The 288,358-nt window shown below is 38.9% G+C and overlaps 2 protein-coding genes and 1 long non-coding RNA gene across 11 annotated transcripts; 2 read left to right on the top strand and 1 right to left on the bottom strand.

Annotated features, from left to right (window-relative positions):
* Positions 1–20,429: 20,429 nt before the first annotated feature.
* Positions 20,430–46,793, bottom strand: EMB (embigin). Of its 3 annotated transcripts, none has more exons than XM_059837155.1 (10): positions 46,101–46,793; positions 41,171–41,251; positions 38,169–38,243; positions 35,899–36,058; positions 34,469–34,557; positions 30,956–31,080; positions 29,733–30,009; positions 29,018–29,051; positions 27,280–27,347; positions 20,430–24,703 (listed from the first exon to the last, which is right to left on the bottom strand). In XM_059837155.1, exons 1-9 carry the CDS (start codon positions 46,198–46,200, stop codon positions 27,311–27,313), a joined length of 978 nt encoding a protein of 325 aa, XP_059693138.1. In that variant the 5' UTR covers positions 46,201–46,793; the 3' UTR covers positions 20,430–24,703; positions 27,280–27,310. The 3 variants fall into 3 exon arrangements, with proteins under 3 accessions (XP_059693138.1, XP_059693140.1, XP_059693139.1); XM_059837157.1 differs by lacking the exon at positions 46,101–46,793 and adding an exon at positions 45,571–45,590; XM_059837156.1 differs by lacking the exon at positions 29,018–29,051 and having other exon boundaries at positions 46,101–46,779.
* A 1,920-nt stretch (positions 46,794–48,713) lies between these two features.
* LOC132322338 (uncharacterized) lies at positions 48,714–53,238 on the top strand. Of its 2 annotated transcripts, none has more exons than XR_009485098.1 (3): positions 48,714–48,964; positions 51,517–51,686; positions 52,450–53,238. It is a non-coding gene; the product is annotated as an uncharacterized LOC132322338 (long non-coding RNA). The 2 variants fall into 2 exon arrangements; XR_009485097.1 differs by having other exon boundaries at positions 48,715–48,964; positions 51,517–51,665.
* Positions 53,239–79,962: 26,724 nt separating this feature from the next.
* Positions 79,963–199,142, top strand: PARP8 (poly(ADP-ribose) polymerase family member 8). 6 transcript variants are annotated; one of them, XM_059874052.1, is made up of 27 exons: positions 79,963–80,278; positions 80,998–81,052; positions 135,281–135,318; positions 140,354–140,443; positions 141,791–141,861; positions 144,245–144,322; positions 148,932–149,026; positions 152,328–152,388; positions 153,431–153,521; positions 156,375–156,441; positions 157,819–157,944; positions 158,458–158,562; positions 160,132–160,696; positions 162,988–163,041; positions 163,145–163,240; positions 175,004–175,096; positions 181,017–181,142; positions 182,763–182,828; positions 184,104–184,171; positions 184,477–184,525; positions 185,253–185,365; positions 185,535–185,607; positions 186,577–186,646; positions 188,631–188,707; positions 189,673–189,742; positions 193,088–193,172; positions 193,786–199,142. In XM_059874052.1, the coding sequence occupies exons 1-27, from the start codon at positions 80,188–80,190 to the stop codon at positions 193,886–193,888; spliced, it is 2,676 nt and encodes an 891-aa protein (XP_059730035.1). In that variant the 5' UTR covers positions 79,963–80,187; the 3' UTR covers positions 193,889–199,142. The 6 variants fall into 6 exon arrangements, with proteins under 6 accessions (XP_059730035.1, XP_059730036.1, XP_059730039.1 ...); XM_059874053.1 differs by lacking the exon at positions 158,458–158,562 and having other exon boundaries at positions 79,969–80,278; XM_059874054.1 differs by lacking the exons at positions 79,963–80,278; positions 80,998–81,052 and adding an exon at positions 107,719–107,741.
* The last annotated feature ends 89,216 nt before the right edge of the window (positions 199,143–288,358 follow it).

Raw genomic sequence — 288,358 nt, 5'->3', positions numbered from 1 at the left:
TATAGGCATTGGTGAGGTTCCCTCTCAGCCCTCTCTTCTAGAGGCTGAGTAGATGCAAAAACTCAGCCTTCCCTCACAAGGGAAATGTTCCAGTCTCTTATCAGCCTGTGGGGAATCCACAGGGCCAGCACACCCTCAGCCTGCCAGATACTCACTTTTGTACACTTCAAACAGTAAGACACCAACAGTGAGTAAGAGGCCACTGCAGCCTATGGGCATGTATTTTGCTAAGCTAATGACTAAAGGTTAGCACAAAAGTTCAACTAAAGTTCCTCTTTGGCCTTCTCAGCCAATTTTTTTTATGATCTCCTTGTTTGGGGAATTTGTGGTGTCATTCGCTTATGCTTCTCACTTGTTTGATGGATTTATGATGCCATCTTGTTCTCACTTGCCCTCCCCAAGGCCTTGATTCTTAGTTTCTGCTGGCAATCCTGCAGAGATAGAGTGTATTATGCATATAACAGAGGGGCTGGGCCACCTCTCTTAGCACTAATTCCAAGATCTTGCTGGTTTAAGAATGCTCGCAGCAGTACCTTGGCATAACAGAAGTTCATCTCAGACTCTTCTGTGACAGCTTGTTTGGACAGCTTTTGAGGACTTTCAAGGATGAAGATGCCACAACCTACCTGAGCAACCTGTTTCTCTGCTCCTTCATGCCTACAGAGAAAACATAAGATTTCCTTCTGTTTAGGAGAAACCTCCTGTGCTTCAGTTTGTGTCCACTACATCTTAGCACACAGCAAGAGAAAGAGTCTGGATCTGTTGTCTTTGCACCCTCATGGAATTCTCCTAAAATTTAAGGTTGAGCAGTCTGAGCTCTTTCAGCCTTTTCCATTATGAGAGGTTTTCCATTCCTTTTGTCAATATAGTGGCCCTCTTTCAGACTCCATCTCCAAAATGTACATTTCTCTCTTGCACTGAATTTCCCAAAACTGGACATGGTGCCCTCACCAATGCCAAGGAAAGGGGAAACATCATCTCCTTCAGTCTGCTGGCAACAATCCTCCCAGTCCATTCCAGGACGCTGCTAGTATTGTTTGAAGCAAGAGCACATTGCTGGCTTATGCTCAACTCTGTGTCCACCAGGATCTCAACATCCTTTTCTTCAGAGCCACGATGAGTCAGCCACAAAAATTCTGTGCAGGGCTATTGTAGGCTGACAGGGGTCACTGCCTCCAGGTCTAGGATAGATTTTGCAGGATGTGAAGCAAGAGTCTTTGGAGTTGCACAAATGTAATGGAGGGATGTTGTGAAAATGAGTGACACTCATCCACAAAAATAATTTGGGAAAGAACTGAAGATGAGAGGAATGGGATGGGGCAGTCTGCATAGGAGAGAAAGCAGTGTTGGAAGAGATGAGTAATCATAGATTTATACAAAATTTCAGACTGGAAATTACTGCAGGAGGTTCCACCCTCTGCAACTGTCTGCTCAAAGCAGCATCACTGAGGACACCACGCCATGTGGCTCAGGGATTTTTCTGGTGCTGAAAATCTCCAAGGAGGCAGATTGCTCAGCCTTTGGGCAGCCTGCACCACTCTGGGCTGTCCCCGCAGGAAAAAAATAGTTTTCCTTTATGTCCAGTCTGAAGCTGTGCTGTTTCAACATTTGTCACTGTCTCTTGTGCTGAGAGTTTGGCCTTGCCTTCCCAGCATGCAAGGTTATAGGTAGGAGATGGCTAATCTGAAGTTCCACCAAAGCCCTTCATCTCCAGGCAGGACGGGCTCCAGTCCTTTGGCTCTCCTTGCAGAGCAGGTGATCTAGTTCCCTCAGCATCCTGGCGGGCCTCTGCCAGGCTCCCTTAACCCTGGCACTGTCTTTCCTGAACTGGAAACCCCAGATCAGAGGACAGAGAATCTACAGCTGCCTTAAGCTGTGTGGAATTGAGGGGGACCATCATGTCCCTCCTGGAAGACGTTCTCCTATTCCTCCAGTGTTGGATACTGCTGGCCCTTCCTGCTGGCAGCTGCACAGTGGCTCCTCTGGCACTCACTGTCTCCAGGGTTCTGGCACCATTTGCAGAACTGTTATCCAGACTGACAGTGGTCAGTGCTTTACACAGTATTGTTGAACTGTTTGAGGAGTTATTTCAAGACCTGGCAATCTTCTCAACAATGTCTTTTAATAAAGCTTTGACCAGAATAATCTTCAGTTCTTAACATTTTTTTATGTATATCTATGCTGTGACATCACGTTCACATTGTAATGATCAGATAACTGAGGGATCATTCACAGCCATTTAATCCATCCCTGGTTTACAGCAAGATGTACTTCCTCATGTTAGTATCTATCTTACTGAGGGCCTTGTTCAGATGTGTTTCAGCTATCTCAAATGATGAACTGTCTTTAGTCTTTCCTCTTTTTTTAATTTTTTTTTCCTAGGTTTCATCTGTCATTGTCTGTTCTGGGTTGCATCAGAAGCAGCATGGCCAAAAGGTTGAGGGAGGTAATTCTCCTCTGCTCTCATGAGACATCACCTAGATTAATACATCCAGCTCTTGGCCCTTCAATATAACAAGGATGTGGAGCTTTAAAGTGGGTCCAGAGGAGGCCAGAAATCACCAGAGGGCTGGCACACCTCTCCTCTGAGGAAAGGCTGAGAAAGTTGGGGTTTTCAGCCTGGAAAAGAAAAACAGAGGTTTCCAGGGAAACCTCACTGTGGCCTTGCAATACTTAAAGGGGGCTGATAAGAAGGATGAGGACACACATCTTATCAGGGCCTGTTTAAATGGGACAAAGAGTAGTGGTTTTAAGTTAAAGGGCCACCTCCTTTCACTTTAGCCATGCTCATTTTGATGTAACCCAGGCTTTCTGGGTTGCAAGTGCACCTTGCAAGCTCACAATGAGTTTTTCATCACTGCCGAATCTTTCTCTGCAGGGTGGCTCTCAATCACCTCTCCTTCCAACATGTAGTTGTGTCTGGGATTGCTGCAAACTCTTTATCCTGTTTGAAAAATGACTATTGGAAACTTAATTTTCTTTTTTGAGTTTTTTTTTTTCTTATTTTTCTTGCTTTAAGAAAAGAAGAAGCCTAAGTTAGAAAGAGAGCCAGTGAAGACTTACTGCCCCCAGGTGTCCATATAGGGATTCATTGGATTAGGAGGCAGCAGCAATATCCTTCACCAAAATATCTTTCTTTTTCTGGCCAAGAAATCAGATTTTATGCTCTTATCATAGATGTCTGAACACTTTCACTTTATTTTAGAATGTAAGGTATCACCACAAGGACTAGAAATAGATAAGATCAGGTTTTGGGCACTGACCAAATACATAAGCTGATTTTTCTCAGGAAAATTTTACTTTCTGTTTTAATTTGGAACAGGCAAGCTTTTAATAAATAATTTGCATACAGCTAATGATTTTGGACAAATCAAATTAGAATCTTACCTAGCTCGCTTTCAGTAACTAAGACAATAAAATTGGGGTTTATTCTCAGAGGAGTGACAGGGTGAAACATAAAAACAGCAGTGAAGGAAGCATGGTTTCCATCCCTTGAAGAACCATAACACAAAAAACAAACAAACAAACCAAACAAACAAACATATAAAACAAATAAACAAACAAACCCAAACCAACAAACAAACAAACCCAAAAAACCAAAAGAACTAACTTGCTAACTAACTGACTGACTAAACCCCACAGAAACACAGAACATTAGATATTCTCTAGAGGCTAGAAGGGTGATGTTCCTTAGTCTGCATATCCATTGACTTAATTCTCTGGACATGACACTTCACACATTTCCTCTGAGGCACACTGGTCACTGAGTCAGGAGGTACTACTGTGTGACTGAAGCAGATCGGCTCCTGCTGGGATCCTGTGCTCTTTGGAAGCTCATAAAAGTTTGATTTTAATGGCAGCTGCCTGTTAGGACGTCAAGGCTCTTTCATCTTCCTGATATGTGTTCTGTTACAATTCAGTAAGCTGATGTGCCTTTGCTTGGTCTCATGCAAACTTTCAAAAATTGCTTGGATATTCCTGGCTTCTGTTCAACTTTGTGCCCACCAGGATTCCCAGGTACTCTCCTGAAAAGTAATTTTCCAGCCATCAGGTCTCTCTCATATAGGAGTGTAGGGAAGGAAAACAAAATGTAACAAGTTGCAGTAGCACAGTAGTTTTGCAGAAGAAATTGTTATACAAGCGCTCGTGTTAGGGAAAAAAGCTATGTTGCTGTTAGGGAATTGATCATGTACATTATTGGTTAGCAGACAGCTGAACATACCAAGCCATTTGTCCTTGGTATCTTTCCATCAGGAAGCTTGGAAAATGCCCAGTATGCAGTGCATGATTGATGTTTTTGCCCTCTGTACAGAGGCAATAAATTTTATATTTGGCATGTGTCTTCTACATTTTTTATGAGTAAATCAGCATAGATTTTCTGACTGAATTAGAGATTTGCTGGTGATTTTTTTTGTGTCTGTGTTTGTGTGTGCACTCACATGTGATGTTTTCATAACCTGTACATGCAAAAGTTAAAAATTATTCTCTGTGCTTTGGAAATTGCTTTGATATGTTAAGGAATCTTGATGTCAGAATTACATAATTTATTGATTTTTTTGTGAAATGGTTTAGAGGACAAACTTGTTCCCAGGAAGATAGCCAAGTAGATTACCTAAATCTTATTCCAGTGATACAGAACAATGTAGATAGATTAAAATATATATATTTAATGCTATTTTTACATATTAAATTTGTATTGTTCTTTGTTGTAAAGAAATAGCTTATTCAGGTTTGAAAAGGGAGTTAGGGATGAAACAGATAAATATAATTATAAAACAATTCCTACACTTATGAAATACACGATCTTAACTTGATCATTTTATTGTTTAACACAATTATGTCTGCAACAAATACTTCTCTTACAGAGTTTGTCTCCAGTACCAATTGCTTGTTACAGTATGTAACACTTTTAGCATAGTTTTGTAAGATTTTTTCTTTTCCTTCAAAATGATTTTAAAATATCTGTATCCTTAGAAAATATGATTGTGAGATAAAGATGAGTATAATCTAGAAACTATGTGAATTTGTGACCAAACCTCTGTTATTATTTAAGGCGAATATTTCAGAATACTCATGAGACTATGTACAGCCTTTTTTTTTTTTTCTTTAATAAGGCCATACCTCCTTATTTTTCTTGAACGAATATAAACTGGATTATTCAGAGTTGATCTCTGGCTTTTTGATGGCTTTTTTGTCACCTGACATCTTTCCTCCTCTTTCTTACATATTTTAGTCCCTATGTGTTCATCTTCACACTTAATATTATAACATTTATGTTACTGCATTTCTAAAGTTCACACAGTTTTTCTGTATTTCAGAACTATTTCTAGTTATGCTGTCTTTACTGAGAAAGTCTTCAGCCTTCACAGTCTATTTCAGTATTGCTGCTTTTAGCAGAAGCTTCAGCCTGTTTGTTTGATCATTAATCTTTTCAGTGTAAATCATATTTCAGTCTATTATTGGGATAAATTGAAAATTAGTTATATTGTAATTATATTTTCTCCTATCAGACAGATCCTTTCAATATAAATTGCATTGTATGTTAATTTTTTTTCTTTAAATAAATAAATAATGGCAGTGGTCACACCTAGATTATTTACCTGACCCCTGAGAAACTATGGGAGTAGTTCTTTATTGCTGACCCCTGAGAAACTATGGGAGAAGAATTCTTACTTTGATATAACACAATTTATTTGTCATTTAGCCAAAATCCTTTCTGAAGTGGCCTTCTCTTTGCATTTTTTTCATGGCAAGACTATACATGTCTTTGCAAGGACATTTAATCATCAGCAATCTTCCTCTCAGATTTCTTACCTCATCATCTTATACTTCCCAATAAAAGAGAAAATAATAGGAGAGTCTTATTAAAATACTTAGTTCTGCAGAACTGCCAGACGTGTTTGTAGTACACTCTATCTGTTCCTTAAAAACAAGACAAAAAATATGACTCAGTTTCTATAAATCATCATCCTTTAAACAGGTCTTTCATTTGAAGTAGTTTGCTTCTGCTTTTGAGCTTGAGTCACACAGTAATTATAAAAGAAAGACAGAAAAAATGTAAATGTCTAGACAATTTGCTGTCCTAGTTGCAGAACTGTAAGGAAAGATAAAATTAAGATTTACCCTTTCTTTTTTTTTTTTTGCAAATAATATCAAAATACTGTCTGCCCCTCAAAGTGTGTAAGTCTAACCTTCATGCTGAAAGGAATTAAAATTGAAAAAAAGAAATTGAAAAGAAGACTTTAGGGTTACGTTTACAATCCTTATTATATAACTTCTCCACTACCTTTCAATCTGCAAGAACTGTCTGGTCACCCAATGATTCAGTAGTGATATATAAAAAGAAAGCTCTGGCATAAATCTTTCTAGGGAGGAAAGATCTCCCTCCTATTGAGATAAACTTTATAGGACACAATGTACACTGTAGATAGAACATAATTTTAAACTTACTTGCTTTATTATTATTTCAGCTTTATTGATGTTTTTGCCTACCATTCTCAAAAATGAGCAGGAAAATTGTGATGCATCAGGCCCTGACCTTTATGGCCCTTGGTAAGCTAATCAGTGCTTTTCCTCCATGCCTGTCTTGGTTTAGCATACTTTGGTTAAGGAAAGCAAGAGAAAATCAGTCAAAATTAATTACTATTTACTAAACTCATATGAGTTGTTCAAAATTATTTGAGGGCCCAAAGAGCCCATAGCTCTGAAACATAGGTTATCAAAAGGTTTTTCTTTCTTGAAAGAAATAACTGTTTGAGAGAATGAGACAGACAAACAACCACAGAACATACAAGTTTATCTTTCTGTCTCAGCAACTTCTTCATCTTTTGACAAGGCAATAAATCCTGGCAAATACAGAGGATAGTGAAGGAGAAAGGACTGAAGACTGTGTAGCAATTCCCCAGGGTGTACTCCCAATGTTCATAACTAAAGGTCCGTCTGTTACAGATATACCATCTTCTTGTATTTTTCTTGGACAAATATTTGTTCACTTCTTACAGATCCTGCATAAGCTTTTAACATCTGCAGTATCCTGAATCAAGAAATTTGAAAGCTCAACTGCAATTGCCTAACGTGACCCTGGAAGAAACTACAAACAGTTGTTCTGTATTTGCCTTCTTTGTGCCACTCATAATTCAAGTTTCATGTAAAGGTTACCAGCAAGTCCTACTACCAACCAATTGTGGGCTGCAGTGTAAATATCTCTCCTAAAAATACTTTCTTACTGGTAGAAATCCAGAATGGGTGTACCAGGAAACAGTTAAGTAGCCTGAAATTTTCCAGCCTATGGAGAGCATATGATGGGTTTGAGAAATCAGGAGAGAGGGTGTATTGTGTGAAAATGAATACATATTTAACAGTGTATGTGCTAGAAAGCATTGGATGAAGCTATTGTGCAAAGGCTAGGAACAAAGCAATGGTGGAGGTATCTTTCATGATGTTCAATTAAACTGTGGGACTTTGCTGCCATGAGCTGCTATGGAGAGAGAAAATTTGCATGAATTCAATAAGTTTATGATCAAACGAAGGGAAGAAAATTGTCTGCAGGTTACTAGTACAGAGGCATTGCATTTAGCCAGGAAGCTGTAGACCTGCATGTTTTTGAAGGTTACAAGGTCATTTGAAAAATCTACAGTATGCTGATTCTGTTGTAGTTTTTCTACTTAGGCATGCACTGCAGCCAGGTATTAGAGCGTGTATAATGTGTTAGATGGCCCACCGATCTATGCAGCCCTTGGGATCTGCACTCCTGTGGGTTCGCTTCGTCAGTTCAGTTTCCCTGCCTCTACTTTCTGTAAGATATTGCAAAAATGAAGAAAACATAAAAACTGAGATTAGCATCATTTTATCAGGGACATCCTGGATGATGATTGCCTTCTAAAGGCTGCGGGATTTTTTGGACTGTTGACCCCTAAAGTGGGCATATTCCTCTAGCTGATAGAGGAGCTGCCAGCACAGTTAATTTGAGTCTCTTAACTGAAAAATCCCTTTAGCAACATGTGCTCCTCTCTCTGCCAGGTCACTTGCTTGTGAAGCATAGAAGCTGACAGTAATGTCTTTGAAAAAAAACTGCCCTTTGGAATTACTGCAGCAAATGTTGCTTTTTCTTATAATGAGAATTTTCCACAGTAGAATGTCTCATCTGGCAAATACAGCTTGCCACTAGTATTATTTTTACCATGATTTTGAAGTAAATGGTAACATTTTAGCCTATCTAGCAAGAACTAGAATATGTACAAATCCAGATACAAATGCTGTTTCTCAATACACAGAAAGATCCCTTTTCTTTCTACCCACTTGGTAGTACTATTTCTTAGGTTTTGCTAGATATTTTTGTAGGCATTTGTCCTTTTTTCAGCTTTAGCTTTCTGCATAATTATTTGCCTAGCATTTACAATTCCAGCTGAATTTTTCAGGTAGAAAATTGTATTCATAAAATGCTGTGAACCCATGAAGCAGATTTTAACTTTATTATGTCTTCTGAAGTTTGTATGGTGATTCCTTCAGTCCAATTATTAAACATAACTCAAGAGAATAACATCTGTAAGCACTGTTTCAGTGTCCATTCAAAATTAGATCTCTGATCCTGTAACTATAGGCACTCTAAGTGTAGTAGATCCAGGCCAGAGAGGAGGGAATGATAATGTGTAGGTACACATAGGTACATGTGATCTGATGCCTGAAAGCTTAAAATGAAAAAAAACATTATTGTTTTAGAAATAAAGATGCATTTGAAAGCTTTGGGTTTTTTTTTTTTGCTTTGTTTTGTTAGGGGTTTTCATTTGTTTGTTTGCTTTTGTTTTGCTGTTTGTTTTTTTTTAAATACTGCTAACCTCACTAATGAGAAGAGGAAGTGGTGGGTGACTATCACAACTAAGGGCTGATTTTACCAGCTACTGTTAAGAAGGGTGCCAACCCCTCCACATGGTTTGCACCCTCATTACTCAGATTTTTCATCAGCTGATTCTCTAATGCAGCAGTCTTCAAAATTTTTGATCACACACTCCATCATTAGAAAGATTTTCAGCACACTCCCTCTATGTTTTTTTAATAAGCTATACATATTTACTGTTGTACTATTATGCACACTATAATGCATGCACAAAAACAGAGGTTAAAAAGGATGAGATTAAGATTAATCTTGAGGTAGTTTTCTAAAATCTTTTTTATTGACAACACAAAAGATCTGAAAACCAGGTCTATATGCACCTCACCTTAGAGACCAGTGCCCTTGTGAATCAGTTCAGACACTTTAGAAAACTAACAGTGCAAAAAACCCAGATTGCTGTATGAACTCTCTGAATAATCTTCCTGAGCGCTCACAGGACACCTGGGGGATCAGGAAGTGTCACATTAGAAACAGGGAGGTGTGACCATCCCAGTTGTAGCAGCTAGGTCATCAGAGCCAGGGCATCATCCCCTGCCTAGCTGCAGTAGCCCAGAGTCTCAGGCTCCCTTCCATGTTTTTCTCATTTGCAAACTGGTAGAGTTAACCCTTCTCAGGACAAAATTACCTGTATGGCATCCTATGTTATGATTATTTCAGCCTTAGTCCTTGAAGCCTGAAGGAAGCTTGAACTGCAGATTTTCAGCCACTTCAAAAACAAATTTACCCTGAGAATAGTAAAGGATGACTTTATGTACTGAGCTCCCTAGGGAAAAAAAAAAGTGTGCATTACAGACTAGCTTTAAAAGCATATAATAAATATTTTCTATCAAGGTAAAGGTTAAGAACATCATTACTCATTGTAGAACTAGAGTATAGGCAGACTCATTTGACTGGTTTCTATCATCTTTATTTTCATCTTCCTGCACAGAGAAGCAGACAGCTCTATACATCATCATTGAAGCCAGAGCTCCTCTTTCCCTTCTCCCTGTACTTGCATGAGCTTTCTATCCAGCCCCAGCAGTCAGGGACAGAGACATCATAAACAAATGACCAGGACATGGCTTCTCCTCACAGTGGCACATCATGTCTCAGCATCCCTCCACAACAGCACTTGCTGGTGTCACAGCTCCTGCTGCCTTCACAGACGTACAGGCAGCTTAGACCTACAGGAAGGTTTAGCACTCACAGCACTGGATGCTGCAACATCTCCTTTTTTGCTATATGCCTCAAAGAAACTTGCAGAAATATTCACTGTGGTGTGTTAAGAACCACTTATACTTCCACAGGGCACACTAAGATTTCTACTAGGAAATACTGAAGACTGATACCTGGAAACTTGCTGCTATCATATTCAAAATGCATAACTGCCAGAACTGTCAATGAGATGAACTCAGACATCCATTTAAACTAAGTTAATCTGTTTAATTTGGGCAGAAGCAAATAAGGAAAAAGTAGCCTCTGCCTTTGGGAACTGGCACTATCCACAGTTTAATTCTTCCTCTTGACCTGTAATAAGACATATCTGTTCTTACTGCCCATGAAGACAAAATTCCATTTTTCATGGACTAGAAAATACAAAGGTGAAATGGAAGTACAAACAGTGAAAACACAGACAGACAACTTGATCTGGACATTTAGAAGTATTCCAACTAAACCCTTTTTGATGAAATGTATCTCACTCAGCTGATCATACTTCTTAGATTCTGCAGTCATAAAATAACGTCCTTGTCCTGGTATTTCAGCTTCCTGTCACAGCTCATCCTTTTTAAATTCATTTGGATTGAGGAAGTTATCAATCCTGTGGTGTAATCAATGTATCCTACTCCTTGCTGCTGTCAGTGCTACCCGAAGTAAGTCTCATGCATATTAATGCTGACATTTTATTAAACCTTTTGTACAGAGAATATGATACCTGGTGGGACACTAAGGAAGAGAATATGAGATATCAGGGCTTACAAGTGAGAGTGGTGCAAATGACAGAATGATGGTGAAATTCCTTTATTCATTGCTCTATTTCTGATTCTTGATGGAAAAACAACAGTACAAAAAAAACCCCCAAAAAATAAAAACCCCAAAACCTCAAGTCTGTGAAGAACTTCCGCTTCTCTTCAATAAATGATTACCAGTTTGATATTTCCCTCTTTAATTGCTAATGAATAATATAAAATATTAATTGCCCCTCTTGCATATTAGGCTGGACATCTGTGAGTCAGTTACAAACATACTGGTGCAATATTTGATACTGCTGTGAGATTAGGGTCATTTTGAACAGCGGTCTCTGGGGATGAGGAGGAGTTTTTCTGAGCTGCTGGTAAATTGGAGAAGACAGTAGAAATTAGAGTGATTTCATTGGTTAGGTCAGCAGAGAGAGGTGGCTTGCAGGCTGCACTCTAATGTCTATGCTGCCTTCAGGTCTGTCAGCTAAAATTAATGACTCACTGCAAACTAGAAAGGACTGTTTTCTGTGAGCTGCTGGGGGATAAAACAGCTTTGCAAGGTCACATTCTGTGCACACTGTTCCTCATTAACCTCCGCCTGGCCTAATCACCAGTGAAAAACAAAATCCTCATGTAGACATATGATAAAAGGCAGTTATATCTGATTATATTTGGGAGACCAACAGGAGGTCGGAGAGCTTATTCTATGAACAACGTATTTAGCAAGATAAGAGCTGGCAGAGCAAACCTGGGTTTTAGGGGAATTTATGGAAACAAAATATTAATATATTTCTTATTTAAGAACAGAGTATTAACAGTTTATTTTAAAATACATATTTCATATGCATTTCAGCTTGCTTCCTTAATTTTCCACTGTTCATCAATATTAGCTACAAAGAAATATTTTCTGTATCTAAAGTGACAGACATCTAAATTATCTAAATCATTAAAACTAGCACTTTTTTTAGTTCTACTGAGATTGCTACAAGAGGGTGTGTAATAGGAGGGAGGAGAGGAAAAGATGCTGACAGAAACTTTCAGTTCTTTGCTAGAAAAGAGAATATTTTGACCTTTATCCAGGATACTAATCCCAAACCAAATCAAAAGCTGTATTCAAAAAAATAGACATGTTATGTTATCATTTCTTCCAGAAATTTAGACATGGTGTTAAAGATCTTCAGATAGCAAGGGAATTGTGTATCCCTCAAGGGACTGAGAAGAAAGCACATAAAGCAAACTTTAGAAAAAAATCCATAAATATTTTAGAACTAGAGATGTTGAATCCTAAAAAAAGCCCAAATAAGGCTAAAATAATAAAGAATTATTTAAAATGCTTAGTACATGCTTAGTGCATGCTACTACATGGTTAGTAGAAAATATATTCTGTTCACACAATATAGATTGACATAATGATATTTCAAATATCACATTCTTAGCCAACAAACTAGAAAATGTATATAGTTCACATGATGTACATTGGTATAATGATGTTGCCCAGTTGTCAGCAAATTAAGCCAGGCACTGAACACACAGTAACAGCCCATTTTCCAGTGAACTCAGACAGCTGCAAAGCAGCCACATTTTTTTTTTTTGGCAGCCCCTTGGAGTTGCTATCTTTCCCAGAAAGGAAGAACTTCCTGAGAGTTCATCAGGAATTTCTGGCTTTCTCAGTTTACAGCCTCCCTAGTGGGATGCTCTGGGCTCTAAATACATTATGAGTTTGCTGATGGGATTTTTTTATTTGACCTATTGTACCTTATAAAATAGATTACCTCATTGTCTCCAGAAAAGTAATGAGAATCTGGTATTTAGTATGATGTGTAAGAGCAATGCCTTCCTTTTATTTTTTTACACACTTTTAAAGATTTCCATAAAGCATTATTTAAGACAAATAGTGAATTACAAGAGGTTTCTGATATCTTTTTAATATAGGTATGAATTAGAGAAATAATCTGCCACTCTTTTCTATCGCAGTGGAAAGGATCAAACATACTAAATGAACTTTCTTGTTGTTCCTAAAATGAAATATAGGGAGCCATTTTGTTGTGATGTGTCATAAGTGAAAACAAACCAAGTAGTAATTTTCTCCATATATTATACATATTACATATTTCTGCTTTTATAGAATTACTGTGCTTGCCTAATGCTTCATTAACTCCATTCTAGAAGGTCATGTCTTTTGTACTGGCACAGCGCGTTGTGAGCTAACATGGTTGACAACAGTGAGTTATAATGTTGGAATAACACAGCAGTGTTATTCACAGTGATTCTAATAGGATCTGACAGGGAGAGTGTGTGAAGGCTGTGCAGAAGGTGATTATCTAAAAACTGCTACTCCATAGAACATTTGCAAGGATGTTTGCATAGATCTGCTACTCACAGAGTGTTTATTTTGAATAAAATCTGTGATGCTGAAAAACAGTGGTGGAAACAAGTAGAGCCTTGCCAGGGAAAAAGAGATCTATACCTTTTACAACTGATATAAATCAATGTTTCAAGCATTGCATCCCTGTCCTTCCTTGTTGATAAAAGCCAGGGAAGAAGAAGTGGCCAGATTCATCTTGGTGCTATCTCCAGCATTTTACTGTGATGCTGAACTAGGGGGAGTCCTTTAGCACAGGTTTCTTTACAGACAGAGAGCAGCTCTGTGGCTGCATTAACTCTGAGTTGCTACTGGACACATCTCTCTCTGTGTCTTCATGAAATCCAAATGGACTAGGATAAATAGAAGTTTAAGCTGGGAGGCTGACTGAAGTGCACAACATTAGGAAAAAAAACATCAAGTCTGAGAATTCACTGCTGTTCTTCCCTCCCCTCCCACTAACTTCTCAGTAACATTGCTGCCTTTGGTCTCATGCTCCCCTGTCATCTGTTAGTTGTCAGAAGCAGTTCTGGCTCTTGTAGTTTAAAACAAAACAAAATAGTTCAGAAACTTGAGTAACTTAATTCTTTGAACAGAAGGCAGTCCAATCTCCTGTGATGTACCTGTTGCCAAATGCTGGCAGAAAGAAAACTAATAAAATGGCTGCAGAAATTCAGAGATATTACCTAATTCTGGCATAGAAAACAGTAACATTCCTTAAAAGCATCAGGAGTGAGAATGATGGGCACACTTGCAGTATGAGTGACATTTTGTCTTTGCTGTCCGGAGGCCTGGCTGAGTGCCTCAGGTTGGTGGCTGCAGCCACAGTGTTCAGGACATCCCTGTGCTCAGGGTTCAGGGTATCCCTGTGCTCAGGACATCCCTGCACTCAGAGTATCCCTGTGCTCAGGACATCCCTGTGCTCAGAGTATCCCTGTGCTCAGGACATCCCTGCGTTCAGGGTATCCCTGTGCTCAGGACATCCCTGTGCTCAGGACATCCCTGTGTTCAGGGTATCCCTGTGCTCAGGACATCCCTGTGCGGCCGCGGCTCTCGGGTGGCGGGGCTCTGGGCCCTGCGGGGCTCTGCGCACCGACAGCATTTCGTCCCAGACCTGCAAACAACGGTGACGAAGTGACACCTTCCGGCCAAAGGGAAGATTTGCAGAACGCCCTAAACACTCCTGTAGCTCGGGTAGCGCAGGCCTGAAGAGAGCAATTTTTGTCCCTCCCGCAGCCTCTGTTTTGTTTTAAAATACTGGTAGCTGTTTGCTTACCGATACCGATTCAACCGCCTAATGCTGCCAATCATAATACTCTACGGCCCGTATTTGGCCAGTGATGTTTTCGAATTGGGCTGAACTAAAGAAATCTATGCAAATAATTTTTAATACTTCATGAATATTCATTTAAAACCTAATGAGTATTCATTTCTTAAGGGAACGAAGAATGTGAGGATCTCTAGGGATGTGTGGTAATGTATCATCATTACCTCGTCCTAATGCTATGTGGCAGGCACACAAGTGTTCCATGTGACACACATTGAACTTCTCAAGCAATGTGGGGTTCCACAGATTGTGAAACAGGTGCCAAACACCAGCATGCAATTTCTTTCACAGCCTGAAAATGGAAGGATGGGTAAGGCTGCTGAGTGTCTGAAGCATGCAAGGATTAGCTAGTTAATAAAAACGTTATATTATTCTTTCTATGTACTGAATTTGCTAGAAGTCTTCAGAAAGTCTACCCTTGCTTGAAATGCTGCTTTTCATCATGGCCATTGATGAATAGAATTGGTGGTGAGAGCTAGGAGAATAGAGCAAGATGGTGTCTTGGTTGGTTGACTCAACTGTGTCAGTTCTGTACCTTTAGACCAACTGAGAGCTTACAAACTACCATAATATAAAAATACTATTCTTTTAAGCATGACCTGGAACTTAATAACTCAGCCAAATGGCTTCAACTTGACTTGTAATAAGTCAAGGGGTGAAACAAAATAGACTAGAACCTCATTTTCTCCAAATTTGTGCGGGTGGGAAGGTCAATAGTTAAAAATATTCCCCAAAATAAAGCAATCAATGTTAGTAGTATATTGATAACCAAGTAAGAGACCACGGCCGTGTTCTGATTGAATATGTTGATGCTTTGCTATCGCCCATAATTTTAAGCAGGTATACCTTATAGCTCTTTCCCTTTGGGGATCTTCAATTATTCACCAAACCACTGTATGGAAATCTCACTTCCACTCAGGATTTTTTCCAAATGCTGTTAATATTGTCTGCTTGCAGAAATCCTTTCTATTGTATTCTTTTTAGCAACAATCTCTGTCTGTGGTCATTCAGTAAAACCACTGCTCCATGTCTCATCGTAGGCTGCATTTTTGCCTTCTAATCTTGTTTCTGTGATCCCTTCCATTCTGTGATGATAATCAGTAACTCTTTATAACTAAGTTATACTGGATGGTTTCAATAAGAAATTGAATGACATCATCTGCTATCAGCTATTTCTTCATTGTCATTAGAGCTATAGCACTGAGAAGGAAGCAGTATTTTTACTTCAGTTATCAAGTTTTGATAAACACGATGTAGAATTTCTTTCATTGGTACTTTTTGTTTAATTGACCAGTAGTTTAAATAAATAATTTCCTGACAAATTCACATCAAGTGTCATATAATGTTTCCTGACTGGCTTCCCACTTCCCGAGTTAAAATAACTTTCCAGCTGCCTCACTTGGTCCCTTCATTTTGGGGCACAGAGTTTAGCACATAGCTTTCAGTATTTTGCTGCAAGAATTTTCTTTTCAGACACTGGGAGTCACCTGTTACTCAGGCTCCTGGTGAGCAGGGGAAAGGAATTTTTGTGACCTTTTTGCTATTGCAGAAACAGTTTTTCCATTTCTCCATAAGAACTACATAAAGATATTTTTGTCTGGGTAAAATAATTGAAATATAGGCTACATTGATCTGTGAAATCATTGGATTGACAAATGAGTCAACAGAATTACACCACCAGATTCAAGCCTGAATCAGTTTTTTGATGTCCATGTTCTAGTCAGCAATGACCAAACACGTTGCACCAATGCCTTTAGGTGCCTTTACTCTGATCTAACTCTAATCAGATTTGGCATAAATATATACCTAGTTACAAGGTGTGCCTTCAAAGCACTGTGCAATGTGAGATAATTTGCTTTATGAGTAATTTTATTAAAGGAAATTATAATCTTGAATTTCCATTTGTGAAGTACAAAATTATGAGAAGTTTATTTTGCATTATTTCCTCCCACATATATAGATAATTATTTAGCTCTTTTTGTGCAGATTTGGCTCTTTTTTCATTAATAGAGAGATAATTGGGAAATTTCACACTATATGATGGACCAAGGATCAATCTCCCAGCTTGACCTTAAAGTAAAAGATTAGATTTCATCTTCTGCTAAGATTTGTGGAAGAGAGATGAAAAGCAAATAACAATCTAGCATCTGACAATCTTGAATCTGACTATATTGCTACTTCATCTTGCATGAAAAATACTTCCAGAAATACCCCAAATCTCGAAAATTACGAGTGGCAAATAAGGATTATTTGAAAAACTATAATATCCCAGAAGAAGTATATTTACCTTACCTATTGCCAACCATTGAAGGCAATATATGCTTCAAAGAATAGTATATTTTACACTCAATGTTTTCAGAGAAAGGGGAGGAATTGTATTGCTTAAATAGTTGTTCACATTACTTAGGCCTTTGCCTTTTTGACTCCTGCTAGAAATTTACAGTCAATTAACTCAGTGGGCAAGAAATGTGATAAGTTTATGACCCCCGTTGTATCGGGGGAAAAAAATATTGCCCATTTTTTTTCCAGTGTAGGGAAAGAGACTCAACCTGTCAATGTTGGTGTATTGGTTCTGGATGGGATAAGCCAATGTCCTTCACTGCAGCCCAAACAGTGCTTGCCTCAAAACTGGGGCCGAGTGGCAGAACAGTGTTGATAACAGAGCAGTGTTTTGGGCACAGCTGAACAAAACTTGCACAGTGTCAAGGGTTTATCTTTTGTGCTCTGACTCCCCAGAGAGTAAACCCAGCGTGGGCAGGCATTAGAATGCCACCTAATCAGAATAACTCCCTAACTGACCAAAGGAATTTTCCACCCCAGAGACCATCCTTATCTCCGAAAAAGACTCAGAGAAAGTATATGAGATATGACAGAGGACATGATATTTGCCCTCTCAAGCAGATGTTACACATGCTGAGGCCCTGGTTCCCAGGAAGAATTTGGACATCTGCCTACCAAAGGCAGGCTTCTCCTATCAGAGTGTCCCTGTCCTGATGCTACAGTGGCTTTGCCTGCCTTCCATTTCCTCTGTGTCTCACAGGGAAGCAGAGGGAGTGAGAAGCTGTGTATGGTTTTGGCTGTTGGCCAGGGTCAAACCACCCCCACAGCCAGCTACCCTGCAACAGGAAATACATTGACTTGGGGCATGTACCCCTAATACAGCTCTTCCAACCTAAAAAATATAATTGAGGAAAAGAAAATCAATAGCCTGAAATATTTATTACTTCTCCTCATGTGAAAAAGCCCAAAGTACAAAGTGGATATGGGTGAAGAACCATACTTACACTAGTAAAAGCATTGGTGCCTTATTAAGGTATGTAAATAGTTTCTAGATCAAGCAGGCTTTTTCTATCATTTGTTGATACATTAGTAAAAACTAAAATCAGCAGACATGAATATAGATGGTATATAAAGCAAATAAAAAGTATATAAATGGTTTCTAGATGGTATATTTCACTGAGGAAAGTTTAAAAATGGACAAACTGCACCTTAGTTTTTCTCAATCTAAATAGCCTTTTAGTCCTAAGTGGTGGTGACAATCTTGAAAAAATAAAACCTGTATTATGAAGTTTTCTTTATAATTATTGCAGCATTAACCCTGAAGTAAGGGAAGAAGCAAAAAATCAGCATGTGCCTGCTGCACTTAGCATATGAAAGGGTATGAGAATATAGGAGGCATTCAGTGATATGCTTCAGGGATATCTGCACAATTTGACCCATCCTTGGATTAGACTGTCCTTGAGACAAAGGCTCTAATCAGTACTTAATATTGGCAGACTTTTCATTTGTGAATTTACATAATTACTTTTTAATCTTGTCTAAGCTTTGATATTCATAATATGCTGCACCAGTTAGTTCTCAGTTTAATGACATCTCATGGGAAAACTACAACCTAACAATCTGTACATAAACTAGCTATTGTTTTGTTTTTATCAACTTGTTATCTGCCACCTAATTTTGCTTAAAATGTTTTTATTTTATAACTCTGAGAACTCATTTTCAGATTCATAACTATCAGTGGTCTATCATCTCCCTAAGCACCCTTCTTGCTTTTATTACTATGTTGAACATCATGGATCTCGGTGTTGATCCTTGCACTTTATTCACATTATTTCTGTTTCTTGTTAAATCAACTGTTTTTCTATAATAGGTCTGTTGCTTCTCCCCCATGTATTTTCGGACACTGATAGTATGGGACCTTGTAAAAAAATTTTTGGAAGTTGAATACACCATTTCACTCCTTCCATGAGTTTATGGTTTCCTTGGAATAACTCCTATACATTTGTGTGGTGACCCTACTCCTATACTGACTCTTCCTCTGTGTACCATCTATATTCATGTCTGCTGATTTTAGTTTTTACTAATGTATCAACAAATGATAGAAAAAGCCTGCTTGATCCAGAAACTATTTACATACCTTAATAAGGCACCAATGCTTTTACTAGTGTAAGTATGGTTCTTCACCCATATCCACTTTGTACTTTGGGCTTTTTCACATGAGGAGAAGTAATAAATATTTCAGGCTATTGATTTTCTTTTCCTCAATTATATTTTTTAGGTTGGAAGAGCTGTATTAGGGGTACATGCCCCAAGTCAATGTATTTCCTGTTGCAGGGTAGCTGGCTGTGGGGGTGGTTTGACCCTGGCCAACAGCCAAAACCCCACACAGCTTCTCACTCCCTCTGCTTCCCTGTGAGACACAGAGGAAATGGAAGGCAGGTAAAGCCACTGCAACATCAGGACAGGGACACACTGATAGGGGAAGCAAAGGCCATGCATGCAAGCAAAACAAAACCAGGAATTCACTCACTACCTGTTTTCAAAGCCTGCTCTTCTCTACTTTGCACATTTTTCTTACTAGCAATGCCAGAAAGCCAGAAGCAATGTAAAATGATTCCAAAGGTATGGAACTCTGAAGGGTTACAGGAAACAATATTCAGAATATTCACTAGTTCATATGTCTGCATTGTCAAAATCTGAGGTATGGTAGAAGTGAAAATCACCTGAACAGCTCTTAAGTATGATATCTTGCTTCCTCATGATGACATCTCAGAGAATACAGACCCTTCTCTCCAGCCTGATGGAACAAACTGATCAAACAGCTCATTCTCCCAAATTAACTGATCTGACAGAAATGCTTTTATTTACTTCTCCAAACGCAGGCTGTGCTTTTGCAGTGCATTGTCTAGGTAGGGTCTATATATACATGGATACAGAAAGCCCAGTAAGAACTTTTTCATACGCTCAGTGTATGGGTTAAAAGGATTAAAACCAGAAGATTTGGTGAGGAAGGAATAGCTTTGCTCAAAGTGACCTTGCAGCTGGGAATGTTGAAATTGCCAGTGTGAGAAAACTCCCATTTCCTATGCCTACTACTGCTGATCGTTTGAGAAGCAGAAATCACGAGGAGAGATAAGACACTCAGACACTCGGAAAGCCTTTTGTTATACGGGGGAAGGCAGCAGGGCACCCCCACTGTCCATTAGGATGAGCTGAGCCTGATGGGGGCCTGTGTCCCTGTGTGTCTCTGCTGCCTGGTCTTTTTACCAGGGTAATGAAATAAGTCTGCTCTCTGCTTTTTGTCGGCAGTTTAAATGGTTGTCCTTGAGTATTTGTTTGTGTCAATTCACACACTCAGCTTTTCTCAATGTGTGGTTTTGTCTTCTGGGATCTGTATTTCTTTCTTACCGCTTCTTTCCTTCATTCCCGAGTCAAAACAGTTATTGGTTGGAGAGATTTGTGTGAACTCTCTGAGCAGAACCACTGCACCAGAACCCAAAAGTTCTGACAAAACAACTGCATGCAAGGGTCTAAAGATTTGAGGGTATGGAGAAATAAATTTAAAAAAAAAAATTTAAAAAGAGGGAGTTTGATTTTGTTTCTCTATGACACAAGGCATCAGATCACACCCACTTCATAGTTAAATTTATTGAAATTACTTTAAGTACACATATCAATTCACACTATTCATAACTACCATCCTCATTATATGATATATATCAAACAAACAGAGGGTATTTCCATTTGCTTAAGTAATAAAATGGAACAGTTATGTGAGCACAGAATAGAAAAATCAGAATGTAAAACAAGGCAAGCATGAAAAAAGCATTAGGTTTAGTAGTGTTTTACTAGACAAACAGATTTTGCTGTCAAGTTTCAGAGGAAAACTTTTAACAAACATATTGCAAAAGAAAAACAAAATTAATTACGGTAAACAAACATCTTCATTCAAGGCACTGTTAATTTTTAGTATCTATCTGAAAATAATTCAGCAAGTTAGTTGATAGAAATATCATAACTAATAAAAAACCCAAAATCTCTTTGGTTAAACATAAAGCTGAATGTAAAAACAAAGATAAATTTTCTGTAAGGAAGTAATTTTGGGTATGACAGAACAAACATTATACAACTACATAAATGAACTCAATTGCAAACAGTAAATTTTGACAACTCAGAGACCTCCTGTTAGAAGTTGTAGTTTGGAACTTAGTGGTTTATTTTTTTGCAAAGAATTACATATACATATTCTAGCATAATGAAGTAACAAAACTACAAAACTACTACTGTTAAACTAGCAGAAAAGTATTTTCTAAGCATCTAACTTCTAGTTCTCTTATGAGATATGTCATTTAGCTTTGTGCTTTTATCTGTCTAAGTGTTCAGCAATAGCAGACTGTTTTCAGCTGCTATACAAAACTTCCCACACAGTCTGAGTGGTACAACTGAAAACATGTCTTCTCCTACAGATCTGCATTCAGTCTTCCCTGTACATGTCTAATTGTAAGTCATCTCAGCTTCTGCTGTCTGTCCCTCAGGACCCCTAGAGAACACCAAAATGCAGTTCCTTCCCATGTCCCTAAAGTGTTCTCATCTGGTTGCTTCCTCAGTATCATAACCTTCCTGTTTCAGGGGAGCTTCCAGCTAGAACTCAATCATCATGCAGCTAACTGTGGTCAGACAACACGTGCTGGGTAGCTCAACACTTAGGGTGCCACACATCTCAAAAACCTCCCCTGCCCTGAACGTACGAACCAGTTTCTTCTCACAGTTTTCACTGCCCAGCAGTCAACTGTTCAAAGGTTCTGAGGCAATTAAAGACAGAATATAAACCTAACTTCTTCTGGCTGAAAAAGAGTTAGAGGCACACGGATGCTGATTCTAGTAGCAACATCAGTACTAACGAGCTGTCCCTCTCTTCCCCAGGTTTACGTGCGTCGAAGGAACCACAGCTAATCAATTTTGCTGAACAACTGCAGGAATGCTTGGGTCTTCATACTAAAGAAGAATTAATGCAGTTCTATTTGAACCCCCATCTTCACTAGGAATTTGGTCTCACAGCTGCTTATGTCTACTTTGAACCTAAGAGCAGGAAGAATTTGCAGCACAGCAGCTTGAAGTGTTAGGAAACAGGCCTTCAGGATTCTTTTGCAGATTTCAGCCTTTCCACTATGAAACTGGTAAGGCTTTTGCTGGTCTAAAATCCAGTAAAATATCCCCTTCGTACAAGAAAAGGTTTTAATTTTGGAAGACAAAATTTGCCTAACAGTTGTAGTGGTTACCAATGTAAGTCTGTTGTTAATGTTTTGGTATTAAAACTAATTTTGTGGATCCTTACACTTAGCTCCAACTGCTGTCTGAAAGAAGTTTCACCAAAAAGGATCTAAAACTATTGTATCTCCTGGCTTGAATGAAGTAAAAAAAAAAAAAAAAAAAAAAAAAAATCACTGCCTAGAGTTTTAAGGTTTTTTAAAGTTTCAATGTTTTGTTCTATTCAATGCTAAGATCATAAAGCAACTACAGTGGGAATGTTTTGAACATACACAACACATATTTCTCAAAAGATAAATTTCAGGATTTCCAGGGCTTCTTATGGTACTTGGAGCAAGAAAAGCAGAGGTTATGCCTTTGAAGCTGACCATTAATTATGCCAAATACCTAATATTTACCATTTAATATTATTTTTTCTTCCCCTCTATAGGGCAGCCCAAAAGGGTTTAAAACCTAGGAGAACATGCATGGAGTAAAACTTCTCATAATGATGAAAAACTACTCACCAACCTAAAAATAAGCATCAAACCCCTCAGAAAAAGCAAGCAGAACATGCTAGAGGTAGGTCAAGGCAAAGCTATAGTTTCAGCAGCCAGTCTGACCAAACTTATATAGTCCTAAAAGATCTAAGATGTGCTGCTTCTAAAATCCATGCTTAACCCAGGTTTTCCTGGGTAATGCCAAAAAACTGTCTGTATAACTTGCCTATGTTAGCCAAGAGTTTACAGACCAACTGCAAGATCAGGCAGGAATACTACATGAAGGCAGAAAGATTGTTAACATTTTTGATTAAATGACAGGTTTTTTTCCAGACAGTATCTTGCCTCATTTCCATTGTGAAATATATTAATACTGCTTTATTCAGAATGTAATTCTTAGCTCTCTAAGTAAGACTATCTTTTTTACTATTTAACTGCCCACAGGAAACAAATTACTAAGAACTCTGAAATGTGCCAAACAATTTACAAATGTTTACGGAAGTAAGTATTTTAAAACTGCCAACATTTACTTGCTACCATAAAAATATCCATTATATCAATGAGAAAATAATATAAAAAACTGTAGATGCATTCCGGTTTTAATAGTGCATAGAAACTCCAAGGCAAAATACAATAAACACAGTATCTAAGCAAGGGGAATCTTTATCAGTGTTCACTCCTTACAGTCAATCACCCAATGCTTTTATACTTCTCATTGTGTCTTATTTGGACCTTAACTTGTAGTTCTTCAAACTGGAAAATGAATTATGAAAATCAAAAAAAGCATATGTCAGACTGCATTTTATCTCCTATTTCCAACAAAACAGCCAATGCTAGAATTTGTGGTATTTTTCAAACCCATAAGAACAGTAAAATAGAAAAAAATCAAGGAAGGGAATTAAATTTGTTTTATCTATTTTTTTCTACCTTCCTTTATGTTCAAAGAAAAATGACCAGTACAAAAGTTCTGTGTTTTTTTTCTTCTTTCACTTTCTTATAGAGTCTGCAAATACTTCCTTTTTCCTTACATTTTTAGGGAGAAAAGATATTTTCCTGAAGACTTTACTTCTTCCTTTCAAAACTGAAGCTTTAATTATTTCAAGCAAAGACAACTGATGCAACCAACTGTTTTCTTACTAGCTAAACATTTTCAATTGCTGAATGCATAATGTAACTGAACAGTATTATGGCAACTCACTCTCCTAAAGCAATACTGTGAGTAATTAACAGCAGTGTTAAATGTTTATGTAAGAGTAGTGGTAGTCATGGGGCTCCACCCTCTTAACCTGAAAATTTTAGCTGTTCAAGATCCACTCTGTGCTTTGCAAGGAGTTCAAGAAACAACAGCTTGCTGAAAGAAGCAAAGTACCAACTAGACAGTGTATGATTGAAGCATGTAAAGGTGTATTCCTGAAGATTCAGCACTCCACATAAATTATAATAACCAAACTGGTTTTGCAGCCCCAGAGAGTGCAGTTATTTTTTTCAAGCACAAGGAATTTGCAGCTTTAGTCTGAAAAGGTACTGTATCCCCAATACTTCTTTCATCAACTCTGAAATATCTGAGCTGTATGGTATTTAAATGTTTAGCCTTTTGAGGACTACAATACAGTAGAACTAAAAATGAAGCTAAGTTAAAATGAAAACATTTTACTATTCTGAGTAAATCACAACTCTCTCAATATTTCATTTAAATCTTGAGAAAGATTACCCTTTAACCATTTCTTTGGTAAAAACAGCTGCTTCACATTTGCTTCATCAGCTAGTAAAAGGCATTTTCTTTGGTGGAAATACTTTTTTGATTGTTCATATCCAGTTGTATAACACTCAGACAATCTGCCCACTCTATATTAACCATTTTTTCAGTGAATACAACACTAGTTCCAGTTTGGGAGAAAAAAATCAAATAGATAAATCATAAACCAACAGCAAGCCTATTCACACTAAAAACACCCTGCTAGTAGTAAAATGTTACAAATAAACATCTAAATACAATATATCATATTATCATTGGTATAAAATGAGTAGTTTCAGAGCTACTTTAAAAACCTTGTTTTGCAAATGTAAAAGATTTTACTTCAAAACATAGTGAATGTTTAAGCAGCTGCATATATCTTCTGTAGTTCTGAGATGATTTCCACTTCTATTGGCTTAAATCTCCTGCAATAAAAAAGAATAAACACATTTCATTATTATATGAATTCTGTTATTTTGCTGCTTAGTATTTTCCCAAATTATTTGAAAATTTCGTTCTAATCAATAATCAATTTCTTTTCAATGGTTCAATTTGCAAATCAAGTAATAGAATTGCTTAGATTAGGAAAGACCTTTATGACATCAAGTCCAACCATTAACTCAGCACCACCATATTTAGCAGAAAACCATAACCCTAAGTGCCATATCCACACACCTTCTGAGCATGCCCAGGGTTGAGGACCATCACTTCCCTGGGCAAATTCTTCCCATGCCTGACCACCCTGTCAGTGAATAAAGCTTTCCTAATATCCAAACTAAATCTTCCCTGATACAACTTGTTATTTCCTCCTGTACCACCACTTGTCACTAGAACAAAGAGACTCATCCCCACCTTGCTACAACCTATTTTCAGGGAGTTATAGAGAGCAACTGGAATTTATCATGGTGAGATATTAAAATTTTTGACACTATATGAAGACAAAGCAGGATTCTCAGAGAAGAATCCTTATGTGTTGATTCAATGCTATGCATCAAAAGAACTTTTTAAGAATGGAACCTCAAATTCCAACATAAGAGAAATGCTTGTGTGCTGGTTTTGACTGGTATAATTTTTTTTATACATGGTGTAGGGCTAGGTTTGGATTTGTGCTAGAAACAGCGCTGATAGCACAGTTATATTTTAGGTATTGCTCAGAAGCACTTGTCCTCTCCCTCACCAGCAAGGAGGCTGGGGGAATACAAGGAGCTGGGAAGTGACACAGCCAGAGCACCTGCCCCCAGCTGATCACAGGGATTCTCTACCCCACAGGGCATCACGCTCAGCAGGTAAAGCTGGGGGAAGGAGAAGTGGGGAATGGACACACATTCAGAGTCACAGCCCTTGCTTTCCTGATTAACCCAAGAAGCTATTACACATGTTCAAACATGATAAAGCTCTTCTTTCCTGGAGACAGGAAAGCTCTTCTTTCCTAACACCTGCCTGCCCATGAGAAAGAGTGAATGAAGTCTTTCCTTTGTTCAGCTTCTGTTTTCTTATGTCAAGCTGTCGGTATCTCAGCCCCTAAGCTCACCCATTTTCACTCATCTGATTCTCTCCCCCAATCCCACCAGAGAGTAAAAGCAAGTGGCTGCATGGGGCTGAGCTGCCAGCTGGGATTAAACCTAAGAGGAATAGAGACCACATAATCTTGGAAAGTATTTGTTCTGGATCATTTTCTGAGTTGTTACTCTCTTTTTGTGAACTCTACCTGACATGTTTTCTTCTGTTCTTTGGTAGGGCAACAATCTTGACTCAGGTAGATGGCTTGTGGTGAGGATGAACCAGCAGCCACATGAATGCCAAGTCATTCACACCTCTCATCTACAGATCAGAGGTTAAGGTGCCAGATGCAGAGGAGAAACAAATGAGTGTAGGACTGGTCCTCAATTGACAGAGAAGCATTTCCAGATAGCGTAAGTAGAAACAGCCTATAATCAGACTATGAAGTGGGCAGAGAATCAGGAAATTCATTATATAGCTTTCATGGCAGCACTACACATTAGAGACCTGTGAGCCTATCAGGAACATGCCCTGGAAGGGTACCTCAGAGGCTCTGGCAATTTCCCTCAATTTAGGGTGAGAAGAAAGGAATTGTGGGAGCAATTATGCAGATTAAGTTATTTCATATAAGGTTATGAACCTTGCTTTCTGATTGGTTAGTCTTGTGTTCTATATAAGGTATGGTTTATTTTCTCTTTATTCATTGGTTCCCTACCCTCTATATTTGTGCTTGCCTCATTTTTATGGCGTTCCAGAGTAGGTCCCTACAGCATACAGCTTATGTTTTTGTTGTGCATTTATCGTTAGCAGGCCTTTTATTTTTTCCTTTATTAAAGTTTGATTTTCAAGCACCCCAATCATACTTGTCCTTGTTTTATTTACTGCCATGCTCACGGCTGATCCCATCCCAGGGTTGTGCCTGCCACCAGCAATGAGAGTTTTTCCAGTGTGCATGATGCAATGTACTCACAGGCTGGTTCCTTATTCTAAGACTACAGGTTGTAGTTGCACTACAACTCACAGGTTCCTTATTCTACAACTAGTCCTTTCAATCACTATCTATTAAGCCCAGTCTTCTTTCCAAGACTCCTCTGTATCTCTCCAGAACTTTCATATTTCCCACGTGCTATTACAGAGGATCCTTTCTTCATAAACTCACTTGACACCCAAAAAACAGCTGAAAAGAGTACCTCATGCATTTCAGCACCTACTCTGGCATTCATGATCAGGTCAAGCAGGTTAACCTGCATCCACTTTAAAGACTGCATGGGTTAACAGAACTAGTAAATTGCAATGACAATGACAACACAATTGAGTTAAAATGATTTGGACTTGATTTCTTATTCAACTGTATCTTACTTTACCTAAGCAATGATTTAATTACTATGCTGCTCCCACATTTAAAAAAAGGACTGGGAAGGCAAAGCGGACTTCTTTGTCCTAGTATTAGGCTGCTCAAGAAAAAAAGTAAACTCTGGTTTCTCTTTCACCTCTTACTTACCTTTAAAGGAACCTTCCCTCTCTGCATAGAACTACGTGCCTTTCTCAGCTACGTTGTCTTCTGATTTACTACAAGAAAAAAAGGGTAAATTCCAAAACTGAACAGTAAGACAGCACAATCATTCCCAGCCTCCCTCTGGAATAACTGCAACTAGCTATTATGCTGTGCATCACAAAAGATACTTGAATTAAAAGTTCTCTTGCTTAAAAAAAGTTTGTAATTCACTAGGCTCCCACTTAAATACTTTGCTGGATGTGACATTTAATTATAGCCTCATCAACCAAATACAGTCGTATTAGTCATCCCCGGACATAACAGACCAGACGTGTTCCTTTGGAGTCACTCTGGTACACAAATCTATCTTCTAAACAGCCATAGTTGAAATAACTTTCAGTTCTTGAGTCAGGGAAGTACATAGTTAAATAAATTTTCCTCATATGTGTTTATCTAAGAATTACACAATAAAGATTAAGCAGCTGTACAGAACCACATCCCACATTGACAAAAACATTATTTTAGTGAACTATTCTGTGTTACCATCCTAGTATTTTCAGCATGTTTATGAGAAGCAGGCTGTGCAATAAAGACAATTTTTCAATTTTCAACTCAAGACATATCCCCAAACATTCAGCAGTATAATATAATACTATATTCCCAAGACATATTCCCACTTTATACTGTAATTTAATTAGAGTTTTAAGTGTGTTCGGATAAGTGGAAAAGCACCAAAATATATTTTCAGCACTGAAAAAAGGAATGAGAAAGTGAATACAACACAGGAAAACAAATATCATTGCAACAAAAAAAAAATCAAAGCAGGAAAGAGATGAAAGAAGAGATGAAAGAAGGGGTCAGAAGAAAAAGGGGAGACAAACACAGTAGGAGAAAAGGGATCACGATGACAAAAACTAGAGTAGACTGAACACATCTGAAATGACGTGTTAGACAACTTTCCTCTCTTAAGAGGTAAACAGGCTAGATAAGGGACCCAGGCTTCAGGGGACAGGCAGAGAAACAAGTATAGCATACTTAAGCAAGCAAGCAATCCTGAAGAAATATATGATCCTAAGGACAGGGGAGCCAGCATGGGAGCACAGACCCTGGAACAGCAGAACAACAACAGAAGTGCCTACACCTGGGCAGCAGTGCCTACACTGGTTACAGCAGTGCCTACACTGGTCACAGCAGTGCAGCCCAGGAAGCCCAAGCTACCACCACAGTATGAAATATCCTGAGAGATTGGAATTAGCCCCCAAAACAGCCAACCATGCCAGCTCCCAAGACCCCAGAGAAATGTATACTAACATGAACAAATACACTTCGGGGGAAAAAAAAAAAGCCACAAACTGCCAAACCAAAAAAAACCAGAGCCACTTCTGATACACTTTCACCTGGAAATTATTTCCATGAACTTAGTCTTCTAGAATGAGCTTATAATGAGGACACATGGTGCTCTCACAAAAAGAAACAACAAAAATCCAAAAACAACACAAAAGAAACAAACAAAAAACCAGCACCACAAAAAAAAAAAAAAGAAACCGTAATTTCAAAATCAAGTTCCAGGTAGAAAATAAGTATTCTGATCACTCTGGAATTAGGTATTTTTAAGAATAAACTGTTCTTTCACATTGACCACCATCCCCTTACCAATGAGATCAACAACAAGGTATAATTTTGTACAATACAAATACACATAAGAAGAAATATTGAACTACAGTATAGGAACTTTTTTGCTTACAGTTGCTCAATTTGGTCAAACTCTTTTTCACCTCCTGCAGAACAAAAGAAGTACTATATAGAAGTATCCATTTAATAAACATTAGAAAACTTCTTGTTTAGTACATTTAGTAATTGTTTAATCAGAACGAGATGTTATTTTTTTTCTTTTGTTAGTTTCCTTAAATATTTATTTAAAATTACCTTATTTATCTATTCAAGGGATTTACCTCCAAAGTGGTGAAAAAGTTTATTTTGATAAGGTTTTATTAGTCTGATTTTAATACAAATAATCTTTTATATATATATAGGTTTATACATTTCTGTATTTCAAAATATAGATAACATGCATTTATGTCTGTGTCATTAGACACATGCATTTCTCCTTCTTATTAAATGTCTTTAAAGAAACTTCTGCAATCAAGGCTACCAAGAATTGCTTCCATTTCTAAGCATTCTCCCAAATTATAGCCTCAAAATTCTCTTGTATTGTAAGGGAAAAAATACCCCAGGACTATCAAAACTGTTATGGATAAGTATTGCTCAGTGAAAGCTCTTTTCATTGCAGTATTTTAGATGAAAGAATTTTCAGAAATACAGATGTGAAAATGACTCAACTTCATATATGCTGCACTATAAGTCTTACTTTTCTACCTTTGGCTGTAATTTCAACAGAAAGCTAGAAATTAATTCAAAAAACCCAAACTGACCAACCAAAAACCACCACCAAAACTTACCTTTTGCTTTCCTTTTCGAATACACCTCATAGAGGGCAATAGTAGTTACAAGAATAGCAACTTCAGCCACAACTGCTATGAAGGGTTTGAGAGGTTCTGCGATGGACAGAACTTTAACGTCAAACCTTGCTTTACTGCCCCCTAAATCAAAAGCAGCTTCACACCAATATACACCAGTATCTGCTGTGGTGAGCCTGTGTACCTCCAAACGGCTTTCACTGGCAGATGGGTTCTCAATGTCATACTTGTCCTTAGGCAAAATCTTATCAATGGAAATCTAAAAAAAAAAAAAATACATTGCAAGTCTGATTAAATACCTCATTACATTATTAAAACAGTATCATCAACATTCAGTTCTTTATAGAGACACAAATGAGTTAGGATACTCATATACAATGAGTTAGGAACAAAAGGATTTTGTTGTTGAAGCACGATTACCCCACACTAAAGGGAAGGATTTATTTTAGCTGGACACCTTAATTTCTTCTGAACTCATTGGAAGAAAATACAAAGTTTCAGTAGGCAAGCTGTCTGACCTGTTTTAGTTTATTTAAGATGAGATATAAGGCACCTTTGGCTCTACTGACTCTCCAAGGACAAAGGCATCCTTGGCTACCAGATCTAATGCATGGGTTTCACCATAGCACAAAACACATACTTGCAGGAAGAAGGAGCTCTCCTTCACCGGGAAATACACTCTTAAAGTCAGTGCTAGTCTCCAGCCACATAAAGGAGACAGATCTCTTTACCTTCTCTCTGTGCTGGCCTCAGAAGGGGGCTAAAAGAAAGTGTTTTAGGAAGCTGTGCTTTCTAGATAGGTCATAAGGCTAAGAAATAGAATTACTTGTACCTGGAGGAAGTAAAGGGTCCTACAACATCTTAAACGTGAAAGCATGTCCCGCTGTAAGATTATTTTTTTATCCAGTAGCAAGATTTGAGTAGTATAACTAGTAAAAATACAGTAAAAACAAGTCTCTCAAGACTTGCCTTATTTGGGAGTATGGCAGGGCCTTTTTGGAAAAGAAAAATACAAACCAGATCAAAAAACTACATCCCTGTAACAATGAATACTTGTAAATATTACAGATTTTTTTTTCCCATTTCCATAAAGATTTCTCCTAAAGCTAATGGAAATGGAATTTGCAGAGCTTGCAGTGAAGCACATAGTATCTGTACTTTTTTTTGTCACACTGTTTTGTTTGCTCAACAGAGGGATATCTTACCAGCTCAGTTCCATTGGTCATATACCAGCTCCAAGTCTTGGCATTATACTCAGTTTTACAAACCATTACAGCTGTATCTCCTATATAAGCGATCATGGGTTTTTCTCTTCCATCAACGGGTGGTACTAAGAACAAGGAGAAAAAAAAAATCATCAAGTGAGAGATACAGGTTTTCATTAGAGTTACAAAGAATATATTTAGGTATTCATTTATAGTACTCCATTCACTTTTTCTACTTAAAGCCCACATGATTCTATCATCTAGGACACAAGAAGTTATTTTGGACAGCTATTTCAGATGTATCATCCATGCAGAAGACAGGTGGAATTCTGTTTTCAGTTGCTGTGTGATCTTGAAAGTTGCCAATTAATACAAACGTCAAGTGAAAAAAAAATCAGACTGTGATTTCTACTCTTGAATTCTCCTCTTTCCCTTCCTTGGCAGCTGCAAGCTACATGCTTCAGGTCTGGTACGCTAGAAACAAACATATCATTTTCCTGCAATTTCACTCTATCTGCAGAAACTGCTAGAAGTCTATTTCGGCCACAGTGCGACTACATAATGGTATCTGACAAGTTGTACATACAGAGAATGTTTCTGTAACTGAGAAAAAACTGCACATTTATAGAGATTTGTAGTTAAACATTTTCTGAGCTGAAGCAATGACTTTTGGGTGCATGCCAAAAGGACTTTGGTCCAACCTTGCTGAGGACAGAATACAGTCAACAAGAAACAAGACATCAGTCTAACTTTAGAGCTACTTGTCCTAGCCATCGTCACTGCTTGTACCCCACAAACTTCCAAAAGCATGTGCCCAGAAAGGCTTTTGAATATATTAAGACTATCCCACAGATAACATTAGAGCTTAGCAAATGCATTATGCTGAAGTATGTACTTCCTTTCCCTGTTTATTAGGATGTTTACCTTCCACAGATCCACTCATTTGTAATATTACTTCAAGTTTCTTTTGCTCTACTTTTTAAGTACAGATCCAGTACATACTTCAGAATTTATTTATCGCACTGGAATAAATAGGCCAAGTATTTGCTTTCAGCAGGTATAATGAACAATTTGATACAAGCTTTTTCTTGTCCTCACCCCTTCTTGACTGGTGAGCACGAATTATCTTTTCCTCAAAGAAGTCTGCTCCTCATGTGTATTTAAACTTATGTTTCCTATACAGAAATATCTATGATACCAATTTGTTAATGAGATCACTGTTTTCAATCTCAGAAATTGCTGAACCATACCTCAAGACTCTTTACTAGTGAAGTTTTCTCAATGTGTATATTTTAATCATTAAACACTATCATTTTAAAGAGTACTGGCAGTGTATCTTCTCTGCTGCCTTTAAAAAGGATGACCTTAATTACTGCTGCAATCTCCCTTACAATTTAGAGTAGAAGACACACAAGCAGGTTAGAATAAAAAAAAACCTGTATACCCATCACAACAAGCTTATGTGGCAGTCAAGAGATTTAGCCACACTGGTGAGTGACAAAGGTCAGCTATAAGCAGGCCAGCAACATATGTGACCATGTTAACCATGATTAAGGATATGAATATCCATTTCAAGTTCTGGGATCTGGCTCTGTAACAGCTAATCCCTGAATGCATTCAAGTCTCATGACATATATTTTTGCAAGTGGATCACACCAAATTTGGTGACAAAATATTTCTGCTGCACACACAAAGCCAACTTTTGAGGAAACAAACATGTACACCAGTCGGATTCCACACAGAGTTAAAAGAGCTATTTTACAGTGCCCATAACTGCTGCTTAAGGATCCCCAATAAAGGGCAAAGAAATTAATCTGTTCTAGCCTTTTAGAGGCTAGCAGTACTTCACTATATTTTGTAACATCCCCTAATGTCCTCTCTGTTTATTAACTTGAACTTCCTGAAAATATCTCATTGTTTTCTGCAAACCTAAGTAAAAACATAACTCCTCAAAATCTGAGGGGTTATGCCAGGCCAGGAATCAGAGGGGAAGGAGAAGAGAGGCAACACATGCAATAATCTCGAGCTGCCTTGTGGAAAAGATATTGCAGTTAGTTACAGCAGCAATGACTTAAGCCACTGAGTTTATACTAACACATCACTCATCTTTCAGTTTCAAAATTGTTCTCCCTGCATTATTGACTGGAAGATTCAAGGACTTCTCTTTCCCATTTCCTTCACTCTTGCCTTAATCTTAAAAACTCATACAGCCAGTACTTTTTATGGCATCAGAAGTGGCAGCATTCAACCATCAGGCAGCAATTCTCAGATCTTCTTATAATAAATCAACCACTGCTATGCACTATTCTGGAAAAGACGACTTTCCTATTGACTCATTGCTGCCCTTACTGTAATAATTATCATGTACTTAAAAAAAAAAATGTAAAAAATTCTCCTTGGACTTTTTTCCATCTACACTGACTTGGTTAGCTATTTGACTAAACCTTACCCACATGCTGACAAGAAAAATACATAATTATTTTCTAGAGATTAAAAGGCCTAAATAAACCACAACTTTGTCTTTATTCAGCACTGCAATCTAGTCTCTCCTGGCTGAAGGTCTGAAAGCAGGTATCAATGTTTGATATTTGAACCCATGTGAGTTTCCTGAAGTCCTATTACTGGATATCCAACTGAACAAAGGCAGCTTGCAACTTAAGAATTTAGGGAGCTCCACTGCTTCATTTAGCTAAGGTTAGCTAATGATTTGAATAGTTAGGTTTTCTCAGAGTCTGTGTTTAGGAAAAATGTCTCTATATCCACCTTTACAGATGTCTGCCTTGCTCTTTGCAAAATTTGGATGGTAGGAATAGAGAAAAGATTAACTCCCATTAGAGATATTCATCAGCTCAGAAGCTTGTATTATCATTTCCACATATTTTCCATCCATCTGAATTTCACCTGCTACTTCCAGGGTAACATTACTGGAGAAGAAAACAAAACAGAAGAAAGGGCACTCATACTGCCCAATGAAGGACACTAATTGTTCATCTAAGTACTGTTCTTATAGTATTACAGAATAAAAGAAACACTAAAGCAATAATGTAGTTTTTCAGAAATACAAATAAAATTTTAAAAATCCTGCCCCATTTTACCAATCACTACTTCACTTTTGACACCTAAGCTCAGACTCAAATTTCAAATGATTGGCTCTGCTTTTTGAAGAAATTTATCTGAGACACCCATCCTGTAATCTCATGCCCCAGAAAGTGAAGTGTATTCACATCTGGAGAGGGAAGGGGAAACCAGTTAGTCAAGAAGGGTAAAAAACAGACTTGTATGCTCTTTTGGTTATTACAATTTTTTTAAAAGGCTTTTGGTTTTTGGCTCAAAAGTTTTCAATCCATGCTACAGAAATTACTTCAATAGTTATTCTCACTTAGCCTGACTGTATTAGCCATTACTTAGCAAGTTATGTTGCAATTTTCCATACTCTCCAGAAAGAATATTATTACAGCTTTGCAGTAGTCAGTTGAAACAAAAATTTAAAAAAATACAAATCAATTAAATTACCATGCAAGTGAAACGTTGCACTGACTTCTTTTTCAGCTTTCAGAAAACAAGTGTAACTTCCCAGCTCGCTGCTCCCTGAGACGGTCACTCTTAAAAATAAAAAAAAATTAAAAAAAAAAAAAAAAAAAAAAAAAAACCAAAAAACAAAAAACAAAAAACCAACCACAAATTTGGGGCTGTTTTGTATTTTCTTTTTGTTCCACTACAAGTGACTGCTAATTAGCAGTCTAGAGAAAACAGTAAGAATTAGTAATGGAGTAGAGAAGATACCACCACTGAGGAGACACTAGTATTGTGGTTTAGTGCAATGCAGAAATGGTGTAATGTTTTTAAGAAAACAGAAGAGCGCAAGCACACTTTGGATCATAAACAACATTTTCACCCTTCATGCTAACAGAAGGACATCTTTAAGCAGCATTATCTACAGATTACTGAGTCAGACATGGGTTCACCATATCAAATAAGAAGCATATCCTCTGTAGGACTTTAGGAAGAAAAAAACATTTAAGTAATCTTTTCAACACAAAATAAATAAATAAAAACATAAGTAAATAAATAAATAAATAGTTTTAAAGAGCTTTCATCTAATGAAGTCCAGCATCTTCTCCACTGGCAACCTATACATTTTACTATCTCTTTGAAAAAGATTTACATGCCTGTGTATATGGATTATTAAGAAAGTGACAGTTATATTCTCATCATATTTTCTACAGAAAAAGAACAGAAATAGAAATAAATAGATAATAACAGATATAGAGAATATATAACAATAGATAACTAATAGATAAATAGAAATTTTATCTAAGTATTACTGCTCTTAAAGGTATACAGAAATCAAATGGAGACTAATCAGTTAAAATGCATAATTGGCCTAATTCTAAAGAATAAATTGTATCTATTATAGAAAGGCTTCTACAACATATTTTTGAGTTTCTGCAGAGGTCTAAATTATTTAAGAAAACCTTCAAAATATCTTTACTGGAAATCTCACTTCTACCTTTTGTTACCTTTGAAGGAGAAAAATTGACCATTGATGCCTTCCAGACTCTTGCAAAGCAGCAATGAGGTGGAAAACAGCATGTGGAAAATGAGGGACTAGAAAGAGAAATTGCTAAAACATTTTAATCTTAGACTGATTATTATTTCACCTACTGAACAGACTTACTAGACTTTAAGGAACTGCTTCATTATTCTATGTTCTTTAAAAAAAAAAAAAAAATTTTTTTTTTTTTTTGTGCATTAGAAGAAAACCAGGAGCTCATCTTCCAGGCTTGAGGTACCTGCAATTGTTCTCCTTTTTGACAGCTTCAGTATGTTGATTATTCTCTGAATTTTTCCCTTTTCTAATATACACCTTACTAGTACTGGGCACTGTTTATAAGATGGTAACTCATTAAAATCTGCAAATCACAATGTAAAGGACTACTTACTGGATGGCCCAGCTGTTCTGAGTTTTAGTGGTGTGACTGATTGTTTCACTTCCCTTTTTCCAAGTCACTTGAGGATTTTTCAAATTGGAATTCTCATCTAATTTGCATATAAGTTCAACTTTAACTGGACTGGCCAAAGAAATATTTTTTTCAGACGGACCTGTAAAGAAGTTTAAAAACATTTAATGGAAAAATGTATTTCCTCATTCTTGGCAAAGGAACTTCAGAGACTGCATTTACATATACAGGATTACAGGTGGACAAAGGTGCTCTTTATACTCTCCAGTGCAAAAATGCCCCTGCAAAATCCAAGTTTACAGCAATTTTCACTCAAGTAATAACTGAGTTAAAATACATTTCCCTTTACAAAATAACACACTCCCAATCTGTAGCTTAACTTCCTAGAGGGCTCTAATATAGAAGCATAAATACTCATTTCACTGAGAGCAAGACGACTTAGGAGACAGACTTAAGCTTTTACATGATTTAATCCAAACCAAAAATATTAGGTACTTAATATGTATATAGAAATTTATATTAATGTTAAGAAGAGTAAGGCATAAGTATCTGTAACTATTTGGATCTTAGCCAGTTGCAGATTTTATGATACTGTGAGATCACAGGTATATCCTATTGCTAGGGAACCTACTGATAAAATCTGCAACCTTAACATAGTTGGATCAGGCGTTTCATGCCTACAGTAACTCCAGCTGACACCAAATCCTCTTCAAACCCATTTAGGGCCACCTTTGCCTTCCTGGCAAGTCAGTAGAATCACAGTAGGAAAATATTACAGTAGAAAAACCTGTCCGTTTTTTGCTTTTTATGAGTATAGGTTCATAAGCATAAAATAAACACATCTAAAAAGTAGATATCAACAGGATATATCTTCTCTGATCCATAGAAACAGCCTTCTAAAAGAAAACACTTTGGATGTTTTACAATTAATACTGATATTTTATTCCAAAACTGGCCTTTTCATTCATGCCTTCTGGATAGAAGTGTGGTTCGTCATCTAAATACTCCAAGAAAATTTATGCATGCCTCACTTCAATTCTAGACATACCCTGCAGTATTTGGTGGTCAAAAAACTATAGGTGCATTGCACAGCTCACATTCTTTCCAAGAGAAAATGAAGTTTTAAAGTACAGTTTTAAGGTACATAATGACCTAGCAATGCAAGTCATACCTATGCAGCAGCCAAGTCTCACTGGAGTGATAGCACCAGATCCAGAGTAAGTGAACTTTACTGGATCTGGCATGTACAACCTGAAGAACTGAAAGTCCCAGCCAAAATAATTAAAATCTGTCGAACTGGAGATCAACTTAGAAGTGTAACACCTTAGTCTTCCATTGCAGAGCAACATCACTCACTGAAATTCATTAATTAGGGCAATTAGGCTGAATAAATATGAGCCAAGTATAACTCAGCTTGTTGAGGTTGTTTATGATTTTAATTTTACAACTGGAATTGGTTCCACAGCAGCAGAAGTTTCACAGTCAGACTAGTTACACAAGCTGAAAACAGTATCTGTCCTTTATGAAATTATTTTAAAATGTGAATGAATGAAACATAAAAACAGATGATGTTGAAAATTAACCAACAGCAAGACTGATGTCTGGGGCATCCCTGTACTAAGAAGGCAGATACTAGAACAGGAAACAGATAGTACTTTAAGTTTCCTGCTAGAAGAAAATGCAGCATAAATGCAAAATTGCAACCTTAAAATATCACACCAGTACTTTGCAAATCTTCCAGAGATACTTCAGTTAGATCAGTTTCTTCAGCTATCCAAGAAATTAATTCTAGACTATTGTTTGGCAACTGGGAACTTCATATGTACTTTAGGAACAGGTTTATTTTTGCTGTTCTCCACACTTCAACTCCTGCAATGTTGCTAAGCTAACACCTGCTGTTCAGCAAGTACTCTAGTTCACCTGGTCTCTCCAAGGGGATTCACTAGGGCAAGAAAACTATTGTTTTAATTGATTTGGAGGAGGAGTTACAAATTAGTTTTATTTTCAGTTTTAATAAAAGTAGGAATCTAATTCTCCACTGCAAAATAGTTATTACCAGAAGTTAATAATAACATAAATGTTCTTCCTTTTCACTGGGCTCATCACATGCTTGCTGTGAACATCTTCACTTTATCAAGAACTTGCCATTCTAGATGCTTCTACAACTTGTATTAAAGTTGGTGTGCACTCCCATTCAATGCAAATTAATTGGAAGACACTTAATTACTTAAGACAAAAAGTAACACACTCACCAGGTAGGACTATCTCATACACTGCAACATCAGTGCTCTGCTTGCCTCCTGGCTTGAGCTCTTGGGTGGCAGCATCTGGACATAACAAGGTTTGGGTGGAAACAAAGTTATCCTATATAAATAATGACACAATCGTACAATATGGTTTGGTAATTATTAGTTATAACAGTCTTGAAAGGAGAAAACAGACCTTGCCAAGTGCCGACTACTGTGGTGATCCTTTTATAAACCTGTCTTAGCAGCCATAATCCTGAAGTAGCAGGGTTGTGGGGTTGCTGTTACAGCAATTATGCTTTTAGATAAAGGTTTCCATCTTTATCATAATGTTGCAGTTGTGAATGTCAGTATCTAAAATGTCATTGCTCTTTTACAGCTTGCCTCAAAAAGTCACCTATAGCTTACATACTATGTTTAAATAATTCTTGAAAAATTAATAAGCTTTAGACAAATTTTAAAAACTCAAGCCAACCAACCAACAAAACTCACCCAAAAAAAAAAAAGCCCAAAACAACAGAATGCTGCCGTTCCCAAAGCTACTACAATCTAACACCACAGACAGGAAGTCTGAGGTAGGCAATCTAATCTAAGTGCTGCTTTAATGAATTCAGAGGCAAGAACACCTTGTGGTCAACTACAAAATGGTCAAAGACTGTCACTGCTTCTCAAAACTTCTGATATAGAGCAGACAATGCCCTTCTACAAAGAAAGGATACCAATATTAACCATCATATGGCTGACCTAAAAATATTATACTCCTTTTGTTAGGAAAAGCTACATTTACAAGGTGTATGGTCACCAAACTTTCTTTTTGGTGAGGCTGTGGATCACACACCCTTCAGAGAGTACAAGATCTTTTATAAAGCTCTACAAAGCTTGATAAAGCAACTCCAAGCAGAATCTGTTCCCATCCCTTGTTCTCATGCATTTCAAGAACAGAGAAAGAAAGCAAATTAATAAGCTGCAGCTCTAACAGATGTAGCCCAGCTACAATAACCTACTTTTAAACAAGGTGATGAAAAGAAAGAAATAGATTTCACCACCACCCCAAAACACACACTAAATGTTTTATGCCACACATGCTTTTACATGGTTGGAAGTAATTTTATTGTCAAATATTTTACAATGCATTGCAGAAATACATAAACAGTAATCAGAAACTGATTCAGCCTAGTCACACAACATTTTAAGAGAAAATTATTCTGGTTTTTGTAGAAGGAAAGGGGCTTGATTACATCTGCTGTTCATGGATTGTAAAGATTCTAAATGACAATTGAGAAGACAGAGGAACTGGGCTACACTTTTAGCCTTCCCACTGAGAGATGCATTTGGGTGGCCAAAGTGACCACTGTGAAGTAGAAATAGCACTTCTGAAAGCCTACTCCTTTTCTTCCCTTGAATAAAATACTCAACTCTCAGATAAAGATAATAAATGCATGTTTCTGAGCTACAGCTGAGAGGATCTGTCTGTGCTGAAGGAGGTCCCTGCTAGTGGATTTGAATCTAAAGGTATAAGCTGAGGTACACCTGCCTTTTCAAGCTGTTGGCCAGTTTCAGAAAACATCCTCTCAAGCTCACAGCACAAGGAATTCTGTGCCACTGGCAATCACCCTTCTTCTCCTGGCTCATTCCACCTTAATTTTCATACTTTCCCTCAAGCTTCAATCAGTTTAAGTGAAAATAAACCTGTATATTAAGGCGTTTGGTACAGAAGAACAGAACTTCAGTCTATTTCATCTGGTGTTGTTGACAGTAGGTTGTTGTCAATCTTAACTGATAGTACAAAATAGCCTTTCAAGCAGAGAAATCAAAGCTGTCTTTAGCAGTAGACAATAGTCCTGTTGGCTCTACACAAGAACACAACAAGCCTTGATCTCTGTCCCATGGAGAAGTAAACTAGTCCAAGTGTTTACCCAGGAAATAATATCAAGGCTGAAAAGTTCTGGCAGATCTTAGCTTGTCTGTGTGCACAAGCACTCAGACAGCATGCCAGGGTTGTCACAGATCAGCCGAGTTTATGTAAGTCCAGTACAGGCATCCCCTGCTTTTTCACTGAAATCCCTTGCAACGATACATTCAGAAGGTACCAGTGCTAGTTCATATGGTAGATCCAGCCAGCCTTTAAAGTGTCTTGCAACAAACAGGATTTTCCACACTGACTCTCTTCCTCAATTCATGTATCAAATGAAAATATTCAGATGAGGTCATACTATATGAAAACATTTTCTATATTTCATGTATGTAGTTATTGAATCTATTAGCTATTGCACTCCTAGTTCTCACACTGTGCTAAAAGCTCTGAAGATGAACACCAGATATTATCTCATAAAAAAACCCAACTTGTAGGTGAACTAACTTGACAGAAATTGATTGAGTTCACAAAGAAATATAATTTAGCTCATGTTTGACTTGCACTAATTGACATGAGCGTTGGGACAGTGCTGGAATTCTGATTCTCTGATCTTTATGGAGAAAGAAGTAGAACCAATAATCATTGGTTTCCTGTCCTGCCTGGAACTTATTCTCAGCTCCTTGTTAAAAATACAATTAAGGTATAAGGGACAACAGACAGCCATAATTAAGAAAGATGAAGCTAGCAGGCACAGTGATGCAAGGGCATTTTTTATACCTTTCACTAATACACAGGCATAAGGAGCTCCCACATTAAAAACTTAAGGCTAGAACACAACCTCCCTGCAGTGGCACTAGCTGGGCACTGCCCAACCTCCAGGGTCATTGGCTGTTTTTTAAGGCTTATATGCCTAAGGGCAACAGGTCACAAAACTGGTAGTTGCATAGCTTTTTCCAGTTCTAGAGATACTTACAGCACTAAAGCTCTTGCAGTGGCTTTAAAAGACTTAGTTGCTGTATCTACCTCTGTTTCTTCCAAAAAGCTACAATCTTATTTCAAGAGACTTAAGTGTGAAAATGTTGATTCTGAATAATAAACAAAATCAACAGGAAAAAGGTCTATAGTTTTAAGTGTACTGAAATGAAACAATTACCAGATAATTCATGTCCAGCTTTCATCTTAGTCACAGAAATCACCTGAGTCTGATTCGAATCTTGTGTTGTCATAGGTGGATCTAAAAGAAATGAAACAAAACATCAGAAAAAGTTTAAAGAAACTTTGAGTTAGAAAAAGCTACTTCAGGAAAATAATCCCAGCAGCATGTTCTCACCTCAGCCTTTCTCCCCCATTTTTTCCCCAAGTTCTGAGCATACACATTAAAAAATGCAAAAGAATTGATTGTTGTTAGTTGTTTAGCGCACTTTAGGCAAGAGAAGATTAAAGAATGGAGGCAATATTTATTTTATCTCTAATTTCTGTAGAGAGTTTATTTTCTTGCAGTTACCTTACAGGCAGGCAAAGCCACTCCTCAGAATGTTCCAGCAACTTTTTAAGCTGTACTCACAGCCTTTTTGTTCATAGGCTTAAAACACCACTTATGCCACTGACATTGGCCTATTACTTTTAATACAGATTAGCAGATTTTCCAATAGAGTACATACTTCATTACAACTTTACAAACCTAACGTGATGAACATGCAATGAACATACCTCCTTTGGTTCCACAAGCGCCACAGTAAAGAAGAGAAAAGACATCTATATCAAACACTAACTTCAGCATCTCATACTAACAATTATTTCCAATATTCCTCAGTACCACTGCAAATCTGATCCTCTTCCTATAATACAGTTTTTACAAGAACCATTTAAAGCTCTAGTCTGCTTTGTGTTCTTGACTGGAAAAAGATCAGCAAAGAAGAGGCAAAGGACTTGGTTAGTAGTTGTGTCACTCTTTTTAAGAAAATCAAGATCTCTAGATGTTTTAGAAGAATGAAAGTGCGTCCTCATTCCTTTATTTCTACCTTGGGGCGACAGAGCTAGTGTTTATTTTGTACTATCTTCACTGAAAAAGGTATTCCAGGACATATTCTAGGGCCATAGCAATAGAATATCAGGGGAAAGTGATTCAGCCACACAAGGAAAAGACATGTATTGTTCATTTGTAATTAAAGTCTTGGCAGGGGGGTGGAATTGGGATCATGACTTCTGGACATCCAAGACAGCAACAAACATGCATAGATCACAAAATCACAGGATATTCTGAATTGGAAGGGACCCACAAGGATCCAGTCGAACTCTTAAGTGAACAGTGAAAAACTGCATCACAGTTTAAGTGCATTCAGACTTGAGAACCACGTGCCTTCTGCAGAAGAGGCACTGCAGAAGTCAGCGCAGAAGTCAGCACTGCGCCATTTCCTACAAATGAACATTACAAACACTCCTACCTCATTTCAGCACCAATGGGCATAGACAACCTATAGATTCTCCACTGGCACCTCCAGCACACAGTTACTCCATCACAGCCATGGCTGGCTTACACCATCAGCTGTTTCAATCTGCCCATACTTCATACTTCAACCTCTTTGGACCAAGAGTAAAACACGGTAGTCAGAAGATATCAGAAGAACTGAGCATTAGTGGCTCTTAACAGCAGCCCACTTTTTTATCAGTCCACTGGTCCCACAGACAGCTGTTCCCTCCCAGTCCTTCTGGTAAGAAGAGAACTTAAAAGACCTGCTCTGAAGATGTGCTGGTTTATAAGCCAGAGAGTAAAAAGACTGCATTATTATTTGCCTGATAAAGGTACTGAGCAGGGAGAGCTATAATTTTTCTGATATTCATAGCACATGAAGAAAGATCTCCATGAATTTTTTTTTATCTGCAGCATCTTGAGGTGTTCTAGGTCATGGATCACTTCCACATTAATTAATATCCCCAAAGAAGATAAATTTAGAAGATGCCATGCCAAGCTATACAGAAGCTCTGTTATCTCTCTGCAATGAAGGCACATAACCCGCAGTGTGGTTTGCATACTAACAGGGTTTTCAACTTGGCTTTCCTCCTCAATTCCTGTAGCAAATGAAAGAAGTCAAGTAGCGTTATTTTTGTCACCCCTGCTTATGTATCTTTCACCTTACCTGTCCACATGTCAAACTACACAGAACAGAGATATCATTGCACCACTCTCTTCCTCTCATATATACTCACTGAATAGCACTGGAGATTAAGATGGGCCAACACTGCACCATTAGTGTCATCCAGCCAGGCAAGTTGCGTGGAGTAACTTCTCAAACTGTTGAGCCATGGCTGCATGCCTTAGCCTACAGTAGTTTTGCACAAGATTTAAGCAATAGTGTGTAGCTAAAGGTCTCATTTCCTTGATTTTCATGCCGCAAGAAATAGGAAATAGTATGATATAATGAATTTAGTTTTCTACACTACTTCTGCTTCATATGGCAGTTGGTATTTTGGGGCAAAAAAATATGAATGTAGCATGCTTACTATTACCAGAATAATTTCAGGCTTAATCTACTTGCTGTCTTTCAGCCAGAAAAGCAGCTGAGTAAGAAATGGCTGAAATACAATTTGGTTTAATTTAACATCTTTTTTTTACTGTTTAATTTAATATCAGTCATATACTTTTTAAGATCACATGCATTCAGTAGCACCCAAAACCAGCCACCAGAACCTCCTCATGCCCCAGAGACATCAGAGAATCAACATTAAGGCCTCCCAAATACCCTGATAAAAGCTGCACCCTCAGGTCAAACCAGAAAAACCCAACTTGGAAGCAAGTCTGTAAGGAATGAGGTGTGTTCTATACTCATTAGCTCCTTGAATTCTTCAGGAGCAGAAAGTGAGAGATGAGATGTAGGTAGGACTGTTTGTCCTAAATCAATCTGGCAGCACTTGCTGCAACTAAATTAAGACAACCACAAAGGTTAACCCACACAAAGCAGCAAGCTCTGAACAGCAGTGTCCTGACACTTGGTTAGAAATTACCCTTAACTCAATGCAAAATAAAAGCAATGGTTTAGATTTTTCCAAAACAAGTAACTAAACAGTTACATGACTAAGATAAGAATAACAAAATAAAGATTTTCCTCAAGATATTATCTCAAAATAAAAATCTAATAGGGCTTTTGGGGCATCTACCTGACCAGCCTGCAGACCATGCAATTCACTTTTCTGCAACTCAGCCCCTGTGTGCAAGTGCTCCCTCTGCTTTAACTGCAAGCATTTCTTTTGAATGAAGCACCCTCACATCTAAAAACAAACACAGTTTCTGGACTTCACTGGAAAACACTTTTAAGTTTTTCTCCCTCCAGGTGACATGAACTTCCCTTTGCTGCAGCTGTGTACTGAGTTCCTGTGCTCAACTAGCTTCATACACATTTAGTTAATAACCAATGACAGTAAACTACCATTTTCTCACTTAAATCAGCACAGAAGTCACAGTATGATGCCTCCCTATCTAGTTCATACGGCTGTAAAAACATTTAATATTAGTCTGGAAAACAAAACCTTCGCTCTACACAGATGAAAAGTACTAAAGCTAGCGGCTTATTTCTGATGTCAGCTCTAAACCATATGATATCCCACACTTTAGGAAGATAGTAGATTTGCTCAGTTTTTGGAAACACAAAGGTTTTGCTGTTCGATTCACTTTTCTATTTCATTTCTTCCCATGAGAGGCTTTCATTTCACCAGTGGCTTTCCATTAACAACCACCACCAGGTATGGGTTTTGGTATGAACAGCTATCAAAAGCAACTATCATATGGTAATTAGCCACATGCTGACTCAAACGTTCTTACAAATATCAGACCACTTGTACTTAAAAAACTCAATTAAGTAAACTGCTAGAAAGGATTCTAAATTCTGTGTGTACATAAATACACATGTATTTTAAAGAACACTTAAAAACTGCAAAGTACATTTTTGTCTGTGTGGATACTTAAATACCCATTTCAAACAAGACTTGACAAGTACAAAGTATGTTTCCTTTCACATCATGTAAAACTACTAGAAATTTTAGAGAGGGTACTATCACCTAGGGAGCACTACTGGTCTTCTCGATACTAGGAAGCGCACCAGAGGCAGAAGAAAACATAACTGCTTGAATTTCACACACTGAAAGTGCAGCTAAACCACAGTGAATTCAAATCACATCTTTGATGTTCACATACAAGTAAGTATATGCTCACATACACAAGACAGAACTCTTGGCCATGCCAAGACCTAGTCCAATAATCTCATCCTGCGGAGCAAACACCAGCAATCTGGTAATTCCAGATTGCTATAATACTTTTCTACTAATCTGCAATACCTCAGAAACAAGAAAAAAGTAACAAAAATCCACTAGTTTTAGAAATAAGATCGTATTTCCTGAGAAAGAACTGGCCTGATCCTGAACTGCTGAAAGCCCCTAGAGGAAGAACGGGGCCCAGAAAGCTCAAGTCCCTCTTTCTTCATGGATTTTAAATGCTATATTTAAAAACGCAAAAACAAATCCCAAGGAGCACCCCTCATAATCCACTAGGTACAGGGATACCTTAGCAATGTAATCTATCGATCTGTAGGGTCTGTTTTGCCGGTTTTTTTCTTCATTTAAACGCTTTACTCAGTAAGGACCGGACAGAAACAAGACACACCACCACACCTTCCCAATCCTGCACCCGTGAGCCAATAAACCCTTTAGTAAGTGAGGGAGAGGGTGCTGAGGCTATGGGACGGCTGATCGCCGATATGGCTCTGCCCATCTGCGGCCGTCCACCGCTTCGGTGCTGCGGGACAGCGAGAGCGGATCCCCGCTATCCCACGGGAACCCCGATCTCCTGAGGGAGACAGGGGCACGAGGAAGGGTCAGGGCCGCTAAGAAAAAGAAACGCCTCCGCCGCTCCCACAGGCAAGGCCGAAAGACAGCTGCCGTACCGGGGCAGTGCTAAGTCCCCCGAGAGCCGGGGGAAATACTGCAGAGCCAAGGAAGACCTTTGCTCCCAGGCGGTGCACCGGTCCACCTCGCTCCGGCCCTCCCGACACGGAGGGCGGAGGGGACCCGGCCCGGCGAGAGTTGACATTTACCTGCAGGGTTGCCGCCCGAGAGGCTGGTGCAGAGCAGCAGCAGCAGCAGCAGCAGCAGCAGCAGGCGCACCAGGCAGCGCCAGGAGAAGGTGGCAGGCATAGCGCCGCCACCGCGCTCTCCTGACTCGGCTCGGATCCGCACCCCGCGGGCTGCGCCACCTGAGGAAGCCTCAAGCGGGCTGGAGCGGCTCTGCGGGAGAGCCGGCTACTCCAGCAACGACGGGGGTCAAATGCAAAGCAAAGCTGCTCCAAATCCACTGTGACGAAAAATACAGGCAAAAAAAACCCAAAACAAAACAAAAAAAAAAACCACCAAAAAATCAAACAAACAAACCCAAAACAAAAAAAAAAAAAAAAAACCCCCGCCGGGAAGGCGCTGCTACCACAACCGCTGCCCTCCGCGTGAGGATGTGCTCCGCGGAGGGCCCGCCGCGCTTTAAGCGGCGGAGGAAGGGCGGGTGCTCCCACCGGTGGCTAATTGGAGCGAGGCCCTGGCGCCTGAGCCGCCCAGGAGACCCCTGGGGCGGCGGGAGGCTAGCGGGGCAGGTAGGGACACAGGGTCGGGACTTATTTCTGGCCGAGAAGCGGGGGTGGCTGCAGGAGCCCCTGGGCAGGAGCAACGCTCGGCGGCAAACGGCTCCGGCCGGTCTTGAGCGGAATAGATCGCCTCGGGCAGAGCCTGTGTGTCCCTGCCCTTTGGCTGGTCATCTTCTGGAGAGCCCAGCTTCGAGGGTCACTGGCTCCAGGACAGCTGGGTTATACTGTATGGGAGCTGCGACTCTTTTGCATCCCTTTTTGTGGATCTCCCAGCTTGTGCTGCAGTGACTAGGGAGCTCAATTTCTGGCAAAAGCTCCTAAGGTTTTCGATTATGGCTAAGTGAAATTGTTTATACTTTTTTCTGTATATGTGTGTGCTTACCTAGTAAGCCCACTCATATATGTGTATTTGTATTTATAGATGTGCATTATTTGCAATTCTGATAGTGCAAAATGAGCTCCAGCAAGGTGGCATTCTCTGAAAGAATAACTTTGTGATGGGGTACTTCCTTCTTGTCAGCTTCAGCTAATGCAGAAGTTGAGTTGTGTAAGAGGTTTGTATGGATACAAAAAGGTCACTACACAAAAGCCTTTCTGTCATCTTAGCTCACCATGCTGACAGAGCTGTAAGAGTTTATGCAGAGTAAATTCCTTGTGTGTTGATTTTCCAGCACTAGACATGTTCATGCTTCCATCCATGAATTATACTGGTATTGCAAAATACTGGTATTTTCCAATATCAGTATAGTGACCTTCAGAATAAAGTTTTCTTTCATAAAGACTCCCAGTATAATACAACTGATGGCAAAAGACTGGGAACAGGACTGTTTCATTAGGCCCTTTGCTGCATATTCAGGAGTACTCGCAATGTGATGTGAAGAGAGATTGAACCCCCATATGCTTGTTAATCTGCCAGCCTGCTAAAATGCACAGAGTGATGGGATTCAGAGAGAGAATCCAATTCAGATAAAGCTGTTTAGGAATGGTAGATGATCTTCAGCTTTTAATAGGAAAAAAAACCCCAAGCCAAGTGGCTGGCATTTGAAAGCTGTTATATCTGAACCAGTTAGGACTGAAGAGATTTATCTCTTGGTAGTGGGGGAGGGTGAGGGAAAGGAGAGGAGAGAGAAGGGGAGTAAAGACAGGGAGAGGCAGAGGAGACAGGAGTGTCAAAGATATGAAAGGTCTGGTTTATAGTTCCAGTTAGCTCTCCCTGGAATGGGTGAAAAGAAAACTTTATATTCAGTTTATTTAGTGGTTGGGTATGCAGCACATTTTGGATTCAACATGGCTTGGTTGGTAGAAATATATGACTGAACACTGGGGGCTGGCACAAATGGATTTGCTAGGGCAGTCCCATCTAGAACCTAGCTCTAGCTTTGTCACCTCTTGCTAAATGGAAACTGTGGAGGTTCAGATGGAGACAATTTGTTTTGAGTAACTTGGTGTTTAGTCCTTTGTAGGACTGGACTATTTTTTCCACCAAGTTAACTTTGGTGAGCATCAGAAGACATGATGAACATCTTTGCAGAGTTTCATCTTAGCTCTTGTTATCTGCTAGTGGTACATCCCAAACTTACTTGATGCTGAATTGAAAGAAAACAATTATTAAAACTGCTTCTGAGGGAGCTGGTTTTTCCTATACTCACAGTATGAGGTACAGAAGCCACAAATGAAACAGTATGAGAATGGAACAGTAAAGAGAAAAGCAAAGGCAAGAGGAGGCATGGCACAAGGAAGGCAAAAAAGAAGCAGAATTTAGAGGAACTGGTCAAGCAAACCAAACAGCCCTCTAAGGGTTTCCATGTTCCAATGTTTGCCTTAGCATTATAATATGATTAGTTTAGATAAGATTATCAGATTAGATTACTTACTAAGAACTCCAGCTGTATTTGGTTAGATCATTGAAAGAGTGAGAGGTTTCAGAAATTACTAGGTTAGTGTTAACAGTGGTAAAGTAGAATATTTGGGATATTAAAAAAAAAAAATCAACTATTAGCTTGCATTTGGAAACATTGTCTGGCCAGTAATTAGAAATTTCAGGAAAAGTATTTAAATTTTACATACCAAGTGTAGTTCTACTCCATTTATTAATCTGCAGTGTATTTTCCTCTTCTCTCACTTCCACAGAGAAACTTTGACTTATTCTCACATGGTAGTTACTTGGCAAATGTGACAGTTGTTTTGGAACGAGAATTCATATGTTGCACCATACTCTGGCTTATAAAAAACCTTATCTTTAATAAAACCTCTGATACAGGGAAATTCCTCATTTTTTCAGCTAATTCAGGAGGATCTTTGCTGAAAATTTTCATGGCAAAAGGAAAGTAAGTGAAACTCTGAATACTATTATATGTTGATTATTGGTTGAATGAAAATGCCGATTGTAATTTGTACTTTTACAGCTCGTTTTCAGTAACAACTAAATCCTGTGTTCTCAAAGCTCAGTCTTTGGCATTCATTTATTTCTGTTAGAAACTGAAAGAGTAAAATAACCAAAGGACATAACTGATCCAGCAGTTTTCTTAGTTGTAGGTTTGCTTTTTATAAAATCTACTTCGATTGTGCAAAGGTAACTGATGTGTATGTCAGAAGAACTGTGAAAAAGAAGGAAATAAGCAAAATGGACTTAAAACCACTTAAGGTGGAAATTGACTTCAGAGAGGGTGCTTAGCAGCTTTCAATGTCTGAAGCTGAATCAAGACCTTATTAGACTTTAGCTAGATTTTATTTTTTTTAATGGGCATGACATTTTTAATTGTAAAAGCATGAAAATAAACAGTAGTAAATAGGAGACACAATTTAGAATTACTTTAGAAATAAGTCTTGCAAGCTGTCCAGGAAATAATTTTGCATGGCCAGGAGATAACGTGTTACTAAACTGTGGATTACTATCAAAAGGATGCGGTGAAATAGATGTTATGCAGCACAAGCACTGGGGAATTAGTTCTCCATGCTGTGGTAACAGTCAGATTATAATAATGTTTTTAGAAAACAGTGCAAAATGTGCATGCTTCTAAGAGCCAAAGTAATATACTGAGTGCTAGTACAAGACTACAAAGCAGAATTTTATCGTGTCCTTCAAACATTTATCTTTTGCTTGCTCTCTTTTAAGAATTATACTAAACAGAAGTCTTGTCTGGATTTAAAATAACAGGCCAGTTTATGCAATCTGCATACTCTGCAGCTGCCTTCTCTGCACTGTCTGCATCTTGCTGAGTGGCTGTAAATCCAAATATCTCCTGCTACCTCCTTGAAGACAATTTGCAAGATTAAGCATATAATCTCTATTGAGAATTCTGCCATTTATCAAATGTTTAATGTTGTGTTCTACAATCAGAGCTGCATATGAAACAAAAATTGGTGCTATAGTGCTTTAGGATCGTATTTTTTGAAAATCCTCGGTTGCTGCCAGTACTAGTTATTGAGATTGTTGATACTGATTATCAATACTGTCAGTACTCAGTTGTTACTGTGCAGGGTTGCAGATTAGACAGTAGGGCTTTGTCCACATGACAAACACACCATCGTAAGGAACTGGCATCTAAAAATTCAAGCCAGATTTTTGGCAAAGAATTCTTTCTGCCTACCAGTCCCCTGCTTTCTGATATCTGAAAAAAATTTTAAAATGCAAAATATAATTAAAAACCAGTACTTTGTTGAAAACATAATTTAAATTGCAGCCATTATGTACAGACAAGAAATGTCTACAATCTGTTAGCTTAATGTAGAATTAAAGTTCACTTGATACAAATGGATGCCACCTCATCACAGGCTTTGCTTTGCAAGCTGTGCTTCAAAATTTGCAGAAGATATATTTTAAGTGACTCAAACAGGATCAGACTTCAAGGGAGGAACAGAGGCAGTATCCTTCATTGCAGTAATATACCTGTAAAAAGTAAGGCAGCCTCTAATCTGAATACAATTTGAGAGCAATTACACTAAATCTGAATACCAATTGAGAACAATTACTCTAATTGTAATTATGATGAAGGCACACAGGTGAGTCTCACCTACTGCTTTAATATCAGCATGAAGATCTCTTTTGATAAGTCTTCTTCACAAACTCTCCATTTTCTAACCTTTCAGACTTTTAAAAACAGCCTCTCTTCAGTGGCAACAATAAAAAAATCATGAGAATTTTTATATGTAATATAAATTATAAATGCAGGTATCCTCCATTCTGTTGCAGTACTTGTTCAATTATCACCAAGAAGCAGGAGCACTAAACTGAAGAACCAGGCCTTACTAATGTGATTGAATTTGGGCTACCTGGGGCTCGTGCTCTGGGGTAATCAACCTGTGAATGCTTTCTGTTTCTTGTGGATATAGTGAAGGAGTGGAGACTTTTCTCATCCAAATTATGTATTTTGAGGTTTTCCTGGGCTGGGGGGCTTTTCTAATTTATTTGGGTTTTTTGTTGTTGTTGTTTGTTTGTTTTTTGGTTTTTTAAGTTGACAGAAACTTCGTTTCATCAATTTTTTTTTTTTTAATTTGGAAAGAGTTTTGTAATTCTGAAGATAAAACCTGAAGATAAGGCAGCATAAAATAAGTAACAAGTTAAGTGGCATAAGCCTTCTTGGTGGAGGGAAGTAATCAAGTTAAATGCCACTCCATTTATTTATGAACAAGCTTCAGTAAACTTTAGAAAGTCTGACAGCATCCTTTTACTTAAAGCAATTTTCCTTTAGTTTTTATGTATTACTTTAGAAGGGGAGAAGAGGGCTTCAGTGAAAAAAAGTGAAGAAAGCTACATAGTTAGAAGTGTTATTTGTAATTCCCAAACAATGAGACTTTAAACAGCTTTTATTAGTCTTTTGCCATTTAATTATTTTGTCTCTTAAATGAAAGCTAAGCATTTTGTTTTATCCTCTGACAGGACTTCTACTCCCAGTAAGGCAGCAGAAATAAGAAAGATGAAAAAGGTTTGAAAACCATAAGACAATCTTCAGCACTTTTTCTGACTACAGAGCCATCATTACCAAAACCAAAGAACTGAAGTTAAAACTTTGCAGAAGCAGTTTCCAGGTAAGAAATGCCCCTGTCCAGGTAAGAAATGCCTCTTTCCAGGTGAGAAATGCCCCTGTCCTCATCAGCACAGAGGCAGAGACTTCAGTCTGTGTGCATTGAATGTACCTAGTAGTAGAGAATCTGAATGTGCATATTCACTCTCCTAAATTTTAAGAATACATATACATGATGGTAGAGCAAAACCATCCAAGAACAGCACAAGCAAATGTACCCTGAAATTTCCACAATATAGGAATATATCCATGCTTATAGTACCATACTCTTCCTGTTAAAGAGAAAATTCAGTTTTTAGGCTTACTAGAATGATAATTCAGCTAGTTTTTAGTTCACCCAAATTCAACATTTATGTAACAGATACAGAAATGTTGAAATACTCACTGAAATTATGCATACTTAGAACTGAATAGCAGTATTCTGTACAGTGTAGAACTGTAGCAGTAATGTACAGTACAGAATATAGTACTTTAATTAAAAAGAAGTATATTTCACAGAGAGGTGGTCTTGGATAATTATCTTCATGTGAGAAGGAAAGCACTATTTTAACACAGAACTGTCTGCAAACATTTCATATGGAAGGGCTGTTTTCCAGTCTGCAAATATTTTGTTTAGATAAGTGGAAAAATATCATGCAGCAGAGTTCAGACAAAGGAAGGAAAGCCATCTGAGCCTTAATATTAAGGAAATTACTTTCCTGCTGCTGTAAGAGTGATTATCAGGACTCAGGTTTTGCATGCCAGGAATCTGTGGAATACTTATTTTTTTCCCTTGTTTGCTTTTTCAGGCTGAATATTCATCACAATCCTACTGTTTTTCTGGTGCCTAAAGTGATATGCACTCTGTACTTCTGCAGGGGAATAATTTTCATCTAGAGGTGTAAACCACTTCATTAGAAGCATCCGGTGGGATGAATGAGAGGATCTCCTCCACTATGAGTCGTCTCATGTATCTTTTTAGTCTTCTAATTACATCAATTTTATTTTACATTGGTAATAATAGAGTTAAAATGGCTTTTTAAGCTGAGATTATGTCACACCAGAGGAGTTCAAAGATGAACTTCTGAGTGTGACTCTTTAACAGCAGATTTGTTCTGCAAGGCATTTCCACAAAAGATTCATCAGGGTTATATTACAACTTGGGTAATATTTCCAGAGGCAAAACACATACATATATACATTTAGAAGTGAAAGTAGCCTAAAATATATTGGTGTATAGAATGTGAATTTCAAAGGTGAAAAAGAATAATCATAAGTAGTTTTTAATTTTAGGTATGATTCAGCAATTGTTAATTTATTTCCAAATACTTCTGGTCTTGGTAAGCTGTGGGAGGATTATACAAAGATAACTTATTCTAATTGAATCTTACCTTTCAATATAAAAAATAATTTAAAAATTATTAATGAAGAGAAGAATGTGCACAGCGTATCAGTAGTAAAAAATCTAAAGAGCTAATATAAAATTTTCCCAACCATAGCTGATACCAACTTATCCTGGCTGATGTATGAATTTTATTTCCAGTTTTGTAAACCTCAGAAATGCCAGGGGAAAAAAATGGCATTTTTTTTTTTTTTTTTTTTTTCACTGTTCCAGCTTCCTCTGTAGTGTGTTTTGCCTTCTTTTGGTTGTGAGAGTTACTGGAACCAATGCTTTACTGTATCATTTCAATTCCTAGTGTAAGAATTAATTTACTTTAATTATTGAATTTTGATTGATCTAGCCACAAATTAGGGTTAGTACCACTAAGACAGTTTTTTATGAGGAAAAATAAAATTATTTTATATTTAAATAAGTCATTTAAGAGGAACAATGAATTGTGTCTGACAGTGGTAGGGCTTTAGAAAACATACTGCTAAGGGTTGCATAGTTACTTAGTGGAAAATTATGTTTCAGATAAAAATGTTAAACATTCTACTTTGAGGATATTGGGTCATTCTGACTATTAAGTTTATTTGTATTCCTCATGGGGTTTAAAACAAGTCTGTCAGAGGGAAATGTGATCTCTCCATGTGCAGCCTATTCCCATGCTTGACAACATTTAATGTGTTTGTCCTTACATCAGCCTCGTGGGTAATGTTAAGTCCAGTGAAACACAAAGTGGCTCACCCGAGATAACCCAGGAAAAGGGTTACATTTAACTACTCTTTTTAGTTTTTTCTGCCCTGTGCCAGGTTATTTTTGATTCCAAGGATAAAGCTGAGTAGATAGAAAAGGCTACTAAGGGTGCACTGAAAAAGTCAGAGACATTCCCTGCTGACCTTTATTACTCTTCTTTCTTTTAGGAGAGAGCAAACCATGCTCTTTGTACAGACAACATGTTTGGGCTTGGTTTGGGGAGGATGAGAGTTGCAGTCTGTAGCACCCAGTGCAGATTGCAGGTGAGCATCTGTGGCAGCAGACAGCTCTGTGAACACAGTCATTTTGATGAAAACAAACATTTGAGCACTTTTATATGTTGGCATTATTGGAAATTAGATTCCAAGTATGAGTGACCTGAAAACTGCTGTTCAATTTTTTATCCTCTAGGACTTCTGCAAAGAATTTTATTGTTTGTAGATCTCTAGGGGCTTTGTGGTTACAGATCTTTGGATTTGTAAGTAGTGTATCAACTACAAAAACTGCTTTCCTTTTAAGGCAAAACCTCTTACAGAGGTGTCTTTTCTAGGTTTACGAAAAATGCCGTCTAGTGTTACTGTAAAAGTGGTGTGCTCACTTCTACATTTTAACTGTCTTGGAATTTTCTAACCAGAAATAAAATTTCAGTTCTACTTTCGTTTTGATACACACTTCTTTTAAACATGCTTGAGTTTCAAAAAATTATTTCAAAAAGTTGTAAAGACAAAGCTTATTAATTCTAAATTACATTGAGTCTTTCTCTTCTCAGTTATACACTCTTGAGGATGGTGGAGCTTCACAAGTATGATGCATCAAGCCAGGGACAGTGCAGGTGCTGATTACATTTTAAAAAGTAATAATTAAATAGTTTTTACTTCACACAGAGACCACGAACTCCATGCAATAAATTAATTGAATTTAGAAGTAGGAAAATAAGAGAATAAATCTGGATTGCAGAAGCACTGCCAGAAATGAGTGGTTGGAAAATAAATTATACTCTTTTCATACACCTTTCTTAGTTACTGTTTTATTTAATCTTTATAATGGAAGTGATGTCTAGGTGATGAGGACTAGCTGTCCTTTTTAAGTTCTCTTCCAAACCAACCCATTCTGTGATGATTCTGTATAGGCCTGGACAAGCCACCTGCATCATCTAGTGACATATCAGTTTTATCAGTGCAGTGTAATTCATCACTATTTCTACAGCTCCTCTGCAGCCTTATCCTTGAACAGTGAAAGAGAAAACAGTTCTCAGGCATTCTCATGACAGTGCTCTAATTTTTCCAGCTGTTGTGTACTGCAAGAGTTGCTCTGCCCACTGAAATTCTGTGAATCATGTATTTCCTGCCTAGTAGGAAAGAAACATGGTCCATCCATTGCCCATGAAAATCTTTTCACTAGTTAACAGACCCTCAGTTTTTTCACAGTCGTTGGTATGGGACTGTGTTTCAGATTTGCTGAAAACAATACTGATAATACACAGATGTTTTAGTTATCGCTGAACAGTTCTTATACCAGTTTCAAGGCCTTTTCTGCATCTTACCCCATCCCACGAGCCATCCAAGGGATGGTTGAATGTCTGCCTGCCAATGGAAAGTGGTGAATAAATCCTTGCTGTGCTTCTGTGCGTGGGTCTTGCTTTCCCTATTAAACTGCTTTTATCTTGAGCCACTAGTTTTCTCACTTGTATTCTTCTGATTCACTCCCCCATTCTGCTGTTGGGGGAGGAATGAGTGAGCAGCTCTGGAGCTGAGTTGCCAGCTGGGGTTAGACCATGATATGACCTTTCAGCTACCTTATTTCACTTCTTTTTTTTTTTTTTTTTTTAATAATTAAAAAAGTAGTTTTTAATGTACTCTTTTTTCCAACACGCTGAATTGATACTAGAATAAAGGGAGAGGGTTTTACTCTCTACATTTTCCTAAAGTACATACTGTGTAACATTGTGAACACTCAAAAAATCCACACTTGGAGAGTTTCAGAAGAGAAAATTTTCAAAAAGAGACAGGATCTTGTAATGTCAACCTGAAGCCAGAAGCATCACACTTTCCAATTCTTTGTCTGCCAAGTATGCAGCTTATCTGATTCACAGTATGACTGTCCACATTTAGTCCTAAACAGAAATCCTCTGTAGTTCAAAAAATTAAGACTCTGGGCTTTGAAAAAAGGAAGCAGAGTACTAAAGGGAGATCTCTCACAAAAGGGCTGAATTTCTCTGGGAACTGAGCAAGCATTTCTCCAGAAGATTTCTACTGAGAACAGCAGGGCTATCAAATAGCACTTTTATGTCTCTTATTCAGATAAGGCTTTTGTTCAGTGTTTGCTACATTTTCCCTCTTAAAACAAAAGCTAGGGAAGGTTTCTAAACTGTACATTTGTTTATTTCTGTCTTGGTGCTACCTATCTGCACTAGCTTTTGCCATTTTTTATGTGTGTGCATGTGAATATTATTTGAATGGACAAGTACAATTATCAGTTGTAGTTCTTATTGGAAAAGATGAGGTAGGGAATACGAATATCATCCCTAATGCTAAGTTTATACTGTGGTTTTTTTTTTTAATCACTCTTCTTCCTTTACAGACCTAGAGGGAAAATGCTATCAAGTGGAATACATTTAGAACGTGAACTACAGGCACAAAAACCTGCCTTGTTGGGAACATGCACAGTTTTTCACAGTGTGAGGTAGCAGTTTTACTGTCAGTAGGCACTGATTAGAGACCAGGCAGGACTGTGCTTGGGGTCATACTGAACAGTGGTGTGTGATTTGCTGTCCTATTAGCAATGGTTGAGCCTTGCCCAAAGTCCATGTACTTTTGGCATGGATGAGCTCTGACTTGTGTGCAGGTTTGGATCTGTATCTGGAAAACAGTGTAGACATATCTAAACTAGTCACGTTTATATAAACCCCAGCTGGCAACAAATATGCAAATCAGGCTTAAATTGAAACAAAAATCCTTTATCCAATGCAAGATTAACTTTTTGAATGATAATGACAAATCATTAGTTTTCTTTCACAGATACCACTAACTGCCCTGGGGCACAAATCTGCAGGAAAGAAAACCTTTTTTCAGGTTCTGCCTCATTATCCCTAGATAACTTCACTGCTGATAGGGATGTACTGACATGCAAGCATACAGGATTCAGTGACAAGAGAGAGTAAATGGGTGGTGGCAGCTATTTAATTTTGTAAGGAAGGTGATCTCAACTCATCTGGAAGATAAATTGATTTTTATCACAGTCTTCCAGTAAACATATTCTTAAATCAGTCTCTGTTTTTCAATTCTGTAAGCTCTGTCAAGCTAACAAGTTTATATATCTGCAGTGAATCAGTGGTAGGTTAAATTTGTGCATAACAGAAATCACTGATACATACTAAGAAAAAAATTTCTCTTTCAAAGACAGCCGAAAATAACAAATATCTTAAAATCATACTGAATCTGCCCTTTTCTGAGTTCTCACCAAATCTTGTTACAAATATTTTTTATTAGAAAATAATAAATTGGAAAATAAAATTTGAATTGTTTTGAGGTTTTTTTCACTTTGTGCTGTGTGTAATGTAGAGAACAGTTATGCTTTCTGGCTAAGCAAATGCATTTCTGAACCTCAGTTCTGTCTAATGAGCTAGCAGAATATATCCTATTCATAGATTAACAGATTCCTTTAGGTTGGAAAAGACCTCTGAGATCATCAAGTCCAGTCCTTGACTGATCACTGCATTGCCAACTAGGCTGTGGCACTAAGTGACACTCCAGTCATTTGTCGATCACCTCCAGGGATGATCACTCCACCACCTCCCTGAGCAGTCCATTCCAATGTTTAACAACCCTCTCTGTGAAAAAATTTCTTCTAATGTCTCAATTCCTTTTGATGTCCAAAACTGGCACACCATCTTGCTTCCTCTATATCCACCCACAAATCCATATTGAAAAAGAGTCAGCCCACCTGGAATAACCTGATCTCCCCCTGATACTTGTTGTAAATTGTGTCTCTTCTGAATTCCAGCTCCAAGCAACAGCACAGTGCCTGATTGCAAACGTCCCTACAGCCATGCTGTGTTTGGACACCACATACCAGCAGGTTAGGATCCAAGGCACTCATAGCTGGTTGGGTCATGCTTAGCAGGCACTGGGAACAGACTTTTAAACTGTAGTTCCCTTGTTTGTGTCTGTCTTTGAAACGGAAGAGAAATTCCTGGGACTACATTGTACAGTACTATTTTAAACAGATGAGAATCTGATGGTGTTACAATAAATAATGTACTTTTTGTGTGTAGTTTTCAACCATGTTTAGCATCTTATTGTTATTACACTGGACACTCACATTTTTACTCACTGCATCCTTTCATTCTAGAAGCTCTCTTCCTCCAGTTATAGATTTTAAAGGCATCCTTCTTCAAAAACAGATCAGCAGCCCATTATAGCTTTATTTTTTCTGAGCTGCTTCTTTTACATGGGACCTGACTAAAAGTAAGTTACTCCAATTGTTTTTAAAAGTTCTAAAATTACCCCTGTGGATTGCAATGTGCTTGCACTCTATATACTGCAATAAAGTTTTGGCAAAAGAGCTCAGAATGCAACAAGAATTTGTAGTGCATTGTATAAAGTACTGAATGCTTTCATGAAGGTAACAGCATTCACTTATGCTTAGACAGCCTCATTTTGACTGCTGATCTGTGAAAAGATGAAAAGAGATGTTGTCATTCTCTGGAGACACCTAAAGAACTGTATAGATTCAAATGTAAAAAAGTGTTCTTGATCCTTGCTGGAAGATACTATATGTTTGGGTTTTTTTGAAGATTTGATTTTTTTGAGTGGAAGATTTACCACTGGTCGAGGTAAATGATACATTTAGTAAAGTGCCATAGTCATAACATCAGTGTTCCTAGTAACTGAATTTTACTGACAATATTGAATCATAGAATGGCTTGGGTTGAAAGGGACCTTACAGATCAGCTAGTTCCAAACATGCCATGGGCAGGGACACCTTACTCTAGACCAAAGCCCCATCCAACTTGGCCTTGAATACTTCCAGAGGTAGGGAGTCCTCAACTTCTCTACCCATCTGTTCCAGTGCTTTCTCACCCTTGCGGTAAAAAATTTCTTTCTAATATCCAGTTTGAACCTACTCTGTTTCAGTTTGAAACCATTCACCCTTGTTCTGTCACTGCACACCCGTGTCAAAAGTCCCTCACCAGTTCTCTTGCATGCCTTCACCAGGAACTGAAAGACCACGGTAACACTTCCTCAAAACTTTCCCTTCTCCAGGCTGAACAACCGCCCCTCCCATGTCTTCACAGGAGAGGGGCTCCAGCACACTGATAGCCTTGCTGGCTCTCCTCTGGTCACTCCAGCAGGTCTACATCCTCTGCACCCAGAGTGGATGCAGTGCTCCAGGTGGGCACTTGCAAGGGTAGAGCAGAGGGGCAGAATCACCTCTCAGCCTACTGGCCATGCTGCTTTTCATGCAGCCCAGGCTGGTTCTCTGGGCTATGAATGGACATTTCCTCTTGACAGCAGGATGCAAGATGATGAACAGCAGTTGTATGGCTAGATCAAGAAGTGTGAATGTTTTAACATGATCTGTGTGATTTTTTGTTGTTATTTCTGATTATGATTACATCAACTCAACTTTTGAAGCCATTATTCCTCTATCATGCCTATTATAATAGTAGGTTAGATGGTAACAGTGTTAGGTGAATTCAAAACACTTAGAAATCTGAGAGAATGCTGAATACTGAATGTGGCAAAGGGTTCTTTTTGTTGCAGTCAATACAAAATGAGATGGCCTTAAAAACAATGCTTTGATTCTTTCTTGTAAAGATTAAAGTGCATTATTTCAAACACTTGAATGCTGCAGTTAATCCTAGCATATGTACGTAAATGCTACTGAGGACATTCCTGTAATCTAGTAATTAGTAAAGCAAAGCCTTAGTTATCTAATTGTCATTGATAATTCTAGAGTTCTACTGATAGTGATAAATATATTGTGAAAAATTGCAGCACAGGAGCTCTTGAGAGCTTTCATTTCTTTCAAGGAGGAAAAAAAAATGCAAAAGTCTGGGTCAGATGTTTAAAGTTTGCTTGGCATAGCATCTTGAAATTCTGGATGCTTCATGTTGTATGCAGCATCTAACAAAAATGATATAGTGGGAAAGGTAGGGAAACCACTTTTGGGGAAAAAAGTAGTTGTGTATCTCAGTATTATTTCTCTTTTTTTTTTTTTTCCTCTCTCTTGCTGTGTCTGCCCAAACCACCCTGAATTAAATGTTTTTCACATTTCTCTTCATGGTGAGAAAAGCTGAGACTTGAGAAAATTGTTCCATAAGATAAGTCATGTCCTTGTCTGCTGTTTTTCTTTGACTATCTTCTCTCTCTGTTTACAATCCAATTGTTGTTCTAGATTTTGCCTCAGTAGTTTATTTCATAGAAGCAAGGAATTTATGCACTCCCCCACATAAACATCTGCTCATCTATCATTATGCTGAATTCAGTACTACAGTCAGCAGTTTGCATATGCTTTTATGCTTTTATGCTTTAGCTCTCATAATTTTTATCTTCTGAGGTCTCACATTCCCTCTCTCAGTTTGGGATTGTCTTTATTTTTCCCTATTCCTCAGGTTTGTCATGAAACTCTTCAGAGTTTTGTGCTTTAAATAGAGTTCTGTCTGTCCTAGGTTCTCTCTGTCCTTTTATTTTTGTAACTGTCTGGTTTGGAGAATTTTTTTCATTGTTCTGGTAGTTATGCTTGTACAGACATTTTAGAATAATTTTCTTAAGGAAAAAGCTAAAACAAACCTACCTTTTCTCTCTAATATGCTACTTAAAATGCATAACCAGATAATGCATGCTCAAGGTAAGAGTTATTGATACCAAAATCCCAACTAAATTGCACTTTCCACGTTTATAATTAGAGCAGATACAGAGATGTGTCCTAGGAGTTGACCCTGATCTGAGTTGGTTGATGAGTGAGAAACTGGGAAATGACATCTTCTCAATGTCCAAAGTGGAATAAAATCCCAAAGTTGGATGGGACTGAAATGGTATTCGTTCTTGCACTACATCATGCTCCGACTCCATCTCTCTCTCTCCACCCCCTCTAAAGTAGCTTTCACATTTGTTACAGTGTAACTAAAGATTAATTGGGTGAAAGAGGCAGACTGAAAAAGGGCATGAATCTGTGGCCATGTGGTTGCTGGAGAGTAACTGAAAGTACTCTAAATCACATTTATGTACTTTGTTCAGTAACAGTTCTTGAAACAGCACCAGGTATCAAATTTTTTATTTTATTTCATATTTCAAATTTTATTTTTAGAGTGAAACTGTTATCAGTGGCTGTCAACTCATGTGTTTCCTGTGGTGGAAACGTTTTTCAGCCCTTTGATGGGAAGCAAAAGAAGCCCCATTAGCAGGGGAAGGTGCTGAGTCCATGCCCGGAGGTGTTCAAGGCGCTCTGGGTAACTCCAGCACCTCTGAGTGCTCCAGTCATTACATAAGCATTTCATCTAGTGACACTCTAATTAATTACAGACCTTGAAACACAGACCAGAAGAAGGGCCTTGTGACATTAAATCCCTTTGATGTTCCTCCTAGCCCCTGAATCTCAGCTGCTGAAGAGGGACTTGGCAGCAGTGGGGAGCCCTCACCTGCGAGGTGAGACACGGGCTCAGGACCTTCACTGGTGGAGGAGAGCCTGGAGCAGTGTGTGTGCCTCACAGGAGCTGATCCTTACCTCTGGCTCATGGGACTCACTGCAGGGCTGTTCCCCAGCTGTCCTGCATGGAGCTGGTGTTAGCAGACTGGCTGCCCTTGGGAAGGGAGCTGGTTTTGAGCAGTGCTAAAAGCCCACCCTGGAACACAGAGGCACTTGCAGGAGTATTTATGGTGCAGTCTGACAGGACACTGAGCACCTCAGCGCCATCAGAATGAACATCAGAATGAGTGTGTGATGCACAGAGGCCTTTTGAGTGATGCCTATCAAATGCACAACCCGTGGCACTTCGTGGCATTTGGCTGACTGCAAGGTAAGGTGCCTGCTAAATGCTGTTTTCAGGCTGAGTGGATAGTTCCTCTCTGAACACCTACACAAAGGACCTCTCTCTTCCCTGGATCCAGCCCAAGTTTGTATTAGCTGTTGTTTGATGACTACATACCCTCCTAAGGGTTTCAATTTCTCCAAAGGAGTCATACACTAATTTATTCAGAAAAAGTATCTTCCATTGCCTGAATACAGGCACACTTTTATTATTGTCCCTGTGAAACTCCTCAAAACTGAACCGCTTTCAAGTAGTTCAGTCTTTAAATATCCTCTTTTATTCTCATTCAGGAAATTCTGGTTTTGATAATAGTCAAGGATTTTAGTTTTTCATTTCAGCTAAAAAAAAGAAAAAGATCAAAGGAGAAATATGGTAGTTTTTTTCCCTTTTATTATGGGGGTATTTTCTGACATAGAGCAGTGAAATCTGGTTAACAATATATAATCAAAGAAAAATAATTTTATCTTTGATTTTACTGTTTTAGCGATTCTTGAAGTAAAAATACACCTCTGTGTATGATTTTGCTTGCCCACTACTTTTAAACCTCAGTAGGAGCTGCTCATGTACAATCATCAGCATTTTGCCTATATTTTTATGCATGCAATTTGTCATCAGTTTATGCCTCTTTAAGGCTTGCCAGTGATTTCTTTAAAAGTCTCTTCTAATTGCAGTGTTCAAAAATTACTTTTTCTTCCTGAGGCTCCTTGGTAAAAGACAGAAGAAAGCATAGTAGCAGAAGTATTATAAACTGAAGCAGATGGGATTTTGGTTTTGTAGAATATAATGAAGCTTGCACATAAAGTTAATTGTCCCATAACCAAATACATTTCTTGAACTATGATGAAAATCAACCAGATATTTCCAGGAGGAAGGATTTTCACATAATTTAAGAAAGTGTCAGTAAATAACATGCAAATAAATAGAATAATTCCAAGCTAGGAAGGCTTGGGGAGGTCAACAAATAAGCTAATGCAAGGAATTTGGCTGGCTGATGCTTTTGAAGATGTCTAGTCCTTTCTGATGACCATGTTTAAAGTACTCATGTAAGTCAGAAACTTAAGTAAGTAATGCCAAGTACTGAAACATCAAGATTAAGAGAAGCATTGAATGGACTCATCCCCAGTCACTTCTTTTGGGAGTTGCCAGTAGCAGGATTAAATCAGATTTGACAAATATATCATGGTCATTTGAGAAGAGATTTCTCCATTGAAGGTGAAATAAGCTTTGTCAGTGCAAAAATGTAAATGCCTTTTCAGATGAAAAGGTAGTTTGAGCAGGGTTTTTTTTAATGATATCTAGTGTAGTGTCAAGACTGTTCTATTTGAACAGAGAAAACTGTTTATAGTTCACTGTAGACAAGAAATAAAATATGTGCTACTGTGATGGACTAAACAGTGGTGGTAAACTTACTACTTACCATAACTGGCCGTAATTTTAGGGATTAAAAAGATGAGAAAAAATTTTTGGGATTAAAAAGATAAGAAAAAATTTTTGGGATTAAAAAGATGAGATCTGAGAACTTTTGAAAAGGCATCAGAGAATATTAATATAAACTACAAAGGCAAAATTAGTGTCTTTAGCGTAAAACAATAAGCATGCAAGATCTCCCTTGCTTGTTTGTTTTTTTGTTTTTTTTTTAATGTTCTTACTAGTCTCTGGACTGTCTTACCTCTTGAAGTCTTTCCCATTTTTTTTTTTCTGTTAGCGTGTTCTTGGATTATAACTCTTTGCCATTATAAATATTTAAAACCTAGTAATTTTTATTCTTTCTTTAAGTGTGCACTGCTAAATTGTATGCAACACATACCATGAACCTTATATAAAATATAGAAAGAGTTGCCAGCCCTAAATCTTGCATGTGCAAGGAAGCAAAGTGTTCATATCTAATTATGCTGCCCTTCATCAATCTTAGTGGAACTCTTTTTATTACCCAGTAGTCTACAGTCTGTATAAACAGACGGCTCTTTATTAGCCACAAAAGAGTAGTTTACAACAAATCCACCTACTTGGTTTTGCTTAAACTACAAGTGGTCATGTTTATGTTTTTTTCAAATACCCAGGAGTGTTTTTTCTTTTCCTTAATATAGAAGATAACACTGAGTATTAATGATCTAATGCTGTGGAAAGAATTTTTTGAAAGAGGAAGTCTCTTGTGCATATGGGATAGTAAAGTAATATCTGGAAGATATGTATATGCATGATCTGGAACCTGTATGGGGGAAGAGGGGAGTTCCCACGAGTGCTTCCTTAAATTGAGATATATAATCATACTGTTTTTGAATGGTAATATCCTTTTACCAAGGAAATGCTATTGAACTAGAGGAGCTTCAGATTCCATATGGTCCTCCATTGTCAATAGGAGGCTTTGCTTCTTTAATCTCAAAGCACAGATTTCAGCTGTAGCCATACAGAGTACCTGTAGGTTCTTCCTGCAATAGTTCATCCAGTGCATTTTCTACCAGCCTGGACATTGTGTAACTGAATTTTCTAGGCCCTTGTTTTAATGTATACTTCAGCTGTATGAACTTCATGCCTTTCAAAGTAAATCTGTCATTGCTTTTGTTCCCCCTTCCCATCCCTAATCCCACTGTTGAAGGAAATCTCTGCACGATGGAGTCCAGGTCTTCTGTATGACTGATGCAGAGCTCACAGCCTGGCAGACAGCGGCAACAGAAGAATGCACAGAACTGAAGGTGTGGCAGGCAGAAACAAACAGGTTGTCTAGGAACACCTCCAGCCCACAGCAGTGAAGGAAGGGTACATCATGACATTTGCAACTAGTCAGAAAGGGGTGTTTGGGTTTCAGAACATAGGCATGCCCTTTAGTAGGACAGGCAGCCTGCCTCCGGCTAGAGAGAGTAGCTATGGGAGTCTACAGGAGCCTTATCTCTGCAGTTACTCACCCCCAACTCTGAGTGCTGCAACAATTTTTATCATGTGGTATTACCTATAAGAGTGATCAGCAAACTGTTGAAGAGGTTCCGGGAGTGCTTCTTGTCAGAAATGATCTAGAACTCAAGATTCTGCTATAAAAGTACAGTTGCTTAGGGGAAAAAAAGTGAGGCGACTTTTAAATTAAAACTAAATCACCAGCTTCTGCTGTCCCCTTGGCCTATGTAGCTACCAGATTTCCTTTCTTGTTCACCTGTTGTGTTGAACTCCAAACACATACTTCCCAAAGGCCTCAAGTCCCCCCATGTCTTAGAAGACTCCAAGAAAAACAAAATTGTACCAATCAACCTGATGCACAGTTCTAGGACAGATGTACAACCCAAAAGCAATTTTTAGCTTTCAAAAATAATGAATATAAAAGGCCTCGGATATCTGAATAGTTCTGATTACATACAATTAAAGGGCTTACTCAGATGTCTATTTGCTATTTGCTATGATCTCAGAGACAGATAGCAAGGTGAGATTTAGCAAATCTTTTAGTAATGGGATGAAGTTATGACGCACAAACTTTTCTACCAGTTATGTCTGTATGTAAATGAGAAAGAAAACACAGGGAATAATTAAAGAAAGCTTCAAACAGCCACATAAAGAGCTTTATTCTTTGTATTCACAGTGTGAAGCTTGATGCCAATACACTGTCTTTACTGTTAAAAAATATTTCAGGATAATGTAGATAAATTGACTAAATTCTATAGCTGAATACTGCCGCAGCCAAAGAATTAATACAAGTGCACAGGTCTCCACACTCATTTATTCCTGAAGAATTAGGAATGCTACATTACTTTCTTAAAATGCAATGAGGCAATAGGACAAGATGTAATTTTAAAATGTGAAGAATTTAATGGGGCATATGCTACTAAAGAAATTTAGTTTCTTAACTTGTGATCAAATGCTTGTATGGCAAGTAACTATGCCTCTTTTCTCCTGCAATATTTCTTCTGAAATATGTTCTTCACAAATGGTGTTTAAAACAATTTATTGGACAGTGTTGCCACTCCTCTGTAGGTAGGAAGACAAGGGAGGGATGGTCTTAACAATGTTTGCTTCTATGGATCATCCAGTGGGAAACTCACATAATCAACACTGCTGGTGCCTATTCAGGTGAGACAGTGATATTTGTTATTCCAGGCTGAAAGGAGGGTTGACTCGAGGATATGCACCCTTCTAAACTGGAATACACGGATCTGTTCCCAGACTATCTGAAAAATAGAGACTGATGTTTATACTATGAGGACCATTTCTTCCTAGGTAGTTTGTGTCCTTTTCCACTTGGCAGCCTACCCATCTTCAGAGTCCAGATGTTCTGATCACCTGTGTGTTAAGAGGTAGCCGAGACAATTGCATCCTGTTACCTGGCTGCCCATTTTCTAAAACCTCACTTTGTGATGAGTTACTTTGTCATCACATCCAATGTTTCAGCAGTACAGCTCAGATGGTGTTTTTTAGGACTGATGTGAAGTGACATATTCTGTACTTCAGTAGAAGGTTTATATTTTAGACCATAATGTTTATGTTCTTGTGCAAGGGGTAAGTAGACTGCTTGGCTCTTATCAGTGTATGCATGATGACATTTGGACTTGTTTGACATTGGCCCAATGCCAGGCACCCAGAAGAGCTGCTTGCTCACCTTCCCCTGCTACAGGGCAAAGGAGGGAGAAAGGAAAAAAAAATTATCAAAGGCTTCATGAGTGAGACAAGGACCAGGAGAAATATTTCAAGGCAAAACAGGCTCAACTTCAGTTGCAAAGTGAAATTTATTACTAAGAGAATCAGAGGAGGATAATGAGAAGTAAAATAAACCCTTAAAACACCTTTTCCCCCAGCCCCTTCCTCCTTCCCACTGCTAGGGATACAGGGCACGGGAGTTTTGGTCAGTTCATCACCAAGACTTTCTTCCGCTGCTCTGGGAGTGGAATCCTTCCCCTGTGAGGCCATGGAGTCCCTCCCATAGGAATGGTTCTCTGTGAACTTCTCCAGTGTGGGTTCACTCTCACGAACAGCGGCCAAACCTCTCCTGCTGCATTGTGAGTCCCTCCTGCAGGCAGACACTCCTCCCAAAACTGCTGTGGCCAGGGTCACTCTTCCCCTGGACGGGGTCCAGTCCTCCAAGGACAGGCTGCTCCAGCCTGGAATCTGGGCCCTTTCTCTCCACTGGGTCTCCCACTGGATCACAGCCTCCTCCAGGCATCCCCCTGCTCCTGCATGGGCACCTCCCCCACAGGCTGCAGCTACATCTGTGCATCCCTCATGGATCCCCATGGGCTGTGGGTGGATCTCTGCATCCTATGAATCTCCATGGCCTGCAGCTGGATCTCTGCATCCTTATGGATCCCCATGGGCTGTGGGTAGATCTCTGCATCCCCCATGGATCCCCATGGGCTGTGGGTGGATCTCTGCATTCCCCATGGATCCCCATGGGCTGTGTGTGGATCTCTGCATCCTTATGGATCCCCACGGGCTGTGGGTGGATCTCTGCATCCCCCATGGATCCCCATGGGCTGCACAGGTGGGTCTTTGCATCCCAAATGGATCTTCATGGGCTGTGGGTGGATCTCTGCATCCTATGGATCCCCATGGGCTGTGTGTGGATCTCTGCATCCTTATGGATCCCCATGAGCTGCAGCTGGATCTCTGCATCCCTTATGGATCCCCATGGGCTGTGGGTAGATCTCTGCATCCTCTATGGATCCCCACAGGCTGAAGGGGCACAGCTGCTTTGCCATGGTCTCATCATGGCCTGCATGGTCTTGGCTCTGGTGCCTGGAGCACCTTCTCCCCTTCCTTCTCCACTGACCTTGATGTTTTCCAAGTTGTTTCCCTCACATGTTCTCACGTCCTCCTCTTTGACTAGAAACCGAAACCTTGTGACTTTGTTTTGATTCTCTTCTTAAATATGTCATTGTAGAGATGTTATCAGCCCCTCTCATTGGCAAATTTTGGCCAGCAGCATGTCCAGCTTCAGAGCCATCCAGGTTTGGCTCTGCTGGACACGGTGGAAGCTTTCAGCAGCTTCTCACAGGAACCACCTTTGTGGTCCCCCTGCTACGAAAAACCAGGCTGTGCCAAACCAATACAGGAAAGTCCTCAGGGTAGCCACAACTGATCGATGTGGTTTGCTCTGGTCCTATCCCCTCTCTTGAATCAGCGTGTTACTTTGTGTACAGTTTTTCAAAAAGCCATTTTGAGAGCTGATCTAGTTGAAAATCACTTTTTATGTATACTTGATTTTCAGTTTCATTCTCTGAAATCAGCTAACTCTTTGCACAAGGTCAAATGGTACAGGCAAAGGTAGAAGATAAGTGGACAATCAAAGCTTGAACAGATCCTGTGAAATTTCATCATCATTTCAGGAGATGAAGTGGGTAGGGGAGGGAAGAAACTGCCTTCTGTAGTATGTTGTAGTGCCTGTTATTGACATTCACATAAAAATTCACATTCAAAGTTTAGTCTGGTTTGTTGTTTTTTTTTCTTTTATTTCTTTATTATCTTTTTGCATTTGTTCTCCTGCTTGAGTGTAGCCTTAAAAATTTGTATTTTACAGTGATTTTGATTTATCATATTTTGCCCGCTGGATGTTCTAGTTCAAGGAACATGGCCTTGAGAATACTAATGACTCTTTCAATCAACAAGTTTATGAAAATTAAGGATTTCCAAACTCCAAAGGTGCTCAAATAATACCTAATTTTCCTGGATATTCTTCTTACTTATTCCTTCTTAGTAGAGTATCAGAGTGGTATATGAACAATTGCTCTTTTTATCAAGTAACAGAAATGCCTTCTAAGGGAGATTTTTAATTTTTTATTCTGGTTAAATGCATGAATAGGTTATTTTTTTCCCAACAGAACATAATCTTCTCCTTCATTGAATAATGTGGCTTGTGCATTCACTCCACATATGGGAAAGTAGAACTGAGTTCCTTCCTCTTTGGGAGACAGATTTATGGTCCTGAAAAGAGTGCCATAAATACACAGCTCTCAGATGAGTGCATTTGCTCTGTGCTTGTAAAGTTGTCTCTCTTTGTCTAAACCAAAACATTGAGCAAGGGCCTGGGGTCCTCCTGAGGGATTTCAAAACAGATGAGCTGAAGGTTCACAGCCTCTCTATTCAATCAAGGCAGAAAGAAAACCAAACCTGGATTCTACCAAGTATTCTAGCTAGGAGCTGATGGAGTTTTCTAGAGCAGGGGTCCTTTGCTGAAGCTATTTCATCTTCTCTAAAATATTTACACACATGTCAAGAGGCATTCCAAAAATGTGAGGCATTGACATGAGGTCTCTTCAGGCCTTGTAATCCTGTATAAAATAATGTTTTTTCATGGGGCAGTTTTATGAGCTTTAGTTTTCCCTCAAATGAGTGTCCCAATACAAAACTTTCTTTTTCAGGCTTAAAAGATCAATTTTTTGTTAAATGGACCAGAACTTCTTTATGTCCTTTTTCAGTCTCAAAAAGGGTTGACAAAAATAAGTTTAGCTTGATAAAAAACAAATATGATTTACCTTTTTTGTTGATTCAACAGCAAAAGTCTCAGATGAGATGACCTCAGAATACCAAAAACCATTGCCCTGCCATTTTCATATGTATCACTTCTTCATTTAAACACCTTTCTGTGGACATCTGTTGAGTACTATATTGCTTGAAAATAGTTCACTCTAATATTTTTAGTCATTTATTTATGGTATTTTTTGTGATTATGTTACATAATACTGTGTCTTTCTAGACCATGTAAACAGAAAAGAATAATTTTCTGTCTCAATATAAATGCTAATACTGGTACCAGAATTATCATGTCTGACAATTGATATCATCCAATACAACAATCCTGCTGAATATTTTCTAAGATAAGCAAGTATAAGGGGTAAGATTATAGTCAAGGGAGGAATTTATAAATGTCTCCGTGAAGATTTTTTCCCACTATTTACTCAGTGCTGTTCTTGTGACCATGCTTAATGAAATGCAGAAATCAGACCTGAATATTTTAGAAGTCTATCCATCTGTATTTCTTTTAGCATTCTCTTTTCAGTATGAAATACTGTGCCAAGAGCTACGTCTGTGTAGTTTACAGAATTCAGATTATGTAGGAAGATGAAAATCTAATTTAATAAGGGAAAAAGAACCCCAAAAAGCTGATAGTATATAAATGTCCATAGTGGCATAAAATAAATTCACAAAGATAAAAAAACCAAGGTAAATCTCCTTACGTGACATTTTATCACTATTTTGCACACCAGACCTCATACAGCATATATAAAAAACTAAAATAAAGACAACAATGAGCATATTAGTAATTAATTCAGGCAGATGCAAATGCCTGAAAAAAGAAAAAAAGAAAATTTGCTGACACATTATCAACTGATTCTTTTCACCCTTGAAATATTTTACCAATGTATATGTTTTTAAGATTTGAAAGAAAAAGAAAAATAAGAAAAAATATAGTTTTATATAAAAATATAAAAAACCTAAATTTTACACCTGGAAATCATGAATAATGGCCTAGTATCAATTGTGGCTGCTTTTCCATACTACTCCCACATAGCAAGAATAGTACAATTCAGTTAGTCTGTTGAGACAACTCTATATTTTATGTTGTGAATGTTAAAATAAATTGGTCTTATTCTGTGCAACATTTAGCATAAAAACACTGTAAGCTTTCTAAGACAACCTTATCAGTCACAAGACAGCTGATCTACATTTTATAATACATTTAATAAGTGATTATGGGTTTTAGATGGAACAAAGTAAAGGCAAAGTTCAACCAAAACAGATGGAGCTACAACAGGATTTGTAAAATGGGTTACTTCACTGCTGGCAGCCGAGATCTCATTTAAGAGAAAGAATCAAAGCACAACTGAGAAAGAAAAGGAAAGCTGCAAAGGTCACGTAGAAGATCTGAAAACACACTTAATCCAGAAACCTTTTTTGCATGTTTTTCCCCAATACTTTTGAGGTTTTGAATTAATATGACACGCCTCTCTCTGAGCTAAGGTAGAGAAACTGCCTACAAGAGTGTATCTTTACTTGTAGGATATAACCATGGTCTCACTGCATGTTTTGTGTATCAGGGAAGTAATGGAGAAGATAGATAGTACATACACTGCTGTAGGCTCTGCTTCATTAGTGACTGTGCCAGAGAATCAGAATCATAGAATGGTTTGGAAGAGAATGGTTTGAATCATAGAATGGAATGGAAGAGACTGTAAAATTTCAACCTGTCTGCTATGGGACATGTTTCACTAGACCAGATAGCTCAGAGCCTTATCCAGCCTGGCCGAAAACACTTTCAAGGATGGGGCATCCACAGCTTCTCTGGGCAACCTGTGCCAGTGCCTAACCACCCTCACAGTAAAGAATTTCTTTCTAAAATCTAATATAAACCTACTCTCGTTCTCCTGTCACTACATGCTCTTGAAAGTAGTTTCTCTCCATTTTTCTTGTAGGCTGTCTTCAGGTACTGGAAGGACAAAATTAAGTTACCTTCTTATCTTCAGGCCGAATATTCCCAGTCCTCACAGGAAAGGAGCTCGATCTCTTCAACCATCTTTGTGTTCCTCCTCTGGACTATCTCCAGAGGTCCCTGTGCCTCCTGTGCTGGAAGCCCAGCTCTGGATGCAGTGCTCCAGGTGGGATCTCAGCAGAGCAGAGCAGAGGGGCAGAATCCCCTCCCTCCCCGGCTGCCCACGGGGCCCAGGACACGTGTGGCTCTCTGGGCTGTGAGTGCCATGGCAGGGCATGTGCAGCCTCTCACCCACAGCACCCCAAGTCCTTCATATCTCAACTTCCTTTCCAAAGATATTAATGAATCTTTACAATAAACACATTGAATTATTGTGGAAACCTTTTCAAGAATATGTTGTATTTATGAGGGCTTGCTTTTAGTATTAATTTAAATTAGATAGATAGATTAGATAGATAGATAGATAGATAGATAGATAGATAGATAGATAGATAGACAGACAGATCAATCGATCGATCGATCGATCTATATATACTATTACGGGAACAGGCAAAGCATCACTAGATTTACAGAAAATGCCTTCTTTCTTTTTTACGCTTTTTCTTAAAAAAAACAACAAAGTATGGATGTGGTACAACTAAGACTTGTGTTAAAAACCTAATTAATAATTTAATTTTAATTCATAACTTGTCTTGCTTGCATCAGTGGGACTGCTCATACTGAAAGCTTAGATATGCTTCCCAAAAGCAAGGTCTTCATTAATAGTTAATACCCATGGACATTATTTTACTTAATCAGAAGAAAATATACTGACTTTATGTCCTTTAAAAACACTGAATTACCTAAATATTTCTTCTCTTCCAAGTAAAAGCCATCTCACTCTTGTTTTCTTCCAGTTATTTCTTAAATTTTTATTAATTTTGGTTTTTACCTCCCCTTCTTCTCTTTCCCCTGCAACATTGTACATTTCCTTGGGACAGGTCTTTTTGTTTTAAATATTCCACACTTTCTTTTATATTTGCTATACTTGTGGCAATCATGAGCATGGCTTGCAAACAAATTGTCTACATAACTACCAAAAGACACAGTCAATGTGATGAATACTTTACATGTTTGGCTGTGTTTCCTGACAGCTACAGAAATAAGCAAAACCCCACAAAATGCACTCTCTTTCCATGATTTTAATGTTAAATACAATGGCTGAGCTATTATTTATAAAGGAGGAAAACCTATCGTAGCTCCTGCCACGTGACATAACTGTTCTACCAGATGAGAAACAACCATAAAAGATGGCCTGTAAACAGTTAAAAAGATAAAACCTTAGCTGTTGAGGCACTGGATGGAAGACTGTGGGAAAGTGACCAAGGAAGACACCCTTATGGAGTCTGAAAGTTTGGCTGTTGTATACAAGCTTGGGATGCTTTTGGTAAGAGTTAGATGAGACAGATGCATACGCTCATTAATTATTGTAAATGTCACTTTCTTTTATGTTTAGTTCCTTAAGATTAAAGAGAGCCTTGGTTTAAGAAGACTGACTGAACATTGCATTAACTCCCGGTTCCAATCTTCTGAAGGGAACAAATGCAGGCACCCAAATCTAATTATGTCTGTGAAGTTAAGCAAGGTTGTGCAGCAGTGGCTGAGCAAACATTATATGACTTTGCTTGGGTATAGGAAAGAGTATAGCTGCAGGAGCACAGAGGCTAATCTTTCCCCTTCTTCAGCCTCTCAATTAGAGTTTGGTCAGAGATCAGGACCCCACAGCCTGCAGTGTAAATGTGAATTCCATCAGTGACATGGTCTACTGATGGAATTGGTCCTCAGTTCCTAAGGGTTAATCTTCCAAGGTGCTGAATGCTTCCCACTCTATCAATTCCATCTAAACAGGAAATACTTGACAATCCCTTTTAATTTGGGGTTACAAATTCTTAGTTAAATTCAGGCACAGGTTGGCTGCAATGGAGGTTGTTACAGAAGGAAAGCATCGGTACCTGATAATAGATGGTGACTTGGTCAATGATATTTACTATAGCAGAAAATGGACTTAACTGGTTATTTTTAGCAAGGTAAGTATTTTATGGTTTGAGTGCTTTCTGGCATAACTATTTGCTATCAAGAAATTGCAATCTGGATAAGAGAACAGAGTAGATTGTTTTAAGGATTTTAACCATGTGTTTGCTCAGAAATTGAGAAATTTACCATGTAGTAAGTTCAGCTGTGCTTAATGACACCAGAAATAGTACAAATTTCAGGAATTGTGTACTCTTTAGCCATTTACTAAACTTCTGGGACCAAGTGTGAACTGGGAGCAGTGTTTACAGCTCTCAGGGTCATAAATTCAGCTATGCTGTGTGCATAGCAAAGCCATCCAGGTTCCCTGTGAAGTGACTGGGAGCAGCAAAGCTCTTAGGAAGGTTATTTAGAAGAGCTGTAAAGAGGCACAGCCTGTGGCCAGGTAAGGAAGGGAGCTGAAATTCTGCCTTTCCCCTGGGCTTAGGTGCTTATCTGCACCCCTGGAGACAGGTGCCTCAGACTGATGGGAAGGCTTTGTTATGCTCAGGCAGGAGGGTGGACCTTCAGCACTGATCCCTGCTTGGCCTTAGGCTGTAAGTGATAAGAGGCACAGTAAGCTCAACTTAATGACAGTCTGCTATACACTAAGGACTCTCAAATTATAGAGAAGTATGCTGCCTACCCTGCTGCAGAGTAATCAAGAATTGAGGCCCCATCACTTCCATTAGAGACCATTGCCATTGTGCAGCCAGGAATGCCCACGACTAGTAGAAATAGCAAAGTTACTGGAAAGAGGCAACTCTGTTTAGGAACTGGCATGTACTTTAGGGCTTCCTTCTGGACTTGTTTGTGACTGACATCACCAAGTTGTGTATATAAGGTTTCGAAATATTCCTGCTTGCCTTTCTTTTAAACCTCCAGTTTCTGTTAAAAAAGTTCAATTTCAGCCATTCTAACATGAGCTGCTTATGAAGTGAGATACCAAGAGTGGGCTGTGAGAAGGGTACTGAATGGATGGGATACACAGAAGTTCAGGGTGGAAAAGAGGGAATAATGAGATGCACTAGGAAAAAAAATGTTCTAATTGTGTAAGAGTTAGTGAGGAAAGGAAAAATAAATAGGGGAAGTGAGGCAAGCAAGCAAAGACTGAAAGCTGGGCTTATACTACTGAAGGAGGAAAAAGAAGAAGAAGTTAAAACTGTCATTACAAAGTATAATACTAAGGGTTACAATGAAATGTGGTGTCACCTGGGACTCTAATTGCATGCTTTACTAAACATTGCTAGGAGCATTTAGCATGCCAGCAGCCATAGGTTTAGCTACTGTGGGCTTCGGTGCCATCTGGAAGGATGAGCACTCACTTAAAAACAAGTCTCTAACAGGAAAGTTAGAGATCATTGTCATAGCAATTCAGAGCAATCCACACTACATCTGTGTGTAGCACCTGTACATGTTTATGGGTTTTTTGAGGTTATTATTGTTGCTGTTTAATACATACACTTTTTAAAATAAAAAATAAATACAGCTGTTTTGGAAATTTCACCACTGAATTGAAAAAAATAAGGCTTAGTCCTCTATCACTTCAATACTTCTCCCCCCTCTATTACTATTAAAATAAATAAATAAAAAAACCCAAATGTGAGAGTTTTTACACTCCCTAAGCTATGAGATAGCTTAAAATAATTCCTAAAAACTTACTGAGGGCTGGACAGCTGATATATGCATAAGCTATTGTTTCATATTGTAACTGAAGACATTACTTTTCAAAATCAAAAATATTTGAAGTTTTTGCTAAGAATTAAACCAATATTTTAGGTCATGTTATTAATTACATTTTAACTTTTTTAAAATGGAAATTACTTTGATCAATGGATCAGTGCTAGCTCACTCCAAAAATCAGTAAAGATGCTTTACTTACAGTGAAATTCAGTCTGAAATTGTGTTAAGTTCACCGTGTTAGTGTGTTTTAAGCCAAGTAATCACAGACTTGCAGTGATGACCCAAAAAAGTCATTATATTTACAGCTTCACCAAGAGAACATCACTAAGGATTGTATATACATAGAGTGCCATTGACTACTTGGATGGACATCAGTAATGTATCTCTCTTAAAACTCATACAGGCTTAAAGAAAATTACATAAATTCTGAGTATTATTACATCATTACATCTAATACATCAGAATATTAGAATGTAGTTGCTAATAATGGGTGACTAGTGAAAATTATACCAAAGATGTTTTTATGCCATGTGTCACTTCTCTGTTAGCGTGAAAAGGTAAGTATTGCTCCTACATCTCTCACACCTCAGTGCTATGTTTTCAGGCTAATCACAGAACCAGAGCATGGCTCAGCCTTGAAGGACCCATAGCAAGTATCTGGTCCTCCCTGCCCAAGCAGGGCAGTCCTAGACCACATGGTACAGGATTGCACCCAGAAGTTTTTTGAATATCTCCAGTGAGGGAGACTCCACAACCTCTCTGGGAAATCAGAAAGCATTTCTTCCTCATGTTCAGGTGGAACTTTCTGTGCCTCAGTTCCTGCCCAGTGCCTCTTGTCCAATTGCTCGGGACCGCCAAGCAGAGCCCAGTCCCTGCTCTGATCCCTCCCTGCAGACACTGACATTGATGAGGTTCCCTCCAGTTGTCTCCTCTAGAGGCTGAACAGGCCCAGGTCCCTCAGCCTGTCCTCAAAGGTTATCCCTTGGTAACTCTGTAGCCCTGAGCTGGATGTGCTGCATGGGCTCCATGTCCTTCTCATCCTGAGAAGCCCTGAACTGGCACAGCACTCCAGATGTGCCTCACCAGGGCTGAGCAGAGGGGGCAGGATGGCCTCCCAGACCTGCTGGCACTGTTCTTCCTAAGGCAGCCCAGGATAACACTGACCTTCTTGGCAGCTCATGGACGCCTTGCTTCAGAAATTACCATGTCATTTTATTGTGTTTTATGCCTTAAGAGTGGAATGGTTTTGATCCTTTAAATGTTCTACCCCTGGAAGTCACTGTCTTCAGACACCTCTGAGTTTCACTCTGCTGGTGACTGGCAGATATTCCTGGAGAAAAATTGTAAGTTTGGTTTGGTTTGGTTTGGTTTGGTTTGGTTTGGTTTGGTTTAGTTTGGTTTGGTTTGGTTTGTACTACAGCTTTATTTGGAGCCTATAAAAGGGGAGAAATTTTTTTTTTGCTCTTTTGGAGTGTCGATGGCCATTTTGTGGTTTTGGATTATTTTTCTAACCTCTGCCTTTTTGAATGCTCTCCCACACTAGAGATATTAGATGCCAAATAACACTGCCCTATGTTGTATATATTCCCTACAATGGCAAGCTTTCAAGTTTGGGGTTTCTTTAGTTTTTCTAAAGACTTCTAGTGTGTGTTTGTATGTCACTTGAACATGTTTAGAAAAATATATCAAGAGAACTGGGGAGAGAACAGGGTGTCCTGATGCTTACTGAAATATTTCTAACAGCTTTATTAATAGGTGGGAAGGGGAGTTACTTCTGGCATAAAATGAAAGAAATCTTCTTAGTTTAAAAAAGGCAAAATGCATTTATGAGCAGAATTTGTCTGACCTATGCATTTCCTCTCAGTCACTGTTTTGTTACTGAAACACATTCACTGTGTTGTTTCTCTTTTATTTTCCTGTGTTACATTTTGGGCCAGTGTTGTCACCTAAGTTTTCTAATCATGTACCTCCATTAATTTAATTTCTTTTCACTTCACTTACACCTCTGTAAATATTTTCAGGTTGCCAGGAGCACTAACATAAAAGTTATTTGTGTTTCTTTTTTACTTAATCAGCTCAGTATGATATAACTAAGGTGAGCTAAACTTGGGACAAAACTAGAAATGACATGAACCAGTTTTTAAGACTGAAAAGCAACTGGAAAGACATATCCTGAATTACTTGAGCCATGACCATTACTGTCAAGGCCAACTGTCCTACTGCTCATGAAATTACTTGTAAAAAGGAAGTCTCTTCATGACTGTGTGTCTCTGCTTCAGCCAAATCCAGCACAAGGGGTACATCCCCTGTAAAGAGATTAAAGCATGCATACAAGAAAACCTTTGCAATAACACTTAAGGATCCTGGATGCCAACATCTTGTCAGTCTTTACAAATTTAGGAATTAATTCTATGGATTCACCTTGACTTTCCAACACCCGATTTCAGTATCTTAATAAATGGAATGATCTCAAGCTCTGATCAAGCTTTTCCTCAATGAAATCAGCAATTGCTGCCATAACTGTACTGAAGTCAAGTAAATCAATGGCCAAATTGACTTTGGAAAATAGTAATTTAAGAGCCACTAACAACAACAACAACAAAATATAATAATATATAACCATACGGCAGACTTCTTGTTCAATTCAGTTGATGCTGTGAAGCCAAACATACTAACTTTCTTGAACATGGTGTTTTTAGTTCGTGGATGACTTTTCAATTCACTGTTACCAAGCCTAAAAAAACAGTCTGAGGCTTAAAAAGACAGTCAAGAATTGTGCTAATTGATATGACGCTGAGAAGAACCTTGTGGTTAGAATAAACTGTAAGCAGAATTGTCAGCATAAATATCCTACAACTGGCTAATAACCTCTCCCTTTCCTGATCTGCCTGGGAGGGACAACAGAAACCTTTAACTACAAGGTTCAGAACCAAAACCCCACCAGAATAAATCAAGTACTGATTAAGTCTTTAAACTGTGATGAAGGGGAAGGCAGCAAAAATGGCTGCTGATATTCTAGATGGAAGAGCTAGAAAGACACCTCAAAATGCAGCACTTCTTAACCAATGTTGCATCACTTGACAGAATGACAGTGTCTTACCATATTATACTGCATTTTGGACTGTAGTGACAATTTCTGTATGCCTTGGAAAAGTCTTGCTGAGTAAAATCATAGAACCATAGAATGGTTTGGCTTAAAAGGGACCTTGAAGATGATCTATTTCCAAACCTCCTGCCATGGGTTCCAGAAAAACTTCCTCATATAAATCTCCTGCTGAAAAGCATTAGGCTGGTGCTCTGTCTGCTTTACCAAAGCAGAAGGAAAAAAGTATAGGCTTTTATGGTAAAAAAATCGATTCCTAACTGTATGTAGTTTTATCCAAGGACAGACTTGCATGAAAAGCAATCCTGTACAGTTTCCACACCGAAAACTCATCTGGAAGTCTCCCTTCAAGATAAATTATTTTATTTAGAGGCAGAAAGTCATATCACGTGATGGATTTAAAGTTCCCTTCTACTCCCTCCTATAGATAGAAAAACAAAGTGGAGTTAATTTTTTATAAAATACTGCTTGTCTTCTGTGTTTGAAATCAGTAGTACAAGATTAATGCAGGCTTCCTAAATGAAAAAGAAAACCCCACCCACTATGAATGAATAATCCATAGGAGCCGTTTAGAGCAGGGTGAATACATAAAGCCTGAATTTTGTGAATATTCTTTCAATGTTATATCCAATCCGTTTCTACTACTTTCAGACCTGGTTTTATTAATTGTATGCATTGCACTGGGGCGGAAGAATACCTGTTTTTTTTGCGGACTTGATGAATCCTTCCAAGTTATATTATGGTCATTACTTGTTCTGGACTAGAGCCCCAAGCCTGTAACTTGGATGAGCGCCCACTGCTAGGGACTGGACTGCCCGAGCTCCCTCCCGAAAACCTTAGGTCTGCGAGACAGTTTTGCTGGAGAATGAAGGGAGAGGAGCGCAATTAACACCGCGGTGGTCACAGAGATCCTCCTTTTACTGTTTCCATGGGCACGCACACCCGTCGACAGGTCGGAGGGGGAGGTTGGCAGGGGACGGCACTCTGCCAAGGTGGGCTGCCGGGCTGTCCTGCCCGGGAACGGCGGGGCACAGCTCTGCCCGCGGTGCCGGCCAGAAGCGCAGCCGCCGCGGAAGAGGCGCGGGGGCCGGCGGCGGGAGAGCCGCAGCGGCGGCAGCGCAGCCCCGCCACTCCCGAGAAGGGCGGCACGGGTGGGCATTCCCGCAGGGGGCACGGAGGGCAGCGGGCCCCGCGCCCCCGCCGGCCGCAGCCGCCCATCTCTCCCGCCCTGCCGCCGCCGGCCTTGCGCAACACGGCGCTGCCCGCTTCCTCTCCGGTGCGGCCGGGGAGCCGCCCCGCCGCTCGCAGAACTCCTCCTGGCATTTCCCCATTGCTCAGGAGGCGGCGGCAGCTTGTGCCCGGGACCCGGGCGGGCGGAGGCGAGCGCCGGCGGCAGGGCCGGGACCATCGCGCCCGCCGCCGCCTCCCGGGGAGCCCGCACGGCTCTGTGCATCCGCCTCTTCCTCCCCCCGCGCCGCCTCCGCCGGGGGAGCCGGCGGGGGCCGTACGTGCCGGGCCGGGAGCGAGGGGAGGGTCTGCGGCTCGGCGTCGCTGCAGCAAGCGCCGGCCCCGCCGCGCCGCCAGGGACCGAGTGCGGGTGCCGCCGCCGGCTCTCCGCGCTGTGCTTGCTGCTGCTGCTGCTGCGCGGCGATCGCCGCTGCTGGCGGGAGGGGCAGGGATGTGAGCGGCAGCGGCCGAGTCGGCTTGGCCCCCCCGCCCTCTTTTTTTTTTTTTTTCTCCTTTTTTTTTTTTTTTTTCTTTTTCTCTCGCCTCCAAAAAAAGACCAAACCGGCCAACCAACCCCAAAAAACCCAGAGGGCGTGGGGGGGTGGGGGGGGGTGGGGGGGATCCCGTGTCGCCGCCGCCACCCTCCGCTGGATCCATTGTGAGGAAATTGCTATTCGCCAGCAGCGGCGGCACATCTGGGCGGGCGCATCTGGGCAAACAACATCGGCTCCCGCCGCCTGCCTCCAACGTCCTCCAACCGGCCGAACGGATCTCACCGGGCCGCCGGGGAGGCTTCTGCTCGTCAGCCCCGGGCTCCTTCTTTCGGGCTGAATCTTAAAAAAACCTTGGCAGTGCGGGAGGTGGGGTGGGGTGGAAATAAAGGCTGCTATTTTTTTCCCCTGGGATTTATTTCATGGGGATGTGTTCAAGACAAGAGAGGATTCAGAAGGATATTGACGTTGTGATCCAAAAGTGCAAGGCGGAAAAGGACTGCCTGTTTGCAGGTGAGTTTGTCCCCGGGCGCCAGGTTGGCGGCGCGGAGACTCCCGTCGCCGCCGCCGCCGCGCCCGCCCCGGACCGCGCTCCCGCCGTGCCCGTGCCCTTCGCAGCCGTTCCCGGCCGCGGGGCCGCTCTCAGATCCCGTCTTCCTCCTCTCCTTCCGAGGGCATATGAGGGCAGAGGAGACCGGGCGCCTGCCGAGAAAGGGGCGGGCGGGGTGGGGGGGCGGCATCCCGAGCCGGGGAGCGTAGCGGCGGCCACACGCAGCACCGGGAGCGTTGGGCGCCAGCCCGAGCCCGAGCGCGGCGCAGCCCGCGGGGTTTTCGCTGCGCGGCGGTTCCCGGGCGGCCGCCCTCGGCGCCTGCCCTGATCCCCGGCCCCAGGCCGGTGGCACACCCAGCCGCGAGCGGGGCCCTGTCCGTGCCAGCAGCCCCTGCCGCCCTCCCCTGGGCATTGGCGGCGCCCCGGCGGTGCCGGTGCCGCGGCGGTGAGCCGTTGCCGGAGCCCGGCTGTCGGCTGCCTGTTGCCGTGTGTGACAATGGAATTCCCTGCCGTTGCCATAGCACCGGGCACTTGTTGCGAGGGGTTGGGGGAGATGCTGCATTTCCTCTGGCTCACCCCGACTCCCTCTCCACCGCCCCCGTGTCATGAGCTGAATGCTGCTCCTCGGCTACTTCAGCCGAAATAAAGGCAAGTTGTAATAAAGCAGCTCTTTGTCTTTCAGATTTCAGGTATTCAGACTCCACCTTTACCTTCACCTATATTGGAGGCTCCAAAAGGTACTTTTTTTTACGGTAATGACTCCATTTCCTGGTGGCAGTAAAATGCGGTGGTTCAATAACGTGGCAGGTTTTTTTTGTTTCCATATCTTTTGCAAGGTTGATTAAATCATCAGCCTTCGTGCAAACGAAAACTGAGGAAGAGGTGTGGAGGGAGGTGATGAGAAAGGTGATCCTGGTCGTCAGAGGCTCCTTCCTTAGAGTCCTGCTCTGTGAAGCTTTTTGTCTTTGTTTTTTTTCTCAATTTATGTAGAGACATAGAATTCCTGCCTTATGTAAGCCTAACAGAAACATTGCAAAGACATCAATGTATGGTGTAAAGTTAATTCATGTTAAAAAAGTGGGAAAAGTTAAGATTGTAATAACAAATAGGCCAAATTTCACATCATCAGCTTACTTCAATGCACGAGAGCCATATTTGGTCCCATGGCAGATGCAAGGCTGTCTGCAGCTGATCAAATTAAATTCTTGAGGCATTAAATGAAATGTCATTATAACCTAGAAGGCTAAAATTGTTGTATTGAATACTATTGTTTAAATAGTATTCCATTCAACAGTGTGTGTTGTATGAAATACTATTTTTAAGTGGATCCAAGTTTGTGCTTAAAAATTGGACTGTACCTGTACACATTTTCAAAATATATTTCAGCATTCATTTGTTGTTCTTGTCAGTTTTCAAAAAGAAATATATGTAGAAACTTGAAGACATTCTTCTGCTTTCCCTGATTGCTAGTTATATTGCTAGTGTTAGAGTAAGTGGTAAGTTGGTCTCTTTTAGCTAGATTTTAAAAATTTGATGTAGCAAGATTTTTTGCATTTATTTTTGGCTCCTTTTTTTTTTTAAAATTCAGTTTCTCTGGTATCTTTGTCAGTTATTTTTCTTTTGCAGGGTACATCACATTAAAGTACTGCATTCTTTCATATTCTTTGCAAGTGAGCCTGTCAGTGGAGGCAGCACTCCCACAGCCATCGATGCTCCCCCTGTGCGTACTTTGGGATCTGGCTGTAGGACCAGACTCCCAGATGGTCCCCAGGCTCCCAGGGTTGCTCAGAAAAATGTTTTCCCACCTCACTACCCTACCACTTCCTACTAAAGGAAAGGACAACTTCTGTCACTTTCAGTGAAGTAGAACATTTCACCCAGTATCTGAGAACCAATATATTTTTGGGTTGCTCATAGTATACTTTTGCCTTCAGTATTTTAATATATGCTTTGCTTTGGTGTGGTTTTAAGACAGTTTCAAAAGGATTGATACTGAAACACAAGCCTTACGTGACATAAGCACCTTAGCATAGATATGAATTCACAAAACCTTAAAGGTGTGACTGCCATGTTGATGATCACTTTTGCAAGCAGGGCCTAGCTCTGGTGCGCTGATAAGGAGGGAGAGGCATGCTAATTGTCATGAAAGGCAAGAAAAATGCAAAATCATAAGTTTTGTTTTCAATAGATGGAAAAGAGAAAAATGTAATCCATAAAGCACAGGTGTAGCAAAGCATAGTACCAGTTGGATAAATGTGATGAATATGATAGGAACTATCTACCATGTTTGTAACCCTAAGATAATGAAACTACAAGTTATGTAAGATGTCAGCCCTTAAAACTGTACCTTTCAAATAAGGAAACAAAGAAGGGCGGATGCCAGAACTGTAAAAGTATAAAAGCCTGTGTAAAAGGAACCACAGTCAGACATGCATATGGAGGTGCTAACCCCTGCATGTTCTCTTGGCATCAATAAAGGTGTGCTTTTCTTTACAGTACCTGCTGTGGAGTAGATTCCTTCAAATCAATGCAGTAAAAACTATTTAACAGAGACACCATTTATCATTTAACTAAAATGACTGAATTTGAAAGTTGCTTTGAACTGTTCTCGAAACCAAAGATCATGGCAAGAAAACAGGAAGTTAGACCTGTCTTTTGTTTCCATTTTCTGAGCTAAATAAAGTGAAAAGCCTAAGGGTATAACTGATGGCAAACAAACTGGTTTATCAATGTTGAAATAAAGTGTTGGCACTTGCTCAGTTAGAAACAGAAGAGGGCCTTATGTTCCTCAGCCTTGAATTTTAAGAGGGGTCAGCATTTGCTTAGGAAATTGATGACTGAAAAACAGTCTCAGGACCTTGATGATTCAAACAGAATTGAGAAACAATTGTAATGCTTACAGAAATTGGTGGGAGTTGTAACTTGGAGCACGCTCAAATTCCACTTTCATTTTCACATTTTAAGCACATCAAAAAAAGCATCCTTTTAGAGGAGGGTTTCGTGTTCTCTGTGCTCCCTCCTTGTTTGTATTGTGATTTAGGAAGTTGTTCTGTGGTATTCCTGGTGTACAGTGGTGTACTGAGTGGCAGGCTTACGGCAGTAAGCTCTCATACATAAAAAGTGTGTAAAATGAAAGCTATTCAGAACAAAACTTCAGCTTCTTACATCAAAGGTGTGTGAGTGGTTTCTTCTTAGAGGAGGCTCTCGTGTAGCAGCAGCTCTACTGCAACGTGCACAGCATTTGGGCAAGTCTCCCATACAGGGTCAACAGCAGTGACTTATACATGGTGACAGTTTAGGAGAGCATGAGGTCATCCTAGGACCTTCTTTTGGCCTTTGGGTATGAGTTTTTTTGCTGACACTGCTGCAGCTGTGCTCTTCCTGAGTAGTAACACCATTTTCTGGTTATTACACTCAGGACTTGTCCCCAAATTATATGGTCTCTTTTAGATCACGGTCATCAGCCAGTAGGCCCTGTTCAGTTGCTTCAGATACTCAGCCCAATGAGTTTTGTTTTTCCAGTCCACAGGAGCACTGACATTAGAGTAATGGGCAGAGGAGTGGATGTTCACTGAATGGATGTTCAAACCAAGAAGAGGTCTGAATGAATAAGAGTAGAAGTGTTGTGTAAGAAAGATTAAAGTACTTTAGTACTCATTATTAGCCATGCCTGTAACTAAGAATTTTCCATGCTTTGTTTCCTTTAAATATCTTTTTTAGGTCAGTGTGTATGTAATATGGCCTTGGTTTAGCCATAGTGGTTACATGGAAGAGCAGAAGTCCTTGAAAAAAGGCAGTTTGTTTGAGAAGCAGAATTCTTTGGCAAATGATGATACTAGCAAGTTAAACATCTCTCTGGGTTTTCCTCAGCATACTGTAGTTGCCTCTAGTGCCCATTATGTTTGTTCATCAGTGATCTTAAATTTATAAACCCAGAGCTAGATAAACAGTGCATCAGGGTAAGTCCATGGAAGTCAGTGTACCAGTATTATTTCAGTTACTCTCAGGACCTAAGGTTTATTTGTGCTTTTTTCCTTCAAACTGCTGAGTTTATCTGTGTGAGTTTTTTTTTCTTGGGACCAGCTTCTCAGGTTTTATCTGATTTTTTTCCCTTGTTGCTTGGATTGATTGAATAGCCTCTTCCTGCACTTTTGAAATATTAAGGTAGTACATAAGCATGCTGCAGATCCATCCAAATAGATAAGTCTGATACAGAGGACATTTATTATTGCTTATGTGGACTTAACTTGTAATCTCATAGTAAATTAGTAGCAGTTCAGACAATCCTTTTAGAGAATATTCCTTAATGCACTGTGTTCATGCTTCCAGATTATTAGATCTGTTTGTCACTGCAGAGATGTGACCTGTTTTGGGAAGGTTGTAATTAGCAATTTATTAGTAAAAACATGTCTCCATGCTAATGTGGGCACTAAGTGGAGGGCAGATTGTTTATAAATTTATTATGTTTTTATTTCATTTTCAGAAAGCAATAAGTAGGTTGATTTCTTATAAAAAGAGGTGTTCAGCCAAGTGCTGTGACTGTGCAAGATTTATTCTCCTTTAACTATATCTAGAGGAAAATTTAAAAATTAGTATTTTTTTTCTGCAGGATCTAAAACAGATATTAAATTGTGAACATGTGGAGTTCTCCATTTTAACAGAATCTCGAGTTTGCTTTTTCTGTTCCTGTATGAAACACTGTTCCTCCAGAAACCAAGCAGACTGAACAGATCTGCTGATCTGTCATCTTTCAGATAAAAATGCATGCTGCCCTGAAGTTGTTTTCAGTTTATATGTCATTTGACATGCTTTACATAGAAGCAGTGCTAGGTTGTCCTGAAAAAAGATATTTTCTCTTTAGTATTTTTCCATCCTGCTCTTTTTTTTTTCCCTGAGGCTAAACAAGGACATCATATCAGTCCTGAAATACTTCTTCATTCAAAAACATTCTTAACTCTCATTGGCAGTGAAGGACAATGACGATAAGATTGTGCATGAGAACTAATAATGAGATTTAATACTGCAGCATATTGCAACTAGGTAACACCTGAACATACAAATTAATTTTGCCAGCAAAGTTCTCATCTCCTATTCATGCAGTGGACTTATGTTCTGCCTACTGTACTTTAGCACAGTGATTGTAGCAGTGACAGTTCTGAAAAAGCAAGGAAGTTTTGGTCTGGAGTATTTGTTTTTTGCTTAAAATAATGATAGTCATTAATTTTGTGGTTTTCATTTCGAATATTTGGCTTTTTGTGTTTTTTTCAGGAAGTTATTGTAGTATCATGTAAAATGATGAGTTACTTTCCATTTCACTGTAGTAGTGAACATTTCACAGACAGGAGGCTGTGCTACTGAAAGAGTGACTAAATTGCTTGTAACTTTATAGCTAGAGATGAAAGCACTATCTGAAGTTCTAGCACATTAGGTCCACAAGGTGTTTAAACCACTTGACAATAAATAGGTGCAGATAACCTTTTACTCCCCTTTTATGGTATGCTCTATTGATGCTTCTGTGGATTTATAAAACTGCCTACATTTGGTGAAGAATTTTGACATTCTGGTGTAACTGATAACACTGAAGTCTTTGGTACTCGAATTTGTAAAGAAAAGCATGTTTGAGATAAATGATACATATCTTTATATTGATGTTCACTTTATGTAAAATATAGGAAAAAAGCAAAAAGTGAAAAACGGTTTTTAAACCAAAACATACAACTGTGTCCATCAGAAAATACCAAAATGAAACACATTTGTTTGGTTGGTTTTCTTTATTTCCAAAATCATGTAGTTTAAGGCCATCGTCTTTTGGATTGGACTCAGTTCCTCTGTCATGTTTGTTACATGGCAGTGTGCTTACTGGTTGTGCCAGGGTTGGAAGGGCAAGGTTGGACTGTTCCTTTTGGAAACAGCGGTAGCTTACATAAGATGAAAGTATGGCTTGTGAAGGTGAGAACTCGACTTAAATGGAATCCATTGCCCTGACTGGTTTTAGTTTAGATGTAATCAGTTTTATGCAGAGCCTAGGAAGGGCTGGTGCAGCACAGTTCATCTCCTGGTGCTGATGGCTGTGTGTAACTTTGCGTTCAGGTTATTACGTAGGTAATTACATTCCTAAAATCTACTCTTACAGTAAGAGAGGGGTGAAAACTAGATACACAACTTTTACCTAGCCATCTATTAATTGCTGATTCAAAATACCTGGAAATTTTTACATTTTTCAATTTTAAATTTCCTATCAAATATGGCTTAACATTTTTTGCAGTTACTGCAACATTTCCTACACTGTTTCCATGAGAGAGAAATCTGTGGTATGAGATGGGAATCTGGTATAGCTATAACATGGCAAGGGTTGTGATTTTCATTTTTTCACTAAAGATTCTGTAGATAAGGTAATGTTGTATACAGCCTTGGGTACTTAAAAATAGCAGTTTTGGGTCAGGCATTACTAAAACTTCAGTTTTAAAATCTCTCTCTAAAACAAGTGTTTTCCATTCTATGATCTTCTGTTAATGTACCTTCATTCTAACTTTATACTGCTTTTAATATTGTCTGTGTGCAGTATGTAGGTGAAACCTATCCGTACATTCCTGTAGACAGTTTTTTGGTAAATGCTGCAAGAAGTTCAGCAGGGGTGATTTGACAAATTACTCATCCTAGAAAGAGATCTAGTCGAACACAATAGTAAGAGTGCATCATTTAGTTCAATGCTACAAGATTGTGAGGAGCAATATCGCCACTACCATTCCACTCACGGTGATACTGAACTTGCCTTATTTTGCTGGGTTTGTGTCTGACAGCTCCTTATTACCTTGCTATTAAAAAGTTGATGTGAAATTAACTCTGTCCCCATCACTGCATCATGTAAAAAACATATACTTCAGGGAGAGCATGGTCCTGTGGAGATCCTGTTCAGGTCTGGTGAAGCAAGTTCCTGTCCTCTTTCAGCTGCCTACTGATACTAAGAACAACTACTTTAAATTGTGAACCCCTTCCTTTCAGTGAGAAAAATGTGGTTTTAGGCATTTAAATTAATGGTCTAGTTTTCAGAAGTGTCAAGCTGCCATACCACATAGTAGTCTTGGTATTAACATGGGTTGTTTAGCACATTTTAAAAGTGTCACAACTTTTATTGCAGGTGTTTTTGCCATTCAATTGTATGCACTGTTTTTTGAATGGTTTTCCAGCACGGAGTTGGGGAGAATGCTTGAATGTCTTTACAGAAAACAATTTCAGTAACTTCTTTCTCTACTTTCATCACATATTTTAACATATTAGTACCTAAAAATAAACCTGTCTGCTGTCACTGTTAAAGTGTTAATGTGGTAAGACAAATAAATTTGAAAGCAGAGTTCACTCTGCCAAAATTAATTTAGATCATTTTTCTCCATATTGGGACTAGTGCCATTTCTGCCTTTTCCTGTTAGTCTCTAGTAATTTCCCATATATTTCATTGCTCATAAAAAAAGATCTGAAGATACCTATTGGCATATTTTTTTCCATGGATTTCTACTTACTGTGTAGAACATGAATTCTCATTTGAGTCAGAGTCCAACCACTCCTGAGTCTAAATAGTTTCAGCCCCTAGAGTGAAAGTAAATTTAAACTTGCTGGGAGAGTTCACTTAAAACTAAGAAATGGATGAAATGTGAGTAAATCTAATGTATAATTCTGCTTCAGCATTAAATAAATCCTGTGGAAGAGGACAATTTATGTCCTCCTTGCTACAGGAGGGTGAAGATTTTTACAGGTATTTCGTGGAATATGCCTCCTCTGAGGAAAAGGAGGTCCTTTTTAATGACATAAAATTGACTCATGAGGGTAAACCTACTGTCCCATGCAGCAGTAGCAAGAAAGTCTTACTGAAGGAAGAGAGCCCTAACAAGGTACGGAATTAACATCTCCTTCCCCTGAGATCCCTCGGCATGCTCACACAAGATAGCATCCATCCCACTTCTATGGGCAGAAGAGCAAGAAAGAGTCTTGAGTAAGGAACATGGGGCAGGTTGTTTCTTTTACAAGTCATAGTTCTCTGGGAGTTTTGCATCAGGAATTGTATTCCCTTACTGCTAGGGCATCCAAGTAAGCCATGGTCTTGCACATGCTCATGCAAGGCAACAGGCAGAAAACAGCCTTGGTCCAGTGCTTTGAGCACCTTTCTATAGCTTGCCTGAAGGCAGAGGATCTGTGTGAGCCTGCCTTGTCTTCTCCTGTCTGTCACAGAAGATGGTGGCATATCCTGGCAATTAGGATGGAACTGAATTGTTCTGAGGGAGAGGTCTGTAATGCTCAGTGGGAGCCTGTCTGGAGCCAGGAATTAAGGGCAAAGAGGAAGCTCAAAGAAACCAGCTAACCCTTCAGATGTTTCCTCCCAGCCTCAAGGCATTGATCAGAAATAAAAAGGGCAACAGCATGTCACCTGGATAATGAAATATACTGTTTGCCAAAACAGAGTGCAAAAAATGGTCACATACCATTTGTAGAAGGGAGTATGTAATTAAAGGATAAATTCCTTTCAGATTGTGTAGCATTCTGTATTTCATCTTGTGCAGGCTCCTATCTTCAAATCTTGTTACTTTAAATAAGTGTTCCATTTTAAGCTTTTAGAGAAGAATTTTTTCACATAAGAGCCAAGCTAGAAGACAGCATTGCTTTGCACCATTAAGATGTCATGTTTCTACCCAAAAAGGTGTAAGGTGTTTGTGACAGACACTGGTTGCTCTCAAGTCGAAAAAATAGGCTATGCATTAGACACAGGATTTCAGGTCATTAGCTTTTCAGCAATTTTTTTTTTTTTTTTTTTGGGTGTGTGTGTGTGTGTATAATCATTCATTCTTGCTTATTCTTCTTCCTTAATGTTGAAAAAGTCATCTTGGTTAGAGAGTTCTCACCCCAGAATATTCACACACACAGTAAAACATTAAAACAATTAGGATGCTTCTTCTGTCAGTCTGGAATTGATAAAGGTGTTGAAACCAGGAAGCATTTCATTGTAATAAAAGTACCTGTTGATAGTCAACTTCTTGATCTGATTTAGAGCTCCGTGTCTAGAGTAGTTCTGCTGGTGGGATGAGGCTCACTTGTGTGCACAGTGATACTGCTTAATATTTTGATTTCATACTAACTACTCACAGTGAACAGCAATTTGAGTGTTTTTTTTTCATATGAGTGGGGGAAATTCTGAAGACCGGAGTTGTGTTTTCTGTCGTCTTTGCAGATTTTTTTTCCTCATCTTTGAGTACTTTTGTAGATCGGAGAGCTGCAATCTATCCATGGGAAAAACCTCTATTTCATGCATGCTTGCCAGGTTGCTGATGTTGCTGAGGGCACGGACAGATGGCCAGTTGTCAAACTTGTGCTCCTCCTCTGTCTTTCTAGCCTTAGCATCTGAAAACCTGGTTGTCACAGAGTCATCTTCTAAGAATGTAATCTGGGCCCCATGAAAAGCCTCTTTACCTGTCATTCAGTCAGAATCAGTATCAATTCTTAAGCTGAGTCTGAAAATGGTTCAAGATCTTTTTGTAGGTATAGTCTATTAGTTGAAAGAGAATTGATGATTTCTTCTCAAGGACAATTCAGTGAAAAAAACTAAAAGGATCATACTGATTTTGTCTGTATTGAAACTGTGTGCAATCTGGTCATTTCAATATATATTTTTGCAAAACAGTGGAAACACAGGAAAAAGAATTACAGTATTTCAGTTTACAGTTTCTCAGACAATTTACAGTATTTCAGACCAAAAAAAAGTGACATTCAGATGTTAAAAACTTCTGGAAAACCTACTTGGCTTATAACTGTAGAGCAGCAGTTACAGGCACTATCAGTAGTCTTAGTTACAGACAGGGACTTATATAAAGTAGTTTATGTTTTAATACAGTTCTGTGAATTTTTCATGAACTCTTTCATACATGGTTGTAGCTGTAGTAGAGTTACAGCTGAAAACCGAACATGCTAATTCTGCTCTTTTAAGAAAGTATAATGTTAAAGAATTATTTTACTGCGAAGACTTTCAATGATTCTGTAGAAGAAAGCTTGTTAGACTTGGCATAAAATTTCAGTGCTAGGATTTTGTAGGCTCATGCTGAAGAAGGACTATTTTTTTATCAGCGGGTGACAAGAATAGTGAAGTTGGATATGTTTAAGTGGCAACAGGAGGAAAATAACCTTTGCCTTTGGTATGCAGTCCTGCTTTCTACATGTTCTCTGCGCCAGATTTTGCTGTTGATGGAATTTTTACAGAAAACTTCAGTGTTGATTAAAGCATTAAGTAAAATAACATGGGGTTAGCACCTGCCAGTTCAGTTTTTGTAAAACTATTTTCCTGTGTAATCTGAGGACATTTATAGTTCCATGTTTTAGCTGTTCCATTTTATACGTTCATTTTGGTATTCTATTTTAAATGATGAGTTTTGAGTCCTTCTAATACTTCTTTGGTTTTAGCTAGATGCAGTGAATTAGAAGAATTGCATTCTCCCTGTGAGTCACAGATGGGGAGGAAGCAAGTACAGGGAGACTCCAGGCTCTTTTTGTACCTGAATTTACATCTCATTCATAATCATTTACTTGCTATGGTTTGTCCCTCTTGTGATGAATAACTGCTTATTATGCTGTTTCTGTGTTTAATTATCAATTATTAGATATAACTATATAAAAAATATGACTTCACTAAAATGTATGCCTTTATTTAAGACATGAAGAAACACATTCATTCTGCAGTTCAGCAGAAGACTGACCTTTGCCAAGGGCAGCAAACATAAAAAGATGTGTTGGGTAAATATATATCTTCTATATCTAGCACTGTCTGGCTTCAAGGCAGACATGGTTGTGTGGAAGATGCTGGCCTCCCAGGGGGCTCCTAAGGATTAAACATTTGCTGTCCATGAAGAGAACAGGAGTTGTAGTTAAATGAGTCAGGATAAAAATTACAAAAGCTATTGGTTTTATGGAGCACAGAAATTGATCACCATTTGGGGTCAAGAAAAGCTGGCTACAGTCTTTACTTATTTCACCTATTAAAAAGTCATGATCATCCAGCAGCACAGTGAGTCAAGTCTTTGACTGGAAGATCACTGTGAGAGGTGGCCTGTCTTGTGTGGCATGGCAATTTCTAAAGCACATTTCCAGCATATCTTAGTGTGTGTAAGTTGCAGAGCTTTTGATGTAAGTTCTGAGCAGATCATCATAAATTTCTGGCATTCATGAGCATTTTGTCCTTCTTGTTGCTGTTTACAACATATTCCTGTCTTAATTTTGTTCCAAGTTAACTTCTCTGTTGTACTTTTTGTGATGTAACATTATTACCATATTCTCAGCTAATTTAAATTGACGAATTGCCATGGAATTTGGTGAAGTCATGCCAATTTACAGCATTGCGAACCTGTCTATATTTGTATTCGTCTTGTTAAGGAAGTGTAAGTAGAGCAAAGCTAAATATAAATGTTATCTTCTTTGACTTCTAATAGAAAAGTTTAGTATATGCATGATTAGTTACATACCAAAGTGAAATTACACATTATTTGTGTTTGCATTTAGGTGACAAGTAAGGACAAGTTGCATTGAGGCTGATTAAGGGAGATACAAAGTATGGTTTTTAGGAATAGCTTGTATTGAAGTGGGGAGGACCGAAATGGTGCAGAGATTCCTGAAGCAAGAGGGACTTGAGATGTTCTCCCATGCAGCAAACAAGTGTTCCCAGCAGTGTGGCGTTTGAGTCTCAGGTTTGCATGTGCTGCAACTCGTAGGCAAAGGCCAAGACACCACAGTGGTGTCTTTTGGTTTTCAGTGCAAAGCTGAACTTGGCAAAGCACTGACCAGTTTGTTTATAATGTTGGTGGTCCCATGGGATACCTCTGGCACAAGGAAGACTATCCCACAGAAAATACCACCTCTGCGCTCCCCCTTGCGCAATAATGATGACTTCAGTCTGCAGAAGTCAGAGAAAGTTTGACACCAACTGTGGCTGTTTTCATTTTGTCTGTGCCACTGGGGAGCATAATCTCCTTGAAATTGTCTTCCTATTTCTTCCCAACTTGTCATTTTCCACCTTCTTTCTTACAGCCTTTTGTTTTCCAGAAGTGCTGTGCGTACTGGTTTATTCTAACAAAAACTTCTGGTTGTTGTCTTCACATTGTTGAAGCAGACAGAAGTGAAACAGTTACACAAGTGTGCCATGAAGGTCAACAGCACGGAGCTGCTCTAGACCACGCATCGCCCAGTTCTTTTCAGTTTAGATATAGGTTCTGAAATGCTTGTTTCAGTTCTTTGGAAGTTTCACCAGAATAACGGATGCATGTCTTCGTGACTGTGTGGCTAGGAAAAAATCCCCCAGAAATCACTGCTGAAATAATTGCAGCTGCTGCCTGAGTTGTTTGCTGGTTTAGGTTTAAAAGTCCTTTTAAGCTAGGGTGTGTTAGTGATTTCTGTTGAACCTAAGTAAGTCTAAACTTAGATGTTCGAAAGTGGTATGTATTTCAGATCTTTAACTGTAGATGCTGCACAGAGTGAATTTTAACTTGACCCAGTAGAAGTTGCATGCTCTTAGCATGATAGAAATTGTAAAATAGAATGGCAAAGGAAATAAACCCAATGTTGCCTACATGGTTTCCGATTCTTCATATTACAGACTCCTTATGCTTTAACAAGCAACCTCTGTACATATTTGTGAGTCTCTCTCCAGTAACTATTTTTTAATTCTGTTCCCCTAAATAAAGGAAATCTGATATTTTGATCAGTAACAATGTATGGTTCATTAGGTACATGGTGCTCTTAATTGTCACTTTGGACACTGAGGGTGTTCACTCACAGTACTCACTTTGGTGATCATGACAATGTTCTTTTCCTGTATGTGGTCAGTAATAGGACTGCTTGATGGTGACTTTTTACTCGCTGTAATGTTTGAGCTTTTCCTTGGTTGGATTCTGCTTTGATTTATAATAGTATAAGTCACAGATGAATTGTCCTGTTAGTGGAGTTTCACTAGTGTGAACTGGACACCTCGGGTATGTCTGTGGTTTCTTTAAGGGTCAGAAACCTTAAGGCTTGAAAAACCAGGTTTGCCTGTTGTGCAGATCACCAGCCCTGAAGGCAGAGTGTGGATGAGGTGTGCCCTCCACACACAGGACCTGTAGTGCCCAGGAAATCTGCTGGGGGGTGTTCCAGAAGGTACAGCTGGAGGGGTGAGCCATGGACCGTGCCCTGCACAGCCATGGCAATGGTGAGAGTGTGAAACTCTAGTGCGTGCACCCTCCCCGAAGGCTGCTCTGTCACACCTCCCTTAGTGCACTGGCATCACCTGCAGTGATTGTCTTTTTCTGAGCTCTCAGAGCAGGACAGAGAGCTGCCCCAGGTGAGCTCTGCTGTCTGTGGGACAGAGCCTGTCAGTCTGCCATGGGAGCCTGCCCTTTGAAAAGGCTGCTCTCCTCCACTCTCGGGGCAAGTGGGACTTGAAGAGTAGAGGCAGGCTGGCAGATAGCAAAACACTGCAGGGCACTGTGGTGGAAGCTGGGTCAAGTAAAATAAAAATTAACTTTAAGAAATAATAATGAGTCTGGGGGAAACCTTTTGTTGTCAGCAAAAGGCTTGCCAGGCAAATAGAAGGAATTCTGTAAGTTCAGTATCAGTGAAATCTGGGAAGAGAGGAGTTGAAGAAGGATCTCAGACATTTTTTTATTGCTTCTGCTTCCTAGAGGCTTGGAGTCCTTCAAGTACAGCATAAAATATTTGCTACTGAAGAGGAATTCTGCAGAAAGTATCTCTTTGGCATTGCTAATCTTATGCGATAATCCAGCCTGAACCAACCTGCAGCATATGCAGCCACTCCAGACCATATCCAGTGTGTGCACACACGTTGATTTTTGGCAAGTGGTGTCAGCTTTCCTGTTAGCATTCTGCCTTTCTCAGAGGATTTATAGATCTGAATAAATCTGAGCTCTTCTAATAAGTTTATTTTTTCCATTTCATTTTTTTTCTGTTTCAAATCTGTGTGGTTTTTTAAATACTCATGCAAATGAGTTTTGCCCTTCATTTCCCTTCTAAGCTGTCACAGTGGCCCTGAGGCTGGCAGAGGTTCTGCAGCATTGCTTAGGGTGTTGCTAATATGTGGCTGAAGGTGGAAGATCTTGTCACAGGAAGAGGTTCACTCTTTCCTTTTTGTTACTGCTGCTGTTGCATGAAGGACTACAGAAGCGAAATCAGGAGGAAGTAGAGCAAAGAAGGACCCCAGGTCGATATTCAGCTCTGTTACACCAGTTTAAGGTGCAAGCCTGCCTATGTGGGGAAGGCATCTTTATTATAAAGAGATTGTGTTACACAGCCAAGGCAGAGTAAGATGTTCTTTCCTCTACAATTAATATATGTTAAAAGACAATAAGGACAATGAAAATATCTGTTTTCTCATTATCTGTTTACCTCTTATTTTCTTTGAGTTTAAGTTTATTTTTAATGGCAGTAAATAATTCTGGCAAGAGTTTGAAGCCGGATGTGTTATGTGCTATAGCTGTGTTATTTCCTTAAGAGATACAATGCCAGGCTTTGTATTATTTTAATCTGAAGGGCTGAGCGTGACTAATACCACACTTTGTTCAAATTTTCTACCTAAAGTTCAAAAAGTAAGATTTTATGCATTTTACTGATGTGTATTCAAGGCTCAGATAGATAATAGATAAAACAGTTGAGCTGTTCTACCCCTAATATCCTTCAGTTCCTTGTTGGGTGCAGCCCATAGGTCTGCAGTGGCACATTGTGCCAGTGATGGGGACATTAGCTGCTACTGACTGAGTGAGAATCCTTTACAGCTCTCAAACTTCAGTGATATCAATGTCTAATGATTGCAATATGCTGATGGTGAGCTAACTGCGTAATATACTGTGCTGAAAAAATGCTTGGTTGGTGAGGTGAAGGCTGAGTGGGCTTGAGTGATGTTGGGACTTTCCTGCCTAGATTGTTTCAATTTTGAAGTCAATTGGTCAGAACTGCTGAGGTTTTTATTATTGTACTTGATAACTTTCAGGAGATTATCATGGAAACATTTTCATTTTGCTGCTGATCAGTCTGTTGACTGAAACAGAATATATAAAAGGTTTCTTCATTTAGCCTGATCCTCTCCACCTCTGGACTATGAAAGGAGACTGATGAGATGACATAAGCTTAACTAAAGAGAAAGCACAGTTTAGTTTCTTTTACATGGTCATTTTTTACCTTTACTACTCCATTTTTTTCAGTTAAAGTTTATTGGAGTAATTGAGGGAAATATTTAACTTCTGGCCAAATTTAATTTAGAAATAATCCAATTTATAGTTCAAATTGCTTTGATTATTTCTGTGGCTGCAATCATCTGCATGAAGTTGAAGGAATGATACTGCTTTTATTTACACTCCAGGAACCTAACCCAGTGTATCTGAGTATCTTGGCCATCTATCTAACTAACCACCTCCTGCCCTGCCTTATGTTTAAGTGTAACATGTATTTATTTACAGAGGCTCAAGGTACTCTCTGATTCCTTAATATAATTTTCATGAAGATTGACCATATCACATGGCCAATGTCACCAATAGCATTTTGAGAAATTCAGTTTGCATTATTTCATAACCAGCTGCATCACAGTTACATTTAGTAAAATGGCAAATGAGCCTGCAGAGGTGTCTTACAAAGCAGCATGGTAGACACATCCATCTTTTAAAATAAAATCCAGAACTTTATTTTCCACTGACAGTGAAGATGGATGAACAGGCCAAGCAAGTGCCCATGGACTAGTAAGAAGGCAGTGGGGCATTTGGGTTAGAGAAGCTTACACTTGTTGGTCTTTTGAATAATTTGAGAAGTAACTTACTCAGGTCTTACAGCACCTGTCTTGTAAGGTGTACTGGCCTTTCTCTGGAGCTGACAGTATGGGCACCCAGCTCTGGGTGGGACTGTCAGGGTGCTGAGGAGAGGCTTTGCAAAGTTGTCCAGTAGGAAAAGCTGACAGGCTTGTGTCAGGACTTGCGCTCCCAGGGAATTTAGGTACTTGGCTCCTGTCTAGAGTCATGTAGTGTGGATGCCATGGGACAGAGGGAGAGAAACAGCAAATGTTTCTCACAGCGGCTTGTGAGAATTTTTAGGGAGTTGCAAGGATGTGATAACTTGTTAAGTATAAACAATCTGCAGGTGGTGTTTTTCTACTTTGCCTCTCTGTTCTTTTCAAGGACAGTGTATGAGGAAGATGTTTTTGTTAGTTAGCTAATCAAATAGAATGTATCCCATCACTAAATAAACCGTGTGGTTCTCTTGAATAAAGCCTTCTTTGCTCTTTCTGCAATACTGCCTCCCACCTGTTCCTGTGTTGTTTTCTGCGCAAGAGTGACATTGTAACATTAGGTGTCTATGCAGGCCCTTTTTGTTTCAAGATATGACTAAATGTTTTGTTCTTGTGGTTGCCCTCCATTCACTGGTGTATGATCCTGATCTGTTCCCAGGGTAGAGGTTGTCAGGGTGCTCAACTGTGAGACAACACAATCCAGACCCACAATTAGGCTGTACCAGCATGAAAATAGAGCCTAAAAATGTCCTAAAACCTCTGCATTGTCAGGTCCTTTCTCATTTGTTACCTTTTACTTTTTCTAAATTTTTGTCTCAGGATCCTAAATTCTTTTGTAAGGATTTTTGGGTGTGACTAATTGTGCAGGGCTGCTTGGATGCTGCCAACTTGGATGAATGCTTTGGAGCAGCAACATAGGTTCTTGGTGGAGACAGCTGGTTAGGAATGGAGGTGTCAAAGACCTTTTAATGGGCATTCAGTCTTTTGTCTCCTGGGTCATCTAAAGAGTTCTGTTGGTGAAGTGAAGCTCAGCTGAGTCAGTTGGCTTAGGTTCCTGTATTTTTCAATGGGATTTTACTCTAAATCCATCTTTTAATACAAAGCAGTTGTGAGAGTCGTGCCTTACTGTGGTGTTTTGAGTAAAATGACAGTGCATGTCCAGCATACTCTGTGTGAGGTTCAGGTGCCACTGAATTGTGACATCAGGCCTTTGACATCTTAAGATATATTTCACAGATGACAGAATTTTCTGGGTTGAAAGGTGCGACCCACAAGTATGGTAGAAATGTGCTTGATCCACAAGGATCCTCAAGTCCATCTCATAAGTGAATGGCCCATATGGTGATTGAACCCAAAACCTCAGTGTATTTCATCATTAAAGAAAAATAACAGTTGTTTCCCCCCTCCCCAAACCGGTAAAGTCTGTGCATTGTGATCTCCAAATCTGTATATCTCATTGTACAGTTTCACCTCAGGCTGCCTTGGTACAGCATGGTTTATAACCTGTTTCTGCTATTGTGTGTTCTCCTCTTCCGATGGTATGTTTTAAAAAGGTTAGAGATAGTGGAGGAGAAGGTCTGGATGAGCTTGTCTTTCACAGCTGGGTATTGCACTGAGGACATAATGTAGCTTATGAACTCAAGCATCTGTACTGTATGAATGCATGTAGTTGCATTCAGGTATTTGAAATCAATGTTTAAAGAGGTGCCTAATGGAATGGAGAGAAATGACATACCATTGCATCAGCATGAATGTCTGTGGCTCTGGATAAGAAGTGCTGTTCTACCAATTTTAAAACAACATGATTATGCAAGTCTTGTCCTAATGTAGCTTTGGTGAATGTCTCATGGCTCAGTGAATCCTGTTGTCTTGTTACAAAATCTACACAATGAAAAGGTTAAGTGACTTTACGGGGTGTCCCTGGCTTTACTGGAATGCTTTGGGATATTTCAGGAATAATGATCTTTCATTGCCTTTCATGTCCTCACACCTTTTGGCAGCTAGGCAGATTGGAAATCGGACGTGGGAGCATAGCTCAGACTAGACACACAAAACCAGTGCTCAGGTGGGTGTGCTGGAGCTGCCTTACTGACTGGGAGCCAGGTATGGGTGCACAGAAAGGGTTAATCAGGATACAGCCCTGGAGAAACTGAGGGAAGGAAGATGGCTGGCTATTAGTAGAAAGGGCAGTGGGAGGGACAAGAGATAAACATGTGATTTGGAAGGGGAAATGGAAAGATAGGTGCGAGAGCTTGAGTCAGAGAGAAAATGACGCCAGTATGAGCATGTGAAGAAAGACTGTGTCTCAGGGAAAATGAAAAGTAACACTCTTGAGAAAAAAGGAGAGGAATGTATTATATTCTAAGAAAATGTAGCATTCCATATTGATAGGCTAGGAATAAAGGGAAGAATAAACTTTGATGCTTTAGGGAGAAAATGGACTACACAACAACAAAATTGAGTAAAAATCAGAATCTCTAAGTGCATATGTGTTCAGTGCTGCTCTGTAGGACAAGACAGGTTTTATATCAGCATGTATAGAAGAGAAGTCTGTATGGATAGATACCTGGAACATCCATCTTTCTCTTAATGTCATGTTCTTGATCTAAAGCTTGAGGCCTCCATGTCTGGCAAATAAGTATATATTTTTTTCATGTGGGTAAAAGGATAGTCCTAATTAGTCTCATTCTTAGAAATAATTGCCCCATTTTAGATTTTACTTTTTTTTAAAAAGAAAACTAAAGATAATCTGTTGGAGGAAGTGCCCCCCAAACATTACAGTTTGATAAAATTGCAGGATATTTTTAATGGTGGCTATGATCAGATTCAAAATTGGATTTAAATTAATTTGTGTCCCTATAACTTGTAAGTGTGACTGCAAACTGTAATATAATCACTACATCTAACTCCTGGCTGAACTAACATTTTTGTTTCAGGCAAACAAATTAAAATTGAGTTCATTATACAAAACCATTTGAGTGAATATAGTGTAGGTTTCTTATTAAAGTACTTTACTTTCTTGTCTTCAGTCTGAACACAATATACTTGCATATTTGCATGCATAAAGTTGAAACATTTGTAGTGTTTGTAACATCTGTCAGTGGGATTTTAAATAAGAATTGTAATCCAGATTCACATAAATTTACTCATATAACAGGTTACTGCAGGGAATGATCAGATAAGGGTTTGCAATGAGGCCTGTGGTGATGCCTTAGGATTTTAGCTTTTATATTTTTCATGTATTTGTTATGCTCCAATTCTTAGTGTATAACACTAAAATCCATATAGAGTGTTAGCTACTGCTTTCCCATTTTGGTCAGACAAAACAATTCCTCTCTAGGCCTGGGAATCAAGGACACCTCGCTCTCTCAGGCCCTGAGAAATGCAAACAAAAGTGAGCTGGGGGTGGGGGGAGCAAACTTGGGGTAAATGACTTCATTACCTGAAGCTGTAATTGGAAGATTAACTCCCAATATGCAAATGGACTGAACTTATAAAAATGTGAAAACCTATGACCCATCATCTGTTTTTGGGTGTAGCCCCTGGGTGGGCTCTGTCTGCCCTAAATGTACATGAAGGCCCTTCAGTAATTATTACTGCTTTTTATTCTCTTCATTTTGTCTGGCTTCTGGGTTTAGGTAGTCCCAAAAAGGCATCAGCAGTAGTACATGGAAAATATGGTGAGGCACATGGGGTGTGGGTCCGTTGCTGGTCTGTTATATGTATTTTAAAAGAAGCTATCACAGTATTCCAAAAGTAACACCTGAAGCAAGCCTGGTTATCGTTGAAAAGATGTTATCCTTAATGGTTTTCAAGTTCCTTCAAAGCTGGAGATGCACAGTCGTTCTCGGACCTGCATAAGTTAAAATGGAGGAGGGAGATAAGAAAAGCACATCTGGATGTATTTGAAATTTTATGTAAGTACCTGAAGTGCTGCTATATGAAGTGCTACTATATGAAATCCAAGCTCACAGCATATACTGTTAGGAGCATCCTCCTTTTGCTGTCCCAGTGAATACCACAGGGCAGCTCAGCCCCACAGGGCACTGCCAGTCACTTGCTGGCCCCAGCCAGAGTGACTTGGGGTTGGCTATGCTGGCTGTGCCCTCTCCTAGTCTCTTGCCCAGCCCCACCACTTACTTGATGCTGTATAAGCTCTGCACAGCAATACCTAGACAAGCCCTGTGTTACCAGCACTGGTTATTACAGAATGGTTTGGGTTGGAATGGACCTTAAGCAGCATCTTGTTCCAAGGTGGGCAGGGACACTTCCCTTTACACCAGGTTGCTCAGAGCCACACCCAACCTGGTGTTGAACACTACCAGGGATGGGGCATCTGGTGGGTGATACACCACGATGCATCCTGTGCAGTGCCTCACCTCTCTATGCAACCTGTGCCAGTGCCTCACCATTCTCATAGTGAAGAATTTCTTCCCAGTGCCTAATCTAAACCTACTATCTTTCAGTGTGAAGGCGTTCTCCCTTGTTCTGTCCCTGTCTCACCGTGTAAAAAATCACTTTCTGTCTTTTTCATGGGCCCCCTTCCGGTACTGGAAGGCTACAGTGGGGTCTCTCCAGAGCCTTCTCTTCTCCAGGCTGATGTCTCCAATCCCTCAGCCCATACTCATGAGGCTGAGAAGTGCTCCTAGCCCTGAGATAAGTTTTGTGGCCTTCTCTGGACCCACTCCAACAGGTCCACATCTTTCTTGGGCAAACGGTTCCTCAACATCTTTCCAAGGAGCATGAATTCCCTGTTGATATTTTGCCATCTCCTTGTTGCAGTCTCCTTCCACCCTATGTGAAAGAGTTGGACTGGTCTCTTCTGGTCACATACCCAAAACACAGCATTGTACGAGCTATTGTGAAGAAAATTAACTTGAGCCCAGACAAAATCTGTACAATGCCATACTTTTTCACACGTACAGTTCAAGGAATAGGTAACACGTAAGCTAATGGGATTTGTGTCAGTCTGCACTGACACTGGCATTTCTGGGAGTTTTTCTTCCTCCAGGAAGAAGGAAATAAGTTGGTAATTATTCACAGCTCAGCAACTCCCTTTCTGCCCTCACTAACAACATGTGAATTGGGGACTATTTCCTTTGAAATCAATAAAGTTTGAAGGAATTATAATGAAGCAAAAAGAATAAACTTCTTTCACCTTCTGTGCTTTCTTTCCCACATCTTAGATTGCAGATCAGTGATCCTTATTTGGAACCACTGCCATGTATATATTTTTGCATAAAATCCTTAAAATGTTTTAAAGTGCAGTTGAAGCATATTAAACAAATACTTGTATCTGTTCCTAAGATTGCTTTAATTTCTATCCCTCATGTTTCTTACAAGTCTAGCCGCTAAGTCTGCATGAAATTAAACTCTGGTGAAATGAGACACCAAGTGCACTTCTCTGGGTTCAGGGAAGTCAAGTCAGGTTAGCACATCATTGTTCATTTTATTCTTCAGAGGATTTGTTCGCGTGACCAAGAGCTATTTTCCTTTACTGATTCACTTTAAATTAAATGTTAGATCACTTCTGTTCAATAGACATAGGGAAGAATATGTCTGAGGGAGAATCTTATTTAATTCAGATCTTCTTTCTTTCTTCCAGACTTCGGGTAGCAATGGCAACCCAGGGATACATAGTACACCTGAAAGAAAGATGATTGACATTTTTATGTCATGTATTTTATCCATCGGTGCTGAGACACTTCAGAATTAAAATATATGGTCCCATTATCTCTTTATGTTTCCTAAAGAAAAGAAGAGTGTCTGATATGCATCTTTAGAGCATCGACAGGCTGTGGGTTAGAGACAGCATCTGTCTCTGAAGGTAGCATTGGGTATATCAACCCTGCAGCTCCTATCCTTTGAAGAGTTTCCTCTCTTCGGAGTTTTCTGCAAGAGGAATAAGGTCTAGGTGAGTGGCTGCTGCCAGTGCTTTTCTTAACAGCATCCCTTCCAAATTGTTAAAAATCTGCTGCTGAAGCTGCGTGATCAGTGAGGTCTGTAGTTAGTCACATTTGCAGGCAGAGCAGCAGCTCTGTTCCAGCTCTGCAGAATGCTGTATCTGAAGGGTAGGGAGGGTGGAATGGTCATGCTCTTAGAGTGCTCTTTGCTTACCTAGGAATCCCAGATGAATATTTTCTGTACCAAATGTTAAGCTCCTAACCTTTCTCCCATTTAACCGTAAGTGCTCAAATTCTGCTGGGAATGTGGCCTCTGTCTATCTGTAGATAGATATATGTTACCAAGTCTTTGGGTTTATAAAATATTGCACATATTAGGCTACTCTTCCTGCAGAAGCTAAGGCTCTTCTTCGCAAAATAGTTCTCAATACTGAATACTTCTCCTTTCATGAAAACTGTTTCTACTGCCACGTTTTCTGCACAGAAGGCATTTTGTGTTGTAAATGTTGTTTTTTGTAGAAATTTAAAATAGTGTTAGAAATACTTTGACAGGAACAGAATATTGTATATCCTAGAAATGCTCAGAAGGTGGATTCAGCTGATCTTCCTTATAGAAGTGAAATGTTCCCAAGTTGTTATTTTGTCCTTGTCTTTCATAAAGAAGTCTACCTGGTCATCCATGGTGGTTTTGAAATGCACTGTTGTCTCACCTTTGACCCAGCAGTGTCTGACAAGTCTCCCTAGATAGATCAGGATCTTTCAGGCAGGCAGCTTCTTGGCCATGTGCTTTAATTCAGTAGAGGCCTTTTAGAAAGAGGTCAGATGTGGTACTAGCTTCAGCTCTTGACTGGTGTGAGTCCTCTTCCAAAAGCAAGGTAGTGGGGGTGGCAGTGAGAAAATGGCAAACCAGGACAGTGAGTTGGATTCCAGGACAAAACAAGGAAAGCTGCAGGGCTGCTGTTACCTCTCTTTGGTACTGTACAGACAGTAGGAGATGGTGTTGGGTCATATAATAGTAGCTTTTGCCTTTCCTTGGGTGTTTAGAGGCTGCCACTCCTTTTTTTTTTTTTTTTATTTTTTTAATTTCCTGTGTTCCTGGGAATGGCTACTCTGTTGTGACCCTTCTGTGTTTGGAACCAGCTAGCCTACAGGTCATGGGACACCTGCTCATGACTCAGACTCTGGACTCCTGATTAACGTTTGTTTCCAGACCTTCATTACCAGGGAATTTTTATACTCTAATAAGTAGCTGTTGTGTGAGAGGTGAAGAAAGCAAGTAGAAGATGGGTTCAACATGGGTTTCTTGTCTAAGTTTTGCTTAATTTAACCCATATTATACACAGGGGTTCACTGTCTTGTTTTCTTTGCTGCTGTGAACATCCTGTGGCCTCGAATGAGGATCAGGCTCTTTGCTGATGTATAAACCACCTTCCCAGATTCTAGGCTGATCTTGAAACTTGGAGCTTGCTGGCTTGCTGGAAAATCCTACTGCAGCCTGTCTTTGGTTTAGCACTTCTGTCCATGTGGCCTTCCCCTCAGTCCCCCAGAGATTGCAGAATACAGCTTTGGAGCCTGGACTCTTTATGCTATTTGCAAATTATTTATTTCCAGACTTAACACCTTTTCCAGAGAAATCAGAAAAGCCATTGTGTGTTGAAGTAACCATGCTTGTTCCTTATGAGCTCTTAATTACTGTGTTGGCTATTTTTTTCTCCCTGACAAATTAGTAGTTGTTATTTTTCTTCTTTTGGTGGAAGGAGCACAGTTCAGTGTATTTTGAGAGTGAGAAGCCGCTGTTAGACATGAAAATCAAAGCAGTTCATAAAGGCAGAAGAGAATTCTTATATTTTATCCACACAGATTCACCCACAGCACTGCAGACAGCATTTTCAGTTTTCACTTGTGCCCTGTCCTTTTTTTACCATTTTTGCCATGCTTTCAGTTTTTGTACATTTTTTAATCTGTAAAAAAATACAGGCTCAAGATGCCCAGTGCAGATACTCCCTTTTCCTCCTGCTATCTCTCTTGCATGTTGCCTCTGCTGTCTTGTCCTTGTTTGGATTTTATGTGCCTACATGGAGACTGTAAATTTGGTGGAGGGGGGGGTACTCCTAATACTGTGCCGTGCTCATTTCCTCTAGCTGCAATAACTGTCACCCACACAGCAAACCCCACTCAGAATCACAGAGGTCCTGGGTCCGTGGGCTGAAAGGAAGGCTGAAACACTTGTTGGGGAAGATGATAGCTCTGTGTGGCAGTTTTGAGGAAGGAAACTATCAGTTTCAAAGGCATGTATGGGTAGGACCTGTGTTGCCAGAATTAATGTGATGAGCACAGAAGATGTGTAGTTGTTTACATGGTGACTTCACACCTGAGATTTGGCTGAAAGATTAGTATGTTCTAAGCAGCAGAGTTCCTGTTTTGTAGTACATGATATTCAACTGTGCTGGTAAAATATTATTTCTCCTTTTTTTGTGCCTCTCCGCTGTCATATCCTTAACCTTTGTGTGGTCACAGACCAAATGATCAGTCTGGTGAATTCAGTTTGTTGCAGAAAATATCTGTTCTCACCAAAGCAAGACTAGACTATATGCCTGGTGGCCAGGCATGTTTTAAGCATCAGTTAGTACCTCAATTTCACCAGTATTGCATGGGAATAATTTGATTTCACTTCATAGTAGTATTCTGAGATTAATTAATTTATTTTTTTAATACCGTTATAACTTGTCATTGTTTTGATATCTGAGGTTCAGGCAGCAAGAGCAGGTGCAATTTCAGCACCAGTTGATCTCAGCTTCTCCAGATGAACTCTGTACTCGCCGACTGTGGCTACTGTGAGAATTGTAAGGTAGTCCATTTATTTGTCTAGCAAACTTTTTTTTTTTTTTTGGTCTTTCCTTGAGCAACATTTGCATTTCTTTTTTTCTTTGGGAATATCTACAAACTACATATGTAGCTGGTACTTTAAATCTCTGTGGTTATATACCTTAGGACCTGACATTTCAGGGCTTAGGTTTTTGATGACTTATAAGGAGAAAATTTCACAGTTCATGCTTGTGGCCATGCAAGTTAGTCTCTCAGGGGTTCTGACATTCCTTGATACACCTGAAAGCTTTTTGTTGCAGTTTTGATACCAGATGGGGAAAACATCTTCATAACCAATATGGTCTCTCATGTGTACAGCTCCCCAGATTGGAAAATTTAAGGCAGATAATGCAAATGCAAGTTTGAAATGAATGAAGTATTTAGGGAAATGTGGGTGCAGAGGCTGTGCGGTCCCAGAGTGTGATTTCTCATTGTGTGTGCAATCCAGCAACCCAGACTGCTGCCCAAAGGCAGCTTTTTCATTACCTCCTGGTAAAGAGGGCATACAGTTATATTAATTCTCCTTCACTTCCACCAGTGCCTCGATTTGCCAGAGAACTGATTATGGCTGCGCAGTTTTTATATGCAGTACAAGGGAGAGATTAAATAGGTTGCTGGGTCTTGGGAACAGTGAGAGTGATGAGGGGAGAGGAAGGAGACTCTCTTGTTGGTGGCAGCCCAGTGTTTAGGTCAAATTAACCACAGTACAAAACTGCTCTCTTGGGTCTAATATTTAATAATCTGTGAGATGTTTTAGTAGCACTGTAACTCACTGCCCTTGCTTGCTTATCTCCCCTTGTCAGTCAGAACATTTCATTCTCCCTTGGTTTTAGCTCGCTTTGCCTCATCTGTTATATTTATATATTTGTCATTGCAGACATAGCTGTATGCCGTGCACATTCTGATGGAGAAATCCGTGAGCATCTTGCCTTGCTCCCCTGTTTGGGGTCTGGTTTGGATTTCATTAGGCATACACCTTGTGGCTCCTCGATGCCCGAGATGTGATGCCTGCTGTAACATCTGCTCCCTCAGGCTCGTGTCTTTGTGCAGAGAGCACGTTCAGACAATCCCTCCCTGTCATGCTGCAGCGGCAGGACCAGGCACGTCCTTGCTGCACGCAGACCACTTAAGGATTCAGGAGCAGTTCTCCCTCTAGGCTCTGGTTATAGCTGTTGGGGTGAGAATTAGCTATCAGAAAATTTTCATACTCTTCATATTAATCACTGTAGGGCAGCAGTGCTGGCATTATGATTTCCAGCTATTTGTTTGTGTTTGTAAGGAAGGTAATTGTGATAACTAGGCAGGGATGTGAAGAGAGAACTGGGAAAGGAGAAGGCATGTTTTATTGATGTGCTTTGGATTTGCCTACTTATAATACTGCTGAAAATGTGTTGGACTTCCTGAGGATAATGTATACTGGTGAGAGATCTGGCTGGAGCTTTGAATGTAAGATTGAAAAGATTCTGTAACACTGAATCCAACCTATTTCTGAGCAACTCTTTTGTGATAATCCACTTGGTAAATGTATAAATCTCCAGAGAGAGACTGGTGACAATGGGAGATAGTTTTAGACACCTTCCTTTTAATAGATGCTTTTCCAATTTCTGACCACACTGTAGGTAGTGAACTAGCATCTCTCTTATTCTTGCAAAAACATATTCCTTTACATCAAATAGCTGCTCTTACTTTCGCAATTTTGTCAGACACAAGCTACACTCATCACTGCTTTGTTTTTGCTTGGCCTCCCTGGTTAGATCCCTCTACGGTGTTGTTCAGCTTGGAAATGTCTGTGAATAACCCAGTACTTGACATCTTATTTCAGGCTGAAAAATAAACTCTGATCTTTGTCTTTGCACTTTGGATTAGTGTGTTTTTTGCTTTGAGTTATTGTGCTAGGGCCTGTTAAATAGGTAGTAAATGTTTGTTAATTGCACCTTTGACCAGTGTATATGATTAAAAGAAATTGTAACTGAAAGACATAGCTTCTTTATCAAGGCTGCATTTAATTTATTCTGCTCAGTTTGAAAGAACTCAGCATTTTAAAAAAGTGGCAGCCATTAATGCTGTGGCATCTTAGTGTTTGCATTTTCTGCTGAACCATCCATTCTTAGTGTAAGCAAATAGTGTAAATGCAGGAACTTGGTGTTCCCTAACATTGTGTAACATTATTGTTTGTTGGACCTGGTTGTTCCATTGTAAGAGCTAATTTATAATACAGTTTAATTTATTGTAGATCCACATATGGTAGAGGTGGAAGCAAGAGCCTGTGGAGAGAAGTTTCTCAGTATTTAAAGAAAGTATGCCTTGCACAGGGTTCTGTAATAAAAATTGGATGAAAAATCTGTCATGGTGATTAAGGGCATGGCTGTCATTTTATATAAAAATGGAAATGTTAGGATAAAATTAAAACAAGTGTAAGTATGTAGAACATTTGATAATCTATGTAGTTAGTTTTCAGACATCAGTGGAAAGTCTCAAAACATGGAGTGTAGACAGAGCTCCAAAATGGCTGTAGAAGTGCAAAAAAAAAAAAAAAAAAAAAAAAAGAAAAAAAAAAGCAAAAAGCTGCACTGGCATTTTTTTTTTTTTTTTTTCATTGATGTCTATTTTGTACTTGTCTCTGATACATTATGCCTGATAGACCTATACTTGAATTTATATTTACAGGTTACCAGCTTCTACTTTGCATATTAAAGACTGCAATGTACCAGCTGCAGACTGGGCCCTCAGCCAAGACTCTTTTCACATGTGTGTGTCTTTCTGCAAGGGCGTGCCTCCATTTCTCACTGCACGTCTTCAGATTAGGATTTCTGTATAACAGAGATGTATTCTAACTTCAGCTCCTTGCTTGCAGCAGATGCTCCAGTGAGTGGAATTGATTGCTAGGTGTATTATTTAATATAACTCTCTTAGTATAGTATTTTATTCTTTCCTGTATTTTCTCTCTCATGTTTGAGGCTGTGATGTTTGATTATGTGAACAGTGAATGTTCAGAATAAGCTGTTTTTCTCCATGCATTCTCTTCTCAACTGTTCTGTTTTACTCATGGAAAAATAACCTGTTCCCCATCTCTGTGCATTTTGAAGAACACAAGGATTACAAATCTCCTTTGTGTCTTTCAGATACCTGTATTAAATCAATAGGTGCTCTTGCCTTTGAAATCCATTATTTCTGGACTGTTATTGAAGTGGGACCATTTAGACTGTCATGCTCTATCATATGGTGCACTGCTGTAGTTTTTCTTTCAGTTCTGCATTGCTATGAAGATAATTTAGCATTGTTGACATAGTCTATGCTTCTGTTTGAGTTTTGTCAATAAAATATTTCCATGTGTAGAAAGATTCATTTAGAAAAGACTTTTAATAATGCATGGAGAAGGTAGGGGTTCTGCTAATGAACAGACTCAAAGCAACAAAACCAATTATTTAGCTAGGATCCATTTTAATGTATCTGTAAGTAGGCAAAATGTTAAAGTTGTTTGGAACTCTGGGATGATCATATTAAATAGCCTTAATAGCTTTGCTCTAATAGAATTCAGTTATTATGGAGATAGTGGGATTTGAGTTGTGTGCTTAATTTCCTTACTTGACCAATATAGCCTGTGTTCAAAGTCTTAGGAGATACACCTTCTGTATCCTTAGGTTGTGGTGAGTTTCCTCTGCTTGCACTAGTTTTATTATTATTGTTGTTATTATTAATAATAACAACAACAACAATAAACACTGGTACTTAAATGGGAATTGTTAATTCAGTGTCCTCATACAAGTTAGGAAAAGAGGGAGAATATTAATTTCATGTAGAAGTCTGTGTGTTCTCTAATGAGGCTCATGCATCTCATCCCTGTTAGTGCTTGTGTGTGAAGACTCTCGAGTATTTGGAAGTGTAGCCCAGGGAGGTTTTTAATTGTCAAGTGCAGTTTTCAGCCAAATTTTGTTTTTGTTCTCCCATGAAGAAGCAAAGAAGTCCCCTGTTTTAGTGGTGCTGATGTCGCTCTTAGAGGGACTGACTGAACTGAGGGGATGGAGCAGTACTAGGCCTCCCTCTCAACTCGGGTCAGTCCTGCTTTACCAAATACCTTGTTTTGTTTTTCAGTCATTGACATTGACTGAAAACTTGTGCAGGACTGATCCTACTTGCCTGCCAGTTTTTATTGTACAGAAATAGTCATGCAAAGCCGTTACACTTCTTTTCACTGTTTGGTCTCCAATGGTATCAGCTGCTGTAGTGAGGCTTTATCATGGATTATCTGCAGGAGTTTGAAAAGATCATCTTAGTGCCTCCTACCAGAGCAGAGAATAGGACTGCTGAATTTTATGTCTGTCACCTCTAGGTCATGTATCCTAGCAGGATGGAAAATAATTGAAAGATCTAGATCAGTTGTCTGTCCAGTGTATGTAGGTGAACCTACATTAAAGTCAGAAAAGGCGCATCATTATACGCCTTGTGTACTTGCCGAGTCCTGATACGGCCATTCCCTTCCTGTTTACCTTCATTAACTCACATCTAAATCCACAAATTTTAGTCCAGTTTTGCTGTGTATTTGTGTGTTCATGTAGTAAGAGACCTTGATTGAATGAGATTGTAGCTTTGCTTGGATAGATAGTCTTGGAAAGACACAGGGAGCCCTATTTCCCATTTTTGCCTGAGTTAGTTATTGCTGAAGTGTTTAATTTAGACTCTTTATAATAAAACTCACTTAAAGTGATTTTTAATTATAAATTGTGTAATTATAAAAGTTTGTAAATGTTTCAGTTCAGATACTGGCCCAATATTATATCTTTTCTTCCTTACTGTGTTGTTGGCAAGGAAATGACAAAGCAAACAAATGTCACTGTTCTGGTGACCCCTGGACTTTTACTGCTGCACCCTTTGCGCTTGGTCTACCTGGCAGCTGAAGGCAGAAAAGTTTAAATTTCTTATTTCAGCCCAAGACATTTTGCACTTTGTCTCCTGCGAGGCTTCTGTGCCTTTTGTCCCTCTAGAGTTCCTTTTATTATCTCTTTGAAATGAAATGTGGGGTTGGTTGGTTGGTTGTTTGCCTGGGGTGATGGATGGTGTGCGAGAGAGACTGACACTGTGTTAGATATGGGATGCTTACTCTGTTCAGGCCACAAAGGACATGAGGTTTCTCAGCTCCAGTTTCTAGGATTTACTAAGGCTGTATAAATACATTTCAGCCGTAAGATATTTACCATTTTGATTAAAAACTCATCTGCGTGGAGGGCATGTTTCTCATGGAATTTTTTGTTCTTCTGGAGATACGATTTTCTGCGATTAAATAAATGATGGGGAGTTTTAAAATCCATTCCATTTTGCATGGTAAATTACAGCCCTTTTACAGTTCTGTGCAGATCATGAGAAAAGAAATGGATGTAAGAAGAAGGTGAGAAAATAAAATGCAGAAGAAAATTGGAAAGGAGAGAATCTTATATGCAAATCAGGAAGAAAGATTTCATAGAGGAGTGAGGGAAAGGAGAATTTGACAGTGTCATTATAGTAGAATGAAGTGAAGTTTGTCTGTATGTTATTAAGTGATTACATAACATAACAAAGAGGGGAAAAAAAGACTAAGTAATATTAAAGCAATGCAATTTTAAGTGCACGAATCCTTAGCAAAAGTAGTTTTAGTAATTTAATAAATAAATGTGTACTTTAAAATTATAAATGTGAACTATTAAAAAAATGCATTGGAAATCTTTGTTTTCTACAAAACCTGCAGACTTCTATTTACATGCCAGCAATAGTTTCCTAATGTTATTTTGTATTTGAAATTCAGTCTTTAGAAACTGTCAAATTAATGCCACCAGATTTTACTTTTATGCTGAATATATAGTAACTTACACATTTTTGAGTTAAAATCAGTTAGTCCTGAATTTATTGCCACTTTATGGGGATTTTTTAAAAGACAGAGAACCAAATTGGCATGGAATATGAGTAGTATTTTTTTGGGCTACTCAGTCCTGAGAATTAAATTGGATGGGGAAATAACAAACAAGTATTCTTCTATTTGCTGCTGGCTGTGGGTGACAGCAGCCCCAAGTTGCCCAGGCAGAGCTCAACTGGAATTCTTCTCATCAAACCAAGTGTTGCACTTCATCTAAACATCCTGCTTGAACCAGGGGAGAGGGACAAGGACTTTTTTCTTTATTCCTAAAAATAATCTCCAATACCCTGACAGGACTGTGTGCCGTGTTTGCCATTGGCTTCTTCTGGTTTTCTTTCCAATGACTTTCCCCCTCTGCCACCTTTTCCTCCTGTTAATCATTGTGAAATACACGTCAGCAAAGATGTTTCTGCCAGACTTCTGACCTCATCATATCTAAATGGGGTGTCAAGGGTGAAAAGTTTATCTCTCTGCAAATGAGATAACAGGTTATCACTGAAAGTGCAGGATTGTCATCCTGATCAGTGTGAAATGGAGGGCATGAGAAATAAGCTATTCTCCATTCTTGTTTGTGTTGGGGCTTAGAGCACGAATTGATTAAAAAACCCTCTGAGACGCAGACGTGGGGATCTTTCATATTCATCAGGAAGGTTCTGTTCTGACCTGCTCTTAAAAGAAATAAAGTATAATACAATACCTTGAAAGAATGATAAATCTTTAAACCCTGTGCAGACAAATAGTATTCTTCAGTGATAAATAGTTTTGGAAGTTCTCAACTAAGGAGACATTTGTTATGCCTGCAAGTATTTCAGATGAGTTATGACTACTCATGACTAATACAAAATCTGGATCCCAAATGAAGACAGAGTTGGACAGTGGTCCAGTGACATCAAGTTCTACCAATCTTCAGAAAGCAGTTGTCTCTTCTCTCTTGTTTAGCAGAGGATAAGTGTTTAATTATTGTTTCTGTACTACAAACTCAAACAGATATGGTCTGTGTTTATAGCTACAGATTTACATGGTGCATGTGTTTCATTTATTGTGGCTTTATTCCTAATCCTGGGAGATACATGAAGGGTAGTTTCTTCTGTAAGGTCAATATAGAATAGTAATTCATACTAGATTTTCTTGGCTTAGCACCTGCATTTGTCAAGATTTCAGAAATAAAAGGTTCACCAGGAGTTACAAGCCTCCATCTATGGAGCAGCACTGATAGCTGTCAGTGCTTCGACTGTGTCAGGAGTTTCAAGAACATCATGGATGTGTTGGAAATGCAGTGAACTTAGAAAGCCTTAGTACTTCTGATTTATGTTTACTTACAAAGCGTGGGACCTCTTGGGGTAATGTGAAGTTGGATAGCCTGCTCTGTGGAGAGAGTAACTTTGCCTGTTGCCATGCCCAGAAGTATTTCTGTTCGATGCTTGCTCCTTCCATGGTGGCAAAGAACAAAGTGTCCTGGCCTGCCCCTTGTCTGGCCTCTTCCTCTCCCGTCTGTGGCAGCCTTAGTACTTCTGATGCACCATTTTGCAGTTTGGAACCTCTCATGTGCCTCTGTTGTTTCTTTCTTGCTGTTGTTTGCTTGTTTGTTTAGTTTTGTTTAGTTCCTTCATCACATTAGTCTGTTTGGTGTTACCCACTTTAGGACTGCAAGCAGTAAGGAGTCCTTAGTTTATTCTCATATTGGGAAGTGTGGGAAGTAATCTGTGGATGTGTATGTGGTAGTGACATGAGAGATAAAGAGTAGGAAAAGGCATCTTCAGATCTGCGCTCAGATCAGCAGTCACTGGGCTGAGGAGTTTATGCGCACAGGAGACTGATTATTCTGTCTGCATTTTTAGGGCTGCTCACACAAGGGCTCTCTGAAAGCATTGCTCTTTTGGGTGTACCTGTGGTTGCTTCTGAACTTTTTTGTCTCTGCCTGAAAGCACCTGTCCTCTGTCTTTGTATGGTGGGACTTTGATCTTTCCCCCTTATAAGTGTAAAATCACAGGCTGAAAGACTGTACTATCTCAGACAGAGATCTATGAACCATATCAAATATTTGTTATTGAACAGGTTTAGCTGGATGCCTGTGTTTTCAGTGGTTCTAACAGAGAATGGACTTGGTGCTGTGTAATGTTTAAACTTGAATAAATAAACAAGTTTATCTAGTAAGTCAAGAGAGAACATGGGAAGGAATTCCTGCATTGTCACAGACAGCCTTATAAAGTAGTGACTTTGCAACACAGCAAAGCACTAGAGAAAATTGTCTCAAAGTAACAAGAGGTGCTCCAGTTAAATTAATGCATATTCGTATTTCATTGAAAATAAGCATATATGGCTTCCCTCTTAAGCTAAGAATAAGGCAGATCTTGATTTATGTTTACTTAAAAAGCGTAGGACCCCTTGGGGTAATGTGAATTTGGATAGCTTGCTCTATGGAGACAGTAACTTTGCCTGTTGCCACGCCCAGAAATATTTCTATTCAAAGCTTGCTCCTTCCACAGTGGGAAAGAACAAAGTGTCCTGGCCTGCCCCTTGTCTAGCCTCGTCCTCTCCTGTCTGTGGCAGCAGGGAGGCACCCTGGGGTGATGGCAGAAGGGATGCTCAGAGTGCAGGATACAGCGTGGCTCTCCAGGTTCTGCTGCAGGGATGCTGCATACTGGAGGTGTTTAATAACAGGGGTACTGGAGAGCAAGCAGTGCCCAGTCCCTCTTACCATCTGATGAGTTTTCTGATCTGCCTTGAGACAAAGCTTCTTCTGCACCCCAGCCTTTCAAAAAACTTCTGGTTTTCTGTCACCCCTTACAACTCACTAGAATTTCATTACAGTCACTGCAAAATGCTTTGCCATTGCTGGAAAAGACTCTGAGCCTGTGCTGCTGAGAAACCATGAGTCAGCTTGCTCAAGGGAAGGAGGAGGAGGCAAGGAAATCTCCTTTTATGATGAATCTTCCCACACTTCCTGCTGTTTCTGTTTTGGGCACACTGGTTCAGAAGCTGTGGGCTGTTTTCTCCCTGGCTCTCAGTGTGTGAAAATTGTTCCTTCCCTAAGAGGGATCACCTACTTGTCCTGATATGAGGTGACAGTATCCCACGCCTTTCCCCATCTAGAACAAAAGGGATAATCTTTCATCTCCACTCGAAGCGAAGCACAGTGTCGTGGGGGAACTAGGGCAGGAGAAAGCCCTTGCTGAGCTCTGTATAGTTTGAGAGTCCAGCAACGTTAGAGAGGTTTTCTGAGTCACTCTTTACTCTGAGAGGCTGTTGTTTAGTCTAATCCTGTGGGATAAATATATTCTCATTAAATTCACAGGGACTCAGATCCTAACTTAACTAAGGCGTGACTGGACTCACAACACTTAGCAGCAAAGAGTTTTTTTGCAAATAACATACCATACATTTGTGTGGGTTATTCAGTTGAAAGCCCCACTTCTACCTCTTTGCTTGGAAGGTCATACTCTGAGGGTGAGCACAACAGTGCTGAAATGGTTTTAATATAATACGATTCTGGATAAAAATGATGACAAAGAGCTAACAAAACAGTGTAGTTCCCTTGCTGGAAACATCTTGCAAGTGCTTCAATTATATTTCATGCTCGAGTTGAGAGCTGCTACAATAGTGACAGGAGGAGAAAAATAGAATTGCTTCATTTCTTTTCTCCCACCCACGGACGTTTCTCAGTGTGGAAAATGAGTCATCAAGAAAAGGTATTTTTACTTTGCAACAGACATTAGAGAAATGTTGATCTTCAGACAAACTGTGTCAATTGATTTACTAGGTAAGAGGTCTGATCCTGCTTGCACAGATTTTATTTCTTTCGGAACCACTGCGAAGTCACAACAAGAAGAAACCAACACAGACTCCCCAGGATTCTCAGTCAGCTCAGGTGAGGCTCCACTGTGGCAGCTGTGTGACATGGCTGACCTGAGGACTGTGCCTAGCTGCTGGGGTATGAGTCTGCTTTGACAAAACTGGGGTCGATCCTCAGCAGAGGCTGGCGGTCCCAGGGCCCTCCGCAAGCACTGCCCCAGCCCTTTGGCATGATGGCTCTGCCAGCACAGGGCCTGCTGGCCAGCTCTGCCTCAGCTCTGTCAGATATGGGCAGGGACATCTGCTACTTTTGGAGGTGTAGACTGACATATCAGAGCTTTCAAGAAGTTTTTTAGAAAAGTCTCCTGTCACAAGTGAAAAGTTAGCATCAACTTAGTCATGAGGTGGGCTCTTGGTTTGAGAATATCAGCTGGGATGTCTGGGCATGCTGCTGTTTGCTTTCTGAGAATTTGAGCACTTAATCTACTTTTAATTTGTATCTTATTTTGGATTGTAAGGCTTCAGTATAACGTGTAACAAATATAGGGATTTTATCTGTCAAAGCATTTCGCAGAAGGGGAAGAGGAAACTTGAGGCTCAAAGCCATGTAAAGGAGTTAATCGAATCGATCTGCAAAGTGCAGACCTCATCTTCATTGTTTCTCACTAGACCACACTTTTATTCCTCTAAGCTCTTCAAAGGTGCTGGTGGCTCAGAGGAATGTAAAGCTACAAACCTACAACCACAAACTAGTATTTCTCACACCCAGACTAGTATTTATCACCCAAAACATGTTTTTCTGGCAAGCCGGTATTACTGTTGAATTAATGTTTTTCCCTTTTACTACCATGTAATTTTGCTAGTATTTATTCTCAGATACCAAGTTTGCACACATCTGGTGAGCTTTCTGTGTTGTTCTGTCTGGGGTTTGCACAGCCAGGTTTTGGTAGCAGGCAGACTAGTAGGGGTGACTTCTGTGAGAAGCTGGCAGCAGCCCAAGATGAATGTGCTGCTGGTCTATAATGGGCCTATCAGAAAAGTTGTTAACACCTCTGTGATATTTAAGAAGGGAAAAAAAAGTTATTGCACAGATGTAATTGCAGCCAGAGAAGAGAGAGGCGTAAGAAGATGTGAGAGGAACAGCTCTGCAGGCCAAGGTCAGCGGAGAAGGAGGGGCAGGAGGTGCTCCACGTGGCAGGGCTGAGAGTCCCCTGCAGCCCGTGGTACAGACAGTGGTGAGGCTGCTGTGCCTCTGCAGCCCATGAAGGAATCCAAGTATTCAGAGATCTACCTGCAGCCTGTGAAAAAGACCTGCAGTGAAGCAAGTGGATGCCTGGGAGAGGAGGAGGCGCTAACCCCCTGGGAAAGCTCTGCAGGAGCAGGGTCTAGGCACACCCATGGAGAGAAGAGCCCATGCTGGAGCAGGTTTCCTGGTAGGACTTGTGACCTGTGGGGGACCCACACTGGAGCAGCCTGTCCTTGAAGGACTGCACCCCATGGAAGAGAACTGTTGCTCATATTAAAGAAGTTCATGGACAGTTATCTCCCATGGAAGGGACCCATGCTGGACCAGGGGAAGGACTCCTATCCTTGTGCAGTAGCAGGAGCAATGTGTGATAAACTGATTGTAATTCCCATTTCCCCCTGCACCACTGTGGGGGAGGAAGTAGACCCTTTTTCCTGGGAGAAGGGAGAGGTGGAGGGAAGGTGTTCTTAATTTTATTTTAATTATCCTGGTCTGATTTTGATTAGTAATGGAATTCACTTAATTTCCCCAATGCGAGTCTGTTTAGCCCATGATGGTATTTGGTGAGTGATCTCTCTTCCTGTACATATCTCATGAACCTTTCATTACATTTTCTCTCTCCTCTTCTCTTGTGGAGGGGAGCGATAGAGAGGCGTTGGTGGGCCCCTGGCATCCAGGTTAGGTGGGGCTATCTCACCATGATAACTGATTTTTGGAAGTTTGTGAGCTGTGAGGATTATAGTTAGGATATCCTCAACCATGCTTTGGTGGCTATATAGTTCTCTTTTGAGTATCACACGAGGAGTTGACACTTATTTGTGTAAATCCAGTGCAAAGACTGTGTCTGCCAGTAGTCGTCAGTTGTGGTAGCCTGCCAAAGGTGAGGCTGACACAGGTTGATGTCACTAAGTCCAGCTGGTAGTGAGGTTGGGCATGTATTCCCTCTAGGTGTGATGCACGTCTACATCTCTGTATGACTGCCCCCCCGTCCTGCTCACCAGCTAGGCCAGCTTGCTGCTCATGAGGGGCGTGCTGCTCGTGCTTACCCAGTGCAGGGCAAGAAGACAGCAGTTCTGCTGACACAGGGCCAGCCCCTTTTATTCCATTGTCCCTCTGTTTCCCCCATGCTCATTGGTATTACCCTGTTGCTCTGTTTTGTTGCCTTCCATAGGTCCTTACTTTTGCAAGACTTCAGGAGTTCCCAAGTGCATTTCCCAGGAGCCTGGTAAAGTGTCCCCTGCCCTGGCAGCAACCTTGCAGTTTGGAAGATGCTGCAGTGTCACTCGTGTGCTGGGGTCAGGGCAGGAATTGTAGCAAAGGCAAAGAAGGCTTTATTCAAAAGAACCACGCGGTTTTCATTGAGTGGTACGATAGATTCTGTTCTATTGGCTAACTAACAAAAGCATCTTCCTCATGCACTGTCCTTGAGAGAAACAGAAAAATACAGTAGAAAAACAGCACCTGCAAATTGTTTATAGTCAATGGTTATCACATCTTTCCAGCTCCCTAAAACATCTCCCAAGCCGCAGTGAGAAACGCTTGCCGTTTCTCTCTCCCTGTCCCACAGCATCCACACTGCAGGAAACATCTCCCACTGACCCCTCGTGTTGGGTGTCAGCCCCCAGCCGTGGAGCCTGTTAGTCCCTGGCTCGGCTGGGACTCCCCTGGCCAGAGCAGGCTGTTGGCCAGCCTTCACTGACTGGTGTCACTGTGAATGGACGTGGTCACCCAACCTGCCAGCAGCCCGAGTGCAGTGCTGAGAGTTCCCCTTTCCAATACATCTCTTCAGGGCTCCCCCAGCCCCAGGGAGCTGCATGTTGCCACCAGTGGCTTCAGCTCTAGATCTTGTCATAGGTGTCCATGGTGTGTGAAAGCTATGGAGATTTCCCTCAGCTGCTGAGTTGTACTGACTCATTAGGCTGTTTCCATATGTTTTTATCTGTCTATTAATAACTTTTATTAATAACTTTCATTTTTTCCTAGGCAGAACTGAACTCCTTGAATGCTTGTGTCAGTGTATTTAAATTGTGATTGAGTGCAAACTGATTCAGGAAAATTACAATTTTTTTCCTCTTTTTTTTTTTTTTTTCTTTTTCTTTTTTTTTTTTTTTTTTTGGCTAGATCTCTTAATAGATCATAGAGCACACAGCTCGCTTGCATTTCTTGTCCTGGATTTTCACTTGCTGAGACATCCCATTGCCTGATCCTCTGTGAAGCTTTGTAACCACATAGAAGCAGTTTTTCCCTATGGAAATAGATCTCAGGGCTCCCATTGGGGTTAGGAAGAGCTCTATTTAGAAATGTAATTACTAGGCATTCCCAGTTCATATTCCTCTCTATGTCTTTTCAGTCTCATATGTTCTTTGGGTTAAAGCATACCCTCTCCTTGCCCCCCTGTTACAGAAGAGGGGCTGGCGTGGTGTTCTCAGTTCTTTCTTTAGGAAAGGATGTTCATTTGTCTCTGTGGATTTGAAAGAAGAGGTGCAAATAGAGAGACAGAACAACTTTTGCTGTAGGATTCTGTTTTTCTGGCATAAGATCCACTGAGGTCACTGAAGGGATTGCAGACCCTGAAGAGAAGAATGGAGTCCTGTTAAATACTTTAAATGCCTAGACCTCCAGTTGCCTGAATCAGCTGTACCCTTTTTTTCACATTCAGATTTAGGTTTAGACTGTAGTTTCTGCTTGCACAAATACTTTGATGAGAACAAATACAGCTCAGTGGAAATTCATTGTGAGAGTAGCTGTTGCCTATGTTTGTCTACTTTATTAGGCACATTTACAGTATGCTGCGTTTTTGTTTCTCTTCTGATCTAATATAGTAAAAATAGTACATCAAATTAAATTGGCTTCATTTTGTATTTACTCAGTAGTGGATGTAGTGTCTTGCAGGGTCTGCTTTTTATTTTTAAAACAAATCAAACAAATGAAATGCAGTTATTTCCCAGTAATTTCATTTCTTTCTAATTATAATTTTCAGAGGCAAGTGGTTTTGATATTAGAAAGATTATGCTGATGTTCATTAGGTTAGAATGACATGGTGAATTCACAGAAGGGGAGGAACAACAAATTGTTTGAGAGATTGAATTTGAATTACCGTGATTTCTCATTAAAGCCTGGATTCATTAGTGAAGTATATCAAACAAGAGCAATTTTCTTTCTCACATTTCAGTGTGATCTGTGTTGCAAAGAATGTTTTCAAAAGAAATGGAAGAAATTCTATAAAGCAAAGGATTTGTTGTTCTTTCGATTAAAGTCTCATAGTCACTCTGTATGATCTTTTTCTTTCAGTTTTCCATACCAGTTTTCTATAGCATTGCTACATCTGTGAGCTCTGCATTGCCTTTGCTGCTGCTGCAGGGCATGTGGCCATGCTGGGATGGTGACTGTGGAAGTGTGCTCATATTCAGTAAAGACTTGTATGGTTGCATTGTCCCAGTTGCAAGAGGTATAGCTATACCTCTTCTCCCAGTGGAATTACTTCTTGTTCCCATTGTCTCTTTTGCTATTTACAGACATAATGTTAGCAAGATTTCAACTTTTTAAAAAATAAAACTGGTTACTACACCTCTGGCTCTCTTTGCAGTTTAGCAAGTGTGAGGACAGTAAAATCCCCTTTCTCTGAGAAGTAGTGGCAGTTGCATGATCAGTTGCCATGACCTGATGTTTAGTGGAAGTTTGATAAAAATGTACAGGGAGTATTCCAAAGGTTAAAGCTCAAAGTCTTTATGTTATTGAAAATGCAGTCGCTTTGATGTGAGCCTTTTCACTCTTCTGAAAAATGGAAGTGGCAGGGTTTTGCAATGTGTGGGGAGCAAAGCACATTGCAATGTGTTGTCTGCACTGCGTGAGTTTTCATTGCATAATGTACTCATGGTTGGATATACCTAGCTAAAGTAGGCAAGTGCTACATGTAACATTCTGGTTGTGTGTCCGATGACTTCAAAAACTGTTGCAAAATGTCAGTCAGCCTACCTGTTGGGAAATGGGTAGTAAATCACCTTTTGGGATTGAAAGTATCTGTATTTGGCAGGAGACTATCAATGTGAAAGGCTGGTACTCTGTGGATAACAATAGTTTTGGTGTCATTGAAGAATGTGCTGTGAGGAAGGTTGGTTTCTGTCTTGTACCTGTGATGGAAGAGATCTTTTGTTATCTATCACAGACTGTCTGTGGAGCTTACACAATTCGGTGTCATTGCAGAGTATTCGTTTCCCACTTACAAAACAGAACCATCAAGGAAAACACCTCCAGTATCAAGCCCAGCCAACGGCACAGCACTGTGAAGGTTAGAACCAGACCACGCTCCCGTGTGCCACACCTGTGTGTAGCCTACGCTCTGCCCAGAGAGGGCAGCCCCAGCGTCCCACAGGACAGCCGTGGCTTGCCCATCAAGGTGTTGTCCCGACACCTTTGGCAGTGTTTCCACAAGGGCAGAGGCCCAGAGAGAATGCAGCTGAGAACAAGAGCAAGGGGTGTGTCCTGTGGTGGGCCACCAGCCACAGAAGTTGGGAGGAGGGGAGGAAAGGTTTATTTCTGTTCCCTTTGACTCAGAATTTTGAATCTGAGTAACTCGGGGTGAAATAGTGAGGGGTTTGTGTGGTGGTGGTTGTAGTTTGTGGTTTTGGGGTTTTTTTGTAAAGCTTGAAATGTATTTGCATTTACTACTAACTCCATTCTTCTTGAATGTTGTTAAATAAAGCTTTTTGATCTGATTGAGTAATTCAGGCTAAATTTTGTTTGACTTTTCCTTTGAGCGCTGAGGATCTTGCCCTGCAAGGTGCTAAATAACCTTTTGCTGCCACAGCCTTCTCAGTAGGGGCTGAGAGCACTGCACTGCCCCAGGAGGTGGCTGTATCTTCACGAGGCCAGGTCACACACAGTCTAGCATAATTTAAAAATAGGATAAGGGTTTTCAAATGTGTTTTAGTTAATACGTCAAGGACCTCTTACTGTAATAGTTCCTGTGGTTTAATATATCACTGTAAGTATTTTGTTTAATAGTAAAGTCTTGCTAAATTTTTCAGGCCATTTGTTACTCATGTCCTGTTGTGAAAGAAGGCGGCTATTTTTCCTTTTAATTTTGCTGGTGCAAATAAGTGGTACTGCTGTACTGTTCCATTTCACCACAGGCAATAATTCCAAATGGTTGCGCCACTTCTTTTGGGCTTGATGACACTATCAGATGATGGAAAGTGAGTGACCTTTCAAAATGGAGTGAACTGTAATCAGTCTGCCGCTGAGTTCCTGGCTTTCTGTTGTGGAAGGAGGAGCCTCCTCAGAAACCTTCTAGCACCCGAGGGGGCTGTGGGAGAGACGGGGGAGTTTATTGATCAGCTGCTTTCATGACTCACATCACCAGTGCCTCTGTAATAAGCAGCCCTGTAAGCAGGTGAGCAGTTTGGCCCATGCATGGCTGCTTGTAAGTTTTCCAGGGGAATTCATTTGAGATGAAAACGTGGTGTACCCACACACAGGTGCCAGTATACTTGACACTATATTTACAATACTTGTGCCAGTATTACCTGGAGGTTTTTTTATGTGAATTCTCTTTCCACAGGACCCCAGGCTTCATATTTGCCAAACAGCCTTCTTGTGTGCTGATACTTAGGTTATTTTGTCTCTTCCTACTTGTAATATTTGCAGTTGGGTGTTTGTATGTTCTGTGTGTCCTGAAGTGCCTGAGATGACACTCTGTATCTTGGTAAAACTGACCCAGATTTTAAGATGTAGATGTCTGAGTCGGGTTTTTTTAATCTCTGTATTTAGGTTCCTCTGTACAATGGCCTCAGTAAAAACAGGATGACAAGCACTGGCAGCTGCATTGCTGTTTCTGCTGATGCTTTCTGTCGAGTCTGGGCCACAGCTAGCTGAGCAGCCCTTCAAGTCACTGCGAGTGTATGTGGTGTCAGTGAGACATCCATCTTCGGTGTCTGATCCTTTCTTCTTTCATTCTGTTGTTTAATTGGTTTTGTTCTCTTCAAGCCATCTAATTTTTCTTTACATTAAGTCATCATAGCTCTGTCTTTATTAAAGGCTCTGAGGAGATCTTCAGATTAAGAGCTCTGTTAGTGAAAAGTTTACTGGTCTTAATTTCACATTTGCAGAAGAGTGGCATTTTCTGGCTGTGTTGGCTTTCATTCTCTAAACTTACTAGAAATGCCTAATAATAGAATGCCTGATTACAAAACTTGCACTTTACAGGTTGTTTCTCATCTTCTGGATGCTTTCCATTTTTCTGTGATAATTTTGGTTTGTGAATGTGCTAAATAGTGTAGTGCAGTCAGAGCAAAGAGTAAGGAAGAGATTAAGGGAGTACATAATGTTTGACAATTTTAAATTGCAAATTTACTCATGAAGAAGCAGACAGAAGGATAAACCTTCACTTTTTTTCCTGGGAGTTTTGCCCATGAAGTTTCATGGGACCAGGATTTTATTGTGTGTTTTAAAAAGCATGTACCAATTTTGAGCACCTTAGCATGAGTCCTGTTTTGTCATTTTCTCAAAGGTATTTAAATGCTGGCCTCATAAAAGGTGCTTAGATAGCCATATCCCTTTTGAGATACCTAAGTTTCTACTGAAATCTGCAGCAGAATGGAAATTTTTGTACCTTAGTGAGTACATTGCATTGTCTAAAACGGTGGATATGTACTGATGGTATTTTCAAGGGAATATGAAGTTTAGTTTTCTAACTGCCTTTTGTGCACAATTATTGTTGACCAATTATTTTTAAAATCTGGACTCTAAGCCCTTTTTTTCAAAACTGCTGATGGTTCCTGCTGATTTCTCTTGGAGATGTAGTGGTTCAGCACACATGAAAGGTAAATCAATGACTATAAGGCTTTGTAGTTACGGATCCCTTTTTGAGAAAGTGTGCATCTTTTCTTGCTGGGAGGCATATAACAAGACGCAGCTGGAATTAGAACTATCTCTGCCTTTGCAGGAATACAGGGGCTTCCTAAACCAGTGCTTCATCTGGCATGTAATTAGTTTTTTGAGAAGACAGGGATGTAATTAAGACTGGTAGAGAGGTTTTTTTAATTTTATCTTTACAAATTAAAATTGCATTTAAAATCTTAACTACGTGTTGGGGTAGGGCACCAGTGTTACCTGTTGTTTTTTGTTCTATAGTTTGTTTAGCATTTTCTGTAAGAATGACTGCCAGGCAATATTCAAATACGGTGTGTTTGGATATAGTATAAAATTAATATTCTATGAACAGTCATGCATCTTGAAGCATTCTTTGGCTCAAGAGCAGCCCATATATATAAAATTGTTCTTTATTAGATGAGCTGACACTAAGTATAGCAACATTTTAAAAAAAAAAGTTCAGTATGCTTCCTATTGCTTTCTGTCAGGAAGAAGAAACAGATTGTGTGAGATTCAGGATTAGCTAAAATTTGTGAGAAGGTGGAAGAACTGTTTCAGATCCTCGCCAATGCTGCCACTTCAAATGTATAAAAAGCTCTTGAACTGAAATTCCCTGCTGCTGTTATTCTGCACCCTATTGAAATATAGTACTGGGTTATGCTTTGAATTTTTTCCCTGAGTCACATTGAGAGTTGTCAATGTCGTATTCAACTTACAACTTTGCTCTCTGAGCTACTAGTGAGAAAGGGAGGTAACGTTGTGCTCATTAACATTTAACTCGTGGAAATTAGCAAAGGAAACACAGTTGTTAGTCACCTTACCGTTGGAAAATTTTTCCATTAATTTTACTTAAACTCCTTCTCCATCCTGGCTTTAAATGATTATGTGATTAGCCCTCTGCCCATTCCCTGGAAGACCAACTCAAAGTTTAATGGGGTTCTCCATTTCTGATACTCTGTCAAGTTATACCTTCTCCTCTGATTTCACATGAATATGGCTTGCCATTTTTCCCTGGGCCGTTCTGTAAAAATTACACCCATCTTCATGCTGGCACTCTGCAGAAGGTGCTGCAGCAGTCATCACATTTCCTACCATGCTTGCTCATTGATTTGCCAGACTCGGTATACCTGGCTGTCTGGACCCACATAAATATTTTTGGTCACTGTCCATTCTTCCAGATTTGTGGTTGTTTCTTGATGATTGTATTCCCCTCAATTTTACTGACACCTTCTAATTTGAAGGACACCAGGACTGAATATTGTGTTAGAAGTGTATCTCTGCCCTCAGACTGAAACTCTCATACCTGAAAAAAAAGGAATATAAAAAAAGTTTTCTTGTCATCTCATACTGAATTTTCATTTTATTTGCTGTTTGTGAGTGCATGCTCTTCCATGACCATGGTGTCGTGGCAGAGATAGATGTCCCAGTGAGGCTCCAAGTGTGAGGAATGACCTACTCTGCTTTTCATGTTGCACCTTCCATCTCTGTAATTCTTGGGTCTTTTGGGCAGAGGAGACAAACTCCATTGGCAGTGCCCCAGCCATGTAGCAAGTCCTTTTGTGTCTCTAACCACAGAAAACAGAAAGGTTTTGACCACGTTGGTGTAGTGGGACAGGAGGATGAGCCAGCCCTTCAGGTTTGCAAGCAGTCCTCACTTCTGTGTGCAGGAAGAGCAGCTGTTGCCTTCGATTTAAATGCGTGCAGGATATGGGTCAGTGCTGTACCACAGCCTAGTCACTTTCAGAGGTGCTGGCTTTCACCTTAATGATTTGAAGATGGGACTCTGTGTACCTGTAAACAATAGATTAATAACTGGCTGTAGGAATGCCAGTGGTCCTGATTTATGTGAATGGATTATATTGGCATAAATGAAATTATATGGACAATTCCACAGGTAACATGTATTAAAAAATGTTGCTCTGTGGGATTTTATCCCGTTGAATGTGTGCACTTTTGGTTTAGAATTGTTTTAAAAGCAACGGTTTGACATTCAAGTAATATATTTGGAAGTTATATATTAAATTTGTACTAATGACAGTGGAACCTGAAATGAAAATGAAGAATAACTTTAGTTCATAAATACAGTATTTCAGCTGTACCAAGAAGTATTCAGGGCTCACTTTAGGGGGAAGGGGAAAAGTTTGAGTTCTGTCTGATGTATCAAAGAATGGATAAGGGAGAGTATTTAAATTTGTTACTTTTTCCCTGCACAGCAGTGCCTATCGCACACCTCATTAGGTAAACGAGCAAAATGTCAACTAATTAATGAATGTGTAGAGTGTTCAAAGAACAATGCCTAAGACTTTCCTCCTTTTCTGAGAACTGCATGCAAAGGAAAGGAGCCCTTCTGCTTGTCAGGGATATAGTGAAGTTAAACAGTGAATATCTCCAGGGATTTATATGGGCTTAATTTTTGGTTTTCATTGCTGCTAAGATGCTGAAATTATAAAATTATCAGGTAAAATTTCTTAAGTCAAGCTTCTCTCTTCTTGGATAACTACAACTGTTCAGTTTGTAGTTTACCTTGTGCTTTGGGTTTGTGGTTGTTTCTTTTGTGTCCTTTTATTTTAGTTTTGAAAAATAACAACACAAAGGCTTTGTACAGGGGCTGGACAAGGTGTTAGTCTTCAAATGATCTGAACTGAAAATCTGATTACTTGAATTAGAACCATAGGACCCTCAAAACAGGCTTCTAGTGGGTTTAATCATGTGGATTAAACCATCATGGCTTTAAAATGGCTTCCAAATGGAGCCAGTGGCTTAACTGGCTTCCAAAAGGGCATATCACAGTGTCTTCTAACAGCAGTGCTCTAAAATTAAAAGGTGGAAGCTGAAAAGAGAAAAAAATATCTTCTCTAAAGCCACTCCCAAAAAAAAAAACCACCCACAAAACCATGAACAGCAGCAAAAAAAAATTAAAAACCCAAAACCCCCCAAAAACCCAAGCTAAAACAAAATCAACCTCTAGAAAGCACATGGTGGAAGAAAATGGACCCCATGATGTAAACAAGGTGGTCACAGGCACATGATACTATGTGATGCTTTGTCTGCTGCTGAGCTGGGCCAAGAATTTACTGTCCTCAGGTTTTTTTAAGTGCTCTGTTTCCTGGAGAAGACTGAAATTGGATGAAGAGTTCATGGGGAGTACACGGGGAGAATTCAAACCCACAGGATCAGCAGAGGGAAAGGATACAGACCAGAAGTATAAAATGCATCCATGTTGGGAGGAGGGAGCTGCACCTGGTCAAACAGGGCAACTTGACAAACAGGAGGCCTTAGTAGTTCTCAGTGAAAGGGTCAGATTCTGGTACAGACTGATTGTGGGGAACCTGGTTTTGCACATGTAGGCATACTTGTGTCGCCATAGGACACGAAATAAAACAACGCAGACACGGGACTCTCCAAGGTAAAAGAGAGAACATTTAATTTCTGATTTATAGCATTTATAGATTTCTAAAATTGACAGTGGATTGGAGGATGACAGTGCCACCTCTCCGATGACACCAGACAAACTAACAGTCCATCAAATTTCTCCTCCTCCATAAAAGAATGCAAAACAATAAGTTATTTACATAAAGTACTTGAGAGAGTTTGTTGCAAGAATGTAAACATCAGAAGGCTTAGAAAAACTTGAAAAAACAGGGCAACATACTTGAATGTAACTCTTTCTAGAATGTCACACAGCACATACATTTTTCCCCTCTCCTAAGTGTTCCTGATTTGCTAATTTTACTTTCGGAAGTGCCCTCATGTTTGCTAAAGTAATGATCAATGCTGTAGACTTTGATGTAGTTACTAGAAGTTCTTGTGCCTTTTTCATTGGAAGCTTTGCTAAAGGGAAATGTTTGAGCTGCAGTTTTCTGTGTCCCCTTTATTTGAATAACATGCTAAATCCAGCAGGGCTTTATGAGTAACATTCCCCGTTTGATTCAGGTGCAATTCAGTTTCATGAGAAGACCAGTAGCTCAATTATTCTTAGTGACAAATGCAAACTATAATAATTTTAACTCAGTGCCTCTGTACCCCAAGGTAATGTCAAGAAACGAAAGCAGTGCCATTTTTGACTCACTGACACTGCTCATCTCTCTTTGGAGTAGTTCTGATCTGACATCAATAGATGTGCCTGGGACTTTTCATATGTCACCACACACGCACATTCTCCATCATCCAGAGGAAAAGATTACTCAGAATCACTTGTTATTCCTTTCTGTATAATTGCTGGTGCATCATGGGAAGTTACAATGCATGATGAAAGGGGCTTGTGCACAAATTTCAGTTCTTTATGGGCATCTGTCTATATCTAGCAGCAAAAAATAGCTGTGACTAATGCTGGGTCATCAGTTGTTGGATCACAAGGAATACAGAAACTCATTGAACTGGGGTGTTTCAGGAGTTCTAAAGTGGCCCAAATATCTGTAAAAAATTTTGCTGAGATGCAGACATGTACATTCGAAACATTTTAAAGGGTACTTCAAAAAGTGTTTAGAAATCCATGAAGATTGTTTCAATAAAGAATCTAGAAAATTGTATGGATGTGAAATGGTTGGCAGTCCAGTTGTGTAGCAAGATTCAAATATTAAGGGGAAAAATAAAAAGTGCTCAAAAAGATTTGCACCCTTTGGAATACATACTGAAATTTTTAGCAAAGCAAGGAAGTACTTGCTTCTAGAAAATAACAGAAGTGTGGTAGGGGGCCAGAAGCCTTTTATTTTCTGTGCAACTTGCCTGTAATCTTCTTTGACAAGTACTAAAGTCTCCCTTGGACTTCAGCGGGATTTAGTTCAAGTTCTAAATTTTGTAAAAGAAAATAAACCAATCTTCAATATTGTGAGATTATTCTTGCTGTGCTTGAGTGACAGTCACTTTTTCCATAGCTGTGCAAATATACGCATGAAAACCCAAGTCCACCTCCTTTTAATTTCTGTCTCGTTTGTGGCATCTGATGCTTTCTCCCAGAATATAAGTTGTTTTTCACTAATCATTAGTCTATTTGATGGCATCCGTTTTAAAATCACTGGTTTAAAAAAAAGGTGGAAGTCCTGTGCTTATGTAGGTATTTTCCCATGTGAAAGAGCAAAAGGCTGTATAATTATTTGTATTTTAAAAAACCTTATGCAAATATTTATTTCCAGAACCATGTTATGAGATAGGCTCTTTTGTATATTTCTAACTGTCATGATTCTAACACTGTTTGTCTGTCAGTGCGTTTGGAGTTACATGTAACTTTGTGGTTAGTGTTTTACACAACTGAAACATTTACTTAGTGCTGTTTATGGTTTTGTCACATTACTGAGGCTGTAATGTAACGGTATCATGAGTGAATGGAATGCAGCATGTACTGATTTGTACTGCCTAAGAGTATTCATGGGTTCACTGAGTTGTGTGAACTTTTTTTATGGTTTCCCTCAACTTCAGCAAGGCTTTGGCCACTGTCTCTCCCAATACCTCTGTGGCCATCTCAGGGACTGTGGACTGGATGAGAGCACAGTGAGGGTGATTGAGAACTGGCTGAACAGCTGATCCCAGAGGGTTGTAATCAGTGGCACAGGGTCTTGTCACCAGTGGTGCACTCCAGGGGGCAATACAGGACCCAGGAGTGTTTAATGTCATCAGTGGCTTGGAGGAGGAGGAGTAGATGCCTCCCCAGGGAGTTTGCTGATGACACAGAGCTGGGAGGAGTTGCCAATACCCCAGAGAGCTCTGCAGCCCTTCAGAGGGACCTCAACAGGTTGGAGAGGTAGGCAGAGAAGAACAGTACAAAATTCAGCAGAGACAAATGCTGAGTCCTGCACCTGGGGGAGGAATAACCCCAGGTGTCAGTACAGGCTCGGGGCTGACCTGCTGGCCCGCCTTGTCTCCTGTGGAGAAGAACCTGGGGGTCCTGAAGTCCATGAGCCAGGACAGCAGTGTGTCCTTGTAGCCAAGAATGACAATGGTAACCTAGGGTGTATTAGGAAAAACATTGTCAGCAGATTAGGGAGGTGATTCTGCCCCTCTTCTTGGCCCTGAGGCACATCTGGAGAGCTGTGCCGAGTTCTGTGCTCTTCAGGACAAGAGAGACAAGGAACTCCTGGAGCAGCTCCAGTGGAGGATTACAAAGATGAGCAAGGGACTGGAGCATCTCTATTATGAGGACAGACTGAGGAAGCTGAGCCTGTTCAGCCTTGATAAGAGACAGCTGAGAGGGGACCCCATCAGTGTCTGTCAGTGTCTGCAGGGAGGGGTCAGAGCAGGGACCGGGCTCTGCTCGCTGCTGCCCAGCAATGGGACAAGAGGCAACGGGCAGTGAGGGGTGCACAGGAAATTCCATGTGAACATGAGGAAGATCTGTGCTGGTGACCAGGCACTGGAGCAGGTTGCTCAGAGAGGCTGTGTAGTCTCCTATAAAAGAGATGTTCAAGGACTATTTGGACAGAATCCTGTGCCATGTACTTTGGGGTGATCCTGCTTGGCCAGGGAGTTTGGACCAGATGACCCATTGTGGTCTCCTCTAGTCTGACCCATGCTGTGATTCTGTGATATGTAATAGTATGATAGCATAGCTGAGGTTTGAAAAGGCCTCTAAGATCATCAAGCTCAACTCTTAGCACCATTAAACCATATTCCCAAGTGCCATATCCATACACCTTTTGAATACTTCCAAGGATGGTGATTCCACCATTTGCCTGGGAAGTCTGTTCCAATGCCTAATTACCCTTTGAGTGAAGAAGCAGAACAAAATTCATGTTCTATAATTGCAAATGTACATTTATAAATGCATTCTAAAAGTCTCCATATCTTTTTGGTGGGGACAAAAGTGAATGCCAGCAGGAGTTGTTTACAAAATCTGCCAGGTAAGAAAAAACAGAATGCTGCCATGGTTCTGTGTGTGTTTCTGAATATGAGCTTCAGTGGACCACTTCCTCAGCTGATGTGTGCTAAGTGAGATACAATCTTTCAAAAGCTCCAGAGTGGAAATCAAGATTATTTTCTCATTCTTCTATTGTTTTTTTAAGAGCTTCACTGAAATTTAATGAAGTGTTTCTCAGCACAGCACTCATATATACCAAGTGATGGAGTATCTTGCTAATTTACTTATTCATAATCCATTGAAAAACCTAACATTTATCATTCACTCATACTTGTGGCAGTTGAACACCAAATGGAGAGGTTTTATTAAGTTTCTTTGTCATAGCTGAAATATTGTTTGCTTATTTATAAGTTGTTGTTATTTTGTTTGTTTTGCTTTCAACATAAAATTAAACAGTTGTCTCCAGCTGTGACTTTATAGGACTTGTCTTTTGGTGTGTCCATCAAACAGGAGATACCTTTTTGCCATAGAAAATTGGTGCTTCTGGCTTCCACGTCTCTTCTGCTGTTATTTGCATATGTGTAATCTACATACAAATTGGAAGAAAGACTTGACATTGGAATCTTTTGCAGTGTGTTTAAATATTAGTTTTGAATTGTACTTCTCTTCACATAGTCTAATTCATGTGAGGTCAGTTACAAAAATAAAAAAAAAATTTAGGTTTTTTCTTATGTTATCTAATCCAGTTTTTTGTGTGAATAGTGTACCTAATTTTTCATCTGGTCAGTACCTAAATGCCTTCATCTACCAGTTCTCAAGGCACTTCATCAAAAGTCGACCATTTCAGAAATGCAATTTTAAAGTTTTGTTTGGGTGCAATCCCACAATTTGTCTTCCGAAAATCATAATTTCTACCCTGTATCTGTGATGTGGTTTATTGTCGGGTTATAAGGTTCCAAAGTGGATCTCAGAACAGAGAGTGTTGAGAGTGGCTTGTGTTCATGCTGAAAGGCTTTTTGGAACGAATTTTAATTTGTTTGCGGACAAAGGCAGGTCAGAAGTAAAGCAGTATGAATGGTCTGGTTTCAGGATCAAATGCTGGTTTTGTTGAAGTAGAAAAGGAGACTAAAGGCTGTGACAGTAATAGGAATCCACTGAAGAATTTGTAAGCATTCTCAAAGATAAGAAAATAAAAACTTGAAGATAGAAGTATTTACTGTACAATTAGTGAACATTCATGAAATGTTGATATGCTGTGGCATGTTGTGTGCAGATGCTGAAAACGTAAGATTGTTGTGAGTTTATAGCTAGTAAGTGGTGAAAGAATACAATTCCACTTGCATCTTTTCAGCTGGATCTTATTCCTTTCTACAGTTTCACCTAGAAAAGAGTAAAAGCATGATGTGTATATGATGTTGTACTTAGAGAAATATTATGTAGATCATTAAAGAGGTCCTTTGGCCCAAAGTTGTCAACAGCACAATTTTATCTTCTTTTGTTTTTTTGTATCAAAGTTTCAGTCATATTTTTTTTATCTCACCAACTTGTTCAAAAGCTGACCCCAACATAAAATCAATACCTCAGTAGCGTTTCATATTTCAAATTTATCCATAGCTTGCTTTGCTGAGTTTCAGTGTCCTTCTTAAGGTGTAAAGTTTTGTGCTGATTGCATTACATCCTTGATGAGCTAGATCTGAGATTTCGTAAACAAAATCTCTTGTGAATTCTGTAGCTTCAGATGCATTATGGTTAAGTCCTATTTACTCTTTCTTTTGTGTTTTGTTATAGATTGGCATTACCACCAGATGCCACATGATAAAAAATCCTGTTTCCTTTCTTCATCAAGTTTGTAAGAAACAACGTTAGGACACAGAGCTCTGGCTCTAATAGAGATGACTAAAACTGGAATAGAAACTAGATCACAATTTCCACACTTAATAAGGCAGTAAGTCAGTTGTTACCATGGGAAAGAGCTGGTTGAATTGTCATAACTATTCTGTAGGCATAAATCTTAGACTTGCACCAGATGCTTCACACTGTTCCTGCTGTGCAAAACAGCTGGAAGTTCAGCTTGAAGGATTTCTTTCTTAGAGAGAAACAATGGGTGGCATGGAGCTGAGATAACCTGGAACTAACGGGAAGCTGCATCCCAGATACAGCATTGCTGTTGTGGCTTTCGGATGCGTTATCTGAGTATGGGGTTCGTATCATGATGGGTGAAACTGCAGTTCAAAGCTCAGGAAGCAATCTTACAGATGGATATAGGGAGGTGAAGCTGGTTGGTTTCCTTTTTATGAGTGTGCTTTGCTGCAGTAGCTTTTGCTTTGCTCTCTTTTTTCAGTTTTCTTGAATATTTTTCTTTGCCCTGGAGATGCAGTTTGGGGGTAACATTTTGCCTGGTAATATAATCAGTTAAGACTTTCTACTCCTTTTTAACTAGCTTTGAGAAATTGTAGTAATGTCAGATGAAGATGAATCTGCTTATTTTGTATTCAGTTGGGAAAGATTAATTTAAAAAATAGCAATTACATAGTACATACCCATCTGGTTGATGAATTAGTTCTCCAGTGGAGATGAACTCTTGCATAATAATTTTTCTGTCGAAGGAATAGATATTGTTAAAACACACTGGAAAATTCTTGCAATGAGACCCCTGTGAGTAAAATTGCTACTAAGCCAAGGCTGTCAATGTTAATATTATTTCAAGCAATAAGAAGTTTACATTAAAAACATGAAACATGACAGTTCCTAATAATTTCTCGTGTAGTACTTTACTATTTGTTAAATAAAAAAAATTTACTAGGCCATTTTGAGTCTGAAGCTTTGTTCTAAGCTTAAGGGTTGAGAAACATAGGTATTGCAGGATGTCTTCTGTAGAGGGTCTGAGTAAAGCAGAAACAGCACCATCATAGAGGCTTTGTTTATACCCAGGAGTTTAACTCTTCCTGTAGCTAAAGCAATATAACTGAACAGCAATGGTGAATGTGTTTATGGGAACAGGAATAAATTATACTGCTGTAAGCTGTATTTAGTAACTGCAATAAGGGTGTGCTGAGGAGCTGCATTGCCAGAAGGAAAAATCATTTCCCTCACTGGAATAATCATGTTGTACTTCTATGTGAGGGCCAGGCCTAAATTAATTCCAGTTGCATTTCTGAGTTCTTAAATGAGAAAGCTGCTTCAATAAAGGCTTTCTTTGGCTTTGGGAGGATTTGATACTGAGAGGTGTTGAACATCTGCATCTTCACTGGAGTCTGTGCTGTGTAAGGTGCTGTAAGTCATCATGGTTGTGTGTTTGTGGCTTGGCTCTAAATCTTGTTTAAGTCAGTGGGAAAATGCTTGGGTGGCTGGAGGACAGGAACCTTTGGGAGACCTTTGTTTGCCTGGCATATCTTGTTCTCTGACAAATCAGGTGTGCAGGCAGAAGGAAACAGCTTGTCCTCAGAGCAGGAAAATGTGCCGAGGGGTGACCGGGTGTGACAATCACAGAGGAGAGCTCAGATAAAAATCCAAGTTTTGTTCTGTTCAGTAGTTTTATTTCCACTTTTTGCTTCCATGATCCACGCATAGCTAAGATGAGTTGACAAGCTGAAGCAAAGCACTACCACCTCTCTCTGGGGGAGGTGGAGTGGATTTATTCTCCCTGTTGCTGGATTCACTGGGCTCTGGATCAGATCCCAAGTTTGAACAGTCAGGTTTGAGACTATTTCTAGCTTGCATTTTCCTTAGCCTTTTAATTTATTCCACCTCACAAGACAAACAGCACGTTGTTTGGTTACTAGTTTCTGTTTGGCAGCACCACAGCTGCTGCTGGCAGAGGTAACCACATGATGAAGAAAAAGGAAGAGAAAACTCAAGTTCCATCAGGTTTCTGTACATGTACACATTGGCTAAGCAGAAGTTAGCTTTGAAATCAAATCCAGCTTCAAAATTAGGTTAGGTTGCTGATGTCTTTTCCCAGCTGAATTTTGAGTATCTGCACTCAAGAGGTTGGGAAACCCTTCAGCCTTGGTTCTTGTTCTCAGTATTGGAAGAAACCCATACCAAGAAATTCTGGAGGCAGCAAAGAGGTGTGCAAGCAGCCAGTCTAAAAGAGTAAGGCGCTTTCAGTAGCTCTTTCAGTAGTAGAAAGAAGAAGTCATGGTCACAAACATTTCTAGAAGATGGGGTTTGGTGAGAGCAGGCACGCAGTCAGGAATTTTTTGGGGTATTCTGGTTTTTTTTCTGCATCACAGAGCTAAATTCTCTATATATGACTGCACGGAGATATACCATTTCCTTTTTTTGGAGTATTTCTTTATTTAAAATAGTGATACTATACATGATGACAGATTAATTAGATTTAAACAGCCCAGTCCTTAGAAAAAATACTCCCAAGATGAGGAGATACAGATGCTGCCTATTCAAAATATCTAAAACGTAATTAAACCAGAAGAGTCATAAAATGTTGAATTTGTACAGTGATGGGATTTTAATCAGCAGTTGTGTGGCAAAATCCATGGTCAGCTGTAATAAATGCTCCTTCTTCTTCAATTTATGAGAGCATTTGCAGCAGTTGAAGAAATAGGCATTTTTGTGTCTTAGTCAAGCAATACATAAAATATTCTCAAATAGATGGTGTGCAGAAACAAGTGACAGAGCTGTGTGTTAATAGATCGACTTGCAGGAGCAAGTGTGAGGGAATTGATTGCCTCTTACTGTCACTGGATTGTGAAAGTGGAGCTCATTTAACAGAAACCCACGAGAGAGAAACATTAAAAGTCATACCTGGCTTCAGTTTCTTGTCTACATGGAAGCTGTATTCATGTTATTTAGAAAGATTCTATGAACCTATTCTCAGCAATTTTTCAGCAAGTGCAATACATACCAAAATTTCTTAAGAGGACTGTACTATCCTTTGGCTTAACTCACTACAGACATGAGCCCACACCATATATTATTTAAATGTGTAAGCCGACACAATATAGAGGATTTAGAATTGGAGAGAATATGAATTACACAACAGAAACCTTTCAGTGTGCTTCATAGTTGAATGTTTTTAATACAAAAATTAAGATGCACACTAAACTTAAAACCAGAAGGACTTGGTGGGTAGTTAGATAACTGAGCAACCCACCATGCCTATTTGTCCTGCTCTCAGCAGCAAGTTTAACGAAGATCTCACTGGAAGATAGGGAAAGCAGAGGTAACTGAGCTGCAGAATCAGGATGATGGTTTTGAGTGACGGTTTTCTGATGAAACAGATTCATGGAATCCACGTAGTGAAGCTGCTCTTCAATGTGACTGTGGCTGTCTCAAATTTTAATTTGAAGACAGTTTGACAAAAAGTTACAGATGCTATGTAAAATACAGAGTTTTGATGGAAGGAAGGAGCCGGAGACATCCAGAGCCCTTGGTGAAACTAACAGAAATAAGGAGGGCCTCCTGCTGAGTCTAGAGTCAAATACAGAAGCCAGATAGAGGAAAAACTGGGCTTTACTCGTTCTCTAGTTCTGGTGTTCAAAGAGTGACCTTTTTTTTTAATCAGAAGTGAAATGTTACTCTAAAGGGAATATAATGCAGCCTTGATACTCCTTTTAAGACCACTGAAATCAGGATATGCCAATTTAGCAAAGTAAGCTTTCAAAATGGGCATGACGCTTTTTATTTTCAGCTGAGCACTTCAAAAGCCATCAAAATAGATGTTACCTTCTGTTCTGGAAACTGTCAGGAAGCTATAAATAAGCATAAAATAATACAGGAGCAAGAAAAAGTGTTGTGCCAGCAGTTAATGTTGTTGTTTCTAATTTTGTTGTTGTTTTTTTTTTCTTCTTTTTTTACAGTGTGTCCTATTCAGTGCATGTCTCTGAGGATTACCCAGGTACAGTGCAACATCCTTGCCCGTGACACATGTGTACATGTTACCACAATTTTCTGTATTCAAATGAGAATATCTGAAAGGGTATTGATGTCTTCCAGGTGCATCTTGTACTAATCATTTTCCATTAGTTAAGATTATTTTCACAGTCCCTTCTCTTTTTCAGGCATCGTTTGTCAGCTGGGTCAGGGTGAGAACACAGGTTCACGAGTTCAGATGGACTGTAGCTTGGGGTGCTGGAGCCAGTGGGGATAGGAGTGAGAAAGTGCCCAGCTTCTCTTTGGCATGGTAGATAAAGCTTGCTCTTTCAGGAGCCTGAGAAGGCTGGCGCAGGGCCAGCAGAGCACTTGTGCTGGAGACCTTAATGAGGCTGCTGGTGCTCTCCAGGGTAAGCCTGCAGGCTCTGTGCCTCTTGGGGTCAGCCAGAGCCAAGCACTCGTGTGCAGCTCTGTGGTCGTGCTGGCTCACAGAGAGGCTCCCAGCTGCTCAGCCCAGCCTCCCTTCAGAACTTTGAGCTGGGTTGGCAAAGGTGTTTGCGTAACCACGTGGCCAGTCTTGATGTGGCGTGTTATTCACAGGAAACAGAAGCAGGTGAGAACAAAAGCACGTTTTCAGGGAGCCTATTTCCCCAATTTCCTTCACAAAGACACTGCACAGATACTTCAGGCAGCACAGGCTATCAGAAGCAGAAGAGGGAAGCGAGGATGGCAGGTGCTGTGCAAATAAAGGTTTATGGTAGTACTGTTGGACTGCACCACATGGTGCAGCTGTGATTATTTAACAGTGTAAGTACTGTGAATGATAGAAAACCCTCTGCCCTTTTTGTTCTTTATCTGTAGCTTTTCTGAAATGTTTCTCAAAGAAGTATTGTTTCTTTTAGAGACTCTAAAGAAGTGTGACTTTGATCTTCTTCACTGATAAGCAGCAGATTCTGCTTTCTCTATCTGCTTCACCAGTGTTTGAAGCAGATAGAGAAAGAAATCAACTGTGATGCCAAAAAAAAAAGGGTTCTGTGAAAGAATGCTAAAACATCTGTTAGATTTATTTTTTTAACCAGTAAAAACTGTGGGGGAGAATGATATTAGTCTATTCAACATTAAGAAATGGGAGAAACTGAGATTAATAAAATGCACAGTCATACCAGTGATTTACAGATTACTGCATTGAGCTGACAATGAACAGAGGGACAAATAGTTGAAAAAAATCTTCACTATGTGTTATTAACAGTTTCTTCCATTAAATATCACAAAATTTGACCTCTGGGAACTTCTAAGTAAATGGCAAGCTGAAGCACTGAACAAGCAGCAGTTACTCGCACAGCACATGGGAGCTCGTTTCCTGGCCAAGTCTTCTGTCTGATAGACCTCAAAATTTCCTTCTGAGTGTTATTTGCAGCATGTCCCAAAAGCCTACAAGCCTGAGTGACTTTAGTGTCCCTGAAACCTGATGAATATTCTGTGCCATCACGCCCTATATTTTAAAGGCAGATAGCAACTGAACATTTCACACTGTAGTTAGCTTGGAGCAGAGAATGAATCAGTACATGTTTACTGATTAAAATCCAGCCCTTCAGGGCTTTTGAAGAGCTGATTTCATTCACATCTCAAGCTTTTGCAGGATATATGTGTGCTTTATGATGAAGAGATGTTCAGTGTGTTGGGAATGGTAAGGACTTTCTGCCATTTTGCAGCTTTGATCATAAAACACTCATTTTGACTCAGTGAGCCGGTTCTTTGTTGACTGTTTTTGTCCTAAATTTCTAACCTAATGTTATTGCTGACTGTGTCTTCCTTCTCTGACATGTGTCTTAAGGAAGGTTTCAGGGACATGTCAGGGTGTGATGGTGTCGAGTCTGGGAAGCTCTGTGCTGATGTCCTCATCTGGAAGGTGTTCTTCAAGTACTGCTGCAAGTTGATAGAGTTCAGAGCAGCACATGTTCTCAAATTAAATTTCTCACAGGATAAACCTTTACAGATTAAGGTTTAAGTCCATTAGCGCATAGCTACAGCAAACTTTTATCCTGTGTAGATTAAGACTGTGTAATACAGAGTGGATCAGATTTGTAAATCCAAGACAAGGCTGTCAGAGTTGATCATCAGATAACTTGCTAATGTGTGCAGTAAATATATGAAAATAGGTGAGATTAGGCCATGATACAAGTGATATAATTCAGCTAAAATGCTACCACCAAAAGTAAGTTTTGGATACTAAATGCAGAGCCTTGGATAGTATACATACTCCCACAGCCTGCTTTGCTGTAATGTACACAGCAACAGCACTTTGGTGCTGACAACAGTGTGTAGCTCTTGCTGAATTACTTACTGAAGCATCAAATAGAAGCAGCTGAGTTTTAAATTGTACCTATGGAAACCATAATGTGACATGACAACTTTCAATAATGGAAGGTGTTTGAAGGCTTCATATTTAAGAGTGAAAGCTAAAGTGTGCTCACAAAGGCACACTGAGGACTTAACAGTGGTAGTGTTGAGACAGTAATGTCTGAAAGTTGCATATCCATGGCTGGAATTGTGAAAACAGAACTGAAAAGTTTAGAGCCAGGTAATAACAGTTTCAGCAAAGTATTGCTGTAACAATTTTCTAAGAACATTGACACAAAGGGAGAAAATAATCCTTCTGAGGAGCAGTTATAGAATATAACATCCATGAGTAGACTGAAGTCCCACTTACATGAGTGTACCGTGGCTCCTTTGGGAACCAGCAGAGCAGCAAGCATTTTGCTAATGAATTTATGTTCAGAGTGATTTGTCTTGGCTGACAGAAACTTGTAGAACTGCTGTAGTCTTTTATCCCAGTGATTTGTAGGTTACACACCTACTTAGACCTCAATAGATTGCAGCAGAGATGGAGAGAACCAGTTTGGCAGCTAGCTGCATCCCTCTGCTAGGTCCAGGCACTACGTCCTCCACTGAAGAGGATAAGTAGTCCTAGGTGTCAAGTGTTAGAAACAGGTTGCTAAAGAAAACAAATCAAAGCCATTATCATAATTTCAAGTCTCTTCATATCAATGGAAGGAAAAAAAACCTGAATAGCTGCCGAATAGGAAAAGAAAAAAAACAGCTTGGCAGTGAAAGTCATATTATCAGCTGCCAAGAAAGAATGACAATGGACATAAACATATAATTGAAATCTATAAAACCTGTAGCTGAGCAGTCCTTTTCCCATATATGTATGTCTATTCTGTGCCGAACATACTCTGTTCCTAGTTTTCTGTATAGCAATAAGCTGTAGCACAAGGATTCCCCCTCTCCCTTCCATGTATATGATGTAAGGTCTATTTATAGCCAAATGATGGCCTCAATTATCTCAGCTCATTAGACTCTATAGCAGTAACTCACACTCCCAAAACTGGAAAACAGATGTGTTTGTATTGTATGTGCAAGATGGACGCGGAAATGACGGCGACATGGTGGAGAATGTAGATAGAGTTGAGGCCGGGCTTCATGCAGAGAGCAAGCTGCAGCTGTCCTGTGGCTGTAGCTCACAGCCCCTCCTGCCAGTAGAGAAAAGTGGGACAAGGAATGAGTGCTGACACAAGGGACCCCGCTTTGCTCACACGATGCCATGGCTGTAAAACATGTCCCCGTGGCCAGTGTGTAGCTGAGCAGGCACAGACTGATGTTTTGCTGTGCCCACAGGAGTGCAGGGCTTGGGCATCAGTGGTGCTGGCCTCCTGCACCAGCACCAGTGATGCCCAAGTGTGTGTGGAGCCAGCCACAGATCCCTCAGACTGCCTCGTGGGACAGCACAGAGTGGGAGTAGGTGAAGGTGTGGGACAGAGTCAGACCTGGCAGGTGTGTGTGAGCGTGGCAGAAAGGCTGTTTTGCAGTGGCAGCCAGGAAAACCCGTCTGTGTGCGGGGTTAGCTGCTGCCCTGCCCAGCCTGGCGCACCGTGCAAGGAACGGCCACATCCCTGTGCTCCCTCTTGATAAAGGTGGCCAAGAACTGCTGTGATACAGAGGATGAAGTTATTGTGCTCTCCTCCCAGTTAATGTTAACACCTGCAGTGTTTCACTGGGAGCACTCAAGAGCTTTGAGGCTGCAGCAGTATGCTTAAAATTGTGTGTGATTTCATGCACGCTGCTGATGTGGGACCAAAGTGTTTAAAAGTGTAATACGTAAGTCACTTTATGTGTGATTATCTTAATTGTCAGCCTTTCTGCTCTAGAGCATAGGTTTCAATTCAGCCCACACCATTAGAAAGCAAAGTATCATTACCTTCATAAGCAGTTCAGCAATACATGCAAAATTAGCTCCTGCAGATAGTACAGAAGACCCTGCTGCTTCTTGGTTTTTGTTAGGAAACATTAAGTTGGAAAGAGAAAAAAGAAACCAAAAAAAAAAAAAAAAAAAAGAAAAAAAAACCAAAAAAAACCACCAAAAAACCCAACAGACACACTTCTCGGTCTAATCCCTACATTTTTAAAGAAAATTTTGTAAAATAGTTATAATATTCATACATACCAATGTTTAGGTTAAGTGGAGGGGATTTCTTTTCTCCCTGAATCAGGTGGAAGAAAGGTTATCCGCAGATTTGAAGGAACTTCAAATAACCTTTATAAGACTAGGCAAAATGAGGCACAGGTATTTGGCATAATTCACTGTTAACACCCATCTCTCAGTGCAGCTTTCACTCTGCTTATCAGATCCAGCTTGAGTTTTGGTGTCAGACACAACAAAAACCATAGAGCAAGTATTAGTTTTAGGAAAGGCTGGCCACCCTATGCCTTGTGGGTCGGTTCAGAGCACTGCTTGGTGTGATTCAAAAGAGCCATGACATCACACTCCACGGTTTCGTTTTATAAAGTTTGGGTCAGAATCTCTGGTATTTATTATATTTTTCTTTTTGTTGACAATTTTGAGGGGGAAAAAGCCAAACATGCCAGGAAGATGGCAGTGATCAGCTTCCCTGAGCATCTGGGGAGTGGTTCCTTGTGACAAAAATCTGAGATAGGAAACATTGGAAGGGGCTGACAAAGCACAATGGAACTTCACCATGCAAAGTGTCTTTCTTTCGTAGATAACACTTATGTTTCCAGTTCTGATAACGATGAAGATGTGTTAGTTACAACAGAACCAATTCCAGTAATTTTCCACCAAATTGCTACAGGTAATCCTATATCCGGAGAGTTTATCAAATTCATAATTTTGAAGAATAGCAAAGATGTTGTCTGCGCTTAGAGGGAGATGTGATGTTAAAGGGTTCAGCTGTTCAGTTTGCTATTTTCTCTGGGCTTGTTCTAGTAAATTGTCCAACATTTCAGAATAGAAGAAATTAGAATATTTCTTCTGGGGATCACTACAACTGTGTGCAGAATGTATTTTTTTGCTTTTAATGTCTTGCAGCCTGTGCTAGAGCAATTCCCCTTGAATACAGCTAGAGATGCTTAATACTTTCCAATTATGAGTTTCCATGATCACTTGCTTAAAACTTCACTAAATCTTCACCACTGCGGATGAAACAGTCTGTAACTACTACTGCCTCTGGTGTATTATTTCAGGAAATGGTTCAGCTGTTTCACTAGATTCTGCTATAGAAAAATGACTTTTTTTTCCCAATGATTTTGGGGGCCCTCTCATTATAAATGATTCCCTTATTTTCAAAAAGTAATTGGTACATGAAAGGGGATCCTTGTCAGACATACCGACACATTTATATTATATTTAATAAAGATTTGTGCACACACTTCATGGAGACGGTTTAGGTTCTAGCATACAAATTCTCTGATTATTTCAGGCTGCAGAATAAACTGCACAGAGCACTCTTAATTCTGGCAGGTCTTCAGATAGGAACACTTGACTTAAATTATTATTATTATTATTATTATTATTATTATTATTATTATTATTATTATTATTATTATTATTGACATTTTTTGCATAACAGAAAATTATTTTGAATTCCACTGGGGGACCAGTATGATCTTCACTCTCTATCTCATTAATGCAGATGTAAATAAGGAATAATCTTACTGAAGTTATTACAGCAGCACACAAACACAATCTTGCTGTTATCATCTGAAGTTTGGGATAAATTTTACTTGCAAATATTTCTTTACTTTGAAGAGAAATTAAGCCTGTAATTTTTAAGAGAGTAAAAATCTATCTTTTAGATAGAAGATTTTGTTTTCCTGAGGGGTTTGATTTTTCATTCTTTTATAAATTATATTAAATTAATGAATGACGCTAAATTGTAAATCACAAATTGGGGAAAACAAGTGTCCTAGATGGATCAGCTGAGTTTCAATTCACACTTTTAAAAAGTCTTCTGGGAAATAGAGGCTTTCTAGTGTTAGACTGCTGCATTGTAAACTCTATGATGCATTTCATATCTGTAACTTTTTGTTCCTTATTTGTTCTACTACTGCAAGTAAGAATTACAAGTCTGCATTTGCAAAACTATTTCACTTTTTCCCCCCACACATATGTTCCTTGTTTTCCTTTTTTTTTCCCCAAGAATTAAGAAAAACCAATGATGTCAACTATTGCTTATCCATAAAGTCAAAATTACAGAGGGAGAATGGAGAGGTATGTATTTCTTGTATGTATGTTTTAGCAGAAATTATTTTAAGGAAGAAAAGAAAATAATAGAATATGAATGTTTACCATAGAATTCCTATCAAATTGTGCTTATTCAATCTGTGCATGTTTACATGTTTTAGAAGGTTACCATATTTTTCTGGGTTTCATAAATGGATTAACTAGTGATTCACTTAGTTGGGATAGAGATTCTCCTCCTATCCTAGGAATTATGTTTTTGGTGATTAATTTTTTGTTCAACAGTGTTATAGACTTTTGTGGCCCTAAATATACAGCTCTCCTGGAAAAGTTGATAGTGATTCCATTACCTTTTAACCTGTTCTGGCACATATGACCTCATCTCAATTACTTCCTCCTGACTGCTTCTTCATATAGCCCCCAGCAATCCCACTGCAGACTCAAGACCTCTGTAGGACTCTTCTCACCATCAGCAGGGCCCTGAGGGTTAGGGTTTTGCAGGCACAGTGGCATTTGCCCTGTGCCTCTTGCACAGCTCTCTGACCAGTCTTGCTGAGGAAGAGGTGGCACAAAGGTGAAGTCCACACTTGGGGCTTGACCTCGGAGATTGTGTCACGGCCTCAGAGAAGGCACCACAAAGGCTCCTGCCTCAAGCGAGGGGTCAAGCATTGTCAGGACTTCAGATGCTTGACCTAAAGTCTTCCTTTGGTAAGGGTGGGTGCTGAGTTTCTTACCCTGGAAATAGGAGGTAAGCATGCCTGGATGCTATGTGTATAGTTTTTTTAGTAAATGAAATGTCATTTGACATGAAAAGCTGCACTGAAAATACTTTGCTTCTACTGCCTCATCATTGCATTCAGTGCTCTGTGAGTATAAGAAAAACAAATGTGGGAAGAATTTACCCATTTCCTTAAAAGCCTGAAATATAGTTTGCTCCTGTGGGACTGAGTTTGAGCTTCTGTTTTGTTTCTAGTTGAATCAGGTACTTAAATGTGAAAGTACTGAGAAAAATCCCTTTATAAAAAAATCTCTTAACACTGATGATTTCTGTGTGCTAGACAGTTCAAGGTTTGGGTAGGATATGATGGGTTTGTCACGATTCTAATGTGACAGTTCTGTGTGGAATTTTTGTTCAGTGCATTTCTGTTTTGAAGCGTACTTCCCTCTGAAGTAATTTTATTATAAAACAAAGAAGAACGAAGTTATTTTATCTATTTTCAGTGAAGTAGAAGCAGAAATTATTTTTCATGTCTTGACAGAAATTGCCATGAGATTGGGTAAATACACCTTTGCACTGTATGTATACATACAGTGAATAGAGCAGGAATTTAGAGGCAGAGGTAGAAAAATGGGATTACAAGGTCTGACCACAGAAATTAGTGATAAGTGTGTGTCCATACTGACATTTACAGCTGTGGAATTTAAGGGGTAACTTCTACTTTTTTGATTCATATTTCTGATTTCTGTTCCATTATGTCATGTCTGTGTAGAACACGAAAAAGAAAAAAGGGATTAAATACATTACATTCAGGTTGAAGTGAAGAATGATGATTTTACTGGGTGTTCTTTAGGGGCTCCTAGTCACCATAGGGCATAGAAATAACACATGCATTGTGGGAAACAAGAATTACTCTCTCAAGCAATTATATCATTATAAGTAAAGTTTCTAGTGGTGGGAAACAGAATATATTTTATCTCATGCTGAGTTGCAGACGGTACCAGGATCAGTTCAGTTTACTTGATATTATTCATAAAGCAGCCTATCTGGAGCAGGTTTTACTTAAGTAAGCATAGGACTCTCTAATCCTTACTTTTCACTGTCTCAGAGAAGAGCTACTCAGAAAATTAAGTTTGAAACTTTCCTAGCACCAGGATGGAACTTCTGTTAAAAATAATAATTAGGCAGCAGAGTGTCAGGTTTTCACAGAAGGAGCCATAAGATATTCCATGCTTGGACTTGAATTATTTCCTGAAACTATTAGGGTTTAATTATGAGAATAAAGTAAAATAAAATTGTAGTAGGTTGCTGACATACCAAAAGATCTATGTCCAGAGCCAGTCTTGATGAGAAAGTTATGTTTTATGAAGCAGAATCACAGAGTGAAGTGTCCCCACAAAGTTTGCTGAATTATCCAGTTCTTTAAAATACCATGCAGTGTTTCTAACCACACAATTATTATTTCTCCAACATATATTCAAGGTCTTTTTATGTATCCTGTATAAGGTGCTTTTTTCATGTGATATTTCATCATTCTTAAAATGGGTCCTCTGGAAAAATTATACTAAAAGATCTCATAAGAAAGGATGCTATGAGCTTATTTGCAAAAGCATAATTCTTGTAATTACATTTAGATCTATCCATGCAAGGTCAACATATTGCTTTTATCATTGTTAAATTTCCTTTTCCCTTAAGGAGTCACGACACAGCAGCACAGTTGAAGAAGACTCTGAAGGAGATAATGACTCTGAGGAATTTTATTATGGAGGACAGGTAATGCAGGAAATTTTTTGCACAAGTTCCAAGAAAGTAATATTTGAGAGTTCTTATGTTCATTCCATTACAAATTTATAATATTTATTTTCTTATTTTAATATTTATTTTCTTTTTTCAGTTTTGAGTAGAGTGGCATGTGTATGTATGTACATGGCATTTTATGGCATAAATATTGAATGTGTTCAAAGTTAAAATTATAACATTTTCAAAGTAAGATCCCTTTGCTTACTTTTGCAAAGCTGTGAGAATGGAAAAAGCAAATACCCTTCAGAAAGCTTGAAAATAGAAGATTCTTGCTTACTTCCAGGAAACAGATAACTGACTGTGTAAAGCTTACCCCATTATTAATAAAGATAGGAAGTCAGGCTGGATACAAATCTGTTTCCTTCTGGAGAACTGCCATTTTTTAAAGTAAAGAGCACTGCATTTTTATGGTGAAAATCATTATTGCAAAACAATTTTGGTCTAGGCAATAGTCTGTTCTTTTTCTGAGCTCTAGAATAAAAATCACCTTGAAAAATGCTGCATATTTTAGCTGATTGCACTGCTCTGTGTCTTTCCTTCTTGTTCCCTCAGCAGAATTAATTCTTACATTCTCTTGTGTATTGGGAAATAAAATCTTTTCATGCCTTTTTCTATTGCAGTGTGCATTGCGCTGCTAGTCTCTTTATTCAGATTTCTCTTGTTTTTTAGCCTCAATGTTGCCCCAAGGAATCATTCCTCGCTTATGTTTATTAGAACTGTTTATTTCGACGAACACTTTAGTGAATTACGGTCGCTGTTTATGAAGGTTGTCCCTTACCTCAGCCTTGAGGCTGAAGCCATCCGTGGCCTGGGTGCAGAGCCAAGGCTGCAGGAGCACGCCAGCCGTGCCAGCAGGGTGGGTCGGTGCAGAGAGCGTGGGATGCTGATGAGCAGGACATCGCTGAGCCTCTTCTCCTGCAGAGCCAACAGTGCGGTGGGGTTAGCACACAGAATTCATGTTGAGGTGCTGTACAGTTAAAAAAACCCAAACCAACAAAACCCCACCAACAAACAAACAAACAAACAAACAAACAAACCCCATGCCCCTGCAAAGCTATTAAAAGTTATAGTGAAGCTGGGACTGAAATAATTTATTTTCATTGTTTGAAATAGCCACCATGGGGAATTGACTCATGTTCTCTTTAGAAATGACTGCAGGAATTGCCTCCCTTCAGCTGCTGACTCCTACAGCCCCATGCTGGGGAGTGCAGGGGAGGACCATACACATAATTCACTGCAAAGAGTGATGTTTTATTTTAATCTGCCTGAGAGGAAAAAGCTTCTGATCTTGTCCTGTAGTGATGAGTTGCGTGTACTCTCTTCATTTTTCAACTCTGAAGGAAGGGCAGTAACCTCAAGGTGAAGGAAAAGGCAGAAAACAGCTGGGAGTGCTTATTTCTTGAACCAGGGATGATACATTCAGTAAAGGATGCCTGGCAGTGCCCAAATGAATTAATAAATACTAGCACTGCCTGTGAGATACGAACACGGATAGCAGTACAGCATTTTGCAAGGCATAAAATACCGGAGTAATAGACAAGACTGGTTGGAATTTTAAGTGCCTTATGTTGAAATGGAAATTAGATTATATTGCATTGCCTTTGCTATGAGATAATACATTTAATTGAAGGAATAGTAACTGGCGAAAAAAGATCAGGTCTGCAATAAAAATAAAATATCATTTGATTATTACTGTTTTGAATTTAAAATATCCATAAACAAAATACGGTGAACAAGAAAAGAAAAAAGAAGGCATCACAGAAAGTGTATTTAAAAAGAGGAAAAAATGATGTGTCTAATTTAAAATTTCATGGTCAAAAAGATAGAAGTCTAGCAAAGACATTTAGAGTTAAAAAATAATACTGAGGGCTCAGAAGATAAATAGAAAATCAGGTGATGAGCAAAGTCTCTTGAAAGACGAAAAAGAACAATTCTTTTTCAAGCAGAGTGTTTGTAGTAGTTGTCAAGTGAGCACCAGGTGTTAATGGGGAGACAAAAGATTTGACCATATACATGGGGAGCAAGCAAGACAGGCTCCTTCCATTGAGACAAGTGCCCACAGAGAGAGGGGAGCAGAAATACTGACTTGAACAAGTAGAGGGAAGAGATGCCAGTGTAATTGTGTGCAATACAGTTGGGAAGGATGGAGGTCAGGATAATTCTTATCATTTCTAAGTGGCTGCAGCTGGAGAGGCAGGAGAGCTGCTGCTGATGAAACAAGGCCCATGGAGGATGGGAAGTGGCATTTGATGAGCCGTGTAAAGAAGATGCAACCTTTTGCTTGTAAATTAAATGTTTGTATCCACTTCCTAAGCACCTGCTTGTAATCCTCCCCAAGGATTTAATGGATAAATACTTTTAAGTAGCTAAGTGGTTCAATAGTCTAAGGCCTATTGATTTTCAATGGGATTTAGGTTTGTAAATCGCTTAATCTCCTTCTAAAAAGCAACCTTTTGTAAAATAATCTGAATAAGGTCTCAGATTAAAAACAGAGATTTTCTGAACACAGACCTTTCAGTCACAACAAAGTTATCAGATTTTTTTAGCTTTTATGTTCGCTTTTTCTGCAACTCTGCTAAATCTTGCTTTGAATCACTATCTTCTACGTTTGCAAATAAGAACAGGAGATGAAAACAGAAATACTACTGCCTTTGGCTTTCTCTCTGGATGTCTCTTGTGCTTCAGCTGCAAGACATGCTTGAAAATGCAGAAATACAAAACCCTGACAGCCTCCTCTGGGTACATCAATATGTCTGTGGCACTAATTCAGGGGTGGGAAGCACCATACTGTGGTCTTAAAATTTGCCAGAGCACTGCTTTATTTCTTTTTTGAGTTCACAGCCTCTTACCATGAGAAAATAGATTAGAAAAAACTATTATTTTGAGCAGTGTGGTGTTCTGCATAATGTTCCGTTTTTATTTCACTATTATTGAAACAGAAGATTGATTTAAAAATCTGGTTTAGGACCAGCAAAGGTGGCAAGTGCACCACAGATCCGATTTGTGAAATGATTGCTGTGCTTTCTTTGGAAGCAGGACAGCAATTATTTACGCATCTTTAAAGAATTCTTCTTTGAGTAATGAGCATGGAAAAAGGATTGGTTTCCCCCTACCTAAAGTGAAAAAAATTGCAATAACAATTTTCTTCCTGTGCTCTTCTACTTGGAAAATTGTTCTGACATGCCTGCCCAAACAAAGGAAGGGTACTTTTTTATAATCTTCTGGTCATGAATATCATTGGTATCTTTGAAAAATATGTTTCCATGCCATGCTGATGAATTTTGTGCTTTAGACTTAAAGAACTCTAGGTTTAAGTCTAATCAAGTTACTTTCTGCTGATTTTCAAATGTAAAAAAAGGTGATCATTTGATTATTATTTTAGCACTACTGACATTTAATTAAATTGAAAAGTACATCTCTAAGTATCAGAGCTGAAAGTGTCATTGAACTAGTTTCCTACAGATTTGGATGTACAAATGGAAGAAATAGTATTGCATATGAATGTGGCTCTGCAATAACAAGAATTCTCTGCAGGAATCCTGTATAAGGTTATATATATAAATACGTGTGGGTCTAAAGAGATAAATTGCATTTGGCTGCTTTGCTGTCTGAATTTGTCAAAGCTACAGACCAAATCCTATACTCATTTCTGAATTTGTTCATATCTGAGGAGTTCATTGACTTCTGTGGAATTACTGTCATTTTAATTGTTCTAAAGAAATAGATTTAAGTTCACAAAATCAGGATGATTTTGCTTGAGAAGAAGGTAATAATAGACAGATGATTAATAGATTGTTACATGCCCAATGAGGTATTTTGGACCTTGTAGAAGATAGAAGGACATTAATTATTTTGACTTCATACAGTCCAACCAAACCATTTCAAGTTTTGCTTTTTGGTGTAAGAACAAACATAACTTTTTCCATTTTTCATGTAGAGTTTGAAAAAAAAAGGGAGGGTTGTTGTCTAGATGTATACTTTTTATACCTTCTCTGGTGTAATATTTTTTACATGGGAAAGCGTTCTTTTAATTTAATTTTTTTCATCTGATGTTATTGCACTGGTGGGCAGAATGTAGCCAGTGAGTAAGCTAAAAATGTAATTTAGATGCTGAGGTGCTGGGTATAGAGAATAGTTTCATGCTTCTCTTGTGCCCAAGCTATTCTTTGTCTAGCATTTATGAGAGTGTGACTACAAACAAGAGCGAGCAAACCTTTGTGCCGTAATGGTTGGACTAGGATGACAAGGCTGGGGACATCTGGTTCTTATCCTACTTAACATTTTTGAAATACACAAGTGTCCCAGAACAAACCTTGGGACAAAGTAGGACAGATGGATGAGTCCTTTGCAGCTTCTCTTCCCACAAACAGGAAGAGAACCCTCAAAACACTTCAAGGCAGAGGTGCCTGCTTTGAAAATCTTACTGCTTTAGCAGATGAGGTGGCCTCAGGGCTTCAACTTGTCCTTCTGAGTGTGGCATTAAAGAATCTAAATGCAACGTATTTTACACAGAGTAAATAGTCTAAATCGGGTGCCAGAAATGAAACCCAGAACTCCCAAGATGTTTTTCTTTCCCCAACAGGTTAGCTATGATGGAGAACTTCATAAGCACCCACAGCTGGAGGCTGATTTAACAGCAGTGAGAGAGATCTATGGACCTAATGCAGTATCTCTCAGGTATGCCATGGGCCTTTCCCTATTGTGGAACCTTTAATGTTTTGGACTTTGAGTTCTCTATGGACCTTCCCTGACTGCCAAAGCACAAGTGCTTTCTGGTGATCTCTGCGTGTTGTGTGACAAAAGGAGGGAGCACTGCAAACCAGCATCAGTGCTGGGTTTTTAGGGGTTCTTCTGTTGTTCAGCATGGTTGCAAGTAGCTGTGCTGAGAACAGCCCTGTTCTAAAACATCATTGTCTTTTGCAGTTCTAGTCAGGCAGTTGTGTTTTGTTGTAAATTACTATTCAACATTTCTCTAAACCCTTGTTAAACTCTTTTTCTGTCATATTCTATATTTTGCCCTGGAGGGGAACAAGAGGAATGATAAGAGATTTAATAAATACTTTCCCTAGGGAACAACTGAAGGAATTGGATTTGTCTAGTCTAGGAGAAAAAGAAGGAGAGAGAAGACACAAGAACAGTTTTTCTTCTTCAAGAAAGCTGTTTGTAGGTAGAAGAAGGGATCAAATACTCTGTATTGTCATCATGAGAGAGACAGTAAGAAGCTAGGGTTTGATCAGAGATTAGGGAAGTTTTCAGGTTGTGGGGAAGCAGTAGAACTTCGGTCAGATGTGAATTGCTAAGAGTAATTACACACTGATTCTGTTGGGCATATATGAATGTGCATGATTCTGCCACAGTGCATATCACATATATATTTTAATAAGCATCAGGTATTTTATAACTTCATTTTCCATCAATGTAATCTTAATAATTCCATAAAAATAGCAGGTAGGTAAGATGTAACAGACCTCTCCTGTATTACAAGGAAAATATGAAAGTTGTCCTACAAACCAAGTAAGGAGAAGAGAGATCATACCTGCAGCTATGGTGTGCTTTTCAAATTAAATGGAAATTTGTTACACGTCAAGAACCTGGGGAATCGAAATCTGAATAGCTCTGAATGTTTCCTATATAGGTTTAGGAAACGAATAAATGTTTATTTGCTAAACTGATTACTATGAAATTCCTTCGAGCTCTTAAAATGGAAACATTATGTGCAACCTTTCAAAAACTTAAATACTTATAGTTTATTGAATCCCCTGTTTCACTGGAAACACTGTGATCCCCTTGAGCTCACTCTCATAGAAACTGGCACCTGGGGCTGCTTTTGACACGTGTAAAACTTTATTGCTTTATCCACTCTGCTGCATCTGAAAATATTTACAAATTCTTGGAAATGCACCCCACAGCTTTAAGCGTTCATTTTCATCCTCCTTGTGCAGCTCCACTTCTCTAAGAGAGAAGTTTGCCTGACAAGGGTATCCACTGAGAGTGGATATTTCCTAGACAGTTGACCCTCCTTTCAGTAATCTCTTGCTGTCACAGAGTCAGTTTTACATGTAAAAGTGATATTTCTGTACCTGCCTGCTTTCCACCGCTGCCGTTAGAAATCTGGCCGCAAAAGCCCTGAGAAAGTGATCCATCCAGCTGATCTCTTTACATTGCTTATTCATTTATGGGCAGAGGACCTCTGGGAGCTTCAAATGCAAGATGTGTTGACGAAGCTACTGTAGACAGCAAATCGTAAGATGCAAGTGTTGGAATAAAACATGCTTTCCTCCTCATGTCAGCTTGGGAAATTAAAACTAGACTTAGCATCATGTGTCTAAAATCCATCTTCTAGGATAGTAGTGGGGTGGGGGCAAAGGGATTTCAAGTGAATATGGAAATGTCACAGTTAAAACTGATTTTTATCTTACTCATTCTTCACTAATCTTTCTATTCCATTCGTTTAACCTAATGGAATAGGAAGATTTCTCACTTTTATTTATAAAATCATTCTTGTTTACAGCCTTTTGAATCTCAGTTTTGTGAGTAACACCAGCCTGCATTCATAAAAATTACTTAAGATACCATAACAATGTTTGGATTATCTGGAAGGTGAACAAAAAAACTGATGCCACTGTTGTGTAGGGTAGTGGCTAAGCCATTCAGTGGGTGGAGAACCTCCCTGTTTTAAGCCAGGTTTTCAGTGAGCTGTAGGAGGTCAGTGAGTGCCTGTGTGGCACCTGCTCCACTGTCACCTCGCCTCTGGGTGAGGTGACACTGGAGCAGCCCTAAAGGTGGCTGGGAAGTCTTCTGTAATACAAGAGGCCCTGTCCTGCTGTTCACCTGCCCTGTGTGTGCAATGTGTGGGCAGACCTGATTTAGAGAGTGAACTTGGGTTTTCCCTGACCAGAGAGAACCATTGGGTTGCTGAATTTTGGTGGAAGGGGCTCCCTTCTCAAACTGTGCAAGAGCTCCAGCAATTTCCAGTGCGAACTCAGCCCTACCACAGCTGAGAGGTCACTTTGGTAGGAAGCAGTTACATTTTACTCTTTTAAAACTGCCTGATTGACTGATTCATGCACAACTGCTGCTCTGCACTTAGTCAAGTTTAATAGAAAAGCATGGAAGTCACTGTGACAATAAGCAGAGGAATGGAGTTTCAAAGTTAAAAACATCCTAGTGGCTGGAAGCTAATCTGCGAAAATTTGAGAGATAGTACTTTGACAACATTGTCCACTGAAGTAATGTAAATGAAAAGAAAAAGAGATTTTTGTTTAGGTGTGTGAATAAGTACTTTCTAGCTCTATTTTTCAGAAGTCTTAAAGTACATTGAGGGAGGGCAATCAGAGTCAGAAGATAAGAGGCAGAAAAGTCACAATTTAAATGTAAGATTTCAGATGGCAATGAAATACCTGTTAAATCTGAATCTTGCAATACTACATATAACAGATAAAAAAAGGTAACTATTGCCTTGAGCACATTACAGGGCAGTCTTTATTTTTGACAAAAAATGCTTGAATATATGAAGCAATCCCCCAGGTATATCGTGCCATCCTCTAGGCTATGTTGTATTTGTCTTCAGTGGTTTTTCCGAAGCCTGTTCTTAGGTTACTGGCTGTTAACCTGAAATACTTTTGAAAATTAACAAGGGTTTTCTTGTGCCATAAATGGGAGTAGCATGTGACTATTAATTTTTCTTTGTTCATCTGTGCAGTAAGTGAGACAGAAATACGTAGCAGCAATGGAGAGATATTTTGGGGGAATTAGTGAAAAAGCAAGCCTGTTTAAGCAAGAGCCTCTGAAAAAGCTTTTAAGTGCAGCAGACGGTCACCCACTGGAGATATTGATCCAATCTATGTAAATGTGTATTTTAGAACTATACTGATTTTACAGATAAGATGATCCTTTATAAAATCTTCTGTGTTGTAAGTACTCCTGGATTGAGGAGTATCTTAAAGAGCTCTAATGTAATGTAATTATTTCCTTTCAGGGAATATGGAGCCATTGATGATGTAGATATTGATCTACATATTGATGTTAGCTTTCTTGATGTAAGTAATCTAATCACAGAATTACATAATGAACATTAATACCCATTTAATTTCTCTACACATCAGACTCTCCAGACAACCACTGATACTGTCCCTTTTTTTGGGGGACTTGATCTTCACAAGTGGGTGTCACATTATTGATTGATACACAGTGGAAAGGTTTTCTTCACTTTTATGACCACATTGTTAAAATGCTGTGTTAGGCTTTTATTTGCCACATGTGTATTTCCTTCCAAACATTTTTTGTGAATGGTAAATGTTTTAATAAATATAAATGAAACACCGTTATTTTTATGTTAACCTAGGCATGATTCAGGTGAAAGCACTTCTTGCAGTCCTGAAGGGAAGAGGACTCTGTCAGGAGTGCTCCTGTACAGTGACTAGAGAGAGGCTTGACTGGCAAAGGGGCAGTAGTGCTGTTTCTAGGCTGGCAGCACAGCGTCTCTGGCTGTTGTGCTGTCATTCAGCTTCACACTTCCTCACCTCATCTGTGCAGCAACTTCCTGGCCTCTATATAAAGAACAAAAATGAGAACTCTTAAGGTCATCATTAGCTTCTGTGCAGATATGTCTTATTTTCAGGTCTGCATAGCACAAAATACAGTTATGGAGCCTTACTAAATTTTTAAGAAAATCTGATGATAGCTTGAATTATTTAGACAAGTTTTAAGGAGCAAAAATTTCCTTAGCCCTTAGTTATGGGGCTAATTTCTATTCTGGTTTTGTTGCTCCTTTGCTACTCAGCTTTGAAGCTGTACCTGTTGGTAGATGGGAATGTCTCTGCCTCTGCATGCAGAGTTGTGTATAAACCTCTGCTTGGTTTAAGGTCAATCATGAACTGGAAGTAGTCTGATACTGCTCTTCAGGGGGTGTTGACGTGCCATAATTTGTCCAGAGTCTAATGTGTTATGTTGGAGTAGATGCTAAACAGCTGTGTAAATGGATGGATGGTGTTTATAGCAACCCTAAGGTAGACTGACAAAAAGCAGTAGTTCCTCACAGTGGCTAATGATGTCTGTTGTTGTCTTTTTGTCTTACACTAGGAGGAGATTGCTGTGGCTTGGGATGTAATTCGCACAGAGCCCATAATAGTGCGACTGCACTGCTCACTTACACAGTACCTAAATGGTCCAGGTTGGTTAATTTAGTATTATTCTTCTTCTGTGCCTTATGTGGTGTCCAGCCTGAGCCATGGGGCAGACACTTACTCCCGACCAAATCTTTGACCCTGCTTGTGCTAACTTCTACTGCTGAGAGGAGTCCTACTGATTTGAAATTAGGCTGACATGTATTTGCATGGCTGGGCCCTTCTTAGTGGCACAGGCATCTAATTTAAAGTTTCATAGGTTGATTTTTGGAACTTATTTTCCTAATATCCATTGAGATGCAACTGCTTTCCCTAGGAACCAGGGTTAAGCAGTAAAGATTGAGAGTTTGTAATATGTGATTTCCTCATTTTTGAAATCCAGCATCATCTGCACCGATGAGATGTGACTGATAATGAAGACATACACAGACCTGTGCAGCACATTAACATGCCCTTCTTCATGCAGCTTTAGAGAGTCAGGCTATGGTAATTGCCCCTTAAGCTTCTGGTTTCCACATGAGTATTCCAGTGAACTCTGGAAATCTTCAGATTTGAAAGAATTTTTAAGTGAGTGAAGTGTCTTCATTAGAGAAATGTGGCCAAGCTCATGAAGAATCAACTGATTTTGAAGATTTGGAAGCATTCATGTACGAGAGTCAACTTCAGATATATTTTTACAGTGCAAGTCAGGCTCAGTTTGGATAATAACTTGCCCAACCTTGGAGACTTGCAGTACAGGCTGTCAGTTCATGCTTTTATCTGTGGCAGAACTCTGCCTCTGGAAAACGAATAGATATTTCCAGTCCTGTTTAGCAAAATCTGTCCCAGTGAGCTATTTCTGTAGGATATGTTGTCCGATGATTCTAACTATAAGCTATATTCTGTTAATTCAGATAAGCATTTCATTATACCAGTCCTTTTTTCCCCTTGACTGTGGTCTTTTTGTCTGTGGTTTATTACTTCAATCATTTTTGTTAATATACAAATCTTAAAGTATACACTTGCAATAGCAGGAAGCAGTATTCAGAACATTCCCATCAAAATGCGATTCAAAAAAATAAAGAAATGCGGCAAATATGAGAAGGTGAAGTGTGTAGAACGGCATGGAGTGAGAAGTGAGGAGTCACAAGAATATATATTCTGCATCACTGACAAGGTTAAGGTGGCAAACATAGTTGCCAGTGCTGCAGCTGAGTGCTTGTGGGAGTGCCGGAGTTCTGAGAAAGGCAGGAGCAGGGCCACAGGCAAGAACATTGCTGACGCTGGTTTTATGAGCTCAGCTGCTGTTGCAGCCATGTCTCTTTATTTACTAGCAAAGCACAATGAGATTCACCATCTTTTGTGTTAATTATGTGAATTCCTCTTCTGTTTTCTTGAGAATACAGAGCCAGAATTTTATGCTGTATCTTTTTCTGCTGTACTACATTCTATTGATTGAGAAACAGGAGCACAGTGCATTGCAAAGCGCAGTGGGGGATATGAGCACCACCCTGTAGCTGTGTAATGTACTGATTTTAGATAGTTCTTCTAGTTAATGGCTTGTCTCAGTAGTGTCTGCGTGGGCAGTTTGTCCCTCATGCTTTAGAAACCTGTCTGGGAGAGGATGAATCAGCCAGTGGAGATACTGGCATGTCTCATCTGATTGTGGAGTCTAGACAAAAATTTTGGTCTAGATGTCAGATTTTAAGATTGCTGATTGTAGGTTTGATGATATTTAAAGTATTCCCCATCCCACCACCCCCCTGCAGTGTGTCTGAAATTTGACAATCCAAAGATATTGCTGTAGTTAATGAAATTATTCAGCCCTTTTGGAAAAAATCATTGGTTTGTATTTAAAAGATGAGTTTATGTTTGATGTTTTTTGAATAGTAACATTAGAGGAGAGGTAACTACTGACCTTTGCACTAAGTTAAATTGCATGGCAAACTTAGATATATTGTGTTTAATTATCAAATTTAATCTATTAAAGCAGAATTAAAGTACAACTTGGATATTCTGAATAAAATTCTGCTGAGTGGCCAGAATAAAATCAAAATATTGATTTCTATTTCAAATAAAATTTGCGCATACCCCAGATTTTTTTGTTTTAACTTCTTTTTGCTTTTACTTTGGTCATTATCACCTTATGCAATACAAAGTATGCAGTCTATTTGTGCTTGTAATATGTTTTAGTTGTTGTCCTGCCTTGAGGCCCTGTGGCTCTCTCAACAAGTACTGGCTTCCATCTGCCACTTCTATCTAGGAAATGTTATTGAAGGATTTAAGTAATGCCACTAGCTAATTTCCATCCTTTACCCTGTTCATTTGCAATTTATAACGTGAATATGGATATACCAGTGTTAGGACAGCCCTTGAGGTAATTTCAGGGTAATCCTTAGCCACTGGAATTCACATATTGGGCACTTAGATGATGGTTTTTGATCTTGTATTAAAACACCCTCAGAAACAAAATCCAGGTACAAATGAATTCAGTTTCAGTCTGAAACTTTGTAGCCACAGGAACTCTGCTGTGTATAGACTACTTACTTGGGAAAAAAGTTTAAAATATTAGGTGAGACAAACTGCCAGTCCAGATACATTTAATCTGATGCTACTTGGTACTTGCATAGTGCATATGTAAAAAAAAGGTATATTTTTGTAAATAAAATGGGTGGGAAGAGATACATTTGGGAGAATTCCATGTGTAAAATTGTAAATTATACTGGCACAGGTTTCAAAAAGCACCATTCCTTTCTTAACATGCTTAGATGTCATGTCCAGTCTTGCAGTCTTGCCATTCAATTTGATTGTCTATAGCCAAGCTCCACAAAGAAGAGGGTCCTTAAATAAGACTTACGTGGTCTCGCATTTGTCATTACTGTTGTAAGTTCATGTATCAACAAAATATCCTTTTTCCCTAGTGCCAACTGTGGATGTATTTCAGATCTCTACTAAGGAAAGATTTGGGCTGGGACATCAGCTGAAAAAGTAAGTCTAGAAAAGTACAAACCCATGTTTATAGACAAATATTGTACTCTTCTAGTTTACGGACCTTGTCAAGTAGAATAAAATCCATGTCGTCGGGTTTGTTGTTGGATCAAAGTATCTTGAAGTTGTTTATCGTTAAATCAAAGTCAATATTTGCCATATTAAGTTCGGGTTTGACAGCTGTTGATGAGAACCTGATTTGTGTTACTTGCCAGGGTTTTCTGTCACTTTGGTGCCTTTTAGGAAGTAAGCTGTAAAAGGCATAAAGACCATATCTAGGAATGTTCAGTTTCATGTTTCTGTGTAGATGGTGAAGCCTCTGAAACAGGAGTCTTTTTGAGCTTCCCACATACCCTTAGGGGACTATGCTTTCATGGTTGCCTCTAGGATACACCACAGAAATTAGGCCATCAATGTTTTGAGGACAAGATGGAATACTCAAAAATAGGATAGTCAAAAAAACTGTCAGTTTCATGTGGTCATAGTACAACTCTTTTTAATACAATTTTGCTGAGTCATCTCTTTCCACATGCTTTTATACATGTAATAAATTTTTAAGTATATAGGCTTTAGTATCTCACATTTACATCATTAAGAAACCCCCAAGGGCAAAAAAAACAAAAAAATCCTGTTTAGTGTTTTAAGAAATTCAGTGCAACATTTTCATAATCTTAAAAATTAAGCAGGTTATTAAAATCTCTATGGTACATGACTTTGAAGGAAAAAAAAAAGCAATGCTCCCTCAAAATGAATGGTCTCTGAAAATTTTTGCTATTTCCCCTGTCTGTGATTTTTGCACCAGGTAATTACTAAAGGTTCCCATATGAGATTTGCAAGAACATAGCGGCACAGTTCACAACTGAGCAGGAGCAAAAATACCCATGAGCCCAGTGGTCCCACATGGCTGTGGCAATGGAATATTTGTTTTTTGCACCAAATTCAGGCTTGACTTTATCACTATTAAGACCCCCACTGCCAGATTAGTCAGAGAACAAGGTTCTGCTTAGCCATGCAGATGCAGTAGCTTGTGGTCATGGGAGAGGTAGACCCCTGCAGCTGGAATTGATGCCTTGACTCAGTTTGTCTCTAGATCTCCATGACAGGTATAGTCTGCATAAGTTTTGCAGTTGCAGTGGTTCTTTACACAGACTCTATTCTCATTAAGAGTCCCATATTAAATTAGTTCTATGTGTTAAAAAAGGGGTTTTTGAGGAGCTGGGGCACCCAATCACTAATCCACATACGTGACAGAAAACTTCAGCTGTAGACTGAGAACACTGCGTTGTCACCTGAATGGTAACCACTGAGACCATAGTATTAAAATGAGTATGTCCTGTCTGGAATAAGAAAACCTTTCTTTTCTATCTTAATTTGCAGAATCATGCAGACATTTGTTACACAACAGTGGAAGAACAGTAAAGAAAAATCTAACTGTACGCACAATAAGAAGGTGTCTGACAAAAAGGTGAAATCCCCTCTGCACATCTTTTCTACATTGCGCAGGTAATAGCAAGAAAAATGAGCTGTTATTACCATAAACTGTTCACAATCCACAGCAGGCTTCACAAGGTGAAAGCTTGACTTTTCTCCACAGAGAAGTTCTCTATTTATATCTTACCTCATGGGTTTCCTGTCCTTGCCTTGCATGACATCAGGAGTGAGCTAGGTACTGTTGCATCTTCTAAGATTATTAGAAGCCAGAGCATTTCAGTGCCCCGCTCTCTGAAACAGCCATGTTACAACTAGAACTGGAAATAATTAATTTGATTTTAACTTGTCTTTGTATTTTTATTTTATCTTTACTTGAATAGCAAGAATAAAATAAAAGTAATATATAGCATATGTTATGCATATTTAAAAAAACTGGTTTTCCAGCTCTTCTTTGTACAGCAGTTTGTATATTTAGTTTTTTAAAACTGGAATGATCATAACTGAAAGAATGATTTTTAAAGATGCTGAGCACCCTCCCCTCTCCAGTATTTGACTACATTAATGTTTTCCACTTCTGAAATGCAGGCACAGAATTTCAAAGAGAAAAGGCATTAGAAAGCGTAAGAAAGAGTTAATGAATAGTTTGAATGAATTTGAATTTAATACGATTTCTGCCAGTTGCTCATTCTCGTAAGTATATGTAGAATCAGGCTCTGATTTTACCTCTTTCAGGGTTGTGACTATTTACTCTAGTGTGTTTTCCTGATTATGGAGGGTTGACAGATCACCCCTTCGATTCAATTACTGAATTTGAATCGAATGCTTCTTTGAATATCCCTTCTTTTTGATGAATTTTACCATTCTGAATTCAGAGTATGAAAAAGAGATAGAGTACAGCAATCGCTCAGATTGAAAAAGGAGGGAATGCCAAAAATGACAGAAGATTGTCTATTCAAAGACAGAGGAGGAAAGACAGTGTTTTGAGTAGAAGTCTTACCCATTCCCTACCACACAACATACCCCTGCCAAGCACAGGCTGTAGCTTGGCACTTGTTTTTATTCAGAATGGGCATACAAAACCAGCCCGTTATTTTTCCTCTTGGTTTGGGAGCTTAAGTCCAGTAATGGCTCAGCCCAGTTGCAGGGACCCTCTCTGTTCCCAGAGCACCAGTCCTACCTCCCATCTGCAGGAGGGTGATAGTGAGCCAGCTGCTTACAGTGAATCAGCAGCCTTCACGAGCATCCTCCACTGTCAACACTTGCTAACGGGGTGGGGAAACCTGCCAGCCTCTCCCCTTGGGTTTTTGCTTCTCTATTTGACGCAAAAAAACCCCACCCAAAAAAAAAAATACACCACCAAAAACCAACAACCAAAAAAAAGCCACCCAAAAAAAAAACCACCAAAAAACCAAAAGCAAAACAAAACAAACAACAACAACAAAACCCAAAACAAAGAAAAGAAACTCCAAAGGTTGGTGTTGCTTATAAAACAACGGAAAATGATTCAGCATACCTGTTACATGTTCTTTGCAAGGACAGGGGAATGTGAACCTTACAGAAATGTGACAGTATGTGTGAATGTTGTTTCATAAAAACCTTTTGTTCTTTACTTCCTGCATTCATAATTTAGGTCTCTCACATTCTCATTTTTGGTGGTACAGAGTTAGAATTTGTCTATAACCAGAAAGAAGGGTAAATTTGCCTTTCACAAAGTGCCCAGGTTATTATGATGATTTTAAAATAATATCCTTCTCATCTGAATTAAATTTAATGTCTCCAAGTTTCACTGCTCATTGTATCTCCCATTGGATCTGAACATAGAATTTCTTATGCTGTTTCTAGAATACAGTATCTTTCATGGGATCATGCTGTGATCATTACATAGAAAAGATAGATTTTTATAAGGAAAATATGTTATAAGAGGTGGATTTCATTTTGAAGATAATTTCCTGAATAATTGGTTTGTTTTGAGACATAGAAGACCTTACAAAAAGCTGTAAGGTCTCAGCTCTAACTTCTACTTAAGTAGTTGATTGGCTTTTTGATTGATGAGCTCATGTGTAAATAGGAGTGAGTTGTTTGTTTTGATATTGGAAGATGTTTTATGTACATTTGTTTATTAAAAGTTTGTGTTGCATTTATCACTAGTGAAAAACGTAAACACAGGTGACATTTAGAAGTCTTTACATCTGTGTGATCTTACTTGTTTTGCCCAGGATTTTGATTATTCTCCAACTTTTCCATGTTCTTTACTCTAAGGTCGCCAAGTTATCCTCCACCCGGCTGTGGTAAGAATAAATCAAAACTGAAGTCAGAACAGGATGGCATCTCCAAGACTCACAAACTACTGAGAAGGACTTGCTCTAGCACAGTGAAGGCGGAGGATGTGTGTGCCACAAAATCTCACAGAACCTTTGGCCGCTCGTTATCGAGTGACCCTCGGGCTGAACAGACAATGGCTCTTAGATCGCACAAACTGCTGAGTCGTGCTTGCTCTGCAGCTGTCAAGCAGGAGGAGTGCATCACTTTAAAGCCCCATAAGGTGTTAAATAGGTCGTGCTCTGGGGATCCTCGATGTGAGCACAACAGCACCTTGAAGCCCCACAAACTTTTAAGCAGATCCTACTCCAGTAACCTTAGAATGGAAGAATTGGATGGATTGAAGAATCACAAGTTGCTCAGCAAGACTTACTCCAATGCCCCTAAATCATCCAAAATGGAGCCTTTCAAGGAGTCCACCATGGCAGAGAGCAGGAGGCTCTCTCTTACCTCAGGGCTTATTGGTATCTTAACACCATCCTCATCATCACCTTCACAAGCTGCTGTGCGTAATATTTATTTTGTATTCTGCTCATTTTCCTCCTGTTATTTTCCAAATGTGCTATCATGCATTTTGTGCGAAGGCATTAATACTTAGGATACATGATAGTGACTATATTAGACATACTAGAAGGCAAGAGCAATGAAGTCAGCTTTTCGAGGAGGAGTCAAACAGCTGTGCATACACATATACTTAAGTTATAAAATCAGAATTTGCTGGGCTCAGGACAGAGATTTTATGTGTCGTGTTGAAATGCAGCTCAACGCACAGCTGCTGGCCATGGGAAAAATTCAGTCACGCATTTCTTCCCTGCATACTTCCTGCAGGAAGAGGAGAGAGTGTGCACCTCTTGTGCTGCAAAATTAGGTTGGTTGCAGAGGACTTTTCTCATTTCACCTGCTTGCTTTGTGGGGGAAACTATTGTCCATTAGATGGTTTGAGTGCCACATCACCTCTCCTTCTAGTCTTTGCATCTGCCATCATCATCATCATCATCATCATCATCATCATCATCATCATGAGCTCCACTGGATCATCAATCCAGTATGAGCTCCACCCTCATACTGGAACGAGCTCAGTCATGGTTCCATCCACTTCTTGCACATTTGTGATTTGTGAAGGGTTAAACTTAAACTTTCAAATGTGCTGGGGGACATCGGAGGCCATGCAGGAAACTGGGCCCATGCTGGCCCCTCTTACTTTCCACAGAGACATGATCAATTGGGAAAACAAAGGGCAGCATATGCTCTTGCATTTAAGAAAGAGCTTTCAAAATCTTCTGCCTATACCTCTTAAAAGATGGCTTTTTACTTTAGAAAGAAAGTGGGTTTGTTTGCAGTTTTTCAAGGCAACAGCCTGGTTTTTGTGTTTGATGTGGGGAGAAGTGTTTAGAAAATAGTTCTCTCTACTCCCTTTGCCCGGTGGTACTTGGAGGCTGATTCTTCCTTCAAATGCCATACATATGTTTAAAATAGTGCATTCTAAATAATGAAATTACATTGAGAGTGCTATGTTTCATGGTAATTTAGTTTAGTAAGCTTTAGGCAGTACTCTTCAGATCTAAAGGCAGGGATACACTATCATAAGATCATTTATATGTATGCTGTGTGGTTGATTTATGTGATGTGCTCAGCAAAATTAATTTAAGATGAGCCATCAGACTTTATTCTTGTTACAGTTTAGAGCTGCACTTTTTTCTGATTCAGCAGAGGATGTATTACCATAGCAAGACTTTTCTCTCCTGACATTAATAGGAAAAGTCCCTCTGGTGTTTAAGGATAATGAAGAGCTGACCAGGTTTCATTACTGATGTTATCAGCTGATAAGGAAAAAAGGCAAGCCCTGTTTGGCAGCCTATAATAACTACCCATAATTTGTTGCTTCAATGCACTTTGAGGAAAGATCATCACATGCATGGTCAGATGTAGTTTGATTTTAGTGGAAGGGCATCAAGAGTCTATTTCACATTTTATATGCAGGCATTGGATATATGGGTAGCCTAGGAGCCCAACTGCAATCTGAAGTCAGTGGAATGTAGGAGTGATGAATCAAGATACTGAGTTCTCTTCAATTCTCAGTTAAAATATGAGAGTCTCATATATGAATACAAGTAGGATTGTTTCCCAGAAGACAAATGAAAAAGCAGTTAAGCAATTAAACAGGAGAAAAATGAAAGAAAATAACCTATTAAAAAAACCTGCCAAAACACTGTCAATGGAGCTGATGTAAGTATTCAAAACAATGTTTGATTGAAATAGTTGTCAATCTGGAGGGAAGTCTGACTCTTGTTAACAGAAGTTACTTCTAATTTATGTTGTTGTGTACTGAAAGAAAAATAATTTGAGTAGTATCTGAGCATAAAGATCTGCTAGCACAGTGTTGCAGAAGTGAGACCTTAGTACATATAAAATAAAAAGGTTTTCAGCTTTACTGAGAGTTATAGTAGTCTTTCAAGCCTTAACATACAGCCCATATTTGGATAGGCAATACGCAGTGAAAACACAATGGAAGTTACCAAACTTTAGTTTATTAGGATGGAGTGAAGGCACTGGTGTTTTCATTTGAGATTAAAGTTTCTCAGATGGTGAGATACAAATCTTCATCAGATTTAAGAACTAGAAAGAAATACTAAAAACCTACACCATTTTCAGTAAACAGTAAAAGGATTGATTATTTGTAATGCCTGGTTCAGACAAGTGAGAGATCTCTTTTGATGCAAAAACTTACAGATGCTTTTACCATTTCTCTATAATTAGTCTGCCAGCACTGAAGTTGCCTCAACTTTTCCCTTGCAGCAAAATTATGGTGCAAAATGCATTCCAGTGCGAGACCGTGGCTTTCTTGTGCAGGTAGGATGTCATGTGCTATTCATATATGAAACACTGTGGAGCATGAGCTGATTGTTAATTATTTTTAAGCAGATGCTGTTATTCTCATTTTCATTGTTCTCAGACTATTGAATTTGCTGAGCAACGGATACCAGTGTTGAATGAATACTGTGTAGTTTGTGATGAACCTCATGTGTTCCAGAATGGCCCTATGCTGAGGGTAAGTGGTGTGATGGTAAAACAATGCATTTTATAGTGCCTTGAATAGCTGTGGACCATACAAACTTGTTGGAAAACTGTTACATTTTTTCAGATGAGTTTCATCCTAATACTCTTTTGAGATGCAAAAATATGAAGCATATTAACTAGATTTTGCTGTAAATTTGGAAACAAAAAAAGTCTTAAAAGGAAGGGAGAGAGAAGTTAGGCTTGTATCCTTCCATAGAAGTGTAAAGTGGTATGTATTTCACTGAACACTATTGTGCTGCAGAAGTCACAGACAGATAAGAAAGAGAAGTGCATTAGAGTGTTTTCCCAGTGCTCTGGCATTCTTCTGAAAGCTTAGGGCCCCTCATTCCTGAGCTTTTATCAAACCATGACCACGGGATTTACATACACTGGTGTTAATGCCAGCACTCTCCGAAATTCTTCTGACCTTGTTTTGCTCACAGACTGCTGGAATGAGCTATTCTCAAATGTGATAAAAAAGGCAGTAGAAGGAGATGTTCTGTGAGCTGCCTGATCTAGCAGTGACCCAGTCTAGGAGCACTGTTGTGGCTCAGTATGTCCAAAGTCTGGCCACTTAGACAGCTTTTCCCTTCATTCCTCTATGATGGGGACCAGAATTTTGCCTGCTGACCATTGTAGCCTCTCTCATGCTGTTGGTGGAGCAGTGGAAAAGAGTAAGATTGATCATGAGAGACACACTGCCTGGAGCTGCTGGATCAGTGCAGCTTTGTGAAAGAGTATATTAACAGAATACAGTTCTTAGCTTTAGGACTGGTCTTACAGTTTAGAATCCTCTTGTTTCACCTGCCCTTCATCCAGTAATGAAACATGAGTAACCTAAAAAGATTAAAGCCATGGAAAACTAACTCCAGTGAATAAATGGTCTGATACCAGGCAATTTCTCCACAGTGTGGCCAGCAACTACGCATAAGCTGAAGCAGATCTTGTCTATGATAGTTCCATGGAACTAAATTCTGGAGGATTCTTGCTCTACCTGGTAGCAGAAGTCACCTCAGTGTCACTCCCCATGACGCTGACTGGCACCAGGGTCAGGCATTCTCACTGCATGCAGGATGTGCAAATGGGCTGCTGGTAGGATTTAAAAAAGCTATTCATACCCAGTTAACACAGTTTAAGTCTTGGTTAAACCCTTATAGTTTTGGATATTCAATCAGAGTTATTTTTGCCTCTTCAAGCTCCTATCTGTCTTTTAAAAGCAAGGTTTTCTGACAGGTTTATCAGTAGCCAAAACTGATTAGAAGCCTGTAAAAAGGCATCAGTTCCTCACTGTTTGTCTTTGAATGCTCTGCTATGTATATTACCTGTGACAGAAGGAGATAAGACAAAATCAGTAATGTTTGAAGAGTGATTAAAGTTTGAAAAACATTTAAGTTATTGGAGTTTATCTGTTATCTATAGGTCAAAGCAAACAGTAGGATTTATTCTATTAAAAAGAACCAGAATGTAAAGTTATCTGCTCTATATGAAAAAAATCCAAATTCCTTCTTTTCCACTGTAAAGATTAAAACCTCTCAGAATTACTCTTTTGTGTCTTCAGTTTAAAGGATCATTTTATAGCTGTTTAAGAGTTTGTCATCATTTCACAACAGAAGAAGCTGCAACCATCTTTGCTCCTGCACATATATTCATCTCTGCCTTTGAAGTAGCATAACCTGACAAGCTTGGCAAAAACGAAAGAGTGTCATTATATAACCTAGGAAAAATTAGATACCAGGAAGAAATCTAGCATACTCTGTGTATGCTTGAATGACTCAATAAGCAATATAGAGCCATTAATGAGTTTGCACTTTTGTAGAAGGTGAGAAAGGATCTCAGTGTGAATTGAGCATTAGCTTGCCCTGGAGTGTGTTAAGGAAATTTATGTTTCATTCTACTGAGAGGTCTGGCCAGGGGCAGCTTGAAGAAGTCAGTTTGTGGGGGTTATATATACATGCTTCAGCTCAACACACACATACACATGCATGCATACATATATATGTGTACATAAATAACATGTGTGAGGAGAAAGAGCATTTTCTCTTTAGTACTGCTGCAGGAGCAGATCTCAGAGCGGAGCAGAAATTGAGTACTTTTGTTACAAGAAGGCAGCAAGCTTTCATTTAAGCCAAGACTGCATGCAGTGTAGCCTTATTGAGGATCCCTGGCCTTTGTAAAGAGTTCTTTCTTTAGATGCCACAGTAACCTCACCAGGTTGTGTAATGGTAGGTGCCTTGCCATGGTGTGCTTAGCAAAAGTATCCAGATCTCGTTTCCTACAGATGCCTGCATCCCAAAGGCATTACATGATAGGCTCTCTCTGCAGCAGGTTGTGCCACAGGATGTGCCACAGGCTGTGTAGTTCTGGGTCATTCACCAGTTTCTCCCTTTAAAGTTTAGTTCCTCCACACAGTTGCACACAGGTTCATGTCTAGGTGTGGGTACTCTTAATAGTGATTTTCCCTTCTACATTTTGGACCTTTTTTTTTCACCAGCAAAGACCTGTTAAATTATAAAAGCATAATAAAGTAACTGCTTGAAAAGTTACTTTAATATGTATATAGGTTTGCTTTTCTGATCTTTTATGGAGTTTTATGCAGTTATAAAGAAGCCACAGAGAAATTTGATTCTCTGATCCTCCCATATGTCAGCCTGGTGCCTTTCCTGATCTATAGTGTAGTTTATTAATTGTCTTAAATGCAGTTAAAAAAATTGAACAATTTCTATCACACAATAATTACAGTCTTTTAATACTGTGAAGTTCTATGCCTACTTACAAACTCTTGTGCTGGACATAGTTTTTTGTGCTAGTTATTACTGACTTGGGAAATTCAGATGTCTCATCCTCACAACAGCTGAAGAAACATCTGAAACTGAGAGATAAAGTTTTTTTCTTTCTGCAGGCTATCATTTTATCTTAGTTATAAAGTATCTTTCAATCAATCTCTCTCAGCAAGCTTTCTTCTCAGTATTGTGTTTCATTTGCCTAAATAAATTTTTCTGGGGAAGTAGTCTGGCTTTAATATCTATTTCAATTTAAGTTACTTTTTAAAAATCCTGACATCTTTTTTCCCATAAGATAGCAATCACATGATGACAACAAGATGTTTCATTTTGTATGGCTTTATATGGGCACAAGAGCCACATGGCCGACGTATCAGTGTATGGAAGATTCTGTTGCAGAACAGCTGCATGACACGATTGCATATGTTTGACTTGGTTTTACAGTGGACATCTGTCTTGCTCCAGAGCCCTCAATAATTATCTGATCATGCAAATCTTCCCTCCTGGTTCAAGGATCCCTTTGTACATTGAAATCCTTGGATGTTGTTCGGCCTTCTTAGTCCTTTATTGAGGATAAATAATGGGGCTGCTTTATTGCCTTACTGAAGACAAATAAGTAAGAAATTCTTATATTTCTCCTAGGAATTTCTTTACAGAGCAAAGTGAGTATCTTTGAGAATAATCAGCGTTCTTTTGAGCTCCAGAATTCCATGAAATACAGAAGACCAGACTTAAATACTCAGTTCTTCTGTGTACTCCACAAGTTTGTGTGTGTGGAAAACAAAACAGATTTGGTAGAAGAGGTGACCTTAGTACATGCCCAAACCTAATACCCTCATGAGGAACTGCACCTGTATGACTGTGAGGGAGAAGAACAAAGGTTCTCTTGAATAGAAGAAGGAGCATTGGAAAAGTACTATTACACATCATGAAGTTGTAGCACTCTTCTTTATAAAGGCTGATGGTCCACTGATTTCATTCCATCCACTTAAAAAAAACCCCAGTAGTAAAGTAGGCAATGTTTTCCCTTAAGTATTCACACCTTCCCCAGATAAGATGGGGATGAATGAAAGTTCTCATCATAGCATGTTTCTTTTGTATTTCTTTCAAAAGCACAGTGAGATCTAAGTATTATTTGCAGTGCACCAGAAGTTATAAAAGCCAAATTGGATGTTTAGAGGTACACACTTATATAGAGTACTGCCAAAATCAGAAAATTACTTGAAATCACTGCGTGGAATGATTTGCAGTTGTTCTGCAAAGCAGAGGAAAAATACAGTGAATACATGGATCCTAAGAATAAAAAATATTATTTAAGCTCTTACATAACATGGATCAATGCTATTTCATGCAGTCATTTCTAATGATGGTCGGAATCCTGCATATTTCACTTTTCACAGAAAGATTAAGAAACAGCTGTGAAATTATTAGCAAGTGTTGTGACTGCAGTCTATGCATCCAAACAGCTCCCTAAACTCATATGAAGAATCACAGAGCATCTTCCTGCAAGGCAGCCTGTGCTACAGAGCTCTCAGGAGCTCTGCCATCTTCTGAAGTAGCTCCTTGCTCTGTTTTGAAAAAGGGGGAAGTGAAAGGTCAAACACAGTTTTGAATGGAGGAGACACACAGAAGGCAGACATGGCAAATCTACTGAAAAAAGTGAGGGCCTGGTCATTTGAATTGTTAGCCTCATGTTCCCATCTTTGAGTTTGTTTTCAACAGAGAAGTTGCTCAGATGAGTGAGAATGGACTATTATTTGTTTGTAATTAATGGCTAGATTTGGATTGTCTCAATAGCATTGTGAAATGCTTTTTTCCCCCTAACATTCTCAAACAGTTGGTATTTCATTCACATCTGTGTTGTTTAAATAGTTACATAAATTATCCTGATTTCTGTCAAACTACAATATTAGATTAAATATTAGAAACTAAGGAAAGTTGAATGGAAAGTTGAATGAAAGTTTCCACAAAACCCATTATGAAGTACTGAGAGATTCTTGCATAGGGCATGTGTCTCTAGTGAAAAATTCCTGAAAATGGAATTTGTTTCATCCACTGCCTTTCACTGGCTTTTGAAGATCTCCAAGGATGGAGACTGCACAGCCACTCTGAGCAGCCTGTTACAATGCTTGATAAAGGTTTAGGAAAAACTTATTTAGCTTTATCTAAAATTTTGGATAAAGTTTAGATAAAATTAGTCCTGTATGAGGGAATAAAAGTTCTGACTGACCTCTAAAGGTTCTTTTCAAGCATCTGATTTGGTTCATCTATCTCAAAAATGTATTTTCCAAAGCAGATTTAAGAATGTAATAAAGAAACCGAAGGATTATTTGGTTCAATGTTAGAAGGCTATTAACTTCTTTTAATGCTGTATGAAAGTCTTCCTTTTACTATTACTAGAATATTCTGGGGAAGGACAAAGTTGCATTTTAATAATGCAACAGTTTTGCTGCTGTAACAGTAGAGAAATAAGTTGTTTTAGGAATTAAGCATGTACTTTTATTACAAACATTTAATGTAATGAGATTGCAAGTCGCTAAGAAAAGTGGTTGTTATATTTAAGGATCTGAGTAAAAGAAGTGCAATAAAAATGTGGTGTCATATTTGAAGACTGGAGTAAATAAAATGTCAGTCCTCTATTAAAGGGCAAGAAGGAGAGGATCCGGAGAACTCCACGCTGGTCACCCTCACCTTGATCTGTAGGAAGGTGATGAAGCAACTAAGCCTCAAAACCATTTCCAGGCACACTAAGGACAAGAAAATCTTCACAAAGAGTCAGTATGGTTTCACCACTGGGAATTCATAGTTGACTGACTTGATTAAACTTCTTTGAGGAAGCGACTGCTCTGGTAGATGAGGGGAGAGCAGTGGATATTGTCTGCCTGGACGTGAGTAAGGCTTTTGGCAGTGTCTGCCATAAGATCCTTTTAGACAAGTTGTTGATGCGTGGACTAAATGAGGAGATGGTGAGGGCGTCTGGGCCTCGAGTGTGATGTTCAGCTTGGCAAAGTCTGCTTAGAGGTCAGAAACACACGGTGTACCCCAGGGGTCAGTAGTGGCTCCAGTCCTGTTTAGTGCCTTCATTAATTACCCAGATGATGGTGCAGAGTGTATCCTCAGAGAGTTTGCAGGTGGTGGAAGAAGTTGAGAAATGTGCAGTGCTCCGGAGCGAGAACACTGCACTCCGGAGTACTCTGGGCACTGCTCAGAGGGACCTCAACAGGCTGGAATAGTGGGATGCCAGGAACGTCATGCAGTTCAGCAAGAAGGGCAAAGTTCTGAAGCTGGGGAGGAACAAACCCAGGCACCAGCATATGCTGGGGGCCACCCAGCTGGAAAGCAGCTTGGCTTGGGCAGGAAAGGACACCAGCTTGGACACGAAAAAGCAATGTGCACTTGTGGTGTGGAAGGCTGCCGGTGTTCTGGGCTACGTTAAACAGCAGAATTGTCTATGTGTGTGGAGAGATGTGATCCTGCCCCTGCTCACAGCCCTGGTGAGGCCGCACTGTGCCTGTTCTGTGCTCCTGAGCACAAGAACGGGATGGTGCCACTGGAGACAGTCCAGTGAAGGGTCACTAAGATGATTAAAGGAGCTGAAGCACATCACATAGGAAGAAAGGCTGAGAGCCTCGAAGAAAGAAGGCACAGCTGGGATCTTACTAATGTCTGTAAATATTTGAAGGAAGGGTGCAAAAAGGATGGGGCCAGGCCCTTTATGGTGGTGTTCAGTGGCATGACAAGGGGCAGAGGATACAACCTGAAATACAGGAGGTTTCAGTGGAACAACAGGAAACCTTTTCACCATACCTTTTTCATCTTTTCTGAAGGTGACTGAGCATGGGAATAAATTGTCCAGAGAGGCTGTGGAGTTCACATCCATGGAGAAATTCAAAAGCTGTCTTTTCAGGGCAGCTGGTTCCAGGTGACCGTGCTTGAGCAGGGATGTTGGACTAGATGACCTGTGGAGGTCCTTGCCACCCTCAATCTTCCTGTAGATCTTATTCAGCTTTTACATAGTCTAATTTGTAAAGCTAATGTCTATCTTGCTGTTCTGTGCCTTCCCAAATTCCTCATTTGCAAATACTGAGGGCATTGACAGAACAGCATGACTGAATGGGTTTTGAAGACCTGTGAGACAATTATACAGGTCAAAATAATCTCAGAATATATTCAATAAGGTAAATAAAAGACCATCTGTGTACCAGGTTGTTGGTTTTTTTTTTTTAGTAAAGAAGTCTCTGTAGAGTGCCATCTTGTGTTGAAAGCTCAGACTGAGACCTCCTTAGAACAAGGAAGGGATTAGTAAAAAAAAAAATCAACAAAATTAAATATTACAACTAGTTTCTTTAAAATTTGTACTCTGGTGCATACATTTCTGCTGTTTAATGTTTTTCCCATAAAATATGAACAGTAAAATACCATAAAGTAATACTTGAAATCTGTTTATATTACTTAGCTGTAAAAATAAGCACAGTCTTGTAATTCTGATACATTTCTTCCATTAGTAAGCTTGAATTTTTTTAAATGTTTTTCTTCCCAAAGTTCTCTCAGTTATATTTTATTTACTATGGGTGAAATCTTGACTTTGATGGGTTCTTGTTGACTTGAAGAGGTCTTGGATTTCTCTGTGCTTTGAATATAAGAGTCTTAGATGCTACTGAAAACACAGGAGCATTGGGTATGCTGCTTAATCAAGGGAAATTTTTTTGAACAGAATAAGCATCACTGAACTGTGGAGAAAAGTGTAGGTGTACAAATATGTTTAGTCAGACTGGAATTAAGCCAAGATGCTTGTGGAATTCCAAGATTTTTGTGGAATAACACTGTCGTCTTTCTAATCCTTATGCCATTATATAGGCTGGTTTTATCTCTTTTTATTAAAAAAGCCTTTCCAGCTACAACCTGTATTTTAATAGAATAGATTGCAATTAATTTACATTTTACTGACAGAGTAAAATGACTTGAGTATATCTTTTCCTGTTGCTGACAGGTTACCAAGTGCATCATCCCCATCAAGCAATCTGTAAAGCTTGTTTGTTCACCGTTTTTTCTGTATCTGTGAAGTAAAAATATATTTTTTGAAAGTGTGTAAGATGCAGGAAAAAAAACCAAAAAACCCAAAAAATAAAATTTAAACCATGCAAAACAAAGCCAAACAGAACAAGTGGCATTTATTACTCAGCTACAGACTACTCTCATCTTTCTTCAGGTTGTATCTGATCACCACTGTGGTATCTCCCATGGCTTTGAGCAGCGTGTTCCATGTAACACATGAATATTGAGAGACTATTCAGGGAGTTTACCTTACAGTAAAACTAAGACTTTGCTTAGTGGAAAGTAGGAAACAGGACAGAGATTTGAAGTTCGGTTTTGTCTCCTCCTCTGTTGCTTTCATTAAGAAAAGTGGGATGGTCACTAATGGTTTCACCTTCACCATTTATTACATTTGCTCTGTGTCAGGCAGTGAGCCCTGCCTGAAGCATCTCATGTTAGATCAATAGTTTTTAGGTGTGTCAGTCATGTTACAGGCTCTTTAGTGTCTGTGTGATATCCCTAAGAACACAGGAAAGGGTGACACGTTGCTCTGAGTACAGCTACAGCCCACATTAGAAAGTTGCTAGATCAATATAGACAATGAAAGTTTCAGCTTTTTCAAATTGAAAGAATGTCTAGAAAACATTTTAGGTAGTGTATTAGTCCAGGAACCAGGATATGTCATTGTGCGTAGGTGGTTTGTGTGTCTGCCAGTCTCAGACGCTGCAGAAACAAAGACCTTTACATTGTAACACATGGGAACTCTGTGCTTCTTTCACTGCAGCAGCAGTTGGGTGGGAGCTACTGATCATGCAAAGAATGGGGGTGGCTAAAGGAAAACTCTGAAAATTTCAAACATTCAGAAGATGTTCTCTCGTTCTGTCATTGTCTTCTGCCTCCAAGCATTTGCAGTCTCAGGTTAACTGCCCATGTCTTCTTTTTTTCTGTTTTTTTCCCCACTGGAATAATGATTCTCCTAATAGTGTTTCAGCACCTAATGATCTCCACTTAGCTAATAGTTCTGTGAAGACCAATGGTTTTATGTTAATTTTCTATTTTCCAGAGAAAAAATAAAGTCTATGAGACCCTGGTAGCTGCTGCTTGTGAGAGTAATTACAGTTGTCCTTTTCAGGAAGCAACAAAGCCCCCCAGCCGGGCAGCTCGTATCCTCAAGGTGGTCATTGTAATCTGTGGAACTGTGTGCACCTAGGATGAAACTCACATTCAGAAATAAATGTTTAAGTGTCTAAGCCCTATTTTGTTTTGTATTTTCCTCTTGAAAACAATGGGAGATAGTAATCCAAGAAGAGATGATTAATCTGAACATGTGTGGCTGTGAATTCCACATCTGTAAGAAAGTATACATTGAACATTTCATGTACAGACCCAAAACTTCTTAGAAAGTTTAGCTTGTTGAGTGTTACATATAAATGAACCAAAGTAAGGCTATGCAAAGATGACATTGGAACAACGTAGCTTTTATAAATGTGTCGGTGATGTTCTTGTTTGTTTAGTGTGGCTAAGGACATTTCTCATATTTATGATCTGAAGTCATAACAATACTGTTCCCATCCCAAAGGCTCACATCCTGTGACAAGAGAAGAGTGGATACCATATAAAGGGAAACACACTATCAATATGCAGAACATTTGCAGCAGAGTAGGAGCAGCCTTGAATCCCAGTTTCCCTGTGAAGCTTGTGGTTTTCTTTAAACTCTGCCTTCTAGAATTGATTTATTAACTTAGTTTTCATATTTTTTCATTGGTTCTAGCATGCACAATTGCAGGCAAAACATATGTAAGGAAATGTAACACTGAATAGGGAAGTCACAGAGTGTGACAAACAAGAGTCCCTCAAACATTTGCTTCCTAATTGCAAGCTAGTATTTTCATTTTGTAGGGATTTATACAATACAAATGGTTGAGCTTAACTAGTCACTGGAGTAGAGGACACTGAAATAGCCATACCAATGTCTCTTGGAATACATTGCTAACACCTCTGGGAAATTTAAGTTGAAAACATCTTATTTTGGTAAATTGAGATAATTCCAGAAACAGAATTCAAAAGTGCTTTTAAAATGACTGTAGGGAGGGCTAAAAGTCATCCAGATTAGCTACATGAAGACAGACGGTTGAAATGTCCCTTTAGCTGCAAGGCTGGGATTATTTCCCCCATTTTATCATATTGAAAAAATTCGCAGTGGACAGAAAAGTTCATCAAATACACAAAATGAGAATAATTGTATAGATCCTAACAGAAATATCTGTTCCACTTCAGGGCTGAAATTTAGCTGTCTTGCTTGTCCTTATATCTAGAGTTGTCCAGTGTTAGCCTGAGGCAAGAAGACATGATTATGATACTTACCCCACCGAACAAATGATTTAACCATCTTCTAAATGTGGAAAACCCAAGAATAATGACAGTAATAGATACTTTTTGTCCAGCTTGCCATGTGACAATGAATTTGATCATGTTTGGCTTCATCTGCTGCCTAATGCAATGTAACATGACAGATAAACTGAATTAAATGGGTGGCATTATCAGATTTGAAAGATGATAGCTCTTGTAAAGCAAATGAAGTGAGACTGTATCAGTCCAGAAGATTTCAGATTTTTATTGAGGTCTTGAATCTTTGAAACACAGCAAATGAATGTTTTAAGTCCTGCAAAGCAAGTGACTGCAAGGACAACAGTATGCTTATTACTAGCAAAACTGTTGCCTGAAACAGAATTCATCTAAATTTTAGGTTTTATTTGTGTATTTAATTAATTTTTTCATTTCTGTAAGTGCTTTGTAGAGGCAGTGGCTTGAACTTCAAAGCATACTACTACGAATGCTTTTGTACTTGTTGTGATCACTAGACTCAGAACTTTCAGTTACAAAGATAAGTTTAAGTTTCAGTGAGCTAGGATTTAATACCATGCATTCAAATAAATAGTATCCAGGAAGTAGTTTTGATTGTTTTCAGCATTGTCATAACAGGTTGCGTTTACTGGGTAGTTTTAAGAAAGGTTTCAATTCATATTTCTTTCAACTATTTGTTAATTTTGAATACTTTTAACAATTCATGGTGTGATATTACTTTATAAAGTTGGTCTGCTAATTATCTTTCAGCAAATAAGATGGAGCTGCTGTAAGGGTTGTACAGTTAGGAATCCCATGAAGACATGCCTATTTTCATTACCTAATGCTGTGTTCCTATTAGTTTCTGCTTTGTTTCCCTTATGAAGGCAAGACGTTCTGTTCTCACTCAATATGCAGTTTAGACAACATTTTTTTATTTGTGATGAATTACTTTTTAAAAGGCAAAAGCTAGTTCAACAAGAAGGGGTTTTTATTATTTAATACCTGAAAAAAGACTTGAAGTATCTGTATTTCTTAAAATAAGTAGGCTTCAAAATACAGTGTTTATGCTGCAAAAATGTATTGGATTTTCTTATAGTCTACCAAAAATTTGTTGAATTGCCAAAATTTAAAAATAGCCTCTTCAAGAAATTTGTTTTCCAGATCAGATTTTTATGTGTGCTTTTAACAGCAGTGTAAGAAGCTATGAAGAATAAACCTGCTTCCATTAGCTTCAGGATTTGTTCTCCATTAAGTTTAATTATGTAGGAAGTTTTCAGATAGGTAGTCTTAAGAACATTTGAGTACTATGCCTGTAATTTTAGTTTTGTAAGTGTGCTGGGATTTCTTATAAATTTAGCCTCTTTGAGTACTTAGGAGTTTTAGGGTTTTTCACTTTTGCTCTTCAGGTTATTAAAATGTTTCTTTAATGTATCTTCCTCAATAATTGATATATATTAATTATTTAAAATTAATGTTGCAGTTAAAATATGAAGAATTAGAATTAATTTTGTTTGGGTTTTGTTGTAGCTCATGACGTGCTAAAAGCAAGAATTTAAATTAGAACAGAATTAAAATTAACTTTCTTTTTTGTATAGCCCACTGTTTGCGAAAGGGAACTCTGTGTATTTGCTTTCCAAACGTTAGGAGTGATGAACGAAGCTGCTGATGAAATTGCAACTGGGGCACAGGTAGGATTATCTAATGTTTTCTGTACTTTACTCAGTCCTCTCTGTCTCTTTCAGTATGTGTTTTGACTTGTATGCACCATATGAGTACTGTTTGGTAAGTACTATTTATTTGTCCACTGTTATATCTGTAAATGCACTGGGTTTATGCACGGTGTATTCAGATAATACTAATGAAGTGTTTCCATTGTTTTGCTTCTATGTAATTAGAGTAACTGTGGTTTTGTGCCCTGTGTATTCAATTAGGTCACCTGGGTTGTTAATAAAGGCAGCCATTGTAATTGGGAGATAATTCACATTTATTTTCACCTAATGAGCCATTACTACTCTCATGCAATTAATAAGTTACTTCCTGTTCATGGTCTTGGGATGTAGGGATCCACTGAGCATCTGTTGTTTTAATCATTGCATAGCAGTGGGAAAGTCCTTACTGATATTGCTACATAGGGTTCTTTCTTCTTCTGAAGGATCAGGAATTTAATATAAGCCTGCTTCCTGACTCTAAATTCAGTTATTGATGTAGTTATAATCCTATCATTGTTTTCTGAAAGTGTTTTAAATTACACTCCCAAATCACTAACTTAATGTTTCATTAAAAACAGAAGTTAAAAAATCTTACATTTAAGTTCCATATTTAAGATCCCTATTTAAGATTAAGGTAAAAAAGCCTGCAGATCTTAAGGAAAAGTGAATTTGTGTCCAATTTTCTGGTTACTGTGCTTCTACATACTAAACAGCCTGGGTTTTTTGGAAGAACAAACCTTCCCTTTACTTAACATTAACTAGCACTAGTGAGTGTAGTCACTGGAAATAAACTATTCAGGTAGGTGCCTGAATACAACCATGAGCATATCCTCAAAGGTAGAAAGTTGCAGCAGTGTAGATCAACTTCCTCACTTGAGAATATGACTGTGGAATCAGAACAGCAGCTCTTCATCTGATATCTGAAGACCACTGGATTTGTAATATCTAGATACCAAATATTGGGATGATAGTTTGTAAGAAATGGAAGGAGGTGTGCAGATGGAGTCCCACATCTTCCTCAGCCTGAAGTCCTGTGAGCATTTATTTTTTTAATTCAGGCACATGTTACATTACATGTACATTTAGAATCATAGAATATTTGGAGTTGGAAGGGAGCTGTGAAGGTCATGCCATGAGCCAGGACATGGCACGAGCCAGGACAACTTCAACTAGATCAGATTGCTCAGAGCCCTGTCTGACTTGACCTTGATTGTTTCCAAGGATGGGGCATCTACCATATGTCAGTATTTCATCACCCACACTGTAAAAATCTTCTTTATCTCTAGTCTGTATCTCCCTCCTTTAGTATAAAGCCTTTACCTCTTGTCCTATCACAGCAGGTTCTGGTAAAAAGATTTTCCCTATCTTGTCATCCCACTTTAAGTACTGAAAGGCTGCAGTAAGGCTTCCCAGAAGCCATCTCATCTACAGGCTGAACACCCCCAGCTGTTTCAGCTTGTCTTCATCAGGAGGGCATTTCAGTCTTCTGATTGTTTTTGTGGCCCTCCAATGGACTTGCTCCAACAGGTGTAGCTCTTCCTTATCTTGGGGACCCTAGAGCTGGACACAGTGCTCAGGTGGACTTTCATGAGGGTTGAGGGGCAGAATCCCCTCCCTGCCCTGCTGCCCACGGGGCTCCGGATGCAGCCCAGGACACGTTAGGCTCTCTGGGCTGTGAGTGCCATGGCAGGGCATGTGCAGCCTCTCACCCACAGCACCCCAATCCCTTCTGGGCAGGGCTGCTCTGGGGCTGCTCATGCCCAGCCTGTGCTGATACCAGGGGTTACCATGACCCAGGTGAAGCACCTTGCCCAGATTTGTTGAACTTGGTGAGATTCCCATGGGCCCATTTCTCCAGCTGGTACAGGTACCTCTGGATGGTTTCCTATCCTTCAGGCACATCAGCTGCACCACTCAGCTTGTGTAATGTGCAAATTTGCTGAGAGAGCACTTGAACTCACTCTCTATGTCATTAAGTAATGCTGGTCCCAATATTGCTCCCTGAGGGACACCAGTCATCATCAGTGGCCATCAGGACATTGACCTCTACCATCTGGATGAAACTATCCAACCAGTTCCTTATCCACAGAACTGTCCATCCATCTAATTGATCTCTCTCCAATTTAGAGACAAGGATAGTTTTAAAGACTTTACAGAATATAAATGACGTCTGTAGCCCTTCCCTTGTCCACTGATGTGGTCACTCCATCACAGAAGGCCACAGGGTTGGTCAGGCAGGACTTGCCCTCAGTGAATCTGTGCTGGCTGTCTTGAATCTCGTCCCTGTCCTCCACATGCCTTAGCAGAGCTTCCGGGAGGAGCTGTTCTGTGATCTTCCCAGGTGAGGCTGACAGGTTGGTAGTTTCCAGGGCCCTCTTTTCTACCCTTTTAAAAAATAGGTGCAATATTCCCCTTTTTCCAATCACCTGTAACTTTACCTGACTGCTGTGCCTTTTGAGTTAGCATGGACAGTAGCTTGGCAACTTTACCGCCAGTTCCCTCAGGATTCTGGGATGCATCTTATCGGGTCCCTTAGACCTTTCTATGTTCACATTCCTCAGGGCCTCTCAAATTTAATCTTCGCTGGCAATGGGAAGCACTTTGCTTCCCTGCTTTCTGTCTGGAGCTTCTTCAGCTTGAGAGGTGTGTGAAGGGGAGACTTCCAGTGAAGACAAGCAAAGAGCTGTCAAGTTCCTTGGCCTTCTCATGTCTGCAGTTACCATTTTGCCAGTTGTGTTCAAAGAGGGGTTCTTTGGCCTTCCTTTTCTGTCTCACATGCCTTCAGAAGCCTATTCATTATTCTTTGCATCTCTTGTCAAGTTGATCCCCAGTTTCACCTTGGCCTCTCTCACCCCATCCTGACACAAGCAGGCTACATCCCTATATTCTTCCTAGAATATCTATCTCTGCATCCCTTGCCTGTGCATTTCCTTCCTTCCTTGTAGTCTTACCAGCAGGGCTGGAGTCATCCATGCTGACATCTTGTCTTCCTTTCTTGATTTCCTACACATGGGAATTGAGAGCTCTTGCACTCTATGGAAGGCATTCTTAAAGATCTGCCAGCTTTGATCTGCTCCCTCATCCCTGAAAACAGTTTCCCAGGGGATCCTATTGAATAAGTCTTTGAACAGCTGGAAGGTTGCTTTCCTAAAATGAGTCAAGAATTAGGTATAAGCTTTTTTACGTAGAGCTGACTATGCAGATATGTGGCCCTAGTTAGCTCTTACTCTCTTTTATAAAAGTATCAGCGTTGCAGGCACGTGCAGAGCTTGCTGTAGATCTCTGGAGTACCTCTGCATTTACCAAGCTTTACTGTAGAATTCTGAAGCCATTGCAACCTTAAGAGTGCTTAAAAGAGTTAGATAAGGAGTTTTGTCTGTTGTCCCATTGGACCTAGGTAGCTAAATTCTGGTAAGTTTCACTCTAGTGATAGCATTGCAGCCCGCTCGCTCTGTTTGCAGAACAGCCTCCCCATTCCTGTTTGCAGAAAAAAAATCATCAGTTCTAGAGTTTGATCAATCTGAGCTTTTTCTGTCCTTAGTTTAGGACAGTGTGAATCACAGCATATGCTGTCAGCACAGAGGTTATTTCTCCAACAGCCTAGCAAGCTTAGGCTGACTAGTAAAAGGTAGGTGTTTGCGTTTTGTCTGATTAATCCTCTCTAAATCATTTTGTCTAATGAAGAAGCCTAAATACAAGTTCCCATCATTAGAAATCATATCCTCTTTTGTCTTTTGTGCTTTCATCTAGTTTCCTGAGGTGCACAACCCTACTTTGCACTCCAAGTAATCTGATGGCTTCTCCTTGATAAAAAGTGATTGTACTTTATAAAACTTTCCAAAACTTTCCATCCTGAACTCAGATTACCTTGTATTAGTCATGTAGGCAAAATGCTTGCAAATTAGATGACTGATTTCTTGATAGTTCCTACTCCCTGTAAAGAGTCTCTTGAGAGTGAGAGGCACTGTCTGAGGGATTGATGTCATAAGAGGAATTGTCATCAGCAAGTGTTGTCTTGTCCTTCATGCAACTATTTTAATCCTTACTTACTTCAGTACCTCTGATTGAGGAGGAGTTCACACCCAGTTTTAAGGACATCTGCTAGATCCACAGCACTTCCTATTCCCAAGGAATGCATATGCAAGGCTCTATTACAGGGTTTCTGTTAGATTTGCCTCCCAGTTTAAGTTGTTTTGCATTGCATCACCTCAAAACAATGACCTCAGGGGAAATCAAGTGTAAAAAAAAAGCAGAGTTGGAAACAATCTCGGAGTCAACAGTTTGTTTAAAGGAGGGCTTGGGCATGGTATCTGAGTAGAACTGTGCCAGTTTTAAGACAGTGTCCCATCATGTAAATCATAAAGCAAGACAACTTTGAGTCTCTGCATTAAAAGTTCTGGGGACTCAAACAGCTCTTCCCTAGGAGTGTTTTGTGACAGCAGACTAAGAAGTGCTTCTCAGAAGCAGAGTGAACTCATGCTCAATTTCTGGGTAATACATTTAAAGAGGGGCAAGTCTACTGTCTGATCTGGCTGCTGATCTCCTTTGTAAATGCTAGTGCATATGCCCTATTTCAAAATATTAATCTCACATACAGATAGCATAAACTGGAAAGTAATCAGAGAACCATTGGGGAAGGGATCATTATTTAAAGTAATTTCATTTTTCAATATATGTGAGATATTTAGTAACTGGAACAGAATATATTAAAACTGACGGAGAAAATTGTCCATTAATGCTGAAGGAGCAGAGGAGGAGAATGGCAGCTATATGACTCACCACAGCACATTTCTTTTTCCCCTTTCATCGTTATTCTTATTTTCATTCTGGTTCTCTTAAGGACCATAATTTTTTTACATCTAAATGGTCAGGTACAATGACAGACGTAGAAAATCTTCTAGATGAGCCTGAGCTGTGAGATGAGATCTGATCCATGTGGAGTTGTGGGGGGAACGAGGAATATCTACTAACTCCAGCTTGTCTCAGCTTTTCCTTTCTTTTGTAGAAAAGTTGTTTTCACACAGGAATGTTTTCAGAAGGCACAGAAAAACACGAGAAAATGAGTTAATCTGCAGCTACTTTTTAATGTAGTGATTTTGGATTTCATTATGAGCTGGATTTGTATTTCGCAGCTGCCAGAAAGCTGCATTCTTGCATTTTTGTTATTGCTGTATTCTATTTTTAACCTCTGAATTGCATATTTTGAAACAATTACATGGGACTCTGTGTCCAAGTGGTGTATTTACTTATGTACACACATCTGTGTGCACAATACATGCACAATCCTGTGGAGAAATTTTGAAAATCAAAGAAACATAAAGAAGTGTTGTAATTTTGTATAACAAGATAGAAAGAAGAGGATGCCCCAGTGTGAGTTGTGCAGATGACTGTTAAATCATTGCAGTATTCTGGGTTTAGCAGAAGCAAAGCTTTCAAGTGTTTCTGTGATTACAGTCTTCAGGAGAAGTGCAGAAAGTGGTACAAATTTGACAGACTATTCCTTGTTCTTGAACAAAGTTTTTACTGGTGTGTCTATACAGAGATACACAGATCTAGCACAATTTCATTTCCTTAGTGAATAAATTTGATACAGGAATTCACATGTGTGCACAAGAGAAAGCAATACTTCAAGCAATATATTTGATGTTATAATACTTTTAGGACCAGATACTGGTCCTGTGCACATGGAATAATATGCCATGGCTGAACCCAAACTCTGTTGAGTCAGTGGAAAAAATTTAGTCCTGAACTATCTCCTGTAAATAACACAGTCTGGGCAATATAGGCAACAATGAAATACAGTATATCTATAAGATGTAAAAAAAGGCAGCCTGGAAGATATTCTATAAAAGTACTTATTTTGAATAAACATTATAAATATGTCTTTCTTTATCCCCAGGTCGTTGATCTGTTAGTATCTATGTGTCGGTCTGCATTAGAATCACCTAGGAAAGTTGTCATTTTTGAGCCATATCCTTCTGTAGTTGATCCTAATGATCCTCAGATGCTGGCCTTTAACCCCAGGGTAAGTAGCTACCTTTAATTTTGTCATCACTTGGTTTTAGTCATACATAAGATTTCAAAGCAAAGATTTCTCATGGAGGAGTCTCCTTTATTATGTGATACAGCTCCAGAATATAGCACAAGTGTGTTTTCAAAACTTTGCATCTTTTATTTATTGTCTCTGAGAAAGTACTTGAATATAGACTTGTCCTGGCCAGGACAGGGTTAATTTTTGCAGTAGCCAGAACAGGGTATGGCTAAGACCCGGAGGTTATTCTGTACCACCTCACATCATTTCTGGGAGCAGGGCAAGGGAGTCTCTTTCAAGGAAAAAAGGGAAAAGAGTTCTCATTTTACTTGGCAGGGGGAGCAGTTGGATGTTGTCTGTTGCTGGTTTTCTTATCTCATTGCTGTTTCCAGCTGATTGTTCTTACCTCAACCCGTGATCTTTACCTTTCTGCCTCCCAATTTTCTATCCCACAGCAGGGGGAAAGTAGAAAAAGGAGAGGGAAGAGGGCAGTGAGCAGTGCTAGGTCTCAGTGGGAACAGTAAATTGGAGAATACCATCCCTAAACCATGACAAAAGTGTAGATTATTTAAAGCCAGGGAATTCTTCTAAGGGGCAAATTCTGGATGCAAAATTTTTTATTCTGAATGTTTTTCTCTCTGTCTGTACATTGGACACAAAAAGAAAGATGGCCTTTGAGAGATAGAGGTTATGTAAGCCAGGGGATTTCCAGTCCATCTTTTCATTCTTAGAAGTGTCATTGCTGTCATCTCATTTTATCACTGCAAGCAGTTATTTCCTTGTTTGTAATTTTATCAGATGTTAACAGTTGAGTTTTGTACAAGCATCGATGTTGAAATAATGAGAATTGTGCTTGCGTTACCTGCTCCTTAGGCTCCCAATGCTGCCTTTCAGGAACACCCTCAGGCTGTGAATATTCCATCTCCCTAAAGCCATCTCCCCAAAGGCATAGACAAGAACTTGGCATGTCCTGCACTGGGATGCATTTCACTCTTTCTGAGCAAAGGCCAGCTAGCAGGAGTTCTTTGTCAGGAGAAGCGGAGATGTTCTGTAATGTGTTGGCAAGACCCAAAGACGGGGAACAGTGGAGCTGCTGTGGGGTGGTGAAGCATGGGTTGTTTAGCCTGTTCACTCAGTACAGGTGGAGCTGTCTGGTAGTGGTTCCCAAGCAGCAGCTCAGCAAAGATCAGGGTGAGGCAGAGCAACCACTGAAGGATCTATGACATTTTATACACCTGCTAGCAAAGAAAACGCATCTGTTTATATGCATTTTATTTAAAATCTGTTTGAGTCACTGAATTATTTACCTCAAGAGCATGTTGTCCAAATAACTGCATTTAGTTACAAATATTTGTTTAAAAATGAGCCGATTTTTGGAGCCTTTTGGAGATCCCAGTGAAATTCAAAGAAGAAAGATCATAGCAATATTTTTTCAAGGAATTTTTCTGGATGATGAATGACAGTCTGTGGAAGAAAGCTAATGGTTTGAAATATTCAAAAGAATTGATTTGCTGAACATTTCTCTAGCTTTGGTTTTATACACAAAGAAATCGGTATTTTAGAGCCAAATACTAATAATCTTTGAACTTATTTGTGTATTTTATGCCACATCAGAAGAAGAACTATGACCGAGTCATGAAAGCATTGGACAGTATCACTTCTATCAGAGAGATGACACAGGTAAATGTAAAAATATTCACCTAACTTAATCACTGTTTCTAGAACTTGAAAGATGTTTGTATTGCGTGCCTGTGATGGCTCGGGAAGTCAATAGTATCATCTCTTTCCTATATAACTGTAATGATATTGAAATGTTTGTTCAAAATAACAAACCTATCCCTAATGCCAGTTAAATAAAAGTAATGAAGTAGAACTCAGATCTTTTGAAGTTTAAATTAGAGATAATAACAGCAGAATGAGACCTTGTAATGAGGTAACCACCAACTGCTGCATTTCTGGAAATATCAAAGCCAGAGACTTTACTTCCAAAGCAAAAGAAATTGATGTTGTGTCAATGTTCTGAATGGTATTCTGAATGACATGATATTTATTTCTATAATAGCAAAATTCTCTATCTAAGTATAGTTGGGGACTTGGAAGGTTGGGTCTTTTTTGTTTACTGTCATATTATTTTTCATAGCATTTCTGATGGTTGTATTTCTGTTTATTTTTATGTTCCTTTCTCAAACAACTGAGCTGATTATAAGTTGTTGTTTAAATCTCTTCCATATATCTTGCTTTTCCAACTGCTATATAAATGCATCCTCACAACAGTTTTCAGTCTTGCTGTGTGTATTAACAAAATACTTTGGGATTCTTGAGTGAAGAATGTATAGAGGAATAAAATAAATTGAAAATTAAAAATTCACCCTTTTTTGTTAATTTGTGTAATATTTTGTAAACATTTTAAAAATCGGACGTTCTTATAATTTCTTATGATGTCTTTTAAAAATAAAAAATAATTAACATTCTGTTTTTTTTTAATGTTAAAACAGTTATTGGACTAATGAATTTTAAAGGGATGCTTTGCATTGTGATTGAAATGAAGAACAGTTTTCAGAGATATTATAATATGACATGGTATTTATACCTTGTCACAGTTGAAAATACCAAATGGATTATTTTGGATTTCTTTGAGAGACCTAATTTTGTGAAGTCCCAATTTCTTAATCAAGAGCCACACAAAAATAGATGTCTTCTTCTATTCTCCCTGTGATCACCAATGTTTGCTATAATATAGTCATTTTGATGCTAATTATATGCTTATTATCTTACTCTAGGGACAATAATCACTATATTAATTCTTGTTGTCAAAACACACTTATAACTCTACTATGCTGCATATCAGTAAAGCTGTGATTTAAACCTAATAATGTATTCATTTTAATAGATGAAATCATGGGCAATGTAACATATAAAATTCAACTTAGAAATAACATAATTACTCTTTTCTAGGCACCTTACTTGGAAATAAAGAAGCAGATGGATAAACAAGACCCGCTTGCACATCCTCTTCTACAATGGTATAAAGTTGATTCGCATGAGATAATAATTATTAAATTATCATTTATAGTGAATAATCACTTGACCAGTGTAAAGTGGTATAAGGTCAGCCTAATAATTAATTTTGGTATTTTCAACTGCAGCTATTCTGGACTGTTTCTGGACCTCATCTGGGTCCTCTGATCTCATTTTCTGGTGAAGGTTTGGCCTACTTCCATCTGATAGGTTTAGAGGCCTGCAGCTGCATGCTTTGTGATGGCCATTCATAACACATTTTTAAGTTTGGTTTGATTACCACGTCTAATACATCTGTTTCTTATTTTAGGGTTATTTCTAGTAATAGATCACATATTGTGAAGCTACCAGTGAATAGAGTAAGTGTCTGTGGGTTTTCTTATTATTTTCTGATTTTTTTTTATGGCATGCATTAGCATTTTAGGTGGGAGTTTACTAGCAAAATGTAGTTGTCTGCATTCAAACTGATTGCATGGACTCCTTTAATAGAGAAGGCAGTTTTAGGTCCTGATTTTTAGAAACATGAATATCTGAAATAGGTCAAAGGAATAATGTTCATAAAAAACCTGTTTGAGGTGAGTAGCTCACATTCAGGTGTCTACCTTGCAATCATCTGGGATTAGGTGATAAAAACATCACTTTTTGTTCTGTTACCATATAGAATATTAGATGCAGAACTGTACAGAAAGCAGTGCACACAAATACGCTGTATCAGGAGATCCACATATAAGTAACCTCTGATTAAGGGCGCAGTAATGTGCAGCCTTCCAAATAAGCTTGGAAAATAGGTCAGCTCTTATAGAATACTATGATGAAATTTTTGAGTTTAGCTACTAAAGCCATTTTAAATTGGAATCTAGTTTCCAAAAACTTCCATTTCTTTCATAAACTGAAATTCATTCTTACTATTTGATTTCAGCTTGAAACTGTGGAAGTGAAACCCATTCCAACCTAGTTCATGTAGTTACTTAGATGCAGTCATGTATGGTGTGGAAAAGCATGGTATCTTAAGGATTGCCATTAGAGAATTACAGTACTTTCATATTAATCAACTTCTTTTCACATGTGCACTCTTATATTTTACAGCAACTGAAGTTTATGCACACTCCCCACCAGTTCCTTCTTCTCAGCAGTCCACCAGCCAAAGAATCCAATTTCCGAGCTGCTAAAAATCTCTACGGAAGTACCTTTGCATTTCAGTGAGTACATATATTCCTAATAAACAAACGTTATTGAAATGTCATGCTGTTTTTTTTACTTCTGGCATTTGAGGTTTGCAGCTGTGAATCTACTGTTTTAAAGGATTTCTGATGTAATTTTTGCATTTTACACTGTGAATTTTACTGCTTTCTTTTTCATTTTATTCAGTGGTTCACACATTGAAAATTGGCATTCCATCCTGAGGAACGGCTTAGTTGTTGCTTCCAATACGAGGCTGCAGGTAAATAAACAAAACAGATTTTATCTAACCAGTGCGTACTTGTTACATACTAGCTTTGGCAAGTTTTCAGGGGGTTTCATTCTGGTAGCCATACAGCTAGAAGAAGGGATAATTTCAAATACCATCTTGTTTCCTGGGAAAAGTACTTTTCTGATGCAATTAAGATGAAGCAATGTGTCTGCTAAAACGTCTAGAAAACTCTTTGTGGGAATCAGTGTTTCAGTTATACGTTGCAGAGCAGCACCTCTAGGAGGCTTCACTTGGTACTGCTTAAAAGCAGTTGCAAGTGAAACTCAGAGCTGCCTAAACTGTCTCCGTGTCATAGGATCCAGAAACATGCTAGAGTTACAGGAACTGGGCTTGCAGCACTTTCTCTGCCCCTCTGATTTCTTTGGGAATGGAAGCATGAAGTGTCCTGGCCATAAGGGATCTAATGCAAACTTCTGACAATGAATCATCAGGACACCACTATTGCAGAGTAAAGTAGGCATTACAGAGGGACTGGGGAGCTCTGATGCAGAGTATTTTAGCATTGTGGTTTTGGCAGCTCTCCCCAGAGCTGTCAATGTACCTTAGAAGACGATCCCAGGGCATATTTGGTCAGGTACAGAAACACTCTTGTAGACTTCCTCTATAGTAATATTAGGTTTAAAAACAGAAACCACAATTTTATGTATAAATATTATGTAAAATTTTGTGTGGGCATCTGTTTTGTTGTTTGGACATAATTTCCAGGAGAGATATATATATATATATATATATATAGATAGATAGATAGATATAGATATAGATATAGATATAGATATAAGTTTTATGCTCAGGGTGTGATTTTTTTAAAATACTTCTTTGAACACTGTTGATTACCTGGAATAAATTAGTAGGGTGGGTAAATGTGCTATGACCTGTAATTATTATTATTTTGTCCGGGTAACCAAATTAATGCTAAGTAATCACTCTGCTCTTTTTCAGCTCCATGGTGCAATGTTTGGAAGTGGAATCTACCTTAGTCCATTGTCAAGCATATCATTTGGTTACTCAGGTGACATTTATAAATCACTCTAAAGTTGACATATATAGCAGTGTATCTTATTCTGCTGCTTCTTCTTACAGCTTTGCTGTTTAAAACATTATATTCAATTTAATCTTTGTTGACTGTGATTAAATTTTTTCTAAAAAGAGAATTTTTTTAATACAAATAATAAGAGAAAATTACCACTCATTAAACACTGTCCCTATTTTTCAAGGTACTTAGAATTCTTAAACTGTGCTTGAAGTAAATATTAGCTAATACTGAATGCTATATGTAGTAGGTCTTGATGATTCAGCTGAAATCCAACTTTGTGATTTTTGTCAATACCTGCCTAAGTTCCATCTAACTTCACCTATGAATTCATGGTCTTTTACAACTTCATTTGACAAAAAGACATGCTCAACGCTGTATATTTAAGAGTGTTCCCAAGTATCACCATGTCAAGATTACATTAGAAAGTGCAGTTCAGTGTGTTTATTTTAGCCTGAGAAGGAACATAATTTGTCCCACTAGTGAATCCTAAAGTGATTTGTGCAGAGTTTTCCATGTAAGAATTAAATAATAAACAAAAGCATTAAAATAGTAAAAGCGTTAAAAACAAGACAGTCGGTTATGTACATTGAGAAATTAAAGGGATTTTAAAATAGTGTGAGTTTTTTCTTTAGGTATGTAGTATTTACCATTTCCTCACATATGAAAGTGCAGGTATATAGTTTAATGTGTGTTTGTGGGCATGTAGATGATTCTGAGAGTTTTAGTTTGCTTTCTGATACTCAGTGTTTCTAGGCCATGTTTTAGGAGCTCAGCTTTTTGAGCTACTATTTGAGGAACTTCAACATCAGTTATCTCTAGATGCACTTTTAGCTTGTCAGAGATTACATGAGTATGAAGGTTTCTTAGGTCTCACTAAATATGCTGGTTGAAGTATCCTTATCTAACAAAATGTCTTTCTTTTTGGACAATGCTGCTTTGTCAACTTCAATGTGCTATTGCTCCTCTCTCTGCCTGTCTTGGCCCCTTCCATCCTGTCTCCTCCAGAAAGAAGGCTTGTGTACCACTGAAGTGTGTAATCCTTGAGGCCAATAAAAACCATGAAGGAGTCCTACACATTCTGTTCCTTCAAGGAGTTAAACTTCTCCATAATTAAATCATATTTGCAAAGTGCCAAATAATAGAAGTGTTCAAGGTCAGGTTAGGTGGGGCTCAGAGCAACCAGGTCTAGCAGAAGGTGTCCTTACCCATGGCAGAGGGGTTGGAATGAGATGATCTTTCAGGTCCCTTCCAACCCAAACTATTCCATGATTCTGTGAAATACAGGATGCAGGAAACTCAAGGAAGCCCACAGTATCATGCAAAACAGGAATTTTATATAAACCAACATGAGGGATATGAATGAAATCTAAGGCACAAATGTGGATGTTTCAGTTTCTGAGATGGAATTGGATCAAATGTGACTGACTAATAATTTAATATTTTATGTGTTGATAAGGAGATCAAACCAAGGTAGATTTCAAAACTTAAATTGCCTACTCATACAAATTAATTAGACTTTTAATAAAGTTCCATAAAGTGCTAACGATATATATCTAAAGTTCTTTCTCAAGATTTTTGCCTTCCCACCCACAGTAATCAGATTTTTATTTCAGCCTGAATAGGGTCAAGTGGACTGAGGACATGCTGACCTACAAGCCCATTAAGTCACCTCATAAGAATATTCCTGATCTGAATTCAGTGGCGTTTAAGCTCAGGTTTATCTGCTTTTGCACCTACTCAGTGCTAACTTGACTTTGCTAAAGTCTTTGCAATACATGCAGAGGTACCTGTAATTTACAGGATTTATATTGTGATATTCTGTGACAGAGTTAACCAGCTTTTTGAGTGCCATGCAAAAGACTGTGATTCTCACTGTGCTACCTCTTCCATTCTCATACTGAACTCTGCTTTTGATGGTATTTATAGACCAGGTTATCATACATGATTTTAATATTCCTAGGGATGAACAAGAAGCAGCAGAAGGTGTCAGCTAAAGATGAACCAGCTTCAGGCAGTAAGGGCAGTAATACATCACAGGTATGGTACATCAACTGTCCCTGGAAGACTTGTGGGATTTATTATTGGGAACTCAGTAACTGAAAGAGAGGTAATATTTCCTTTGTGCAACTTATCAGTTATTGCATTGAATGAAATCAACAACTTCTGAGACTGCAAATATCAAATACAGTCCAACTACTCTAGTAAAAATTTATGGAGCATATTGCAGACCTTGTGCCGTTCTTTTCCAAGCAGAAGAATTTAGGACGAGAATGAAGATTAAATACATGTTGCATTATGGCTCCTAGCAACCCCTTGCCATCTGAGTTAAGACTTCCAAAATGATGCAGAAGAAATTGAGAATGGTTATTGCTGGGAAATGAGTAGAATTTAATTTATAGCAAGTAATGTTTTTTTTTTCACAAATTTTACATGTTGAACCATTACAATTCTGCTGTATCTAAAGCAAACTCCCAGCATCTGTGCAGAGGGCTAAATTTCAAGAAACTATCTTATATCTGCCTCCATAATTAGCACACAGAAATTACAGAATAATCTGGCTTTGAAGGTAGATTGGCACATCCCAGTAGAAGCTCTCAGAAGCAGGAAGGCAAATAAAATATCAGGGTAGTGACCAAAGAATTAGTGACTAACTTTATCCCTGTTTTCCTTTTTTTTCTGATATCAATTTATTTATCAGTAACACTGATATTTCAGTTAATATTTTTAAATTTGTAATAATTAGCCAATTCTGGATATTTTTCTGGATAAAGGAGTTCAAATATCTCCTACAAAAATGTAAATAAGTAATGGGGGCTTTTTTTATAAATTCTATTCTTTTTTTATAAATTCTATTATGTTTCGAAATAAAATAGAGACATTTTAGAAAGACTGCCTCTACCTTTTTTCATTAATAAACACTGAAAATAGCAGCTGTTTTCTTTGTTGCTTTTTGTCTCTGTTTTACTGCACTAATTCTATTTTCTCACTTTTTTACGTCTCAGTCGCAGAAGAAAGGACAGCAGTCACAGTTTTTGCAAAGCCGTAACTTAAAATGCATAGCCTTATGTGAAGGTAAGCCGAAAGCCCTTGTGAAGCTGTTTTAGTCATGGCCACACAATGCACAGGTTACAGGCTGCAAATCAGCGGGAGCTTTAGTTGGTTGTTTAGGTAAGAAACTACTGGTAGGTGTAGGAGTACCTGCTCAACAGCTGACCTTTATGCTTCAGTAAGAACATTTCCCCTCTTTGAACAGAACCTGTAGCAGATGCTGAATTGTCATGGAATATCATTCACATGCTGATCATCTGGTCTGTGTTTCAAATGTGATCCTCTTCCTAAACCATCAAGAAAACCAAAGTCATGTCCTTAATTTGAAGCACTGGCTTCTTGTAACTCTTGAATAATGCTCTAAACATGAAAGTCAGAAAAAACCCCACCTTTTCATATAGAATTTCCAAACAATTTTTCACTGTTCAAACAAGCATACTGATCATCTGGCAACCAGTATGTTCTCTTTGCTTCAGAAATTTTGGGAAGTTAAAATCTAATGCTTGAGTAGAGTAATTCTTGAAAGAATTGGCTATTCTGTTAATAACTAGCGAAACCTCAGCAGGTTTTAAGAACAAATTGTGACATTTGAATAAGAAGTGCATCTGTAGTTAGGAGCTAGTCTTAGAAATTATATTAACCCAATTTTCCTATCATTTGGAGCATTTGTGTGTTTTAAAAAGTGAAAATTAAGACAGAATGTGGAAAATATGTATTTCAAAATAAAATCTTTCAGCTGTACAGAAATAAGGATGTGTCAGTCAACATGAAAATGCAATTTGAACTGTACAGAAAAATACAGAATTTTAGTTCTAAAACTTCCATACAGAACAATATTAATTACTTGGCCTTAATGCCTGAATTTTTAAATGTAAATGACATCTTTCACAAGGACTTTTTCATCCAGGTTGTTCTTTCCTTGCACTTATTAATGGATTACCAATTTTATAGGAGTCAATTTTAAATATTTGGTAAAATACATTTCTCAGCTTTCATATTCATTTCTCTGTGCAAGAGGGTGGTTTAGGGGAGATTGTTAATAAAGGTTTTATGTAAAATTAATTGCAAGGAATGTTTGTTAAAAATTGCAATTCACGAAAGAAATAGTATCAAAATTGAATATGCATGCAGATATGCTTGTGTTAAAACAAAATAAACCAGCTATTTCAGTGCCTGACAACTGTCACCCAGGTCCAATCCTGACCAATTCAGGGCTGCATGTCATTAAGAGCAATGTTTAAATGCCTCTTAAACACTGACAGGTTGGGCACACTGACCACTCTGTAGAAGCCAGAGTTTGACCAGCTGTTATGGTTCAATCCCAGCCAGCATCCAAGCCCCGGAGAGCCACTCACTCACTTTCCCCCAGCAGGGCTGGGGAGAGAGTCCAGAGGGTAGAAGCCCAAAAGCTCATGGGTTGAGATAAAGACAGGTTAATAGGGAAAGCAAAAGTGCTGCACACAAGCAAAGCAAAACAAGGAATTAATTCACTGCTTCCAACAGAGCTGTTCAGCTATCTCCAGGAGAGCTGGCCCCATCACATGTAGAAGTTACTTGGGAAGACCAACACCATCGCTCCCCTTTTCTCCTTCTTTCACTCACTTTGTATGCTCATGCTTTTCCCTCATGCTTTGTATGAGCATGATGTCACACGGTCTGGAGTATCCCTTTGGTCAGTTTGGGTCACCTGTCCCAGCTGTGTCTCCTCCCAACCTCCCATGAATCCCCAGCTTTCCCAGAGTGTGGCAGTGTGAGAATCAGAACAGGCCTTGGCTGGCTCTGTCTGAGCCCTGTTCAGCAGTAATAAAAACATCTCTGTGCTGTCAACACTGTGTTCAGCACAAATCCAAAAACTGGCCCCTGCCCATCACTGGGAAGAAAATTAATTCTACCTCAGTCCAACCCAGCATACCACCCTCTCAGTAAAGAAATGCTTTGAAATGTCCAGTCCAAACCTCCTCCAGCACAGCTTTGAATCATTCCCACACATCCTGTCACTGCATACCAGGGAGAGCTGCTCAGCACCTCCCTGTGCCCTTCCCCTCCTCAGGAAGCTGCAGAGTGGTGAGGTCACCCCTCAGCCTCCTTTTCTCCGAACCAGACAAGCCAAACCCCTCCGTTAGCATCCAGGACAGTTTCCCAGCCCCCCCACCAGCTGTTTCCCTCCTCAGGACGCACAGAAGGACCTTCCCATCCTTCTCCACCTGCAGGGCCCAGCAGGCCCCAGGTGAGGCCGCGCCGAGGCTGAGCCCAGCGGGACCGTCCCGTCCCTGGGCCGGCTGTGCCGTGCTCGGCGCTCTGGGATGGGCTTTGTCCTTGGGGCTGCCCGGGCTCTGCTGACCCTCCCTGAGCCACCCCTCTCCCACTTTATCCCTGTGCCCGGTGTTTCTCCTTCCCAGGTGCAGAATGCAGCATTTGCACTTGACACATTTCACCCCATTTAAGATCGCTCAGTGCTCCAATCTATCTAGATCCCTCTGCAAGGCCCCTTGTCCCTCAAGAGAATCCACAGCACCTCCCAGTCTGGATCATCAGCAGACCTGCTACTGGTGCACTCACCTCCAGCACTGATACAGAACTGACCACGGAAAGGAGCCCTGAGGAACACCACTGGTGTGACCAGTCACCAACCAAATGTTGCCCCATTCACTACAACCCTTTGGGCTCAGTCCCTCAGCCAGCTCTTCACCCACCACTCCATGAACCTCCTGCTCATCCCACAGCTCAACAACTTGTCCAGAAGGATGCTCTTCAAGTGCATTTAGATATCTTCAAATGTAGATTGATGGCATAGCTTCTAGTTAGCAATAAAAAGCTTTCTTTCCTGTGCTGTCCTCATTCTGCTGGTAAACAACCTATCTTCAAATATGTAGAGCAAGTTTTGGCAAGCTTTTTGAACCTCTTGAGTCACAATTGCTATTTGTTTTTAAAAATTTGGTAGTATTGCACATCCCACATATAGCAGTTTCAGGCTTTGTCTTAAGCATCTTGGTTTCAAATCAGCTGTCACTGAATAAAAATATCTGTTGCAAGTGCTGATTAGATGTCTCAGACCATCTTTAACAGCCCTATGGCTTTTTAAATTCAGGGTTTAATAAGTGCATTTTTAAGCTTTCATTCAATTTAACAACTTTCTCCCATACGTCAAACATCTGTGTTTTCAGAAAAGTATATTTTGGAAATAAGAATCAGGTTCATCTCCCTTTTTGTACTAGCAGCCAACTCAAAATCTGCACTGTAGCACAGACATGTAGAGGAAAGCCACATGTTCCCAAAAGACAATTTTAAATATATAAAACCCAAAATCTTTTAGAGCAGTGTTTTCCAGGTATGTTTTCATCACTATGAAATTTGTTCTTTCTCTGATAGTGATAACCTCGCCTGATCTGCACAAACATGGGGAGATATGGGTAGTTCCCAACACGGATCACGTGTGTACAAGATTTTTCTTTGTGTGAGTACAAAGCTTTTCTTAACATTCAACTTCATACTAGACCTTTTTCTTATGCTCCCTCCAATAGTTGTAATTAAAGTAGATAAAAGACATTTCTTCCTAATTCTGTTCAGTATTCCTTCATTTTTTATCTTTTACTGTACTTACTCGTGCTAGAAATGTATGGATAAGCTAGTGTCAGAAGTTTAGCAAATGTCTTTAATACAAATGAACAGAGAGTTCATGATTTTTCCTATTCAATGGCATTACTTCATGCTATAGTTAGTCTGTCCATGTATTGTGAAGCATAATTTCTGTTTGGCTGTGTGCACTTAAGCTGAGGAATTCATTAAAGGCTTCCTGTCTGTGCTGTAAGCATTTCCCCCTTTCACCTAATATTTTTCCCCTTTGTGTCCTAGTGGCTAATTCAGCCTCAGGATTTCAGTGACAATGGCAATCTCCCACTTTCCAGAGTTTAAGATCTGCATATAAAGATGAAGCATGACCCAGCACTTTAGTAGAAACATGTGAACATATGGAATAAGCACTTAAAGAATGAGATTTTTTTTTTGTTTTTATGTAGATTAATAAAACACTAATATGATATTATTTTCTGTACCTTTTTTTTTTTTAGTTATGAAGATGGTCAAGTGGGTGATACAAGTATAAATACACAGGAACCAAACATTCATAAAGAGATTCTTCGAGTCATTGGCAATCAAACTGCTACTGGTTAAAAGGACCACTCTTATTTAATTGATGTGAAGCCTTCCTCAGTCTCAAAGCTGGATTTTGAACTGAAGAAGATGCAAAAAACTAATTTATTATTACTACACTAAGCAAATTAACCATTTGAATACTTACTGTTTTCTTACTTAGTATTTCGTATCTCATCAAAATACCTGAGATGGTATCAATTAGCAACTGTAGGGGTGCAAAGTCTATTATTATACTAAAACAATTAATAATTAAATAGGCATTTGGATTGCTCACAATAAACAGACATTAAAAAGGACTTTTGTGCTGATATTTTTATACTAAACTTCAATTGGAAGTTTTAGTACTGTATACTGGTATTTTAAATTTAGAATGACTGAATTACAAGTAAGAGAGAAGATTTTATAGCGGAGCACCTGTATTATGCAGGATACTTTGCAATAAGTAAAATATTCTCGTATTAAAACACAATAAAAGGTTGTCTGGACTATGTAAAATTGAAGAGATTGGTTACCTGCAGCTGTCTTTGATTCTTTTTATTTTACTCAAATGCAGTTAGCATTTAGACTCCAAGGTGAAAACAACAATGCATTTTTTATTTACTGGGTGCAACAAAGCAAAATGAATGTGATGGTATATGTTCAGCTTTCTTTATCTTCTCTGCAACACTGTCTTACCCATTAAGCAGCTCAGTTGCATTTTTTAATTATACAAGCCTAGGAAATACCTGGAAAACCTAAAGCTGTTAATTTCCTTTTTAGAATTTTTCTTTTTATATATTAGATTTTACACTTTCATTAGATCAACAAGGTTTTTTAATGGTTGCATCTTAACTTCAGTGAAATTGCTCTGTGATTAAATTTATCCCCATATTTTAAAGTATGTGCTGAGTTAAGGCTTTTACATGGTTGAGTTGATTGTTGGTGCATCAGATAATATATAAAAATGCAAAATTCTATTGATTTTTGTCTTGGTAAAATAGTTTTATTAGTTAATTTCTAAGCTATAAGAAATCAATTTAAATATCTCTGTCTTTTAAATTAACAACTGTTTCTTCAAGTGAGTCGGATGGCAACACAGATAGAGAAGGGTCCAGTTTCCAAGACAAAAAGCATGCCCTGTGCCCTGCTGAATGCCCTTGGCAGCCCTCATGGTGGCTATCTTGAAGCATCAATCACGCCCTTGATTATGGAGAGCAGTTGAACTTACCCATCTGTGCAACTACTGCAAGCCACCTCAGAAAGCAAAAGTAGACTGAAAACTCTCTTATGTTACTTTCATAATAAAGATACTAAAGCACCACGAAACAGCACAACAGAGCACAGGTGTGTTTGTTTCTTTTAAAGAGAACTGAATTAGATATGCTGTAATGGATGATTCCTTCTTTCTAGTTCATGCTACACTCCTGTATTACTTGCTGCAGTTGAAGTGCCCTACAATAGTGGTATTTGGCCTAGGAGCATACATGGGATGTATTTTAGCATTCTACCTTTATTTGCTTTAGTGTTAATTTTTCTGGGCTCATATCCAGACTTGTAAAGCAAATTCTGTTTGCATATCCCCATTTTGCTGTTAGTTCTATTGACTTGCACTCTCATTTGGTGGACCTTTGAATTAGAGGAACACTGCTCTTGTTGTCTTTCATGCTGGGACACAGGTTAACTTCTTGAAACAAAGAGGTTTCCTGAAATTTGACTGTCTACATAAGGACTGCCATAGCTTGTGTGACTGCAAAAAGTCAATATAATTCAGAAGTAGAGCCAAAACCCTGGCATGACCATCTCTGTAATGGTGCTGCCATATGTGTCTGAATCACTCTGCCTAACAAAAAGAAACCGGGAAGCAAGTCCACAAAGATGTTCTTTGATTATTTGTTGGGCTGGTAGTCCACCATTCTGGGATGCCTCTTGAAAAAAAAAAAAAAAAAAAAAAAACAGGAGAAAAGAGAGATGATAATGAGTGAACTGGAGAAGCCAAGTAAACAGTCATCTTCCCCGTCCCCTCAAGTTTATTGCAGGGTCAGAAATGAAACCCTTGAAGAAAGGAGTCTGAAATGTAGCTAATGAGTTGATCTCTCTTTTCATTGTGGGGTCATGGTACTGGTCATGTATGGTGCCATCATAAGTACAACCCCAGGAAAGGGAAGAGAAAAATACATTGCTGCCAAATTTTAAGAGTGCTCAGAGTCTTGTTTTAAATGGATGAGCCACGGTAAGGGACGGTGTGGTGGAAAGCAGGAGTCCAAGTTGTATGGAGGCCTTGCTGTTGTGCCTGTCTCAGGGAGCACTGCAGTGACTGACTTAAGCGGGGAGAAAGATAGTGAACAAGAGTAAAAGGTAGAATGTGACAAGCACAGGGGTTACAAACCAAATGAAGAGGGCAAAACCTTTAAGGGAGAAAAGTAGTTGTGAAGGGACAAGATGGCATTAGCAGCTCAGGTCCCATATGGTGTATAGCAGGAAAAGGAACTGGCAGAACCAAGCTGCAGCGTGGGGCTACGCAGCCTGTGGCAGTGTGGGGCAGCAGGGCCACTTGAAAAGCTGTCACTAGGCTACAGTGCAGAGACATAAGCCTGATGTCAAACATAAACAGCAATTGAGATAGAACAAAATTTTTTGGCCGGAAACTCAGTCACATTTTTCTCTAGCCATTAGGTTAATTAGAAACTTTGAAGGCTTTGTATTATTTGCAGGGGAATTTGAATCTTCAGATCATTTAACAAAGTATTAGTTCTCATTATTTTCAAAAGATGAGGGGAAGGAGGCATGTTCATTTGGCATCTGTTACTCCTCATGTAGGAAATTTCAAAGCTGAAAGACTTATCACCAAGAACTGGAATGAAAAAGCCTGAGGATAAGATTTTCTTTGGAGGATTTGTCCTTCGGGGTTTTATGCAAAGGCGGCAGTTGCATGTAGCCAAATGCTTCCAAATAACATGGAATCCAGGGGATGAAAAATAAAAATCCCAGGGTTGTTTGAGCAAGACCCTGTGTTATGCTCAGAGCCCTTGCATTTTCCTTCCTCGGTTACCATGCTCACATATTAGTGACGGACCAGTCATAACTCCTGCTGTAAAAGATGCAGGCTTTCCAAAGATGGCTTTTAATCAAAGCAAGTAGAGCCCCATCTCTCTTGATAGAAATTTCCATGAAGTCATTGCTGTCACCGTACCCAGTATGGAGCAACCAAGGGAGTTCTTGGTAAATAACTTTCTAACTTCTTGCTACATCCTACAACAAAATGCGGTGGAAAGGTTTGACAAAAAAATTGCATTAGTCCTTTAATGTTGCACCCTAATTATGAATTATGAATTAAGTATTTATACTGCTGAGTATTTAAACATTGTGAAAGGAATTCAGAAAGATGCTTTTAAATCTTCCTTGAGATTCAGGCAAGTATTTAGCATTCAAGGGCTGAATTAAGCAATTTGAGGTATCTTCTTCTATGATATGAGTCAACATGGCCCTGTTCTTCAACAGAACCACACTGTTTTGATAACCGAATCTTTGGCTTCCTATTACTTACCATAAAATGGCCAGGTTGTGTAATACTTTGGTTAAAGTTTTACAGGAACTAGTCAATGACACTGGAATTTTTAGGCCTAATTTTTTTCCTCTACAGCCCTTGAAAAAATTGTTAATGAAGCCGAATGATTTTAACATAATAGCTGTTGGTACTAAAAATGCATCTGAAGAATTATGCTAGAATTGCCCCTTTGTTAATACAGAGTCACTCCAGATTAAGACTTCATGCATAGATCAATTAAACTTTGCTTATAAATCACTTGCTACTGGGAAAACAATTAGCATAATACCTACAAGGATAAATACAAAGTAGAAAAAAAAATGCCAAAAGGGAACAACTGAATTAAGAGATTCATGGTTAAGAAGGAGATACTAAAAAAATCCAAACCCTAAGCAAATGCAAAAGTATTATTTAGTTACTAAAGAATTATAATAATTTAGACAGATTTTTTTCTTGGCTCTGGGAAATGAAAGTGAGATACAAAGAATATGAGCCATGACTCACCCCATGTAGCCTCTGCTGGCAGTGCTGCTGCAGCTGGAATGGCCTTGGCCACGCATTCTCTTCTCTCCTGTGGCACACAGCATCCTGTGGTGTTTTATTTGCAAAATTCAGGTGTTAATCTGGTGTCTGTGCAATTTCTTCATTACAAGCACCACCTCAAGGTGAAGGATGAGCCTGTTGAGTAAACGGAGCAAGTTTTGTTGCTTGTAGAGCAGTTATAATTCTGTGAAGCACCTGAAGTTGTTCAGAAAGGATCTTGAGTCCAGTCAGATGAATTTATTCCTTAAATAAATTCCACTCAGGAGTGGAGTGACACATGCTTCAGAAGGGGATAAATAAAAGGGGATAAATAAAAGGGGATAAATAAAAATGGGAAAGTTTTCTCCCAGCAGAGCGTCATTCTGTGTGCACCGTTCTGTGTGAAATGCACAAGGATGCCGCCAGGAGTTTGAATTTCCCAATTTGTGTTTGGAAACAGGTCTGAAAGCACTGACCTCCTCTGTCTGTCCTGGCATGTCAGTGTTGTACTCCTGCTCACCGGCTGCAGCAACAGCCACTGACAAGAGCTGAAGGGAATAAAACAGCTTGAACTGCTGTTCCATAGCATTTTGATTGCATGCTTCTGCTAAGTTTCAGTCTGACACAGAATAGCTAGGATGTAAATTACTGTCCATTACACTTTGTGTTGAGATTTTGTACATGTACTAGGCATAAGGCTTTTGTAAAGGGGAAAATAAAATAGTTTTTAGATGAACATATCTACTGTGTTAAAAACCTGTTGAGAAGATTGCATTGATCATTTATCAAAAAGTCAATAAAAATATTCCTTATACGTAGAAATTTAATTTAATGTTCTAAAAATAATTTTTGAATTTACCCAGTATATATTGTATCTTTCAACCTTAACAAACAGCCACTCTTTTATGTAAACATAAAAAATGCCAATGTTTCTTTTAACTCCATAGCCTTTTTTTCTCCAAATAAATTTATTAAATTCTGTGCACAAAATCATACTGCAGCCTGCTATTTAGCCTATGGTGCCTTAGAGTTACTCAAATATTTAACAAAATGGAGATAATGTAAATACTGCCAGAAGATCACTAAGGCCAAATATTTTCTCTATTCACTTTTTACTGCACTTGCTTTCTATTGCTATTTAAGCCTCTTTTATTCAGCTTTGTAACAGCTATAGCATTGTAGCCAATGTAAATGTTTACCTTCAATAAATCAGAATTTGTTCAACAAGCACTGGGCATTTGGGCACTATTTTGAGAACTCTGTTCGAAGTTAAAACAGCCATCTAAGAATTAAACTGCATCTGAAGCAGTTTCTTGACTTTTGCTAATCTCAATGACATCTAAAAGCTATGCCATGCTTTTACACGTTTTTGAAGTAAAATTTTTTTGCAGTGTTCTTTTTAAAAACACTTAGATGGACAGTAAAACCAGCTTTTCTTGCTGTGTTTATCTGAATGGGTTACCCAACTATAATAAAAGCATTATTTAGCACGTACAGTATCATAAAATGCATAAAGATGTCTCAAGATGCTTTTTATAATTGCTTTTAAAGAAGTTCTCTGTTTTCCTGTAGAGCTGTTTTTGTCATGAAAACACAGCAAATATATGACAAACTGTGTCATACTTTAATGTGGCTATGTTTAAAGTATAAATACACATCTGCAACTAATAAAATATGCAGATGTTCATGGGACTGGTTATTAATTCAGTGAGTGTACTTTTTTTTGCTGCCTGTGAGCGCATTTTAATTATATGGGTGGATGTAGCTTGAAACTTTTGAAAGTTTTACCTTTTGTTTGTTAAATTTGTTATTTTGTGATTGCAGATTTTGGATTGAAAGAGTTGAAGTGGTACTTACTATTATTTTGACTGTCGTAAAGCGTATTACACAAATATGACTTTCAGAGAGACAAAAAGATACATCATTGCTGCTCTAAATGACTGATAATTTGCCTTTGATTTAAGTGTAGAGGCTGGAGCTTGAATTCTCTAATGGAAGAGATATTCCAAATATTGGGGATCTTGAATTTGTAAGCAGTAAATTCCAAACTCACAAAAGAAGAGCTGAATCAGTGGGGAAGTCTCAGACCTCTCTAGAACTGGTACCCACAGAGAGCAGGAGGGACAGAATTTTTATTTTCTTTGGTTTAACTTACTTAATTTCCACGTGGCTACATCACAAGTTCTCTCAATATGCACCAATATTCTGCTGAGAAGGTCTTCGGTACGTTTTATTCACCTGTTGAACAGTTCCATGTGGGACCCAAGAGATTAGTAATCCAAACAGTAATTGACAGCAGTAAAAAAATTATTGCAATGGATAAGAGCTACTTTCAAATGCACACGTTGCATTTTTAACATGAGGAAGAGCAGAGTATCTTCTAAGAAAATACCACCTTTGAAAAAAAGGACATAGTTTTTATTAAGCCATGTTTGCACACTTGTCCAACTTCTCTTTTTTGTAACTAGTGTGCAGTGCAGATTGGGGCAAGTAATTTTGCACAGGGGTCACAGCCTTGGCCCCCTCCAAGAGGATTTTTCCTCCTAAAATACTGTGAGGAAACTTAAATAGAGCTGCATCATATGAATGAAGCCAGTAGTAGCTGAAGGCTTCAACTTTGCTGTGCCCCAGCTCTCAGCACAGTGCAGACACTTTAAGAGAAGAAAGCTTAAGGAATGAAGCAAAGGGCTCAGTGCTTTGCAAAAACCTAGTGTCAAAATAGATGAAAAAAAGGAACAGCACTTGGAAAAAATATTAAATTGGCATTTTTATTAAACAACATTGTCAATCCCTCAGGCTGTTTTTCCTAAATGTTGCAAACATTTTCCATTCACAGTTAAGGGAGAGAAGTGTAATTCAACACACTGAAATTGAAGCCTCTGAACAGGGCATAAGGCCCTTTTAGCATCAGCACTGTTTGTAGCAAACCCATGTGCAAGGCATCAGCTATTGGATTCCAGCCAGTTCCAGAAAACTGGCATTTTGTGAGATGCTGAAGCTGTGGGAATTACACTAGCAGCAGGAACAGTGACTGCTGCAGAAGCAGGAGCAGCACAAGTCTCCAGGGATTGTGTCTGGAGCAAAATACAGGAACTCCTGGCTTATGGTTTGCTCAACAAAAGCCAGAGCTTATCATCAGCAAAGCAATTCTAATTCATAACTTTTAAAGAGAAAGCTTTCCATTGTTTGGGAGAAATGTGAAGGAAAAAAAGAGTAGTTTTCTTCAACCCGCTGTCCTGTATCTGGATAGTTCAGTCTAGTAGCATGTCTGGGGCAGTGTCCCACTGTACTTGCATGTAGCAGGTTTACTTACAGCACTAGTTGGCAACTCTCTTAGAGATCTCAGGCAGAAGGAGGAATGTCTCAATTAGCTGACAGTTCCTTGGAGCCAGTCATATATTTTACATATATTCTAATGGAATCTCTACAGGTAACATATTCCAGAAAGGGAGTAGGTAGCTGATACTGTCCTTACTGGTTTTCAAGCCTGATCAGACTGTTCTTCCCATGAGCTGCTGAAAAAACAATTTTGCTGATTGTTTAAAAAAAACTCCTTAATCTCTCCTGATTTTTCCATCTCTCCTAGACAATAGCTTGCAGTTTGGGTGTATTTCTTGTCACAAACACCTACCAAGGTTTATTCAGTATGAAGAGTTTCAAAGATGAGAGGAGTCAGAAGCTAAACTAATTGGAATAGTTATAAATGTAATTTGAATGTATATAGATGAAAATATGTAAGTATATATTTAAAATTTTGCATATATTTGTAGGAACGTAAGTTGAAACAGAACTTTTGACTCAAAACTAAGGATCAAAATTTCACTGTTTGCAACACTTCTGACAAATGCAGTATATTACAAACAAATTTTAACTACCCTAATGTGATAGGTTTTGGTAGATCTGACTTGCTGACTTTTTGTCAAGGACATGTTTTACTAGAGGCTTTTAAATTTTTGCTTGAATTTTGCTTGTGGGGAATTCAGTCACTCCTCCTCTGTATGTGTTATCATGTAGCTGGCCTGTTGTGCTTCACGCAGTATTCCATATGTGTGAAATTGTATTATTCCACTCTTTGGCTTTTTATTGTCTTATGCAAACTTTGATTTCATGCTTGCCATTCTAATCAGTAGTACATGAGTATCAAAAATCCCAAGATCTTCTAGCACCAGTCTCATTTCATATTCCTGCTGATAGTTTATGCTTTGGAACTTTTCAGCTTTCTTTTTCAGCTACATCTCTCCATTTTATGCCCTGGTTACGAAGGGTTTTGGGTGGTTCCTAAACACCTTGCTAAACCTGAGAGGTGGCACTTCTGTCTCTCTGAGAGTTTATTTATATTTTTTGCTAAGATCTCTCCTTTTTTAAGTCTCCAGTGGTCTCCTCCACTACCAAAAGTTACAAAAAATTAGAGGATGACTTGGGGAGATGATTTTGCTGTTTGTTATGTTGTTCAATGACTTAATATTCTGTATATCTGTGCTAATGTGAGCTGAATTTCTGATTCATAGAATTTCTGGTTGTTTCCCGTTGCTCTAATTGCTCACAGAGCTAGCCTTTAGAAAAGCGTCAGATATGAGCATTAAAGGACAATACTGGGAATATTTCAGTTAAAATGCAAAAATAGGCAGCCATGAATAGAAAAAAAGTATAGAAATTATGGTCCTTCAATATGAAAAGCATGTGTACATACTGTTAACTTACACATGAAAACAAGAATGTGTGGCCAGATAAGTATGCCAAAAAGGATGCTGTTAAAAGCTAAAGAGTTTTATAAATACTATTTCCTATCATAATTTCCTTTCATCTAAGCAAATTTGGCAGTGTAAGCTCATAATACTCCCTACCTGTACTTCTGGCTCTGTCTTTAAAGAGGGTTCAAATTGAACTGCTGGTCTTTCCTTCACATATTCTTTTTTTCCCATGTTTTTATGAGGAAAGCTTACTGGGGTCTTAATTACTTTAAAGAGTGCTACTGATCTCCTAAATTAATCTGCTTGAAAAATTTCCATAGATTGGTTTCAAATGGGTTTTTTCATCAAGAAGCTACCATAGGCTTCCTTTTCATGGAGATTTTTTTATATTTGTAAACCTCAAGTCTTGAGTTTTTACTTGAACAAATCTTTTCTTAAGGGGATTGAAAGACTTGGTGGTATGTGTGCATGAGATTTATTATGAAATTTTACTTTTGTCTTTGTAAGTGGTGTCTCAGTGGCCTGGGCAGCAGATTCTTGGTGTAGTGCAGCAATTTATAAATTGGTCCCAGTGAGGACTGATTTTGATTTTGGCTTTTAGGGTATCATTGACCCATTTGATAAAGCTAAAAATTCTGACTATTCTTATCAAATTCTATTGTCTGTAAATTATGTTACTTTGTGTAAACTGTTCCTTTACATTATCTGCTCTGTGAATCTCTATTCATATATATTCCTGCCAACTCTACTATGCATGAATGCAAAGAAAGAAACAAAGGTACAATAAAGATGTGGTTCGTGGTCCCTGCTGACTGGAAATTGTGTGTGGGTTCATGTAGGGTAAAATATTGCAAGAGGTCATTCTAGCAGTTCTGTGAGTTGAACAGTTGCATTTCATGCCCATTAGTGTTCTTGAGCCTGTTCATTTTGCTTGTGTAGGCCCAGCCATCCTGGTCAGACTTGATCTGTTTGTGTATCTGGGTCAAGCTCTTTTCTCTGAAGTGACAAAGGTGTTCCTTGGTGGAAGGTTACATTTGTTTGGGCAGTACTGTGATCACTTTTCACTTTGTACAGTTTCCTGTGACAAAACAAATAGAAAATGGATGAAGGATACTATTATTTTGATTTGTAGCATTATTCCTACCTTATAAGTAAAAGTGATTCCACAGGATTCAGGCCTCTACATACACTTCAGTATCCACAATAATAGACTTAGATTTTCTCTGACTAGATATATATATGTATACATGCTTTTTAATTTTGCTGGTTTGATTGCCAAGTGGGTCTTTGAACACAAGAAAGTGGGCACCATTGTTTTATATACACAGAGATTGTCTTGACTTGCTAAGAAAGCTGAGCAAGTAGAACTCAATTATGAACAACGATTTATTTCAGTGCTCTGCTAAACAGAGACTACTGAATCCTGTGGGTGGTTTTATGAAAAAATGTGAGCAAACATCTACTGGAAAACTAATTCACTCTGATCAGAACAGATTCAGAACAAAGTTTCTTGAGGTGCAAGGCTTGTTGTTCAATATATTCCATCCCACCAGCCCCAAAACAAGGATTTGATTAAATACTTGTACTTGCTCTTTTTTTTTTTTTTTTTTTTTTTTTTTTTTTTTTTTTTTTTTTTAAATTTCTTCCTTTTTTTTCCCTCCCCACCAGAAACTTTCTCTGGGCAAATAACTATACCCAAAAACTTTTCTAACTGTAAAAGCCATTGCCGGTTAATCACAGCTATGTCAGTTTAAGGATGTGATTTCCACAAGTTAGTCCCTTAGATTTATGGTGCTCTCTATGATTTTTATTTCCCCCCCACATTATGAATGCCTCATTCCTCTTGAGGCTCATAAAAACTTGAAAGGTATAGTAGCAATATACAACGCAGACTTCCTTGCACCCTCTTGCTGGTCTGCATAAAACCTGAATTGAGGTACTCATTTCCTGCAGTGATTAATCAACATAATGTGATCACTTGATGAAAATCAGGCTATAGTAGTTAGATATTTTGAAGAGGAATGTTGAGCTTTAGGTTTTTGTTTCACAGAGCCCTTTCAGCATTGAGTAAAATTTATTCTTTCTCTTGTGATTTCAACTCATCTCTGTATCTTTTTTATTTCTTTAGGTAAAGATGTTGGGTCAATCAGCTGGGGTCTACTTAACTGAGGAAGCAATTTTGCTTACAGCATTATTCATTCAGTGTCCATACTAGACCAAACTGCTGGTACGAAATGCCTTTCCAGTGTGTTTCTTGGTGGGCAGGTTTTGTCTTCTGCAGGGTGTACCACGCAGAGTGCCTTAAAATTTGTCAATTCCTACAAATTCCTTCTGAACTGAATGCTATCTTCAGTTGCACCAGAGACATGGCCTCCTCCACCTTCTCCAAATGGCCCAAATGCATTTTAGTTGTCCTGTGGAGACAAAAAAAAACCCCTTTTTTTTTTTTAACTGCTCCAGCGGCTTCAAAGGCTCACTTGCAGTAGAACACATATTCTTGCTCAAGAAAGCACTTAGTTGTGTGCTCACATTTTAAGCATTTGCATAAATGCTGTCTTGGAGCTATACTCTATTGTTGCCACAAAATGTATCAGAGGGTCAGAGGACCCCTCCTGTGAGGACAGGTGAAGAGAGCCTGGGGCTGTTCTGTCTGGCAAAGAGAAGGGTCCAGGGAGACCTAACTGCAGCTTTCCGGTACCTATAGGAGACTTTAAAGGAAGACAAGGAAAAATTTTATCTGGGCCTGTTGCAATAGGACAGTGAATAACAGTCTTAAAATAAAAGAGGTTTAATTCAGATGAGATACAAGGAAGAAATTATCTACAATGAGGACATTGAAACACTGCAACAGGTTGTCCAGAGAGGTAGTGAACACACATCCCTGGAAACATTCCAGACTGGATGGGGCTCTGAGCAACTTGATCTAGTTGAGGTTGATTAGAAGGAGTTGGACTAGACAGCCTTTACAGATCCCCTCCAACCCAAATCATTCTATGATTGTGAAGAGAACCTTTACCAGAATTTAATCCCCTGGGTATCTCCTGGCCAATCTCTGAAGGCTGGAAGTCTGTCTCCTCTTTTTCCCTGTACAGGCTAGACAGTATTGCCTCTCTCTTTTCTTGTATACACTTACAGGAGTTTACAGGAAAAGTGGCCATGCCGCTGGGGCACAAGCCTTGGACCAGCATCAGAAAATCTGGCTTTTCTACTGGGTGTGTTTGCTCATTACCAGACACACACATCTGTTCAAGTGATTCTTCTTCTGTGTAAACAAAGTCAGCTGGTAGAAAAATAAAACAAAATGTGTAAAGTCCCTAATGGACTTAGGGAGTGATACTTTTGAGATCTAATGTGGCTGCTGCAATAGGAAAAATAAAACAGCCTGAGCTTTCAAACACTTGTCAAAATGTCTGATCACCTCAGTCTGATCAGATTTGGATTCTCATCAATGCTATGTGAGATGAATGCACTGTAGCCTTTCCTTCACAATCCCATTAAATATGGGTGTGCATGCTAAATTCAAGTCAGAGCCTGTCTTCTGTCTTCTCAGCAGTCCTGAGAGAGATCAGCCACAAAAACTACAGAAATGCATACAGCATGTCATACCTAAGGGGAAATAATGCTAAAAATCTGTAACTGTGAAGGTAGAAACTTCTTTCTGAACAGGAGAAGAAAAGCCTTGTGTCAAAGACTTAGAAACAGATGGTAGTGATTTATCCTAAGTAGGATGTGGGATTTGGGTTCTTCCCTCTGTTCCAAGAACCCCTTTTCCATTATTCTCCTTGTGGTGCAGGGCAGCAGTTCTCAGTTCATAACTCATGGAAAACCAAGCATACCCAGCACACAACACCAAAAGAAGATGAGGACAGTGGCATAAAACCACACATGTAATATACACCAAAAACAATTGAAACCACCAAGAATGCATCATTTGCAAAATGCAAAGTGTTCTTCAGCTTATAAAACTAGTACTGTAAAAGCAAATATTTTCTGAGTTATGTCATTTGTTGCATGGGCACAGAGAGGAAAGCTCTTTCATCAACACTGACAGTGCAAGAATTCCCTGAGGAAATCTGGCTCAAGCACTATGCTGACAACCCATTCCTTCACCCTTCACTGTGGACTCAGGACTGAAAGTCTCAGCCAATACCAGCTGTCAGTAAAAGAGTCCAGGAGAGAGAGAGGTTAATCTATGAAAGGTAAAACTATAATTTAATAGAACAAGATCTGCAGAAAAGTGGGTGTGTGGACAACATGTTTTCTACCGGAAATACCAGTGAACAAATGGATTCTGGGTAGTGTTCAGTGGGTAGAGAAACGTGTGTGTGTGTGTGTGTGTGTGTGTGTGTGTGTGTGTGTGTGTGTGTGTGTGTGTGCGTGTGCCATGTTATATTTATATTCCCACTCATTTTCCATATAAACAACAGGGCTATGTTTATTGTTGTTCTTTTCTCATAAAACTAACTCAAAGGAATAATTCTCATAGAACTTTCTTTAGTCCTGCTTCTAAAATTTCTAAGTATCCTAATCTGAGAAAACTGGCTGCTAGAATTTCTATAGAAGACTGGATAGCAAGACATTTCCCAAAGCTCGGAGAAGAAATCAGTCATATCGAAGAAAGGGTGATACAGCAGGTTGTGTCCCTCACAACAGGGTGTCTTCTTCCTGGTGGAGTAGATATGAAATTTAATTATCTCAATCTAAGTAAGCAAATCACAGAACTGATTTTCTACTAGTGATAAACTATATTGTTCTTTCATAAAAGCCAATGCCTTCTTTAGCAATAATTAATAAGTAAAAGAAGATGAAAAATCTCCCTTTTTCCTGAAAGAATAAATATAATTCATTTGCCTTCTCTGCTCATTGTTTGTAGAAGTATTTGCCTGCAGCCACCCACCAGGTATCTAATCTCTGTAAAAGTGCTATCTCTTTCATGTTTTCTGCATTTTATGTTAATATTGGCTTGAATAGATTTATACTGTCATGGGCAAAACAAGACTCATCTTCAGGATATTGATTGAATTTATTGTTAACAAATGAGAGCAGGGCAATGAGAAATAAAATAAACCTTAAAAAACACCTTTCCCCCACCCCCACCCCTCCATCGTTCCCAGCTCTACCTCCTCCCCCGCAGCAATGCAGGGAGACAAGGAATGGGGATTACAGTCAGTTCATCACACATTCCTCCTGCCACTGCTCGGGGAGAGGAGTCCTTCCCCTGGTCCAGATGGGTCCCTCCCATGGGAGATAATTGTCCATGAGCTTCTTTAACATGAGTCCATCCCATGGGCAACAGTTCTCTTCCATGGGGTGCAGTCCTTCAAGGACAGGCTGCTCCAGTGTGGGTCCCCCACAGGTCATAAATCCTACCGGGAAATCTGCTCCAGCATGGGCTCCTCTCTCCATGGGTGTGCAGGTCCCTGCGAGGACCCTGCTCCTGCAAAGTTTTCCCATGGGGCCACAGCCTCCTCCCAGGCATCCCCTTGCTCTGGCATGTCTCCTCCATGGGCTGCAGGTGGATCTTTGCCCCCCTCCTTGCACCTCCATGGGCTGCAGAGGCACAGCTACCTCACCACAGTCTGCAGCAGGGGTTGCAGGGGGATCTCATCTGTGGAGCCTGGAGCACCTCCTGCCTGTCCTTCTCCAGTGACCTTGGTGCCTGCAGAGCTGTTCCTCTGTCATATTCTCATCCCTCTCTTCTCTGGCCACAGTTACAACTGTGCAATAAAATTTTTACCTTTTCTAAATACGTTATCACAGAGACATTACTATAGTTCCTGATGTGCTTGGCTTTGGCCAGCATCAAGTCCGTCTTGGAATTGTCTGGGATTGACTCTGTTGGACATGGAGTAAGCATCTGGAAGCTTCTCACAGAAGCCACCCCTGTAGACCCCTCACTACCAAGACCTGGCCAGGCACATCCAATACATCAATACATTTTCTTGACTGGAGTAGGATAAAATAATTTATCTCTGCAAATAGCTGAATATTTACATTTTTTTGTCAGTGAAATGTGCAGTCCAAAAATGTGTAATGTTTCTACATGTTTCTTCAGCATGAGAGTTAGGAGATTTTATTCTCTTGGAATATGATATTGTTTTCTTTCTTTCCATGTTCTTTTGGTGTGAGAATAAGGGTTGTCTTTTCACTGAGATGTCATCTAGAGTAGGACTGCAGAAATATACCAGTTAAGGTTCACAACCTGGCCTAAAATTTTCACATTTGTTTTTATATTATTTACACTTTAGAAGAAGGATTATTTCATAAGATTTTTTTTTAAATTTGTTTTACTTGGAAAGAAAACTAGCAACAGTCTTTAAAAAATAAAGATATATTGGCATGCCAGCAGATCTTAAATGAGTACACATTTGTATATATTAAATCCTGGCAAAGAAGAGCAAGGGTTTTGCCATGGAAAGATTGGCCCTGACATCAGCATGAGAAGTACACATGAGATACACATACAAACCTGACTTGCCAAAATGTACTAACATCTCATGGGGTAACTAAAATGCAGTGATATAAAATACAGCCACTTCCAAGCACTCTCTGGATGGTCCTACCCCTGTGTTTCTTCTGATTTTTTATTTTTTCTTGTCACACGTACATAGGTGAAGTGATACATATACCAAAGGATAAGAAAGCTAGACAGCAAGAGAGACTAAAACCAAAAATTATCTTTAGCTGTTGGGAACTGATATCCAAGGCATAAGAGTAGGTATACCTGTTCATTTTAAACATTTGCTTGTCTGGAGCTTTTGCAGAAACCATGTACTTCCTCCTTCATATTTCCAAGAATGCTGATTTAGCCAGGTATTCTTGTTGGAATGGTGGTAATAAAAATTATTTCCAAACACAGTGACTGTGGTATATGAAATACTTTGTATAAATCAGTGAGGAAAATCCCTAACATATATTTATTTGTCTCTCATCTGTTTTAATTAGAAATGGTTGCTGCCTACTAGGATGCCCTCATTGTGGCAATGCTTTGATTGACTGTAATGTCTTGTTCATGAATTAATAGTCTTTTACTTAAATCTCATAGCTACTAATTGTATCAGCTACATTAACATTTTCTTACAATACTTCTAAGGGAACTATTGTGTTTTTCAGAAAGGGCAACTGAGGCAGAGGGGAGAAAAATTTCCTCTGGTGTGAAAATTCCAGCATATATGCTGTTTCACAGAAAGACTGTACATTGAGGCAAAAAAATGTGATTAGGGCAAAGGTGGAGGTAGCAGTAGGCTGGTAGATGGGACACAAAATGAGCGTGCAGTGGCCAGCTTGTGGTTCAGGCCATCTGCATGTCTGACACAATAATGTTTCATTTGTGGCAGAGACTTCCGTATGCTGGCACTGGACAATTAAATGACATAATTATGTAGCCTAGCAAAATTCCAGTGTGTTCTCCTGCCTCCAGACTGAGCAGCAAGGGAGCTTCAGAGTTCTCTACTGGGGCACAGGCATTTGGGCAACAGCTCCTTACCATTTATGAAAAGATATGATGCAGGTTCATGCAGCAGAACAGACTGGCACATCACAGCAAATTTAGGTCCTTCACTAAAATATGTATTTAAATAATCTTTGAAATGACACTAAGGTAATCAGTTCTCATTTATTACTTTATTCCTAAATAAGCTATTGAATTCACAGAAAGGTAAGGGAAAGAAAGAGAACAAACAACGAGGTTTTCCTTCCCCTTTCTTTTTTTCTGTTAATGACTGAAAGGAACCATTTCCTCAGAAAAAAAGAGCCAAAATGTCAGGGTTTGCCATGCACAGTGGGTAGGTGCTGCCTAGGGGAACAGGCTTAGCTGCCTAGCAGTTGGCTCTCTGGGAGGGGCAGTGTATCACACTATTTAGAAGTCCTTGCAAAACACATTTTCTAGTTATGCAGATAGAATGAAATGGAGGCAACATCATTTCATCTTGATAAGTGTGCTGAGAAGCAGCAGGAGACCCTAATGGAAGATGTGCAAACACAGGAAGAGGGCATTTCTTAGACTTGTTTTTCAATTTAATTTATATGTCAAAAGGGTGTCCTGTTGGTGGCACAGTGAGCTCCATGCACTGCCTGAATATCCATATTCAGAGACAGACTGCTTCCAGCTTCTTCTTTAGCAAGAAAAGATCTGTAGTCTGTCCAAAGATCAAAGGTGAAGTTTTCATAAGCATTTTATGTGTGGGAACCTTAAATTCCATTTTAAAACCCTTTTTGCTTAGAATACTTCTGTAACTGCTTTACTACTTCAGCATATTGATTTCCATCAGAACTGGATGTCTGAACTTTTATCATTTCTGGGCACAAACATGGACAGCTGCAGCCAATTAGGTGCTGATGTACATCATGATATCTGATCACTTATTGCCCCAGAAACAAGACTGCATAGGAATATTTGAAAGAAAAAGCAACTTTATTGGGAAGTGGTAATTCAGTAAAGTTCAAGAATGGGTGGCTTTCTGGATGCCCCATCCATGGAAATGTACAAGGCTAGGCTGGCGGGGCTTTGGGCAGTCTGGTTTAGTGGAAAGTGTCCCTGCCCATGGCAATTCAATTCTATGAGTCTATGTTCCTACGTATTGTTTTCTGTGAATTAATATTAAATAGAGACAAGAAGAAGTACTGCCAATGCACAGCTGAGGAGGCTGTGTTCCCAAATTTCTGTATTCTGGGCAGTCAGCCAGCCCCCAGCAGTGTTAAGGATCTCGGCTTCCAAGGATACTCAAGGATTCCTGGGACTCTGTCAGGGCATTAGGAAAAAAGAACTGGGGAGGATTTCAGGGTGCAGATGGTCAGTGTCCTAGAATTGTGCTACAGCACGTTGAGCTACCCTTGAGAGTCATTGAAATTGCTCACCTCTAATGTTTTATTTTAGAGGGTTTTTGTGTCAGATTTTCCACTCTCACAGTAGTTTTGTAATGCTTTTATTTCACTCTAGGAAATAAGACTTGTCCTCAAAGAGCTTAGTGCTGAGTGCAAGTTTGGGCTTTGAACCAGAAACTATTCTTGAGTTTGGTAGGTGCCCATAAAAATATTGGACCAAACTTGACCGTCTACAGTGCAGCTCAGAGCTTTGTGAGAAGGATACCCAAGCACTATAAGAGGTCTGTTACTGCCACTTGTACAGCCAATACTCATGTAAGTTAAACTTGTGCCTCTGGTAATTCAGACCTGATTAATATTGCACTCAGAGTGTTTTATTGTCCTTTCCTGCACTGCTCAGGTCTTCTGAGGATCAGTTATACCAGTCTTCATAAACCAATTAACATGCCATGTGGTCATGCCACCCAAAGTCACCTTTTCTTTGGTTTTTCTGCCCCAAATAGCAGTGTAAGTTAATATAATGTAACACCACCAAACTTTTTAGGAGGCAATCTAATTTGTGTTGCATTCATTTGTAAGCATATTTCTAGCCTACACAAAACACATTTCTTTTCCTACTACAAATGAAATATTTTGTTTTTCTATGGAAAAAATCAAAACAACCACTCTGAGCTTACAGCTGTTTTTTGCACTGCAGTTTATTTCAACATGTATTAAAGGAAAAATGTCTCCTAGCTTAATGTCTTGGGATCTGAGCCTCTGTTACCTCCTCTTCCATAGTCATCCATGCGTTGTTTTGTATTCCACCTTTTGTCCTGCACCTGATCTGCATGTGACAGCATGAAAAATATGTGCTATAGGTGAGAACTATTAAAAAAAAAATCAATTTAGAGTCACTGTTGTTGGGCAAAATTTTTTCAGATGTACTGAAGAGAGAGGCTTATTCTATTTACAGAGTTGACTAAATTAGTTAGGAGATAAATTGCAGTGACATAAAGCTGGTTTTGTGAATTTCTTAGGAACAAAACCAGTAATTCTTATAATAGATTTTAAAGCCTGGTCCCTTTTCTTCCTATAGACATTCTTACCACTGTTTCCTGCATGGTTCCATTTTGAATCTGTGCTGATTTTTGAAGGCTTTTGTAAAATAGAGCTGCTAACTCCACATGGATCCATAACATCAGCTACAACACGTTTGAAAGTAGTAATTGGACAAGTAATCCTTCCAGGGAAAAACAAATCATGTCTGGTTGTAATGGTCTGAATAGCTCTTATTTCTCATTCTGTGTAGTGTTTGTGATATTTTGGTGGAAACAGGGAAGTAGATCTAAAAAAAACTGAGGAGTCTTGCAGAGAAAGATCAAGACAATTTTACCCCTAGAAGATGAACAGGATACAAAATTGCACTCATTTTTTTAGCAGATGAAACCAATGGGAGTGGGGTGAAGTTATCTGTAGTTTTCATCCAAAGAATATATGCTTTTCTAAAAGGCATCTGTAATGCTTAAAAGACTTACAAAGGGAAACATAATGAGTTGTCCTGTGCAGGAACTGAGATAAGATGGCTATGTCTATTTTTCACAGTATTAATTATAAAAAACTCTTCATTAACATTTCCCTCTTCTTATCTGGTTAAACAAGTAGTAAAATTGCCATCTCACAAATTTACTACTACAGACATCTAGAAGTAATTGATAACTATTCAAATGTACAAAAACTTACCCAGTAGGGCCATTCCAAGTCCATTGACTATAAAGCAGAATCTTTAGGGGGAGTGCAAGCACGGTAATACCAAAATTAATGAAAATATTCCCATATGTATTCCCATACATGGCTAATTCCCATAGGTAAAAAATTCTATAGAAGTAACTTAATTTGTTTTTCACAGGAGAATTTGCACTTAATGAGACAAGGTTTTCCCCAAAGATGAAAAAAGGTGAGAAAATAAGCCATTATTTGCAAATTATTTTCAACAAGAAAGAAACTGTGGGGTAATTGTGGATAGTCTTTTGAGAATATGAGGTCTGCATTCAGGGTCCAGAAGAAAAATTGAATTTTAGGAGTTACTAGAACAAAATTTCAGAGTAAAACCTGTAGTCTGTATACTGTTCAGATACTTAGCTCTACATATTTTATAATATAAAAATATAATGATATAAAATTATAATCATATATTGCAGGAGGATAGATATGTGGCTAGGTACTCCAAACAAAACAGGCTTTAACTCTTCAGCTTGTGGGAAAAGTGTCCTTAAGGACAAAAGCTATGTAAAGTTGGCACAGAAGAGAAGGTGAATAGAAATGATTCATCATTATTATCAAAAAAGAACCACAAGGCGCACAATAAAGCATACAAAAGCAAACATAAAAAATGAGGTGCTTTCCTCCTGACTCATAATGACATTATGAAATGCATTGCCACAGGGTGTTGTAGAGGCTAAAAAAATAAATAGGATTAGATAAGTTAAGAGAGGGTGAATCCATCAAATGATATGATCCTACTTCAATCTGTATTTCATCAGATCATTGTCGTTCTAGCCAGAAGTCAGTGGGGGTAAATCAGGAAAGAATCACAAATGTCTTTTCAGTATAGGTGCTACCAGACTTTGCTATAGACAGTCTACTGATAAAAACATGGACTTGTGTCAGGTCACATTTTTCTTACCAAGCTATACTTCTACTTTCAAATGCATCTAACTTTCTGGTAATATCAGTCTTCGCAATTATTTTCCTTTCATATTTGAGTCATAGCAGGAAGAAATATTTTCAATACCCATCATATATCTAATTTTTATTGTGGAGTATAGAAGAGAAATAATTTAATAGTTGTGCTTGTGAGTGTATTTATAAATCTATTTTTCACTTGTTACATAGTTTTTGAATGGAATGTAGAGAGGGAAAACTAACAGGTAAACGAGAGAGTAGGTAGCTGCTGCCTTGATAAATTGATCTGGCTTTACTAGAAATGCTGGCTCCTGTGCACACTTTGAAAACAATTATTTTATATGTTGGCTCAAAGTTTCACTTGATTTTAAACTGTAAAATAAAAAGAAAACAGATAGTATATTTCAGAGAAAATGAGTTCCTGAAGTATCATGTGGATATATCAGGTGTGCATCCATTAGGAGCAGGCTTCTTGGCAATTGTATGAATACAATTCCTTTGCTCATTCTTTCAATAATAATCTTTTTACAATAAAATAACCAGTCAGCTTCCAGTTCCTACCTTTTAATTCTCCTTCCAGGTCTAATGTTGCTAATAGAAAGCAAGATCCTGACTGATTCGCATCCAACTTTGATGTCTTCCTGCATCCCTTAATCTACTCTAATTCACTTCTTTGCCTTTATTTTATTTCTCTTTCCCTGTCTTCCCTGCTCTGTACTCTCCTCAGTCTCAAAATAAAATGTAACTTGATCAAGTAAAGATACCATCATGGTATGCTTGTGTACACCTCTGTATGCAAATAGAGAGGTGTACACAAACTTAGGGGCTGCATATCTGATAAAGTTCCAGTCCTTCTGCTCAGGTACACAGTGCCTGGTACTTGTTTTCAGCATTGTGTAAAAATCAAGCAGGCTTTGATATGCCTTATCAAATAATTTTTTTGAAAGAGCAAGCTCACGTCTTCTAAAGACACTAATCCCACCTTCACATTAAATCATGGGATGAGAGAGGGAAATACAGACTGTAAGTTGATATCAATTATATAGAGTATGTCTCAGTTGCACTTGGAGATAAGCATGTAGGTGGAGGAAGAGTTTGCAAATGATCAGGAAAGTGGTGCAGGGGTTTAAGCCAATATTAGAGGAAGAGTTAAAATCCCTATTCTAAATAATAGAAAACATGAAACAGATGTCATTATAAATTGAAAAAAAACCCCTGATTCTAAATCTCCACATGAACATACAAAAACTGGATCCCAGCAGACCAAAATGAAATGTCTAAATCAGCAGTGTGCTCCTGGGTTTTCATAATACATACATTGAGAGAATATGAAACAGCAGGGTGATTTCACAACTCTGTCCAGTCAAAACAATGGAAAATATTGTGAATGCTCCTAAGCAGCTGTTGCTCAGATACTGCCAAACACCTGAGACACATTACAAAAGGACTAGACATTCTCTGTTAAAACATGGAAAATATGAATGATTAAGATGGCAGAGTGCATTTGACCTCAGTTGAAGTGCCCCTAGCACTGCCTGAAGTTTTGCAGGGCAGGAAGAACGGCAATATCCTGGTAGCAGCCAAACCCTTGCCTTTGCAGAAGGAGTTTGGTGATGACTTGAATTGTTTGTACAGTAGCTAACACAATAAGATAGCTGTCGAGAGATGGGACAGTATATAATAACAGCAAGACAATAAAATAATTGTACTGCACTTAAGTTTCAGAAGTAGACCTTAAAGCCAAGAACACAAGTACTTACAGTTAGTATCAAATAATACCTATAGAAGTACAAATAGTGTCATTAGTTCCCAATTCTCCTCAGAACACACTTCTGCTTTGAGGATTTAAAAAAAAAAAACACCAAAACACACAGGCATAAAATAATAAATATCTCTGATAATCTAGGACAGAAATGGAGAGTTCTAATATCAGAATATGTGTCTTTCTTTGCTTTGGTGAGGAACAATCACTTAAACGATTGGTGTAATGATACTATGAACTTTAGCTCACATAAGACAGACCCTGAATAGTGTCCAATAAAAAATCAAGAATTACATGACAAATTTCTTACTAGATCACTGGAGTTCTAGAACAGTAAGCTTTGCAGGTGGTGATGACTTCAGTAGTGATAGTGGATTTATCCTTGAAGCCCCAAGCAACTGCCCTAAGTACTACCACAACTGCTAGCACTTTACTTACTAAGGTGCTGCACAGTCTAAAATCTTGGAAAATTCAGGCATTTTCAGTGTCATTTCTATGTCTTTTCACAACAGCTGAATTTTCTTTTGAGAAAAGTAGATAATTCTGAACATAATCCAAGAAAATCTCATACTTTAGAAACACTGTTTCAAATTATTTTTTCCATATTAGTACTGATTAGTATTAGTACCAATACTAATCAGTACTAATATTAGTACTGATTAGCTGCATTCATATTTGCACTACCTGGATATTTTTCGATTGTCAAAATAGATTGCTAGTATAAAGATTGTAGCATTTATTCTTTCTTTATATTTTCGTATTTCAATCTAGATGGGATGCTTCAAAATCTTCTGGAAAGGACCAATGCAACATTTCTGCAGGAAAATTGATAGTAGAAGGGAAATTCTGATAATACTGTCTCAGTGTTGATTATTTTCTGTAGTGCTGTTTTCTGTGTGGATCTCAGCTGCAAATACTACAGATTTTTTTTTTCCATGTGGCCCACCAAATCCATATGCATTATGTTTTCAGTCCCTTAGGGTAAGAAGAAGCTTCTTCATAAAACTAAACAACCCCAGCCTGTAGGATCCCCTGTCTCCTCTGCTGTTCCTACCCAGAAGTTTGCAGCTCTGTATTTAACATACATCTAAGGCAAGCAAGCATAATTCTGCCAACATGAATAGCTGCTGATATTTTGTGATTGTTGTTATAATATGAGTCATTGTAAAACATCCCATTTCTTCAGAAATCATCAAATTCTACTATCAAAGACAATATGATCTGCTTTTGTATTTAGATACACACCCTTTGATAAAGCATTTATGAAATATCTCTGGTTCTGCTAACTTACCTTTGCAGAGTAGTCCATGCTCTATGAATCAGGTTTTATAAATCATTCTTATGTTCTGTCAGCACCACTCACACAACAAATCTGGAAGTGTCTGTGGTGACCTCCAGATTCTTGCTTTCATCTGCTTTGGTTCCATAGGCCTGCAATGGGTAAGTGCCACAAGCCATTAGTGGTTATTTGGCACACAGATGTTCTGAAATCTGTAACTGGTAGAATTTTTATTCTTTTTTACAGATGCTTTTTTCACAATGTTTTTTTTAACATATGCTCTGTTATTGTTTTCCAACCCTGACACAATGTTCTGAGATGGTCTGATATGCCTGTTTAGATACAGTTTATTCTCTGCCTAATACTTTTTGTACTATCATTTCTGTAATACTGATCATCACATTTGGTTTGCTTTGTCTCCTGTCTTCCACAAGATTTAGTGCTCTTTTGGCACTACTGATGTTTTGCCATTAACTTGGGGTGAGGCATACATTATGTGCAGCTTGGAAAGGAACTTAATGCAGTCCATTTTAAATTTTAGATTTTCTCACTGTGGAAGACCTGCAGCTTTCTGGGGCCTACTTCACTATACAAGAAATGTTACAAGGCAATATTCTAATTAACAGGTTTGGAAAACGTTGTATGAGCCAAGTCGGATGCAGGAGCCAAAGACTTCTCAGATATTGAAGGCTGTGTGCACTGTCTTCATTGTACTTTCAAATCTGTACTTGAAACATATTAACTAGCTTTTTGGCTAATATATTAATATGGTTTGCTGCACTTTTAGGCCTAAAATCCCTAACTATGGCATTAATAGTCTTGCCTAAAGGATTCTGCACAAATTTCTATCCTTAAAAAATACTATTGTAACAGCAATGCAAGGTATCATAGAATGCTGGAATAGTTTGGGTTGGAAGGGACCTTATAAATCCATTGAAGATCTAATAGTGAATAATTGCACAAAATATTCATTTTGGAATATTTTTAACTGTTAAATTATTTCCACTCTTTTAAGCAGTTTGCTAAAAAGTGGATCCCTTGAAAAATTAATTCTCTCCGTCAATACGAGCTAAACTAACACATACCAAACATGTGCTTGTTGGTATGGAGAAAGGGAAGTCAATTTCACTATTCTGCTATGTGAGATGTTGCTTCTGTCATTTTCTTGAACACCTAAACAATTTGTAAGACTGCACTGCTCTGAATGGTTATGAGATGATGTTCAAGCGTGACAGAACTGGAACCTGACCAAAGTTACAGTGAACTGTTGCCACCAGAAAGCATCTACTGCCCCATTGCATGGGGACTTAAACAAGAAGGTTTCTGGATCACTGAAAGCAGGTCATGCAAATGGAAATTTTGCTGGCTGAGGCAAGTCAGGACTTGCTGAGTATGATCATGTTCACAGTGTGCCCTCTTTGGTGGATCCCATGTTGGCAAGTCTTCGAGTAATAATATGTCAATCACTTCTGAAGGAAATGAGCAAAATCTAACTTTGAGGGCTAATTCAAATGTTGATAATATTCATGGCATTTATTTTGGACGTCCTGTGTAACAAGCTCTGAAAATCTCTGCTGAGGGGAATCTTTTTGGTTTGCTCATTTTCATAAACTTATTACTAAGATTTTGTGCGACTGACTTTTAGAAACCTAGCATCATCGTTATAGTGTGAAAACAAATCCTGACATTGCTCTGTAATATTTCAGCCACTCAAGCTAGCAGTCACACATATGTCATTCTTTCAAAGAGTGTTTTCTACATTGCAATGAATTGTCTAAAGTTATTCTGATGTCATTGTAGCCCTTCATTGCTCACAGCCACAAAGAGAAATTTCCATAGATTGATCTCTGTTCTTGTCAAGAAAATCAATTTCTGTGATTATGCAATGTAGTTTACTACCATCAGAGAGACTTTAGTGAAGTTATTTATGGCCCTGATGTGCCAGTAGATAAATATAAACTATTAAGTTCTGTGAACTGGAAATTGACCCAATTCCTTCCTCTTTTGCCATGAATTACCCTTCCCATTTGAAACTGGTTGTGGAAACCATAGCTTTTGAGAAGTGAATTCAGAAAGGCATGTTCATTTATTTTGCTTGTGTTTCTGGGTGTTACATGTCTGTCCTTAAAACTCTAGCAATTTAGTGTGAGGAAGCAGTTTCAGCTCTTTGCAAGATGTCACACCACTGCAAATGTGCATGTCTTTTTCACCCTTATCACTTTTAGTGCTGAAGACGTTACATTTCTAGCAGTTTGGAAGTTGGTATCTACCACTCCCAAATATTCCTCACTTCATAGTGGTGTCATCAGTACTTTTAAAATTAGTTATTTAAAAAGTACTGGTTAAACTTAAATTTTACATTCCCAAGGCTGCCAGTGACAAAAGTACTTACTGAGAGTCTAAGAAGGGATATAAGAGTATCTTCTGAGGAAAAAGCTGGCACAAACAAGCCAAGAAATCAGGGCTGAAGACTTTATTCCTTGCATAAAGAATAACATTGTGCTTGGGGTTGTTTGTTCATTTTGGAGCATGAAGGAAATGTTGACATGTTCCCATGGAGCAGAGAAACTGAATTATGACTAGTGCCATCAAAACCAGAGGATTCTAAGAGCAAGGATGGAAAGATTTTCCTATAAATTGAGCAATCATTTTAAGAGGCACTAAAGAGTGAGACAGTGTGGTGCCATTTCATGCCTCTAGAGGCTGCATTTAAATCTTTTATTTCAGTTTTAATTGCATTATTTCATGCATAATTTGCCTCTAAGAGGCTAGGACATTTCTAGAATAAATACTAAAATTTAGATTGCTTTGTGACAGGAAGGAAAAAATTGTCCTATAGCTAGTTATTTATCTCTTTGTTTAGTACTTCACATAATACATCACTTTCCATCTGCATCTGCAGTATATTACAAAGTAAAAGCTTTTTTTTTTTTTTTCCAGAAAATGCCCTTAGTAGATGGTCCCATGTCATAAGAAACCTCCTTAAATAACAAAGATGTTGTCATCTGTCAGGTGCTCTGACTACTCACAACATTATTGATCAAGATAAAAGTCTAAAACAGCTATCAGAAAGTAGGAAACTGAATCAAAGGATGGGGGGAAAAGGAAAAATTAATTTATAATTATTAAACTGAATCATTAAGGCTTTTCTATAGCATATCAGTCTGGGGAACTGTGACCTTTTCCAGGTTATTCTAATGTCAGTTATGAAAATAGCAGAACTATTTAATGGCACCAGGTGCTGTCCTGTAGTCTGGATTAGGTCTGAGGAATAGTATTTTCAGATACCTTTTTAAAACAATGTGTCAATGTACATATCAACTTGGTTTTCTTCTCTGCTAAAATTTTAACATAAATTGGACCAAATTTTCGGTGTTTTTTACTCCTCTTTTTCCAGCAGTCAGAACAAAAACCCTGCCTGTCATTCTGCTCTTTGCCTCTCCTTGCCTCAGCATGGGAGATGAGCCTAAGGACTGAGGCTGTGCTGAGCCATGCACACAGACAGCTCTGTGGTGGCCATAGAAATTTTAAATTTTTGTGACAATAAAATCTAAGTCATTTGTATGATTTTCTCTTCTTGTCTTTTGCATTTGGATCTGTTCTGCCTTTCCAGAAGAGTATCTCCCTAAGTTCTTTCTTAGGGTCTGTCATAATCTCTATACCTCCTGAAGACATCCAGGAAGTCATCTAATACTAGGATTCCTCTTCTGGTAATGAGTAGTCAGATTAACTTTTAGGTTAGTAAGATTCCTGAGGCAATTTTGGGGGGTGTGGAGTAGTTATATAGGGTCATTTAATGTGAGTGGCATGTTAAGAGTTTATGTAATTACCTACTTTCTTCTGTTATGGTAAAAAGGTAAGAACCTCTACAGAGTAATTTAGCCCATCCTAAGCTACACACATTTAAGGGAATGAGTCAGCATCTGGAGGTGCTGTTTGCAGGTAGGAACCATGTTTAATTCCAGGTGGGAGTTGGATGCTCAGCTAAGTAATCAAAGCTCTCAACTGTATCTAGGCACCTTAACAGCATAAATAAAAACAATTAAAAGAAATTCAAAAGAAGTTGGGGTCCAAGTCTGACTTTCCTCTCTTGAACCCACTGTGTGCTTTGGTGTGCCTGGAGGCTTTTTAAGTTCTCCCTTTGTCTTTGCAAATTTTATCTTACAGTTTATTTTTAGAAGTGAGATGGACATTTTAACCTAAATTTTTTAACACATTTGAGCATCTTTCTACTGAAGGCCTGACAGAGAATTAGTAGCGTTTTCCAAACCCCCAACTAAGTTCAAGTAGCTTCATTAATGTCTTAAATCTAGTGCACTGTGTTCTAGGTGCTTAGCTGGTTCTAGGCACTTAGCTAGTTCCAGGTGCTTAGCTAGTTCTAGGTCTCCAGCCAGTAGAGAGCACTTGGGTCATGGAGAGTCCAGAACAAGTTCCTTAGAGTTTTAGAAGAGTAGAAGCATTAAGGCTGAAAAAGACCCCCAATCAATGAGTCCTACCTTTGAATTATTATCAACTAAAACGTAACACTTAGCACTCAGTGCCGCCTCTAGTCTTATCTCAAATATATCCAGGTATAGTGACTTCACCACTTCCATGAGCAGTCCATTTCGATGCTTTTCAAGACTTTTGAAAAAGAAAATCTTCCTGAAGACCAAGCTAAACCTCCCCTGTTGCAGCTTGAGGCCATGTCCTGTTGTCCTGTCACTAGTTGCTAGAGAAGAGGCTGACCCCCACCTGGCTACAGCCTCCTTTCAGGCAGTTGTAGAGAGTGATAGGGTCTCCCCTGAGACCTCCTTCTTTTCTCCAGGATAAATACCCCCAGCTCCCTCATTTGACTGCTGCTCCTCATTTGACTTAATCTCTAGAGCCCAAGGCCTAAGGATCCCTCAAGGTCACTGTGTCCTCTGGTTCTTTGAGTCAGAGGTGTCAGTTTTTATGCAGACTGAAAGAGACATTGGGTTGGGGTTGGGGTTTTTTAAATTACAGGTTGGAAGTTATGTTTCGTTTGGAAGTTCCCCATGATAAAGTCTGAAATTTTTATAAATCCTCCAGTATGGATGTAGAGTTTGCCTGAGAAACACTTGCTGGCTCAGAAAGGAGGCAGTGAAAGAAGGGTTCAGATGGAGAGGAGCGGCTGTATCAATCCCTAAGAGCAGTGTCTCCGGGCTGCCTCCCGTGCCGCAGCACACGGTAGATGTCGGGCTGGCACCGCCCTGCCGCGGAGCCGCCGCCCGTGCCGGCTGCGCTACGCTGCGGGGCCAGGGCTGGCCACCAGCGGGCTGGGACTCGCCCGTCCCGCAGCTCTGCCTGCCTCAGGGTGCGGTCATCTCCGGGGGGAAGGGCGGTCGAGGTGATTTGTTGTCAGCTCTATAATCTTCTTTCCAAATTCACTCACTCTTTCCCTCGGTTGGTTCACATGTTATGCTTTTGTCAGACTTGCTCTGGTTTTACAATGCAGCAACAGTTTGCGGGCCCATTTAATAAAAAAAAATATTGTTTTCACAGGGGATGTCCCATACACAAAGGATGAAAAACGTGCAGACAAGTGCCTTGATTTTATTTTTTGTTTCAAATATAGTAAATGGGATAATGTACCTCTCATCTCGTTTTCTATTTGCAGACAACCTCCCTTCCTCAAAATTCCTTTTATTGAGTTCCAGACAATCAACCTTCCTCATTCTCTTGGCTATCATACACCTTCTCAAACAAGAATAGCAAAAGGTCGGAAAGATCCTGTGGAATGCTCCTTACTGTGTCCAGCTCAAGCCCCACAGGACCTGAGTTAATCTATTTGCATAGGCACAATTCAGTATATACATGTGTGCTTTGCTTGTTCATGAGTGTAGCATGATTTCAGTGATCAGACTGGAGTAATGAATATAATTGTTTGAGAAAGCCTATTTTAAAATTAGCCAACAGATAACAGTGCAGATATAAAGAAAGAAATTATATATGGAGTGGAGCTAAATGTTGAAATCTGGGATGCCTTAAAGCATTTAAGCCAGTGCTCTTTATAAATGACATTTATATTATACCAGACAGTGTGCAAATGCATTTATTTTGGTGAATATTCAGTATTATGCATATCTCTGGGTTAAACAGCCATGTTAGAAGACACCCTGGATATACATATTTTGTTTATGAAATAGCAAGGCCTTTCAAAGTTTATTTCCATTTTTCATGTTACTTTCAGAACTGATACAGTAGAAGAGAGTCAATACTTGACCAGGGCTTAAATAAGATTTTAATTTTTTTTAAATACTGCATTTTAAATTAACTTCAACTTCCCCTTGTCTTTGTGTTCATTTGGTGAAGCTCACACTAAGACAGAGGTTGACAATAATAGATAAAGTGCTGTAGATAAAAATGAGGTTGATACATTTTACATGAAAGCCCTAAAGCAACTGGGTTTTTAAATCAACTATCTAGCTGGGATTGCTTTCACTTTCCTTTTTAGCACCTCATTAGGCTTACTGCAATTTTCCTGCAGTACTGAACTGCTGCCCCAGTCACAGTTCATTTTCCTCCTCTAATGTCCTATTACTCTGTTTACTGAAAATTATCATATTTTAATTACACAATAATTTAATTAAAATATTTCATTCTAGGATATAAATCAGCAACACAGAGCAGCATCATGCTGCATTCTTTCTGGATGGTGGCATCCTGGGAAACAGTACAGCTGTCACAGCTTCCAGGGAACACCAGGAGAGTTTTGTGCCATCCCCTTCTTGTTTTTAAATATCACTGAGTGGCCTACAACATTTCTAGGTTTCCAATGTCCCAGGGCATTAGTAGCACCTCTGCAGCATGCCCCGAAATCCTGGATGAACATCCAGTTTCTCTCACTGACCCTGCTTTTGTACTGGGCTTCCTTTAGGCTTAGAATTGTGGTGCCTGTCTTGAGCACAGCCTCTCAGTGTTCTCTTCCTACCTGTCTCCCACAGTTCCAGACACCAAGGAAAAAGGAGTTTTAGCAATCCTCAGTACAAATGCCTGGGTTTTGCAAACACCTACTAGCACACTGAAATGGAGAAATGTGAAATTACTTAACCATTGAGAGCTACTTTACAAAAAGTAGTGGAAGTTCTTGTGTAAAGATTTCAGCACAGTAATATTTGTGGAATGAGGACAGCTGCCACATTTTTTCCTTCCTCAAGGAGGAATATAAATATTCCTGTTTGGAACACTTTTCCTTGACATTAAAAATGACCCCTGTCCCTTGGGATAAAGAACTATTTAAAAACTGGGATGAGTTACCAAGCCAAGGCCAGGGGTTGCACACCCTGGTGGATGATGAGGTAGAATGTGTGGTCAGTTCACAGACTTCTACACCACTAAGTTTCATAGACACAAAATGGACAGCTTACATTTGTCAGGCCTCTGAAAAAAAAGCTAAAATGAAAGCTTTTGGGAAAAAAAGTACTTGGGAGAAGCTCAATGCCAGAGTATTTCAATGAATTTTTTTTTTTGTAAGGAAAAAGAAAATGTGAGCTTCAGTACTGGGAGCTTCAGTACTGGGATGTACAAGATCCTGAGAAATCTCATTGTACTTTCGAGTTATCTCAGCCTCAGGCAAGACATGAACTATCACATCTAGACAGCCCTTTCAAACTAGACTCATATCATGATTTGGTGAATGGGTAGTGTTATGTTTCATAATACCACTAGGCCTGACCAGGTTGTGTTCTGATTTCATCTTCTTCAGTAAGGTAATAGTCTTTCTTTTTCCATATTTTTGAATTAAATCTGGGACAGAAATCCACGCCCCTTCACAACAGATATACTTTCATTTGTGAATTTGCTCTTATTCTTTTAAAATATGGAACCTGCCTTACTCCAAAGGATGTTGTCCTGCAGGACAGTATTCTTGACTTTATAGACACTAACTTTGGCTTGGGCAGACTCACTCTCAGGCTGCTAAGACAGCTCACTCAGAGCTAGGGTACGCTTGGGCTATGGACAAAGATGAAGATCTGCATAGCAGGACAAGTATTTTTCTCAGAAGTGAGTGAATTCTTTGAAATCTCTGTTTCTTGTTGTAATCCAATCAAGTTTTTTTTCCTTCAGATATGGCTGGGATGTAAAGGCCAGTAAGAATGAACCAGTTTACTAGCAGCAATCCATTATGGAGGAAAATACTCCTGTTTCCAGGTCCTCCCAGTAATCACGATACAGTCTGATAAGATAGAGCAAGATTCACTGAAGAAGGAAAAGTCTTCCCATGTTACATGAATATCAGATCTCCTCAGGGTAGCTATGAAACCAAGGTTAACTAAAGAAAATGATACTTTGTGGGAGGTTATAATTATGGAAAAATGGGGTGGAATGCAATTTCTGAATTGGTGGTCTTCTTACATATACTTTTTACATATATATGGCTCTATATATTCTTGCCTGATATGTACTTATTTATTAAGCATACTTATTATTTCTTGTCAAAAGTAAGTGAGATATTCACAAAAGAATGTGAGAGCATTTGTGGATCAAAATCTCAATGCTTTTGTCGAACATATTTATAAAATTGTTTTTTATAATGTGAGTAGGTGTTCTTTGACACTGGAAATAAGCTATAATCAGAGTAACTCTGTTGGTTCTTAATCACAATAGCAATGAGTTGGGATAAGAACTAAAGTTCTGTATGCAAAGTTCATTTCTGTACAGGATGTCAATACATAAAAAAATATAAATTTTCCATCCATTAATGTCTTTGAAGAAAGAAAACCATTCTTTCTAATAAGTAGGGATTTTTTTTTCAGAAACAAAACTATTTTATAAAACCAGATTACATCATCTATTCATACTATATATTTATTCATAATCCAGGTGATCTTTTTGGGGGGGAACATGTGCTCTTTTTTTATGTATGTTAACATAAGGTTCTGCATTTATTAAATTCAGTTTGTGTAGAATACTTTTCATTGGCGATATAAACTTTGATGATTTTTGTCCTCTTTTCCCTTATTTTTAATCAAGGTGTTCATGATGGAAACAAATCCATAAGAATAGGTAGGTGATGAATAGAACTGCTCAGTGATTGACCAAGGCAGAGGTCAAAATCCAGAGTACCAAATCAGGACACTGCAGGGATGATTAGCACGCCATAAAAATGTTGACTGATGAGCACCTTCTATTCTTAGACTCCAGCACAACATGACATTTCTATAAACTGGGGTAATTGAAATACGAGACTGTGGAGTGAACTTGACACGTAGGGGAAGGTGCATGCAGGAAAGAATGGAACAGAAAGAAGTAACCAGGAGTGTTGTGATTAGGTGCATGAGAACTATAGTGCATGATACAGGTAGTGGTTATTTTCTGGTACCCAGAATTGAAGTTAACAGGATGCAATCTGAACCTTAGTAGCCGCTAAGCTTCCAGTTGCATACGTAAGAGAAGATCTCCATATGAAAAAGAGTCTGTAGTCCTCTCTAGTGTAACATTTTAAGTCCCCCAAGTACTCAAACTCACAGAAGACACGGTTTCATAACCAATTTTTCAAAGGATTTTGAACTTCCACTGTACCAAGCAGCTCAGCTTTAGCCTTGAACTGCCCATTATCAGTCCCAAGAGTACAAGATGGGCAGATGGTTCCCTTTTGGAAGGTAAAACCCATGTCACTAGCAATCCTGCACCTTGCTACCATTTCTTCCTAGGTTCCATACAGGCCACCAAAATCACCTCAGAAAAAAACTACAGGTCTGGAAAAATTACCATGAATTGATTTATGTATTCAGTTATTTTCTGTTTGAATAACCTTATCAGTAAGTGGGTGGAATTACAGGAACCCCATGACTCTGATATTGGTAATAAGGCAGAGACCACAGAGAAATCTCCTTATTAAGTTACATACAAATCTGTCAGGAACTAGAACTTTCCAGTGCTACTGAGCTGGAAATCTCATTCATGACTGTAAGCATCTTGAATTGACATTAAATTAAATAATATCCCACATGGCTGAGGTATTTATTAATAACACAGAAGTTATTTGTTGAATGTTTAATGTAGTCTCTCCTGCACTCTAGTCCTTCCTCTGGCTTTTTGGCACATAAGCCTAGCTTAAAAAGCAAAACTGTTTTGGTTAACCAGCATTTGTACTTCCTTTCATGTTGTTTTGCCAAAGAGATATATGGGTAGAAACCAAAAACCTTACACAAAAACTGTTGCAAAGAGAAAGGTCTGTATTCCGTAGCTTTTGAGAGAGGGCAAGGGCTTATTCAAATATACTAATAACTAAAAGAAAATGGAAATTGTGCCTATGGAAATATTGGCCTGCTACTGAAAGGAGCAGAGGTTGCAGAGAAGACTGAACACTCATTTTGCTTCAGTCTTCACTGATGTGGCCAGCTCTCAGGAGACCAGGGAGAAGGTCTGGAGAAAAGTAGACCCCACCTATGGATTGCATTTATTGTAGTTTTTCCTATTAAATTGTAACTCTGGAATCTCTCTCAGAGATAATGTGTGGGACTCATTTCTCCTGCTGGTTTACTTTCAAACCAGCACAATTACTATTCCATCAGGCTATTCCATCTGTTCCTTTGGGTCAAAGTACCAGTCCTCTTGCCGTTCAGTAGGTTTTTTGATTGCTACCTATCCTGTAATCTTTAATTTTTTGTGCAAAGTGAAGCTATACAATATAAAATTCCTAAAAGACAGTATGAGAGAGATCCCTGTACAACTTTTCTGTGTGTCAAAGGAGCCAATTCCATTTTTTAGTTTCAGAAGTGTGAATCAGTCTTTAAGTCACAGATTTCAGACTGTGTAATTGCATTCTGGACATACAGCTGCAGCTGTTATGCTCAAGAGGCAGATACACATGTGAAAGTCAAACATTAAAAGAGCAAATATGTCTCCTGTAAAACTCCAATCCAGTAGAAATTTGTTTCGAGGCCTTTGCTAGGCAAAACTTCTCCTGCTATCCTTTGATTTATGTTTTAAAAGTCGGCAGAAAGCATTTGAAATTATGGTACAGAGAAGGCAAGATTAGAAGTGTTTGACAAATCCTTTACCATTTGGAGTGAAAAGGTAGTTTCTGAGCCAAGATGGCTCTCAAGAAGAAAAAAATTATAGTTCTGTACTTGATTTGCATTCTGTAAAGTATCATCCAAGCACACACACTTAGGTACAATAATCTGCAATGTAATGTACTGTTTTGTTTAGCAGCAAATAAAATGTGACCTCTTCACTTTAATGAAGAGACATCTGGAAAACTTCCCATGAATGCATCTTTTCTTGTAGACAAATGTAAGGAGAATACAGTACCTAGCTAATCAAGAACCTTAAGCAATAATTCAAAGCTCCTGGCTTTTAATTCATTACTACTGCTCTTTTAGTGACATAAAAAGAAAATGCTGCCAACATCACTCCTTAGCAGATAATAAAAAACCGTTAGCAGTGGAAAATTTTGGACACAGTGGATGTTAACCAACATCTTTTAAGCAGGTGTCTATCCCACTTGTGAAAATTGTTCTCAGTGGGAGGTTTGGAGGTGCTGCTGCTTTGAACAGCCTCAAGAATGTCGTAATTGGATGACCCAAAACCTAGAACCAAACATCCTGACTGAGGACCCTCATGGCTCATATGCAGAGAAGAATCTTATTTTGAGGTTTATAGCTTGGTCTTCAAAAAATACAAAGGACAAAAACCTCCCAAAACATAACAAAAATTGTTCAGGGCTCTCTGCAATATGTTGGGATAGGAAAAGTTTCAATGTTTGGATCAATTTCTGACTATACCAAAGACATTTTTTGCCTTCTTCACATTTATTACAGTCCAAATGAAGCATGACAAATTGTCAACTGTTTGACAGGTGGTGTGGTTTACCCCTAGCCAGCAATGAATGCCCACAGAGCCGCTCATTCAGTCTCCCACCAGTGGGATGGCGAAGAGAATCAGAGGGGTAAAAGCTGGAAAACTTGTGGTTGCAGCTAAAGACAGTTAATATAGCAGGCAAAAGCTGCACACGCAAGGATAGCAAAGCAAAGAATCGATTCACCACTTCCAATGTTTGGGTGGGCATTCAGCCATCTTCAGGAGAGTCGGGCCCCACCACAGCTAACTTGGGAAGGCAAACACCAACACTCCAAATGTCCCTTCTTTTCTCCTTCTTCCCACTGCTATATGATGTCATATCTTTGAAATATCCCTTTGGTCAGCTCTGCTAGTGTTAGTGTACTTATTTTACCTCACAAAAAGATGGAGAAAGAATAGGGGCAGGAATTCTCTTCCTGGATCAAGTCTGCGAAGTTCCGGATGCAGGCACATTTTGTCACTCAGAATGTGTCACTCAGAATTAAGATTCTGTTCAGGGGTAACCATACAGAAAAGTTGGTCCCAGTGGCCAGGCAAGATGGAACAGTGATGGAGGGATAGGGTGGTTCAGCCAGAGATTTGGTATACAGGATAGGGACTTCCAGATGGCGCCAAGCAGCAAGGAAAGCAGAAACAGGGCTCTGCTTCCAGCCAAACCCTGGCACTCTCCCTGACTGTTACTGACTTAATACCAGGTTCTCATGTACTCTGCCTTCAGCAGAGGCCCAAGTTTAATTTTCTCCCCACAGTACCTGCAGGCAGCTTGTTTCCACATTCTCCCCTCAGCTGACCAGGGCTGTGCTGCCAGGGCTCAGTTCCCTTTTTTCTCACCTGCCTCCTTTTTAACCTTGGGAACATCACACGGGAAAGTGATCCTGATCCTCAGGTTTAGGAGGGTAATTCTCACTCGCTCTGTTTCTTTACATGTCCTAAAGTCTGTCAGTCATCAATACAGACCAGCTTGGTCCCGTGCCAAAGCCAGGAACACTAGGTGCCTTGTAATGAGCCCCACACATGCCAAGCTGATGGGTGGAGGATCAAAATGAAGTGCTGATGTCAGGGGTGTTTTATGTCTGACTCAAAGGCTTCAGCACTCCACTCTGGGATGGTCACAAGCTAAAACACTAACCCACCCATTATTTATTCTGCAATTTCTCAGAACACCACTTTGTGTGAGAACATCCCTTTTGTACTTCGAAAGGGACGAAAGAAATATTAAAGGAGATGTCCTTAGGATTCTTGTTGGTGAGACAGACCCTTGAAAGAAGGTAACTAGAATTTAATTATGTTTCAATGGTGGGTGTTTGTCTGGAGAAGTTAATGTTGATGCTGGCTATATGAAGTCTTAAAGTATAAGGGAGACTGAGTTGGCTCTTAGGGCTGAGTTGACATCTAGGCAATCTAGTTGTCATCTAGTAGAATGCAGACATCTAGGCAAGCAGAAAGTACTGTAATTGTTTGTATTTCTATTCATGGTAGAAATGGTGATGGGATTGTCATTTCTTTCAGATACTCTGGAGGTTGCCCATGGTACATCACTTCCAAACGAAGATTATTAGCTATTTACCACTCACAACTGGTTTGATCCTGTGGTCAAATTTTTGCAATAATCTTCTGTTTGTATTAATAAAAACCTTTTATCTGGAATGTATATGGTACTTCACAGTCTTTGAATATTTTAACATGTTGCTTTTAAAGATGTTACTTGGTCTCAGTGTTCTCTGTAGTTCAAATTGTTTCAGGACTGCAGTTCCAGAGCACTGCCTTCTTGTATTGGTGCTTTTTTATGTCTTGCATAGACTTTGACTTGAATTTATACTGTTCAAGAGTACTGGAAAGTTTTACACTCAGATATACTGTGTTGCAGCCCTTTTAGTTACTTTCTTCAAGGATTCAATAGTAATTTACCTTGAAATGAACACTTAGTGACTTGACCCAAAGGAACAGCTCTTTTCCTTCCAGGAAAATGGAAATACAACATAAGGAATCAATTTGTATTAGTTGGAAGAGTTACTAAGATGAAATTGTGAGTTTTTTTTTTACACCATAACTACTCTGCACTAAACAGCTTTAACAGGCACTCTTAATGATTGCCCCACATTTAAGACTGACGGATACAAAACTGTATTTAGGCATAGTTTTTTTTTACACTCTGTGGGAGTTTCACTAGGTCTGCTGTTTTTGTGTACTGTTTGTAAGGAGAGGACTTACCTGGTCTTAAACCAGCTCTCTGCAAATGTTGGAATGCTGTGAAATTCAGCACAAGATTAAAAACCTCCTGTGGATAAACACCAGGACAGTCAGAGTGTCCTGTGCAATTTTAGCCACTGGTTTATCTGTAATTGGGACCAAAGCACAGGCATTACTTATTCAGCAGTGATGCTGTCTGCTCTTTCCTGTCTTCCTCCCTGAGATAAATTTGTAGTAATTGAATTTTCTCTTGGATCATAAGATCCTGCTCATATGTGCATAAAAAACCCCAAGCCTTACCTCACAGGAAATTCAGTGTTGAGACAGTCTATGAAAAAGCTGCCATCAGCAGAGGTACCATGGGTTTCCTTCTTTGCACAGTGACTCTTTTATACAGCAATAATCTCCATCACAAGCATGTTCAGCTATTAATGGTTTAATTTACATGCAAATTTAGAGGTACATAATTGATTCTCTTCATGGAAACATCTAGCCACCAAATTTTAAACTTAATGGTGTTTTTATCATTTTATTCTACCTGTGTCTCAGTTATGCTGCTGGCTGAAAAGTATGTCACTGGGCATACAGTAATAAGCAGGAATACTTAAACTTTTTAAGAAGACAGTAACCTTCTGATTCTTTTTTTTGTTGTTGTTGTTGTTTTGCTTTGTTTTGTTATTTTTTCAAATGGAAAATGCACTGATTTTGTTTTGGCCTATTTAAACTCCATAAGGAAGCTAAAAGTTGAGTTTTTATTATGTAATTGTTATATCTTTAGAAACACTCTACCTGAGAAAAAGCCACATGACAGGGATCCCTATTATCTTCTGTAACTCCCTACTTCACAGTTCTCCTTAGTTATTGAGTCTAGATTTGGAATTCCAAGAAATGCCAAGATCTGCCCCAACACTGTCAAAAGGAGAAAGCACAAAAAAGCCCATGAAGACACAAGAGACTTCATATGTCAATTATGATAATCAATTACAGGTGATCAACTGATTCTCAAGGAAGGTGTTTTTCATGCAGTTGTGATGCTATGCATTAAGCCCAAGACTTTTGCAGCTTTTTATGTCTTGTCCTGAATCATGAAAATAAGTACCTTTTGTGTTACCCCCTACAGCCCCCAGGCAGGCTCCATGCCTGCACAAACACAGGTGGCACTTGCCTCAGAAACTTTATAATGTAATGAAATGTCCATAGTACTGTCCACGGATACAAACGAAGACACTGCCATGTATTAAGCTGAGATTTGATATTTCATGCAGAATAGCTTTGCTTCTTGGTAAAGGAAGTCCTTTTCTTTTCTCCTCATCTTTGCATATTTCATGGAGATGTTCTGAGCTTGCATGCACACTACTTCTTTCTAACTGGCCTGATCCCAAGCACTCTTGATTTTTATGAAATCACATCCTTCTCAGTCTCTCCATTATGAGAGTGCTCTTGTCACTTCCTCCCTGTTCAGTAGTGTTTAGCCTGCTGCACTTAGCTCCTGCCCCCACCTCTGGCAAAGTTTTCTCTTCATGATCTACTCTCTCTAAGTCTTGTTCAGGGAATTGTCTCAGGAGCAGAACTGACAAGACAGCAATGGAAAGGGGGTAGGAACCCCTGTGAGGATTCTCCCACAACCCTCTTTCCCAGGATAAAAAAAAGAGCATAGATAAAAGTAAGTGATGTAATAGCCTCTTCTGCCACAGAGCACAAGGTGTAACTAAGCCCTAGGGACACAGAAGTAATGTTGAAAATGCTAATGCCTTAGTGGACTTTTGAGACATCTTGATAAAAATAAGTGGCTAAAAGAGAAATGTTGCAGAGTGGAAATGTCAGTGATACAGGGCAATCCAAGTGTAAAGAGAGCAGGTGAGGCACAAGCTTGCACTTGAATTAAACAGGTGTGTTGGCTGAATTAATTTCTGCTGGAATAGCGTACAAACGATCAGCTCTCCAGCTGCTGAATTTGTGAGGTATTTCAGATTACAACAGATATGAAAGCAAAGAGACATATTAATTGTTATTACTGATATGTTAGCATACATGTGAGAGGTATTTATAGAGATTTTATTAATATTTAATTTGTGAATTAATAAAATAAACCAAATATATATAATGCAAAGCATGGAAAAAAAGTTTGTTATTTCTATTGTAGTTGTGGCACCAATAGCTTTTACTGTAAATATTATTAATTTTTTCTCTATTACAATATCTAATAGTTAATAATCTGGTCACTTTAATTACCATCTTACCCATAGCCAAAATAGATTATTATATTATATAACTTTTACACATTGACAAACAAATTTTATATATATGTGCCTATCACACATATGTGCACATATATGTATATGTGCATATATGTGTGATAGGCACATATATATTATATTTACTCTTTTCTTCTTTTTCTCCTAGGGCACTGATGAAATGATCATACAAATAGTTTCATAGTGTAATTTTTTCCCAGCAGTTTCAATAGAAGGAAAAGCAGTAGTGATGGAAAGAAAAAAAAAAAAAAAAGGGGTCTGTTTTACATTTCATTTGTTTGCTAGGAAATGACAAGTGAAATTTCTGTAGCTAATTAATTTTGTTACAGATGTTTCTAGTTCATATAGCCACATTCGGAGCAGGGGCAATTGCCCTCGTGCCATTGACTTCCCAGTTCCTAGTCCCCAATGAGTCTAATAAATGACTCCAATTTAAACGTGATTAGGAGAGATTCCTGCAGTGCTACATTCTAAGAATCAAGGAATACATTCAAAATTTCCTAGACTTCTGCAATAATAATGAAGAAAACATTCACCTCATTGTTTGGTCAGCTGGGATCCTTGTCTTGCCTGTGGAAAGAATCTGTGTGGAATTTCTGGGGGTCAGTAAAATTCTTTATTTAAAAGGGGATGATGAGGAATGTAACAGGATGGATGAAAGAGCTATCAGCCTTTGAAGCACAGAATGTCATTTGCACTCATCTTTGTAACTTATTGACAGTCAGTATAGCTCTGTGTGCAATTTACATGTCCGTCACAAATTTTGCAGTACTTTGATGTAAGAATATTTGATCTATAAGTCCCCATGACCCATGGATTTCTAATAGTCATCTAAGATTTTAGCAAAGAGTTAATGAAAGGACACAAATATATCTACCTAGCAGAGGAAGGTGTGAGCTAAAATTAAAGTCCCCTTGATGCATATAATGGATTGGTGGCTAGTGAGTACTTCAGATATACCACCAGTTAGAACGGGTTGTGTCATTTTCTTACACGGCAATGGAAGTAAGAATTATGGCTTTTTGTTCTGCCACAGGAAAAAAACCTTCTCAGGTTGGATTATACCAGGCTAATGATAACTAACCATATCAAACTAATTATTAGGCAAGACAATCACAAGATTGTGCTGCAAATGTCCTTAGGACACCATTTGTGGGATCCATTGAGACCTGGTTGCTATCAGGATCTGCACAGATGCACAGCAATGTGTCTGGCAGGTGAGCTGTATTTTAAACATGGTGATTTACCAGATACCCATCTTGGGCCCTGCTGGAAGCGACCAGTGACTCCTTATTAGCTTTAATGGCTCATAAAATGGGCTTGTGTTCAGGTCCTGGATTGTTAATTGCTGAGGAATTCTATCCTGGTACATTTGACACAACAGAGTGGGATGAGCTCATGCACAAATGGACCCCTGGCTTGGCTATGGTCTACAACTGGTTCTTCTGAAAGGGCCAGCTCAGGGAAAGATGTAAGAAGCAGAAATAACTAATCTCAGACTAGTACAGATACTGAAGGTATGCGGAAGATTGTTTCTTTAAAAGAAAAATTTGTATTTTGTTCATTTTAGATATTAGTTAACACTGAAGTTAGTCGCAACTCATTCAGCACAAGTCTTAAGCAAAATTTTGAAAGGAAGGACTATTCTACTGAAAATTCATGTCTTTTTAGTCCTCTTAGTCTGCAATCATTCATCAGATTACTCAAGAAAGGACTGTATGGGTGCTGAGGCAGTAGGGGTGATGCTTCCTCTGCTCTTATCCCTATCCTGATCTCTGCCCTTCATCACAGTCGTATTTCATAATGCGATGCTGTGTGCTCCTCCAAAACCAGGAAGGAGAAAATACAGCCTTGGATAAACGCTCCACTTGGTAGTAAGCACGGTGTGCCAAATCTGGTCTCCGAAAACGGAAGAAAATAGCAGAAGAAAATAGCTTGCACTACACCTCCTGAAACAGAGGCTGTCGCGTTAACCCTCGGCCCCTCTCTTTTGTTTACATCACTGCGCAGGGCCTCCTGGACCTTCCCTAAAGAGACAGGCCGACCTCAAGAGCTCTGCGACCGCCTGCTAAATCACGCCCCAGTTTAGGGCCGAGCCGGGGGCGGCAGCAGAAGGTCCCCTCACCCGCCGGCGTGCGGCCCCTGCGGAGCGGGAGGGGCGCGCAGCCGGAGCGGGCGTGGACCGGCTGCGCTCAGCGGGGCTCGGTGGCGGCCCGCCAGGTGGCAGCAGGACCCCACGGGACGGGATGTGCCGGGCCGGGCCGGGCAGAGCCGCGGGCTGTGCCCGCCGCCGCCGCGGGGCCGCGCTGCTGCTCCGCCGCCGCTGCCCGCGCCCGCCCCGGGCACGGCGCTCCCCCCAGGGCAGCGCGGCTGCCGCGGTGCGGTCTGACTGCGGGGGCTCCGCGGCGGGGGCCGCCGGCCCGGAGCTGTGTGGGGAAACCGGGCTCAGGAGCGCGGTGGAGGGCGAGGCGCTGGGTAGTTTGGTGCAATTAGCGGTATAACCTGGGCCCGAGCAACCCTCGGTAAAGACAAAGCTGTATGCAAATTGCCCTCCCCTTCCCCATCCCCCGCTCCCGGGGTCTGACGCCGTTCCCCGGACTGTTTTTAATGATACGGTACGCGGAGTAACTTGAAATTAATTACAAGGTTCCTGACTAAAAGGCGGGGGGAGGCGGTGTCATCCGGTGGGCTCGGAGCTTTGGCCACCTGCTCGTGGCAGCGGTGGCCGGGCTGTGGAGGCTCCCGCAGCCCCGCTCTCTGGGCAGCCCCGGGCCCGGAGAGCCCGGCCGCCGCCGCGGACAGCGGCCACAGCGCCCGGCCAAGGTATGGCCCGGGGCGGGCGAGGCGAGGGCGCGGGGACGGAGGGCGCGGGGATGGATGGTTGCGGGCTGGGGAAAACCCGTGCGGGGGCGGTCTTTGCCTTCTTCCAGCTGGAGAAGTGCTTTTTGGTGCGGAGTGCGTGCGTGTGTGTGTGTGTGTGTGTGTGTGTGTGTGTGTGTCCTCCTGTGTCTGTGGGGGGTTTGTAGGTGTTCTGGCTGGGGCTCCGAATTTTTCTCTGCAGAATCTACTCTTTCTGGAGACCTACATGATTTCACCCCTAGAAGGTGGCTTGTTGCTTTCTGGCATATACTTATCTAACTCCCACCCCCGAAGATAAATGTTTCAAAATACTGAGAAGACATGACCACAAAAATCGCTGTGCTGTCGGGAGGACTGGAGGATGCGAAGGCTAGGGAAATTCTTCAAAATACGATAACTGACATGAATGTTAGTTTCTGTAAATATATATGTTAAACACATATATAATACAGAGTTCTGTGTAAGCTAGTAACAGGAAAAAATAATAAGGGGTCTTTTGGACAGGACTTTTATTTGCATCTCTCCTCTCTCACACACATCTTTCTGTTTGTCTCCTCTATATTCTGCTTTTATTACAAGAAGTTTGTTAATACGACATGTCAACGTTGCTGGCTTCAGACTGCAGCACTTTTTTACAAAACCAGACTGAAAAAATTTCCCCAAACCTCCACTTAATGGCACAACTGGTATGTATAAATAAAATCTTCATTATTTAAAGTGACGTGGATGTGGTTTACTCTATAGCCTCAGTAATTTAAACAGCACCTATCTCCTGCAGATAGAGTTGCTATGCACCTCTCTACTAGTGAGTTTGAAAATTCGAACCCGGCTTTGATTTATTTCCTCTCTATCAGTGATTAATGCGCCATAATTAGCTAATCTCAAAGCCATTATTTACAACCGGGGCAGACAAAGGGAAAAACTGATGATCCAGCACTTAACTCGGTTTGAAATTATGAAACTGAAAAATTGTTTAGGTCTCGTCTCAGAACCGGACAGCCGCTCTGATAACAACAACAACAACAACAACAACAACAACAACAACAACAACAACAATAACAACGGCAACAACTTGGTTCATTAATTATAGCTGATTCTTTTTTCGGCCGAGAATGTACTTGTACCATCTCTGAGTTTTAAAAAAGTAAGCATCTGCTATCAGTCTTCTGTCTCCCCCTTTGTTGCTGTGTTAAGGAGAGGACCTAAGACTGCTCTGCCCGAACGCGCGGGCGGTGGGCACGGGCACAGAGGAGGGAGCCCACGGCCACCGGCGCAGGGAGTGCTCGCCATTCCCGCCCCCCCAGCCCCTCCCTAGCCGGGTGCGTGGAAGCCCGGTGGTAGCCCGGTGGTAGCCCGGTGGTAGCCCCGTGTTAGCCCCGTGGTAGCGGGGCGGGTGGCGGTGTGAGCGGCGGCCGGGGGCAGCGGGGCCCCCGCAGCAGCCGCCGCCCGTGGGGGCCGAGGTCGCTGTGCGCCGGCCGGGGCTGCCCGCCGGTGTCCACCGATTTCCTCAACGTTTTGAGTTAAGTCCCGAGATTCTTCCCTTTCTCTTCCTTTTTGAGTGTGTGGATATGGCTTTCTAATAATATCTTAATCCCCCGACCCCCGCCAGCTCGGGAAGATAGGCAGGCTTCGTTTGATCTGAAAATGAGAGGGAAGACGGGAAGTAGAACATCCATTAAAATATCAAGGAGGGAATGAAGAAATTTGATTAAGAAATTTAAATTTAAAAAAAAAAAAATAGAAGAGAAGAAAAACAAAACCCGAGGAGTGTTGGAATAGGGGCAGAGCAAAGGTGCTTGGTGTGAGCAGGCGCTGATTGTCCAAGAGAAGAGGTGCAAACGTTCTTTGTTCCGATATGCCTTGTCAGGGGCGCACACAAATCATCCTTATAGCGAAAAAATATTGGCACTTTGAGAAAGAATAAATGAAAAGGAAGAAAAAGAAAGGAAAGGAGAATCTATCAAACCCTCCCCATCCTGGGGTATAAAAACCCAAAACCAAACCAATACAAAACAACATAATCTGTAACCTTTCCAGTTGCTACTAGCTCTTCCCCTCTCTCTCTACTCTTCTCTCCTTCCCAAACAAACAATGAATTTGAGGTGATCGCCCCGTGCCCACTGTAATGCGGCGACATGGAACAAACCGGGAGGGACCGGGCAGGGGAGGGAAGTGAAGAGCTGAAGGGATGGACACCCAGGGCAGTGCGGGACTACTCCCCTCCGACAGGGCCAAAATCTCCTTCTTGCTTTTCTTCTTCGTCTTCCTCCTCTTCTTGTCTAATGAAGAATTGATCGAGACATATGAGTAATGTCTGATGCTACTTAGCCCTAGGAAAAAAGAATCCAGGCTCTGAACTCCAAAGAATTTTGCATGGGATTTTGGTTCTGAAAAATGCCCCTGTTTGTCCTAAATCCAGCCACAAGGGAGGGGGTTGGGTGAGGGGACATCTGTTTAATTTGAAGCAATAAATACGCCGGATCTGTGGCTGTTTGGGTGTTTCCATTTTTAAAGATGATTAATCCCACCTCCACCCCCCCTTTCCAATTCGACTGTAAAGAAATGGATTAGGAGTGGTATCAAGAAGGATTATTCATTTATATCAGGCAGATGGAGCTGTACAGTAGGGTTTCAAAGAAACAAAGAAAATGGTTTCTAAATGGTTGTTTGGCATGAATTATTTGGTGGATTTGCAAACAAGCAAGGCGAAGCACTGTACAGCAAGATGTAGAGGAAACCCATCTGGCACCTTTCCCATCCTTGTCTGGGGCTGGAGGGGTTTCCAGACAGGTAGCGGAGGAGTCGCTGAGCAGACCTGGACCGAAGGGAGCGGACCGGGGAGCATGAAGCTGCTCTTCCCTCCGGCAGCCAAGAGCCTCCCGCCTGCCCGAGCTGCCCGGGGCTTGGAACTGGCTGGGGGTGCTGGCTACTGCACCTGCGGGGCACAGCCGGACCCCTGTAGGCTCTGGGGCACCACGAGACATGGAGCCGGTGGGGTCCTGCGTGCCCTCCCCGCTTCCCCACCCACCTCTCCTCCTCCCCACCTGGCCCTCTGGGCTCAACCGGTCGCAGAACTCAGGGCTGAGGCAGGAGGGGGGAAAAGGGAGGAGGGCAAACAATAAAGAAGCAACAAACTTTCGGAAGTGTTTTCGTCGCGATCCGCCCCTCCACGCATTTCTGTTTCTCTCGGAATTTTTCAGTCAGCCGCGCGTTGAAATCTCCGGTCATTTCAAACAGTTAAAAATGTGATTGACACATATGTTAATAGTTTGTTTTTGTGCAAAGCGGATCTGCAAATTTCCAACACAAACACTCTGTGTAGATCAGATGTTAGGTATAAAAATGGTTTATTGATTGAAATAATAGAAGCATTATTTTGATTTGTCCTGACATGCTGACTGATTTATAGATTCCTACCCCATTGATTTCTTCTTGTACAGGCAGAAGGAAATGATCAAATCTCATGAAAATACCCTGTTGTGCTAATTAAGAACCTGAGGTGCATCTTTCTTTCTTTCTTTCTTTCTTTCTTTCTTTCTTTCTTTCTTTCTTTCTTTCTTTCTTTCTTTCTTTCTTTCTTTCTTTCTTTCTTTCTTTCTTTCTTTCTTTCTTTCTCTCTCTCTCTCTCTCTCTCTTTCTCTCTTTCTCTCTTTCTCTCTTTCTCTCTTTCTCTCTTTCTTTCTTTTTTCCTTTTTTCCTTCTTTCCTTCTTTCCTTCTTTCCTTCTTTCTTTGCTTCTCTCTTTCCTTCTCTCTTTCCTTCTCTCTTTCTTTCTCTCTCTCTTTCTTTCTCTCGCTCTTTCTGTCTTTCTCTCTTTCGCTCTTTCTCTCTTTCTTTCTCTCTCTTTCTCTCTCTCTTTCACTCTTTCACACTTTCTTTCCCTCTCTCTTTCTCTCTCTCTTTCTCTCTTCCCCTCTCTCTCTTTCTTTCTCTCTCTCTCTTCCTCTCTTTCTCTCTCTCTTTCTCTCTTTTTCTATCTTTTTCTATCTTTCTCTCTGTCTTTTTTTTCTCTTTCTCTTTTTTATCTTTTTCTTTCCCTCTTTCTCTCTTTCTTTCACTTTCTTTCTTTTTCTCCCTCTTTCTCTCTGCTGGGATTTACCAGATTTATTCTCTGCTCCATGGACTTGGTGCATGTATATTTTTTTTATCTTTTATACATCTGTTTTCACTTTGCACTTTCAATGAGCTGTAGCAGACAATAGTGAGAGAAACATCTGAAAATGCAAGGAGACAGAGTTGCATATGTGTTTCATTTCTGCGGGTTAGTCGGAGAAAACAACAAAAGGACACCTGGAGGGGGTGTGTGTGGAATAAAACATACAGTTACAAAGAGGATTGTGACCCTGTAAGAGGGAAAGGCGAATACAACGAAAAAGGACTGCAAAAGTAAGGAAGAGCAATAGAAGTGAAGCAGGAAAGAGTGTCAAGGAACAAGAGCAAGAAAATGAAGTTAAAAGCCCGTTCGGCTGGATGGTCCCTAATCTTTTTTAAAAGAAGAGTTAGAGGAAAGACATGTCGGTCGGGATAAACAAACTGGGAAGACGTACCTGCCGAAAATGTGTATCTGATCTATCTAAACAAATGTGTATCTATTTATCCATCTATGCATTTATATAGAGAGATCTAGAGCATCCCAACAACAATTGCAATCCTGCATCGAGGAGGTAAGTCTCACAATTCTCTCTTTTATGAACGTGGAATCAAATCCTCTGAGTATCCAGCAGCAGTGACATCCGAGGCAGTATTAGTTTGGTTGGACTTTCTGTGTGTGTTTACTTGGACTTTCTGTGTGTGTTTACTTGGTTTTGTTACCTTTTTTTTTTTTTTTTTTTTTTTTTTGGTTGTGGAGGAAACAGGGTTCAGTAGGAGACAACCATATGGGGAGGGAGGGCAATCCCATTGTCTGTTCGCCAGAGGATCTCGTTTTGCCCTGGAAAAGACGATCAAACGGAGCCGGGGTCCACTCAGGAAAGTAAAAGGGATGACGGGGGTGGGGAGAGGAGGGGTGGCGGGGGGAGGGAATAAGAGTGGGTGCATGTGGATTTAATACCAGTGAAAGTATTACAGGGGGATCAGATTTAGCGAGAGGGAGCTTTTGAACATCTGTCTAATGCAGCTAATAGAAGTGACATTAGTGATATTGGAGAGAGAGAGACACCACCGCCGATCGGGCTGGGATTACGGGAGTCTACCCAATCCGATTAGCCGCTGCCCCTCTCCTGCCAGCGGCCGAGCCCGAGCCCGAGCCCAGAGCGGCCCCGCTCCGCGCCCTGCGGAGCGCAGCCCCGCACAGCCCCGGCCCCCGGCGCTGCTCTCCCTCTTCCCGCAGCCCCCGGCAGCCGCCCTTTAGACCCTTCGCAAAACGACTGCTGAAGGGCAGAGCCGCAGCTCAGCGGTGGCGATCAAACTGCTCTGGTTTAATATTCATCAATACACCGCGATGAAATTCCACCCCGCTCCCGAGGAAACCTTTATTCTCCGGCTAATTGTAATTTACAATTACGCTTTACACCTTCTCGCGTAGGAGGTTAGGAAACAAGATTCTTCCATATAATTATTGTCCTCCTTAATCCTATTCCACTGCATATCACCTCGCACCGCAAAGTCCTATTGTTCCCTCCTACCCATTGTGCCAGTCATTTAAACTAGTGTATAAAAAAAAAAATCTCAGTCTGCATAATTTTAGACATCACACCCACGCACGCCTCCGAGCCCGAAGCAAAACGCATGAATGGCTTATAACTCCGGTAGAAGGAGCGGCCGACTGAAGCGGGCAGGGTCATACCGAGCCGGGTTCCCCTCGCTGGGCGGGCGGGCAGCTACCGGAGCCGCCGCGCCAGGATGCGCTCTGTTTTTGGGTGGGTTAATAGATATTTTCTTTCTAGTTTGCTTGTCGAGTAGACTAATTTAAAAGCTTTCCTTTATTATAATAGCAGGCATTTTACCCCGAAACATACACTTGTGAACTCCTCGCACCGAAGCAAGAATCTCCTGCCCACACGCACCATATGCCTTACAACCCTTGTTTAACTGTGACTGTAGCCTTCAAAGTGCATCTCTCTGGCTCTCTAGTGCAGGGAAAATGCCTGCAGTTTGTACCTCCAGGCATTACAACATGCCTCAGCCCAGCTGAAAACAACACTGCAGCTGGAGTTCAGCCGGCCGCAGAGGAGTGTCACTGCCGGCAGCTCTGCCAGGGACGCTGCCAGGGGCTGCCGTGGGGCTCTCGAGTACTATCAGGTTCAGCCTTGTGCCTGACTCTTCACAAGCTGTTTTACCACCCGGTAGGAGCTACCCGAAGCATGACTCAAAGGCTGACTAGCATCCAACTCATGAATTACAGAAAATTGATGCCCTGCTTAAAATTCACAGCAGTGAATTTGTAACGTTCACATTTCTACGTGACAGTCATCTTGCAGAGAGATAACATCTAACAGCTCCTGAGTTTCCCCCTTGTAACACTGTGGGAATAACATGGCAAAGGCCAAAAAGTCTCTCTGTCGCTCATTCACACACAGTGCACACACCAGAGTATTGTGCAGCAGTTTCATGATTTGTAGCACACCAGTATAATATCTATCTCTGAGAAACTACACTGGCAGGTTTGGTTTTTTGGTTTTTTGTTGTTTGCTTGTTTGACTGGCTAGGAGTTTCTTGAATAGACATTAAAATCTTTCTTCTTATAAACTTTTCTTGCCCAGGTGATCAAATTTTACGAATCTTTCATGTCTACATATCAAGCACCAAAGCTGTTATATATTGAAACACCCCAAATTTTAATAGTAACAATCTAGTCTGCATCAGCTTCTTAATTAGACATAGTTGAGGCAGAGAGCTGATGTTAGAATTAGGAGCTATCACCATTGAAAAAGGTGTATAATGAGGCCTGTATAAAGTCTTGTTTTGCCACCCATTTGTGTCTGAACCTTTGTCATTTAAACAAGAAAAAAACCCCAAAAACATTCTCCAGCTCCTAACAATCCTTATGTTCCATAATCTTCACCACTTGTTTTCATAACAGAAGTTCATAAACTTAATGTGGGAATCCAAATAGTCTTAGAAGAATGAATTCTGCCCTACCTTCAGTCCCTATGTTCGTTTCATTCTTGTATTTCTGTTGATTGCGTAGTTGTGTTTGTTTTAATTGGCACACTCTCGAGTTACTATATTCTGATTAACTCTCAGATGTTCCTAATAAAACAAATAGCTTGCATGGTCCAGGTCACTCTTTGTTCTGGTGCAGAGGGCTTATGCTAGGTGGACGTTAGATCTATTCAGAGGCTGGCCAGTAGGAGACAGCGACAGTTAGGGGATCATAGCGTGTCTCTCCTATGTGCACGTGCAGTTCAAAACACTAGAGAATTTTAGCACAAATTTGTGCTTTTGTAGCGAGAAAGATGATCACAATGCCTTGAATCCTGTTTTCTGGATCCCCAAACTTCATATGAATTATGTTTATAGATTAACATGAGGTGCCCTAAATTGATTCCTTCCATTTTAGTGTTTCTTAATATTCTATTGGAGTTTTTTAACCATATATATTTCTAAATTTTAACACATAATTAAAGCAAAATATTGAAATAAAATTGATTTTGTAACAGATTCAATTTATAGGAAGAGAGTGGTAAAAACATACACATCTACTATTTAATACAGTGCTGGATTTTTACCCTGCAGTGGACAACAAGCATTTTTTCCCAGTATTTTCCATTATTCTTACTAGGCTTTATTTATACAGTGCAGTTTTTGAAAAAGATATCTAATACATTCCATATGAGCATGTAGTGAATTCCAAAATGGACCCACTCTGATGTAGAATAATACCCATTTTAAAGCTCTTTTGTGAAGTGCTCAAATTCCTCCTTACATCCCTGACATTTCAGAATGGCACATGCCTTGTACTGGAAACTCTGCAGCTGAGAAAATGAATATGATATTGAATATCAAAATATGAAGAGCAGAAACCACTACTCTATAAGGGTAATTTTAAGTTACCAATACAGAGAGTACCTACATGTAATTGTCTGCAAATGCAACCAAGCCAGGCTGCAGGATTCTCTACTTAGATGAATTTTCTCATCATGAAAGAAGAGGCTTTTTAGCTGAAGACCTGCACCATATAATACACAAATTCCAGAGTAGTCATGGACAAGTGGAGTGGCTTTTAGAGAATAATTAATCGGCAGATTGTCTTTTGGATATTATTACAGCTGTTCTTGATGATTATGTCAGAGGCCAAACCGTGGTGGGCCACACAGTATTCAAACCTGGAATCAGAATGCCGGTCTCTGCTTGGCGTTTCTTTTGTGAGTTGGAAACCCTATCTCCTGTTTTGGTTTGTTTTCTTGTGACTACACCTGAGCTTTAAGTAAAGTAGTACTATCTAAAATGTCACAAATTAGATAAAATATTTGAGGTAAAGCTTAGGAAAAAATATGGTGAAATGCAAGAGAAAGATAGAGAGAAAAAGGATGTCTTACAGGAAAAAAGGATATGAAAAATATGGATCAGAAAGAAGGCAGGGGAACTTGACATATTTTTCTTTTGCAAAGCAGTATTTTCCAGTAATTCTTTGGAAGAGATAATTCTTTGTCACACCATTCCCTCTTGTCTCTTAAATATTTATGTATTCCCCAGCCTACCATGGTCAACTATGCCAAGGAACAAAGGGACTGGGAGACTTGAGAAAATCTCAACATAGAGTACAGTTTCAAGAAGAAATGACATGGTCTGCATTCTTACCCCTGCAGGATCATCTTTCAGTCTCATCTGTGCCTCAATGCATGTGCACACAGGCACACCACATATGTCCTTTGAACAGCTTCTAAGCAAATATTGCTTAACAACCAATTGTGCCAGCGTATCATATCTGGGACTCTACTAGTGCCAGGAGGGAAGAGTGAAGGACCGAGATGGAGGGGTATCATCAATGTCTACATTTGATTGCCTATAAACCTACCAGGTAAACCTCAACAGGGCTGTCTTTATACCCCACAAGGTGTAACGTGTTGGTAATCATGGCTGGAGGGTGTCAGAATGGGATTGACCAGCTAATGGCAATGAATTCTCAATGGTAATTTTTGTACCCTTTTTTAAAATAAGATTTGAAGGCTTGTGAAGAATGCAAAGCAGATGACATGGATAGCATTTAGCATTGCTGTGGGCAAGACACTCTTAGGTAGCAGATGCACCCTTACTCATATTGCTCTGCCAGAGCAACCCCTTAACTGCTGCTTCTTGCTTACATTGGAGTGAATTGAAAATACCTCAGTAAAAATCCATGCAGTTCTACTGGTGCAAGCCTGCTGTGTAAGTGATGTGAGAATCAAGCCCTTTCAACAGCCATTGCAAAGGGATAATTTATGATTTGGGCTGCTCAGCTGCTGCCACAATGCTTGAGCCTGAATCAATGGTGCTTAGAAATTAGTGCATCTTGTGCCACACACAGAGGTGAGAAGAGGACTGGGCTGGGGTTTGTATTCCTGTTAACATCAGGGAGTGAGTGGGCATTTCTCACAGATTCTGGCATGGTGCAAGTGGAGGACAGCTCTGAGCCAAGAGGAGTTGTCTGGGATGCTAGGCAGAATTTCTCCATCCCCTATTAGGCAGGCCATGTGAAACACTGAATCTTGGCCATGAAAGCCAAGGTTTTTATTATTTACTTCATGAAAAGGTGTATCAATACTTTGTGATGGTGAAAACATGATCTTTTCTGTCTTGTCTGAGCTCCTTTTACCTGCTTACTATTACTTGTCACCAGGGATAGCTTTTCAATTCTCTTTCCTGGATCCTGATTTCACTGTTGGGATATATTTTTTTGAATGTCTGCAGGAGATTGTATCTTCATCAACTGAAAGGAGAAATAAATAACAGAGTGAGAAACTTGATTTGCTGAGCAATTAAACTCTTAATTTTTGCAGTGTAATTCTGAAAATAGGTCTGGCTTTGCGTGCATTGGTCTAAATGCGATTTTAATTTCACTGTGTGTTTAAATGGAGAAAGGATGACTAGGGGATGTGACATCATGCTTAGCAGTAGGACACAGCCATTCATTTGGAACTTCATGAGCTGTGCTAAAAAGGAAGAACTTATTTTTAAGTAAATTGTGTTTTAGGTATTCGTGAGTTTTGGCAGGGGAATGAGGGGCACCCAAGTGAGATCATTGCAAGCTTCCCATGCCTCCCTTGGTTTGGAATTCACTCATCAGCAAATAGAAACCAAGTCTTGATTGTGGCAGCACTGCATATAAGTAACTGCTTGGCCACCCATTGCAAAAAATCATGTTTTACATTTTCTGCTGGTTTCATTCCCACAAATATCGACCCACACAATTGAAGGGAATTATCTGTTTCTAACAAAAGCCCAGGCATTTGGCAAAACAAAAATTCCCATTTAATCAGGTATATTTTTAATCTTGCTACCTTTTTGCCCTCTTAAGTTGTTCTCTGTTCAGCACTAGTGCTATTTGACTGTAGAAATATCAAGGCTTAGTTTGTTATTTTCTGCGAATGTTTGTATCTTGAATGCTTGTGTCTCAGACATATTTAGGGGTTGACTTTGCCTGTTGTGCTTTCAAAATTCAGGAGATTAGCATTAAGCTTTGGCAACAATTTCTGCTGTTACCAAAGATTTTTGTACAAATGTGGAGTTAAAAAAAATGAACCTGATTCTAAAGACATATGTAGGCCAAATTCAACTACATCACAAATCACAGAAAAATTTGCATGCAGCGTTGATCAGAGAATAATGAGGCATCTATGCTTACAACTGGGTAACTTGTCCAAGTTGAATCTGTAAAAAGAGTGTAACTCAAGCTGGTGTGTGCATAAGGGGTGCGTGAGTGTGTGCATATTGGGGAAAGTAAAGCTTTATCCCACAGTGGCTGTAGGAAAAAGCCTTAATCTGGATTTATTTGTATTTCATTCCCAGAATGACGTAAAAGAGTCTTAGAGCCAATCTGTATGGCACAAGGGAGTCAGGTGCAGAGGTATACGTGCTGAGAGCCAGAGAGCTCTGTGCTCTGTGCAGGGGGAGCCCCTTGGCTCCAGTACAGCAGAGCTTGGCTGCTTGGCTCCAGCTTGTACAGAGGGGCTCCAGTGTCACCTCCACGCCAGTCCTCCTCCCTCCTATCGTCATGTCTTCCTTTTGCCATCAGTGCTCCACATTTGAGCTCCTTGACCGGTTTCAGTTTTTCACTTCCAAGCTCTAGATGTACCTTTTGGATATTCTATTGCTTCCTTTTCTTCCTGGATTGTTGTAACCCTCCTAACCCATCTGTGCTACAAGACTGACCACCATCTAAACACCCCAAACACTTGATGTTTCCAGGGCTTTGCTGCTCCTACCTGAGTAGTCCTGGTGTGTAGAATGCACAGTTCCCATTTTGTGACTCCACACTTGACTTACAAACAAGAAGAGGGACATGTTCAATGTTGTTTCCTCATAAAAAACCTTCAGACTGGCTGAGGCAATGAAATACTTATTTCTTTAATTAAAACCAACTTTTCTATTCACTGTAGAGCTTTCCCATTGCCCTAACAGTGATTAAGACACATACCACATGAACCTTTGAACTGTGGGCAAACTGCAGAATGTGTTAAGACCAGCAGATGGGTTAAAACTCTTTCCTTCTGGTGAAATGAAAGGTACAATTAAGTGTCTAGTTATGGAATAGCTGTAGACAGTAGAAGCCACAACTGGGGGCATATAGACCTGAGCAAAGGACGGTTTGAGGAAGATTGAGTGAGCCTGTAATAGGATGCAAATTGAAGCTGCTGCTGCCATGAAAATTCTTTCCCATCCATTCTTCTAGCCTTTTATTCACACCCTTTCACCTCTCCTCTGCTCTGTGCTGACCTGTGTGTTTGTGTAATGCACTGGCAGCTGAAAAAGGGAACATCATGGCTAAAAATTACCTTGAGAAAAAATACCCTACATTTTGACAGTAGTTCAGCTGCATAAAGTCACTGAATAGCCACGACTGTGAAGATACAGCTATCAGAATCCCTGCCCCGAGTCTAAAATCCAAGGGAATAGGTAGTCATTTGGTGTTCCATGTGCAGGTGGGAGAATGAGAGAGAAGTATGACTCTGGGTAGAAGCAAGCAAAGGGCATTTCTAGATGCAAGGTTGACTAAGAAAGCACACAGGTGGGGAAATGGAACAGCTTTATGCTTCTGAGCTGTGTGATGCACTGACACCTCACACTGATGCATGAACTTAATTGCAGCAATGAAAAGTTTGTTTTGTAGAATACATTTCCTCAGCCACCAAAAACTATTTTGTAAGAACTTGATATTGTATAACTGCTCGTGTCCTAGCATTCAAGCTAGGCTACACATTTTTAAAACACATGATCTTTCATGTGTGTTCCCACAGAGGCTGTCCTCAGAGCGAGTATCAGAGTAGAGACCTTTATATGACCCCTGTGACATCTGCCTTTGTATGACTTGGGAAGTGGTCTGAGACCAGAACAAATGCCTCCAAGACTCTTCTTCCCTCTACATACAGTGCTTAACAAAAGATGAGATTTTTTCGGTATGTATTTAAATATAAATTTCTTAATGTTAATATACAAAAATACACAGAAAAGTAAGTATGTATGCTTTGAAAAATATCAGTTATATATAAATATATCAGGACACTTTCTAAATCTTTCTAGAAGCAATGAAATTCTAGCATGCTTTATAGATCATGCAATGAGATAACACAAGTGTTGCCATGAAATCATGAGGGTGATGCTGTACTATAGGCAAGATTATCTGGTTATTCTTATTTTTAACCATGTACTGCTCTGGTTTGTTTTCCATGAGATTTCTGGAAGACATTTTTTCCCTTAATAAAATAAATTAATATTAATTTACTATAGTGAAATTCAAATTAACTTTCAATTTAGGGTTTTAGCTTCTGATAACAACTTCTAATGTAAAGCAGCTGCTATTTTAAGTCTCTCTTGCTTGCTCAAGGAAGAGTGTAATGGGCTTTGGCTGGCTATCTATAGTAACTCTGGAATGTTTGGCTTTTTTATTTTAGCACACTGCAATTTAATTAATTTATAATATATAAGATGTTATCAACAAAATTCATTTGATAAAATGAATTTTATGTGTTATTTATGGGGAAGACACAAGGATTTCAGTAATTCTTAAAAACATTTACATTTTATTTCTTCTGACTTTTTGTTTTACTCTATATTTTATAGATTTTCATTTGTATTTGATGTAGGTTTTGAACTTCAGATTTATGTCTCAACACCTCGCAACAAATTTTGTAAATATTCTGTGGGGGCTTGGTCCTGAAACATAAACACTTCTTCTTATTGAGGCACTGAAGTAAAACAGATCCCCCTCATTTATTATGTGATATCCAGGAGGCTAAGGAGATTTTGATCTCTTTTTTTTTCAGGAACATCTTCTTCAGTAAGAATAATGAAATGTCATCATGCTAAGGTGAATCATAATAAATGTTATGTCTTCGTTGACACTGAAAAATAAATCAAAGAAAGTTGTGAGAAATATTGGTGACTTTTTTTTCCACAGAGATTTGGACCAGCTCTATAAATTAAACAGTACGCGATGACAGCCTTGAGGCGGTAAGTAAACCATTCAGTAGATAATCCCCATGGTAACAAAAAAAAGTTTAACCATCTCAAACCAAAATAGCACATCTGGACCTGGCTGTGTCATATGGCAATAGGGAACATTTTATGGTTGTCAAAAGTCACGGCACACAAGAATACTCCACAGCTTAATCCTTGTTAGTAGAAATCAGTGAAGTACAAGCATTGTTTTGGGAGGATTCTGATCCTGTAAGAAATTATATATTTGCTCACCTGTATGCTGTGCAAGGATCCTGTTGTGATCCATCTGGTGTTTGCAAATTAGCAGTAAAACCAGGCTCTCTCTTAATGAGTATGGAGTCCAGTCCTGAGAGTTCTTGCTCATGAGAGTAGTCCTAAATCATTAACAGAATGCATTTGTGTAATAACTGATTCACTGCATTCCTAATTAGCAGTATTTTATTTTAATTGCACTAAACTTCAAAGCTGAAGACCTATTTTACAAGACAAATTCTTTAGTGCTAAAGATGGAATCATTTAATAGGTGTGGGTGCAGGAACTCGGAGATAAAGACTGAGCTGCCGAGGAGAACGCAAAATTTTCTTCAGTAAGGACAAGGCTGTGTGTGACATTCATATCTCTCCCTGAGAACAAAAAGGAGCAGGGGCTCCACTTTTCATCTTGTTCAAGCTGCATGAACTTTGGGTCAAGCCATGCTAAACTAGTGCATAACTGATGGTAGGAGGCATCCACAGGGTGGTTTTTAGGAGTTGTGTGGGGTTCAGTTGCTCTCTTATCAAAACACTCACTTTTGGGTGTAAATTTTCCCCTTTTTAAGCCTGCAAGTAATCAGGGAAGGAAACAGGTATAACCTTCACTCAGTCTTTTTGGCGAAATTGCCATTTCACCAAGTGAAATGGAATGAGGGTATATAGCAATATACCAAAATTTGTGCGTATGGTCTATAGCACAAATTGTGTCTCTGAGCTCATCAGTTCCAGAGTTTGTGCTTCCTGAGGCTTTTGCTGGGCTGCGGTGTTTATGTATCTCCTATTGCACAGGCCTAGTCCTGTTCTCAAAGACACACTCTGAGTCTCCAAAACGGAGAAAAACTGTGTTACTGATCAGCTCTCTGGGACTCTGTGAGAGCTCTGCATCCAGTCTTGACATTCCGAAGGCAGTCAGCTCTGACAGACTTCTCTAGTATGCTTTCAGCTCATCCTCATCCACCCCTCAATCCATGCAGTTAAAGTTACAACACCCAGGAGGTAGCTCAGTCTACTCTGTCAATCCAGTCCTTTTCATCCATTGAAATGTGCCAGGAAAGCTAAAAAGGGCCAATGTGGGCTCCAGAACAAGAAGGAGTAGAGAGATTTCTAGATTTATGCCTGTAACAGTAACATACAGCGATTTTCACACAGTCTCCTTCCTCATGGTGCCAGAGCATGGTTTATGTTTCTGTCTTTTTGTACAAACCTATTCTTCCTTAGCTCTGCCAGCTCACTTTTAGTACTGGGACAGGTCCCTGGACAGACCTAGCATTAGAAAGTCCCATGGATGGGGATGTCCCTGTGTGAGTGGATTCTTCTTCCCTCTCTTAAAAAGGACAGGGTCTTCCCAGAGCAAAGCCTCTCTGTGTAGTAATCTTTAAGTATAATTCAGATTTCTCTGCAGAAGAGTTTAGTTCGAAGGAAGAGTCATGTCTGTTTCCATTGCATGTACAAAAAGTATTCCGTAATCCTGACCTAAAAGAACAGCTGCAGTCACAAGCCAGGATTTGCAAAGTCTTGGCACAACAATGTACGTGATAACAAATGATTTGACATAAATCCTTGCAAGACAAAAAAGACATGCAGCGTCGAGACAGGTTTATAAAGCTGGGTGATGAAGTAAGGTCAGTACCTCTAATCTAAATGCAACAATACTCATGCAGTATCACAAGAAGCCTCCAAAGCAAGTTTTCCACAGCTCACTGAAAGCACATACTTCACCATCTTCCCTTTCACGTTCCTTTTTGAAATAATTTGGTAGGGATATTTTGGATGGGATTCTCATCTGTGTATGTTTATCTATTAACACAAATGTTTCTGTCATCTATGCCCTCTCCTTTTTTCTGTGTGAGTGTGCTGGGCATTGTTTTTGACTGCAGTGGAGAGTATCTGGGTAATTAATTATTGCATTGCACAACAGCATCCTTTACAATCTAAGGTTGCCAGTGCCTCAGCAGCTCTGAGACCCCAACTGAGACTTTAACAATGTGTTGCTAAAAAAGGGGGTTAAATGTTGTTTATATGTTACATTTCTGGACAAAGCAAATTTCACTTGCACCTGCCAATGGACAACTGATAAATATACGCTGGTAGGAGTTCAATAGCAGTGGGCCAATGAATTAGATAAATACTACAAGACACCATAAGCATTGAAGGTTAGTGTTTTCTCAGCTCTTACACTCCAGTAAATAAAAACTCTTTTCTTAAAAAAGATTAAAAATAAATAAATTTTCTTTGCAAGGTAAAAAAAAAATAAATGCATATTCAAAACACAACATAAATTCCTCTGAGAGTCTGTTGCAGTTATCTGCTAGGTTTCCTGCCTCTCAGATGTTAATTATGATTTAATCAAAATTTGTGGTCAATTTTTAAGTATAAAAGCATCTCATATGACTGGTTGCCAATTCTGAAGTCTAAAGGCCTTGCTTTATATTGCTGAAGCAGAACAGAAAATATAATCAAAGTCTGACCTTCAACTTTAATCCTATAAACAGAGAATTTGCTTACTTTACCTTGGAAACGGATGTGATTCATCACAGTAGCCCATAAATAACATGTCAAACTGTTAGACCGATCAATGAAAATAAGTTATTGAAAAATAATGTGATTGTAAAGTCTCTATGTAAACTAGCTTAGTGTTGTTTTAAAATGAGGACGGCTTTCAGATTGAGGCAAATATTTTTTTAAGGAGAATAGTTACTATGTAATAAATGCAGTAAACATTAAACGTATTTGCCCTACACAAGATCTTCTTTTTGACGAAAAGTACCTTAATGTAAATAAGCATTAAAGCTCCAGAGGAAGAATTGGGGTCCACTTAGATCAAGACTGCCAACGGCAGGTTACCTAAACTGTCTGTTGCTTATCACCATGCCTGAAACAAAAACAGAGGGTGAACTCTTGTCCACATGGGAGCCCACAGAAATAGTTCAGTCATGAAAAACCTGCATTTGAGACCTCAGAGCTGAAAGCAGAAGTTCATGTGGACTGCATGAATTAAGTCTCCACTATTTATTTGTGGGTATTGACTCTGAAGTCTGACAAGAGCAATTTAAATACAGGGACGTATCAAAGCTGCTGTTTCATGGCTTATATTTCAGGAATACCCAGAAAATGAAGTATAACACAAAAAAAAGTATCTTTTTGGATGCAAAAAGTCTGATTTAAAAATTCTTTGATGCAGTAGCAGAGCACATGTGTAAACAATACGACTATATGGAGATACTGAACTTAATATCAAAATGAATAACTGAAATTTTCTTCATATATATTAGCAAGTTTAACTGTCCAGGTAACCAGAAAGTTATTTTACTGAACAGAGGGTTGAAGCTGATTAGCTTGCTGTGTCAGAATCAGACCTTGTCTGGCATTTAGATCTACCAGGTGAAGTTTGTTTGCACTCCTTGTGTCAGTAACAGCGGAGGTAGGCAAGTTATTGTGATGCCAAAATATAAATAACATTTTTCATCCTACTTCATTACAAAGCATTTGTTTGTCCATGATGGAGTCTTTCAATGTAAATAATTAATGTGTGGATAGATTGCCTTGCTGTACAATGAGACAGGGAGGTAATGGAGTTATACCTGCATGACAGGCATGTACCTTCCTTTTTACCTTTCATTGGTGCCATAAAAATAATTGAAAAATTCTCTTTTTAACTTACACAGGAATCACTTTGCTGAGATCATACTATAAATATGTAAAGAAAGAATTTAACAATGATGGTTTTGTGAATAATTTTCTGACAGAACATCTCTTTAGTGTTTTTTACACGAATGTGACTTTGTGTTTCAATTTGTTGATATAAATGGAATATAGCTGCAGTCAAAAGCATTCTGGGTTTGCATGATGACAGCCGGAACCCTCTCCTGGCCTTTCTCCTTGTCATTTACAGTTTATTTATTTACTTGAACCTCAGACCTGGTGGGAGGAAATGAGGAAATGTCAGGAATCCCACGTGGACTCAGCAAATCTCTGCCAATAAGAAGCAACTCCACGAACTGCCTGCTGGAAACTCTGCCGCCAGTGAAGCATCACCTTACTCACCTTTCACAGTGCCTCACTCTGTGCACAGCCCCTGCCTGCCTTGGTGCACAGCTGTGGCTCCACCAGTGTGACAAGTGGGACCCCCAGAGCTGGAGGAGTCAGGGGGTCAGTGGGGTCCTGCTGAGCACAGGCGGCTGCTTTCAGAGACGCCGTGTCCTGTCACGGTAGCAAAGCCAAGAGGACACCTCTGCTTGTGTACTCAGCATTACCAGAGTGCAGAAGAGGTATAAGCATGCAGGACCCTGAAGAGAAGAGCTCATCCCAAGTGACTCTTAGCTAAAGTAGGAAACTAAGGGTGGCACAAGGGCAGAGCAGAGGAGCAGAGGGAGGGCGGGGGAACTGGGTGTTGCACATCATTCTGAAGCAGCGACATTTCCACACAAGCTCAGCTGCCCCTTGTAGATGGAGAGGCTCCTGTGGGCTGTAGCCCACCCCATGTGCAGAGGGAGGTTGCTGTGGCCCTGCACTGTGGTATCTCCTGCAGCCAGCTGCCCATAGCCAGGGAAGTCCTGGGGAACAGGAGCTTGATTTCCCTCATGCCCCATTAAGGAAATGTGGCGAAAGACTATTTTGAGGAGCTTATAGTAATGATAATGAAAGGATTTTCAAAACTATTTGTGTATAACTTTCTGAAATGTGCAAGACAGAAGGAAAGAGAGCACAAAGGTGCCTTCCTGATGATTTAACAAATGCCGTTGCCATTCTCATCTGCCTGGGATCTACACTTCCAGCTTTCATGTCTTGGCTGTAAAATGAACTTAGTACTGCAGTCAGCATTTGCAGACATGCTTCAATATATTGTAATTGAAAGAACCTTTTAAAGAGTGATTTCCATAGACAACAAAGCTTACTTTCTATTTCCTTTTTATGGACTACTATTTTAGACAACTGAGTGTTAAAAATCATCTATATGCTCACAAAACTTTTTAATGGGATCCCTTCATAACATTGCTTAAAGCAAACAGCACATAATTCTCTGTGTGCTGCTTTAATATTGGTCTTGATTTTACAGATTTTTTTTTTTTGATGATTTATTAGTGGAGAGACTTCTGACATGACTACTGTAATATTAATTCTTCAGTCAATGCTGGACAGATTAAAACAAATATATTCTACTTAAGGTAGAGTGAAAATTTAAATTGATCAGCCTGGGAACAGAGGAGAGACTTTAAAATGTTTTAGTTTCCCAAAGAAAATTCTTTTAAGGAAAGAATAGTGAACTCTAAACAACTTTTTGTTTTTGTGGTTACTATTCTTGTTAGATTAAAAGAAACATCTGTTTTAAGATGGAGTAGCAGTATCATGTCATTACTGCTTTCTCTTGCATCTTTCTCCTCTCACCCAAACATATGTTATGGGTCAGAAAACTTTTTTGTCATTTACAGTGATAATGCAACTAATTCACCCATGCATGCTGCACTGGTCTCATAACACATGCCAGTTTATCTCACACATTACTCATCATGTTGTGGAAAAGAGAGCCTGAAATATCAGAAAGAAATTTGAAGAACATACGACTGTGGCTGAGCCAAGAGAAGTGGTGCTGGGGTTTATAGATGCAGTTAATACTACTGTGAGCAGTGCTATTGCTGGCAATCCTGACAGTTCAAAAAAAAAAGTCACTTACCGAGTTCCTTGAGCTGAGTTGAGCAACTCACTAAAAATAAATCATCCATTCCTTTCTACTGCCAAGAAATAGAGGAGAAATATAAGCGTTGTAGTTAGCAGAAAGGTTGACCTTAGAGATTCTGTTGCCCCAGAGCTGACGAGATTATAGGGAAGGGAGAGTTTATAGCAGAGATTTTAGAAACAAATGCTTTAGGATTTCATTCCACATTTGGGAAAAAAACCACTGAAAAACATTCAGTCCTTTGGGACATTTTTCATGACTTGTTTATCTTCTCCCATCAAGATTCAGCACTCATAAAATCTCATGCTGTGTTTGTATTGCTTTGTTGCAAGCTCTTGTTATTTTGCAGCAACACTGCAAATAACTCATACTGGAGTAAAGTTGTTACTTGGCCATCTAATTTTTCACAAAAAGCAGCAAAAAATAGATACACTGCTCATAGGGCAGTAGGCAAGATTGCTGCTCATGCTGACTCCAAAAGACAAAGAAATTAATTACCTTGTTTATAAAATCTAATTATTATTAATTGTTTTTGTGTTGTTTTTCAAGCACACTGTGAATGTGAGGTACAAAAATGTCAAGCATTTATTGTTCTTTCATCAGAAGGATGACACAGGCACATACTTTAAAGGGCATGCTAACAAAACTTCATGTATTTCTACCCCAAAAGTAGATTTCTACCAACTTTGAATGGACAATCTAGCTGTGACATACCACAGCACTGATTAGATTCTATATAATTTGGTTGGTTTGGGTTTTTTTCCCAGAAAGGAGTTAATGATATTATTTGCATTTCAAATTAAAACTAAATTTGTTTGAGAATTCACAATCAATTTGGTATTTGATAGGTTTCTCTGACCTATCTGAATATGTCTGCTAAAGAAAAATAAATACTTTATTTATATCGATGAATCTAAAGTGTCATAACATACTCCATAAGTTTTAAAACATCTCTAGAACTACAGCAAGGCAAGGCATCATAACACATATTCACATCATACTCATTGGTGGAAAAAAGGTCAAACAGCCCATGGAATTTAACAATCTGTTACACTTATCCTAAAATTCCTCAGTCTTCATCCAGGCTTTTGTCATGTTTCAAGCCCTCATTAATGTTACTGTTTTATGGAAAGTCTGGATTATTTTAGATGAAGCAGCTGTATTGGCCTTCAGTAATTTGTTTGATGGAAAATGATTCAAAAGTATATGAGAGGTAATAAATAAAACTGAACTTTCATTCCCTTTTTCAGTTTTGCTGTGATGTATTTTTTGGAATAAATTTACATTTATGACTAAGGATAGTGTCATCAATAATTTATCCTTCAGCAAAATGCATTATGTTATAAATTTAATTACACACCAGATCAGACTATTCTAATTTTAAGACTGTATCATTAAAAAAAACCCCACCTTTTTACTGAGAGATGCCTTATTCATCTGCGAGCAGTGCCTTAGCACTCACCCTTAAAGTACTCAGATATTTCAACAGGCCACTATCCAGATAAAATACTAAAGTAATCTTTGGTATGTTGGAAAACATTTTGAAGTTTGTTCCTCTGTTTCTGTTTTAATTGAAAGGTGTATATATATATATATATATATATATATACATATACATACATGTGAATATATATAAAACAAACAAAACAAACAAAACATTTTAAATAAAAAGAATGAGATAACTGAATAATTAGCAAGAAATAATATTCATTATCCATAATTTTTTTTTTAATCTACCTGGTAGAGTTGTCACTATAATTTGTGAATGAAAACTTTTGAACTTTTAAATTTTAATAGACATTTGCATTTGAAAATATTGTTAATTTCATTTCCTGGTTTTAAAATAATGAAAAAAAAAAAGAAAATATAATAATTTGTTCCCTTTTCTCCCTCCAGTAGCAAAGAATTTCCATCAATATCTTTGTTTTTCTAGAGTTTTATGCATCAGTGATGACAGGAGATATGTCCCTTTCAATCAATTCTTTAATTGTTTCTCCACTTATAGGAAGAAAGAATACACTGATGGCAATATTGAAAAAAAAATAATATAAGCATTTTAGCTATAAGTGAATCTTGTGGAACAACATTTTAATTTGCTGTTGTAGTTAATGAAATATCACACTTTTCCTTCTGCAGAAGCCATCTTTCAGATCTCTGAGTTCCTTAGCAATTAAAACAATCAACAAACCAATTGCACATTAAAAATAATTCAGTACTTTTGTTCTTAGATGTTGTGATAAAATTACATTTATGACTAATTCAATTTTTATATTGCCTTTCATCATGCCAGGTGACAGGCATTTTTGAGTGATTTATTTTGCATAAACTCCAGTCAGCCTTGCAGTAATTATCCATATGGAAATTTTGTTCAATAGTTTTAGAAAATGTAAAACCGCTTACTCTGCAGTGGAGCACTTGTCTTGTTTATAGACTGCTATCATGGGAGTTTTTGTCACAGCCATGATTTACTTGGAGCTGCAGCTTAATCATGCTTGTATCATGATCACTGCTTGGCAGTTGTGTGGTTGTATGTATTTCCCAGATCTGTTTCCTGTGTAATCCATTACCAAGCTGAAGACAATCAACATTTACTCTGCTTACTGTGGTACAGCTTCTAAAGCTTAACTGATTGATTTTTTTTTATCCTTACATGTATTACAAATTAATAAGTAAAGGATACTTCCTCTGAGTTAGAGCAAGCTATTTTCCAAGAAAATCTTTTCTGTGGTGAGTGATTGTAGTGTATTTCAAGCAAGAATGTGTCAGTCTTACTCGTGAATGTTTGGTGCTACTGTAATATAAACCAGAATTTCATACTATTCATGTTTTTTTTCAGCAAGGTTTGTCTTGAAAGAGTTATCAGATCTGATCAACTTCTACCAATGCTGTTTATGCATTGCCAGTGATCCCTTAGTTGCATTTCGTTTTTGACAAGGGTTTTGACATTGCAATCCTAAATATTTTGCCACTAAATTGTAACATTCTTTGTAACCATATAGAGCTCCAACCCTAGTATATAAACTCACAAAAGCCAGAGAAGAAAAATGAACTGTCAATGGGAAGATCAAGAATGTACCTGAATTAGGAGGTGAAAGAGAAACTTCTGAGGCTTTATGAGCTATGGACCCTCTTCTAGTGAAAGACTACTCATTTCAGCCTTCCTTTAAAAAAAATTCCACCCTAAATTAAACCTCTCCCTGCTGCTGTTTCTGACCAGGAGAGAACACTGACTGACAAGAGCAGATGGGAATCAGTCCAAAAGAAGTATCTTGATTACTATTTTTGCATACAAATACTATCTCTGTGTGGTTTGTGCCTGAGAAAAGCAATCTTTCTTACTCTGTCTTTTTAAGCCACTTTTTTTCCCTAAAATAATTAAGATTTTTTTAGAAGAACAATGGGACTTCTTTCCTCCTGTCTCAATGAGTTTGTGTTCAATAACCGTCTTGGCATCTATGAAGGGCAGCATGATTTCTGCTGTCACGGTTTAATCCAAGCTGACAACACTCAGCCACTCATTCATGCACCCACAGCAGATGGGGAAGAGAATCAGAAGAGCAAACCTGAGAGAACTCATAGGTGGAGATATGGACATTTTAATAGGAAGCAAAAGCTGTGAACACATGCAGAGCAAAGCAAGGGATTCATTCAAGGGCAGGGAGGTGTCAGCCATCCTCAGGACAGCAGGGCTTCATCACAATAACATGTGGTCCAGGCAACAGTGGTCCCTGTGATTGTCCCATCCTTTCTCCTCCTTCTGTACCAAGCGTGACTTTGCACGGTACAGCATGTCCCTCTGGCCAGCTGGGGTCAGCTATCCTCACTGTGTCCTCACTTCCCCATCCTACTCAGTGGTGGGAGGGGATAAGGAACAGGTGGCCTTGACTCTGAGAGCTGCTTAGCAATAACAAAATCATCCCAATATGTTTAACACATTCCAACACCAAAGACATAGCTCTGTACAAGCTCATATAGAAAAAATTAACTCTAAGCAAAAAAATTGCTTTTGTCCTTAGTTCCTATTTGGTTGACATCTCTTCAGCTGGCAGCAACATTTCAGAGCTAATTTAGGAAGATCCAAAACCAATACTCAACTTTTGGTCTTCTGTTTTGATGGATGTCTTTTATTCAATATCTATTGAACATATTAAATCCATTCAAATTCCATTAACCAGAGGAAGTCTCCCTTAGGAGAGAAGTTGTTGTAGTACTCTAAACTGTGGGGGGTTATTCCAGAAATTTTGTAGCTTGTGACAGATCTGATCTATTCCTTCAAGGCATGGTCTTGTGTACTTTTCTGGACCATGGGATCAAGATCTGCATCATGTGCTGATTGTTGGGGGGCTATATGTCCTCCACTCCAATGTCTCTTAGGAAAGACTTGCCAGCTGAGTTTTCATGCTAAATTGCAGCTGACACATGCTTGCAGTTGTTTGTTACTTGATTGTGACTGGCTTCCAGGGCGACTTGTTGTAGTTTCCAACACTTCAAGTAAAATTTTTAATTTTCATCACTAAACTTCCAATTTATTCAAGATATTAAGTAAATTTGAAATTTTTCCTATATATTTCTTTCTGATTCTGAGAAAAACACACTAAAAAATTTAATGAATTCTCTTCTTGCCCTGAAGTGGAAAGCCAAAATAACAATACATTATACATTTAAAAAGCATTTCATTAAAGTTAACATCAGAATATGCTGCTAGTTATAAATCGTTTAATTGTTGTGTATTAAGCATAAGATATGTTTAACATTCTTCTCAAGCTTTCATATTCTTGAAATTTATTATGTCAATTGTAAGGTGCTATGACATCACAAGATGAATTCAAAGCAATGATTACTTTAGTATTTAAAATGCTTGGAGTGTACCAATTATTCAGACTGCTAAGTGAAAGTAAAAATGTCAGCTTAGCTCTCTATAATCCCATAATGTTTAAAGGTTCATGAATTACACATAGACCAGAGAGAAAGAGAGAAGTTATTTTGAGTAAAAGACATTTTCTCTTCAAAATATGCTGAAACCAGATCCTTTAAAATATACTAGTGATTAATCAGAGTGATTTAAAACACTTGATTACTTAAGTCCTTGTGCTTGAATTTACTTTCAGCATAAAGCTTTACTTTTCCTCCTATTTATTATGAATTGTAAGTAAATAGTGTGTGTCTAATGCTTTATAGATATTCATCTGCAAAATGTAAGGATATGGGATTTGTATTTTCTTGCTATTTGAACCAAGCTAAGAAATGCAGACACAAAAAAGCATGTGACTGAATCACAAAATTTATTTTCTGTTTTTAAATCCTGCGTCATCATGCCACTTCTGAATATTTTAGCGAATATTGGGGTGCTTCAGAAGTAAGGTTGTGTTTCCTCTACTTGTACCAGGTTATGCAAGTAGAAGAAAACAGTCTTGAGACTAGACTCAGTCCAGGAAACTGCTGCAGAAAAACATTACTGTAGGCTGATGAAGAACTAGAGGGCCGAGTGGTACTTTCATAGAATCACAGAATCCTTTAGATTGAAAAAGACCTCTGAAGTCATCTAATCCAATTATTGACCTAACACTGCCAAGGTAAACATTAAACCATGTCCTGAAGTGCTACATCTACATATCTTTTAAATACCTGTAGGGATGGTGACTCAACCCTCCTTTGGGCAGCCTGTTAAAATTTTTGTGAAGAAATTTCCTCTAGCATCCTGCCTGAATCTCCTCTGTCACAATTTGTTTTCTGAGAGAAGAGACTGAAACCCCCCTCACTGCAACCTCTTTCCAGCTATTTCTAGAGAAATGAAGGTTCTCTCTCTACACTCCTTTTCTCCTGGTGTAACACCCCCAGCTTTCTTACTCACTCACAGGACTGGTGCTCCAGACCCTGCCCCAGCTCCATTGCCCTTCTCTGGACTCTCTCCAGCTCCTCAGTGCCTTTCTTGCAGGGAGGGCCCAGAGCTGGACACAGCACTCGAGGTGTGCCCTCAGCAGTGCCCAGCACAGGGGGACAATCCCTGCCCTGGCCCTGCTGGCCACACCATGGCTGATCCAGGCCAGGATGCCATTGGCCTTCTTGGCCACCTGGGCACACCCTGGCTCATGTTCAGCTGCTGTCACCAGCACCCCCAGCTCCTTTCCAGCCACTCTGCCCCAGCCTGTGGCACTGCCTGGGGCTGTTGTGACTGAAGAGCTGTGACCTAGAATCTCACCTTGTTGAACCTCACTCCATTGGCCTCAGCCCATCAGTCCAGCCTGTCCAGATCCCTCTGCAGAGTCTTCCTGCCCTCCAGCAGATCAACACTCTCACCCAGTATGGTGTCACCTGCAAATTGACTGAGGGTGCACTTGATGCCCTCATCCAGCTCATCAGCAAAGACATTAGACGTGACTGTCCCCAGTATGGAGCCCTGGAGAACACTACTGGTGGCTGCCCACCAAGTGGGTTTATCTGCATTCACCACTCTCTGGGCCTGGCCATCCATCCAGTTTTTAACCAAATGAAAATGGCATCTGTCCAAGCCATGAGCCGGCAGTTTCTCCAGGAAAATGCTGTGGAAATATTTTTGGAAGCTTGACAAATGTCCAGGCAGACAATATTCTCAGCCTTTTCCTCTTAAACTCAGTTGGTCAGCCTGTCACAGAGGGAGACCACGTTAGCCAAGCAGGACATGCCTTTCATAAACTCCTCTGGCTGGGCCTGGTCCACCCCTGGGTGTGCTGGATGTGTCATGTGATGGCACTCAAGATGACCTCTCCACAGCCCTGCTGCAGTACCAGGGTCAGGCTGACAGGCTGGCAGTTCTCTTGATTCTCCTTCCTGCCCTTCTTGTAGATGGGAGCCATGTTTGCCAACCTCTGGGCAGCTGGAGCTCCCCAGTGAACCAGGACTGCTGGTTAAATGCTGGATAAATGATGGGAAAAGGGTCAGTGAGAACTTCCACCAGCTCCCTCAGTATCCGTGATAGGATCATGTCTGGCCCCATAGATCTCTGTGTGTCCAGGTGGTGTAGGGGATCACTGACTATGTAGTCTTGGATTATAGGACTTCATTTGCTCTCTGTACCAGGCTTCCAGCTTAGGGGGCCTAGAACTCAAAATCCAGTTGGTCTTACTACTGAAAAGTGAGGCAAAGAAGAAATTTTCTCTGTGTTTTCTTCACCCTTTTTCACTGTTTCCCCCCATGTCCAATAAATAGGGATTCTATTCCTTCAAAATTCCATTTAAAGCAACAAAGAGGAAGGATTGGTTCTTTGTTCTTTTATACTCTCCCTTTTACCAATGCAAGGGATAAATATTATTAAGGTTGTATTTGTAGTTACAGGAATAAAAAACATTCAGTATTAAACTACCTATTTAAATAATCAGAGAAAGTTCAGGACCAATTGTCATATTCACTTATAGATCATATATAGTTTTAAAAATGAAGTCAGTCCTTTCCCTGTGTGGGTTTGAAAATACTTTCATCTTCATGCCTACCTTTCTAGTGTTTTCTGCTGGAAATCCTAGATCACCTGTGTTACTTGGTAATGAGCATTTCATACAGGGAACTGACAACCCAAATCATTGAAGAAAAAGATAAAATTTCTATTTTGCAGCTTTGCAACACTTCTGGAGAGCTTTACTGAAGGAGCACAACTCAAAGTGAATTCAAGAATCTCTCTGTCTGGATATCAGCAGTAGGGTCTAACTCAATTACAGATAAAATAATCCATGCATTGGATGTATCAGGTATGCAAACTTTAATTTGTAAAGGCTTGATTTAGTTTCTGTTCAGATGTATGGGCAGTATGGTGACAGATCTGATTGAGCTTAGAAATCCTTTATGAGTGTAATGCATTTGTGCACTGTTTGCATTTGTATTTCAATAGCTCAGAATAAAAATTCCATTATGAAAGAAGCACACTGTATTTGATTATGAAGGATTATTAATTTTTTCTTAAAGATCTTATCTGGTTAGAGTAAATTGTTCTGGGTCTCAGAAAGAATTTCACGTTTTTATCCAAAAAGTCTTTCCTTGCAAAATGTTGAAGAAGCATTAGTGGCAAGAGCGACTAGCTTGCAGAGGCTCTGGTTTGAGAAATTCTGAGATGTAAGCAGCTGCAAAGCATACACTGGTGATATGTAAAGTATTGTGATGCACCTGGTCTTTAATTCTTTCAGAACCTCAGCAAAACTGAAAACTTTGTTGGGAGCTATACACTGAATGTGATTAAGAGCCAAGAAATGTTGTTCTATTCTGTGAGGGCTTCTGAATGTCTTTAAAATAACATTGATGATTTTATGACATTCCGACTTATAATACAAATAATACAGATTATACCTACTATTTCCTAGGTAAACATTCATAGTTTTCAGGTGACAAGGTATCACTCTCCAAGTAATTTAATTGACCAACAAGATTTCATTCTTCGTTAATTCATACTATCAAGGTTATTTGTGATGATTTTTGAATACTTTTGGTGCTTTCCAAGTTCAACTCTATTTCCTCAGGCATATTCTGAATCTTCTTTGAAGAAGGAACAGGAAGGTATGAGAAAGAGAATCTTTTCCCAGATTATTAGTCACACTAAGCTCATTGTCTTCTTTCATTCAAGGTCAGAAATCAGTGTGACTTTTGGTAAGATAAATGGTTTTATAAAGATTTGACTGTATAAAAAAATTAACTTTCACTATTCAGATCTCTCTGCTGTTGATTATCATAACTAAAAATGCAATTAATCTATCAAAAATTATTTTGCTTATTGACTTTCTTAAAATACCATTCCAAAATCTTATGAAAAATTAAAGTCTTAGTTAAATTTTAAAATGCAGTGGTCTTGGTTCATAATGTTTTTTACTATATTAAGCTATTATAAAAGTGTTCTATTAATTCATACTGTGAACCAGAGTCTTCACTTAGTATTTCTCTCTAAAGTTTTTCATTAAAGACTGGAATCTGAGACAGCTGCATTATTGTCAGTAGGCCTTATTAACTTTAGGTGGTGGTAGTGGCTGATGATGATATAAACACTTACCTGTGTTGCCAGCATATCTGTGATATTTGCTAGGATGACAGATTTATCTTGTTCTTAAAACCTCATGAGGTGTAAAATAAATGCTCAAAAGTATCATTATACAAGAACATGACATAATTTATCCGTTTGCAAAGGAGTAACAAGAAGAACTAGAAAAAAGGGACAAATTTTAGTTTCTTGGTGTAGAACTGCACCCAAGATTTTTCAGAAGATAGGTGAGAGCTTTCTTCTGTGGATACTGTCAATGAAAGGCATATTGGAAAGGAGACAACAGTACTATCTGATTCTGGTCTAATAACACATGTGGGCAAAAGAAAGGGTCTTGCAGCTGATTTCACTGCATTTTTTTTGCAGATGTTGCAACATGATCAGATTAGGGTTTCATTATATGAAAAGCTGGAATTACAAATACTTTCAAAAGTGTTCTGTTGGTCAGCTCCATTGATGGTTTCCATAACCATTCCATGATATTTTACTAAGAAATACTGAAAAAATTAGAAAACTTAGAAAATATTTAAAACATGTTGGTGAATATTTCTTCTGAGTTTAAGTAACAGTTAACAGTATAACGATCACCTAGTGAAAGATAGAGTAAACTTTAAAAAACCTGCAAACACATGAAAACTTTCTAAGAAAAAGTTTGGACAACATTATTTACTGACTAAATAAAAGCTGAACAGAGGAGTCTCTACTGAGTAGAGAAAGCAAGTCTGGATTTCAGGAATACAAATTAAACATTATGACTATGTTTTTTTCAAATGAATAGGTAAGAAGCATTAATTAAACTGTTTAAAAATAAATTAGAAACACATGCAGACATGCTGTCTCTCCCTGGAGGGAGGTAGATGGAATAACAAGTGTCTGCCACCTTGAATTTGCCAACAAATCCATACAATAGGCAGAAATAAGCTCCGCATTTTATTTTACTGCTCAGTGATTTCATGTTTTTTAATTCAATTCTTTGTCTTTTGCTGCACTTCTTCTTCAAAAAGAAGGATGCTGTATTCCACAGTGCATCTTTTTTCCAGCTAAAATATATATAAAAAGAGGTGTCAGATTAGCTTCAAAGATTAAGCAAGTAAGAAACACGATGACATCAAAAACTGAAATATATGGAAACACAATGAGTTAATGTCACCTTTCTGGCTTCAAGCAGAGCTGTAAAAAGTGAATCTGTGTGCAGCTCCTGTACACATCATAATCAATTTTTAAAAGTATACTTAGGGTTTTGGGGTCATCATTAGTTGTTGACATTTTATCTGTTTTAGCACAAGTAAATAAAAGGACAGTGCTCTGATGAGGTGCTTCCTCTTGGCTCTGGAAAAAATTTTGCTGTACTAAGTTGCTAGAAAATTTAGTAGGTGCAAGAATAATGGAAGCGTATTGATGCACACTTAAAGCACCAAGTTAGATTTGCTCGCCTCTTTGGCTATCAGTAGGCTTGAAGTTTAATCTGTTTCTTATTCTAAGGTGATTATTGGTATCCCAAAGTATTATGATAAAACAATGTATTTAATTTGTTGCAAAGATAAGTGAAAACAAACAAACCCAACATAAGCAATAGCACAGGGTAATGGTGTGTTTTTCCTCTCCTGTTAGGAGGCAGAAAATTCATTTGAAGCAACACGGAAGCTGAATTTAAGTCTTCATGTAAACAGAAGGGAAAAGCACATAAAATTTTTTCTTTTAGGATAGAAGGTGAATTAACCATGACTTCAAGGCCCAAAGTATTCATAGGGATGAGTGGAAGGACACACAGTTCAGAGAATTTTTCTGAATATTTTGTTTTGCTTTATTCATGGAATTTAAATCAATTATTTTCCACTGCAGCTGTGTGAATCTCACCAGTATTTATATTGACCTTTTAATTGTTGTAAAATCATGTATTTTGGTACAATTATCATTAACTTGCAAGCAATAACCTTTTACATGTTTAAAGTGGTTGCAGTTCTTGTTATTATAGACCACTTTCAATGCTGTTCATTTAGTATGCTGTGTTTTTAACACAAATGTAATCCACTCTGCATTTTCCATTTAAAATGCATAAGGCAAAGTGCATCATAACAGGATGTAACTACGTATTAATCAAATTAGCACAACACTTCAAAGGCCCTGGCTTTTTACTAGGCTACTGTTAGACCACAATTCATGATGGAAAGCAACAGTGTAATGAAAGGCTTGGCAAGGGAACTGTTTATTTTCTTTCCAGAAAGATATATTGTGGGTTAATTTTCATGATGGGAAAAAATGTGGAGGAAAAGTAACAGTAAGCATTAAGCTAAAGCACAATAAATGGAATTTAAAATACTACTGTGGGTTTGCTATTGACAAGCATAAATGTAGTAATTAGTTGATGACACAACAGTGCTCAAACGACCTATTGTTTAATTATTCAAACTTCATGATCCAAACAAAGAAATGTCAGATTATTCAATATTCACATTGTGAAACAGGAACAGCTGGGAGGGTTCTTCCCTCATCATACATTTAACTTACTACATAAATATAAAGCCCTTCAGCTAATTCTTTTTAACTACTGTTTCTCAACAATTTCAAGTATATACTACCTATTTTTGGTTAATGATAATTTTAAATTTTGTTTCAGAATATGAAGTGAGATGTTGTGTCATACTGACTCCTGCATGGAATAGTCATGATTTAGGAAACCCAGTGTAAAATACTGCAGAAAAGCATCAGGAATTCCAAAGAAATGATGTCTACATTGCTCTCTTTGTAACAGTTTATTGCAAAATGTAAATGGTTCTCCTGCTCGAATGTATATTCTAAGATTATTAGAGTTCCAGTTAAAATTAAAATGATTTAAGTTTAATTTTGGAATTAATTTTAAATTTGTTCATATGTATTTATTCCATTAACCCATTTCCATTTTCTTCATTTATGTTTTTGGGCTGCAGGGTAGTTTGAAATTCAGTCTAAAAGCCAGGAGTGAAAATCCTATTGACTTTGGCTGAACCAGGCCTGAATTAATGTTTTCATTCAAGTCTTCCCTAACATAGCAATAACTTCCTTATCTTCTAAATCCAGCCATCCACTTTTTTGTTACTCATTTATTTATGCAAAATTTTATGCATGCAAGCTATTAATGTTGTTTTCTAGATCAGTATGTAGTCATTACACCCACTACTGTTTTCAATTTATTCCCAGTAGATGAAGGAAATAGTACTCCATCCTCTCATTTATGTTTTCTACAACATATAAGAAATCTTTATGGCCATATCTCTGTTTTCATTATTGAAGTGCATTAGTAATAACAAAGTCTGTATGAGCACCTTTTTGGAGATACTGAAAATGACTGAAATTTTTCCTATGGAAACCTGCTTTGACATACTTGATTTGACATGCACACAGGCTCTTGCTAGAGAAAATCACTGAGGAAATGTTATTTTAAGTTATGATGGTAATGCCTCCAAAAGGAAGATTGAAGGTGACAGGATAAATCTTTAGGAACCTTTCAATTACAAAAGAATGCAGTCAGTGCAAATTCTAAAACTGTTCAGAGATTAAAAATATTAAAAAGAGAATCTACCTCTAAGAGTATAGACATTCCTTTTATGTGAGATCCAAACAGGAGACACAGTACCTATATGAGAATTTTAAAAATGATAATAGAAAGTTGTATTAGTTATCTTCTATAGTGAATCTGAGTATTAGGTAACACAGATTTCAAATTATACTGGAATCATCTTTTTCTTAAAAGCCAATTTAAGTTATTTTTTGAGCAGGAAACTTAATATTTAAATATATCTTCAGCAATTTGCTAAACAAAAAGTAAAAACCGACTGAACTGGAACCCTAAATCAACTACATTAATAGTCCTTAATGTTTCATGGTTTAATGTGATATTTTTAATGCTTTCAATTTTGGGATATTTTGGTTAGCTTATTTCTTTTCTGTGCTTGGGAGATGCTAGATTACTGACAAAAATACGATACACACTGACAGAGATGATTGCAGTCACATAAAAAGCAGATGTTGTTATTGACTGTAATAGGAGAACTGTGCACCCACACACATGCAAATATTTCTTTTGACTATAAAAATTTCAACAATTCCAATCACTCCATGAGACTTCATTGTACATGAAGAGCTGCTGCCCAGTAATTTGACGCACACTTATTGCCGTATTTACGTTTATTTCTGACTCTGTGATGTGTTGTATAAGAAATACTTTCAACCGAAAATTTCCAGCTAACTTTTAGTTTCAGTTTTAGCTTAACTTTACTAGCTGTGTTACTTTTTTTGTGTCATGTCCTCCACAATGCCTTCACAAAAACTGCCTATATATTGTCTAATGGTATCCTGTTTTCATTATGAATGACCAGAATCAAATATGAGGATAAATTTTTATCTTAACCATGAAAAACTCTCACAAAGATGGCTGAATAGAACTGTCCATTTAAAGAAAGAGAAATTTTAGATGGGAAGACCTATAATGTCATTTAGCTATCTCTTTGCATCATTCTCTGTAGTAAAATATTCCAATGTTCCCTCTAGATAAGATTTAGATCATTCAAATCACATCTCTAAAGACTCTTTTTCATACCTGACAGACCTTGAAACATGAGAATATATATTTGTTTTAATTATATGTTTTCTCAGTTTTGTTCTTTTACTTCTAGGTTGAATTTTAGAATAATGTCAAATTGATATTTCTTATCAAAATAGGAAGAGGATAAATTTTTTTCAGTGGCAAACTGTGAATATTATTCAAATAGAGAAGATTAGGCTGTAATAACTTGCAGGACATCTTGATATATTCAGTATGACAATCCTACAAGAAAGAAAAAGGAGTTCTGAATATTTGGTTTCTTCCTAAAAAAAATTGTGTATTAGAAGTCAAGTGAAATGTCAGGTAAATAAAGTGTTTATGGGAAAATAGTGTTATGGGAAATTTCTGCCACAGAGAAATTCAGCACTGGTTTCTGGAATGGGAACGGAGGAATCCTGTGTCTGTGCCTTTCTCAAGGAGAAGGGGACTATCCAGTCACCGCTTCACAAAAAGTAAAAGTCATGTTTATATGGAGAACACATGTAGTATAATTTATCTAGGAAATCAGCTTGCCTGAACTGGGTCTTTAGAGCATTGAATTTCCTCCTACACCAACACCACAAGGACTGAGAATATCAAATCACTGAACTGGTCTATATATGAGGGTGGCTGATGTTCAGGTAGGAAAGAATGCTGTTTTTGAAACTCTTTGCCTCTCATATCACTATTTAGGCAGTATAGATCAGCAAACTGAAGGCACAGCATCTCAGGGAGAATTATATCACTTTAGCAGAAGGTAGAAACATTTAAAAATCAATTTAAAAGGAAGGGAACAGTGCTGGTAATGAACAGAGTGTTTTTTATAAGAAAGACCACCTGGTGGTGAGAAAAACGGTATTGTATTTTATTTATATAATTTTCCTTTGGAAATATATCTAGAAAAACTCTTCCAAAACCAAGAAGTAGAATATGTGGTGAGAATTCAGGTATCTCTCCAAGAGAAGCTCTCATCCAGGAAAAGTCTTTTTTAGATTCTTCAAATAAAATGAAATTTTTAAACTTTTGAAATTCTTACTGAACCATGACCGTTTTCTCATCATATTTATTTTCATTTCCCTCTTGATTAATTTAATCTCTCTCTGAAATTATATAGTCTTCGGTAAAATTCTTCTGCCTTTATTTATATATAAAATTAAAGCATTCCATGTTTCAAAGATATTTATTATTCATTTCATCATAGGATAAAAGGAAATAATCTCACTTCATACCACAGGAAATTTTCAAAACACATGCATGTAGCTTGCATTATGTGTTAGGTGCACATATATTTGGTTTACTTATTACATTTATTGTTTTGTTTAAAAATAGCTCAAAAAATAAATAATTAAATTCATAAAAGAGGAAACTTCCTGACTCTGAAAAAAAAACTTTACTTAGGGTATACCGCATATATGCAGCAAATTGCACTATTTATTTTTACACTACAAACCACACAAGTTCAAGTATTGGAGATAAGAATAAATAAACTTATTTAAAATAAAATTCCCCATGTCTTTGAGGTTTTATTACCCTAGGCTTGGAATTATCTCAGATGCCAGACAGCTACATTTCAAATATTCACAAAATTTGCCTTATAGAAGCAGCATACTTGTCCAATTCTTCTTCAATCTTAAGGTTTGTAGACCTCCATAAAATCAAGCCAAATCTAATAATTATGTTTCTAAATAAATGAAGAGTTGCAATCCAACTACTTTTTTAGTATGTACTATTTTTAAGGATATCTCCTCAAGTTATAAACTGAGAAGGATAAAGTCAAGATTCATTTCCAAACTAGCTCACATTTCTGTGTCAACTTTTCAACACTTCAATCATCCTAAAATTTTATGAAGTTTAATCTAGACCTGTAACTACATCAAATTCTCTTACTAGCACATGTGATTTTACTTCTTCTTTAGTTAATTATTCAGAATGTGAGATTTTTTTGTATGTCCTTGCATAAAAGTATGTTAACATCTCCTCACCTTAAATATGTCAAAATGGGACTTCTTTTATTAAATGGGACTCCTTTTACTAAACTTATAGATTTTACAAGGAAATCATCTGTCCTTTATACATGTCTCCCATTTCTGTGTAAGGTATGAAAGTATGAAGAATATCCATTAAAACAGAACATACATTTTTTCCGAGTTTGGTGAATGCAGAGAAAACCCTCCTACTGTAGCCAGTTTGACACTTTGAGGTTCACTGAGCAGCAAATGTTGTTCTCTTCTGTTTTGTGATGACTGAAAAGGAAATTCTGATTTACTTGCTGAAAAGAAAATTCTGATTTACTTGCATGTGAACTTTTAGTCATAAAATGACCAGAAGATAAAATACAGTCAGGTACTGATGCCTGTGTTCAAAGTCAAAAAGACTTTTAAAAATAATTGTTTTGCTAATATTTTCCAGTAAAACAAAAGAGTCTTTCAGTGATGGACTTTGCCCATTTAAAACTTCAGTAGGGCTTTTGACATCAAAGTTTTCTGTTTTTAAATGATATCAAAATGTCTCTTTTCAAAAATAGTTTATTATTTTCAAAATGGTATCAAAGCTATAGCAAATGATGCTAGGAGATGCAATAATTACAGAGTTTTGCATTTAGCCCGAGCTGAATCTAATGTTTATCTTTTGAAATCTCTCTGTTGTTTATTTTCTTCCAACCAACACATATTTCTATCCATATGTAGAAGCCAGTTGCTGGCCCTGAAGATTTACTAATGTGGTTGCTGTTCTTTTCATTGTTCTCCCCTGGGCTGGGATTTGACAGGTACCTCAGGTGGATCTAAACAACTTATGTTGCTGAGATCCTTCTCATGGCTGGGAATGAGCTTTGAAAAAATTCTCTGTACCCTTTTCCTCTTTTATTCACACTGTATAATGAGACAGTTGCTTTTTTCTTGCTTCCAGTCCTGGTAGAGCAGGAGGGTACTGGCAATATAACTAGAAGCCCTGCTTGTGAGATTTGAAACCCAACTCCCAGAGCAGAAGGCTTAAATAATGTTTGGTGTCCATCTAAAATGAAATGAATCTCCTAAACTTTAGGTTAGTTTTGGTTATTGTGAATACATGTGTGCTGTAGTCAGTTAATATCCCACTTAGGTAAAGTTTACTCAATTAAAAAAAGCTCTAATTATATACATCTGAATACCAGTAATATTTTTGTAGAGAGCTTTTTGCATACAGGAAGATAGAAAGTAAATGAACAAGACATGACCTAAGACAATACATAACTGTTTCCTTAGTTCCAAAAATGCATTTATTGATTTTGTTTTCACATGGTCAGAATAATACAAACATTTGTCAGCTGCATCCTTTAGCACTCAGCCCATGCAGAGCTATTAAAAGTTACCCTTATAGATCCCACCACAAATAAAATGCTGTTGCAGTACATACCATTATTCCCTTTCTTCAGATCTACAAATAAATATAGTCTTCACAGAGTAGTGTTAGCAGTGTTAGAATACTTCAGTTGCCATTGGTACCAGTAGGCATGATAATACTTTTGGGATGAATTATGTATTAATTGTTTTGTTGAAAAATGGAGATGAACTTTATTTATGGCTGGGTTTCTCTAAAAGGGTTACAAGGGTTGCTCTTCTATTGTGCGCACCAGGTTTTCAAATCAATATTTATACATTTTCTGCAATGCTAATGCAACCCTATCCATTTGTTAAAATAAACAATAAAACCTGACCTATTTACAGTGCTCTATATATGTTATACCAGCTACTCTATAAACATCACTGTAGAGAATTAACACTCTGGTTTCGGTGGTGTAATTAATCAAATATGCAATCTGAAAATTTAAGATCCTGTTGTACGGTGCTTTCATGTATGTAGCTCTCTGAAATGATGTGGAGGACTGTATGAGAACGGGTTACAGGACTGCACAAGTTAATTGCTCTCCATCAAAATTTGGAAACTTATTGGAAAATTGAAAACCCAGACTTAGGTTCAAGGATCAGGCCACTTTCTCTGCTAATGTCCAGAAAAAGTAGCCCTTTTTGAATCAAAATTTATACCTTCTGGAGATATAATTCATGTCTTTGAAAATATATCTCCATTCTAAATTGCTAGATTTCTTAATACTCTTCCCATCACTCCTCAACTTTGACCCTGCCGAATCACTACCTACTGAAAGGAGAGGGGCTTTTAGCCCACATGGCTCATTCATCTTTAAATCTTTTCTTCGATCTTCTTTCCTTTTTAAAACCAGGAGTGCTGACAACTGCACTGAGTGTTAGCTGAGTGAGTAGCCTTAATTTATCTTATTAGAATCTGAGCCCCAACCACCAACCTCATTTCACCTCAGACCCTTTCCCCACATTTATTAAAAATGACTTATGTTCCTCTCAGATAATTTGCATAGTAAAGATATGTCAAGTGCTTAAGTGCGACGGATCCTGAATTCAATAAACCCATATCAAAATTTTCACTGTCTCATAACATTAAACATTAATTTTACATATATAATGAGAAAAGTCCTTATATTATAAATAAGAACTCTAAGTACCTATATTGAGAAATTTCATTTTGTACAATGTGAGACTATGTAGGTGCATAGTATTGAGATTTACTGATTCTTCTGTCACAGTTTGGTGCAAAATAAGAGAAATTGCATGGACCACAACTAAATCTAGGGCAGATTTTGACTGATATATTTGTAATAATAGACCCAATGTTCAAGAATATTTAACAGGACAAGTTATAATTTTAAAAATAGGTACATAACTGTCTCATAGGCCATGCATTTCATATCTCCTTATCCTTAAAGGATGTTTAAATATGTAATTTTTTAAAATTTAACTGTGTAATTTTGTACCAGTAGAACCTATAGAGACATATTCCTCTTTGTTTAAGTCAATGTCAATCTCACTTTAACATGTAGTGTTGCTTTTTATTTTCCAGGGACTTTTTAAAGGAGGATAAAACTGGCAATTGAAACACAGTCATGAAAATCCAAAAGTAAGTGTTTATGGTCAAAAAATGTCATTGTGATAGGCAAGACTCAGTTTCATCCTACTTCAGTTCCTGCAAGTTGTTCTAAGGTAGTTTTGCCTTCTTCTGCAGTCAGCAGAGAAATCAAATGGATATGCCTGGAGAGAGTTTCATATTTCATAATATCATTGTCAAAGTTATATGGATAGATTGCTCTTCAGGTGCTTGAGTCTCCCCACTTACTAGGAAAGAGCACAAACAGATGTTTTATACTGATTATATCAGCTTCAAATAACTAAAACTAGGTGATGAATCCAGCCTTAAACCACCTGAATATTGAAACCACTCTGGAGCTTCAGGCTCTAACTATTCCAATAGAGGAATTATGCTCACAGTCGCTGATGGAACACTAACCAAAAATGCAAGAATGGACTAAAGATGACTTAGACATACAATATTTCCATTATAATAGTCCAAGTCTGCAAGTACAGACTTGGCTGATGTCACCTATAGAGCAGGTTTATCTCTAAGGTGAACATGCAGAGCTCCCTGAAAGTCTAGAGGAAGCTGGCTGGTCCACCTGAGGAATGGCAAGAAGCAGCCCCAGCTCTGCAAGAGCACCATCTTTTAAAAACCAGTAGCAGACTTACAAAGGCAGATTCAAGATGAGACTCATATTGAAGGAGAAGTCTTGCTTACAGATACTGAGCATCACTAGTCCTTTGATTAACAAAAGCCACTAATAAGGATTTGATGAAAAGTAAAGAATTTTTAAAGGTACATAGGCATAATTTCCCTTGCAAATGAATGAAGAATTATTCGCTTTTTCTTCTTGAATTGTAAATACGTTATTTGAGGAAAGCCCACTATTCTCAGATGTGAGCAACTTTGTTGCCAATATTTTGAAAGTATGAGGCAAATAAACAACAAAAAGTTTCAATAGTCTCTTTAGTTCTCATTGCTCTTGTCAGTTTTACCTTTTTCTTTTTTATTTCCAAGACAGCATTCAATCTTCCGGCTAGAGTTAAATTTAAAGATGCATTTAAGATTAATTATTAGGAAAGTAAAGTGCTTAACTTTTTTTGAACTGATTGCTGATAAAAAGCCTTTCAATATCACTTAGTATGCACTCTAAACACTTGATGGGCAGAAGATACAAGTGCTCCCTCACTATAATGAGAAGAGGCTGGCTGTGCTCTGAAGTTGCTGTCCCACAGGCTAGAGTTGACAAGATCCCTGTATTATCTGTTCTGCAAGTGGAGCACTCATACTTATCGTTGCAGGAGCTATCACTGCTACTTTTCCCCATATCATATTTAAGGAGACTTAAGCTGTCTGCTTCTTCCTCCAATTCAAATGTGACGTTTAACATGGGTATTTGTACTCTCAATTGACATAGCTGAAATACAGAAAGAGAAATTATTTGTACTGTTTGCCAACACAATCTTTTTGTGATTTGCTGAGCAGTAACAACATCATCAGGTTTTGTACCCTTATATATATATATATAGTTATGTCATTAGCCACATTTGGAACAGACCATCATGAAAAAAAAAGAAAACCCACTAAAAATATGTACAGGAAAAGTAGAGAAAAAGAATCACAAGAGTACCCAGCAGTCTTTACACTCCCTGTGATGTGAATTCTCTAGTAATAGAAAATGGAATTATGCTGGTTAAGATACATTTAATAATACCATTCTCAGAATAGTTTCAAGAAACAACAGAATAAGGGTGAATGAAAGAGTATGGCTGTCTGTGTTATTCAGGACTTTCAATTACATTTATGGTCCTTGCTGGTATTTTCCAACCATTTGAATTAACACAGAAATACAGATGTGTCTAGGCAAATGTAATTATGTATAAAACAATCTCAAAAGTGAAATATTCTGTCTCTTCATGTTTCTCTAAAGGCACTTGAAAAGCACACTTATCTAAAATGCTATTTAGCTGTCTGAAATATATTTTTTATCAATGGAATTGCTAAAAAATTAGAAAACTGGCAAATCATTCTGTGTAAGTCTAGAGTTCATAATTTTTGCTTTATTTGATAACGTAGATAAAAATGTTAAATGTATGAAGAGTTTATTCATTAATCGGTATTCCAACTTTTTTTTGAGGATTGTTGAGCTTCTTATTTTCCTTTTATTTTTCTTCTACCTTCTTCCATCTATTTCTGAGAAGTGGTTTTTGTTTCTTAAATATGTTTTATCATCTAGAAAATGGAAAATGTTTGCTTCTTTGCAAACTAGAAGGGTCAAAATAATGTGAAACCAAAACCAAAAAAAAAAAAAAAAAGAATATTCAATTCCTCTAAAAAATAGAAAAGCCTCAAAACTTAATAATTGGGCCAAAAATCTGTTTTATAAATACCTATTATTTTTTCTCTTCAGTCTGTGGACATGATTTTTTAGACATTATTCCATTATTCTGTTTGGTAGGAATTTTGTCAAAAAATTGAAATGTCAAAATTGATAGCTAAGTCTTAAAAGAAATAAATTCCCTGGTCAATTATTTTTCTATTTGTAAACTGTATCATACTGCTATTTTTTATTTGCAAATTTTATGATACTGCTGACACACATGAATGTAAAGCTGACAACAGAAAAGTGGAAATGCCAGCTTGAAATGAACTTTGACCATGTCTTAGAGCTCAAAACAGGCAGTTCTAAAAATTTATCCAGTTTTCCTCTGCAGATGTGAAGTGCAATGCAATCTGCCTTATGTACAGAGGAGAAAGCACATGGAGCCGAGCACAGCTGGGTTTTACAGTTGGGAAAACCATCAGGAAAGCAGCACATGGACTCACAAGCTGCCACTCTGCAAGACTCGGGCTGCTTGCGCTGCGCCACCTCTGCCCCGGGTAGCCCAGCAGGGCTGAGCATGTGGCCACAGCTGTGCCCGTGGCTCAGCTCCCCAGTGCTGCTCGGGGGATTTTAAGTTGATGTTGCCTTTTGGCAGTGACTGTACAGCTATCTGAAATCCCACAGCTTTGGAAGGGGAACACATCATCTAGGATGGCTGGCTGTACCTACTCCCCACCTCCCTTGGCATCCTGCTCTGCAGCACAGAGCTAAGCCTTGTGGTGGTGTGGAGGAGCAGGTGGCAGCTATCTAATGTCTTGCTATGAAGCCACATGGACACATTTTTCCCGCATGCAGACACCCCAGGGTCTTCTGCCTTTAACAGAGGCCCATCTGCTGCTCTCTGCTGCACATGCTGTAGAGGATACTAGTGCTTAAAGAAATGGGCAATAACACTGTGGCACACATACCTGGGACCAAAGCATCAGCTGACACAAAGTTGTGGGGAATGTGCTCTTTCTCAAAAATTTCTGTGTCTGTCCCAGTTTATGAACATGATTTTTGAACTGTGTTAGAATTGAAAGATTTAAAATTATTATTTAATTTATATTTTGATGATTTTCTTGGAAATGCATTGTATATTCAAGCACTATGCTGTTCTCTCTGAGGCTTCAGTTTTGGATCAAAATCAGGTGTGAACTCTGTATTTTTCTCCTTCTGTAGGTTACTGAACCAAAACAGACTAACAGCACAGAGGAGAAATCTACCAGGTATATTTCAAATGCAGTACTATAAATATATACACTTCAGCAATTACATTATATTTGTATGTTACTTTGATCAGTTTAGGATTAAATAAACCAAGGCAGAAAACAAAGACCAATATTTAAATTAACCTCTGATATTCTGGGTCATGATCCTACACTTCTGGAGCTTAACACTGATTTTAGTGTTAAACTAAATCCAAGCTAGACTTGGATTTCTTTTCAGAAAACCACCTCTTTGAGAAGCCTTCATCTCCTTAACCATATCTATGATCTTCTAAGAACTGATAGGTGGGAAGAATCACAGTCTGTCACTTGTGAAAAGGCAAAATTTTTGTGTGTTGATACATGAACAGGAAAGTACAAAATCCAATATAATTTTAGCAAATAAAAATTGCATCTTTCTGCTTTCCTGACTTTTTTTTAATAACACTAAACTGAGTGATGACACTCCTCTAGAAGTTCTGAAGGTCACAGAGTCACCTTTGATATCATATATCATGGAGAAGAAAATGTGAAATAGGCAACCATATATTATTAGATTTCCCATAGGAGGAAACTTTTTCAGCTGATCTCTTGCTATGTCTTTAATTACTATTTTTCCATTTCTTTAATCTAGAAATTGATTGCATTTGAGATTCTTTCTTTCTTTCTTTCTTTCTTTCTTTCTTTCTTTCTTTCTTTCTTTCTTTCTTTCTTTCTTCTTTTCTCCTTTTCTTTCTCTGTCTTTTCTCTCTTTCTTTCCTTCTCTTTCTCTCTCTAGTTTTTCTCCTTTTCTTTCTTTCTCCCTCTCTCTCTTTCCTCCCTTTCTTTCTCTCTTTCTGTATTTCCTTCTCCTTCTCTCTCTACTTTTTCTCCCTCTTTTTCTTTCTCCCTCGTTCATTCCTTTTCTCACTCTTTCATTCTCTCATTCCTTTTCTCTCTTTGTCTCTTTGTCCTTCCTCTCTTTCTCTCTTTTTTTCTCTTTCTTTCTTTCTTTCTTTTTCTCTCTTCCTCTCTCTTTCACTCTCTTTCTGTCTTCTTCTTCTTTTTTATTTTTTCCATTGGAGGAATAATTGCAGTTCTTTTCAAATCTCCTAGGAAATTTTTCAGCTATGTAAAGTTATAACAAGATGTGACATCCAGTCCTAGCTAATCAGTGTTCAACACAGACCCACTACTGCAGTGCAGGGGGTGGCAGTTTCAATTTGCCCGTGACACTGACCAGGTTTTTAAGGAACAGTGAGTGAAGGGAGAAAATAGCATAAAAATGCTTAAATTTTTATAGAAAAGGTATAACTTTGTAAGAAAGCACTATCATAAATTCAAAAAAAGTATATCTTAATGATACACTTAGAGTAAATCATTTGCCTTGAGAGACAGGAGGTCTCTGGTGACCTGTATGGCAGCCACAAGAGACTACCAGGCTAGCTACTTTCAGCTAAATGTACTCTCATATTAATATTTTAAAATGCCATAATGCCTCTCTGAAAACCTCAGAGGACAGATACATCAATTTGCGAGGTCTTCACTCCAGGAAATAGAAACAGGGATAATCTGCCATTAAAAGAAATAGTTCATTATGTCTGCTTCTTGGGAGCACATAAACTATGTCCCTCACATACTTATGTTGCAAATCCTCACTTTAATGTGAAGGGAAACACCATGCCCCAGAGCTTTATTGTCCCACTGTTTATTAGTACAAAAAGGTTTCTTGTGGTATGAAATCTTAAGCTTGTTGCAGTAATCAATCAGCTTCAAAGAGTCTCTTCCCTAAGCCAGAATCATTACAAATAAATCAATTAAACATAAAGTTTCTATTTTCAGGAGGATCACAATAGAGAAAGCCAGAAGTGCATCAGTGCACCATAGTTAAAGAAAGGGATTTTACTAGGTTGAACTCTCTCTCTCTTTTTGCTTTTTGTTTTGTTTTGTTTTGTTTTATTGTGTTGTGCTGCAACAAGAAAGAGATTTATTTTTTTTCCAGTTAAATCTAGAGTATTCCCCTCTTTAGTGCCTATTTCAATATGGGAAATTTATATACACTTATGAGAAAAATAAAAACTATTTAATTTATCTAGACATAGAAAGGAACAAGAAATTAGTTTGCATTGCTTTGGCTGTTAAGGATACAAAATCAGAAAAGAATGAAATGAAATGAAAATGAAATGAAATGAAATGAAATGAAATGAAATGAAATGAAATGAAATGAAATGAAATGTGTGAATGAAAAAAAAATTATATTTTATTGGTTTATCTCCTGGAGGAAGGGCACCAGGTATTAGAACATATATGGATATTTTTTATCCTTGAGGATTTTTGGTTTATTGATGTTTAAATATGTTCCTGAGATTTCCCATGGTTTGAAACAAAAATCAACAGGGAGACGAATATTCACTTCTATTCTATTCTATTCTATTCTATTCTATTCTATTCTATTCTATTCTATTCTATTCTATTCTATTCTATTCCCAGTTTAATAATCATCACTCTTCTTCAGTGTGTAAACTAGCCACTCACTAAAATGTTTTGATTAGCTGGATTTTAATTTTCTGGGGAAGAGATGGGTATGTATGCTCTTTAAAAACACATACATACTCGTTATGCTTATTTTCATCAGTGACATGTCAAAGAAGGATCCTTTTTTGTCTTGGTATGAGAGGCGATGTCCTGATCCTGAGGTACATGATGATCTTAAGTTTCAGATTCTGTACTGTTGTAAACTGACTGCTAATTGCAAAATACTTTTGACATATACTCTACATGTCAATGTTCTGAGGGAAAATGTTGGTTTTAAGTGAAATAGAGCTGGTGCCTTTGAGCTGCTTCTGCCGTGCAGTTTGGAGGCTATGTTCGAAGGATTCAGAAAAAGCAGAGAGAGGACAGCCTTTGATGGAAACACTCCCCCGCATGACTACAGCCAGCTGCTGTTTCTGACACACAGATATCCTGCACATAAAGCAGATGCATGGTCACACATGGCTGCTGGGCATAGTCTTGTTTTTCTGTGTACACAACCTGAGATTTACTAAGTAGGGCCTCAGGTCTGATTTATAATAACTATTAGTGATTACAACAGAGCTGTGCTCAAAAAATCTAGGCAGAAGCCTTGCTGAATCAGAGGTCTAAATAAATCGATCATTTTTGTTCGACTTGCAGTTTAGATTAGGTTTTGGCAATTTTCTCCATGAACAAATTCAAAGCCAAATTTTGTTTCGGATCAGCTGAAACAAACTTGTCATGTTTATTTACTGATGTCAAACATTTTGTTCCAATAAACCAGCCAGCTGTACTTGTCTGAGAACCTGGTATTGAGGAAATTTCGACCTGAATTTAGAGGCAGAGTTCTTTGAAGAGTACATCTTCCACTGCAAAAAGTGACTTTCTCCTGAAAAATGATGCATTATCATCTCCAGCATTGTTGGTGCAACATAGAAGATGGCTCTTGACTTGATGGCAAAAGGTAAAAACTGATTCAATTACAGTGCTCATTCATGGCCCTCAACAGGGATTCCTAGTTTTGAACAATAATCACGCTTACCTTCCAAAGGTAATTTCTAAGCCTACATAAATCTGAACATTTTTGTAGGCTTGTTTTCACTTGTTATAGTTGGAGCTCAGGATGTGTATGTTCATCAGTCAAACCATTCCGTTAATTCCTAATGTTACATAGATTAAATCAGTGTTAGAGAAACAGCTCCTAAAGTTCTTTATTTTTTACTTTGTTTCCAAGCAAGGTAGTCTCCAGACACATAGTAAAATGAAAACTCAGGTTAGCAGTATCACCTGGATATTTGGCATAAACTGTGTTTGTGGCATTCTAACCTTTTTATCCCACACAGACATATTTCAGTGAAACACAGAAGAATGGATCCACTCCAAACAATTCTAAGATGATGCAGAGATGGGAAATTATTTAGATAGTAGAGCTATGATCTTGTAAATATTTTCAATAAGAATAAAAATCCTGGATGGAAAGCAATGAAATGTATTTCTTGTCTCCCTTAGCCCTGATGGACATTTGTTGGAGAAAATCAGTATCGTTCTAATGATAGAGCTCATCATCCCAGCAGAATTCAGTACCCAGAAGTACATCAGTGCAAACTGCTGGCCTTAGTCTGCCAGAAAGGAGATTTCCTGAAGCCAGGAAATCGGGCCTGAATGAATGAATTTATATTCTCCAGCCAAATCCCACACACAGAATCCTGTTAATGCCATATCATCTTATGTCTTGGAATAAGATCTCCAGAGTGGCTGGGGAATCTTCATCTTTGAAAATTTTAAGTCTGGACTATCAAATGTCCTAAACATTCTGTCCTGAACCCATGTTTTGGATGGCAGGTTGTACAAGATGCCTTCCCAAGGTCCATCCCAGGCTGAAACTTTTTGTGATTTTACAGCTCTAGCACTAAAAGAAAGACAGACACACAGGAGTATTCCAAGAATTATCAGAGTAGTGTAGCTCCTGCCAGGATTTCTACTTTTTATAGGGCTGTTTTGCTGATCCTGGTAAGACAGTGGACAAAAAATATTGCTATAAACAAAAAAAATTGCTGTGAATTAACACAATCAATCAATCAATTAATTATTCGGTTCTACAGTGATGAAGAGTAGAAACAAAGAAAGATGAGACAATATTTGTGCAAAATATATGTGACATGTAGAGAACAAAAAATATTCAATCTTCCTAAAACTACCACAATTTATCAGTTTACCTAGTCATATATCTGTGACTGCAATGCTTGTAAAATGGCAGCACTGAAAATAGCTGGCCCCAGAGGGCTTTCTAGGCTAGTGATGCCAAAGAATTAATTTGCACTGAGATATGAAATTAAGGTTTTGTTCCTAGGTAAAAGGAGAATAAAATAATGCAGTAGTAAATCTGTATGAAAGGAATCAGCATCACAGCAAAGCTTTCTTCCTTATGAAAAAAAAAAGAGCTAAAACCGTTATATCCACTAGTTCCTTGGCACATAATACACTGTGCATATGGTGAAATGTCAGAGTGCTCTTCCAGACCCACAAAAGAAACAAAGGTACAGAAAACCCACTTTTTCCTCTGAGTTATAAGATGGTCCTTCTAAGAGAGAAAAAATATCTTTGAATTAATAGCATGGTTACTCTACTTGCTTATTTCTCTGAGATGAGGTTGCATCTGAATCTCTAATTGCTGTAACACACCTGCTCTGATAATAAACAAAACAAGTTAGGGATAGAAAGAAAATAGACTTGTGGTCATGTTAGACTTGTTGCAAGCTTCATCTGAATGCTTGAAATGCTTCCATAGATGTATCACCTTTGGAATGCTGGATCTTCTGACCCTACCACTATAAAAAAAATACTCTCTATGCAGCTGAGTGATAATAGAGAATTTTGTTAATGAATGCAAGGTACCATTTTACTTTTAGGGCCATGCACTTTATATATTTATAGGGAACTTTTTATTTGCAGCCATAGACTGCACATAATTGTCACTTTGCTAAAGCTGGGAAGAGTGGTATATCTACAAGATGGGTCTCTTTTTTCCAGCAGTCTGAAGCATACCTTGTTCTTGTATCCGTGAACTAAGATCTATATTTCTAAAATAAATGCTTACTTCTTCAATATGATTTTGACATTGCTGTGAAGAATTTTTCATCTTCTGAAAACACACAGAAATTGTCTGGTAGATGAATGTTAGTTTAGACAAATTCTAAGTGGAAATTTTTTGCCTTCATTGCCATGACAAAACCTCTTTATTTGATGTTTTCAGATCCATAATATATGGTTTTCTCCTAGGTACACTTCCATAAAAGAGAATTTAATTCTCTATCATAGAATGGTAGAATATTAGAATAAATAACAGATCCTTCAGATCTTACCTGTGATCGAATTGTGTTATATACATTTGCCCACTTTTGATGATAAGGATTTTATGTGAAAATCATTCATTAGGGGAGAATCATCCACTGTTTTCTGAAATTTTTTTATCAACAATTTGAAAAATGAATCCTACTTTGCTTAGAAATAAGGGGGGAAAGATTCACGAGGACTGTTACTGTGATATTCTTCCTATTACTCTTGTAGTTCAGTCATGTACCCCAGTATCCTACTGCATGACAGAAAGTCATTAATTTCATAAACTGTCTTTTCAAAACATTTCTGCCTTTTTTTTATTAACTCTGACACATACTTCCCCTGTACTTGGCCCATGCATCTCCAAGAAACTCTCACTGTCTTGGAGTAGAAGACAGACAGCTAGGGCACTTGTTATGGTGTCTCAGCTTTCCCAGCATCTGAATTTGCTGCATTTAAGTCAAGGAATGCTTGCTGGTAACTATTATTCTGTTACCTTGAATTGTGGTTGACAAAGCAAAACCTGAGCATATAAAACTACTCATTTGTCATATCCAGAATGATATCTTAAGATTTAGTTTTCATGTTTTCCAGATTCTGTACTGCGTTAGTATGTGAACTGTGAACTTTTCACATATAAAGTGTTTGCAAGTTCTCTTCACAGTTTAGTGAGACAAAACACTCCTTTTCCAGCCTGAGAACCAAGGACACTATTACAGATTCAGGGCCAAAAAGTATAAACAGCAAATTGAGCAATCTGGGAGGATGGGATTTCATAACCTGTAATTGGACAATTAAATCCAACATGCAAAAAGACCAAACTTATAAAAGTGTGAAAACTCGTGGCACGTCATCCATCTCAGGTGGAACATCGGCCTGGCTCTTGTACTGCCCAAGGTGTATCCTTTGAAGGCCTTTATAATAAAAACCTACTTTATTCTGTTAAAACTGTCTAGCATCTGTTCTAGGTAGTCTCTCAAAGCATCAAGAACATAATTTTTTAGAAAATAAATAAGTGAATGTAAAGGGTTATTGCATATAACATAAACAAAGACTAGACCAGGTCTGTTTTTACATCAGCCTGGCAACAACATTTTTCATGTTTTAATGAAAATGTTAGAAGAGCATTCTAACCAAAGATATTCTTACAACCAAATTTTTGCTTGGGTTTTAGGACATCTAAGACCCCTTTAATCTTTCTTTCTGAATTTCTATTGAAATTCACTGTTTTATTTGGAGTCTGTTTTTTAATTAGTATTAGGCTTTTCCATTCCTGTATTAATGAAAATGTTTCTCTTCCCAGCATACCCCTACATGGTACTTCAGCAGTTATTAAATAACTCCCTGCTTATACAGAGTGTAAGACTTCCCATGATCTGTAGTGTCAATTTGACTTTCTTCATGTGGCTGTTGTGAACCCAAAACAAAAATTTGTACAGTAAAGTTAAACGTAGTTTAAACTGCTAAATAGGTTTATTTGATATAATTTATGATTTGCTGCTGACTGAGACCCTGCCTGTTGACAGACAAATATTTTGCCATGACAACTAAAATGGCATCACTTTTATACAAACCATTTTTAAATATCCACCTTTATTCAGCTAGAATGTAAAGGTACACTAAGGAGAAATACATCCGGACCTTGGTTTTTCAAACAAATCTAAGTTGACTTAGATTTTTTACTAACCTGTTATTAATGCCTTCCCACAGGCAGACTCTTCAGCAGCAGGCACCAAAGTACAGCAATTTGTTATTTAAGAAGCAAATTAGAAAGTTTGATTCTTTAGACGTTATCTGGAGTAAATAGATGCACAACAGGAAAGATCACTAAGGGCCACATTGCTGTAAAACCATATCCTTATGGAATAAAGGGCACTTAGTATCTACAAAAGTATCAACATCTGGTGCACAACATGAAGTGGAAGAGGTGGATCATTTGGCTCTGCATTGTGAACTGCCCTGGCAGCCTTTGGAAAAATAATAGAGATGTTACTAAAATGACTTGTGGCAAGGGGCCAAATGCTGATATTTTTCACACAGCTGGACCTACCACTTAACCCAATGAAGTTTGCATGAATTTCAGTACGGGGCATGAATCTATCTATTTATTATATCTCCATTTTAATAAACTGTTTGACCTTGTACTTTCTAAGCTTTGAATAAAATCTATTTGATTCACTGAAAAGCTAAGCTTGCTACAGACATCTCGTGAAGTTTGGTATTATTCAATGCTGTCTTCATTTTGCTGCATATAATGGTCCTATTCTTCACCATTCATGAATTATGTAGGTCAGTACATACACATGCCAGGAAAACCTTTCTAGCCCCCCATACAATCATGTATTTTGTATATGTAATGACATAGTTATTGTGATTCTTTCAGAAATATTTCGGGGAAATGCTAGAATGTTAAAATGACTATTTTTTGTTTGTCTCCTTCTCTATTGTCAAGTGAATTAGTTCTCATGAATGCCACTGTGCATAGATAGAGAAGGAGTAAAATAAAATACAGGGAAAGATGCGAAATGAGATGCTTGGCCAAAATCAGCTTTGCTATACATAAAACATGCTGCTGTGTTATGGTTTGGTTTTGCAGGTTTATGGGTTAATACATTCAAGGCTAGGAATTATTGTTCATTGTAAAGATATAAATGGAAAAGTTATTAGAAATCCTCCTGTGCAATGATAAATAAAGGAGAGTTGCTAACAGTCTGCCCTCATCATGTGTTTACTGTGTTTTTCCCCAAATCTCTATCATGGTTCATTAGCATTGCTACTGGTAGTCTAGTTCACAAATCAAGCATTTCTGGGTTCTGGGATGTTAAAACATTGCTACCTAGTGAGACTAAGGCAAAGCTGGGGAACACTTACTTCCAAAGCTAGAAAAGGTTTATGGAACTTAATTGCTCTTTGTCCATGGTTTCAAATTTCAAAGTTTGATTAATTTTAATTAATTACTTCATAGCATAACACATAAGCCCTGAGAAATTGCCTAACTATCTGTCTTTTAATTGCCTCTGAAGTGTTTGTCTATCAGGTGAGTTAAAGGAAGGGATAAGTTAGAAATTTTTTGACACTTTTTGTATTAATTAGGGAATTAAAGACAAAATTTCATGTCTTCAGAAAGGGGCAGATGTTAATTTCTTTATGCGTGTTCAACAAAATAAAGAATCTTCAGAAGCTGCTCAGGACCCAAAGGTTTTTGTAAGTTTTTCTGAAAGTAACTTAGCAAACTGACAATGAGGTGGATAAAAGCTTTTTTTTTAATACTTCATGACTTACGTACAAGACTTACAAGTTGATGCATTCTTGTCTGAAACAGATCTCAATCAGCATTAAGCATATATGCTAATACTTTTATACATTTGGTTTAATGTTTTAGCCTTTATGGTGTAGAATTTTTCAAAGTTTTGAAAACCTGCAAATCACTGCTTTAGGAACAAAGCTCTGAAATCTGTGATATATTTACACAAAACAAAAAACTGTGTGTGAGGGTGTTGCTGCAGCATTGTTTGCTTGTTTAATCTGACAGCACTAAATATGGAAACTGTAACTACTGAAGTTCTTCCTTGTTAGCATGGTTCATGCAGAAAGATTTCCTGGATGATTGTGGCCACCAGCACACACTTTCTGATGCTGCTATCAGCTATCAGTCATTATCAGCTTTCAAGTCATTATGTACAGTTAAATAGAGACACAGCCTATCATGTAAATCTGCAGTCCAGAGAAGTTTGGAAATTCCATTTTTTACCAGTCATTGTAATAAAGAAGTATATCACCCTTTCAGTCTATTCCATGAAAATCACTCTTAATACTGGCTAAAAAGGTGCTGACCAGATGAGGCAAACACAGATGGCAGAAGGAAAAGAAAAGCCCTTTCATTTTCTAGTTCAAACCTAGAGGGTTCACCTGTTTCCCTACTCTTCTCTCTACTTACCTGAATAAAAGAAGTGGTTTTTAGACACGAATATAAATATATATGTACGCATATATAGAATGTGAAAAGCTCAGACTCTGAACCTTAGAGTTTGTTTAGATATGCAGATTGTCAATAATTTTATATGCAATGCATGCCTGCATTTTTTTACTCATTCTTCTTTGAGTGACAACAGCATTCAAATATTTATGACCTCATTTTGTAGGATACAGAATCCTCCAGTCTGGGCTTTAGCGTGTCCTATGACATATACTCATTCTTTTGACCCTAAATTGGTTTTTCTAAGTTCAAAACACTCAGGGAAATTCACCACATCTTTAAATGTCTGTAACTATTGTTTTATGAGTCAAAGTGGTTTTACTCAGTTTTAGTATATGATTTAATTACCTGGGAATCCAGTACTGATCATTAGCCACTTTCAAGTGAGGCTGTACAGCCACGGGATATAACACCCAGCCTCTGTCAGGATTGAATCACAGACATCTCTCTCCTTCTGTCTTTTAAACTTTAAAATTTCAGAAAATCACCATTGGAACCTTTTCCTTCATGCTTTCATACCTGTCATATTCCATCAAGGTCACTTTTAAAGGCAGCTGTGCACTACTGAAAATCAAAGCAGTGCCCAGACTTGTGGTGAGGACTGCCAGTTTCTTAGAAAAGCCAGACTAATCTGTCTCTGCATGAAAAAGATAATAAGTTCATCTAGTTATTTTATTATTTCATAGCTAAAACTCTGTGTATCTGTAAATAAACAGACACATGTTTTGCCAATTATGGAAAAATATGTTATTCTATGAA

This window comes from Haemorhous mexicanus, chromosome Z (genome assembly GCF_027477595.1).
Source record: "Haemorhous mexicanus isolate bHaeMex1 chromosome Z, bHaeMex1.pri, whole genome shotgun sequence".
Classification (NCBI taxonomy): domain Eukaryota; kingdom Metazoa; phylum Chordata; class Aves; order Passeriformes; family Fringillidae; genus Haemorhous; species Haemorhous mexicanus.
Note: the sequence above shows the minus strand (reverse complement) of the source record. Positions and strands in the feature narration are given on the sequence as shown.

Excerpts from the sequence above, each read along its gene's own strand:
- PARP8 (XM_059874052.1), top strand. The coding sequence starts at position 80,188 with ATGGGGATGTGTTCAAGACAAGAGAGGATTCAGAAGGATATTGACGTT. Across the intron at positions 140,444-141,790 it reads TTTCCACCAAATTGCTACAG|AATTAAGAAAAACCAATGAT; the intron begins GTAATCCTATAT and ends TTTTTCCCCAAG. Across the intron at positions 160,697-162,987 it reads CATCACCTTCACAAGCTGCT|CAAAATTATGGTGCAAAATG; the intron begins GTGCGTAATATT and ends TTTCCCTTGCAG.
- EMB (XM_059837155.1), bottom strand. The coding sequence starts at position 46,200 with ATGCCTGCCACCTTCTCCTGGCGCTGCCTGGTGCGCCTGCTGCTGCTG. Across the intron at positions 29,052-29,732 it reads TTCGAAAAGGAAAGCAAAAG|GAGGTGAAAAAGAGTTTGAC; the intron begins GTAAGTTTTGGT and ends TTTGTTCTGCAG. Across the intron at positions 27,348-29,017 it reads TTTGACCAAATTGAGCAACT|TAAATCAGAAGACAACGTAG; the intron begins GTAAGCAAAAAA and ends TTTTTCTTGTAG.